This window comes from Barbus barbus (genome assembly GCF_936440315.1).
Source record: "Barbus barbus genome assembly, chromosome: 3".
Lineage (NCBI taxonomy): Eukaryota > Metazoa > Chordata > Actinopteri > Cypriniformes > Cyprinidae > Barbus > Barbus barbus.
Genome location: NC_136731.1, coordinates 40,613,411 through 40,901,768, shown reverse-complemented (window position 1 = coordinate 40,901,768; position 288,358 = coordinate 40,613,411). Strand labels below are relative to the sequence as shown.

The 288,358-nt window shown below is 38.2% G+C and overlaps 9 protein-coding genes across 27 annotated transcripts; 3 read left to right on the top strand and 6 right to left on the bottom strand.

The window, feature by feature from the left end:
* Positions 1–32,625: 32,625 nt before the first annotated feature.
* On the bottom strand, positions 32,626–56,136 carry elac2 (elaC ribonuclease Z 2). Of its 3 annotated transcripts, none has more exons than XM_079384469.1 (25): positions 55,730–56,136; positions 54,610–54,660; positions 54,402–54,472; positions 54,166–54,230; positions 53,974–54,031; positions 53,114–53,182; positions 52,834–52,980; positions 52,074–52,129; positions 51,881–51,939; positions 51,713–51,785; positions 51,491–51,603; positions 50,457–50,555; positions 50,243–50,381; positions 49,412–49,497; positions 49,025–49,146; positions 48,557–48,647; positions 48,012–48,150; positions 47,711–47,749; positions 47,121–47,230; positions 46,881–46,980; positions 46,126–46,246; positions 43,756–43,834; positions 41,427–41,571; positions 39,952–40,216; positions 32,626–33,617 (listed from the first exon to the last, which is right to left on the bottom strand). In XM_079384469.1, exons 1-24 carry the CDS (start codon positions 55,981–55,983, stop codon positions 39,974–39,976), a joined length of 2,529 nt encoding a protein of 842 aa, XP_079240595.1. In that variant the 5' UTR covers positions 55,984–56,136; the 3' UTR covers positions 32,626–33,617; positions 39,952–39,973. The 3 variants fall into 3 exon arrangements, with proteins under 3 accessions (XP_079240595.1, XP_079240594.1, XP_079240593.1); XM_079384468.1 differs by having other exon boundaries at positions 32,715–33,617; positions 52,834–52,983; XM_079384467.1 differs by lacking the exon at positions 32,626–33,617 and having other exon boundaries at positions 38,247–40,216; positions 52,834–52,983.
* Positions 56,137–57,415: 1,279 nt separating this feature from the next.
* map2k4a (mitogen-activated protein kinase kinase 4a) lies at positions 57,416–70,368 on the bottom strand. Of its 7 annotated transcripts, none has more exons than XM_079390467.1 (13): positions 70,191–70,368; positions 68,577–68,612; positions 64,187–64,277; positions 63,186–63,360; positions 62,613–62,732; positions 62,406–62,525; positions 62,262–62,313; positions 61,995–62,122; positions 59,528–59,605; positions 59,293–59,441; positions 58,998–59,043; positions 57,936–58,036; positions 57,416–57,512 (listed from the first exon to the last, which is right to left on the bottom strand). In XM_079390467.1, exons 1-13 carry the CDS (start codon positions 70,294–70,296, stop codon positions 57,509–57,511), a joined length of 1,206 nt encoding a protein of 401 aa, XP_079246593.1. In that variant the 5' UTR covers positions 70,297–70,368; the 3' UTR covers positions 57,416–57,508. The 7 variants fall into 7 exon arrangements, with proteins under 7 accessions (XP_079246593.1, XP_079246592.1, XP_079246595.1 ...); XM_079390466.1 differs by having other exon boundaries at positions 57,420–57,512; positions 64,187–64,289; positions 70,191–70,363; XM_079390463.1 differs by lacking the exon at positions 57,416–57,512 and adding an exon at positions 66,998–67,030 and having other exon boundaries at positions 57,785–58,036; positions 64,187–64,289; positions 70,191–70,363.
* Positions 69,554–76,282, top strand: LOC306853257 (transmembrane protein 220-like). Of its 6 annotated transcripts, none has more exons than XM_079390527.1 (9): positions 69,563–69,635; positions 70,167–70,366; positions 70,755–70,866; positions 74,045–74,179; positions 74,314–74,343; positions 74,435–74,495; positions 74,857–74,980; positions 75,076–75,135; positions 75,240–75,514. In XM_079390527.1, exons 4-9 carry the CDS (start codon positions 74,084–74,086, stop codon positions 75,370–75,372), a joined length of 504 nt encoding a protein of 167 aa, XP_079246653.1. In that variant the 5' UTR covers positions 69,563–69,635; positions 70,167–70,366; positions 70,755–70,866; positions 74,045–74,083; the 3' UTR covers positions 75,373–75,514. The 6 variants fall into 6 exon arrangements, with proteins under 6 accessions (XP_079246648.1, XP_079246653.1, XP_079246652.1 ...); XM_079390526.1 differs by having other exon boundaries at positions 69,563–69,643; XM_079390525.1 differs by having other exon boundaries at positions 69,566–69,814.
* Positions 76,283–96,342: 20,060 nt separating this feature from the next.
* On the bottom strand, positions 96,343–98,748 carry LOC306849897 (junctional adhesion molecule-like). Its single transcript, XM_079385272.1, has 2 exons — positions 98,410–98,748; positions 96,343–98,322 (listed from the first exon to the last, which is right to left on the bottom strand). The coding sequence occupies exons 1-2, from the start codon at positions 98,663–98,665 to the stop codon at positions 97,940–97,942; spliced, it is 639 nt and encodes a 212-aa protein (XP_079241398.1). The 5' UTR covers positions 98,666–98,748; the 3' UTR covers positions 96,343–97,939.
* Positions 98,749–106,038: 7,290 nt separating this feature from the next.
* LOC306853338 (lysosomal acid phosphatase-like) lies at positions 106,039–249,667 on the top strand. The gene is made up of 11 exons (XM_079390651.1): positions 106,039–106,199; positions 110,527–110,622; positions 110,988–111,074; positions 111,393–111,545; positions 111,734–111,832; positions 112,301–112,390; positions 112,679–112,811; positions 120,829–120,917; positions 121,052–121,158; positions 121,244–121,496; positions 249,401–249,667. Exons 1-11 carry the CDS (start codon positions 106,116–106,118, stop codon positions 249,521–249,523), a joined length of 1,314 nt encoding a protein of 437 aa, XP_079246777.1. The 5' UTR covers positions 106,039–106,115; the 3' UTR covers positions 249,524–249,667.
* Positions 249,668–252,602: 2,935 nt separating this feature from the next.
* On the top strand, positions 252,603–256,106 carry LOC306854085 (small ribosomal subunit protein uS7m-like). The gene is made up of 5 exons (XM_079391894.1): positions 252,603–252,728; positions 252,913–253,101; positions 253,397–253,460; positions 254,897–255,064; positions 255,533–256,106. The coding sequence occupies exons 1-5, from the start codon at positions 252,685–252,687 to the stop codon at positions 255,752–255,754; spliced, it is 687 nt and encodes a 228-aa protein (XP_079248020.1). The 5' UTR covers positions 252,603–252,684; the 3' UTR covers positions 255,755–256,106.
* Positions 255,869–260,236, bottom strand: LOC306854092 (MIF4G domain-containing protein B). 3 transcript variants are annotated; one of them, XM_079391905.1, is made up of 6 exons: positions 260,166–260,236; positions 259,249–259,385; positions 259,057–259,166; positions 258,768–258,923; positions 257,700–257,792; positions 255,869–257,489 (listed from the first exon to the last, which is right to left on the bottom strand). In XM_079391905.1, exons 2-6 carry the CDS (start codon positions 259,328–259,330, stop codon positions 257,262–257,264), a joined length of 669 nt encoding a protein of 222 aa, XP_079248031.1. In that variant the 5' UTR covers positions 259,331–259,385; positions 260,166–260,236; the 3' UTR covers positions 255,869–257,261. The 3 variants fall into 3 exon arrangements, with proteins under 3 accessions (XP_079248031.1, XP_079248032.1, XP_079248033.1); XM_079391906.1 differs by having other exon boundaries at positions 256,018–257,489; positions 260,119–260,236; XM_079391907.1 differs by having other exon boundaries at positions 256,019–257,489; positions 259,249–259,674; positions 259,722–260,214.
* Positions 260,237–260,710: 474 nt separating this feature from the next.
* On the bottom strand, positions 260,711–267,744 carry LOC306853320 (uncharacterized protein). Of its 3 annotated transcripts, XR_013782730.1 has the most exons (17): positions 267,567–267,744; positions 266,756–267,109; positions 266,316–266,666; positions 265,512–265,613; positions 265,253–265,339; positions 264,989–265,081; positions 264,434–264,502; positions 264,071–264,160; positions 263,507–263,659; positions 263,278–263,346; positions 262,899–262,994; positions 262,603–262,686; positions 262,290–262,385; positions 262,104–262,202; positions 261,951–261,988; positions 260,956–261,845; positions 260,711–260,893 (listed from the first exon to the last, which is right to left on the bottom strand). XR_013782730.1 is itself a non-coding variant. In XM_079390637.1 (16 exons), the coding sequence occupies exons 1-16, from the start codon at positions 267,625–267,627 to the stop codon at positions 261,702–261,704; spliced, it is 1,986 nt and encodes a 661-aa protein (XP_079246763.1). In that variant the 5' UTR covers positions 267,628–267,744; the 3' UTR covers positions 260,711–261,701. The 3 variants fall into 3 exon arrangements, 2 of the variants coding, with proteins under 2 accessions (XP_079246763.1, XP_079246764.1); XM_079390637.1 differs by having other exon boundaries at positions 260,711–261,845; XM_079390638.1 differs by lacking the exon at positions 264,434–264,502 and having other exon boundaries at positions 260,718–261,845; positions 267,567–267,735.
* Positions 267,745–278,217: 10,473 nt separating this feature from the next.
* On the bottom strand, positions 278,218–279,720 carry LOC306849821 (NAD(P)(+)--arginine ADP-ribosyltransferase 2-like). 2 transcript variants are annotated; one of them, XM_079385149.1, is made up of 3 exons: positions 279,605–279,720; positions 279,390–279,489; positions 278,218–279,312 (listed from the first exon to the last, which is right to left on the bottom strand). In XM_079385149.1, the coding sequence occupies exons 2-3, from the start codon at positions 279,438–279,440 to the stop codon at positions 278,548–278,550; spliced, it is 816 nt and encodes a 271-aa protein (XP_079241275.1). In that variant the 5' UTR covers positions 279,441–279,489; positions 279,605–279,720; the 3' UTR covers positions 278,218–278,547. The 2 variants fall into 2 exon arrangements, with proteins under 2 accessions (XP_079241275.1, XP_079241276.1); XM_079385150.1 differs by having other exon boundaries at positions 279,390–279,472.
* Positions 279,721–288,358: the final 8,638 nt, after the last annotated feature.

The following is a 288,358-nucleotide window of genomic DNA, read 5'->3' as shown; positions in this document are numbered from 1 at the left end:
AGAGCCCCCTAGCAAACACAGAGAACACCATAGCAACTACCAGAATCACTCTAGCAACCACCACATCTACCCTAGCAAATACAGAGAACACCCTAGTAACGACCAAGACAACTCTAAAAACCTGCAGAACACTCTACTAACCAGAACAATTACCCTAGCAAACACAGAACCCCTTAGCAAACACAGAGAACACCCTTGCAACTACCAGAATCACTCTAGCAACCACCACAACTGCCCTACTGACCACAGAACACTCTGGCAAACACAGAAAACACCTTAGCAACCATCAGGACCACCCTAGAAACCACTATCAACACAACAGCAACTTCTGCACAGTCAAAAAACTAATTAAATTAAAATTCTACTTTCATATAAGGTCATTTACACAGGCAGCTAAACAAAATACAATATTAATGGTGCGCGAAACGTTTTAATTCAAAAGAAATTGAAGTTCAGCTTGTCTGTACGGCTATACATACCATTAAAGCACACCTGAGCGCTGCTTTATGTTCTTAATTAAGGGTTCGTAACAGCTTTACATTCAACACAATGACGCCACACAGACCAGACTGCAGTTCATTTACTGCAGAATTAATTACCTTTCCATATGAAAGAAACCGAGAAGCGGCCGACTATGGAAAGGTCCATCATGGTCGCCGAAGCATGGATTATCTATCTGATGTTCTTCCTCCAACAAATTCAATTACTGAGGAGCCACTGATTGAAAAGCAAAAGCCGAGAACACATGACAGTCAACACCACTTAGTTGGACAAGAATGGAAATAAACGCTAAATGTGGCGTAGTTGCTAATCAGGCTATGAGTGTAGGGCCAGAAGAGGATGTTTCTTTATGAAAATGTCAGAAGCAGATGGGTGGAATACAATTTAGCCTTCAGAAAGGAAATCCATGCAACATAATAAGGGAGAGTCTTTTGTGTCTGACCGCAGGGTGAAACGCTCTTTTGGTGACACACATGCTCATTTCATTCAGATGTGACTCACATGCCGCATCTCTGAATGAATGGAGGATTTCTGCAGCATGAATGCTAGCGCAGGTCACTGTGAAGCCTTGTGACGTGTCGGTGTTTTATTCACCATGCGCACAATAAGGTTCAACAATGATGATCTGGAGGGGAAATATATATAGAAAATAGCACAGAGTTGGTGAGGTCATGGAAAACCTGGAAATTTCAGAGAAAATATATGTAAGGGGAAAAGCCATGGACTTTTCTATAATAAATGCACATTTTCCTGGTGATACTGCACATGGAGGAATGAAAGACAAATCTTTCACTGAGCCACATTCAAATCCGCTGCTGCTTTGTCTTTTTTTGACACAAATAAGTGTAATGGTTTAAATCTCTTGATTCCAAGGACTGGTACAAATGGAAATGTTCCCCAGGAAACTCTATTAAAAATGTATGCAATGATAACAAATGATTTCTGAGATCACATCTGAGAAAATCTGCCATTTAAAAGCTGAGTAAATTAACAAGTAATCTAAATAAGTAATCTAAAGTTGTTAGATCTTACAAATCTAGAATTAGGAACATACACCTAAACTTGACTTAAACATGAGTTTAAGCATTGCATATACAGTAACTACATAAATGAGCTATTGTATTACATTAGTTGTACATGTAATGAAGTTTTAAATGTTTATTTGCAGTGTTGCTTAGGCTATTGTTAAAATATTTGAGTTGGTAAAATCTGCTCACCGAGGCTGCATTTATTTGATTAAAAATTCAGTAAAAACAGTAAAATTGTGAAATATTATTACAATATCTGTTTAATGTCTATGTGAATATATTGTAAAAGCTTAATTACTCCAGTCTTCAGTGTCACATGACCCTTCAGAAATCGTTCTAATATGCTGATTTGCTGCTCAAGAAACATTTCTGATTATTATCAATGTTGAAAAAAGTTGTGCTGCTTAATATTTTGTGGAAACTGTGACACATTTAGTTTTTTTAACGATCCTTTGATGAAAAGAAAGTTCAAAAGAGCAGTTTTAATTTGAAATAGAATTTTTTGTAACATTACTAATGTCTTTATTGTCACTTTTGATCAATTCAATGCATCCTTGCAGTATAAAAGTATCAATTTCTTTCTTTCGGGGGTTAAAAATCTGTATTTTCTCTATATATGGTTTGGGTTCCTCCTTCACTGTGTATTGGTGGGATTTTTTTAGCTGTTTTATGGTGTGTCTGATCACTTAGTAAAGTAACAGCACACTCCTCACACATCATTTGAGAAATCATTCACGTGTGGAGCACAAATGGGGTGGAACTTCATCCCATCATGGTTAACTACGTCTTGTCCTCCTTTCGCTTTCTCAATTCTCCTGGTGTCCGTCTGAATGATTGCTCAGTACTTCCTGAGGAGATAAGGTGCTAATTACCTGCTGTCTTCAGTGCGTTTAATGTTGTATGTGGTTCGTCACACTTTACACGAGTTTATGGTTGAATTTGGGGGACGTCAGAGGATACGCTTTCAAATAAACCTGCAAATCACACACACACACACACACACACACACACACAATCAAAGAAACACAGAGAAATGAGAACAGGTGGAAGTGCATTAGCCAGATTGACCTCATCTGATCATGATGATATCATGTTCAAATTGCATGCTAAAATTATATACAAAAAAAATTATTGATTTCATGCATGCACTTATACACAAAAAGTACCAAAAAACATTATACTATAACAGTGAGGTGTCAAATGGTAATACCAAAAAAATACAAAAAACAAAACAAAACAAAAAACGGTATTTGGTAGTGTTACAGAAGTAGGACACAGACTGAGTGACATGATGTGAACGGGTTTTATTGACAGACTAGAGTTGGTGGAATGAATCAGGTAAGTAATGATACTAATGATTCTTCGGAGTTCAGGAGGGATGGTAACTTGAATGTCTCTTTCCAAACAGGAGACACGGAACAGGAGTAAACTGCACACCTCACCAACACGGTGGACCTGGACGAGACTCGGGAGCTGACAGACTTGGGATCGCTGGAAGACACACTTGGGATGGAACACAACATTTACATTTACTCATTTAGCTGACGCTTTTATCCAAAGCGACTTACAATTGCTATATATATCAGAGGTTGCACACCTCTGGAGCAACTAGGGGTTAAGTGTCTTGCTCAGGGACACATTGGTGTCTCACAGTGGATTCGAACCCGGGTCTCTCACACCAAAGGCATGTGTCTTATCCACTGCGCCATCACCACCCCATTTGGTACCATGATATTCTTGGAGGAACCTTGAAGGACCATCTAGATACCTAAAAGATACATGTAATTCAGTGGCATGGTATACATCAAAGTATCATGGTATTACCATCTGATATCATCACTGTCATAGTACAATGCTTTTTGGTACTTTTATTTTTATTTGTAGTGCATATCCAAAAACCCAAAGCAGTACCATGGGTAAATGTCCAAAACCTGCATCAAGGAAAGCCGTTCCTCAAATAGTGTAAAAAGCAGCAGTGTAAGTGGATGTAAATGCACAATTTGGAAGCTTGTGTTTTAACACCTGATGGCAGAAATACAGTAAAAAGCTTCTTGTACACAAGAAAAAAGTCTAGTTCATTGGCATTGATGGTTCCTTGAAGTACCTTTAACATCCATGGAACCTTTCCATTCCATTAAAGTGGAAAAAGGTTTTTCACTGTAAGAAACAACTGTTCACTGAAAGGTTCTTCGGAGGATCTTCTACAAAACCCCCTTTTGTAAGCTTTATTTTTAAGAGTGTAGGAGGGAAACCTCTGGCTGATTCTGGAGACTGACAGGTTTGCTGTGAGCCTCAGCATCAGCAGCATCTGTTCCAAAACGTCCTCATTTCCTGTCGGCGCGGAGGCGAGGGCTGCGTGCGCTTTCTTCAGCCGCTGCTCCTGTAAAGCGTGGACATGAGAGATATGAATTAGTTAACACAATCCCGGCTGAATACCTTTCATTGTGTGCGTGAACTTTCATGTGTTTGGCTGCTGTTTTGTGCTTCTCCTGAAGCCTGATGGATGGAGAGAGAGCCTGTTTTCTTTATCACTCATGAAACACCAACACATAAAGGCTTTCATCATCTCTCCAGCTGTCAGTGGAGGTGGAGTACTACAGGATGAAGAAACAGGCTTCCCACAGGTCATCGGCGTGAGTCAGCCTGGCTGTGAATGAACGACCTGTTAGAGGAGGCGGTAACAACACGGCACAATCACGCTAAAAGAAAAGAGCCTAAAATAACAGCCTATACTGTGATCTTTCATTAAGCAAACACAGAAGACATCATGAAAATCGGGATTCTTACATTTTATGAAGGAAATATGAATGGAGTTGGATGCCAGGGCACAGCTATACAGATGCTAAGGCGTCCTCCTGAGTGGTTTAGGCACATTAGTTTCTTGGTAGTTTCTGACTGGTCCAAATCCAAATAAGCCGCCTTTTCCACCAGAATGCAGTTTTTAACTGCAAAATCAGCCCACCTTCCCATTGACTTACTGTAGAGTCAGAAGTGCAGGATGATGCAACTGAAAACATTCCTACATAACCTGCCCACAAATTTGTTTACGAGTTACATGTTTTAAAAATACAAAAATAATTTTTAATTCAGCATCTTTATGATCTTACAATCTGCTTTTGATGCAGAGCTCACTGGTTATAAACCAGTCAAATCACACATTTACATTTTCATTTATGCATTTTAGCTTTTATCCAAAGCAACTTGCATTAGAGTAACACGTGCAACTCATCACATGTGATATTTGTAAGCTATATTAAAGTCTCTATGATTCCGGACTATAGATTTGGCTCAGGTCACTACGTGATTTATGTATTTATTTTTTTAATTCTCTTTTAAATATTTAAATGGACATATATTGGATCACAAATAGATGAGTTATGGACCAAAATTGAATTATCAGGGTTTTGGGATTTGTGCATATTCTTAAACACAAGCAATAATAATGCAGGTTGCTGTAAACACCACTAAAATCTCTATACGAACATTTGCTTTCATGTGTCTTGTTTCACTAACCACTTTTTTTAAATGATGCAGAAAACTGATTTTTTTTTTTGCCATTTGTAAATGTAAGAGAAAAGCTTTAAAAAAATGTTTTCTAAACATTACATCTAACCAATTTTTTTAACATGAATTTAGTACATTTTAACTATATATGTGCCAATTCACATACTTATGCACTGCTATATGCCATATTTAGTATAAATATGGTGATTAGTGTATTCATACTGAAAATTCCAACGTGCATTTAAAATAACCAGATCATGCACATATTTAACTAAATTAACAAATTAATAGAAAGTGTGTACTGTTGGATTGTCACAGCTTTAATAATGAAGAGGAGGAAGGAAAAAGGCTATTAGACTCAGATGATAGTGCATAAAAAACCCATATGCTATATGGTAGTGTTCATAGTGCATTTTACATCATTTGGGACACAACTTATAACATCACCAAAAGCATGAAATTAAGAACAAACTTACCGTTTAAGGACGGACCAATCACAGGACATTCCATCAGTGCAGCTGTTCCCATGGCAATGAGGTCAGCTGATGGCCAGTAATGCTGTCAGTGTGCAGTGACAGGAAACGTCCAGACTGTCCAGACTGAATTGTGCCATTGTGATTTGCACATGGGAATGATAATTTCAGAACAGTGAAGGTGTGTGAATAAAGTGCATCATTTATGACACAGAATATGAATGTATTCAGATGTTTGAAGAGATGAGAATGACATCTCTTCATTTAGTTTTCTTTAATTCAGAAAATATTCTTATGAATTAAATAATACATTAAGAATAATTTGTACTAAATAATATTTAGATTTTTTTTTTTTATTATAAATGTTCTAAAGACAAAGCTTTCTTAAGAGTAAAATTTTTTAACTGCTATTTTCTTCTTAGGAATACATTTACTAATGTTTTTTTATTTAAAAAGTACATTTAAAAATACAACAAAATTAAGGATATTTCCTTTGAATAATTTCATTTTCAAAGGAAATATCCCGGAAAAAAACGGTAATGTCCTCTATATGTTTAGGAATCAATACCAACGCTCATTTGCATTTAAAGCAACATACTCAAAATCAGCGCGTTTGAGCTCATACCCTAAAAGTGGCGATTTTAACAAGCTATAAAAATTTATCTGTGGGGTATTCTGAGCTAACATTTCACATATGTGAACATCAGAGACTTATTTTACATTTTGTAAAAAGGGGCATAATAGGTACCCTTTAAGGTTGTTCTTAATGCAAAACCTTAAGAATAAAATTACTCTTAACTGCCATTTTCTTCCTATTTTCTAAGTTTAAAAATCTATTTATAAATATTTATTCTAAAGGTAAATTATTTGTATTTCCCAAATACATATTTCATAATACTGTTCCAAAGACAAGAAAGAAAGTTAAAGAAACTTAAAGTTTAAATTATATATATATATATATATATATATATATATATATATATATATATATATTCTTAACTGCTATTCAACTGCTTTTTATTTTCTAACTTAGTAAACATATATATGTGTGTGTGTGTGTGTGTGTATAAAAATAGTTTTTATGATTTTTTTTAAGAGTTGCATTTTCTCACAAACGTTTTGGAATTTATTTTAAGAATATTTTTACTTCTTAAGAATATTTTCATGAATCCAGCCCCAGACGAGGACCTCCTTCCATCGTACAGCAACTTTTATACACTCAGTGCTATTTTCAGAGAACTGTAACCCACTTCCATGGGGCTATTTTTATTCTTCTCTGTTTTAAAGGAATATATGTGTCTTCGGTCATCTGAATAAAAATTACTCGCTTCACCACATCAAAGTCAGTGGCAGCATTTTGTTTTCAGCAAGGAGAAAATAGTCTGTACTTTCTGAATGAAAACAGCTGCATCTGAGCAGGACATGATACATACTGCGTTGAGAGTTCAGCTCAGGTCTGTAATAATGGATCTCTTTCATGTTTCACGTTGTAAATTGAAGACTGCTGCTGTAAATCCGCATCTCAAATGAAGTGCAGTGGCCTGTTTTATCCCTCGCTGATATCAAACCTGTCGGCTTCCTGCTCGGAAATGGAAATTCCCAAAGCTGTGATATCTGCGAGGTAAAGCACACAGATCGGGTCACACACGGCTTTCTCTGCTCGTCTCTGATCGCAGGACTGAAGTGAAGCGCAGTGGACTGAATCAGGAATTGAGTCTGGATTAGCTGTGCTGAATGACCCTGAGGAATTATGGGAAACGTTTGAGAAAAACCACAAACAATACAAAACCACTAACAATTTACAGGACAGTTCATTCACAATGAATATTGAACAACATTAAAGTAGCTTGAAGTATTGTGATAATAATAGAAATACTACTACTATGACTTATTTTATTATTATTGATATACTGTATTATACCCATGATCCCCGAAATATAAAAGCAACTATATTAAAATAGATAGATAGATAGATAGATAGATAGATAGATAGATAGATAGATAGATAGATAGATAGATAGATAGATAGATAGATAGATAGATAGATAGATAGATAGATAGATAGATAGATAGATAGATAGATAGATAGATAGATAGATAGATAGATAAACAATAAAAACACTGTTGCAAGTAAAAATGAAAATACTGATTTTACTTACTGTTGAAGGCCCTTTAATATTTTTCTCAGATTTTTTGTGGACCCCTTAATACGCTTTTATGGTGCCTAGTTAGCCTTAGTTTTTCACACCTAGTATTGCACAGAATGCATATTGATACTATTAATACAGCATATTTATGCTAAGTGCATTAGTTTTACCTCATTCTCATCAACACCTATCAGCATCTTCTGTGCTCGTCTCTCGCTCGCTCTGACACTCTCAGCAGTTGCTGGAGCAGATGCTTGTCCTTTTCAACAGGAGCAATAACAACAGAAGTTACTCTCTCACACACACACACACACACACACACACACACACACTTCCAGACTTGGAAAAACTCAAGCTGTCACCAGTGACTTTCAGAGCAGCATTTTACCTGCAGACAGAAAGATCTTGTCCTTATTTAACACAAAATCAAACAAATATGTCTGTGTTCTTCGCAGTAAACTCACCAGGCATTAAATATTGAATTAAAGGAGTGTTTCTCTCCTTTTCCTTCAGGGATCACATTAAAAAAGTAATTTTATTATGCATCCCACCTCAAACTGGATTAAATTCAAACTCTGCTAAAACATACAACTAGGAGAAAAATAAATAAATACATAAATAGCTCTGGGAGTAAGAAATTAATGCATATATAATGTAAATAAATTGTATTAATATGATCCACATTTGGCAGCCATGTGTTTAGATAATACAGTTAAACTGCATTTTACATTCACAGATTAGATTAGATTAGATTAGATTCAACTTTATTGTCATTTATGCAGAGTACAAGTAAAGAGCTAATGAAATGCAGTTAGCGTCTAACCAGAAGTGCAAGAATATAGTGTTTTATATACATATAAGTGCAGAGTAAATGAAGATATGATTTACAGAATATACAGTGCAATTCCTATATACAGTATTGAGCAGAATATATACAGAATATAAATAGGAATGCAATGTAGGGATTGTATGTACATTATGAACAGAGCAATGTAGATTATATAGATTACAGATTATATATACACATTATGAACAGCAAAAACGTGAGAACAGTGGTAATAAATAATACAGCTGGATGATTGTGCAACATTGGCTTTATCTATTGGTCAAAATGACAAACAGATAAAAGCTATAAAGATCAACTGTGACCCCCACTTTTCAGCGGCCTATTACAAACTTTAATTTGAATAAAAAATATCTATTAGCAAATGCAATTTAAGAAAATGAGAATTAGGTTAAATAAATAAATAATGTCTTTGGAATGTGATTTAATCATTTATATATTTATTATCATTATTATTATTTTATTTTTTGTAGTTCCTAATCTCTGATGTCTCGCCCACAGACTGACTACACTTTTCTTACTCAGTATTTTTGACTTATTTTCCATTACAAATATCCAAACATTCTTAAACTGAGATACATTTACTTGAGGTGCAAAATGACTAGCTTTTAAGTATTGTTTTCAGAAAAAATATATAAAATTAATATAAGTTTATTCCTAAAACAAGTACAAAAATATGGTCGATACAGAAAAAATAAACTTAATTAAACGGGAAAACAAGTTTATTTTGTAAACCCTTTGGCAGATATTTGATCTTGTTTTAAGCATAAAGTAATTTATTTTGTAATTCTTTCAGACAATAAGACTATATCTTATTGCAGTATTACAATATTACAAACTTTCATGTGAAACAAAAAGTCTATTAGCAATTGCAACTGAAATGGTTTATTTATTTTTCATTTATAATTTAATTTTAATTCATTTAAAAATATTTTTAACATGAATTAGGTTAGAAAAACTAAAAGAAATACTATTAAGTCTTTTTTCTGAAAGGTATATACAAATTAAGTGATTTTATGCTTAAAACAAGAAAAAAATATGTCAATGAGGTCAGAAATATAAACTTTATTTTTAGGAATTTAGGGAAAAGTGTTTTGTTGTTGTTTTGTTTTACCCATTGACTGATGCTTATCAAATCATTTTTATATTTCTTTCAGAAAACAAGACTTTATATCTAATGTCATTTTGCTTCCCAAGTAAATGCATCTTCATTTAATAATGTTTGAAAACAAGACAAAAATACTGTGAAAGATCATCTTTTTTTTGCAGCACACAGTTCATTAACTTGCCATCTGAAGAATATTACACACAAAAATATCACTGCAAACTTCAAACTAATTGGTTGACTTCTAATATCAGGGCTCAACATTGAACTAATCGCTGCAATCTTCATCTAATATTAAAAAGTTGTACATATTCTGCTTTGTGATCTGAATTATGTCTGTGAAACAGATATGAATGTACAACTGTCACACCGCAGCATAACAGGGAAACAGATTCTGTAGTATAAAGCGATGTGTGTGTTGAATCTCTGCTGATTTATGACTGTTGATTATAACTCTGTGCTGCATCAATGTCTCAGCGCCGGACACATCAATAACTACCGACAAAATTCATCTTGCCAGATTAAAGTGACAGACGGTCGGTGGGGGAGTGTGTCCCATGCGTAGAATCCAGCCTATCACAGACCTCATCTCATTATTCCCAAAAGCTTATTAAATATAAAACAGAAACCATTTATCACGGCGCACAGCTCCACAACAGGACGCATGCATCAGGAGAAATGTCAGCGAGAGGCTTTTTTTACACTGTCTGTACGCTGTCACGAATGTTTCCCGCTCACCTCTGGCACCCCGTCGACGGCAGACACGTTTGCTGTGGGGTCCACGGGAGCCGTCACACCGAAAAATGAGTTGCCGGGAGAAAAAGTGCATGTAGCCGCAACAAATAAAGATTTATTTACACTTTTCAAAGGTCTCTGTTGTTGATAAAAAGCTGGAAAGTTTATTCTGGAGTCAAACTTCAGCTAGCTAGCTAGCTAGCTAAAACTTAAGCAAAAACTCACTTTGAATACACCTTAAACCTGCAGATCAATATCTACAGCCCCTCCTGGACCACGACACACATGTCAGGGATTGATGAGGATTCGTCTCTGATTCCTCTGTCCATTAATCCCACAGGATTCCATTCGGAGTGTTGCTGGATTCCGAGCCACATGTCGTCATCACTTGTTGTGAAGCATCATGAGCGTTGTCATGGGACGTCGTCTGAACCGCTGCAACTGTGTAAGAAGAGCAAGTAAATAAATCATGAAAGCGAAAAAGAGCCACTATTTGCGTGAAAGATCAACCACTGACCTCTACTTTCTGACACAGAGCCTGGAAGGATGGCGGCAAATGACGCAGACAACCCTGTCCACCGTGTCCTTTGAGTGCTTTGTTAAAGTAAAGGCCAGGCGCCCCACGAACCACCGGTTCGAGTCTTAAATATTAATACACCAAACCAGTCACTAATTAGCATCTGCAGTAAAAATGCATTTTGCATGGCAGACTTTCATTTGCTGACAAAACTTTCATTCAAACTACTGCATTACTGTCAGAATCTTATCAGGAAAGGGTTGAACTTCTAGCATTATATGCTTTTAAATTACCCAGTGAAGTCCCAAGCTAATACTAACTCTAGATCCTGTAGGTTTAGGTTTCAGGTTCAGGCACTTATGAGACATTTCCACACAATATATAAGAGAACCATATATCTTCCTTGATATCCTAGTCTACAGTACATTTCCCAAATGTCCATCCTCAAAGGCAGAAATGCTGACAATTACAGGGAAATTTTACAATAACACACCAAGAATGTCATAACCTGTACAAACCTTATGCTATTGTGGAAATACCACAATACATTGAGGGTATTAAATGGCAAAACCAAAGTGTTTGATATATATCATTGTACTAAATGATTAACTTATTAATTTACCAGGTACACTCTCCGAAAAGCATTGGAATACCACAATAAGCTTCATATTATTAAAGATTTTAGATATAAATAGTTTGCCATTTGGAATTAAATAATTGGAAATTTCAAAACATCCCAATTTGGAATCTGAAAGTTGGAATTTGGAACTACAAAATGTCCAAATTTGGTATCTGAAAGTTGGTGTTTGGATATTAAAACATCGAAACTTGGAATCTGAAAGTTGGAATTTAGAATTATAAACAGACAAATTTGGTGTCTGAGAGTTGGGTTTTGGCATTTAAAAAGTGGAAATTTGAGATCTGAATGTTGGTATTTGGAATTGAAAACAGCTCAATTTGGTCTCTGTAAGTTGGAGATCAGAATTTAAAACATCTAAATTTGGAATCTGAAAGTTGGAATTTGGAATTATAAACAGCCAAATTTGGTATCTGAGAGTTGGGATTTGGAATTTAAAAGTCCAAATTTGGCATCTGAATATTGGTATTTGGAAGAAGAAATGTCCAGAGTTGGAATCTGAAAGTTGAAATTTGGAATTAAAAATGTACTTGCTTTATACCAGGGCTGTCCAAACTCGGTCCTGGAGGGCCGGTGTCCTGCAGAGTTTAGCTCCAACCCAATTAAACACACCTGAAGCAGCTAATCAAGCTCTTACTAGAAGCTTCCATGCAGGTGTGTTGAGGCAAGTTGAAGCTAAACTCTGCAGGACACCGGCCCTCCAGGACCGAGTTTGGACAGCCCTGCTTTATACAAATGCATGCTTCATACAAATCCACAATTCATCTTTGCTTCATATCTACATTATGCCATAATTTACCAAAATGACAAACAGATAAACACAAAAACAGATGATGGAGTAGTCCGTTTTTGTTTGTTTACAGTATTTCTTCAGGTTGTCCTCATGCTGAACTCTGGTCAGATGAGGCTTCAACCATTTAACCTCGTCTTCAAAACAACAGAGACCTTTTCCACATTGACGTCTCTGAAATTGATTTTATTTAATGTAAGTCGACCCATGGCTCTGGCGGGGGCTGGGAATTGACTGACATGACCAGTTGTTGTGGAGACAGGTTACCGTGGGTTGCCACAGTAACTGGAGCACAGCGGTCAGAACGATGAAAATGGAAATTTTAGAAGTAAATTACAGTACTTGCATAAGTATTATGAAAAAAGTCATACACAATATAAATATGCAACAAGAAATATAAACAAGAACAAAATATATTTTTAGATTTTCTGAAGAAAATACAAATGTGATTACCTGTGCAAAAGTTCCTGTCACAATGCTGGAGTGCTGTTGGTGGTTGCCAGGGCATTGTTGTGCAGTTGCTTGGGTGTTATGGGTTGTATATGGGTTTATAGGGCATTGCCACCAATTAGTGTTAAATTGGCCACTGTTGTATTAAATCTAGGCAAATCCAAGTTTCCGCCAAAATGCTGCAATTTTGTTGGAGGTTGCCAGGGTGTTCTTGGTCTTTTCTTTGATGTTATCAAGTCAAAGAATTATAACACCAATAACTAGTGTTTAATTGTTGACTGTTATATTGAATTCTAAGCAAACCTACACTGTCAAAAATTGAAGAAGTTGTAAATAAAACTAACATTATTGGAACACACTTTACAAGAAAATTACTATGTCAGTCTTTTTACACCAAAATGCCATGTTTAATTCAATGTTACTTGCTGTTTATTTAAAAGTATTTGTGAAATTTACTAGCAATTACTAATTGAAAATTGTTTTAATGCCATTTTGTTTAATCAGTGTCATTACCAGTGGTTTCTTCGAAACAAATTCTACTGATGTTGGTTTTTGTGGTTTATGGGGACTCTCCATAGGCGTAATGGTTTTTATACTGAACAAACTGTGTGTGCTATTGCCCTACACCAACCCTACACCTAAACTTAGCCCTCACAGGAGACTTTGTGCATTTTTAGATTTTCAAAAAAACACCATTTAGTATGTTTTTTTAAGCCTTTTGAATTACGGGGACATAGGCAGTGTCCTCATAAACCACATAAACATGCACACACACACACACACACACACACTAGTGGACATGAAAGGTGTTAGATGTGTGATCGTTTCCTGGGGGAAATAAGTATCTGTCTCATGCCCTTATTACATCCAACAGCCATGACACACACAGAGCCACAACTCCCAAGACAGCTTTCCCTGCCCTTGAGAAAGACTTAACACACACACATCTAAATTACACAACCAAAGGGCATATTGGCCTGGCTTTACACTCACTGTCATTCAAACAGAGTTTATCACATTCATATTCTGATTCTTCCATGTTGAAAACAACAAGGTCTACACTCAAAGGTCTACACCAAAATGTGTTTTACAGTCTAACCTCAAAGAACAACAATTTAATTTCTACAATTTAATTTCTCTAGTTCTTTAGACAACCACCTATGTGGTGCTTTAATGAACCCAGAAACCAAAACAATAATCTGAAGAACCTATAAAGAAAACATCAAGGATCTCCAAAAAACTACTGCAACACAATACATTCATAAAATGCTTTTTGATAAGAACCCCGCAATAACGAAACATTTGCAAAACATTCCACTAGATTTGGAGGTTAGGTTATCAGTAACTTAGCATTTTAGCACAGAAAAGTAGCATTTTATACACAAATAATATAATTACATACACATGTATAAATGGTATGAAAATATTGGCATGTTTTCAATGTTTGTGGAGAATTTTACTCAGAAAAATGCACATGCAGAGGAAGCAATGTCATAAATTGATTTATTAAAATTAAATTCAAACTTAATTAAATTTATAAAGTAAAATTAATTAACATATAGGGAAATCCTAAATTTAATTAAAAAAAATAGAAAAAAGGGTAATGTTACAATAAAATAAATATAATAAAAAATGTATTAAATTAAATTATTGCATGGGAGTAATGTCATACATTTCAATAAAAATTATAGTATGGAAACAATTTCAAAATTTAATGAAGTTGTTAAAAATAGAATGTATAATAATTAAATTAATAAAATTGTATGCTAACCACACTAACACTATCACATTGTGAATTGTCACAACAAAAAGTCACCCAAGTTTTGTAGGATTCCGATAATGTTAAAAAAAATAAAAAAATAAAAACTACACGGTTAAGGTGCCAAATATTGTCCCTTAATGGAAAAGTTATTTTCTGTCGCTATTGTGAACTAACCACAGTTAAAAAATATCAATATCTTTTCACAATTGAGTTGCTCTAACCGGAAAGAGTGCTGCATTGTGTCTAGAGCTGAAAAGAAAGCATCTCTCCTGCCCTCGCTCTGAATGAATGAATGAGTTTGTGTGTGTTTATATGAGACTTTGACTAAATGAATGTGCTGGAGACAGAGGGTTTCCCAACACATCTGTCACGCGGGTGATAACCTGTCAGCGCTGGAAAGCTTTTCTGCCGTTTTGATTCATGCCTTGCATTCACTCAGCTGTCATTAGCAGCCAGCGCCTGTCTGAGAGAAATCACCAGCAAGCTGAAAGCGAACCCCTACGTTTTACTGATGACACAAAATTATAAGAACCAGTGTTATTCATGTCCTGACATGACACTAGTGATAAGAATGAATTAAAACCCCAGACGGAAGAGGAAGACTTTAAGACTTACTGTTTAATTAACTGATATAGTGTTTCTTTAAACTTTGGAGGCTTGTTGTGTGTTTGCCAGCCCTGAGCACGACAGCTGAGTTCAGAAAGTAAAAGTCCGATTCATTTTCTCCATAGAGAAATTGATTTATTTTTTTAGATAATGTATAAAGCTATTTGAACAGACCCACCACAAGCTCTGAGGTTGTTAAATGATGGTATATGCTTCTGTAGAGGCCAGGACTTTGTGTTTTTTCAAGTTTAATAGACAAATGATTTACACTTACTATAATAATGAAGATTGTAAGCCAATTGAGACAGTTAGCATGGTTAGCATTTAAATTAATGGTTTTAAAAAAAGTAATTTTACATGAAAGAAAGTATGTTTATGAAGGTCAAAAGAAACCAGTGTGGATGAAAACTTGATGAATTTGTGTTATTTAGAAAAAAAAAAATAAGCATAAAGGCTCAGAGCTAACCCCACCCCTAAATATAACCGCCACTGGGGCATGAGCAGATCATACGAAAATGTACAAATGCGATCATACAAATTCATAAAAATTAGCCACAAATTCACCAAAATTTAAAATAGTTACAAACAGTGTTGGGGTAATGCATTACAAGCAAGTTACATAATCAGATTACTTTTGTGAAGTAACTAGTAAAGAAACGCATTACTTTTAAATTTACAACAAAATTTAAAAAGTCATGCCCAGGTTACAAAAAGTAATGCATTACTTTCAATAAAAAGTAACTAAGTAGCACAATTCGTTTTTTTTTTTTTTTTAATGGAGTAACGCAATATTGTAATGCATTACTTTTAAAAGTAGCATTCCTCAACACTGGTTATGAATTGTTTAAGATTGTTTTGGAGTAAACAGTATGTGACCAATGTTAAACGAAAAAAGTAATACGATCATGGGATAGGCTAGCTTTAACGTTTCATGTACCGGGCAATTTTTTATGCATAAAACCCAAGTAATAACTGAAAACTCTAATAATATGGATCATAAATTAAATATCTCTATCACTCTAATGCTCAGTTGAGAAGAGAGAAGTATCTTGACTTAATAGGGCAGGTCACACTTACATGTTCTGTTGAAAAATTTAAAATAATTAAAAAAAGTACATTGTAAGAATAGGAAGCTAGTTACAATTTAATGTTTAAAAAAATGTATAGATATTTCAATAAGGATATTAAATGTACCTCCTGAGAGTGTGTTAACTGTCCATGTAGTTTGATGGTTGAGCTCAATTTTTGACATTTACAGATTTAAAAAAACAAAAGGGCTGGAAAAAAGAACTCTAAACTCCAACTCGCCACTGTTGCCAACATAAAGCAGCTAAAGCCTGTTTGAAAAGTTGTTAAATTATGCTAATGACATCATGCGCTAATTAGCATATTTATGACATCATCACAAACTATTGCTTTCAGCCTAGTGTCAGCCTTTTACATCTGTTTGTTTTTTTCTTTCTGTGCTCACGTACTGTATTTTATACAGCTGAATTATCAATAAAGCTGACAATAGAACGAGGGTGAAATAGTGACTAAAATGGCCCATTATTACATGCTAACCAGCAGTCACTTCCAAGCTGCTGCTCGGCACTAAAGTCCCGTTTTATTAACGCCACGTCATCTGTCAAAATCACTACACACACACACATTAAGGACAACAGCTGTGCTGTGATTTGGGCTATACTTAGCTGTAAAGTCACTAAATTTGATGCTAGGTCCTTTGTCTGAAAAGTCTTTAAATCTAGCAAAGAACGATTTCAGCATAAAAGTGTTTGTCAGGAGGTTAGGTTCTTTCATTTGGAGGTTATCATGTTAGTCACACTTGTTAGCTTAGTTTAGGACATCTCATGCTACTTCTTGGTGTCAAAATGCCACGTTCACTTTCAAAATGGTATCAATATGTTTAGCAACAACAAGTATTAGTGAGGGCTAATATTAAGTAACTATGTTGTAAAGTTTATACAAACTGTATCTTAACATTTTCAACATAAATATTTCAACTTTTTTTTTTTTGAATAAAATGAAAACTAAAATAATTTCAAAATCACATGAGCCAATATTTTATTCATAAAATAACATATATAACAATTGTTTAAACTGAGAAATTTGATGTCTGCTACAGGTCTCAAATTTGTTGGGACGGGGGCGTGTTTACCATGGTGTAGCATCTCCTCTTCTTTTCAAAACAGTTTGAAGACGTCTGGGCATTGAGTTTATGAGTTCCTGGAGTTTTGGTGTTGGAATTTGGTCCCTTCTTGCCTGATATAGGTTTCCAGCTGCTGAAGAGTTCATGGTCATTTTTGACGTATTTTTTCGTTTGATGTGCCAAATGTTCTCTATAGGTGAAATATCTGTACTGCAGGCAGGCCAATTCAGTACCCGGACTCTTCTACTATGAAGCCATGCTGTTGTAATAGCTGCTAAAATACACAAGGCCTTCCCTGAAATAGACATCATCTGGAGGGGAGCATATGTTGCTCTAAAACTTTTATATACCTTTCAGCATTCATAGTGCCTTCCAAAACACGCAAGCTGCCCATACCGTATGCAATTATGCACCCCCATACCATCAGAGATGCTGGCTTTTGAACTGAATGCTGATAACACACTCAAAAGGTCTCCCTCATCTTTAGCCCGAAGGACACAGCATCCGTGATTTCCAATAAGAATGTCAAATTTGGATTCATCTGACCATAGAACACTTTTCTACTTTGAAAAAGTCAATTTTAAATGAGCCTTGGCCCACAGGACACGAAGGTGTTTCTGGACCGTGTTCACATATGGCTTCCTTTTTACATGATACATTTATACATTTATACATACATTTATTCATTTAGCAGACACTTTTATGCAAAGTGACTTACAATTGAGGAATACAATAAGCGATTCGTTATAAAGAGGCAAATAGACACAGGAAGTGCAATACAAAGTTTCAGGCATTATTCAGAGTAAATAATAGCTAGACAGGGAGAGATTAAGAAAAGAAAGCAAAGTTTTTTTTTTTTTTTTTTTTTAAGATGAAGTCAAGTGATGATGGAAAAGATGAGTTTTCAGGTGTCGCTTGAAAATTGTCAGGGATTCAGCATTCCGGATAGGGCTAGGAAGTTCATTCCAACAGCCAGGAATGGTGAATGAAAACATTCTGGAGAGTGATTTTGTGCCTCTCTGTGATGGCACCACTAGGCATCGCTCACTCACAGATCTCAGACTTCTCGAGGGAATGTAGATTCTCAAAATTGAGTGGAAGTAGGAGCGTGCTGAGCTGCTGACAGAGCTTTAGTTGGCATCTGCAGATGGCACGGCGGATTGTGTTTACCGGCAGTGGTTTCTGGAAGTATTCCTGGGCCCATTTGGTAATGTCAATGACAGAATCATGCCGATGAGTGATGCAGTGTCATCTGAGGGCCCGAGGGCCACGGGCATCCAACAAAGGTATTCGGCCTTGTCCCTTACGCACAGAGATTTCTCCAGATTCTCTGAATCTTTTGATGATGTTATGCACTGTAGATGATGATTTTTGCAAAGCCTTTGCAACTTTTTATGCACTCTTTCACAGATTGGAGAGCTTCTGCCCATCTTTACTTCTGAGAGACTCTGCCTCTCTAAGACATACCTTTTACAGCTAATCATGTTACAGACCTGATGTCAATTAACTTAATTAGTTGCTATATGTTCTCCCAGCTGAATCTTTTCAAAATTTCTTGCTTTTTCAGCCCTTTGTTGCCCTCGTGCCAACTTTTTTGAGACCTGTAGCAGGCAATCTATTGTGAATAAAATATTGGCTTATGTGATTTGAAAGTCTTTTAGATCTCATTTTATTCAAATTTAAAAAACATCCCAACATTTCCGGAATTCGGGTTGTACATGAACAGAGCATTATTCCCACATCTTCCCATTCAAAGAAGTCCACCAATAAGAGAAGACACTGTTATGATGAAAAAGGAAACTGCTGCAAATATCTAAATGTTTATTGGTTGCTAAGATGTTCTAGGTGGTTGCTAGGGTGTTTTTATGTGGCTACTTATAGTTCCAATTCAAATGTCTCAATTAGATGTGTCTCGGGTCCCTCATTCAATGTCTTTTTTCACTTGTTTTATCATCTACCAGGTGAAAATGGTGCGTCTGATGACGATTTGAGGAATCATTCATATCTGGAGCACAACTGAGTTTATGTGTGTGTTTTAAACTTGCCTTTTGTTTCTCGGATGAATCCAGGTATGGCATCCACATCACGTCACGGTAGCTGCCGAGTGAAGATTACTTCAACGTCAAGATGTTTTATGTCAATAAACAGCGTAACATTCATCCACTGAATGAAATATCCACCGTGTCCACATCCCGTCACGCCTGTACTTCTCATTAACAAAGGTCACATCACACATTAACGAGAACTCACACCAATTAACACGCAATTATCTCTCACCTTCAGCCACAAACAGACACCTCATCGTTAACTGGATTTTACTCACAGTCGTGTCGTTATTTTTCATCTGTGAAACATAAAAAGATGATGTTTAGAAGACAACATAAACTGACTGGCCAAGTTCATAAGCAATGAATTCACAAATCTCCCAGCTTTGCTGAGTAAATGCGGGTTTAAATTACAAAAATTATCAACTGACTTGACGTCAGAACTTCTAGACATCAAAAGTGACTCACAAGCACACACAAAATGTAAACTAATATAATCAAATAAAACAACAAAATATACTAACATTAAAATAATAAAACAAAAAAATAATAAAGCAAAATTAACAAAGATCATGTGCAACATATACAAACATTAAAATAATAATAAAACACATTAAAAATGATAGATCATGTGTAGTCAAATAATAATAATTAAAAAAAATAATAATAATACTAATTACATTGACAGAACATGTGCAGCGCTCAAAAAACCACACAGTCAAAAGTTGACCAAATTAATAATAATATAAAAACAGATAGTCAAATAGAAATAGACATCGATCACACATAAAAAGATAAAAATAATAATAATAAGTAAATAGACACAGATCATGTGAAGCACAAAAATAAATTTGAATACAATAATATTAAAATTAATAATAAATAAAATAAAATAGATTATGTGCAGCAAACACAGTTGAGAAAATAATAAATAATAAATTAAAGTTGAATAAAGTAATTTAAGAAAATACAGATAAATAAACAAACTTGACAGATCATACAGACAAAAAAAGTATAATAACACACACACATATATATATATATATATATATATTTATTTATATAAAAGCTAAGTATTTTTACATTTTCCACTTTTTAGGCTTTATAAAAATGCCATTTATCAATATAAAATCACAGACCCTCCACTGGACAATTATTATGTTGTGAGATTTAAGATGTTAATATACCTGCTAAAATCCTGCTCGATACGTATCTGTGAAAGACTCTGTGTGTATGTGTGAGCCAAAATTCATATGACGATGCAGTCCAAAAACTCCTGGATATTCATTAACAATTTACAATCAATTTCCATTAAATCTGCCAGTCTCATCATGAGAACAGGACACAGCAAACGCCCCAGAGAGCTTAAACCTCACACACTTGTGCCAGCTTCATCTCCAGCCACTCATTACACACACACAACTTACTCCCGAACTCCAACTCCCTAAATCACACACACACACATACACGGATCGGTGATGTATGCTGGATGCATTTGGGCTGCAGCAGAGCAGAAACGCTGAACTCTCTGCGGTCTCATCGCCGGTAAAATAATGAGCAGAGGCGAGCGAAGGAGCCATTACTGCTACTCTCGTCTCTCTCCACCCCAACACTAGTGCAGTCAGACCATTACTGCATGATGTCCCATTATAGAGAGAAAAACAAGCACCATCCATCCACATGAATGTACAAACATCCACCTGAGAGACGCTGAACTACAGACGGGGCGGGAGAGTTAACTTCTACGCTTGCTTGCTAGACTACTGAGTTTATGTATTTATATATATTTACCTTTATTATTGTTTCAATGGAAATTGATTGTCTTGCTTGGTTTTCAGTGGAAACATACACATATTACGCACATTTACATGTAAATATGGTTGTCGTTAATTTTTGGAGTGAACTGAGCTTTGATTAATTTTAAAGCTAAACATTTAACACACTTTGGTAGTATTGAAGCATTAAAACTAAAAACCTAAATGTACTGGGGGGAAAAATGAAAAACCAATGAGCTACAACTAAACATACTTAAGACGACAAATTGAAAAATGCAGCATTTTAGTGCCACATTATCAATAATAATAATAATAATTCAAATAAAAGATCTTGATAATATTCATAATGTTTAGGAAATAATCTCATAATTGGCCTTTTGCAAGAATAAAGCCATAGAGTTTTCAAAAATAAAGATACAACATTAAGGCCTGGTTTCACAGACAGGGTTTAGACTAAGCCAGGATTAGGCCATAGTTCAATTAGGACATTTAAGTCATTTTATAAAGGTGTGCATCTTGAGACAAAACAAGGGCATTGATTATATTTTAAGATCAGTCAGTGCACGTTTCTTACAGCTGAAACAGGTCAGACTTACATTTTAGACTGGGACTAGGTTTAAGCCTTGTCTGTGGAACCAGGGGTAAAATATAAAAAATTTAATATTTTGAGATTTTAATTAAAAAAATATGAGAATAGTCATAATATTTTAAGAATAAAGTTGTAAGAAACATTACAGAGAAGCGAAGGAGTCAACCACTGGTTGCCACCTCAAAAATATAGCTCGCATTCATTCAAATCCTTTAAAACTGTATACTAAATTATTAGTCATACAATATTATGCCTTCACTTTCCCAGTTTTGTAACTTTTTATGTTAACATGGTGCAAAAATGTAGTAAAAACTTCCCTGTTGCCCCTTTAATAGCCGATGTGTGTGTGCAGAACAAGAAGAAGCTCTGAAGAGAAGTGGCGTCTGGATTCACCTGCAGTGTGTGAGCGTGTTTGTGCAGGATGAGATCACAGGTCAATCACATGATCTCATGTTACAGTACAGCGTCAGCAGTGTCCTGTAAACACATACAGTGACAGGAACACGGCGGGATCGTCTATCATCCTCTGGATCACCGAAAACACTCACAACCATTTCCTCTTTACTGAATCAATGAAGAGTTCATGAAGGCTGCAGTCGGATCCAATACTTCACATCAAACTGAGCTCATGCATTACACTCCAGAGAGAAGCTACACCGCATACCTATGGTATGTAATTACAACACAGAAGAGCACTGATCCAAACACTTTATGGCAGACCTGACTGGACGTTGGAGAATAAAAATCTCATTTTAATTTTGGGGGAAATATTTCTTGTATTCTCTCAATTTAGAACTGATTGGGAGAATAACTGCATTTCACATGACATGATATTTTAATTTATTTATAAAAGTTAGGTGGAAAGCTCAAAATAACTAAGATATGGAATATTGTCTAGATATTACTTTTTATGTTATTCATTTTAAGTTACATAATACGTTTTGACTTTTAATGGGATATTATTGTTTAAATATTACAAACATCTCTTGCTGCTCAGCAAATTAGACCCAAATTAACACCAATTAAGTTCATGCTTTCTCAAGCCAAAAATGATAACGACAGAATTAATGTGTTTATTTAATTTAAAATACTCTCAATAATAAATGAAAAACACTCACTTTTTGACTCGTGTTTAAAAACTAATCACCAGGATTATTATAATTAACTAAAACAAAAGACAAATAATAATAATAATATTTTCATTACTTGAAATAAACATTGACTAAAATAAAATAAAATAAAATAATCCTTAAACTTATTTTATTTTGACTGGTTTGCAATCAAGGCAATATTTTTCATTTTCTTTTAGTTATAAATAACTAAAACAAAAATAAATATAAAAATAAATAAAACTTTTAAATTAAAATGATTTAGTTTTTATATATTTTTAAATATTAACTCTCAATAGCACTGCTAATGAAAAAAATAAATATATAAACAAATCCTTATGTAATATCTTTCATATTATAGTTAAAAACCAATATGCAACATTTGGGTCATGTATATTTTAGCAGAAGCTGATGCATACGGAAATTCAAAATATAAACATTTTTACTAAGAATTCAGACATTTGTATTAGCATAGAGTAGAAAATGAGTATTTTTGTGGGACTCCTTGTCTTAAAGGGTCACATCATACATTATTCCCAGGTTCACACCACAGGAGGGAGAGAGAGAGAGAGAGAGAGAGAGCAGCGTTTACATACCATCTCTGTCTCTATCAATAGGATTCTCGACACACCTCACCTCCCTCATTCCTACTGTATATGTCTTGTTTACTGGAGCTGTGGTGTTTTTTCCCTCAGGGAGTGCATTGACTGCTCCAGACCCCATGAATACACAAAACATCTCACCAGCTTTCTCTCTTTCTGCTCCAGAACCCAGCGAGCTGAATGTCGACTAAATAAGCGCCAGTGTTTGGGACACTACATAGGAAGCAACTGCACACATGACGCAACTGACACTCCAGTGCATACATACACTGCAACGCCAACGTTTTTTGTTTGTTTGTTATTATTATTTTATTTGTTTGTTTGTTATTATTGATTACAAGTGAGAGTCAAGGCATTTATAATGTTACAAAAGATTTATATTTCAAATTTGTTTCGCTCTTTCAGACTTTCTATTTATCAAAGAATACTGAAAAAATATCATGTATCATGGTTGCCACAAAATATGAATCAGCACAACTGTTTTCAGCACTGATAATAATCAGAAATGTTTCTTAAGCAGCAAATCAGTATATTAGAATGATTTCTGAAGGATCATGTGACACTGAAGACTGGAGTAATGATGCTGAAAACAGTGTGTGTGTGTGTGTGTGTGTGTGTGTGTGTGTGTGTGTATATATAATTACTTTCACAGTATATTAGATCATTTTTTAAATTTGAACTACTTTCATATTATTACAGTGTATATTATATAAATTCTGGGATTATGGCTCCAAATTAAAATTAGATATTGTTATTAGATACTTGGCAACTAACTGAATTAAGTCAAAGTAATTTCTTAATTTTTAGTAAAATTTACTAAAAATAGCCTAACATATATACTAAAAAAAATAAACAAATAAAATGTGAAAAAGCTAGGTAGAACAAAATAAAAAATAATAAACATTACAAAAAGGTAAAATAAAATAAAAATAAAACTATAAAATAATATATAAAAATAAAATCTAATTCAAAATAATTTTTATAAAAACTAAAATTTTGCTATGTGGTAGCTATGGAGTTTCTTACTGGTCCATGTGTCTATATGAATCCCTTCTTCCGTGTAAATCTGTGTGATTTTAGTGCACATTTAATCATCCAACAATCACAAGCCCAATTCCTTAGGTGGAGGATAAAAATGTACATGCACATCAAACTTAAAACAGGGTTTTATTCAAATCACTAACCCTAATTTTTAGCAATTGTAACAGTCGTGAATAAAAATGAACATCTAATTGCGTTTTCTCATTGTTTCATATATCAGTATTACATCTGAGCAGAAACTGCTTGTTAAACTGAAAAGTGAAACTTTCAGTGAACCTGAGTTTGAGTCGGAAAACTTTTGAGTCAACAATTCCCAATAAATGGTTCTGAGGAAATGTGAGCAAACAGACTTTAAAGGATGTGTCTTGCTTGTTTTGTTCTAATGGAATCTATTAGAAACACCTAGGCAAAGTTAATCTATTAAAAGTAAAAAGACAACAAAAGAGAGACTTATGTGCAACCGGACTGATTAAAAGTTTGGAAAGCATTTGTTTAATCTCCCTCTGTGTAACTGGTGCCAGAAATCACACACGGCAGAATCCGAACAACTTCCACAAACCACAAACACACAGAATGTCACTCATTATCATTCAAAAGAAAACAATTAATGCGTCCGAGCGCCGTCTATTGTTCCCCACGTCAATCATTAAGGTATGAATTAACGCCGCATTCCTCGTTAGATGTTTTAATGAATGCACTTCTCTCCTGACAGCTTGACAGTCATTTGTGTGTTTCTGTCATTCTCGTTTTCCCTTCACCAGCACGACTCTCTCGGAAGGTGAAGATAAAGTTTCCTCTATCTGTGCCTGAGCAGAGGCTGTCCGTCTCGGATAAGGACACATTTCCACTGGTTTTGATGAAAAGCAGCCTATTCTTGAGTGTTTACTTGTTTTTCCAGAATTATAATGCCTCATCTGACTCGATTGATTTGGCTCTCATTCCAATCGCACAACTGTTGGATTTAATTGGCATCTTATCAAATAAAACACATACATACCTGCCTTTTGATGTAAATTCAGTGTTTCTGCAATGAAAATAGGTAGAAGTCCAAGTGCATCTTGTTTTATTAAAAAAAGCACTCTCAGAAAGAAAAAAGCTTGTCAATAAAGCAGTACCCTCACAGTTATCTACCCCTACAGGTTGCATATGGTATTATGCATTCTAACTCTTATCCTCAAGAAAATAACATGCACCCTGTAGGGGTAAACAAGGTGCAAATTTTAACCTTAAAAGTACTGCCCCCAATGTAATTTTTTTCTTCTGACAGTTCACTAACTCCAAATCCTAGTGATCTGCCTACATAAACAGTAAGGCATCTACAAAACTAAATTTTATCTGTTTAATGTAATCTACCCAGCACTGTAGACAGCAAGAAAGCTCATTAGGTTTTGGAACAGAGATACATTTACTAACATACTACTTGTATTACTTCTGCAGTAAATAGTGTCTCCTGTGCACAATATGCGCTAATTTTCAGTATGCATAAAACACTGATAACACTATTTGCCAAAAAGTGCAACATAGGACAGATCAAACATGAAATACTCACCTTGCATTTAAATTTGGACTAATAAACCGGTAAATAGCATCAACAGCTATTTTAAAGTTCCCTACTTTGACAAATGGACTTTATTACCACCCAGCCCAACATTACGCACAAAATCACAAATAAAGATGCAAAAATAACCAGTTCAGCTTACTCATGTGCAATGGTGATGAGCTATACACAGCACAGTATTCAGTAAAGACAGCATTCCAAACCAAACACAGCCATTATTTTGTCACAGTGTTATGCGGCCAAGATCTTAATTCGCCTCACGGCCCAAAAATGTTCTCGGATGCCCCTAAAACAAAACCACCCAAGGACATCCGAGCACAGTGTGATGGAGAGAGATAAAATCTCCATTCCTCTCTGGGGATAATAACCTCTATCGTGCACATCGGCTGAAATAAAAGCTGAGACATCAGCAAACCTCGTTACCGCGGGACGCGGCTTTATGGATTCATATCGTTTCGCTAAATTTGTTTCTCTGTTAGATTATGTGCGCCCGTTCCCATTTACCGCCCGAGACTGTTTGTCCATTTTGTTGACCATCCTGTCTTGTCATACTAATGCGTACAAATGCAAACACTGACCGCCAAAGCAAACCTTGCTCAATATGAATGGTTTTGTAAGGATAACAATCTAATCTCTGAAATGGCCACACATTTATTTGGACTGATTTAATTACGCGGGTAGAATTTTTTTTTGCTACTGAAACACATTGGAAGAATGTGCCTAGGAAAGATGACTTTGCAAAATCTCATTTCGTCCTCATTGAGAAACTCTGCAGCCCGAATGAGCCGAAAGCTGCACGGTTCCATTCAGACTGAACAATAGAGGAACAAACCGCTAACTCTTACAGACAAAACACTTTCCTTCGCCGCGAACGTTCCCGCAGAACGTGAGGACCCGGAGGACTGGAGAACACAGGCAAACAAAAGACGCTGATTTGTAAGAGACTTCCCAAAAGTGAACCGGCAAACAAGACTGCCGCTATCACAATCTGTTCATGTAAATTACAAAACAAAAGGCAGAAAATTCAGCAGGGGTTTTGTGATTGTAAGAGGAGGCCTTATTTGTTATTTCGCTGGTGTCTGAGGGGAGAGATTGCTCTGCAGCTGAAAGCCACTATAGTTCACTGGCTGACTCTAAACTATTCAAACTAAACTAAAGGAAAACAGCACAAATAATGATCGGTTCTCTGCTGGGATCGGTGTACATCCCAGTGTTTACTGAAATGCAGGTTGGTCTGAGAGCCAGAGGTTTGTTTTGGTTTGTGGAAAACAGTGAGGAGTGACCTTGATGCTAAAACACTTGCTGTCTTCAGGATCTTTTGAGAAGTTGAGATCATAAATTAGTAATATAGTAGTAGAAATTATAGAAATTAGTAGTATATACTACTACTACTACTAAAATATAACTAAATAAATAACTGGTCTAAATAACTGCATCTATTAGATGTCTGCATTTACACCTGGAAGATGTATCTTTAGAGTGTTTGCTTCTCTGCAATACATCTATAGGATGTTTCGTTTTAGATGTCAAATAGACATCTATTAGATGTCTTTAAGATGTTTATGATTTAGAATGTATGTAAAACTGACATCTGTTTGTACACAGCATTGATGATGCTTTCCAGATCAAGTGATCTTCAACAGACATCTTGCAGACGTACGTGTGCTATCTGGGTTAATATTGTATAAGTATATTATGTCGTGTAATGTACTTTTTTAACGGTTATTTAGTGTGTGGATGCACTGGAGATTTTCACTCTTTTACACAAAAAAGCCAACAAAAATGGATGTCCTGCATGGCAGAAAATTACCAGTAGGCAACATTTTTAGTCAAGTTTACCATCATTTTATTCATCCCTACAAAAATGCCTGATTTAAAATACGGGTGAAGCATGTAATTGGGCCTTATTTTTTACAGGCTTTTCACTAATCCAGTGATGCATGACCAGATGCTCTGGTGCCGCTAGCACTGAAGAAACACAAGAGACTTAAATGCTGCCAATTATTAGTCACCGTAAAAAAATGTATAACTGAGAGAAAGATCAAGATAAGGGAGCAAGATGCTGTTAGTACTGAAGCTAACCAATGTGCTACGATTAGTCAAACACAGACTCGATGCATTATTGAATAGTTTAAAATCAACACGGCTGTTTTTGAGTAGCACTACTGCTGTGAAGGGCAGCGAGAGATCGCAGTGAGCCGACAATAGCGGGATACCATCGATTCTGACAAATCAATGTCATTGAAACTCAAGCTGTTTTACTGTTAGCTGTCAGCTCTGAGAATATTGCCAGTTTCATAAAAACGAACCTTTGCCACACACACTTTATTATTGGTATGGAGCCACGGAAAGTCATAATTTTCATAATAAAATTGAACACTGACCTTTCTCACCCACACGCTCATTTCAGCGCCATTATGAGATGCTTTTTTATTAACCTTCCACTCGCTTTTCTTTCATTATATCCATCTTTTCGTGCACCTCTTGAAACCATGTTATCAGACATTAGAATTAAACAATTCTGCAGCCATGAAGATATACACATTTTCATTATTCTAAGTGAAAATTGCTAATTGCAGAAATAATTTTCAGAGAGCGGCCAGTTTACCATCTGCATTCCTTCAACGACTCGGCTTTCTCAAAGGGAATAAAATGAGTAATCCTGTCTAGTCCAGGTGGAGTTCAGAGGAAAAACCTGAAGACAGAGTGAGGAAGTAACAGAGAACAAATGGTTTTCTAAAGGCTCATTATCACTCATTTTCAGAGTGAGAAACTGAAGCAATACGGATCACGTCTTCCAATCCATACGGGTCATCAGACTGCGACAAGTGACAAAAATCGGTGATATTCGCACCACATAAACAACTTTGCTATTTGGCATTAGTAGTTGAATGAAACTCCAACGTCAAGTATAATAGTACTAGCGACTGACTTAGCAAATTCCACTAATTAGACTAAGATAATTGACTTGCAAAAGTATGACTTCATTTGAACGCAAGAAAAGAGTGTAATTGCCAATGCTTAATTAAAGCACAGCACAAAGTATGTTTTCCATCATGAGGTTTTAGGGCATTTTAAAGTCTGGATTTCTTGGGCTCTCTGTTTAACAAAACGGTGGGCTTGAAGGCAATTATTTCAGAGAGACCGAGAGGAACGTGTCTCAGTGGAGCCCTGAAGTGCTGATGAAGCAAACCAGTGAGAGAGAACCAATATGAAACACGGCTCTCTCGGTAACGAGCGGAGGATTAGCCAAAGTTTCTAAGCCTGCAAAAGACTGTTTAAATTAGAGATCTACAGCTTAAGACAGTTTAATGTCAGTCCATGATCAACACGGCAGAACATCGACTTCAGACCTGCTTCCTGTAGCTAAAAACACAATGAGTAAATTACTATAAAAGTACTATAAACAGTGGTATGTGAGATTCAGATTAGTGCATCTCAAATTAGTGCATTGAGAACAGGATGTCAAAAGTGCAAAGATATTTTTTGTTGCATGCTTATACCAAAGTGAAATAAAGCCAGCAAAGGTTTGAACCAAACCAAGGGTAGTTTGAAAGTCTTAGCTGGTCTCCATGGCCAATCAACTACAAAGTGCCTAAAAGCCCTCTAAAAACCAACAAACTGAACCAGTCTGGCATTTTCGTCAAACCACTTCAGGCTGGTTTAAGCTGCTTTTTTTCAGCAAGATATTAAAGAATGAAAAAGCAGGGTACTAAAAAGTATGTACTTCTCTATCTCCAGGCAGTGAATACTTTTAATGAGTCAAAGTATGTAAATAGGAATGCAGCCAGAATCTCAATACTTTACTTTGCAGTCCTTTACAAAAGCTTTTCCAAATGATGAGTCCATTGGTGTTGAGCAGAAGTTTTGCTTTGAGTTAGTCTACACAGGCATCCACGGTTCAGAGAGAGTGCTCTTTAGGGAATCATGGACGCACAGCATGTATTGACTGTTCTCTCCAGGCAGTCTGGGATTTTAAAAATAGTTTCATGGAAAACATTCTAACTCTATCTTTTAATATGCGACCCTGTCTGACTTCTGGGGTTTAAATTAGGGATTGATTCTACAGCTGACGTCTAAATTCAGAGATATTCTCTACATAAGTATGTAAATGTAGACATACAAATATTTGGCTAATACACTGCAAGCATGTAGCCCTGCTGTACCTATATTAACGTGTTTTTGTGTTTCTGGGTCGGCATCAAACCTCAGTACTCAAGGGAGCAACAGAGTTCATTCAAGTGTCTGATGTGGTATTCAGGTAGCTTTTGTAAACAGTAGGATTGTGGCATTTCATTTTGAAATGAGAACGTCTTTTACAATCCAACTCAACTGCTGAATTTGAATTGAATTTGTACGGGTCACAAAAGGGATGCAGAATTGCAATTCCAATTTGAAAGTAAGGAAACAAATCAAAGAGTCAGAAGAAAATAATGTGACTAATTTTTTAAGGAAGAAAGGCAAAGTTAGTATTTTTTTTTAAAGCCTTGCATTTTTGTGGTCCTTACAGATAGATAGATAGATAGATAGATAGATAGATAGATAGATAGATAGATAGATAGATAGATAGATAGATAGATAGATAGATAGATAGATAGATAGATAGATAGATAGATAGATAGATAGATAGATAGATGCACAGAGAGAATAATAGACACAAAAAGTGCTGTCAAATAATAGCGATTAATCGCATCCAAAATAAGTGTTTTGGTCCCACTTTATATTAAGTGGCCTTAACAACTATGTACTTACATTTAAATTAATCATTTAGTACAATGCATTGTGTACATACATGTTTTTACATTGTAAATATATATTTTTTTAAATACCTGCATGCAATTACATCTGTAATTATATTTATAATTACACTGTTGACTTATCCCTTACACCCTAACCTGCCCTTAAACCTAACCTTACCCATATCCCACCTCAATAGCAGCAAAAGTGTTTTGCAATACAATATGAGCACAGTTAGTACATTGTACTTACCATTTGATTGAAGTACATAGTCATTAAGGCCACTTAATATAAAGTGGGACCAGAGTTTTTGTTTACATAATATATGCGTGTACTGTGCATATTTATTATGTATATGTAAACACCAACCCGTTCTCATCAATCTGCGTATAAATAACACGGCTTTACACTTTCCAATTGCGTATAATGCATACACCAAAAGCCAATTTTGCGTGCATATGATACGCCAATCCTTCCCATTATCTTCAGTGGAAAGCAGATGCAAAATGGAAGCGTATGCATTCAAATTAGTTAGTGGAACAGTGCCTAACAGCTGCTAACATTAGCCTAGCATTGACATTAGCCTAAGCTAACTTCTATTAAATATAGACCTGCTGCCGTTTGAAATAAATAAATGAAACCGTTTTAAATCATGTTGTGACATGGGTCTTCAGCTTTTAGATGTGGCTGATGACTGCACTACAAATCAGCCAACCCAGTATCGCGTTATGACCATGCAAAAAGTCCACACATTTACCACATTTTTACCATAGTAACTGTTTCTCTACCGTGTCATGTGTAGTCAATGCACAGTAACTACAACATATTTACCATGCTTCTCCCACCATAACTGCAGTTTTACTATGGTATTTTTAGGTATGGTAACCACAACAATTTTGTTTAAAAAAAAAGTGTTTACTCTCTACTCTTTGCATTTAAAGAACAGTAACACAGCTTCTACCAATGCTTTTACTGCATATGTTGTTAAAGCACAGTAACACAACTCTTAAAATAGCTTTACCACAGTAACCGTAGTTTCACTGTGGTATTTGTAGTTAAAGCAGTAATTGTCCTGAAGAAATTATAAATCAATATTTTTTTCTGTCTTGCAGTTACATCAGATCACATTCTCCAGCAGCTCTTTTAATAAATCATCTCTTGTAAAAGCCATCACTTATTTTTCCGAACTGTAATCCATAATTCATTTACACATAGTTTTGCTCTCTCGCTCTCATTCTGTGCTTCGTGACATGTTTAAATCTCATAATTTTGACCGATTCTGACAGAAAGCTGCAGGGAACTTGAACTCGAAGCTCCCGATGCTGATCTTGAAGAAGCTGCCAAGGATGCTGAACAAATCCTTCAAAGATTCAGCCCTTCACAGGTTTTGTTAGTTATAATATCCTTATTTTATGTGTTAATAATAACATATATATTTTGGTAACAGATCACTTTTAACACACTGTCTCGACATGTATTTCTCTTTGTTTCAGCTGAAAGGGAAGACCAAAGGAGGGTCTGTCCTGGGATTTGATTTTGGCTGTATTGTGCGTTTACGGAGAAGACCAAAAGCTGCAAAGGCAAACACTTCCAATGGTACGTCTGTGTTGGTCTCAGCACCTTGACTGAACTGTACTGCAGATACATTTTGCACAGCATTTGATGTTTCTTAAACTTTGCTTATCCCACTTATCCCACAGCCCCATCAGCAAGAACCTCCAACAAAGTATCATGTCGAAGTAGTAATTCATACAATTCAGCAAATTCATACAATATTGTAGTAGCGTACTCGTACAAAATTCTACGACTTTTACTCCTACTGCTGTCATTGGCCATTGCCCCAACTCTCATGCAGATTGTGTCTATTGTAAGTAGTCAGAGTGTTTATATCAAAGTTTATATTGTCCATTTTTTTATTATTAACCTTAACAGATTAACAGTACCTTAACAGTCTCTTCCCGTTCTAACAGTACATGATATCTGTCCACACCTCAGAGTCTGCTTTTCTTTCCATGTTGATTTTTATTGAACGCATCGGTCTAAAAAGCAAGAGTCTGGAAATGCTAGTTTAACTTCTCATGTGACAAATCAGATCTTCAATTAATTTGGCCAAATCAGATCACTTAAAGCTGTAAACATTATGTAAACAAAACTTTTTTGGATGCGATTAATCGTTTGACAGAACTAGACAACAGTCATACAGATAGATAAGATAGATAGACAGTTTAGAGTGTGTTTTGGATCAGAAGCTCTGAGCCTCAATGCTGGCTGTTCAGTACAGAAACATCAAGCACATCCCAAGCTCTTTCTCTGCTGTCTGTCTTTCTGTCTGCAGATGCAGGTCATTTCTGCATTGAGACTTCGAGCAGATCCAAACGCTGTGATCCGGAGCAGAACGCGGCTGATTTCACATGCAGCACCAGCAGGGCATCTGGTCTCAACTCGCTCCCCAGAGATGAGGTTTGCTTCTCGACAGTCTGCTAATACAAACCTGCCTGCTGCGGGAACAAGGGAGCGGCCCACACCAACCATCCTGAATACTAATGTCCTCCACTATGCCACCCGTAACGCAATGCATGCCTGTGCTGGAAACCTGCCGCTTTATACCTCCAAGAATGCAATTTTCACGTAGTTGCTGAGCTATCAAAGACTTGTCTGCATTGGCATTGCTCTCTCTCTCTTCTGTGATGAGTCTTTTCTCAAGGAACAAGACAAGAGATTCCAACGAGCAGAGGTGTGACGTGTCTCGAGTTTGACGCTGATCTGTATCTGACGCGCAGGTCAGGTAGTTTTGGAGTCTACCAGCAATTACCGGCCTGTCCAGGTGAGCTGAAGTGCTGCGGAATTAGGCGATGATCTCCGGTGTAATCACACTCGCAAGTCTGTCCACATCAGTGCCCGCTCAACCGCATGCTAAGAGAGAGAGACAGAACAGAGGTGAGCAGACAATGTCTGAAAGGTTTAGCAGAACTCTATAATCACCAGAAGTATGAAACAAATTCTACACAATGAAGTCGATTGGGTCAGTGACACTCTTTTACCTGCCTGAATGTTTGTGTAACTCAAAGCTAAGAAAATCACACATGAAATTGCTTTAACGTCTCAGTTGTTTCTCCTATTACTTTTAAAAACAAATATTTCAAAAGGGGGTTTTCATAACAATGCCACAGAAGAATCAATGTTGGTTTCCAGAAAAAAAATCTTTCAGTAAATAATTCTTTAGAGGCATTTTTCCCTCAAAGAACATTGGTAAAACTTTAGTAATGGACCAATTCTCACTATTGACTTGTTTATTAGCATGCCTATTATTAACATACTGGCTTTCATCAGTACTTATAAAGCACACATTCTACTTCCTTAATCCTACCCAATACCTAAACTTAACAAGTACCTTACAAACTATTATGATTATGATTCATCTTAGGATTCTAAGATGGCGCCGCTGATGGCAGCTATTGTGCTTTGCTCTTCAGTGTTTGTACTGTTTTTGTTTGTTTTTCAAATACGATCAATTTTACCAGGAATGACCTGCTGAACATTCGGCAGAACACACCACAAAATCTTTTACCGGATTTAGATTTTTCGGATGTTTTACTGGACATTGTAGTTGGCGTAGCTCTGGTCAAACGCTACAGGAGGCGCAGGCGGGGGAAGCGAGCAGGCGCGCTTTTGAAGCTTCGTCAGCGCGGATTTTGAACTGCGTTGCCTAGCATCCATCTGGCGAATCTCCACTCTCTACCCCACAAAACGGACAAACTCCTTCTGCTCTCCCGGACAAACAAGGATTTTTCTAACTCTGCTGTTCTGTGCTCTACGGTCCTAATTTCCAGCTGATCAGAGCAGATCGGGATGCGGAATCAACAGGGAAATTGCGCCGCGGCGGGACGTGCTTTTACATCAATGAGAGGTGGTGTACAGATGTAACGGTGTCCCCGAGAATGATTAAAACAGAGTCCGGGTGTTGTTGCTCACTCTCTGTGATCAGATCAGCGAGTTTCTGTAGAGCTGTGCTCACGTGCGCTTGCGGTGGAATGTAAACACTCACGAGAACGAACAAGCAGAACTCCCGCGGCGAATAGAACGGCTTGCAGTTAATGAAGAGCGTTTCTAGATCTGAACAGCACATCTTCTTTAACACAGTTACATCTGTACACCACCTCTCATTGATGTGAAAGCATGTCCCGCTGCCGCGCGATTTCCCCGTTGATTCCGCATCCCGATCTGCTCTGATCAGCTGGTAATTAGGCATATGAATCGCGCTGTCCGGTATGTCGCCATTCAGCCAGGTTTCTGTGAAACACAGAGCAGCAGAGTTAGAAAAATCCTTGTTTGTCCGGGAGAGCAGAAGGAGTTCATCCATTTTGTTGGGTAGAGAGCGGAGATTCGCCAGATGGATGCTAGGCAGCGCCGTTCGAAATCCGCGCTGACGAAGCTCCACGAGTGCACCAGCTCTCTTCCCCCGTCTGCGCGTCCTCCTGAAGCATTTGACCAGAGCTACGGCTCCGCCAACTACAATGTCCAGCAAAATGTCCGAAAAATCAAAAACCGGTAGATTTTGTGGTGTGTTCTGCCGAATGTTCAGCAGATCATCCCTAGTAAAACTGATTTTATTTGAAAAACAAAAAACAGGAAAAACAAACAAAAACAATACGAACACTGAAGAGCAACGCACAATAGCTGCCATCTCCAATCAAACCATTTATTCAAATCGTTATGAAGGTCTAAAATTGAATATGTGCAGGTTTGACGTCAGTAACATCAAATGTTGTTGGTCCTCAAAGATCTCATGATCAAACATCAAGACGCCAAAAATGTGACACAGTTGATCTGAGAGCAGCATAAACTAGAGTTTCAGAAGAGATCTCAATGTCTCCAACTGTGCTCACTCTGATTATATTTTTGTCATCTTTGCGAATCTAAGTTATACTGAGAATACCAAGAGATCAACTGAGATATGGCTGAGCAACCATTGAGGAATCATATTCTCCTCTGGGAAAAGACAGTAAGAGTATTTTGTTCCCTACATAGGGAACAAAAATTAATACAATTTTAATTGTTTCTACAAATATGAGATTAAATGGAGTCCAAAATGGGAATTCTGAAGTCTGATGGTTCTCAGATGTTTCTGCTACTAAAAAAAGCCTTTTAACTTCACATCTCTTTCAGAGTTTCAGAGGAGATCTCACTAATGTCTCAAACTGTGCTCAAATTGTCAAGGTAGATTAGATATGTCTGCAAAAGTCAGAAATTCAATGTCTCTCGTGGTTCTCATAGATATCAATGAGGCTTGTGCTGAAATGCCCTGTATCTCAGATGTTTCTCCCGAGAAGAAAATACATTAACACAATCTCAAATTGTGCTCAGATTAGCCTAAATACCAAACTCTAAGATCTTAATATGAACTCAAACATCTCAGAATTTTTTCTCAAGATCAAAAGATCTGAGATACTCCTCAATTTTTTCTATGTACGACAACAAGTGATTCAATTCTGTCTCTATTTCTCTGAAGGAAGCTTAGAAGAAATCTCTGAGACAAAGTTGATACTTGTTACAGAGATGAAACGAAACAGAACTGAGAACTCCATTAAGGCTCATGAGTGATGAAAGAGCAACATCTGAGCAGAGGAGAGCTGAGCTTCATGAAACTGAATATAGAAAGGATCCCTTCAGGGGCCAAACCCACATCCACAGATATCTACTGTATAGAGAGATGCTGAGAAAACACACCTGCATCACACCAGGAGATACACGCTTATGCTTTTATATGAACAACACGCAGCTCACTCAAGAGACTGAGATGATGGGGTTGTGTCCCCCTGTAAAAACAAACAACAAAAAAAAAAAAACAGCACATCACAACACTTCCTGGATGAAGGAAGACACAATATAAAATCTGGAAGAACTGCAGCTGTTCACACTGGACCTGAATGTCTGTGGCTTGTCCGGCAAGTGCAAAAACATGAAGATTTTTAACTAAATGAATCACTGTTGTGTTGAAACTGAACACTGATATCGCTTTTCAAACAAAATGGTGTGCTGAAGCATCCGGAGAGGTGCCTGATATGAGATCAGCAGGTTTAAATTAAGGGACAGTGTGGAGCCTTTTCTGGCCCAGAACTGGATTTTCTTCGGGTTGAAACCGGACATTTGTCCAGTGGGATTGTCTCTGTAAATAAAAGTATCTGTTACACTTACCAGAGGAGATGAATTCTGTTTTGGACCACAGTGACATCTGTCCTGTTAGTAGCTAGAGAGTCAGTGCACAAGGAAAGAGTGATCTGGTCACAAACTATTTCAAACCTTCTCAGGATGTCCTACTATTGGTCCAGTCGGGCCGATTACACTACATGATGGATAAACAACGACCCGGCCTCATCATCTTCATTAAGTATTTAGTTTGTCAATAATTGCTTCTTCATTCATTCAGTGGGAAACATGCAGTGTAATTCCTGAAGAAAGATCGGCCTCCAGTGGCGGAGAACAGAAATGCATCCAGACAACTGCAGGAATGTTATGAAAAAGGAGCAAAACGCAGAGTGAAGATTAACTACCTGAGGAATAAATAATTAAACTCAGGGGTTAATAACAATAACCCCTGAGCCTACTCTTAGCCTACTCTAAAATAATTTAAGCCCGCACTACAACTACAACCATAACGGCACGGAGGAAAGATATCCTTGGAATCGCTTTCAGAGCATTTCTTTCCCAGCTTTGAAACGATAGAATTTGCCGCCAATCAAACATCTTATTTAAAAGCCCGCGCTTCCAACTGCTGCACGCGCTTAGCATAAACAGAACGTGATTGTCCGTTGGTGAGGAACTGGGAAATAGGTAAACATTATTAGACATTAAACATTTAACTCATTTTAAAGTTTAACTAACGGAATCCACGTAAAACCTTTCACATAATGTGCAAGAATAATGAGATGTTACATAAACAGAAATCCACCAAGGGGATCTATGTTAATCAGAAGTTCATTAGTCTAGACCCATCACAAAAAGTACTCTTAAGAGTGTTGGTGTGTTATTTTTGGTGTGAATGGGCTTCCAATCTGTACAAAAATATATGGGCTCCAACAAAAATAAGACCTGCTGGTTTCTGAAGCTTTTAACTCACTGAAAAGACTTGCCCCATAGCTTTCAACATTGACGCCACAGATAACCTAATGTAGACAGAACTTATTTTTGAATCCAGAACATTCCAGTCAGAATTCAAACTGAAAGAGCTAAGAGAAGATTCTGTAGGTTTGTTCACAAGAATGAGTTTGTACATGAAATTAACAACACCACAGAACCTCAGAAAGCGCTAGCATTAGTGATTTTCTTTTTCAATGAAAGAAACATCAAATCTATCAGATGCTTGTTATATGTATATAATTCCCACTGTAATTGAATTCACAGCAAACCAAACTTTATTTTAACTGCTATAATGAATATTTGATCAAAACCGCTCTGCTAGCGCAGCAGTGAACACCGGGACGCAGTGCCGTCGACAAGATCAGAAACATTCTGGTTTTGTGTAATAAATTGATACCAGTATCAGACAGATGCCACAGACATAGTTTAATTTTTCATGTCTCTGAGCTATATCACAGTATATTTTTCAGAGGCAAAATTTGATTAAACGTCAAGATAGTGTTTGACATGCACGCAAACGGCAAAGCAAACATGTTTTCCCATTGGGAAACACTTAATGACAGAGTAACCATCAAACCCAGAGACGTGACATTAAATCAAAAGGCTTTGTTAGTTGACTGCAACATCTACTTTAGCGACAGCTTCATCAGTTCCCATTGAAGAAAAAAATGATGCCGTCTTTGTCTCGTCTCAGTTACAATTAAACAACAGCAAAAGGCAAAAGCATCTGTCTCAAAGGTTTTTGCTCTTATTTGCAACTTCAATAATTAACATTATTACATACATCATTTTATAACTTACTCTGCCTCTGAAATGACTTTTCGGCTGATGTTATCAATTCATAACATAGTTTTTTATGCATCGTGAATTGACTAGATGGTGAAAAGTATCATCCATTCCTGACCTATTTTTATTTTTTTTTCTCTCACCAAATTTTCCCCTTCACCCTGAAATGTGTTACATAAGTAAAAATGCATTGCAAAAACTATTTCATGTTGACTTTGACGTTCACCCCAGCATCCCAGTGGAGAAAGAGTACATCTTTACTCTGACGGTACTTTCATCCATTTTGTATGAACGTTCTACAACTGACAGCACATTTTTTTCCCTCAGCCTTGCTTTCTCAGCTCGGTTTTAAACTTGAAACCTCAGTTGTGTCATGTGTAATACACAATTTCAAATCTTCTATAAACACATGGTCTGTAGCTGTAAGATGATTCGCAGTTATTTCTGCAGCCAACATATCCTGTGTGACACAAGCAAGTCAAATGCCCAACATAAATTTCATATGCTTTTATGTAAAACCAAACAATATGTTAATTTATAAATGCATAAAAATGTTTTAAGCAATATTTCAAATGCAGAAACATTGTATAGTTACAATAAAATGTATAGGCCTATTCTATATTTAGCCTAAAAATCTTTTATAAACATTATTCAAGTAATGATGCTTGTTTTTTTTTTTATATATTTTCTTGAAGATAATCAAAGTAGTGTTTGCACAGGCAGTGCTAACAAAATTGGGCAAAGGGACAAAAAATAATTATAATAAAGACAAACAGTTATCCAGGTCTATGTTTATTTCCCTAAAATAATTAGAAGAGCCTAAGATGATCAGCCAATTCATAGACATAAAATTAAATATTTCATTCAGAAATTGTACAAGTGCTTTTTTTCACACACACCACTGCACTCAGCAAAAAAAACAAAAAACCTACCTGTTTCAAACTAAACTGAAATAATGCGTCACTCCCAAATGAAGATGCCAAACCTAACGTCTTCCTTTAGTGCTGAAATGTTTCTGTTTCATGTTTAAAGAGTCTGGAGGGCTGAAATTAAAATGGCAAACATTTAAAGGTTTAAGATAGTGTACTTTCCCACTATCACTTTAGTCAAACCTTTAGTCAAATCGATCGCAGCGGGACTGACTCCAAGCCAGGAACCAGTACGCTGTATTTTAGATTTGGCTTGAAACTATTAATCTCACTTTTTCCAGTTGGACTCTGCAGACTTAAGCCCAACATGGACCTTATGATGTACATTTTAAGATCAAAACCCATTGGTAGAATTTTTCCCCAGCCTGCCTTCTGATTGGTTGGGCTGATCTAACCTTCACCCTGATTGGTTGCCCATCAGTTCGTCTTAAGTCGTTTGATGGCTGCATCCTGGTTGAGGTCATCTTGCTCTCTCTTGGCACCTTTGCTCATCTCATCAGGTTGTCGGCTCGTTCCAGACTCTCCATTAGATGGAGGCTCAGCGGACTTCTTCATCTCTCTCCTTTCTCTCCTCTCCTCCATCTCTTCAATCTCCTCTGCAAACAATGCCTTCAGAGGCCGAATGAGCCGTGGAAGCATCGGGAAATCTCCAAATCGGATCTGTAAGCACAAGAAAATACCATCAAACTTCACATTTGACTCAGAGTGGAATATAAATAAAGAATTTCTGAACTTAGAAAGTAAGGTAAGATCGAAAAATAAATAAAGGGAAGGAGTAAAGGAAATAAATAAGGAAGGTAAATAAGGTAGGTTGTAAGAAAAGAAGTAAATAATTAAATAACTAAGGAAGTAAGAAATGAAGGAGGAAATAACGGATGGAAATGAGGAACATAACTAAGGAAGTGTGAAAGGAAGGACAGCAGGAACAAAGCATGTAAGTAATTAAGGAAGTAACTATGGAAGGAAGTAAGGAGGAAAATAACTAAGGGTGGAAGTAAGGAAGGATATAAGTAGTAACTGAGAAAAAAGGTTGCAAGGAAGGAAATAAGGAGGGAAATTTCAAAGGAAAGAAGGATGAAGTACTGCAACAAGTAACTAAGGAAGTTAAAGGATGGAAGTAAATAAGGAAATAACTAAAGAAGGAAGTAAGCAAGGAATGATACAAGTAATGGAAGTAACAGAAAAAAATGACAAGGAAGGAAGGAAGGTGGAAAATAACTAAGGAAGGAACGAAAGATGGATGGACGTAATGCAGGAAGTAAATAAGGAAGGTAAGAAGCATGCAAGTAAAAAAGGAAAATAACTAAAGAAGATAGCAAAAAAGGATGCAAGTAATGAAGGAAGTTACTGAGAAAACACAAGGAAGGAAATAACTAAGGATGGATGTATGGAGGAGTATAGGAAGGAATAAAGGATGGATGGAAGTAATGTAGGAAGTTAAAAAAGGATGTACGTAAATAAGGAGATAAACAAGGAAGGATATAAGCAATAGAGAAAGTAAGGTAACACTTTATTTTAAGGTGTCCTTGTTACACATTTTACATGTACTCACTATTATAATAACAATAAATTATGCATAATTACATGCAAGTAACCCAAAGCCAAACCCTAATCCTAACCATATAGTAAGTACATGCAGTTATTTAATATTACTCAGTACTTAAATGTATAATTAAACTGTACAAAAGGACACCTTAAAATAAAGTGTAACCGAAAGTAAATAGGGAAATACCTAAAGACTGTATTAAGGAAGTGTGGAAGGATTTAAGCAATGAAGAAACTGAGGAAGCAAGCACGAAAGGATGCATTTTATTTAGGATAGACAGGAAGAATTAGTTGTGAGTTTTCTATTATTTGACAATATCCTCACCCTCATGTGGTCGAAGGAGATCCCCACTTTGCCGTTGAAGTCATCACTGAAGAGAGGGATCTTGGCGTACCTCTGACTGAAGTGATTTAACACGATGAACTCAGCGTTCATCTTCATCCCAATGCCGATAGCCTGAGACGTGGTGCTGGAAAGAGTTTCAGATTCAAACACCAATCACTGACAAAATCACGCAACCTCTCTGGAAAAGACTAATACGCAACCAAACCCTAAACCTGAGGCTGAACATGAACACCTAGGAATGCTGTGCTGCAGTATAAGTCTGTTTTCCTCCATTTCTCACGTTCAAGGGCTGATGTAGGATCTGTTTTCTACAAAGCCTACAACACAAACCTGTAAATTTGTGAATTTCAGCTGATAAAGCTAAACTGATCCTACACCAATCTGGAAGACGCTCTCCACCCTCTCAAGCAATCAATTCCTCGCTGAAACCCAAATGAATCCCCCACAAAATCTCCAATCGATTTCACTCAGAAGCTCTCAGCGTTATTCAGCTCTTAAATTGGAAAGGGCCGCAGTGTGAGACACGGAGCAGTTCATTCATAGACCCGGCGCTCCAGAACTCCAGCAGACGACAAGGAACCCAATCAATGCTCATCTAAGAGGAGAATCCCACAACTTCAAGAGAGACCCGCTTTGAATGAGTCCTCCATCAGGAAGCACATTATCCACTGGGAAAGCTGACCACTTTCATTTCAGAAGATTTTCTTCCTTCTGCCTGCAATTGAGGGCGATTTTTTTAGCTCTCAAATCAAGAGATTCATCTTCTTGTTTGTTTTGTTAGTTCGCAAATGGACAATACAATCTCTTCACTCAAGACATGAGCTGTCCGATAAGAGCTGTTGATTAATTATTGCATTATTTATGGAGGAGAATTCATGCCAAAATGCATTCATTGCATAGGATGTTGAAGGAAATTGTGCCACAATGAAAAGGCAATAATGTCATTACTTATTTTATATGTGAATTACAGTTCAAAAGTTTCAGTTTTTAAAAAAAAAGTCTCTTCTGCTCACCAAGGCTTCATTGATTTGATCAAAAATACAGTAAAAAGTGTTATATTGTGAAATATTATTACAGTTCAAAATAACTGCTTTCTACTTTATGCAATTTATTTTTGTAATAAAAAGGTTCATTTCAGCAGTCTTCAGTGTCACACGATCCTTCAGAAATCATTCTAATATACTGAGAAACATTTCTTATTATTAATTATCAATGTTGAAAACAGTTGCGCTGCTTCATGTTTTTGTGAAAACAACAGCTGAAATTTATTTTTCAAAAATAATATTGTGGATTTAGGTCTGATATGAACCGTTTGAGTGTCAAATTTTAAGAGCGGAAAGTTTTTTGAATCAGCCAAAATGTGATGCATTCACACGGGGCGTCGGCATCAACGCTTGACGGAGGGCATGTCTGAAGCTTCGTGCTGACGCGACCATCATAGTGACAACAGCCAATCACATACTTTTCTGGTGTTGCATGAACGGGATTGGCTAGTATCTGCACTAGGGTATTGGCACAAGGCAATCGGATTGGCTGACACCTGCGTTGGCGCTTGAAAAATTGAAACGTTTTAAACTTTTGCCGCAAGCCACGCCAGTGAAGCAACGCGACGGACCCACAATTCAGTTTTCAACGCTTGACCTCACTCCATTCAAAGTAAACGAGAGGCGTTGACACCGACGCCCCGTGTGAATGGGGCGTAAAGAGAGACTGCTATTGAAGGATGAGCAGTTAAAAACTTCAGACCGGACAGTAAACGAGAAGAGGCATTTACATGAAAATAAAGAAGTTGTTTTTGCTACAGTACATGCAAAACTTGCAAGTGTCAGAACTGGTCATGAAAAACTCAATTAAAAGAGGTTTGGTGCAAAAGACTGACAAATATTTCAAATTAATAACTTGCTTAGCTGGGGCTTAAAAGACACTTAATTCAGCAATATTATCAATTTGATGGAACTAACACTATCAGAAAAGGACAAAACTTGACAAACAGTTATTAAACCGATCTGAATCGGCATTGAACTGACTCAAGCTGAATCATGACACCGTTGTCTTCAGCAGAGCTGCTTAGCACTGAATTGAACTTGTTTCATAATTGAATTAATTTTACAGTTATTAAACAATTTGGATTTGCCTCGTTTTTGATTCTGTTGCTTTCCTACTTAATACAGTGAAGCTGCTTTGAAACGCTGTATTGTATAAAGCGCTGTATAAGTAAGGCGACCTGACAAACATTACAAGAAATCTTAATTAAAAACACTTGCTGTGACCCTGCAGCTCGTGTGTCATTGACCCTGTGTTCATGTACCTGTGTCTCTTCTCGCACGCTTCTTCTTCCATCCCATCCTCCAGTGTGGCTTCATGAATCAAAAGTGTTGCATTCTTGCCTGAAAGCAAACCAAGAGATGAATCGAACTCTCCCCACCACACACACACAGATAAATTACAGCTGACATGCTGTTCCCTCTTTCCCCCCGTTGTAAAACACACACAAACATTCACACACCAACACACACTCCATTTTTCTCTCTAGAAATCAATCACGAGAGCCCAGCAAGCGCTGAGATGACAAAGGCCTTTCCTAATGAGACGAGCGGACCGAACCACCTCCGGCGTTCAGGAGGGGAGCTAGGTTCAGGCTGAATACCCTCCATCACCGCCCGGACTCCCTCGGGAACCATTAAAGAGGTTTCTGAGACTGGGAGAACAGTGCTGAAGTGATCGATTACGTTGCTGATAAAGACAGGAAGCAGCATTTAAACGCAGGCTTCATTCGTATCGACCCGCGAGTCACTATAGAGATTCAGGCGCAATTACAGACTCTCTCTTTCCTGCTGGACTAATGACCAGCTTCTCAATGACAGAATATTTTGAGGCAAAATTCTCTGTGGAAATAGACGCCGTTTCATTTTTCTGAGAGTTCAGACTGAAAATCATCTCTAAATATGTAACTATAAATCTTACAGCATGGAAAATATAATTGCACATCTTAAATTAATGAGTGAGAGATTGAGAGTGTTTGGGTTGACATATCCTGTCAAGAACATTTTCTGGCTCCCATTTCAAAAAGAAAAAGCACACAATCTTTCAATATTTCTTCTCTCTCAAATGCCTTGTCCAAATACCCACACTTGCACGACAGGATGTAAGTGCACCAGACTGTCCCATGTTTTAAAAACGACAAAGCGCAGTAAATACGTGCTATTCGAGGCTTAGTGTATCCCATCATGCATCATGTTCTGGGATAAATCGTGAGATTTTTGCCAAGATCTCACGAGAGGTCACAGAGACCTTTCCAATGTAAGTTAAAAATGTTAGCCATTTCATTAGTTATTTTATTATATATATATAGTGCTGTCAATCGATTAAAAAAATATAATCGCAGTCCTGGACTGTGATTAATCACGATTAATCGCAAATTTAAAATACTAGGATTTACCTGTAAATGTGTTGAAATAAATGTATGCATGACAAACTAGTTTAAGGAAACATAACCTTTCACATCTCTGCCAGGCATGAGACATAATCCTTATTCTTTTGTTTTAATTCAGCCATTATCAGCCTTTATACTGACAATAAAACGTTTACCAAGCCACATCGCTTCAATCCCAGTACACATTTACCCAACTATTATCAAAAGTATTCTAAATAAACAAAACATTTTCTTGCGACCTTACATGAAGTATTATGATAAAATACATTATGAAGAAGAATTGGACCTGTTCTACAGCTGCATTAGAGCTAACATTAGCATCATGCTACATAAGACAATTTATGAGATTAATAGTACACTTTTACACACATTATTACTCACACTAAACCACCATCGAGTGTAATAACTTCCTTTTGCGATCACGTGTATATATAGGCTACACTTTGGGCAGCCGCGGTACATTATAAAAGAAGCCCAAAAAAAAAAAACATAACCCACGGCTCTGTAATTTTTCCAGCGACTGTATTTTCAAAATAGCCCAATTGTGTGAGGAAACCGCAACCCTGGCAACACTGGTTCGCTGTACCCTTATCACATGTGAGTCTACACATCACAAATTATGCACTGTTGCGCTCTCTCTCTCTCTCTCTCCGTGTTCGCTTCACTTTTGTCGAGCCCGGCGTCATAATCACACAGTCCCTGCGTCCCAATGTGCATACTATACACCCTATCTGCCCTAAATAGTATTGAAAATTACTAATATCACATAGAATTTAGGATGGATAGTGTGCACAATGGGACGCAGGCAATGATTACCTTCCGCGCTGCGATGACGGCAAAAAGTTGGGGTCAAACCTTATCAAACTATTAATTTGCATTAAAAAAATATTAACGCGTTAAAATGTTTTGATTAATCACATGCGTTAACGTTGACAGCCCTAATATATATATATATATATATATATATATATATATATATATATATATATATATATAGGATAAAAGCGTCTACTAAATGAATAAATATATGCTTTGATTATAATTTCATGAACCATCATTGAGGAAAAATTTAAAATTCTTAACTCAAACGTAAAAGCATCAGTACGTTATATGTTCTAGACACACTATAAAATGTTATCCAATTTTACCCCTTTCATCTACTTAGTTCAGTATTACATATATATGCACAGTACACGTGTGCAAAAGCATGAGTGGTCAGTGTGTGTGTGTGTATGTGGTTTTTACCTATATTAACGACAGCATCACAGGGCATGGTGTCTCCAGAGAACACGAGCTGCCAACCAGACTGATGCGTCAAACTGCAGGCGAACGCGTTCTTACAGTGACGAACATAACACGTCTGAAACTGCACAATCACGAGAAAGAGAGGTTTCAGTAGCTATAAATCACAACATGCTCATGCACTCTTTATTCATTAAGAATAGACACTAATCTGAAGGGTCTGCTAGCAGACATTTAAAGATGTATAATATTTTGCTGTTGATAAAATTCACCAACATCAGATTATTTTAAATGTACATTTGTATTGCCATTAAGACCAAACGTACATAAAGGTACTAGAAGACAATATTTTAATTGCTTCTCTGAGTGAATATAGCAATAGACATTTGATCAATTATTACACTGGTGCATGTAAATAAATAATAAAATATCAATCAAGCTTTTTTTGTTACTTTTTGCATTAAACGTTTTACATTTCATATATTTTGTTGAAATCGTGGTTGATGAAATAAAAACATTTCAGAGCAATAAATATCAAGATGAATCACCGCGATATTGCGTAGCTTGTACTACGGCTCTGTGTAGTAAATGCTGCTCCATCTGAAAGCACGTGATGGAGATTTACTACTAATCACAGAACCGGCTTTACTGATGAGATGCGCATGATCGTCACATTTGATTATTTGCATAGCCCTAATTAGACATCTCCAAAAAAAAAAAAATCTATGACCACAAATAGCTATACAGTCCATACAGACCTTGACCAGGTCATTCTTCTTCAGTACAGTCTGAATGAAGGATTTGGTCTTGACTTTGGGGATCTCTGCGCCATCACACAAAAACGTTGATGGGATAAAACTGGAACGATTAAAAACAAAAGCGATAAGTGTCTAGGACAACTTAGTGTACATAATTTACTTTCAATTGTAAGAATTATATATGTTCTCACAGAAAGATATATAAAAAAATAAAGATAGAATGTTATTTTTCTCTCGTACTTGATCTGGCTGAGGATCTGCTGGCAGTGATCATGATACTGGTTCAACCACGTCATGATCTGGACAGGAGCGATCAGGTACACAGGACTGAATGCTTTACCTAGACTGTTCTGCATCACATAAAACGCCATTATTAGTCAAATGTGGCCTTGGAGCACAAAACCAGTCTTAAGTCGTTGGGGTATATTTGTAGCAATAGACAAAAATACATTGTGTGGGTCAAAATTATGCCAAAAATCATTAGGATATTAAGTAAAGATCATGTTCCATGAAGATATTTTGTACATTTCCTACTGTAAATATATCAAAACTTAATGTATGTTTAGTAATATGCATTGCTAAGAACTTCATTTGGACAACTTGATGGTGATTTTCTCAATATTATGATTTTTTTGCACCCTCAGATTCCAGATTTTTAAATAGTTGTATCTCGGCCAAATATTGTCCGATGCTAACAAACCATACATCAATGGAAAGCTCAATTTAAAAAAAATGACCCTTAGGACTGGTTTTGTGGTCCAGGGTCACAAATAACCCATACACAAAATAAAGGAATAATAAAACCTATACGCAAATAGATATATGCATACCAGGGCTCGCTCTCGCTCCAATAATAAATGAATTAAACCCTGTGTGAAAAACAAAACATACAGCACTCAACAATCAGCAGAGCAATAAATAACACTCTAGACTATTATTTAATATAATTTATTAAAGATTCATCACACAGCTCTATAATCCAGACTGGTTGATTATGGGTTTCTGTGATTAAGTATTTTAGCATAATGGCACTAATCTTATTTATTTAGGATAATGTATTAAACTGGTTTGTTGCAAGTACATTCACCTCATTGCAGATTATCTAGTCAGGTGTGTTTGTGAATCTCTCACCGTGTGATGATCTGCGTGAAGGTGCGACACAAAGATGGTGGAGAGTCTGGAGAGGATCTCGTCCACGTTATCGCCGTAATGACGGCACAACTGGCCAAATGTTCCCTCGCCACAGTCCAACAGCAGCGACTGAGATGAGCTGAGCAACAGAGACGTGTTTAGACATACTTCACTCCAAACACAACAGACTGTGGCTTACTGTGATTTTACCAAAGTCAGGAAGCTAATCTGAACCACAGACTAAAAGCCCCTCAACCACAGAAAAAAATCTCAATGCATGGACTGATGGATATTGCTTTTGCACTTAAAAAAACAGCAACACACTGCAAAATATGATTTTTCAGCAATGTAAACAAAAAACATTCACATTTAATTCAACATATTACTTGCCATTTTTTGTAATTATTTGTCAAACACTGTTTAAAATATTTTTTTTCAGTGCAGAAATATTAAATATTGAATTTATTTGTACAAAGGATATATATAGATATACATATACACACACACACACACTATATACATATATATACGGCAAGTTTTATTACCTGATGTTCACTAAAGTTCCACTGACGTTTCTGATCTTCATCGGTAGAGACGAGCCGGTGCCCAAAAACACAATCTCAGGAAACTTCTCACCTTTATCAGCACAGAAAATGACCAACAAATTAAAAACATGATAAACATCTGAAATACAGAAGAAAATCAGCTAGAAAATACAGCCAGAAAATCATATATCATCACACCCTCTATAGGAGCTTATAGTTATTTTCTAGTTCATATAGACTACCAGTCAGAGGTACTTCTTTATGATCATTTTCCACACTTTAGAAACCTTAGACTCTTGCACGATCTGAGGCGTCTGATACAGATACAGTATACAGTATACAGAAGTGCAGAAAGTTTTACTCTGAGGAAATTAAATGTCAGGCTGCGGACGTGTTCTTGTCTTTCTGCTCTTCTAATTCAATACTTTCATCCCTCCTTCTCTCTCTCTGATTCGGTAGAAAGCTCACCAGACGAGGAGACGGATGCAGCCGCCTGGAACTTCCTGCATTCCTCAACTTCCTCTAAGAAGTTTGGCACTTCGGCTGCTTCCTTCACGAACTCCTCAGAGTCGCAGGATGGGATGGCATCTCTACACACACACACACACACACACACACACGCGAGAAAAGTTCCTCAAATAAGAGCAAGTCAATTTCTAAAAACTTTCCAAGAACTAGTTTGTTGAAGCTGTAAAAATCAATAAACACACAATTTTTGCCTTGTTGCACACTATTAGCTTACAAAACAAGCTTGTGCATTTCAGGTAAATGAGGGCCACAATAAAACTGTCAATTAAAAGCTACACTTTTTGCACAGCATCTGTGACACGCTGTCAACGGTTGACCTGAACTGACCTTTGCCACTCCAGTTTGGGCCGAAGCTGAAACTTCATCAGACACTCGGCTCTGACGTTAGAAATGTGGAGAGAAGCCGGCGGCTCCTACAACAAATACAAACAACACACTGATTAATAAATGATGAATCAATCTTTCCTTACAGATTTGGGAAAAAAAACACTAGAAATAGTCAATTAAACTAGAAATAAAACCATATAAGAATAAACAATTACATTTTAAAAATATATTAAATCAGAAGAAAATAATATTCAAGTACATTAAGCATAATAAATATTAAATCACAAAAACAAAAATTTGAAATTAAAATTAGAAAATGTTATATTAAAACACAAATAAGAAATTAAATAATAAAAAGAAATACTGGTAAATAACTGAAAAGTTCCCAAAAGCAATGGTTAAAATATAATAAAACTAACATGTAAAGAGACTACTTAATATTAAATTAAAAAAACTAATAATAATAAATATGAAATTAAATTAGAAGTGATCAATTGAGTAAATCTAAAAAAAAAAAAAAAAAATCAAAATCAGAAAAGTAGTAATATTAAACATATAAAAAAATTAATAATTGAGAATAAAATATATAATTGATAAATAAAAACAAATGAAAAATTCTAATCTAAATCAAACTGACCTGTAACAGAGACTATGTATTTATAAATAATAAATGATAAAAACAAGCAAATTGAAAAAATGGTCTAAATTGACATGTAAGAGACACTTTCATATTAAATTAGCATACAATATGAAATTAAATGAACAAGCATGCATTAGCTAAAAAAAAAAAACTCAAATGAATAAAAGTGGCATGAGTTTGTGGTGCCGTACTTTGGTCTTGTAGAGTTTGAGCTGAGGGAAGATCTCAGGATGGATGAGGTTGAGCTGCGTCTGGAGTTTGTGACTGCGGGTGTTGTGAGGCGTGAACGTCTGCTCGTTCATCACCAGATGCTCAGTGCTGCTGGGAAACCTGAGACACAACAGACGCGTGTCACACACACACACACGATCAGATCGGTGTGAGATCTCTGTACTTCAGCTGTACCTCTCCATCCAGCTCTTGTACTCCTCTGTGTCCAGCACTGACTCAGGCGTCATGTGAATCACGAGAGCCGCCAAATCCTCCGATCCGCCCGTCTGATACCTGCACACGTCACAATATTAGATATAGTTACAGAGAAACCAGGCCTCATTTCTCTATGGCAGGGGTCTCCAGCATGTCGCTCGCGAGCGAACAGTAGCTCATGGCCAGACTGGAGGTAGCTGTTTTATTGAATTATTTGTATGAATTTCTAATAGGACACCGACTGTCTTCAGAAAAGTTTAGATGGCATTTGCTTTCTATCTTCCCTCCACCTAATGCATAATAAAGCTGGTTTACAGAGGTTACCGTAGAAACAGCTCTATTTCTGCTGTTCATACGCGCCACCTGCTGTCAAACTGTGGATTTACAATTTAATTCAGTCTGTCTGCCATATTTTTGTTCAGACCAATGCGAAAATCAGACCAAATTTTTTTTGTAAATCTTGAAAATCGATGAAAAATAGGCTACCTTATTATCAGAAGTGTTGAGATTTTTAGAATGCACATTAGAACTATTTATGGAGCAGATAAAATTTCATTTATCATTCTGACTCATCCTTTAAAAAAAAAAAAAAAAAAAAAAGATTTAAAGGCTTAAATGTTGCAAATTTATTTAAAAAAAAAAATGGTCAAAACTTTATTAGAACATGCAAGTAGATAACATGTTATGAATATTTTTTGTTAGTTTAAAATCCGACCATTATTTTCTAATGTTTTTATGCCATAATTTTTTATGCAAACAGAAATTGCATAGTGCTACTAATTTTATTTGTTGGCTTTTGTCATAAAACTTGGTAAAAATTATTTCAGTGTGCGTATCAGTACTTTTTTCATATTTCCAGCACATTTTAACAAAGCCGTGTATTAACAGTTTGGATTGATCCATTATTTAAGGGATTTAAGTATTGTATAATATGGGTAGCTCTCATTTTTAAAAAGTAGCTCCCGAATTAAATAAGGTTGGAGACCCCTGCTCTACTGAAAACATCAGTTGACCTTTGTAAGACGTGATTGGTGCAGAGCGGCTGTATGAAGTCTTCTGATGGACAGTCGACGACTATGAAAACAGGTCCGGGATCAGCCGGAGTGCACAGCTCCTCGGGTCGGATCTGAAACACACGCTGCGCGGTGAGCTGGGAAACCAGGAGATCAGCTCTGGAGTCTGCAGCTACTACAGGTGTTTTCTGCAGAACAGGCTGTGAAGAACTGAAAAATCACCTCTTTTCCTTCATGCGTCACAGTTTTTCCAGCTTTCAGAGCTTCGATTATGGGCCCAATGGCTGCTGTTCCTCTACAAGTGAAGCAGAAAACAAAAGTGATGCTCTAAATATATATTTCAGTCCTGAACACAATCACAGCTGAGCCAATCAGATATCAGACACTTACACCGGCAGCCCCATCTCTTTAGCTTTCAGTGCCATGAAGTTCCCTTTCTTTGAGTGCAACTGAGGGAAACATTAGATAGAAAATATGCTCTTGAGCACCATTTGGTCTTAAAAAGGTGAAAAGACACATTTACAATCATTGTGTGGCTGGAGAAATGCGTCTCATTGATGTGTTTCAGATTGTTTCTGTTCACCTTACACACGTAAGCCACCACGAGAGACGAATCTCTAGTTATCTTTTCTTTGCCTTCTGTGGAGAGAGGAAAAAATTAGTTCTTGGATATGAGACATGTAAATGCTAACGCTTTAGGAAAATTAAACAAATGAGTTTGTTAAAAGGAAATTTAGACATTTCCATCAAAATGTGTAGTTAAAATGCAATCATTTATTATTTTACTTGATTTTTTATCAAACTATCTAGATCAAATGCAATGAAAATCATTATATTATTATTATTGGGCAAAACATAATAGACAAAGTGTTTGTTTAGTTCAATTTTAAAATTCAAATGTTGAAATTGATCATACAAATGTCTGTGAAAACGTGATAAATTATTTGAACCATTTTATCATAATTATAAGACAAAATATAACATAGCATAATATAATGGATTTAAAAACTGATTTACTAAAGACTGATTAAAAAAAACAAATAACAAACAATGTAATTCAAATGCAACATTTATTATTATTTTTCTTCTTGGACAATATATAACAAAATAATGGAATAAAAAAATTTTTTTTATGAAAAGTGAAATTAAAATGATCAACAATTATCATTATTATAATATTTTATTTTTTATTAGTAATATACGTAAATAAAATATAATTAGATATAAAATTATTAATAAATAAATATATTTACATTTCCCTTTTAAAGACACAGTTTGTGATTTCTTTGGTCATACAGCTCCAGCAGCTCATAAAGCAGTGTGATGTGTGTGTGTTGTCTCGCCTGGACTGGCTGATCTTCTGCTGGTGTTGAGACCCCGACTCTCCTTGAGGTCGTCCAGTTTCCTGAGCGCCCCCTCCTGGCTGCTGTTAGGACTGCTGCCGCGTCCAGAGCCTGGAGAACGGCTGCCGGCCTCCGCCTTACGCTCAGCTGCTTTTAAACAGGCACAGTTGAGAAGAGTGTAAAAACCACGCACACACAGCACATGTTCTCAAAGCAATTACACTCGTTCACTCATAAACGTTCATGGTGGGGAACAGCGAAAACATGAGGTGACACTCACAGAAGAGAGGAACCTGACTGACGGTCATCGTGTCGTCTTTGTACTGAGGATCTGTATACGGTCTGACAGCTGCAGACGGGGATAAAAACAAACAGCAAAGACAGTCAATCTGTGTCATTTTAATATTATTTATACACTATTAGAACTTTTTCAGATGGCTTTTATTTTTATAGCTTCAATTTTCATTTTAATTTTAGCTTAAGTTTGTTATGAGCTTTTTATTAATAGTTTTTTGGGGGGGGGTTATGTGCTTTTATTTTTAATTTAAGTTTATTTTAAATTGACTTGAGTTAAATTTAAGTTCAGTTATGTTTAGTTGAGCTACGTTATATTAAGTTAAGCTAAGTTAAGTTTAAACAGTTGAGTGGTTTAATTTAAATTGAGTTCATTTTAGTCAAGTTCGGTTAAGTTTAACTTAAATTGAAATGAGATGCGTTTATGACGAGTTCAGCTGAGCTGAATTTAAGTAAGTTTAATTTAGCTTATTTAAGTTTAGTTGAGCTAAGTTCAATTTAAATTGACTTAATTTTAGTCAAGTTCAGTTAAGTTGAATTTAAATTAAGCTAAATTTAATTTAAATTGAGTTGAGATACGTTTAAGACAAGTTGAGTTGAGCTGAATTTAAGTAAGTTTAATTTAGCTTAGTTAAGTTTATTTGAACTGAGCCAACATTGAATTAAGTTGAGGTTTAGTTTTAATGTTAGCTTAAGTTTGCTTAGTTTGTGTTTTCCATCTGATATATGGTGTTTTATTTATTTCAGATTTATTACAATTAACAAAAATTATTTATAATAGATTCAGTTTTAGTAAACAGTAGTAACACTGCACGTACTCCATGAGAGGATAATGGGGGACTTTACCAAGTTTAATGTCTTCCAGCTGTCCTGAAAAAACTCGTATGGCTTGTAAATATTTCTCCTAAAACAACAAAACACAATTCAGTAAAACACTACAAGAGAATCAGCAAAACTCTCCAAACTCTTAAGATTTTTTGTAGTGAGAAAGACACAGAGATCTGCATAAAATGCACGTGTGATGTAGACAGACGGTACCAGCTGCGGGGGTCCAGAGAGGACACACTGAGGGACTCCAGTGTCTTTCAGGGTCAGGATCATTCCTGCACACACGAAACACAGAACGAACCCGTCACACAGTGAACAGAGCCTCTAATCATGCGAGGAAGCATGGATTGTGAATGGTTGCATATCGGCTTCATAAGCAGCCTTGAAAGTGGCATTGCTTTTACAGAAAAAGCTTCAAATGCAACAGAATAAAGTCCAAGTCTGACCTGATAAACCGCCGACCGTCTCCCAGCTCATCCTGGTGAGGAAGATGTTGTCCAAGCGTGCAATTTTCATTCTGAATTCAACAAGAACACGCACACTGTACAATCTGCAGTTTCATATCCACACACAATTCACCAAATGCTTGTTTTGCTCTCTGATCAGATCTTTATAAGATGTCGAGGAGTAAAACAGTGTTAGTTTCTCTCTTACTTGTGTTCCTGCATCAGCCTCTGTGTTCCTTCACCACAGTTAAACAGATACCTGCATACGAAAAACATGCTTCGTTAATAACACTGTCGAATAACTTTCATTAACAAACATTATATACTGCTTAGACAGTCAGTGGTTCATGCATATTCAAATATAGAAATGCATTTATATATTCATTAAACAAATGCTTTTAGCAAAGTCAGATAAATGCATGAATCAAGAATGTCATGCCATTTTTATTTGTGATCTTTCATCACTGATCTCTTAACAATGAGTTTTGTTTTTAAATAAAATATACAGTAAATGGTTTTATAAATAAAAAATTTATATAATTTACAGCTACTAGCTAGCACTGCTTTTTGTAATAACCTTTCAAATCATTCCTCAGCTAATGCACTCACATCATTATATTTTATAAAGTTTAGCAGTAAATTATTTTGAATTATCATTATACATTTTATCTCATATATTGACAAGTTTGATTTATGTTTTACAAACGTATATAAAGTATGTATATTTGATATTTTATATAAAGTAAATAATGCTCTGTTCATAAAGTACTGATTTGTTAAGCATTACATAATGTGATAATGTTTGCACAATTATTAATTTTATACAGCATTATTACTATTATTACTAATTATTATTATTAAGCATTTAATGTTCTATATTAGTTTATTAATTAGTAACATTATAATCAATTTCCTCTATTTATTCATTAATAATTCACCAACAAATATACAGCTTAGATGTTCCTGTATATTCAAATATGAATAAGTAGATGCTTTTAAGGCAAACACATGCATGAATTAAAGTTGCAAAATATTTGTATTTGTGTGTTTGAAAATATTTTTTTTTTAAATGAAAGTGTTTATATAAATAAGTCACACACACATACGTTTCTACATTTAATCATATATTTATAAATGCATGCAAGTTTCTTAATGCTATGAGACTTATTAAGAAGACTTGCTATAGATTTACCTATATTAATATTATATTTTGTTTATGTCATCGAACCCGATTAACCCTAATCATGATGATTACTGGTGAAGGCTGTTGTGAAGTGTAATATATATCAGAGATGTGACTGTGCTACTGAGCGAGGATCAGGGCGCACCTGTTATACTCTGAGAAGACATACAGCGAGGCTCCGTTGTCTCTGCTCCCGGAGCCCACCACCTGCACATAGACGGTGGAGGGCCCGTGCAGCTCGCCCTGCCTGCGGTTCTCCTTCATCTTCACATGGCGCAGGGTGTCTCTGACAGCTCTGCTCTTCCTGGAGGACTGAGTCTGCATCAGTCTGCCGGATACCTGCAGCACAGGCTCTTTACACACTCCCAGCGCTCCGCGTGCGGAGAGACGCGCCAACATAACTTAATCAACGCGCGGCGGCTACGAGGAGCGGCTCATCGCCGCGACTTCTGCTCGAGAAACTCAAATATCACGGCCGATGGCCTGTTAGTTTAGCTGCGGGTTGGAGGACTCACGTGTGTGTTGATGCTGGACGCGCTTCCGACGCACGCTGATGACGATTGACGTACGTGGAAATAGAACTAGCTAGAACGGCGCATAAAAAAATAATACAAAATCTAGAATGGCGGATAAATATTTAGAAACTTAGATAATATAATATAACTACATGTTAAAATGATTGTATGGCTCTAATAAAATGGCTAAAATAGGCGTAGCAGCCCTGAAATGTAGTCAGGTCGTTTGATAATTCTTCTATTTTAACTCTTCACTGCGTGTTTTTAATTAAATGTCTATTAAAGTTCACCAGTGTGATTATTCAGATGTGAATTCAGCAATCCCAAACGAGTTCAATTCGGCTCAACCGACTGTGATTGGTCCATTCTGAGCAGCGCTGAGAAAAGTAACACGTGTTTGACAGCGCTGTCATCCATCTCTGTTATATTTTCTCAGAATGGACCAATCACAGTCGTTCGCGATTGCTGGGAGATTATATCTAAACGATTGTTTAATGGTCACTGCTGTAGTGCTTTCTCATTTTTATTTTATTTATCAGTTCGGGTTTTTTTTTATTACATTTGAACAATTATACTTTAAAGGGCGCAAATCTCTGCAGTAAAACAGCTTTCTGAGCTCTGGAGGAGAACAAAGCTATTTGTGTATCAAAGAAAAACATTTTTAAATCAAATCTATTTTTGATCCAAAATATTAACACAATTATATATTTTAAAAAAAATCTGTAATTTTATAACATTTAATTTTATGAATTGAAAATAGTATTCGTATTATCACCATTGTTTTTTTTTTTAATAATACCATGTTTTATTAAGTATTTATATTACACACATTACAAATAATAAAAAATAAAGATCTGTAATATGAAAAACTGATATTATAAAATGTAACAATTAAATTATATAAAAAAATGCATTATATTAAAATATATTTCATTAAAATACATTAGTGTATTTTTATTCAAAATATTAATGAATTATATATAAATTCTAATATTCTAAGCAATAAAAACAATATTCATATTTATATTAGTAACTATATATATATATATATATATAATTTATGTATATTACATTATAAATATATATTTTTTAAAAGTACTATAAAAATGTGATATAAAACTGAAGAATTAAATTATAAAACAAAATAATTACATTGTAAATTATTCATGGATTATTAATATTAATAGTGAATAAAGTCATATCAATATGTAAAAACTTCAATGCAGTAAATAACCACCATATAAAATCATTATATCAAATATAAAATGATTTGATAATAAGATTAGCTCCATTTTACAAAGCACCAAACACAGAGTCGTTTCCATATTCCTCAGTTTTATTTATAATATCAGCACATAGTCGTTGTACAGTGAGGATTACAGAAACCCCGACCACCTCTGCATCATCATTCACCTTAACATACAAAACACAAGTTTAATATCACATACATGAAGAGGAGGGACGAGACACGAGCAGATTTCCAGTACGGCGAGGGCTTTCCCAAATCAAATATTCCACAAGTAATTTCAGAAGTATAAATACAATTCCAGGCTTATTTATTATTTCATTATTTAATATCTGTTTAAAATCACTATTCTGCATCCGCGAGAGATCAGACGGTCAGACACATGTGTGTGTGCGCTTTACAGGTGTGTGTGTGTGTGTGTGAGATGAGAGAGAGAGAGAGTGAGAGAGAGACGTGGGTAGGAGGTATTTTACAGTCGAGCTTGAACTGAGCGCCGCTGTGCCGCTCGCTCGCGGTTTCCTGTTTTAATACTGCTGTTCTGTGATGAAGCAAATGTTTAAACCAACGCTTTCTCGTGTCAGTCCACGTACATGGGGGAGCTGGGAGCCGTGGGCATCTCATCCAGGATCTTGCAGACGTAGCTGGCCACGTCTACCGTACGCTCCTCGTACATCTGAATGAAGGGATGTTTCTGAGAGACAGAGAGATACTTTCATTTCTTTCACTCAACAGCACTTCTGCTTTAGTCTGCTTGAGAGTTTAGTGTCCTTTGAAATGACCTGCGCTTCTATCACATCTGAAGCATTAAATATGGCTTAAAATTATTTCAAATAAGACAAAATATGGTTTGAAATAAGCTAAAACAGCTAAAAAGACATCAGTTATTTTATTTTGTTGTCATGTTTATTTAAGAGCCAGGATTCCCAGAGTCTTGGAAATAAAACTTGGATAAAATAGGATATGATTTTTCTAGACCTGGAAAAGTCACTAAAATTAATAAAATACAGGTCACAGAATTTTCTATGACAAATATACATTTTTCTAAATATGTTAAAATCTTAAATAATTTATTAGGTAGAAACTGTTACGAAATTGCTATTTATATTTGTTAATAATAATAATAAATATAATTAAATAAATAAATACTGGAAAATTAATTCTGGAATTATAGAATTGTATTATTAAAAAAAAAAAAAAAAAAATAATATATATATATATATATATATATATATATATATATATATATATATATATATATATATATATATATATATATATGAATATAAAAATATAAAAGAATATTAATTAGATGCTTTAAGATAGTGGACATATACATATGTATTTTAAATAATTAGTCCATCAGTGTGATAAATTAAATAAAACATATTTTTTAATAGTATGACATCATATAATATTAATAATAATATTATATGATGTTATTTTTTTAATAATATGACATCATATAATATTCATAATAATAATAATAATAACAATTCTTATTAATAAGAATACTTTTTATATACCAGGATAAAATAAAATGAAAATAAAACAATTTCCAGATATATCCAGGTTTTGTATAACAGTAAGGATTCTCATTCAACTTTCATTCAAAAAGTGTTGAACGTGGCTTTCAGCAGGAAACAGGAACTCACCAGAAGCTCTTTGTACTTTGGCCTTTTTGACTCGTCCTTTGTAAGGCTGTTAGAACAAACAAATAAATGATTTAATTAAAACCCTTCAGAATCAAGTTCATCATAAGCGCAATCTTGAGCTCTTGCAGTTGCTGTGAATGAGCAGCAGGAGGCGTCGTGTGCATCATGTGATCACACAATGAATCAGAGTTATTACATCCTCTCTGCTGAGTCAGCAGACTCTGAGAAAGAGGAAACGCTGGAGATCACAGTGTGACCAAGGCCATGAGTGTGAGTGTGTGTCTGTCTGCCTCACCACAGGTTGACGAAGTTGATGAATTTGGGGGAGAACTGTCTCTCCTCGGAGCTGCTGAGCTGCGGCGGGTCGCCCTTCACCACCTGCGTCAGCTGATCGAACACACTGTTCCACTTCGGGTAGGGGAACCGTCCCGTGGCCAGTTCATACTGAAACAGCATCGCAGCAGTGTAACAGAAATCACTTTCAGTATCACACACACACAAACGATCACATGACAGATGATCATCCTCACCAGTGTGATTCCCAAACTCCAGACGTCTGAGCGGACATCGTAACCCTGTCTGGAAGCGCTGGGGTCTATCCTCTCCGGCTGAGGGAGGGGCAAACACACACACACACACACACACACACACACACACACACACACAGAGTGAACCAAACAGAAAGACTCCAGACGTGACAGCAAAACTGAATTACTTACAAATCAATTAATCACATTTTGCAGCTGTTAATTTGGCACAAAGTCTGCATGCAATTCTAAATAATTATTTTTATTAGCTATTATATATATATATATATATATATATATATATATATATATATATATATATAAAAATTTGCTGAAAAAGATTTATTTATTTTTGCTGAAACACTGTCAGGAAACAATATTATAAGCAGTAGTATTGTGTTGTTTGGACTGATAAAATTTTTACTGTGAATGTTGAATGGTTCATGACATCATAGTTCACATTATTTTTTGCTGCTATTATTTTAAAATGAATCATCATTGTGTAACTTTAAACAAAATATATTATTCTTATTTTATTAATAAAAAGTCATGTGATTAAAAAATGTTATCATTAGCTATTGTTGTTAATTGTATTAATAATAAAACAAATCACTCACTGTTGAGGTTAAATGTTCACTGTTGAAACTATTTAATTTCTTACATTTGTCTGTATTTTTGTAGGGAGCCCTTTAAGGTACATGGTGGTGAGAAAAATTCGGGGTGGTGGGAAACATTTTAAAAACTTTTGCATTCCCTCTCAAAGATATTTGCGTTCTCTCGCAAAACCAGTTGAGTTCGGACAAACTCTTCCCGTTTACTTTACAGCTTGCAGTGGTTCATACAGCTCCGCATGTTCACAATGGAGCAGTTCAAAGAGTTTTATTTTGAACTAGGACTCGAATAAAGAAATACGTCAGTGCTTAGTTCAAGGCACGGTTTTGGGACACCTCAAATTTTTCCCACCACCATGTCCCTTAAAGGGCTCCGTATTTTTGCCACGAGTCAGCACAACATGTTCATCTTAAGACAACAACAACAAAAAAACACTATTATTATTAGTTGCTGTTGAAAACTCTCTCATTAATAAAAAAAAAAACATGAATCAAATTTTCTGTTGAGACACTGGCAGAGTAAAAATATCCAGTTTCTATGATTATTAGTTGTTGTTCAAAACTCTTATTAATTCATAATAATAATAATAATAGTATTGTTATAATCCAATGTTCTGCTGAAACACTGGCAGAGAAAATGTCTTCTCCTGACATATTAAGTCCCCTCCTACAAATATTGTAATTCACTCAGAAATGCATATGATTCTGAGGTTAAGTGTGCTGAAAATGCTGTTTCAACTAGCATAGACGTAGAAATGCTGAGATGATGGGTTGATTTCTCAGGAAGCACACACTCCAGCGTGAATAGTGAGAGTGCAGCAGAGTGCTTTTCCAGCACATCAGACTGTCTGTGTCTGATCCAGCTGCTTTACAGGCCCAAACACCACAAAAACAGATGTGCTCCCGGCCGTCACACACTTCCGTCCAGACAGCAGCAGAGTGTGTGTGTGTGTGTGTGTTTCACAAACTAACAGCTAACTGATGTCACTGATGCTGACAGACTGATGATGTCATCATGCAGTGAGGAGACTCTGGGGATGATGATGATGATGATGAGATCATGGCTCAGATTAGAGCATGACATCATTATCATCAGCAGCAGCAGAGGCACTGCAGAGCTGAGCTTCATTCATAGACACTACTGCAGTTATATCACTCTACAGCGCACACACACACACACACGCCTTCAGAAAGGACGACAGAAAATTTGTCTTTTTTTTTTTACTTGTACTTTTTTCCCCCCAATCATTAAGAAAATTATTATTATCATTATTTTATTTATTTATATAATTTTTTTTTGTTTGTTTGTTTATTTAGTTTTTACAAAAATATTACCCAAAATAGCAGTGGAATTTTATTTGATTTTATTAATTTATATTTATATATATATATTTTTTTTTTTTTTTTTTTCCAGCAGCACATTGGATTAATCAAAGCTGACCGTAAAGGCATTTATAATGTTACTAAATATTTTTATTTTAAATGCTGTTCTTATGAAATTTCTATTCCTCAAAACATCCTGGAAAAAAAATCATATCATGTCAATACATATCAATTTCGTATAAAAGTTTCCACAAAAATATGAAGCAGCACAGTTATTTTTAACATTTAATAATCAGAAATGTTTCATAAGCAGCAAATCAATCATATCAGAATGATTTCTGAAGCATCATGTGACACTGAAGACTGGAGCAATGATCCTGAAAATTCAGCTCTGCATTACAGGAATAAATCACATTTTAAATATGACTGTTTTTACTGTATTTTTGGTCAAATAAATGCAGCCTTCTGTTAAAACCATACCAACCTCAAACGTCTGAATGGTAGTGGTAATGAATATATAAATGAATAAATCTTACTGCCATATACGGTCTGCAGCCTGCGTCTCTGGTTTTGGCGATGGAGTCGACCAGCTGTCCGCTGATGCCGAAATCACACAGCTTAATGTTGCCTTTCCTGTCCAGGAGGATATTTGATGGCTTTATGTCTGCAGAGAGAAAGAGCTTCAGTTCGAGTAAAAAAGAACCTCATATCTAAACCCACTAAAATCAACTCAACAAAAACATGCAAAACAACAAAAATGAACTGATAGAGGTCAGAAATGAGAAACTCCTTCATTCTCTTACCTCTGTGAATAATTTTCAAGTTTTCTTTTAAATGGTTAAGTGCTTTCACAGTCTGAAACGACAGAAGAACACAGCATTTTAATAAACGCTAATGAATGCATCACTTAATAAATGCCAAAGTGGATTAAATGAATGAAAACTCACAACTAATGTTATTTTCCCTAAAATCTCCTCTGGAATCACATCGTCTAAAGAGGAATAAACGTATTTGTAGAATTTGTCGAAGGAGGTAGACATGAGCTCCATGCATATCCAGCAATCCCCCTGAGAAAGACAACGACAGAACAAGCGTCTTGAGAGGAAAGACTCTCAAAGAAAGCACGAGACGGTAAGCAGACCAAGCGGACAAACCTCTCTGAAAAGAGCCCCGTAAAACTGGACGATGTAGGGACAGTCGCTGCTCCTCACGACCACATCCAGATCCATCAGCAGCTGCTTCTGTTCTCGCTCGTCTACCGTCGACCGGATCCTCTGTCACCAAACACAGTCATGACAGTCAGCATAAAGTCTGATCCACATCCCAGCTTTTTATTACTATCTGGTGTGTTTCAAAAGAGCACACATTATGCATAAAGCGCATCATTTTCTTCCCAAACGTATTCGGAAGTGGTTTAAAATGAGGGAGTCGATAGCTATGTTTCTATCCACCTACTTTTATGCACATTTTGGAATTTTTATGTGGTACTGTATGCATCAAACTAAATATAATTTAAGGATCTAACACCATGATCCTCACTAAATGAACCAAATCCAATTAGTTGGGCTTATTTTGCCCTTATTTTACTTGGAGGTGCACAACAACTTTCATTTCTAGTCTGGTAACCTTTCTGGTTTTCTGGTCTATCCTGCCTTTTGGAGAAGGCTGTGTGCTATATTGATCACACACAACCGAAACCGAACAGTAACTTATGACATGCGTCTTACTTTGACGGCCATGATTTGTCCACTGGGTTTGTGCGCCATCTTGTTGACGGAGCCATACGCTCCTCTGCCGATCTCGCCAAGATCCTTCAGGTCTTCGGCTGTGAAGTCCCAGTGCTGCTCCGGAGAGATCTTCAGCTTCCCAGACGACTCGATACTGTGAGTCCGCAGCCGCTCTCTGAAAACACACACAGATACACGTGAAGACGATCACGGCTGAGGATGGAAAGACAAAACTGAAGTCTTATCCACAGAAGACAGTTCTGAGTTGAGGGCCAAAACTCACAGGTTGTAGATTTGGGCTGCAACAAATTATTATTATTTTTTTAAATCCATTAACCTGGCATTTATTTCAAATGGATTGGAAAAAACAACAACATGTAATTCCATTTCACTGGAGAAAGAATATGTTATGACTTGTGTTTTATCCGGAAACAAGAGTTTCAAGTTAAAAACAGTTCAATGAGAGTAATCCACACCACTCTAGCCAATCAAATGTCTTGTGAAGCCAAAAGCTGCGTGTTTGGAGTCTATACGCCATAATATTATTTTCTCAAGTGGAAAAGGACATCTTTTCTGAATCAGGAGAGAAATCTGCACAGATCAAAACAGCTCTAAACAAATATGTGGGTGGATTTTGATGTGAGAGACAACAGGAGATGGACTTTATCCCCGGAGCGGTTTATGGATTATAGACTGGTATTTTAGCTGGAAGCAACAGTCTGAAGTTAAAAAATTCTTAATGATAGATTTGTTTCTTACAAACGCGCAGCTTTTCTCTTCACAAGAAATGAACTGATGGACTGGAGTGGTGTGGATTATTGTGATGTTTTTATCAGCTCTCATTCTGACGGCACCCATTCACTGCAGAGCATCCATTGCTGAGACACTGATGTAATGCTACATTTTTCCAAATCTGATCCATCAAACAAACTCATGTACATCTTGGATGGAGTAAAATCTTAATTTTTGGGTGAAATGGACATCAGGTAGTCTTTACTCACATGTGTGCGTTCTGGAAAGGAAGTCCGGCAGTGTGCAGAGTGACTCTGGAAGTAGGTTTTATTGGAGGATTGGCAAAATTTAACTTCAGGGCTTTACGTTTACCTGACAAAGGAGGAAGAGACCTTCAGGTTAAACAACACAGTCAGCAAAAAGCAATTTCACACACAAACCAACACTCAGAGAGCATGAAGATAAAGTTGCAGGTGTATTTTATTCAGGTTGCTGTAGGATGAGATCTCTAAAAACAACTAAGCCATGGAAGATGTGGGAGGGTCGTGTGAAGAGACCAAAGTTCACTAAAGACATGCACATCTGAGCACCAGGAGAGGAACCCAAGAGCCAGATTTCCTAAAGCCATCAGAACATGCTGAAGGTGTAAAACATCTTCATTAGAAAACATATAGAGGGTGATGACGGCTTTAGCAAATCTGGCAGCAGAGGACAGTGCCTGCAGTCCCACATGCTCAAACCCTGCGTTTAACATCACCAAACCAGCAAATCCTTCCCCATCTACATCCACTCAAGACAACAGAGCGTTAAAAAGATCTGATCACATCCGGACACAAAACAGACAATCTGAAACCAAAACTAAAAACAGACTTACCTTCATCGCACACAAAACCTAACACAACCCAAACACAAAATGATGCATGAATCTGTAATGTGCAAACTGTGCGGTTCATCTAGGTGCGCTCTTTTTTAAGCACTAAAAATAGCCACCACAAAAATGAAGCCAATGCAACATGACAGAAACGATTTGATTTGTTTTACAGGAACACAAGAAAACTATTTATTTTCATTAGTTTAAGTATTTAAATTTGGGTAATTGAACTCTATATGCTGTTCAGGGCATCTTGGTAGTTCACATTTGACAATTTTACTTTAGAATCATTTTTATTTACAGTAAAAATGCATCAAAACACATTATCAATGACATTAAACGTCACTGTTTTGGTCACGGTTTCTTTCCACCAAAATGATTTAATATAAAAAAAACACACGCACACAAAAACACAGAAATCCCAAATAATATAACTAATATTGTGTGTTTTCTTTCCCATAAAATAAAGAAAAATAATGTTAAACCAAATCCAACACTGACTATGACTGCTGAATTAATGAAAATATAATAAAAATGTGGGTAATCTGGCTCATTTTCATTCAATAACATTTTTTTTTTATTATTATTTTAGTATTTTATCCCTGTATTTTGGTCTGTAACCCTGTTTTTCAGTGTTGTGACCATTTCTGCTCTTCTCATAATAAACAGACGCACATTTCACCTCAATCCATAATTTCAAGGAATTATAAGAGGGACTTTACAGAGATATCAGTGTTTTCTAAAACTATAATTCAATGCTTGTGTCTCCATATAATTGCAAACTAAAGACTTGAATAAGTGAAGAGAAATTAAAACAACACAAACCACATTTAGGCACCAAAAAGCCCTTCAGATTCATGAAAGTAACTGGAAAATCAGGGTAAGCACATCTCATGTGAAATGAAAGACTATTTTCCCTCCATCAGAAGAATGTGAGGATCGACATTTCTGAAATCTCACGGCATGTGCGCCCATGTCCCAACAAGCTGGTGTTTGTTCGAGATGCTCATGCCAAAAACATCCCATCAGTGCTTCAACACTAAACAAAATGCAAACCGAAGAAACAGGGAAGACAACTACAACACCCAAGGCAACGTTCACTGCAGCGGTTAGTAGAAAGCCGTCTAAACACATCAGTAAACAACCACCAGAGCTTCCATTACTGTATGTGAACCATTGATCAATGTGGAAAGTACATGCGTGATCATTAAGTGCAGGCTGATTTTGATTAAATGGACTAAATGAAAAGAAAGTCAGGACCAATCGACAGTCCAGGAGTGAATCTCAATCTCAAGTCAACGGAAGCTCAAAGTCTTAGACTTGTGCCGATTTCTCACTATCCTCTTTATTTAATTGTTTGAAGCAGATGTACAGCCTAAAAACATGAGTTATCGAATGGAAATGCTCACTAGTTGTCAACCAATATTTTAAGTGTTATTTAAATTACAATATCTAGAGAAGGGTGGCTGAAATATATACATAATACAGCCTGGTGACAACTGAGAACTGGACAAAAATGCTGAATTCAAACAAATATTTACAATAAGCACAATATTTACTTTAAAAATAAATAAATAAAAGTACAGATCAAATGATTGGGGGTCAGTAAGATTATTATTTTTTTTTTAGTATTTTTTTAATGTCCACCAAGGCATAAAGATGACAAAATATGCATTATTATTATTATAAAATAATTATTATTAATTGATTTTATAATTGATAAATATATCAATTAATACATTAATTATAAATATTATCATAATACCCATATTAAATATTATTACATTAAGTGTAGCTGACAAATAATATGTCTGTTAAATAAATAATTACATATAACTTACATTTAAATCAAGTTTTAATTAAAAGTCAATTAAAAGCAGTCCAACAAATAAATAAATGCATAAAATATTTATTTGCTATTTTTAACATAATGACAGTATTTGTTGTATATAACACATTTATATAATATCATTATAATTTGTTATTTAAGGTAAAGATTGTATTACTGCTTCATTCTCTTTCGGCAAAAAAAGATGTCCTTTTTTTTTAAATTATAAGTTGATCTAGGGCTCTAGGACAGACCGGCTAACCACCCTCCACCTCTAGCAAGCAGAATGATCTGTCCTAAACCGGCACAAGTCCAGCAGAAACCCATTAGTGTCGGGCAGAGGACAGGCTCCCAGACCAGCGGATAGACAGGTTGGCTTACTTTGATGAACTCCAGACAGGTTTATCTGAAACCCTGGTGGTGAGAAGAACAAGGTCGGATACATGGTTTGATCTGGAAAAACACCTTCATTTGCAGCATCTGTTCCAAGTCCAATGCTAATTCTGCCATCATCATAGCAATGAAGTCTCAATAAAACCTCAAAATCCAAGGAAGCCACCTGACAGCATCTGAAGCTCGCTCAAACCAAACCTTTGTGCCGGGATGTGCATCAGTGAACCGGTAATCATGGGAAATGTGTGTACATGCAGAGGAGGTTCACACACAACAGCAACCGGAAAACGGCAGAACGTAAAAAACACAGGAAAACACCAGACTAAGAGAGAAATGAAAGAGAGAAAATCAAAATGAAACAGTTCAGAGAGGGAATATAAACAGCAGTTGTTTCTGGGGGAAAACTATTTCACAGGGTCTCACCGTGGTCCGGCATCAGGGAGGATTGTGGGTAAGAAGAGACGAGAGATAAAGGGAGAGAAATATCATGAGGGGAAATATTGAGTTTCATTGCTTAAATACACAGATTAAAAAGAATCCATCCAGCTGGAGTTTGGGAACTTCAGACTGCAAAAATAAAGTCTATGTTGGAAAAAGATTTATGTTAGGTTATTTCATGACAAATATACTGAAAAAAAAACATTCCCTTAAAACATCTCATTCACACCTTAGAATTATTATTATTTTTATTACAATAAGCCATAATGAAGATGTTGCACAAAAGGTAAACATGTCGTTTCTTATGCAACAGGTTTATCTGAATACAAGAACGCAGATTAACTTCATAAATCATGGCATGATAATTCATGCGAGTTTCCTCTTCCTGTATAAACGGAGGCCAATGAATAAAGCTTCCCGACCAAAGCAGAATCACGTCAGACAGCACTTTCAGGAAATACAGGAATGATGGTGTGATGGAGGAGATTTTGGAGAAGCACAGTAAAATGAGAGAACAGACAGACTAAACTGAAGGGTTTCTACATTGAGATTTGACTGAGGCGTTAGCGGGAAAATTCAATCTTACAGTATTCTTTACAGCTGCCCTAAAAACAGACTGAAACCAACCCAGAACAGTGTAAAAATTAATCACATAGACACTAGTTCTACACAAAAACAGTGAAAATCAGGAAAACAAATGCATAAAGAAAAAAAGTTGTAATTCTAATGACTGTTTTACACTCATTTTTATTTAATCACCTTAAAGTATAGTTAATTTACTTATTTTTAACTCTGTATGAATTAATAGTATAATTTTCTCATGTCTAAAAACTCAAATAATCATATATAACAATAAAAAAAAATAAAAAGTCCTCTTGTAGTTCTTATTACTGTACAGTAATATGATTATAAATAAACTAGTAATAAATAAATTCCACTATTGTGTATGTATTCATTAATAATGATAGTATTTGTAACAATCATTTAAATATTTATTTTTTATATTAGGGTAATGATATTTTTTTGCAATGTAATAAGATGGCTTCATTTTTTAAAGACAAAACACAATTTCCTTATATTTTTATACAATGTTCATGTCCAAACCGTTCAATGTAAAGTCAATAACTACCTGAATCTCCCTGAAACCTCCTGCATGAGCTGATGTCTGAAAATCAAAATGGACTGCATCAGTTTGGACAGAATACCCAGTTTAGATGCAACTGAGCGTTGCCTAGCAAAACTAACCCATATGGCTGCATCTCATAGAGGAACTGAAACATCTTCAATATCAAGACAAACAATACAACACTTGTAATGATATTGGTGATGACTTTATGATAAACACAATTCATGCACATTAGTGTCCTTGTTCAAACCTGCAACCTTTCCAGCCCATATCTTTAACCACTACACCACACCACGTCCAAAATAAATCACAGAAAGGGTCACATTTCAAGCTAAAATTAGTAGTAACTCATTAGAGCTGTCTTGTTTCCACATAGATCCACATTTGATGTTAAATACAGCAGAATATCACATGCACGCAGGTTAATGTCCTAAACTAACCCACGTTCTACATTAAATGCAAAGTTTTGTAATCTAAATGACTCATGGTTCAATCATGAATATATCATGTGTCAACTGGGAGTCATAAAAACTACCCAAATTACAATCATAAAAGCATTTATGCAGTAGTTTATGTAAAGGTTTTTTCAAACTGGGGGCCACAAGATGTTAGTGGGCCCATGGAAAAGTGAGAAATAGTGTAAAACATGTGATAATAATAATAATAACTAATTCAAATGAAAATAAATAAATTTGTAAATGAGTGGATATATAAATAAATCATTAATTAGATGTTTTTTTTAATTAAAATAAGCAAATTAATAAATAAATAAAATAATAATACAAGTTCAAAGAAAGTAATTAAAGAAAAAACAATCATTTTAAATAGTAAAGTAGGCTACGATATGGGGAACACGAAATAATGTTACTTAAAAGAAAATAAATATTTTAAAACATTTATAATAATGTATTTTTCCCCCACAGTATATAAATTGGGTTTTTTACCGAAGAAATTATATATGGCGAGAATGATCATATTTTGGGGCCCGTGGCGTTTAAAAGATTGAGAACCGCTGCTTTATCATCGATTAAGCTGTCAGTGATCTTACCGTCTTTTTTTAATGTAATCAGGTATTCTTATTTCTGTGGTCCACAAATAATTCAAATAACATCTTAATATTTCCATTTATTAAGAAACGACTCTTTAATTCCCCCCAAAACGCATTTATCTGAAGTTGATTTTAGCATCGTATCGTTAGCCAGTTAGCATCCAGCTAAACATGTCAACAAACTCCAATGACGGTCAGTTAACGAACAATGATATTAAACGAATTAATATAATACTAACAGTAACATGGACATATCAAGTGTTAATTTATTCTTGTTACGTCGTAAACAATGTAATTATAACGTTGAGAAAATGAAATATTTCCGGGCCTGTCAGTGTTTGACTGAAGCAGTTAGCCGTGCGGCTAACAGGACGCTAAAATCAGAATTAAACTACTAGTATAAAGCAACTAAAAAGAGGTTGCATATAATTCAGAGCTTGTAAATGCAAACTGAAATCGATATGTCAGCTAAAGCTAGCCGGCTAGTAAGTTACTGCAGCGTGATTGAGTCTGATGCGAGTGAACTGTCATTGATCTCGGTGCAGGGTGGATGTTCGGCTGGTTCTGACCTTGCATGCTGCTCATGGTGCTGAGGTTCTGGGTCTGGGTCGAGTGGTGCTGCGCGCTGGAGGCTGATGCTGCTGCTGTGGTGTTGCTGGGGCTGGACGTCGCCATTTAGGTTTGACTTCCAGCAGCCAGCGCTGGGCTGCAATGCAGAGACAAACAGACAGCAGAGAAACCTACAGTAACTACTGCATACTACAGCTCTCTCTCTCTCTCTCTCTCTCTCTCTCTCTCTCTCTCTCTCTCTCTCAATTCAATTCAATTCAATATGTGCTTTATTGGCATGACAAAAATACATTTTGCATTGCCAAAGCATTAAGACAACAAAGAAAATGGTTTAGAACATATGAACATTGACATTAGAACTTCTGAACATGTATTTATATATCATAACTAATATGTAATATATAACTAATATGGAAATGTCATTTACACACACAGACACGTGTAGGAAAAAAAACATTATAATACAGAAAGTCATGTAGTAACTACTGGACTGAGCATTGGAGCATGTTTTGGTATTTTGGGCACTCTGTGAGGAAATGCAGCTCTGTTTCGATCTCTCCCAGACTGCAGTGGGAGCAGATTCTCTCCTCACGGGAGGGCCATATCTGTCTGCGCCGGCCCGTCTCTACGGCCAGACTGTGCTCGCTGAGTCTGTACATCAGTCACTGTGCTCAGGTAGCTTGCCATGGTGAACTGTGTTATGTTTCTCTGTGTTGATGATCTGTGTGGGCCGAATGGTTGAGAGTGTGTGTGAGTCCTGAGCCTGGCTGATCTCTGTCAGTTTCAGCACCAGCTGAAGAAAGGGACTCTTTGTGAGGTGTACGTCTTTCTATGGTCAGCTGGTGGTCACTCAATCTGTACTTTGTCAGTAAATGTCTGTGAGTTATATTCCTGACTGAGACCAGATGGTCAGCCAGACTGTACTCTCTGTTGAGTTTCAGATAACATTGGAGACGACTTTGGTCTTTGGCTTGTTCTTTTCAATGCTGTATGTCTCCTTCTCTTCATTCATAATTTCTTTGATTCTTCCAGGTTTTTCAGGGTTGGTGATATTGAATGCTTTGTTAGTCAGATCTGACACCATTACACAAAGATTACTTTTTTGCTTTAAAATGAAGAGAATCTTCAGAACTGGAGTTTAAGTGGATCCAGAACTTTAAAACTCTTGTTTTAATGATTAGATTTAGGGGGAGACGGCCTAACTCTGCTCTGAAGGCGTTATTAGGTGTGTTTCTGTGCACATGAAGGATGTTCCCACATGGAAAGAACCTATATGAGGATATATGCGCATATATGAAACATATATGCACATATATGATAACATATATGCTGCATATATGCGTATATATGCCACATATAGGCAAAATTGAGGTGCATATATGTGCATATAAAGGCCATATAGGTCTCCTGTATTGCTTCTTTATATCCACATATAAGCCCTATATGTACATACAAGATATGTCTCCTATATAGCTCATGGCTCATATCTCACTTTGGCAACTGTCATACATGATGCCTAGCTCATATTTTCTATTATCAAGGCAATAACTAAGAACTAACTTAAAAAAAAAAAAACGTATGTGCGAACACGTGAAATTGGTATCACATATTTAGAACATATTCAGAACTCTACATGCAGAGCTTCTAAAGGGTGTTGTGCCAATCTTTACTCGTTGGGCCTCTCTCTCTCTCTCTCTCTCTCTCTCTCTCAATTTAAATTTAATTCAAATAGCTTTATTAGCATGGCAAAAAAATACATTTTGTATTGCCAAAGCATTAAGACAACAAAGAAAATGGTTTAGAACATCAGGACATTATTTACATTTACATTTAGTCATTTTGCAGACGCTTTTATCCCAAGCGACTTACAATTGGGGGATACATAAAGCAATTCTTCTTAAAGAGGCAAACAGACAGAGGCAGTGCTCGTAATACCAAGTTTCATTGTTCAAATAAGTACAAGCTAGAAATGGAAGGAATAAATAAAGAGAAAGACAAAGGTTTTTTTTTTTTTATATTTAGGATGAAGTCAAGTAGTGTTGAAAGAGATGAGTTTTCAGCTGTCGCTTAAAAATTGCCAGGGATTCAACATTCCGGATAGGGGTTGGGAAGATCATTCCACCAGACAGGAACGGTGAATGAGAATATTCTGGAAAGTGATTTTGTGCTTGTCTGTGATGGTAGTATGGTACCACGAGTCTTCGCTCACTAGCAGATCTCAGACGTCTGGAGGTTGATGTAGATTCTCAAAAGTGAGTGGAAATAGGCGGGTGCTGAGCCTGTGGCTGACGCAAGCATCAATGTCTTGAACTTGATGCGAGCCGCAACCGGGAGCCAGTGCAAGGCGATAAAGAGAGGTGTAACGTGGGCTCTTTTGGGCTCGTTGAAGAACAGTCATGCCGCTGCATTCTGAATCATTTGTAGAGGTTTGATTGTACATGATGGAAGTCCAGCCAGAAGAGCATTACAATAGTCCAGCGTAGAAATGACAAGAGCCTGGACAAGAAGTTGTGCAGCATGCTCCGTTAGAAAGGGCCTGATCTTTCTAATGTTGTGCACTGCAAACCTGCACAAAAACTTGGTGAAAAATCCAAATGTGAAAATATAGCTGCAAAATTCGTAGCTTCGTGCCATCACCTGAGGGACAACCACAATACAGAAACAACCAATAGACACACTCCCACAGGCCAAAGCTAAATACTGTTACACATATATGTAACATATAAATACACATGTATTTATATATTATAGATTAACTAATAGGTCGATGTAACATATAACTGATATGGAAATGCCATATATACCCGGGCGCCGCAGCAATGGCTGCCCACTGCTCCGGGTGTATGTTCACTACTGAGTGTACTCTTGGATGGGTTAAATGCAGAGCACAAATTCTGAATATGGGTCACCATACTTGGCCACACACCACTTCCCTTTCCCTTTCCCCTGTACACACAGATACGTATAGGGGGAAACCCATACAGAAGTCATGTAGCAACGACTCAACTTAGAATTGGAACATCATGTATATGTGTAACAGTATTTAGTTTTGGCCTATGAGAGTGTATCTATTGCTTGTTTCTGTATTGTGCTTGTCCCTCAGGTGATGCCACGATGCTACGAATTTTGCAGCTATATATTTTTTTAATTTTTCACCAAGAGTGAAAAAAAGTTTTTGATAGGGCTACCAATGTTAAATTGGGGAAATATTTGATTAATCTTGGGGTAGTAGTGGTTTCTATAGTGTTTTGATATTTTGGGCATTCTGTGAGGCAACGCTGCTCTCTCTCTCTCTCTCTCTCACACACACACACACACACACACACACACACACACACTTTTAAAAGTAGTTTGTGACAAGAAAATAAAACCCTTATTACAGAGAAAATCGGACAAAATGATATTTAAACCAGCAGTTAGTTTATAAATGTCAATTCATTTTCAAAGAAATTGTGCTTTCATGTGATATGCAACATTCACCGTAAAATAATAAGAATAGAATAGAATAGAATAGAACAGAATAGTGAGAATGAAAACAGAGAGCAAACAATAAAACAAAAAAGATTTTACCTGCATAGAAATTCATTGAAGAATGAAATGAAATCTTTTCCTCAGATTATGTAGTTCTCTCTGAATCAATGATATGATCTGATTTGTATTATGATAATCAACTTATATTGGGTTGAGTCAAGTGTATTTATTATTTATTAAATATTGATTGATTGATTTAATAGTTGTTTGCAAATGGTTGCATGAAGTCAATAGTGTCGTGAACTCCACTTCCCACAATGCCTAGCTTTATCCCGCGGATCGTCATATCCGGAAATATAAAGTCCAGTGTTTTTCGTTTCAGAGAAATGTTGCTTAACTTATTAAATGCACAAGAGTCCAAATGACGAAGAAGATGAGTGTCTCGTTGTCTCAGATCATCTGGAGAGTTTGTCATTTATTCATGTCAGTGTTTTTCTCGCTGGCAGCTTACGTGCAGGTAAATGGTACTTTTAGGTTCACTTGCATGCATTGCATGAGCTGTAATCATCCAATAAAACACCCATTCATGTATATAAGAGGTGATGATTGATAATGAACAGATTAACCGCTGATTTGTTTGATTATCTTTAGATAAATGATCCGGATGCTGTTTTGTGGATGGTAAGACTCACTCTCACCTCAAGTGAGGAACATTTCTGTCATTGTAAAACATATATATGCTCCTTATATTATTTTGTGTTCGTTTCTGCAGGTCGGCTATGCTATTCCAGCTGGATTGTGTTTTTTCATTTGCTGTCAACCACAAATAACAGGTAAGAAAATGAATCAAAATGAGACTCGATGCTGCCATCTAGTGTAGAAAAAATACTTTAAAAAAAACAGTTATCATGGAAATATAAAAATAATTGCATTTTGTATTCGATTTTGGCATTGTCTGCTATATAAAATATATGTAAAAGTCTTATTTATTTTCCTCATAAAACACAATGATATGCCATATTTACCACATAAAGCACGTTTTGCATTAAAAAGACAATACAAATAGACTATATGTACAAATTTAAGTGTGTAAAAACAGTATATTTCAGACACAAGACTGCATTTTTCACATACAAAATCCCACTTCTTGACTGCCATAAGAGATTTTGAATGAATTTGTTATAACTTTTCCAGAGTCATTATTATGGAGGAGAATAGCAGATCTGCATGTGCTTGTAGCTTCAACGTTTGGAGTCATTCTGGGCTGGAAACTTTATAAAGAGGGAATTACAGACATTTTCCAACAAGAGGAAGGAAGGTAACAACAATTCAGAGGAGATCTGAACCAAGATTCAACTGCATTAGGGGAATAAAACAGATTTATTTCATTTGTTGCATAATCGGTGGTCTTAGGGAATTTTCCGGACTCATGCTCACGGTTTTCTGGCTCATGTTGTGTCGACATTCAGGAAGGTAATTTTTTTTAACATCCATAAATGCTGTTCTGAAGGCTGTGACTCAGTATGAATGTTTTTCAGCTGTATTATGATAATGACTGAGTGTGTTTTGTCTTGTAGGAGTTCTGTTGGTTCAGTCAGGATCTGCACTGCTGTGGGAATCACTGTGTTTCCCTTCATCACATGGATCTATTACTACATGAACACAGAGCTGAGGAAACACTGGCCTGAACACTGTACATCTGCTCTCTGATCAGACAAGACGCTCTAGATCAGCGCAACATGCAGATCAGCTGAACTTGAGACGTCACTATCAGTTTGTGGCAGCTGTGTCTTTAAATGGATTGATAATGTGATACAATATGAATTTTGAATAAATAAGCTTTAACCATTGCAAAAAAAAAACTCTCCAGTTCTATATATGTCCTTATGCATTAAATCTTTAGTCTCCGTGTTTCTGATTTCCATTCATCAGGTCACTGCAGCTGGTTGTTTCTTATAGCACAGATTCTTCTCTCTCAGTTTTAATTTAGACTGTTGAAGTAGGTCTACCGCTAGAATCAGCTAGTTTACAGCTATTTACAGCTAGTTTTAAAAGCAAATCATCATTGCATGAATGAAAACATATGTTTTATGCCACAGCTATCAACATATTTATAGCTAAAGCCAAGAAAACAGAATAAAAAAAATGGCTACATTACAAATGAAGGATAAGGCTGATCTCTTGAATCACTGTTTGCGCTTGTGGAAGTTTGAGCAAATGCTCATAATGTTGGATAAAGAGTGTTGTTAATCATGTTTGTGTTTCCACTGAATCAGGAGTTTCTTCTGTCGTGTCACTCATACCGGCCTCCAGATCTTCAGTCTTTAGCAGAGTTTCCATTTCATGTGATTCTTTTGTGTTCTGCATCTGGTTTGATCCATTGGCTGGAGCTTCATCAGATTCTGCTGCATTCTGGATTCAGGAAAAGAGACATGTTTTACTTATTTAGGATGGTTGTTTGACATGAAGCAAAGAGCCTTTTATTGTAGGTTAATTAAAAATGCAATATTAAAACCATCAAAAAGATACTGGCCTGTGGATCCTGGTTCTGGTTTGATTCGGTGACTGGATAAGACGTGTGTAAATATGTTTACTACATTAAATATGTGAACTAAATTTCAGGTTGACTGTAAATCTCTAATCAGTGCAATAACACTAACCTGACAGCACAGCTGACACTTTATATTGGACATCTCTGCATGTTAAGAGGCGGAATTAATTAAGCCGTTAAATCTGTTTGAAATTCTTCATTGTGCACAAAAGACACCAAAACCGAAATGAATGTAAAGGACATTAAACAAATGTTGAAGATTTGTAATGAAAACATCCAAACAAGAGTAAAATCAGCAGAGAAAAGACAAAGAGACTTTCAGAGGTGAAGACGACGACTCACTGAGGATAAAATCAAAATATTAGATTATAATCATTAGTATTATTTAAATTCATCTCCATGATATTAATTTTCAATAATAACACACACTGTAGCATAATAAAATGTTGTTTACTCATGTGTTTTCAGTATCAGTTCTATCATCAGTGTAACAGAGTTCAGTAAAACAACCCCAACTGATCCAAACACAACACCTTTTAAAGATCTCTAAAACAGATTCATCATTTTTGTTCAGATGTCCTATAATATACTAATAATCAACTCAGATGTTGAAACCTTTTTTTAATCAGTAATCAAAGTGAGTGTCAATTAAATTCATATTGTTTCAAAATATTAGCACACGTATGTCTGCAAGATGTCTGTTAAAGATTGCTTCATCTGGCACCCGCTTCGGATGTTATCACTCTATTGAATAGGCGTTATTAGTGGTTATCAGGTCATAGATATGGACCAGAAGGGTCCTGCTGCGCCTGCTGGTAGCTGAGAAGGCTGTTATCATCTATCCACAAGGTTAATCACCGCACACATGTATGAAGGTGAAGTTAACACTGGAGTACCAGCAGAGGCGATCATTTCCCCGACAACTGCACACGGACCAAAGACCAGCGAAATACCGCATTAAACATGGATTTAGATGACTTCAGGACACATATACAGGTACCATCTCGTAAAATACTCCATTGTTTCGTGTTTATGAATGAAGTTATTCATTTAAAATTTGCCTATGGTGGGAAAGGGATCGTGTAAAAAGTCCACACATTTACCATATTTTTACCATAGTAACCGTCACTGGACCATGTCATGTGTGGTCAATGTAACCACACAATACACCATGCTTCTCCCACCGTAATCATAGTTTTACTGTGGTATTTGTAGTTAAACACAATAACCTCGATATTTACTATTAGTTTACCTCAGTAATCATAGTTTTAAACGTGTGGACTTTTAATTTAATTACTTAATTGCATTTAATTTTCCTTACATGCACCCTGCCATTTGCAGTTCATTAATTGATGGCCTACTGTACACAGATGAAATGACAATAAAATTAATAAAATGTATTTTTAAAAACAAGGGAATTTTATGGATTGAGCCTTTAGTCATACTCATCTCAGATTAGGGTGACCAGACGTCCCGAAAAATTCGGGACAGTCCCGAAATCTAAGCTGCTGTCCCGAATCCCGAATCCCGCTCTAATTGTCCCGAAAATTATACTGAAGCAAAATCTTAAATAGTTATTGTCTGATAAAACATAAAAAACTGTCCGTGGAGCGAGGTTGAGTCATCCTGCAGCCTGGCAACCAGCCCCCGCCAGCTGCTCATTGGCTGCAGCATCTTGTTTTTTATTTTTTTGGTTCATTAACTTCAGTTTGAAGTATAAAAATAGCCTAACGTTACTTCTATATTATATAAAATTATATGTATATGTAGGCTACTTATATTAATAAAAACATGAATTACTTTGATTTTAATCAAATATTCGTGTGAGAGATCTGTAAAGGTTTTGCTGGTGATTTGTCAATATGTTATTGGAAAAGGCTTCTTTACTGAATCAATGACGTCACTTACATGGAGAGTGTAATCACTGAAAACAAGTTTTGATATTTCATGGTAAACAAATATTAATAAAAATTGTTCTATGATTTCAAGAGGACAGAAAGAAACTACAGAACAGAAGGAAAGATCCAAGATTTAAAAAAATTCTGAAGGGAGCTACTGACATAGAAATACAGGTGAACTAAAGAAGTTTGTTATTATAATTGTTATATATTACTTTTTCTTTTATTTGCATTTTACCTCTGTTCTAGCTTGTTTCCTTCTAATAAACCTGGATCTGCAAACTAAATATTGTTGGCTCTGTGACAGATTGCTTGTTTTGTTCCTAGATTCTTCAGTGGTGATGGCCTGCTGCACCCAGCAGAGTTGGAGTGAAGCGACTGTCAGACAGTGGCGTACCCTGGGGTTTCATTTAGGGCCTTCAGTAAGCAACTGTAAACTACATGTACACATCTTACACATCTCTGTTACAGCTAACACAGCCATATGCATAATGCACATATTATGCCACACATAGGCTCTCAACCACAATGACGGCTGATCAACAATTTCAACAGTAGGCTAGATTAGTGTGGGTTAAATGCAGAGTAAATTTCCCTACATCATGGTCAGTAAAAGTAATCCACCAATACACAGTTCACTATGCACATTTACGTCACTCTAAAATGACGACGCACCCAAAGCAGCAAAACTGTACAAATGCTAGACATCCACAGACTATACCACCGTATTATCAACACACCACGTACCTCCATAACAATGTGCATGATACAATACTCTTCAAATAATAAAGCATTCACCTGTCACTTGTAAATAAAGTCCCTGGGTCTATCATCCCATGTCCCTTTACTCGGATTAAAAAATGAACACGCCAACAAAATAACTTGTGCTTGGTGCTAGCTGTTAGCCACTCATAGCACTCAGAGTTGCAATCTTTGAAATGGTGCATAAAAACTTTGCTGGCCTTTGCAAATTCAGTTTGGGTGTTGGTCTTCCTTTCTCAGTTATTCTCTTGATAGAGCTGATTTTTCAGCATCATTACTCCAGTCTTCAGTGTCACACGATCCTTCAGAAATATCATTCTAATATACTGATTTTATTTCTGAAGAAATATTTCTGATTATTATCAGTGTTGAAAAGAGCTGTGCTGCTTAATTTTTTCAGGATTATATGATAAAGTTTTAAAACAGTGTTTATTTGAAACCAATGTTTGCTCTAACTTTTGATAATTGATAAGACTGATAATAATCAGAAATGTTTCTTTAGCAGCAAATCAGCGCATCAGTTTGATTTCTGAAGGATCGTGTGACACTGAAGACTGGAATAATAAAAATTAGCTTAGATCACAGCAATAAATTACATTTCACCATATATTCACATAGAAATCTGTTGTTAAATTATAGTAATATTTCACAATATTACTATTTTTACTTCAATTTGATCAAATAAATGCAGCCTTTGTGAGCAGAAGAGACTTCTTTCAAAGACATACACTACTCTTAAATGTTTGAGGTCGGTAAGATTATTATAAGTTACAAATATGATGTTCCACCCACTTAAATTATACTGTGTGGCATGTGTTGTCCATTCTAAAGAGACTGCCTGTTCCTCAAATAATGAGGACAAAATAATACATTTACTAAGGGATCCCATGAAACACTTCAACAATAAATAGATTTTTGAGAGCATTAGTGGCAGTGTGCCGATTTTTGTTTACTGATAGATGAAGTGTTTCATGTGATTGAGCACCTGCCTAATGTTTTTGGATGTGCGCATATTACACCTTCTTGTGATTAAATTAGATTTATAGCAAAATAAGCACAAATAGGGGCGGCAGCAGCAGCTATGGTGCTTGGTCTGTAGGGGGGGGGGGGGGGGGGGGGGGGGGGGGGAGTGGTGTGTGGCCAAGTATGGTGCCTTGCTCAAGGGTCTCCCCTCAGTCGTGGTATTGAGGGTGGAGACTCGGAGAGAGTGTTGGTTATTCACTCCCCCACCTACAATCCCTGCCGGCCCTGAGACTCGAACCCACGACCTTCAGGTTACAAGTCCAACTCTCTATCCATTAGGCCACGACTGCCCCACTGTAGTGAGGTCACAAAATTCTAATACCAAGGATTTATCAAAATCCACTAAAGGAAGTAGAGCTTTTTGGTATTTTACATTGAAATAGCCTTCCTAATAATATTTTTGGCTCGGACACACTCTTTTAGTTTAAATTAGATTAAAATACATATTTTAGCCAAGTATTCACACAACACATCTAATAACCTTGCACTCCAGTTATACGTGATGAAATAAATAATCTTTTGTCTGAAATAATATGAACAGCAGCTATGCTAAACTTTCTTCTTTTGATTTCCTGTTTCTATCTCAGGATGCCCATCCCAAAGTTATTAGAGATTACACCACACAATCATACCACAACAATCATACCGGTACCAAAGAAATCACATGTGTCCTGTCTCAATGACTACCGTCCCATAGCACTGACTCCAATCATGATGAAGTGCTTTGAGAGGCTAGTCATGCATAACATCAAAACCAGCCTCCCCAACACACTCGACCCGCTCCAGTTTGCATACCGTCCAAACCGCTCTACGGACGATGCAATTTCCTCCACCCTCCACCTGGCTCTTACCCACCTAGAAAATAAAGACTCCTATGTTAGAATGCTGTTCATTGACTTCAGCTCGGCATTCAACACAATAATCCCACAACAGCTTATAAATAAACTAAACCTGCTGGGCCTTAACAATTCCCTTTGTAACTGGATCCTGGACTTTCTAACTGGAAGACCTCAGTCAGTCCGTGTCGGCAACAACACCTCGAGCACTACAACACTGAGCACAGGTGCCCCACAAGGCTGTGTGCTCAGCCCGCTGCTCTTCACACTGCTGACCCATGACTGTACTGCCAAGTTCAGCTCCAACCACATCATCAAATTTGCTGATGACACAACAGTGGTAGGTCTCATCAGCAACAACGATGAAACGCACTACAGAGAGGAAGTGGCACAGCTGGCTGAATGGTGTGGCACAAACAATCTGTCCCTCAATGTGGGGAAGACAAAGGAGGTTGTGATGGACTTCAGGAGAAACTCCGTTGACCACCCCCACTGACCATCGACAGCTCGACTGTGGAGAGAGTCAGCAGCACTAAATTCCTGGGGGTGCACATCACAGAGGATCTCACCTGGACCACCAACACCATGTCACTCTCCAAAAAGGCACAACAGCGCCTACACTTTCTCCGCCGGCTGAAAAGAGCAAGTCTCCCTCCACCCATCCTCACCACATTCTACAGAGGCACCATTGAGAGTGTGCTGACCAGCTGCATCACTGTCTGGTACGGGAACTGCAGTGCTGCTGACCGCAGGACCCTCCAGCGGACAGTGAACACAGCTGCAAAGATCATCGGTGCCCCTCTCCCCTCCATCCTGGACATTTTCCTTACACGATGCTCCAGCAAAACCAACAGCATCGTGAAGGACTCCACCCATCCCTCCCACAGTCTCTTCCAGCTCCTACCATCAGGAAGACGGTACCGGAGCATCAGAGCCCGCTCCGCCAGACTGCTCAACAGCTTTTTTTCAACTGCTCACCTCCTGAAACATGGACCCCCATGTGCAATCCGAAGTTTGCTACACACAGGTGAGTGGGCCTATACAAACCACCTGTAGTACCACACTCTCCTCTATGTGCACTATGGACACTTTACACTATGGACACTTTACACACACTGCTGCGTGTGCACAATCTCACAAAAGACACAGCAATATATGTATGTTTACATGCTCATGCACTACAAATCATCCTGCACTGTTCCCCAACCAGCTGCTGACTCAAATGTCTCTCTTTGCACATGTACAGTATTTGTGAAGCATTCGTATAGTTTGTATTTTTTATCCTCAATTTTTTTAGTTTGTATAGGGTAAATATTTATGTGAAGCATTCGTATATTTTGTATTTTTCATCCTTTATTCTTTTAGTTTGTTTAGGGTAAATACTTATATAGTGTACTTATAGTTAAATCTGTCAGTAGGTTAGTTATAGTATATAGGTTTATAGTGTTTTTTACTTCATTGTTGTATGTCTGTATTTATGTAGCACCGTGGTCCTGCGAGACACGACATTTCATTCCACTGTATGTCCCCACATGTAGCGGAATGACAATAAAGCTCAACTTGAACTTGAACCAGCTCCAGACTGAATCCAAACTCACTTGTGAAGACTTCAGATGACACCAACGCTCACAAAGACTTCAGATGACGGCAACGGTACATGGACACACACAACATTGGACACACAAAACAAATACTATCCTTATATTGTCTATAAGGGTAAGTTTGACTATTTTCAGCCCACTTTGTATTATTGCAACGTCTCTAATATCTGTAAATGAACCATATTTACTCTTTCTCTGAGTTATGTGTATCTATATGTCCTCTTTTATTTGCAAGCAGCACTCCACAGGATGAAGCAAAATGAAATGACGAGTTTTGACAAAATGACAAACTCTTTTTGCAGCATCTAAATGAAAAAATGATATTTTGCATCATTTTTGCTGGCAAATACACTGGGTATCTCAGAGAAAGAATGAACATTGTTCTTTTACATATATTACCAACATTGTAACAAAATGGACTGAAAATTGTTGAACTTACCCTTTAATAATGTTGAAGAATAGGGTTTAACTGAACACAAAAATAGAGACTTTAGTAAGATTTTATCAGAAAATATTTTAGAATTTTTATCATGCAATTTAAAACATTTTAACTGCTTAAATATTGTTTGCCTGGTTTTTATTGTGTGTTTATGTAACTGTTGTATTATTGTAACTCATGAAGATGCTGACAGCACTGAACACATGACTTGTTTTATGAACTACTGTCATATGGACATTATTTTGTTGCCAGAAGATGGTCTTCCCAGTGAGTCTCAGTCACCTCTGGCTGATTAAAGGATGTTTTTAAATTGTAACCTTGAAATATGCATATTCTGTAAACCTACTTTGAAATGATAAGTATTGTGAAAAGTGCTCTACTAATACAATATTTAACCATGGTTTTACTATAGTAAAACTGTAGCAAGCATGATTATAGTAACCATGTGTGGTTTTTTTTTTTAAACCATGGTTTTGATGCCATATTCTACTATAGTAATATTGCAGTATACTTCAGTAAAACTGTGGTGACTATGACTATAGTAACCATAGTTTTTGAAATCATGGTAAATGATGTAACTATGGTTTTACTGCAACGGTCATATGGTTACTGCAGTAAAACTATGGTTGATTTTGAGTTTACTATGGTTTTACTGCAACAGTCATATATGACTATAGCTATAGCTAAACCGTTACTGCAGTAAAACTATGGTTGATTGAGTTTACTATGGTTTTACTGCAAATGCTGTGGTAAAATAATGGTTAATTTTCAGAAGACTACAAATAATCATGAATTATCTGCTTTTGATCAAAGCATCTGATAAATGTAAATGTATTTGTATATGTAATGTGTTAAATGAAAATATTAATAAAGTTGCAACTGTTCTTGAGAGTGGTGTGTATTGTTTTATTATAAACCAGCAGCAGCAAAACGCCGGTGAACCGCGCCCACGCAGAGCGGCCGGTATTTACAGCTGCATCGTCCCAACATCGGCCGGAAGGCATTTCCGATCAGGGGCCGACGTCGCGGCAATGTATTCCCGATTAGCAAACGCTCCCTGAGCGACATCGTGCCGACGGAATTTTGTACATCGGCTCGACGTTGGCCCGACGTATGTGTGCTATTAGGGCTCTAAATCCATGTTTAATGCGCTATTTCGCTGGTCTTTGGTCCGTGTGCAGTTGTTGGGGAAATGATCGCCTCTGCTGGTACTCCAGTGTTAACTTCACCTTCATACATGTGTGGGGTGATTAACCTTGTGGATAGATGATAACAGCCTTCTCAGCTACCAGCAGGCGCAGCAGGACCCTTCTGGTCCATATCTGTGACCTGATAACCACTAATAACGCCTATTCAATAGAGTGATAACATCCGAAGCGGGTTTTTCTATCTATCATCTATCTATCTATATATGTATAGGAGTTAAAATACACTAGGGTTCTATTATTAATAATTTTGTGTATCATTTTTAGTTGTTGGAATACTAATCTTTTTTCGATATGGTACCAACCAATCTGCCGAAAGTGTATATTTTCCACATGACTAAAACAATGTACCTTTAAACTTTCTCTATATAACTACTGTTTCTATCTATACATTTTATTCTAGCATTAACTTTTCCCAAAACTTTGCAGGCCATATTTTCACCACTCAAATTACTATCCAGAACACAACCCAGGTAACTGACCAATGTTCTATTAACTACTACATACCGAACAACTTTGATTTTCAAATCATTTACCTTTCGTAAGTTTAATTTAGACCCAAAAAGAACAGATGCTTTTTTCTTTTTTTTAACTAGATGCAATAAAAGCTTATTTACAGACAGCCTTTCCTTCACCATCTCCTCACCTAACTTTTCCTGAAATTCATTAGTCTCCTTATCTGAAACTAGTATCATCAGTGTAAAAATCCCCAAAAAACTATTGCACTCACACACATTCTCTGTCTACATAACTGACTAATTTTTTGTTTTTAAAAAAAGACATATTTTGACAATTTTAAGATCTACTTCAATGAACAGACAAACTGATAGGATGAGGTACAGACAATGTAAGTAGTCGTTTTTAGACTGAAAGGACAAAGCTGACAGGTAACAGAAATATAACAGAGAAAATAAGAGATCAAACTGGGCTTATGACAGTTGGATAAAAACGTGTCAAAATATAAATATAAATAATATACATATAATAGCAAATCACCATTACATGAGTACGAAAAAGTGCAAGTTCATGTAATGAATAGTTAACCACACCCAACATGTACAGCTGTTTTGAAAACCAAGAAACAAACCAACAGCAGAATTTGAAATTAAAAATACAACTGAGATTTAATCTTAAATCACTCTCAGTGTGATAAAGAGTCTTTTTCTCTCACTGTTGACCATGTTTGTGTTTCCACTGAATCAGGCTGACTCTGTCCTACCAGCATCCTGATCTTGATTCAGTAAAGAATTCATTTCAATTGATTCTGCTGTGTTCTGGTTCTGGTTTGATTCACTGGCTGGAGTTTCATCAGATCCTGCAGCATTCTGGGACTGAGACAAGACAACGTATTTTCAACAATATTTACAGCATTGTTTCCAGCACTGTTTCCAGCACTGCACATTCTGCATGTCTCGCTCATTTAACAGAGCTGATTTGACACGACATGATAAGAGGTCAAGAGCTGAATCCCAAATGATGTACTCTATCTAGTGTATGAGAAGTGTAGTGTCGTCTCCAGTGGCTGGAGTTTTGCTTCTGTATTCACATTGAAAGAGTTATTTCAAAAGCTATTTACACAATGAAAAATGCTTTTAGATCGTTATTGAAAGGAGCATTTACATTTCAAGAAAAGAACAGGCAGCAATTTGATAAATACATTTTAAGTGGTCCTGTTTGGTTTTTTTTCCTCATAAAGTTGTTTTCTCTATCTGCTCATGGTTGCTATATTAAGCATCTGAATGATACTAACTTTACTTCAGAAATGTCTCATCAGAGCTGTGAAAAGTACTGAGAACCTGTAATTATATTTGCACAATAAAAAGTCCAAGTACCTAGTTATTTCAAATTTCTCATCTGATTGAGTACAAGTATATACAGTAGTTTCAATAAAATTGAGTAAAGTCACTATTCTTCGGGACAGTACTTTAATAACCAAGTATATTTCATTTCCATCTCTGCCACTCTATTAATTAGAGACTAGGTTTGTGGAATCAGTTCATCACAGTGACCAATGTTGATGCATCCACAAAAATGTGTGTCAGTATAAAAACCTTGGTCATACGGGCCAGAAAAACATGACAATAAAATTACAGAGTACATCTTTAATAATAAATAAAACTTCTAATATCGCAGGTCAGTTTATTAAATATGATACTAACCTGAGGTGACTGAAGACATGTTCTCATCCCTGTGAGTTCAGAGACAGTGGAGGGAAAAAAAAAACATACAGGATTATTCAGAATCTGGTCATATTAAACAAACAGACATTAATCTTTCTGTTTTAGTCCAAAGTTCAGTTTGTACTCACAGGGTTCAAATACTTGTAAACTCAGCAGAGATAAAGCAAAGACGCCTTCTGAGGAAAAGACAATGATTCTCAGGTCTCCAAATGTACGATCACCATTAACTGAGGAAATAAATACAATATTACACTATATTTAACTATTATCAATACTGTCAGAACATAATTAATTGGAATATATGAGGTGAGATACTGTACCCAGCCAAAGTTAAGACAATTATTGTTAGCATATAATATGCATGTACTATAGACAACATGAGATATATGAAAATATACACTGATGTTAAAATGTTTGTTCACTCACCTTTTTTCAGTATCAGTTCAGTCATGAGTGTAACAGAGTTCAGTACCACAGCAATAACTGATCCAAACACATACACAGGAACAACACGGTGCATTTCTGTAAATTCAAATAATACAGTTTAAAATCAGCATTTAGAGAAAATGAGAGCAACCGCAAAAGATATACAGAAAAAAAAACTACATATAAAGTATTTCAGACTCTTTGTTTTATGTCATCATCTCTCATGTTTGGAGTTTGAGTTGAGTCATTCCTTGTAGTAAATATCTTCCCAATAGAAACTAATACAAAAAAAATATATATTTTGAAGAAGAAAAGGATTTTCATAATGACAGTTGTTTGAAGTCGATTAATTAAAACATGATAGCAATGCAACATTATTCAAATACTACTGCATGACTAAATATTAGTATACACTAGTAATGCTCTGTATTTCTATATTCATTATAGTTCTCTTTGTCACGTTTAGATGTCAATAACTTGCCTACTATAAGCAGCACAGATATGAAAATTATTACACAGTAAAACAATAAATATATAGGGCCTAATAATATATCAATCTCAACAGGATGATAATCATCAATACATATTATCATATCATCCAGCCATAAAACTGCTTAGAGTAGCTATAAGAAACTTAAAATATGACCTTCGGTAAAGCTGCTCTAATATGACGTGCATTGTGAAAAGTGCTGTGCAAATAAACCTTACTTGCTTTGATTTCGCAATCGAGAATTCCGAGAATTTCTAAAGCAACTGTATGTAATTGTGTGCATTGTTTTTGGCTTTAGGGACCCCTTAGGGAAATATCTCTGTATCTTATACTAGCAAGTATGCTTTTGTTTATTGTTTTGGCCTTTTGATTATTTCCCCCAGTTTATTTAAAGCTGCAGTCCATAAGTTTTGCCTTTTTGTCGCCATCTCTGTTGAAAATTGCAGCCATGTGTGGTATTATCTTTATTACATGGGCTGTACTCTGGCACAGCTTCAGGACGGACGAATCTAATGTTTTGAGGTGAATGTGTAGCGGTCAGTCACCACACCGATGTGAATCAAACACTTAGTAATCGCAGATTCTAGCCTACGTCTTGGAATATATGACCCAAATCAGAATTTTCACCGTATATTGCCATCCGAACAAGTAGGTAACAAATCTGAGGAAAAAAAGCATTACAATAAATCACGCTACCAATGGTGATTAAATCTAACGATCGGTTAGCTCATATCACATCAAACCGTGCAAATTATTATTATTGTTATACTTTATTCTCAAATTATTAATGTTAACAACATCAGCATTGCATGACTATGGGTATTGTGTATTAATATGTAGATTTCAATTTCTGTACAGTCTATAATCTCTAATTGTCATACCATTCGAATTTCATATTAAGAAATTATTTTAACCCCAAAAGCAAACTATGCTCTCTTCGAACTGGTTTTCTTTAAAATACAAATCTTGTGTAATCTCAGGCTATCTGTAATCAGAAGCACATTTAAAACTGGAATATAATTTAATTTAATTCACACGGGTTTCATAAACACATAATCCTTTCTGGATCACAATCCGCGATCAAAATGATAAATTTAATAATCCTAGTTGCTGTGAGAAAAGTTTATAAATGAGCCGCCACCTGTAGCATCCGCACGAACGAGAGCCTGCTAGCCGGGACAACTTCTTTATGTTTACAGACGTAACGTAATGACGCAGTGCCATGCTCGAATCTCCCGCGAAAACCTACCCATACCACTCAAATTAGAAAACATTATTATTAGCTAACTGTTGTGAATCGGACTAAAGTAAGGTGATAGTTTTGAACACTAGTTGGTTATGTACTTTCTCAAATATTGATTTCGGATCATTTTTAACACAAAAAAGTTACGGACTGCAGCTTTAATAAAATATATTGTGCTATGTTGGAAACTGGTTTCTCTGAGCATTTTGTGTATCTGCCCTGGGGCCTGGAGACAGCAGCTCTCTCATTCTCTCCTCGCTGTTTTAGTTACACACCTCTTCCTACTCCTAGATTAAAAAAAGGATTAACAGTACCATCAGAATGACTTTGGAACTAATATTTCAAGGTTAGCATAGCCTACACACAGTTGTTTTAAAGGGGAAAACAAAAGGGATTGAAACTAATAAACTAGAAGTGATAGAAACATCACAATGAAAGAGAAGATATGAAAGCTAGTTGACTAAAATTGTACAGTACCACAATCAAATGAGCGTGTGAAGTTTATCACTGCCCAGAGTACTTGCAGAAAACCAATCAAACAGGCCCATCCAATACGATCTGGACAATCGACAAACATTTCAGCTTTTATCACAACAAAATTGACAAACATTTACTTTTTAAAAAAAATACATTTTAGCATACAGGTAAGATAGGAACATCAGTTCAACATTTTAAATTCTAAAAACATTATCATACCTTTTTCATTTTCCAGAGCTATAATGTAAAAACCGACCATTCCAGTATTGACCACTAACATGAGAATTAACCACACTATTCTCATGAACACAGTTGAACCTGGAAAATATTTGTAATTGTATAATAATAATAAAGTATGTATTTGCATTTAAAAATGACTGAGAAAAGTTAAAATCTCTTTAAAAACCCTTTAAAATCAGGATCAAAAACTGAACAAACATAATATCTCACAAAAGTCTAACACGTGATAACAGATTACCATGTCTAATGATTGGAAAAACTTATTAAACTATCAATATAACACTCAATATAAAGATAAGAAATTCATGATATTAACAGAAACATGAGAGGCATGAGCGTCTATATATTCATCAACAGTGTTGGGGAAAATTACTTTTAAAAGTAATGCATTACAATATTGCGTTACTCCCTAAAAAAGTAACTATTTACGTTACTTAGCTACTTTTTATGGAAAGTAATCCGTTACATTACTTTTGCGTTACTTTTTAAATATGAGCAGGGCTTGATTGTTTTTAACACAAAAAGTTCTAATCATAGCAAATGTAAAAGCCCTTTCACACCAAAAAGTGTACTGAATAAACCTCAGGCTGAAGGGAAAGTAAATTGACGTCTGTAAAGTAGAACGCAAGAGAAGAAGGTTCAACACTCTTCAGCAATAAAAAAAACCAATGAAACACAATTGTTAGTCACTTTTGCTTATTAGTATGGTTGAACTGGATCATCAAAGGTCAGCAGCAAAGACATTGGTTAGTAAAATGGGATTAGATACATTTGTGTTGTTTAACATATTTAATTATTGCAGGTTTGAGTCATATTCTGAGTTTGCATTTCACTGTTTTAATTCATTTTGATGAATACTAAATCAGTTTTTTGCGAGTGAGATGAATTATTGCACATTCACATAGAACTACAGTGACATCATGTTCACACGGTGCACTGTCAGTCAATAAATGGGAAAAAAGTAACTCAGATACTTTCTTGTAAATTAAAAAGTAATGCGTTACTTTACTAGTTACTTGAAAAAAGTAATATTAAATAACTCGCATTACTTGTAATGCTTTACCCCAACACTGTTCATCATATTATGATTTCATGATTTATTTTTGTGTTTATACAATCTCAGGATAAAGAAAAAGAGCTAAAAAAGTGGTCCCTGGGCTGGTACCCTTTCCATATAATGATGTATGTTTTTGCAACTTTTTTCTTTCTTCTGAGAGTTTATCAGAGATCATATTATAATTCATATACTTACAGCCCATCTTTTCCCCACATGTATGACCCCATTCATATCTTGTCGCTGTTAGTAAAACTGGTAAAACTGTAACAATAAGGAGTCCTAAATAAGAGGAGAGATTTAATTATAATAGATACTGGGCTTAACTGACAGACACATCAACAGATGTAAAATACATACATACATACATTTCCACTTTAAAATGATTTTAAGTGATTAACATTTTCATTGCTCATATTTACAGTTGATAGATTCGCTTCTGTCTGTAACATGAACCTGGTTTCATTAAAACAAACAAACAAAAAACGTATTCCGTCCTACTTACGGGCTACAAACTGTTACTGATTACTCAATCAATTAATTATATTGATATATTTTAATTACTATGTGTATGAATGCAGCTGTAACATCTCAGACTGCATCTGTAAAATATCAACTTAAATTCCACAGCTGCATTTGATTTGATAAATGAATATTTAAAATGATCCTGACAGTTCTTACTTGTAAATGAATCTGAATAGTTCATAAAGGTGAATTTACCTCCTCTGCCAGATCCAAAGGTGAAGAACAGGAGGATGAATTGAAATGCAGGTAGAATATTAAAGCTTGTACCAACCAGAACACCGAATCTAGTAAGTATCTGTTCACTGAATCTGTCAATGAATCTAGCCAACACTGTGTCAAAAAAAAAGGATCCAATGTTTGACTTAATTTTAAATTAATGTCATGACTAAACCTATTACACTAATTTGTGTTTTCAGTTTTAGCTCTTGTCAATGTTGTATATTTTAGAATCCATATTTTATTCTACAGTCTCTGCTCAAATATTTAAGACAAAATAGGGATTTTTTTTTTTCTGTTTGGATGACTGAACCACTGGGGTGTATTCTAGGTAAGGTTAAGAAAGCAAACTCTTGGTTGCTTAATCTATATATTTTGCTGGCCATCTGTGCATGCCCACTGGAGCCTCGTCAACAGGGCACAGAGCACAAGTTATATCTGATGTTTGATATTTGTGAATAGATGTCAGACAGATCTGAACAAATTCAATAAAGGATTTTTTAATCATAGATAATTAGAGATTTGCATTTCTCATAAAGATTCAACACTGATCACATTGTCACAGTCATGTTTAGTTCAGTCTCTTTTGGTTTCAATTTCATTAACTTTTAGTTTATTCTCAATCAGTTTTTTCCCTAGTTTTCCACCACTAATCTGTTTCCATGGACAGGAATTCAATCATCACAGCTGTTCGTTATTAGTTCTTCATCACTGTGTATTTTGTGTAAGTTTCTCCTTGTGCACCTTTTATTTGTATGAAATTGTTTGTGCAAGCCACACTGTATTTGTTTGACCTAATTTTGAATCTTCATCTGACCTTAAGTGTGACATACATCACCCTCCAAAAATATCACTTAACAGCCTGAAACACTAAATTAAACCGAGAAATATAATTGCAGATTTGTTTACAGAATATAAACCTCATAGATCACTAATAAAGTTAGAGTCATTCTTAGAAATACAGCATTTATTTTATTTTACCACCTGCATCTGAACCAGTATAACATATGAGCTCAAAAAGCAGCCACATTAATTCAGGGTTATAAACGCAAATAAATTAATTGTTTTTAGTCAAATATATGAAAAGATGTAGGCTACTTCACTGATTCACTGCAAATTTTCTATACATTTCTTTTTATTTGTATTAATTTTAAACTATTTAGAATGTAAACTTATAATTTGTTTCTTTATTATAAAGCATTATAAGTATACATATGAAATTTGATACAATAAATAAACTCATCTTGCCTAATGGAAATACTGACAAATCAGGTCTGATATTATGGTTTTTATATCTGTGCCTTGAATGATTTCAGAGCACAGGTCAGTGGTAATTGAGTCAAAGAATTATAAAGAAATACTTACAGTAAATAATATAGAACAGGTTTAGCAGAATCACTATCACAAAAAGGACTGGTATCACAATACTCTCAAATCCAGTATAACTTAGACTTTTGTCCCAGGCAGAATTAAACAGAACTTGAGGAAGAAAAAAAAAAAATCAAGAATTAGCACACAGTAAAACAATGCAAAGATAAATACAATCTACAAAAGTTTCAAACACAATATATGTTCAGAAATAATTTATTTACTTTAAACTCAGGCATGTCTAATGCTTTAAGTCAAATTAAATGCAGGTTGTTTCCATAATCTGCTGGTGGAGTTTATAAAAGTGATGATAAAATGTGATCAGTCTCAGAGAGATTCAACACATTTTTTATGTGTCCATAACAATTTACCTGAATAAAATACAGCTGAGAAAACAATGTATTCTGCTCTAAAACTATATTTCACAATCCATGTTTTATTGTTGCCTGTAAAACATTTAAGATTAGATCATTACAACCACACTATAATACACGATACCAACACAAAGAAACACAAATGGCAATAAACCATTGCACATATTTTAATGGAACATTTATTCAACTATTTTGATGAATTCAGTTAATCATACCTGTGAAATCATATACATACGGCGCTGCCCAGAGCAACATGAGCGGCCTCAAAAAATAAAGAGCACAACAAGAGAACCACTCAAACAGAGTCCCTGAAACAAAACCAGATATTAGTAACTACTGTAATAAAGAAATATTTTAATAATATATCATATCAATATTGATAAATGGTAACGGTAATTAAATAAAATCAGTATTGAAACACTCACCCTCAGAAACACCCCATAAGACAAAAGCAAGAAACATCAGAATATTTGGACAGAAAACTAGAAACATCTGAAAACAGAAAACTGTGTCTGGAGAGAAAAAACAGAAGAACTCAAAATCCGTCACATATGGTATATGAAACCAATGAGATTAAGACTTTCTACTTTGAGAAAGTTTTTCTAACTAAAATAAAAACGGAGTGTCTATTTACACTAAGTGCAAATAGCCCATCTTGTTGGCAAAGGCTATTTACACTAACGTGTGACTGCGTTAGTCAACAATAAAAAAAAAGTAGTTAGTTCAACATCAGTTTCAGTGGCGTAGATGGTAAGGCGCATGCTTTTTGATGCGATCGCCCGAGTTCGAGCCCACCTTTTGCCAAACATTTTTTTCTCCCTTTTCAAATCTCATATCGCATCAGAAAGGCATTTATTTTCAATAAAAAGGAAATAATCAAAAAGTTGAAAATAAAGTATCGGATAGGGTTAGGGTAGGTGTAGGGAGGGCTTTATTGTCCCAATAAGGTGGCATCCATTTAATAAATTTGAATTAAAATTATAATTTACACTCAGTACGTTATTATTGCGTACTGTTTTATAATGTACTACAATACTGAGGTGCAGATAATTGCCACTATTTGCAATAAGTAGTATACATAGCAGAAAATCTTGCTATTTTAACATAGTGTAAATATAATCTATAGCTATTTGCACTTAGTGTAAATAGCATATCGTTAAAAAATACTGCTATTTGCACTGAGTGTAAATAGCATCTATTGCTATTTGCACTTAGTGTAAATAGAATCCATCGCTATTTGCACTTAGTGTAAATAGAATCCATCGCTATTTGCACTTAATGTAAATAGAATCCATCGCTATTTGCACTTAATGTAAATAGAATCCATCGCTATTTGCACTTAATGTAAATAGAATCCATCGCTATTTGCACTTAATGTAAATAGAATCCATCGCTATTTGCACTTAGTGTAAATAGAATCCATCGCTATTTGCACTTAGTGTAAATAGAATCCATCGCTATTTGCACTTAGTGTAAATAGCATCCATCGCTATTTGCACTTAGTGTAAATAGCATCCATCGCTATTTGCACTTAATGTAAATAGAATCCATCGCTATTTGCACTTAATGTAAATAGAATCCATCGCTATTTGCACTTAATGTAAATAGAATCCATCGCTATTTGCACTTAGTGTAAATAGAATCCATCGCTATTTGCACTTAATGTAAATAGAATCCATCGCTATTTGCACTTAATGTAAATAGAATCCATCGCTATTTGCACTTAGTGTAAATAGAATCCATCGCTATTTGCACTTAATGTAAATAGAATCCATCGCTATTTGCACTTAGTGTAAATAGAACCCATCGCTATTTGCACTTAATGTAAATAGAATCCATCGCTATTTGCACTTAGTGTAAATAGAACCCATCGCTATTTGCACTTAGTGTAAATAGCATCCATCGCTATTTGCACTTAGTGTAAATAGCATCCATCGCTATTTGCACTTAGTGTAAATAGAATCCATCGCTATTTGCACTTAGTGTAAATAGAATCCATCGCTATTTGCACTTAATGTAAATAGCATCCATCGCTATTTGCACTTAGTGTAAATAGCATCCATCGCTATTTGCACTTAGTGTAAATAGCATCCATCGCTATTTGCACTTAGTGTAAATAGCATCCATCGCTATTTGCACTTAGTGTAAATAGCATCCATCGCTATTTGCACTTAGTGTAAATAGAATCCATCGCTATTTGCACTTAATGTAAATAGAATCCATCGCTATTTGAACTTAATGTAAATAGAATCCATCGCTATTTGCACTTAGTGTAAATAGAATCCATCGCTATTTGCACTTAATGTAAATAGAATCCATCGCTATTTGCACTTAGTGTAAATAGAACCCATCGCTATTTGCACTTAATGTAAATAGAATCCATCGCTATTTGCACTTAGTGTAAATAGAATCCATCGCTATTTGCACTTAGTGTAAATAGCATCCATCGCTATTTGCACTTAGTGTAAATAGCATCCATCGCTATTTGCACTTAGTGTAAATAGAATCCATCGCTATTTGCACTTAGTGTAAATAGAATCCATCGCTATTTGCACTTAATGTAAATAGCATCCATCGCTATTTGCACTTAGTGTAAATAGCATCCATCGCTATTTGCACTTAGTGTAAATAGCATCCATCGCTATTTGCACTTAGTGTAAATAGCATCCATCGCTATTTGCACTTAGTGTAAATAGCATCCATCGCTATTTGCACTTAGTGTAAATAGAATCCATCGCTATTTGCACTTAATGTAAATAGAATCCATCGCTATTTGCACTTAGTGTAAATAGAATCCATCGCTATTTGCACTTAATGTAAATAGAATCCATCGCTATTTGCACTTAGTGTAAATAGAACCCATCGCTATTTGCACTTAATGTAAATAGAATCCATCGCTATTTGCACTTAGTGTAAATAGAATCCATCGCTATTTGCACTTAGTGTAAATAGCATCCATCGCTATTTGCACTTAGTGTAAATAGCATCCATCGCTATTTGCACTTAGTGTAAATAGAATCCATCGCTATTTGCACTTAGTGTAAATAGAATCCATCGCTATTTGCACTTAATGTAAATAGCATCCATCGCTATTTGCACTTAGTGTAAATAGCATCCATCGCTATTTGCACTTAGTGTAAATAGCATCCATCGCTATTTGCACTTAGTGTAAATAGCATCCATCGCTATTTGCACTTAGTGTAAATAGCATCCATCGCTATTTGCACTTAGTGCAAATAGCCGCTGCCAAATAAAAATGCAGCAACCCCCTAGAGGGCGATAGTATATGGGCCTATTGACCTGAATGTATAATCAACAAAGTGAGAATACCATGGAGAGATGCAAAGCAGGTAGTAAAAGCACTCAACATTTACACATATATATTTTGTTGGCTAAATGGAGTCATTCTATAGACTTTTTATAAACTAATTATAAATGCTATGCTCACCCTAACATTGACAGTAAATTTTCTGCATCTTTAAAATAAAAGGCAAACACAACAAAACCCAAAATATGATTAAGGAGATTCACACAAACACAGGTTTTTCGTTCTGTTTCTCCTTGTCAATCAGTGATTTGTTTCTAATTTGCAACTGGTCACGTGTTTTGTTGTTTAGATGTGGCAAGATTTCTTTGTCATGTCCTTCATCAAAGATGCCTTTGTGGTTAAAATTCACAAAAAATATATTTTTAAATTGCAAATGTGTGTAATATGTGCATATATATAAATTCTCATTATCATATTATAAATAATAAACTGAGATATTTCTATTCAGTTTGGTTCAACAATTTTAATGGTACAACAATAAAAATGTTCTAAAAATCAGGTTAAAAAAGCCAATAATAAGCCAATTTATACCATTATGATGATGGTGATGATTATACACGTACCGTTATTATGTGATGTGCAGTAGATCAAACAGAAGAGCAGAAGTGCAGATACAGATGCAGTAATACAGAGAATCATCATTATTATATGTAATGTAGAGAAACCTGGAGACACAGACATCAGTCACTGAATGTCAGAGCCGTAACCACCATAGACATTGAGGAGAACATAATAATAAGATATAACTACCTACTGCAATCCATTACAGTAGTTATATTGTTAGGGTGACAACAACAGTGCTGCCAAAATGACTGAGATGGATAAAATCTAAGGTGCCAAAATTTACTGTTCACAAACTAAACAGTTAACTAATTTGCAATAAAAATGTAAAATAACTAACAATATCCAGGGATTCAAAATACTCAACATTTGTCAAATTATGTTGTTTTCAAAGGAAAATAGCAATTCAGGGCCATTTATATGAGAGGAGAACTGGCCCACTGACTGAGCCTGGTTTCTCCCAAGGTTTTTTTTTTCCTTGCCACTGTCACCTTTGGCTTGCTTAGTCGGGGAGACTTGATATTTGGCAATATTATTGACTTAATTGCACAGACACCACTGAAAGAGAACTGAATTGAACTGAGCTGATGATGACATTACACTGTAAAAAAATGATCGTGATTTTAACGGTAAAAAACTGTGAAAATGCTACGGTAAAAACCTGTTACATGGTTAACGGAAAGTTCCTGTAAAATTTACAGGGAAAAACCGTAAACTGACGTTCCCAGAATTCCCTGCGTTCCATTTCAAATTATGTTTGAATTTGACGTTTTTTCTTTGAAATAACTATGTTTCTTCTTAGTTTTTTCTTATCGGTTATGTTTATTAGGGTTGTATGTTACATCTAATGTTGTTAAATTAATGTTTATAGCATATTTCAGTTTAATGAGTCTCACCATGATGGTGTTTAAAGCTTGTGTGAATGACACTGTGCACCTTCTGTATATTCTATTGTTTAAAAATTACTTGTGATGGGCTTTGGCTCATCATGTGACTTTCTCATCATCACCTGCATTTGGTGGTTATCAGTGTATTTCAAAGGAAAAAAACAGATTTCAGTACTTTAATAGGTTGGTATATTAAGATTATATCAGTTAAAGAAATTACGGTATTTAACTGTAAATTTAAGTTAAAACCGTAAAACATAAAACGTTGCTACCGTATTTTTTACGGTAGAATTCTGGTAACCACAGCTGCCAGTTTTTTTCCGTAAATTTTACGGATTTTTTTTTACAGTGTACGGTTTTCTCCACAGTTGCTTTATAGATTAATTAAATGCATTCCATAACTGATGAACTTTACACAGTTATTAAACCAAACTGAATCAACAGTGAACTGACTTTAACAGAAAAATGTCAGTGACAAAGGTCAATTACAAACTATATCATCGCTTTAAAGCCCCTGTATATTATATGCACATACCCGTGATCACAGTGTTAGAGATAGTTTAGGCTGAATTGTCTCTTTTGTATTTTTGTGGTTATATTGTTATTATTCTTGACTCACCCAGTTGCTCCAGTAGCACAGTTGCATTGGCTGAGAGTCCTCCAGCAAACACTTGACACATGTAAACTCCTTTATCCTCAGTTCTGACACCCTTTAGTCTGAGAGAGAAGTTTCCTTTGGGGATTTCAGCAGTGAAGAACTCAACTCTGTCTCTGTATCGCTCATCTGATGAATCTGATAAAGTCTCATTGTTTTGGTAGAGCAGAACCAGAACATTTTCATCTTCATCAGTTTTCCTCCATGAAACCTCTTCAGTGTGTTCAGGTGTGATGTGAGAGTCTACAGAGCAGTTCAAAGTGACGTCCTCACCCACAGACGCAGATACGGACTCATCTGATCCTGATACTAGCAAACGCTCTGAAAGAATAAAGTTACAGATTCACAGTGTAAAATCTATAGCATGAAGGTCAGTTGAAACAGATCCACTTTCAAGTTCATACTCACCTGGATCTTTTATTTGAATCACAGTTTCTCCAGACTCTTGCTGACTGTAAACTCTACATGTGTATTGTCCTTCATCTTCAGCTCTCAGATCGTCCAGACGGAGGGAGAAGTTTCCATGTTGAATCTGATCAGTAAAGAAATGAGCTCTATCATGATAATCCTGCTGCTGGGACTCTGGTCGACTCTCACCATCTTGATACAGATGAACCAGAGTCCCTGAGTCTGTTCTTCTCCATTCCACCTCCAGACCTTCCATTGATAAGAGTTCATCAACATAACAGGACAATACCACTGAAGATCCCAGAGGAGCAACCAGAGGACCAGAGGGACCATGCACAATTAACCCTGAAAAGAAAAAGAAAAAGTATTTGAAACAATTAAATGAACCGTACATTTCCTTTAATGAACTAGGCTAAGTGATTAAAACATTAAATGGGTTGATCAATGTGTTTCGGCTTGACTTATTCAGGATACATGTATCTTGAAGAATGCTGTGTCAAGCCAAAACATGTTGATCAACCCTTTTTAACTTTTTAATGACTTAGCCCAGGTCATTAAAGGCTTTTTACACTTTAACCATGTGAGTGTATTGTTACCCCTGCAGCATACCCAGTTACTGTTTTTTGAAATAAAGCTTAAAGGATGAACAAATACAAACCCTAGCAATATCTCTTGGTGCATTTTCCAATTTTATAAACTCCTATGATTATCTGTATTATAAATTAAACTATATTTTTGACCCCTACATTTCATGTTCACCAGCAAACTGTGTATAAAACACTTACAGAATTACTTTCACTTTCTTTATAAAAAAAAAACAAACAAAAAAAAAAACAGTCAAATCAGGTAACCAGGATGTATGATGTGAGAGCAATATCTTAATACAACACTGACCTCAATATGGAAATAGCAGAGACAAAACTCAAATTAGACTCAAATGATCTCTCTGCTCACTATGGACATTCAGCTTTATGAGGTGCATTATGAGACTTTTTAACTGTTCAAGGAGGAACTGCACACTTCATTTCATATACCATCTGCTGAATATTTGTTTCTAAATAATAATGTTAATCAATTAAGCAGAAGCCTTAATATAAGACGTTTTATAAGATCAAGAGAAACCAATTCAGTGACGTGTGGCCAGACCTTGGACTGGTAAATTTGCATATATTTGAATATGACGTAGTCAAAGTTGTGTCCAGCATTAGATTAAAGGGAGGAAAACAGTACATAGGCTACATACCTTCAGAATCTGAAAGACAGCCACAAATGTGAACATAAACAAGACCGTTGTCAGTTTACGATAACTTATGATAATTGAGGATATACTGTGTCATGGAATGTTCTGAAAGGGCATTATCCAATAAACCAGATCTGATTAAGTAGGAAAAACGTCACTAATATGAAAATAAAGACATCTGTGGGTGTAATCTGAAACAGCACACGATTCTAGAAGAACAACAAATAATGATTAGGGCACCAGTTTAGCTGCAGAATCTGAATGGATAGCCTAAAGAAAACTTTTCTGTTCACGACAATCCGGTTAATAGTGAGTAGGGTACTAGGTAGTACTTGTTTTTTCTTTATAATGCAATAATGTAATAAACGAGAGAGAGAGAGAGAGAAATACGTACCCTCAGCGATCATCACCAGTATTAACAACAAAACACAGTTTGATAGCTGCATCTTCAAATATATAAAAAAAAAATCAACAAAACGATAATATCAACTGTGACACGTTCACAAAAAATGCTGATATGCCGGGCAGGTGAACTTAACTTTTCTATTTAAACAAGATATATCCGGCTGCATCACCGTAGCACGACACTTTTCAGGACACACGATCCAGGCAGGATACCCCTCTTTAAGGTCGGAAGTGAGACGAACCATATATGGTTTTAGGCGGATCTGGTCCACCTGTAGTTTTATATCCTAATGTTCTTTTGTTAGATTTAATACAAGCTATTTTGGCATGGATTTTGATAAGATTTATATGTACAACCTTTAATAACAATACTTGAAATGCAAAAAAAAAAAAATCTGTTTATTTACTCATTTGATCAATGAAGCTAACGAATGTCACATCATGGATTTTGAGAGGACCTACGAACAACCTTTAATAGCAATACCTGAAATGCTACATAATCTCATTATATATTTGTATTAACTTTGATCAAAGTAGGTAACAAATGTAACATCATAGATTTTGATAGGAATCACATGGAAAACATTTAATAATAATACCTGAAATACCAAGAATACATAATCTGATTATTTACTTTCATTTTGATCAATTAACAAATGTAACATCATGTAGCATAGTGAATTCCATTTGATGGTGGGCTGTTATGAGAATATAATTAGTTCATGTTCATTTTGCAAAAAATAGAGTACACAAGAGTGCATAAGCACAAAACACTAAAACCCTACATAAAGTGCATGTGTTTGAGTGTTTGGTGCAAATAATACAAGACAGTGAGAAAACATTCAGTGCAAAAAGTCTAGTCCCTTTGTATTGAGAAGTCAAATGACTTGTGAAAAGAAACAGTCTGGCTATGAGACCCCAATGCTTTGGGTGTGTGTGATCTGACACAATGCTGGTGACTTTGTGGAAGAAGTGTGTGACAGATGACACAGAGGGCAGAGAAAATAATTCCAAACATTCCAAACAAACTGGACAGAGTTTAAACATTTTATTTATTTTTTATTTTGTAGATTTAAGCAGCAAATGAGAATCGCACAGGAGGCAGAGAAGACTAGAAGAAGTCTTAAGAGTAAGACTAGAAGAAAGATTAGAAGAAATAAGAGAGAGGGAGAAAAAAAGGAAGAAAAAAGGATGGAAAAGAAAAAAAGAGAAAAAGGGATGGAAAAAATGGCGACGGAAGAAAAGAAAGAAGAAGAAAAAAGGAGGGGGGATAAGAGAAAAAAAGCAAAACAAGATTTCTAAATAATTATGGTTATGATAAAATAATAAGAATAATAACACTAACAATAATAATAAAGGTCACAGGCATATTTACCTAAGTATACATGCATAAGTGCTTTACACAAACAATTTATTGACTACCGAAATGTGGAAAAATAAAAGGAGAAAAAAATTTAATAAAAATAAAAATAGAAGAAGGGAAGAAAAAAAGCAATACGATATATGATGTTATTTTTATGTCTTACATTTCCTTGTATTCTTTATACTCATTCTTTATATGATGTAATAATATGTCATGAATCTGGTCTATGAACTTCTGTTAACTCACCACCAGAGGTCACTCGCTCACCACAGGGACTCTTGCACTACACTAACTGTTGCACACCACCTCAGACTACAATTCCCATCATCCATTGCACTGACGACACACACACAGCTGATTGCACTGATCACACACCCTACATAAACCATGGACTTCCTCTTCCTCTCTGCTGAGTATTGTTTAGCGTATATCCTAGCGATAGCTACTTTACGGAGCACACTCAGTTATTAGTCTTTCCTTACTAGTTTTCTTGTGTTTGATACCTGCCCTTGTTTCCTGGATTAACCCTTTGCCTTGCCGTTCGGGCTTTGTTCGCACCTTGTTTGGATTATTGCTGTGTACCTGGATTATCTCTCTTTGCCTTGGCCCTGTTGGATATTGTTTACCGATCTAAGATCCACGCTTGCCCTAGGACTACTCTTTGTCTTGCCATATACAGGTCCTTCTCAAAAAATTAGCATATTGTGATAAAGTTCATTATTTTCTGTAATGTACTGATAAACATTAGACTTTCATATATTTTAGATTCATTACAACACAACTGAAGTAGTTCAAGCCTTTTATTGTTTTAATATTGATGATTTTGGCATACAGCTCATGAAAACCCAAAATTCCTATCTCAAAAAATTAGCATATCATGAAAAGGTTCTCTAAACGAGCTATTAACCTAATCATCTGAATCAACTAATTAACTCTAAACACCTGCAAAAGATTCCTGAGGCTTTTAAAAACTCCCAGCCTGGTTCATTACTCAAAACCGTAATCATGGGTAAGACTGCCGACCTGACTGCTGTCCAGAAGGTCATCATTGACACCCTCAAGCAAGAGGGTAAGACACAGAAAGAAATTTCTGAACGAATAGGCTGTTCCCAGAGTGCTGTATCAAGGCACCTCAGTGGGAAGTCTGTGGGAAGGAAAAAGTGTGGCAGAAAACGCAGCACAACGAGAAGAGGTGACCGGACCCTGAGGAAGATTGTGGAGAAGGACCGATTCCAGACCTTGGGGACCTGCGGAAGCAGTGGACTGAGTCTGGAGTAGAAACATCCAGAGCCACCGTGTACAGGCGTGTGCAGGAAATGGGCTACAGGTGCCGCATTCCCCAGGTCAAGCCACTTTTGAACCAGAAACAGCGGCAGAAGCGCCTGACCTGGGCTACAGAGAAGCAGCACTGGACTGTTGCTCAGTGGTCCAAAGTACTTTTTTCGGATGAAAGCAAATTTTGCATGTCATTCGGAAATCAAGGTGCCAGAGTCTGGAGGAAGACTGGGGAGAGGGAAATGCCAAAATGCCTGAAGTCCAGTGTCAAGTACCCACAGTCAGTGATGCTGGTGTTGGTCCACTGTGTTTTATCAAGGGCAGGGTCAATGCAGCTAGCTATCAGGAGATTTTGGAGCACTTCATGCTTCCATCTGCTGAAAAGCTTTATGGAGATGAAGATTTAATTTTTCAGCACGACCTGGCACCTGCTCACAGTGCCAAAACCACTGGTAAATGGTTTACTGACCATGGTATTACTGTGCTCAATTGGCCTGCCAACTCTCCTGACCTGAACCCCATAGAGAATCTGTGGGATATTGTGAAGAGGAAGTTGAGAGACGCAAGACCCAACACTCTGGATGAGCTTAAGGCCGCTATCGAAGCATCCTGGGCCTCCATAACACCTCAGCAGTGCCACAGGCTGATTGCCTCCATGCCACGCCGCATTGAAGCAGTCATTTCTGCAAAAGGATTCCCGACCAAGTATTGAGTGCATAACTGAACATAATTATTTGAAGGTTGACTTTTTTTTGTATTAAAAACACTTTTCTTTTATTGGTCGGATGAAATATGCTAATTTTTTGAGATAGGAATTTTGGGTTTTCATGAGCTGTATGCCAAAATCATCAATATTAAAACAATAAAAGGCTTGAACTACTTCAGTTGTGTTGTAATGAATCTAAAATATATGAAAGTCTAATGTTTATCAGTACATTACAGAAAATAATGAACTTTATCACAATATGCTAATTTTTTGAAAAGGACCTGTATATCTTTGAATCAAATATGTAGTAATTTTAAACATAATCTAATTAAAAATATTCTTAATCATCTTAATTTCCACCGTTTAAATGCCCCCTTAGATTTTTTATGCAGATTCCAAAAGACTCTCTCAAATTTTCATAATTTCACACATACAATCACACTTTGTCTGGCACTGACACAGACACTCTCTGTTCAACTGTTCAGTGTTTTCAAAAATGTAATGTTTATTTTATGTTTCTGACATTTAAATACAGGCACTAGCAAACATTTATAGCCTGTAAAATACACACACAGATTGTGACTTCTAGCCTTTTGTGAAATTGACTTTTACAGATCAACCAAAATCAGTGTGAGATTATGTGGAATACTGAATTGATGCAGGACTTTTAGGCCTAAAATTCTTAGTATTGTGTAATAGCGACAGTAAATGGGTTAATGATTAGCATTGAAAGTTAGCCAAGGGAAATCCTTTTTGCCACATCTGTAAATTTTCCCTGTCATTTCTCACTATAAGTTGCCATTGTTGCATCTCTCATTTCCGACACAAATAAATACAATAGAACAAAGATACAAAGTATATTGCAATGGTTTTAAGTAATTAAATGTAAAATAATACAAATTTAATAAGCCCTGCGTTCCATTTGGAAGGACTCATCCTATGCCCTAATCCCTTCAAAGGGTTTACCCTCTGGAGTGAGAGCTTCGAAGGGTTGAAGGGTGTAGGGGACCAAACTGTTTCTTGAAGTGCCCTTCTGCGTCATCATCCCGTGCCCATACGGTGGTGCTGTCATCATGCAAAGAAGTTTGGGGAAGTCGTGGCCTAATGGTTAGAGAGTCGGACTCATAATCGAAAGGTTGCGGGTTCGAGTCCCCGGCCGGCAGGGATTGTAGGTGGGGGGAGTGAATGTACAGCGCTCTCTCCACCCTCAATACCACGACTGAGGTGCCCTTGAGCAAGGCACCGAACCCCCAACTGCTCCCCGGGCGCCGCAGCATAAATGGCTACCCACTGCTCCGGGTGTGTGTTCACGGTGTGTGTGTGTGTGTGTGTGTGTGCATTTGTTCACTACTCACTGCTGTGTGTGTGCACTTGGATGGGTTAAACGCAGAGCACCAATTTCGAGTATGGGTCACCATACTTGACAATACGTCACGACTTTAGAAAGAATCTGCGCAAAGGATCATGGGGGCCCGAAGTGTCCAGCAGTTGTACCCTTTGGAATCCTTCATTCCGAAGGGCCCTTTGAAGTGGCTAGTTTTGAGCACTTCGGTTTGGAACAACCCTTCAATATAGCGGACATGATTGTGTTAAACTGCTTTTGGTATCCTGAATGTTAATTCACGAGTTCACACTTACATATATTTAGCACGATAAACGTAATGCGTATTTGGCGAGTATGGTAATACGTTATTGGCGTGCTGTCCTGGGGAAGGGCTCTGTGCTCGGGAACTGCCCGAACCCAGAGTACCCCCCATGTGGTGAGAACTGAATGGAAAATGGAGGAGAAGGGGTGGTGGAGGGATGCTGAGTAATCGTCAAATGAATGGAGGTATGACGGCTGTATTTATATCCATGTACTGATGAACTTGATTACGTGCCACTTGTGTCTAATTAGGCTAAGTATCTGACGTGCTCCTCCCGAACTTTGTTAATTAAACATCATTTAAAAAAAACAAAGACAAATAGAAAGTTGGTCATTGCTTTTGACTGATAACTTTTGTAGCATTAACAAAGACTAGTCTATTGGTGCGTTCCAAATTGGATAATTTAGAACGCACCAATAGACTAGTCTTTGTTAAAGCTACAAAGACAGAGCCAGAAACACACACGTTTTTAAAGCACTGCACATTATAACCAATCACATAAGAGTCAATACACACATTTGAGAATAGAGATATTTCATGATATTTTTTGGCGATATATTGAATAAAAAATTAAAACAATTTAATAAAACCCCAGCTGAAAGAAAAACAATAAACACCATTATAAAATTAGTAATGGTTCTACTAGTTATAACGGGACTTGAAATGGTTTTACTGGAAACTGTAATGGACCCAGTTGGTCTCTGCTGGTAACTGGTTGCCTTCAATTGGTGGCTTGTTAAAACCAATAAATCCTAATGGAATATGTACCAATACACACTACAGAAAACCATTTTTTAATGGCTAAAATTTGATGGTTTGTAATGTTTGTAATGGTATTCGTATGGAAACCATAAAAATTTTCTGTGATGGTTTTGTTGTTCTTTTTTTTCAGTAGGGACATAAGCCTATATCAGATATACAGTGGTATTGTGGCTGCTGTATGTCAAGCATTACTGTGGTCTAGAACAGCCCCTAATACGCACTCCAAAGTGCGTACACTAAACTTTGGGACACAGCTAACGTTCGTTCAATGAGGTTACTGTACTCTGCTTCAGCTGCTTGTCCACAAGTATGGAGTCGTGTTTTCTGATCGTCGCTTTCCTCTTCACTTTCAGTCTTTCCAGTGGAGAAAGGACGCTCAAGTTTGTTACTGTGGTGAGTAGTGTATAATGTGTAATCTGTCTGCAGTATTATACTAACGTTACTGTCTGCAGCTGTTTGGACAAATCCGTTGGGCTTAAAAACCTTTCATGAAACAACACACATATTCTGACTCTTTGTTATGGGTCATATTTTTATGCATTACAGCTCTGTGTTTTTATGTAAATGTAAGCTGAGTTTGTGTTTCCTTTTCGATTTTATTTCACTCTCGATGCCTTGCATTGATTATAATGTATCAACAATGATATCAATCTAGTTTAAAACGGTATCCAGCAGTAACGGAGTGCAATATCTGCAGACATGAGTAACCATTGTTTGCTACCAACTTTGTTTTTGGCTCTACAACTTGTTTTCCCGGTAAAGACAGTACACAAAGCAGCGCAGCACCAGACTTTGAACTTGCAGCGCTCATGCTTATTTAATGAAATCACAGCCTTTTGAAGTTTAATCGTCACATTCAGCCATATCGCAATTCTTGTCTTTCCGTCTCCAAATTTAAGACCTCTTGAAATCATAATTAAAACTTTCTTGTACAATTTAAGACTTTTCAAGGCCTTAAATTTGATACAACTAAATTTAAGACTTTTTAAGACCCTGTGGAAACCCTGTTATAATTGGATATACAAAACTTGTCCATCAAAAGCCAGGCCTTTTCCCAATCTATACATACAATACAGAAGAACCACAGTAGAATTTCCTTGGAATAAACCTACTGGGATACCTTGTATCAAAGCATTTTTTTATTGGTGGAACAGGGAGGTGCACTGATGTTTCATCATATGATGAACTCAAACATTAAGCAGGCCGATATCAAATAATCAAAGTTCAAGTGGAGAACCGTTATATTTCTGCCAAATGCAACACCTGCTGGCAGAGAAGGAATCAGTTACCATAGGTCAGGGTTCCTCAAATCTTTCCCTGGAGGGCCAATATGCTGCAGAGTTTAGCTCCATCCCTGATCAAACTCACCTACCTGTGATTGATTAGAGTTGGAGCTAAATTCTGCAGGAGTGGGCCAGATTTGAGGATGCCTGCCATAGGTTAAACTAATGCGCATACGAGTGCCTTCTTTCACTGCACGATTCAGTCTATTAAAATGCATTTAGAATGATCATATAATTTCATGATCATAAAAAGATATGGCGGCAGCAAATGTGTAGCCTATATTTATATCATTTCATATGGTTAATATCACACAAAGAGTGCCGTTTTTTTTCTCCAAAAGTCAGCATGATTATAAATGTGATATTGATTTTATGCAACAGTTCAATAAACAAGAAGTTAATATTAAGAGACTTACGTTTTAGACACCACATTTCCTGCTTTTGCTCTATTTCTCCAACAAAAATCACAGCCACAGTGCTGTTTTGCATCTCTAAGCAACATGACGGTGATTCGTTCCTGAATGAATCAAACGTTTAAATGATTCGGTTCAATCGCAATGATTCACTTATTGACACTGACTTGCTGCCACCTACTGGCGGTTTTAATTTCACATTTAAAGTTATGGAATCAATTTAATGCCATATACATTTGCAAGAGAATTGAAGCATTGCAAAAGAAAATAAAGGTTTGCAAACAAAAATGAAAGTATTGAGAAAAATAAATATGCTTTTTAAAACAAAAATAAAGAATTGCAAAAGAAAATGAAGCATTGCAAGAAGAAAAGAAGTTTTGCAACCAAAAATAAAGAATTGCAAATTATAAATGAAACAGAGCAAAAGCAATGAGTTTGCAGTACATATTTTTCATGGCCACTGAGAGAAATAAACAGCAGATGTTCATATTAACAACTTCTTTAACTTGAGCAAACACTGCTAATACACATATACATTTGTTAATAAAAATGAAAACATGCATGTTTTAAAGACAGTGAATACAAGGAAACGATCCACCCTCATGCCTCTGCTCAATGACAGTGCCTGGATCAGTTGTGATCTGCATCTCGGGCCGATGACGTCAGTTCCAGGGAGGCCTGCCCAGGCCTGTTGTACACGCCCCCCATCCCTTGACTCCACCCCCATGTCAAAACAGTGCCACAAAGTGAGACGTGCAGAAACGTGAAGCGCAAAGTGGAAAACGGTATCGCAAACTCAAACTTGACTGAAACGCAAAATAAAAGCAGCGTTGTAAATACATTATAAGATATGGCCATGGAAAATATTGCAAAATCATTGCTTTTGCTCGGTTTCATTTATATTTTGCAATTCTTTATTTTAAAAACGTATTTTTTTTCTCGCAATACTTTATTATTTTTGAAGTACTTCAAAAGCATATTTACTGTAACACTCAGTGTCCACACGGGAAATGGCGCGAGGCGACAAATCTTCTACAGTAACTGATGCCTCCATCTATTCCGAATCTTGGAAACATGCTTTGTAGGCTATGCATTGAAAGTGAAATCTAAAAAAACAGATCGGAAAAGAAAGCGATTGCACGCTTTCGCGAACATCAGCAAATGCACGCGCTCACAGATTGCAGGCTTCCCAGCCGAAACAACCCCCCACGTGAAACTGAAAAAATAACCTGTGATATTTTGGCCATATTGCCCATCTAAATCATTCATGCCACACTATCAACAGACGTGTCATGTAGGCTACACTTCTTGTACTTCGTTTGGGCACCACAAGGTGTCCCTGTGGCTTCAAAGCTTACCCCTCAACCACTCTGGATTGCTATTATGTAAATGTAAATGTGAAAATACATGAATGTAGAAATAAATAAATATGTAAATAAATACATAAATGTGAAATAAAATAAAAAAGAAATGTGGAAAAAAATTAAGAAATACATAAATAAGGAAATAAAATTATAATTATTTATTATTATTATTATTTTTGTTTATTATAAAATTATTTATTTTTGCTTTTTTACTTTTCTTTGTATATTTATTTATATATGTATTTATTTATTTTTGCTTTTTTACATTTCTTTGTACATTTATATATTTCTAATTATGGCAGGTTTGGCATTCCATAGTTTTAAATGTTTTTTGTTTCAAATATCAAAACATTATCTATGCATTTGTAACTGCAGGTTAGCATTCTATGTCCTTCTGAGCTGCATTAAATAGTGTGTAAATACATCTAAATGCCACTTCAGAGGCATTGCAAAGATAAATTGTGTTGATACTGATTTCATTTCCTTGGCAATAGCCCAAGTGCAACAATTTGACTCAAAAGATGATGCACACTTCTAGAGAAAAAAAATTGCTTAAAGGTAAAAATGCCCATAAAACTTACTGTAAAAGATTAATTTCTATCACTGCTGTGAACTGACCACACAGAATATGAAGAATATCAAAAAAATCCAGGAGTCAGCTGTCCACAGTAATCTTTAAGATAGCAGCACAATAACACACTCAGCAAAATATTGCCTAATTATTGTTATCGATAAAACCCCAGAAAATATCAAGATATAATTTTTTGTCAATATCGCACACCCCTAATTCATGTTATTTAATTTATATAATAATTTATTGATAATAATTGTTTAAATTAATATAATAATTAATACTTTTGACTTATCCATTTTCTTAAAAATGGTTTAAAGACTGAAATGTAAAGTTTATCATTTTATAAAACTTTTTGTTTTTGTGAAAACTTGTATCTGAATTGTAAATTATGCTTTTTACAGTCATTTTACAGTTTAATATAGTACTATAGATATTGCCCTACCTCGCTCATACGGTATTAATGTTATTTGTGCAGGTCTTAAAAAAGGTCTTAAAAAGTCTTAAATTTGAGCTTAAAATCCTGCAGAAACCCTGTATAAGGAAGTTCAGACATTGATGAGGCATGTTCATTTTCTCAGAAGAAACAGCTGTGTCCATTTATTTTTTGATTGTAATTTAAGTTCCTTTATTTATCCTTAGTCCCTACAAATGTAAACCATTCCTTTGTTCTCAAAGTTCTTATTATGAAAATCCATACTAATTAAACCAGAGGGTTGTGCCATTTTAAGCATGATTGTGTAACATGGCTGTAATTGAATGCATTCCCTAATGATTCAGGTAAATCCTATTATAGTGTGCATGAGAGAACATTACAAGCCAGTACTGAAAACTTAATGCATGATACACATTTAAACACGGATGATTTCTGTGAAAGACCGAGATAAGGAGATAGACTGAATGTGCTTAACCAATTAGAACGTGTTTACATACAACTGTGTGGCTTGTATCCAGGTGTCAGGATGAGCACATGACAAGTTGGACTTGCTGATCTAGTCACAGTTGCACAGTGTAGTTCTTCCTCCTGAACACACACATACATACACAAATCCCCAATATTTATGAGCTATTTGACTTCCTCTCCGTCAGCTTTATCGTCATGGCGACAGATCTCCAACCAAGCCCTATCCAACTGATCCCTATAAGGAGAGTGACTGGCCCCGGGGTTTTGGACAGCTCTCTCAGGTACAGTATGCACACACACGCATACCTTATGCTCTTTGTTTTAATTGGTTATTATGTGCTACTTAGTAGCCTTTAGTTTATGTAGTAAAATGCAAGTATCTGTGTTATATTGTGTTTATGTATACATTGAGGGGGTGACCCGCTCCTTACATAATTACAACACTTTTTATAGAAAACTGTTTGAGTAAAGTCTTCATCTCACATTCAGATGATTGTTCACTAATACAGTTTATTTCTTAATGTGTACAACTTTAAGCTAGCGGCAAATTACTGAATGCACCTTTAAGGATTTTATTTCATTCTTTCACTATAAGATTTAATAAGGGTGTTTTTATTACTTCAACTCAATCTTATGAACATTTCAGGAGGGAATGAGGCAGCACTTCGAACTGGGTCAGTTTTTAAAGAAACGGTACACGGGATTCCTGAGTGAGGACTATGACCGGCATGAGGTTACTGTCTCTTTAAATTGTTTAAACGTGTTCAGTAAACTTAAAGGGGATAGTTCATCTTTAAAATTAAAATTGTCATCATTTACTCACCCTCATGTTGTTCCAAACCTGTATGAGTTTCTTTCTTATGTTGAACACAAAAGATGAAATTTTGAAGAATGCTGGTAATCAAACAGTTGATAGTCCCCATTGACTAGTCCCCTACTATGGAAGTCAATGGAGACCAACAAATGTTTTGTTCTTTAAAATTCCTTTAAACGTAGAGTTGTCAGACTTTTGTGTTTAAATGAAATAAGTAGTCCTATCTTTGTGCCATAGATATTCATAAGAAGTACAGATGTTGACCGCACTCTAATGAGTGCAGAAGTGAACCTGGCTGGCATGTTCCCACCTAATGCTTCTGAGATGTTTAATTCAGATTTGAAATGGCAACCGATACCTGTTCACACTGTTTCAGCGGATGAAGAGAAGGTAGGACATCACACTGAAGTTCTGTTCCCACTTTTCTCTCGGCACACTGAAACTTGGCCCTGACCTCTCTTTAGCAATTAAGTCATATTTGATCAGCATCAGTAAATGTCTCTGTATGTTTAAAATCTGTTTCCTTCGCTACATGGCCTTCTTAAAGTGTGTGTGTGTTTTGTTTTGTTTTTTTTCAGCTGCTTTCATTCCCTCTGGACGACTGTCCACGTTACACACAGTTAATGAACGAGACTGAAAAAACAGATATTTTTCTTAACATGAGTGAAACCTACAAGGTAGCTAAGTCCACCTTGCAAAAACTCTTTTATGTTTATGGACTGAACAGCGATAAGATGTTTTTACAGCAATTATGAAAATGAATAATTAATTAGACCTGTTTTTAAGATTATATCAAAGCCCTAGATTTCTGACCTGTGAACATGCTTATTCTGTTGGGTAAATATCATGTAAATAGAAGAAATGTAAATGGTTTTTTTTGGATTTGTGAAAATGTTTCAAATACTTCGAAAACACAAAGGCAGAAAACTTTCTCCTCTGTCAAAGTATTTACAGTTTACATTTTTGTTCACAAGTCCATATTCCATTTTTATTCTTGCTCGCTATTTTTTTCATGTTAGTAATTCATGTACATGTTAGTACATAACTTACAAACTTGCAATGTAAATAAAAAGAAAAAAAAAACAGTAGATGAGCCATCCCAGCCAAAATGGTTACTACACGTATCATAATGTCATTTTATGCAGGCCTTCATGGAGATGGTGAAAATTAAAACAGGACTGGAGAAAATCACAGTTAACACTATTTGGAGTGTGTATGACACATTGTTCTGTGAGGTGAGTTTCATCTGGCATTTATGTGTGTGTGTGTGGGAGTCGTTATAGACTAGTTTGATGGTTTGTGGGTAAAACTGTTCCCTATTCTTCGTGGACTCTTTCATGATATAGAGAGATTTTGTGGTAAATGTCTTGTAATGATGGCCTTACCACAAGCTGAATCACTGTTGCTTCATTTTATTCCAGACTGATCTCATGATGCTCAGAATCGATTAAATGCAAATGCTCAGACACCATGAACTGTGTAAGATCAGATAATCATCTCTTTTTGTTATTCTTCTTCCCCAGGCAAAACATGGGATGCGACCACCTGACTGGGTTACTTCAAGTGTGATGGAGAAGCTAAATGTGTTAAACAACTTTGGTTTGCAGAGTATGTTTGGAGTCTACAAGAGAAAGGAGAAGTGCAGACTTCAGGGAGGTGAGAGTTTTTGTTTTTTGTAAATTCATTCCAAATCAACACGAACAACAACAGCAGCAACAAAAAACTAAACGAATAAAGATGAGAATCAAATAAAAAGCAAAAGCCAGAGAATAACATTATATGGGGTTAAACATTGAGAGTAGTGTCTGACATTTTTTAAGAAGAGAGAAGATTCTTGACAGCGTTTTCATAGACACTTTTATGCACACACTTGCAAATCAGCATTGTAAGAATAGAAGGAAAGGCTGCTTCCTCAAATGCTCTGCAGTTATAGAGCAGAGAAATGTCAGTGTAAGGAAACAATGGATAGGCCGGTCTACATTCAGATCTGAATACACAAGTGCAGTACTGTGATCCTGTGACACTTTAATGCACGGGTTATCAAACTGTGGGTCGCAGAGTGGGACAAGGTGGGTCGCACAAAGCCACTTTAGCAGCTAAGCAGCTAAATGACACACACACAGTTCCTAGGGCGGGACTATATACAAAGATTAATTATGAATTGCGATATTGCTCAGTGCGATTTTCAAAACGCAAAGGCCAGGATTTAAAACATGCGCGTGTTTTGAAGCGTGGGCGCACACGAGATGTAATAACAGTGAGGGTCTCAGAGCAACGGTTCATTATTAAAATGCTTGGTCCGCATTATTAATGAGAAGAAACTCGTTCACTTCACTGCACTGTGTTCTGCATGAGATTGCATACACCGTAAAATTCAAATGCTGCGAAAACTGTTTCAGGTAGGCCATGTTCATTCATTTCTATCGTCTGTTTGAACTCGGCGCTAAAGCCCTGCATTTCAGCCCGGGCCTGACTTTTTTACGCCTCTAGGGCCGGGCTTCGGGCCAATTTTCATGTCATAGTTCAGACGCGGGCCGGTATTTTAATAGCTGAAACATGAGCCGTTTTGGGAGAAGAAAAAGAAAAAAAAAAAAGAAAAAAAGATGGGATCGGGTCGGACTCGGGCCAGTAATTCTAACAAACTGTCGGACACGGGCCGGACTAGGGCCTGAGCGTCTCGGGCTAGGGCCTAAATTTGAGGCCCGTGCAGGGCTCTACTCGGCGCTGTAGCCTATCTTTCTGAGAGTCAAGTCAAGTCACCTTTATTTATATAGCGCTTTTAACAATACAGATTGTGTCGAAGCACTTAACAGTATCAAATTAGAGGATAGAGTGTCAGTAATGTATAATAATAAGATTAAACACTCAATTTTCAGTTAAAGGCATTTCATTATTGAATTCAGTGATGTCATTGTCTAGCTCGGGTTAGTTTAAATAGTATCTGAGAAATCAAATTGGCGATAATCGCTAGAAATTAAGTGTCCCCAACTGAGCAAGCCAGAGGCGACAGTGGTAAGGAACCAAAACTCCCTCTGTGACAGAATGGAGAAAAAAACCTTGGGAGAAACCAGGTCGAGAGATGTAAAGAGTTTCTTGTTTTCGTTCCTTCATATGCATTTAATCCATAAACTGTCTGTTAAAAGCATTTCACATGTAACGGTTTGAGCGGGGCACAAATGCAGGGTTAATTAACACTATACAAACATTTCCACATGCTAGCATATCAGAATTTACAAAATTTCCTATTATTTCCTTGCCATATCATCACTAGGCTATATAGAGAAAACAATATGCCAAAGTTAAAAAATCTTTTGAAGATATAGCTGAACATTCAACCATTGCAAAACTAAATTTCTGGCTGAAGCAAATTTGTTATCTCGGTTTTTAGTGTTTATTTAAAATGAGACACATCTGGGGGCGCACGCGCGCAGATCATGGAGTAGACGCTTTTTTCTGAGCTCCTCTCCGCTGGCGCTATTTTTTGAACATTTTCATAACTGAAGTACCATCAGTTCACGCCAAAGTCAATAATGACTTTCTGAAAGCTACCTTTCGTCAGTTGTTCTGAATACGTTGTGATAAATAAGTGCCTTGAAGGCGATTTCGTCGTTTCGTTAACTCAGTCTGTGTCGGCAAAATGGCGTCTAAGAAATCTTCAAAAGCCGTTGCAGCTATGAAGGAGGACGCCAATCCAGGTGACTCAATTTCACAGGGAAATGTGAACGCGATACTTGCTGCAATCGATGCCCAAGGAGATGAGCTGAAAAAGTTAATAGAGGACAAGATGACGAATCTAAGTACTCGCTTGGATGCGTTAGACGCCACGCTAGTTAACCTGCAGTCAGAGCAGGCCGACGTTAAACAAAAAATTGTGGAAATAGAAGGGACCCTGAACAGTACGGATTCACGGCTAGGAGAGGTGGAAAAAGTGTGCGAAGACTTGCGTGCAGAAAATAAATCTCTCTGGGCTAAACTGAATGACTTGGAGGGACGCTCTCGCAGGCTGAATCTCAAATTTGTGGGAATAATGGAAGGAGAAGAGCGGGGACGCCCCTCTGCGTTTATTTCGGATCTGATTCTGGAGCTCTTCGGCCGAGATAACTTCCTCAAACCGGTCAAAATTGATCGAGCGCACCGGGCACTGTTACCCAAGCCATCTGAAGGTCAGAGACCCCGCACCATTATCGCACGGATCCATAATGATCGGGACAAGGATTTAATCCTTCGTTTGAGCCGGGAAAAGTTTCCTCTGGAATATAAAGGAAAGCGGATTTACATCTTCCCTGACTATACTCCGGAGGTAGCCGCGCGGCGACGTGCCTTTAGCACAGTCACGAAAGCTCTACGAGAGGCCGGGTTGAAATGGTCCCTGCGTTTTCCAGCGAAATTGATGCTGCGTCATAACGGTCGGGAGTTCTCTTTTGAATCTCCAGAAGAGGCAAAGAAGTTCGTGGGTAACTTGTCGAATGACACAGCGTAGGTTTTACGTCCACTCAGCTTAGCCTGAACATTTATCTCGACGAACAGAAGTGGACTATTTTTGAATCATTTTGTTTATTTTTCACTATGGTACGTGACGTGACTCAAGGACTAACGTTAGATATGTGCGCGGCGGGAGTCAGCCTTTTCTCTCTCTCTCTCTCTCTCTCTCTCTCTCTCTCTCTCTCTCTCTCTCTTCTTTCTCGCCTTGTGGGTTTTGTTTTTGTTTTTGCTATTATTGTGAGCTAAGGTAAGCCAAGTTAGTCCTACTCTGCACTCTTGTTGTCTCCGAGAAGATGGGGAATACTTGCTGCCATGGTTCCTGGGGCAGCTGTGGGGAGTTCGTGTGTTCTTTTTCTTGTTTGTTGTTGCACCAGAAAATGTTTATACTTGTTAAGATAATTATTTACTCTATGTTTTTGTTGACATTGTATGAGTGGAACTAGTACTAATAGTTGTATCAATGCCGGGGTGAATATTACATTTGTTAGCTGGAATGTAAGAGGAATGGGGCACCCAATTAAGAGGGGAAAAGTATTTACACATTTAAAGTCGTTGTCGGTTGATATTATTTTTCTTCAGGAAACTCATATTAGACCCAATGAACAAATGCGGCTTAGGGCAAATTGGATTTCACAAGTTTATCAAGCCACTTTCTCTTCTAAAGCTAGAGGTGTGGCTATACTTTTTAAGAAATCAATTCCTTTCCGAATGCACTCTGTGGTGTCTGACCCTGCGGGACGATATATTATTGTGTCTGGATTTATTAATAACTTCCCGATTACATGTGTTAACGTGTATGGACCAAATATAGATGATCCAGGGTTTTTTCGAAAATTATTCAGGCTTATTCCAGACACTAATTCCACTAACCTGATAATTGCTATAGACTTTAATTGCTATTTGGATCCTTATCTGGATCGCCAATCCTCACAAGCTCCTCCTTCTATTCAATCTGTAGGTGTTTTAAATAATTTAATAAAATCCATGAATCTTGTGGATATATGGAGATTACTCAATCCTACCGCTCGGGATTATTCTTTTTTTTCCGGTGTTCATAAATCGTATACACGTATTGACTACTTTATTATTGACTCTAAACTTATTCAGGGGGTGACTTATTCTAAATATCACAATATTCTTATTTCTGACCACTCCCCTATCTCTATGGGTCTGAAAATTTCGCTAACAAAGGCACAGTATCGCTGGCGTTTCAATCCTCAATTATTAATGGATAAACAATTTCAATCTTATATGTCTGAATGTTTAGACCAATTTCTGGAGAACAATGACAAGGGGGATGTTTCAGACTCCTGTCTTTGGGAAACCTGTAAAGTAGTGTTAAGGGGTCACATTATTTCATATGAATCCTCGTTGAGGAGGGATAAGCGCAGGCGTTTGTCTGAGATAGAATCCACACTGCCGTCCTTAGAACAGGTATTTCGTTCATCTGGATCTCAGACTGACCTCAATGCTATTCTGAAGCTGAAATATGAATATAATTCTATTCTGAATGATCAGGTTTCTAATTTGTTAACAAAACTTAAACAGAAACAGTTTGAATTGGGAGATAAGGCAGATAGACTTCTTGCCAGGCAATTAAGAGGTGTGCAGGCTAGCAGGGCTATTCATCAAATTAAATCTCAGAATGGTACTTTGTTAACACATCCACAAGAAATTAATAATTGTTTTGCAGAATTTTATAAACATCTTTATTCTTCCGGCTGTTTAGAGCTAAACGTTGTGGGGCACCAATTTCTTGATGCGGTAGACTTTCCAAAACTTAATGAAAGCGCCAGAGAGGAATTAGAGGAGCCGTTCTCTCTCTGCGAAGTTTTGGAGGCGATAAATTCTTTTTCTAATGGGAAAGCCGCAGGCCCTGATGGGTTCAGTGTGGAATTTTATAAAGCTAATGCCAAGGTAATTGCCCCCATATTGCTTAGAATGGTAAACCATTCGATTGAGAAGAAAAAATTTCCGGATTCTTTGTATGAGGCACATATATGCGTTCTGAAGAAAAAGGACAGAGATCCTACAGAACCCTCTAGTTATAGGCCTATAAGTCTTCTCAATTGTGATCAAAAAGTGATTGCCAAGGTTTTGGCTACTCGTCTGTATAAACATGTGGCTTCGTTAATTCACTCAGACCAAACTGGCTTTGTCCCAGGAAGATTTTAATTTTTTAATTCACGTCGTCTTCTAAATATTTTGTATAATAATCAGAGTAAAAGTTCTAAGGCAGCTGTACTTTCTTTAGACGCGGAAAAGGCTTTCGATCGAATTGAATATAGCTACTTGTTTTCTGTGCTGGATCGGTTTGGTTTTGGTGAGAATTTTAAACTATTGATAAAAATGCTCTATTCTTCCCCTAAATCTGCAATACTTACTAATTCAGATAAGTCTACTTTCTTTCCTCTTCAGCGAGGTACACGTCAGGGATGTTGTTTAAGCCCATTATTATTTGATTTAGCTTTAGAACCCCTGGCTATACATCTTCGCAATCATTCTGAGATTAGAGGTATAGCATGTGGCCATACTGAGGTTAAGCTGTCTTTATATGCAGATGATTTACTTTTATATTTGAGTGATCCTTCTTCTTCTTTGCCATTGTTGATGGAATCGCTTGAGGTTTTTGGCTCTTTCTCTGGGTATTCTGTCAACTGGGAGAAAAGTGTATTCATGCCTTTGGGTGAAGGGCTGGATGCTCAGTTTCTGAGGTCATTACCTTTTAGACTTTCAGAAGATCACTTTACTTATTTAGGGCTAGTCATCCCAAAAAATTGTAAACACATTATTAGGTTAAATTTCACAGAAGCCATAAATAAATTAAAATTATCTATTGATAAATGGAGGGCTCTTCCATTATCCTTAATCGGTCGGGTCAATGCCATTAAAATGGTCTCTCTGCCTCGCTTTGTTTATCTTTTTCAAAACTTGCCTGTGTATCTGCCACATTCTTTTTTTAAACAATTAGATTCTGTCATCTTGCCATTTATCTGGGGATATAAAGCGCATAGAATTTCTAAGGCCCATTTGCAGAAGCCGAAAGAGTTAGGTGGTTTAGCGCTACCGGTGTTCCGTCAATATTACTGGGCCACTAATGCCAGGGCTATGATGTTTTGGCAGACGAGTGACCAAGCGGCTGACAGTTCGATGGATTCGCAACCCAAATGGCTGTATATGGAGGCTCGGTCAGTTGTTGGTAGCTCCTTAGCCGCTATTCTTTTCTCTAAAACTGCAACCCTAAAGAAATTTCAATGTAAAAATTTTGTTGTGCTCAACTCCATTAAAATTTTGAATCAAATTAAGACTGCTTTGAATATTACATGTCCCTCAGTACATCTGCCCATTTGCGATAATAATAATTTCTTGCCTAGCCTGTCGGACAAGGTATTCTCACTGTGGAGAGGCAAAGGACTGACCACAGTTAAGGACTTCTATATAGACAGGAAATTTGCCACTTTCGAACACTTGTATAAACTCTTTGATCTTTCCCAGTCACAATTTTTCCGGTATCTACAGGTGCGTCACTTTATAAAACATTCTTTTATTGAGTTTCAGGAGTTACCACAAGATCATGATCTGTATAATTGTTTGGGTCAATCGCCTATGAGCAAACATTTGGTGACTCAGTTTGTTGCCTTGTTTGTCTCTCATTCTGCAGTGTCTTCAGATCATCTTAAAGTAGCATGGGAAAATGACACTGGAATTAATGTTTCCAAAGAGATTTGGGAGGAGGGCCTGAAACGAATCCATACCTGCTCTATTAATGCACGATTACAACTTATACAGTTTAAAGTGCTGCATAGGTTACATTATACCAAAACTAAACTCAATAAAATTTACCCTTCAGTTTCCCCACTATGTGATAGATGCAGGAGCTCGGATGGGACGCATGCTCATACTTTTTGGTTTTGCCCTGAGATTTCTGAGTTTTGGAAAAATATTTTTCAGTGGTACTCAAATGTTTTTGGAGAAGACATCAGTCCAGATCTTGAATTAGCTTTGTTTGGATGTTCTGACCATACATTAGCATTTACACATTCTCAGCAATTGTCTCTTATGTTTGGTATGGTGGTGGCTAAAAGGGTGATATTGATGGATTGGAAGTCTACTTTACCACCCAGCTTTCATAAATGGCTGGCTGAGATGGTTGCTGCCCTCAAGCTTGAAAGAATCCGCTGTTCTAAGATTGACGCTTATAAAACATTTGATAAAATCTGGGGCCCCTTCCTCTCTTATCTTTTTAAGAGTTGAAATTTTATTTTTAATATAGTACTTCTTTCTATGTTTAATACTCTGTTTAAGTCTGATTAAGTAAGGTTTTAAGGTGTGTGTTTTTACTGTATCTGGTGCATGTTCAGGTATGTGTTCTTGTTTGTTTTGTTTGTTTTTACAGTTTGTGGGATTCTGTATTGTTTTGTATTTTCAGAAAAAATGTTAGAAAAGTGGCATAAATAAAATAAAATAAAAAAATGAGACACATCTGTTTATTATTTTTACAATTATTTCACAATTATTTTAATCTCCAAACCGTTTGAGATTATGCTTCTCTTCTTATGCTTTGCTAAAAAAAAAAGAAAAAAAGGGGTGGGTTGTGAAGGCATTTTCTGCGCTGAGTTACAGTTCATAGACGCACCAGAGTAAGCACGTTTCAAGGTTTTATGGACATATTTCATAGACTCATTATCGTCTCTATAAATGAAGAAATTAAAACTTAATTATATTATGCTTTTAATTAAGATTAAGCTTATAGCAATGTCAATTGTTTTTTATCTCAAATATGTTGGTGGGTCTTGAAATACATTCTACTTGTCTAGGTGGGTCGTGGAATGGAAAAGTTTGCGAACCCCTGCTTTAATGTGCACTTTAAAACGGCTCTTATTGTCAGATCCCTCTCGGGACACAAGGAGCGTGGAGACGTGGAGATTTAAATACAACTTCTTTATTGAAATTCAAATCCATGAACGAGGCGCTTGGGGAGAGACGAACATATACGACGTTCAGACCAGACATAGGGGCTGGGAAACACAGGGCTTAAGAACACAAGGAAATCAACAGAAACAGGTGTGGACTAATCAAACGGGGCTCGGGACTAATTCACTAATAATCACAGGAACGAGGAAGGTCAAATATAGACACGAGAGGAGGGGGAAACAAGACACAGGACTGACACTTATGCTCTCATTTACAGGCCTGCTGTTAGATCAGATCATTAAGAATCTCACAAATGCAGCAGCACCGGACTCTAAACAGAAAGTGAAGATGATGGTATACTCAGCAGTAAGTCATGTGTCACATCAGCAGACCAAAACACCCAAACTTCCCTTTTTTCAGTCAATAGCATACAAAAAAAAACATTTGTCCTCTTTAAGCAGTTCATGCAATGTTCTCTCATGTAACTCTTTCCTCACTAGCATGACACAACAGTTGTAGCCCTACAGGAAACTCTGAATGTCTTTAATGGCCTGCAGCCACCTTATGCCTCATGTCATCTACTTGAACTTTACCAGGAAGAGAACGGGTAACATATTGACTGTTTTTTTCCTAAATTATTCTAGTAGACATTCTTTGGTCAACTAAAATATACCTTTGCTTTGCTCGTTTAGGACATTTTCAGTGGAGATGTTTTATCGCAATGACACTAATGTGTCTGAGCCGTACCCTGTGTCTTTACCGGGCTGTTCCCAGCGCTGCCCTCTACAGGACTTTGTGAACCTCACACGTGAAGTCATACCACAAGACAGGAATAAAGAGTGTCAGATAAAGGAGGAAGCCATAGACACTGGTATGAGGTTTGGGCCGATAGACGATGCCATCGGCTGTCGCAGATGGCTGATACACTTTAAAAAAATGGAAAAAGTAGTGGCAGCTCATTGCCCGGACTTTGTACCGTAATTAAAAAACAAACATTTTCTATTAATTGACAGTTTGCCCACAATAAAAAAACATGACTTTTTCTGTGTTTTAATGGTGCATCTATAGTAAAAAAAAAAAAAAAAAACCCACTTTTTTTGTGTTTTAATGGTATACCTACAATAGAAAAACAGGACATTTACTATTATTTAATAGGGTATCCATTATTAAATAGGGTATTGCACACGTACAGTATAAAAACTGCAAATATTAATCAAATCCATAAAATAACATATACTGGCATCTCATTACCCAGACTTTGTCCTGTAAAAAAAAAAAACTAAACATTTCTAAAACAAAATTGTTCAATATTATACCAACAGCAAATAATTACATTTATTTGTAGTTAACTGTGTACCTACAGTGACCTTTTAAAAAACAAACAAAATGCTCTGTGAGAAAAACAGTGTTTATTAACTTATTGACCATAGGATATGCCTCAAAACAATGTCATTGTTTTAGAAAAAATAACATGAAACTTCATAACATCCTTAACAGTTGGGATATGAACAAACGTGAAAATTACCAATTTCACGGGTCAAGCAAAAACACAATACAGTTCAGGAATAGAGTGCAGATCAACATGAGGTTTCTTAAGTACAAAATTATTGTACATTTTAGACACAGAACTAAGACATAAGAGAGCCTAACGGAGGGTTATGTTGAGTGTAGCCTTGGTTAAATTGAAAATACACAAAAAGGTACCTTTAAAAAGGCATTCAGAGAGAATGGCAACTGTTATATTGATGTAGAAAGGTCAGTGTCCTGCTCATGGGTGTGCTGTCTGTCTAATGTGTAATCCTGAAGGTATATTGGTCATAAGAAAAAGAACACGGTCAATGCAGAATCCACCCATCGAAGCCAGAGGGATAATTCGGATCACTATTGCATCAAAGCACCAGTGCTGTAATGAAACACTACGGGATGTCTCTCTACAGCAGTCATGTTGTATTGGTTCGGTCCTCTCCAGATGCTACTTCTTTGGCTGTAAGACAAAAACAATATATTAAATGGCTGTAATTAATGAAAGAAGACATTTTACAGATTGTAGATTATATGAAATCACTTAAAACAAAAGTTTAAGAAAAGTTATTCAAGTTTAAATGTATTGTTATGAAAATGTACATTAATATTATATTTTTCTTTTAATAATTTTTTTTTTAAATGTTTCAGCAAAAAAAAAAATACTAGAAAATCAGAGCCTCAAGTCTAACCAAGTTGTGTTTATAAAGTTTTCTGGGAGACTTTCAGATGCTGTGTTTCAATAGTGATTCCTAAAAGTCACTTAGTTAAAGGAACACTCCCGTTTATTTGGAAATAGGCTCATTCTATTGCAAAATATTAAAGTAAACAAGTTCTGCTGGCAGAACAGTGACATTTAGCAGCCAGGATATACATGTTTTATGCACACTCTTGTCATAAATTAATCAATTACCGTTCTGACATAATTTATAGTATAAAAGATAGATTTATATTGTGGAAAGACAGAGACGGGGAGAAAGATGAACAGAGAGAGAGAGAAAGTGTGAAAATCAAAAGGGAGTGTGTAATGACCTCTAAATCTTCCAAGGGTTCTGAGAGTCACTCAGGTCTGACAGGAATCGAAGCAGTTTTGGTGGAATACTGTATTGTTTTGTGCCCTTTTTTTTTCTGCTTTAGACCCACGTTCTGGATTTATTCCCAACAGGCTCCTGTGTCAAAGACAAAAAAAAAACAAAAAAAAACGGTATAATGCCACTTTGCATTGCAAAATGAAGTATACTTTAAACTGGACAAGGAACATTGTCAAAATATACCTTTGGAAAAACTCCAGAGTCAGGGCTGCTCCCTTGGGGTACATGATGTTCAGCACATAGAAAAGAATGTAAAGCACAACTTTAAGCTAAACTGCTTAACTGTAACGGACCGCGGTCAAGCCAGCCGCAGTTCAGAAAAACACGGTCAAGCCAGCCGCGATTGAAATTAAGATGCGCGCGTATTACTATGCTTACGGTAATTGCAGGACCAACACGGAGGGAACGCGCATTCAAAGCGCTTTTCATTCTAGATGCACAGAATTGAGATATAATGACATTTCCCGTTATTTTTTGTTTTATGTACATCTGCTTAATATTCGTGTTATTTATTGCTGTCTTTGTATCTGTATTAGGCCTACTATATTCTTCTACCTGCATTTCATTGCAAGATTCGTAGAAAAGGAGATATGGGACATTAATCGATTTAGAGGGGTATTACGACCCCGTTTCTAATAAGTACAAGAAATTAATGGTCAGTTCTTAAACAGGACGTCCTACACTTTATGCACGCCTCATATGAAACCATTTTACTGCAGAATCTTTGAGATGGGGCATTATTACACTTTAGAGAGCTATAAAGACCTAATTTATAATAAGTACAAGAAATGAATGGTCAGTTCCTATAGAGGACGTCCCATACTATATGCACACATCATATGAAACCATTTCACTGCAGCATTTTTGAGATATGGGACATTATTACATTTTGAGGGGCATAAAGACACCATTTCTAATAAGTACAAGAAATGAATGGTCAGTTCTTATAGAGGACGTCCCATACTATATGCACACCTCATATGAAACCATTTCACTGCAGCATTTTTGAGATATGGGACATTATTACATTTTGAGGGGGATAAAGACCCCATTTCTAATAAGTACAAAAAATGAATGGTCAGTTCTTATAGAGGACGTCCCATACTATATGTACACCTCATATGAAACCATTTTACTGCAGCGTCTTCAAGATATGGGACATTATTCTATTTAGAGGGCTATAAAGACACCATTTCTAATAAGTACAAGAAATGAATGGTCAGTTCTTATATGGGACGTCCCATACTATATGCACACATCATATGAAACCATTTTACTGCAGCATTTTTGAGATATGGGACATTATTACATTTAGAGGGGGATAAAGACCCCATTTCTGATAAGTACAAAAAATGAATGGTCAGTTCTTATAGAGGACGTCCCATGCACACCACATATGAAACCATTTCACTGCAGCATTTTTGAGATATGGGACATTATTACATTTTGAGGGGGATAAAGACCCCATTTCTAATAAGTACAAGAAATGAACGGTCAGTTCTCATGTGGGACATCCCATACTATATGCACACCACATATGAAACCATTTTACTGCAGCATGTTTGAGATTTGGGATATTATTACATTTTGAGGGGGATAAAGACCCCATTTCTAATAAGTACAAGAAATGAATGGTCAGTTCTCATATGGGATGTCCCATACTATATGCACACCTCATAATAATAATTTTTACTACACCGTTTTGAAGAAATGTTGCATTATTCAACTTCAGGGGGCATGTAAGTTGAAGAAAAATATACATATACATTCATATACAAGACGTCTCATGCTATCTACATACCTCATATTAAATATTTTTTTCTGCAGCATTTTACTGCAGAGTAATGTGCTATTGTCTAATTTCAGTATCCCGAAAACACCCCATTTCTAATAAGAAGAAATGAACGATCAATTCTTATATGGGACATCATATGTATGTATGATATGTAATACAACACTTTAGAGGGCTACAAAGGCCTAATTTTTGAGTAGAAGTAGAAAGTAGAAGTCATGAGTGGTCAGTTCTTATATGAAGCTATTTTACTGAGACACTTTAGAGAAAGGTAACACTTTAGAATAGGGAACACTTGTTCACTATTAACTATGACTTTTCCCTCAATAAATTCCTAATTTGCTGCTTATGAATAGTTAGTAAGGTAATTGTTAAATTTAGGTATTTGTTAGGATTAGGAATGTAGAATAAGGTATTGTAGAATAAGGCAAGGCAAGGCAAGTTTATTTATATAGCACATTTCATACACAGTGGTAATTCAAAGTGCTTTGCATAAAAGAAAGTGAAATAGACATTAAAAATCAGTAAAAACGTGGAAATAAAAATAATAAAAACAAGTTATTTTAAAATGATATAGAAATTGATTTAAAATAAATTTAAAGAAAATGATTATACATAAAATTCATTGCAGTCAGTTCGGACATATAGCACAGTGCTCATTCAACAAATGCACAGTTAAACAGATGAGTTTTGAGTCTTGATTTAAATGTGGCTAATGTTTTAGCACATCTGATCTCTTCTGGAAGCTGGTTCCAACTGCGGGCCGCATAATAGCTAAAAGCAGACTCCCCTTGTTTTGTTTGAACCCTTGGTATTTCAAACTGACTCGATCCTAATGATCTGAGTGGTCTGTTCGGTATATATTCAGTGAGCATATCAGCAATATATTTAGGTCCTGGGCCATTGAGTGACTTATAAACAAGTAAAAGTACTTTAAAATCAATCCTAAATGTAACTGGAAGCCAGTGTAAGGACCTGAGGACTGGTGTGATATGCTCAGATTTTCTGGTTCTAGTCAGAATCCTGGCAGCAGCGTTCTGGATGAGCTGCAGTTGTCTAATGGTCTTCTTGGGAAGGCCGGTGAGGAGACCATTACAGTAATCCACCCTGCTGGTGATAAAGGCATGAACAAGTTTCTCCAAGTCTTGACTGGAAACAAAACATCTAATTCTTGCAATGTTTTTGAGATGATAGTATGCTGATTTAGTTACTGCTTTGACATGACTACTGAAACTAAGGTCTGTCTCCAGAATCACCCCAAGATTTCTGACTTGATTTTTAGTTGTTTGACCCCTTGAGTCAAGGTATGCATTCACCTTGAGAACTTCATCTTTGTTTCCAAATGCAATGACTTCAGTTTTCTCCTTGTTTAACTGAAGAAAGTTCTGGCACATCCAACTGTTAATTTCATCAGTGCATTGACAGAGGGAGTCAATGGGGCTGTAGTCATTTGGAGATAAGGCTAGGTAAATCTGGGTATCATCAGCATAGCTGTGATATGCAATTTGGTTCTTCCTCATTATCTTACTTATTGGGAGCATATACAGGCTAAACAAGAGCGGTGCAAGAATTAATAAGGCATTAATATGTGCTTAATTAATACTAATAAATGGCTAATATTCTAGTAATATGCATGCTAATAAGCAGCAACTTAAGAGACCCTAAAATAAAGAGTTACCTAGAGAAATGTACCATTACATTTTACTTAAAAGTCTTATAGAGAGGTCTAATCTACGTGTAATCTAAGTACAAAAACAGTTGATTCTTATAAGTCATTTCCCATCTTCTATACATACATCAGAGGAAAACATTTTACTGTATAATTTTTAAAGTGCATGGTATTATTTCAATTATAGGATTATACAACTGTACATGTATGCTTTCTAATAAGTACAAAAAATCAAAAGCCAAATCTTATAATGGACCTCCCATACTATCTGCACCCTTTATATTAAAAACATTTTACTGTAGCAATTTGGAGTTCAAAGTCAAGAAAATTCTCAGACATTGCAAAATTTTTCCAGTATTGAAAACGTACTCGGTTACTATCGTAACCTTCCCTGAGATACGGAACGAGTACTGCGTCTTGCTAAAGACGCTATGGGAAAAAGCCTTTTTTCTCCTTTACTGAAGCCTTATTCAATCACGCAGTGAAACTGCACGATCATTGGTTCGTGCAGTGTGTTAAAAATGAACCATTGTGTCGGCAGCGGAGCTGCACGAGCCTATGGCGACGGAGCCCGCCAGATCCCGCCAGAATCTGGCTATATAATCAGCAGTCTCGCCATAGGATCCTCAGGTTTACTTCGACTGAAGCGACGACTGAGTCGTGCAGCTACCTGGCACGGCAAAGTACGCAGTACTCGTTCCGTATCTCAGGGAACCGAGGTTACGATAGTAACCGAGTACGTTCCCTATCGATACTCCACTCGTACTGCGTCTTGCTAAAGACGCTATGGGAACACAATTCAATCACGGCGTGCTATGGTAGAGGAACGACTGTGTAAAATACCTCCATAAGCATTCCATGCTCAGAGGGAAGTATAATAGTATACTCGGGCTAAAGCGAGCTGAGCTCATAGAGGTCATGCTCGGCCCGGGTCATTCCATGTATTCCTCGCATACTCAGCACTTTCAGGGCTGAGATATGTAAGGAACCCATCAGAGAGCTTGAGTGCCCGTGCAGTCAAGAGTTCTCCGTTAGGGTTGTTCCCACAACATAAGTCATACTCATCTAAGCAGATAGGACCCTGGCCTGTAAGGTCGGTACATCCAACTTATAAAACTTTGCAAATGTGGACGGCGAGGCCCAGCCGGCCGCCGCACAAATGTCTGTAATGGACACACCGCTAGACCAGGCCCACGACGAGGCAATGCCTCTAGTCGAATGGGCTCGTACTCCAATGGGGCATTGAAGGCCCAAGGAAGAGTAAGCCAGCGTAACGGCATCCACTATCCACTTAGAGAGTCTCTGCTTCGTGACCGGAAGCCCTTTGGTGCGGTTACCGAAGCTAACAAAGAGCTGTGCGCCTGAAGGAGGCGGAACGCTCAAAGTAGATCCGTAGGGCTCTAACAGGGCATAACAAAATTAACTCCCGGTCCTCCTCGGACGGAGGAAGCGCGGAGAGTGTGATGACCTGAGCTCTGAACGGAGTGGAAAGTACCTTAGGTACGTATCCATGCCTTGGTTTTAGGACGACCTTGGAGTCGTTTGGCCCAAATTCCAGGCAGGCAGGGCTCACAGAGAGCGCCTGCAGGTCTCCTACTCGCTTGACTGACGCTAGTGCTAGTAGCAGAGCAGTCTTCAGCGACAGCGACCGAAGGTTCGTGGACTGGAGCGGCTCAAAAGGAGGGCCCCTCAGGGCCCTCAGCACAGTGGGTAAGTCCCACGTAGGGACAGTAAGGGGCCGAGGCGGATTCAGCCTCTTGGCACCCCTTAGAAAGCGGATGATAACATTGTCCCTGCCCACTGATTGGCCCGCGATAGGGGCGTGGAAGGCCGCTATAGCCGATACGAACACCCTGAGTGTGGAGGGAGAGCGTCCTTTATCCAGCAGTTGCTGCAGGAAGGACAGAATCACCGCCAACTCAGATGTAGGGGGGTCCTCACCGCGGTTTAGACACCATTCGGAGAAAACCGCCCATTTAAGGGCATAGAGGCATCTCGTAGACGGGGCTCTAGCCTCAGAAATGGTATTTAGCACTCGCTCTGGGAGACTGGTAGGCTCCCGTTGAGCGGCCAGAGGTGAAGCGCCCACAGTTCGGGACGAGGGTGCCACAATAAACCATTCGCCTGAGAGGGTTAAGATCTCTGAAAAGGTGTGATTTCTCAAAGCATAGTGTCACTTTATCGTTAACAATGTATTACTAACGTAATAAAACCATCAAAACACACGTTGGAACATAGAGCGCTGTTTTATATTGTTTAAAAGATCACAGCGAGCGCTGCTCCACACTTACTTGTCCATGTATGGTAAATTACGTCAGATTTTTTCCGGTTCCGGCCGAAAGAGTGCATCCACATGGGCAGTTAAAGTACTTCTACTTAAATAACACAACTCATATTTTACAATGACAGACTCCTTTGAGTGGTTAACCTGACGCATAAATACATTTAAAAGATAATTGTTTCCCCTAAGCAAAGGCCTACAGCAGTAACTAAATATGCACCTGCTAAGTGATTCTAACATTTACTTTATTGTGTACATAGAGCATAATGTATATATTATATAAATGTAATAACTTCTCCATGCTATTCTCCACCGTTTTACAAGACGTATTGTTCTGGTATTTTGTCATGTAGTATTTCATCACTGTCTTCCTTGTGTTCTTATCTGCATCAACCTCTGGGCTAATAGGTGCTTTACAGTAATGAATAATAATAATGAATAACAATTATAACAACAACAACGTGGCTTTATCAAAATGTTTCAGCACTAAATGCTTTCAGTTAAAGTGCATGTATTTATGCTCTTAAATGACAAACTAACAATTATAAACAATTTAAAAAATCAAGTGTATATAAAAGAACAAAGCCACTGACAGATATTTCAAAACATTTTATCTATACAGTCACCAAACACAGAAAACTGAGGCAACATGCTTTACAAAGCAGTTACAGAACACAGGAATAAATCTGAACTGATGTGCAATAACACTGAAAAACAAAATCTGATTTCAGTCTCTGCAACTGTGAAGCATCATTGATACAACCTAACAACAAACAATACACTGGACCACACACATCTTCAGGATGAACTTTGAATATTTTCTTGTGGCTCCCAGGAGTTTTTCCACTTCGTCCCACTGTTAGATAGAAAGACAGCAATATAAATACTATATAAATACTAATAAACTAAACTAATAATAACAACTATATATAAATACTAATAAATCTTGACACTGCAATGATGTAGTTTTCAAGTATGGATTTATTCTTTTTTATTATACCAGGGAATAATGATGGTCTCAGTTTCAAAACATAACCCACATTATTTATTTTGTATGTAATTTGTGTGTGTATTATGTAATTATGTAATTTAACTGTTTGAATGTTTATGCACAGTTTATATAAATGTTGTTTTTAGTTGTTCTGTTCTGTCAATTAACTACAGTGCACTAAACTAAAGATAACATGCATACCATCCAGAGCAAGGATGCCACTGCACCAAAACCTCCACATGGCCCTTAGAAAAAAACAAAACAGAAAGAAACATGGTGAAATGAATGACATTTTCTTTCTACACAAAAAGCTACAATCATATATCTGCTGAATGGTATATATAACATAAAATCCAGGTGAAATAAACAAAGTGAAATTAAAAGTCAATGGGACTAAGTCTAACGTTAGAAGCATAATGAAACTTTAATTATTAATTCAAGTCACCTTTATTTATATTGCACTTTTTACAATAGATTGTTTCAAACCAGCTTTACAGTAGTATCAGGACTATTATGCATTGCTTGTCAATTTTATCATTGTTCAATAGTGATTCAGTAGATTCAGTTCACTTGATAATCCTCAGATATAAATTTAGTTCATTTCATTTGTACAACATCTCTGTTGAAAACACTGATGCCATTATCTAGCTCCGTTGAGTTCTCATATAACAGTGTCAATGAGGCCAAAGCAATAATATTAGCATAATTACATTTATTACTCTATTATCAATTCAATTTTGAAAAATATGGAACTTCAGATTTTATTTGTGTCAAATTACAACCGCTACTGAAAAGATTTTAAATTTGTAAAACTTAAATTGTGCTGTAAAACTTACATTACAATTGATAACATGAATGTTATGAATACCTAAACATTAATTTATTATATGTGGCCCTGGAGCACAAAAGCAGTCATGAGTAGCACAGGTATATTTGTAGCCATATATCCAACAATACATTGTATGGGTCAAAATTATACATTTTTCTTTTATGTCAAAAACCATTAGAATATTAAGTGGATGCCAAAAATCGCAGAGAAAAAAATGGCCTGAAACATGCCTTCAAACTTGGCTCACTGCTGCCCAATCTTTGGGAATTACCCAGTCAAGTTTGGTATCAATGTAAAGCTTTGAATTTCCACTTTCGCTTTCATCTGAGAAATTTTAGATAATATTTTAGATAAATATTTAGATAAAAAATGGGACAAATAATTACATTATGGTGTCATAATTTAAGTAAATGAATTAAAATTAAAAATTCAGCTGCAACATTATCAAAAAAAGAAAGAAAAAAAGATTACACCCCAACATAATGAAGAGCTCTTTATAAATAAATAAGATAATCAACTGTACAGCGATAATATAATGTGTTCTGTTGCGAGTACAGATCTCATGTTTTCTCATGGTTTATTGTCAAGTTGTCATATGTTGAAATAATGTTTCTGGTTGATTCTGTTTTTGTGTCCTTAAAGCCCTTGATGGTTCTTTTTGATATCTTGTTTTGCCTCACTGAAGTTGGCAAACCTAGGCTCGGTACAAATAAAAGGTGAACATTTATTTATTATTTTCTGTTTTTATTTCTAAAATAGTATATAGTTTTACAGGAGGAGGTTTAATAGACTTGTCAAGTGCATTTTTCAGACGTTTGTAAGTACAGACACCCATTGTGGGCATTCTTGGCAGTTTTTTGGCCATATCATTCAATCCTAACTTAATTTAATTATTTTGTTGTTGTTTTCACTGATTAAACATTTGAGCCTAATGAGTATTTTATGAATGTAACTCTTAGGGTCTGCATTTGGACAGATACTATTATTTGGTGTGTGACAGGCGATTACACACAAAACTGTTTGCTGTCAGTTCTATTGAATGAGACATTTTACCATTACTGGGGAGCAGAGGTGTTGACTCTGATGCCGGGTCTGCTGTGTTGTCTAATGGTGGCGTCTCTGTCTGTGTGCCGTTTATTGCTGGAGTCTCTCCCATGCTGCTTGCTGCTTTATCTGCAATAGCCACTGTTAAAAAAAGAAACATGAGAATAATAATAATAATAATAATTCAACAATAATTCAGCAAAAATAAATAAATAAATAAAGTTTTATTATTGAGTCTATTATTATTTTACTGTTAAGTCTTCCTATGGGTTGTACTTTACATAATATCAATTTGACATGATCAAAATAATACATGGCAGGCCTCAAGTTCTTATATAATTTGAACTACATAAGAAGGAGGCTTCAAGGTCAAAAGGTTTGGAACCACAGCACTATAACTGAGGATCAGACACTAACAAACTTTCAAATGAAAAGAAAATACATATTAATATTTGTGCTAGGAGACATGATAAATAAAAACAATATGTGTTCTAAAATGACAGTCCTATTGAATGAGACATTTTCAAATAATAAATCAAGAATAAATATCATGCTGTTCACGTTAAAGCAAAAACAAATTCTGCTTAGCAAAAGTATGTACTGTTGGTAAAACATTACTGCTGTTTTTTCAAATTATTTCTTGCACTAATAAACAATGAAATATGTGAAAATATAGCATGCACATTTGTGTTTATTACCATTCAGAAGACTTTCATACAACCTCTTTATTGTGACAAATGCATCCTGAACATCTTCTGTGTCCATCTTCCATGGACAGAAGCACTCAGCAGAAAAACCATTTGAGGTTCTCCTGGCAAGGAAAAGGACTGGATACCTTTCCAAAAGTTCCCATTTGTGGAGCTGAAATAAAATTGAGACTATAAATTTAAATAAATAAAATTGAGAGAAAAAAATAAAAATAAGACACACACGCTTGACAACTATTTGAATTCACTGAGCGATCAGAGATAAATAACATTTTTATATTAGGGCTGTGATATCAAATAACAACACATATCTATATCTAAATATACATATATGTGTAAGTGTATACAGTATGTACACACACACACACACACATATATATATATATACAGTATATATATATATGGGCATACTAGGGTTGAGGTAAGTTGGAGCTAAACTCTGCAGGACAGTGGCCCTCCAGGACTGAGTTTGGACAGCCCTGTTCTATATGATTTTTTATTTGACTTTCTAATGATAAGCACAACAACAAGCAGTTCTTTATCAGACCTGAGCACAGTCAGTGGAAAAATACACAGATGTAATGCTTCAGTCAATGTACACACTGAAGAATGAATTGTTGAAATATATATATATATTAGTGCTGTCAAATGATTAATCATGATTAATCGCATATGTTTACATAATATATGTGTGTGAATTATGTATATATAATTATGTCAATTCTTATCCTCCTCAATTATGTATATATAAATACACACACACATGCAAGTATATTGAAAATATTTACATATACATTTATATTTTTATATTATACATATATTATACATTAACATATTTAATATATAAACATAAATTTTTCTTAAATATATACATGCATGTGTGTGTACTTATATGTACATAATAAATATACACAGTATACACACATATATTATGTAAACAAAAACTTTTATTTTGGATGCGATTAATCACGAATATAGAAATGCATATATAAAAGTAAAAAACAGTTTACTTAATTACTTAATATTTTACAATTAAGGTCTGAAAGATAAACATAGTAGATTGGTTGCATCATACACTTTGTTCACACTGCTGTTTTTTTTTTTTTTTTGACGGTCTTTCCATTCTTGGGAAAGCTGTTTCTTTTTTTCCTCAAGCTTTTGCTTGTATGGCTGCTTGGCACTACAGTGTAAACACGTTTTGCTTGCTACTCCAATTTTTTTCCTGCATATGTAGCAGTCCTTTAGAGTAGGCATCTGAAAAAAGAAACATAAACGATTCGTATAATGTATGATATCTTTTATGCATTGTTGATAATAAAAGTACTACATGCTGTGTTAAGAGGGGATAAGAAATATTTTGTCACCCTGACTATGTTGACGAGAGTCACAGTCTCCGAAAATATTGTCACCACACTGACCTAACTTGCAAAGCTTTTAAAGAAAACTGCAACTGTATAATGCTACAGTACAATAGAGTTATTAAATACCTACTGAGAATGACACGTTTGAGTTATGTAGTATAACAGATGCATTCATCCTAAAAGAATGTTACCAAAAAGGTAAAAAGGTTTATTTATGTACTACAATTTGATAAATCTGTGGCCAAACATAATACAGTACCAAGTTTTAAGTACTGATGTTGTTTTTTGTTTTACAGTGGTTTAATGACCATATATAATTATTTCTCAGTCTCTTTATTAGAATATAACCACAATATACAGGAAATTTGTATGCAGTATTAAAGAACAGAAATAAAAAAAACAGCTTCTATAAACTAAAGTGTCAATTATTTAGTGACATACTTGAGCAATAGCGGGACCCTGGCTCTCTTAAACCTAAATGCAATAGAAAAGGACTAGTATTGCCAGGAAAACTTTAAAGTTTACACTATCTATTGTTATCCTGCTAATCCTGAGGAGCTGCTAAACAATTTTTCTTTGTTGCTTTTAACAATGACAGTAAATATCTATTCCATATTTACATTCCATTGTATTTCTTAAAAACAATTACTTTATTTGAAATAAGTTATTACATTATTTAAAATGTCAATGTGTATTATTACTACTACTAATAATAGCCTAATTATTATGATGACAGCATTTGCACTTTATTACACAGTTATAGAAAATAATTGGATATTTCTGTAAAACATGATCTGAAATATGATACGAATCATAATTTAGAACATCAAATGGACGTCATTAGGAATTAACTTAAATGTAGTTTGCATGTTAAATATTTTAATTATTTTCATGATAGAACGAGTCAGATGAACGAAATATGGAAACCATGTTCGTTTTAACAAAATGTCTGGACTTTTTACATGCCAGAACTTTTACAATTTCCAATTAATATCACACTAAATTCTAACTTTACAATGCTGACGTGTTCTGCTCAATTTATTTGACCGCCAAACATGTTAAAATAATTTGTGAATAGCGTCCCGTACAGATTTAACACGAGAAGGATAACGTAAATTAATTCTGAATAGATGACAGAATTATAGGTAATAAGTTACTTATCCAACAATTATCGATCTTTTTCGAATATCTGAAATATTGTGACGACGGATATTAATAAAAGGAAAGTTTAAGGTCACTAAGATGTTCACGCTGGCTAACTTTTCCATTTAACGTTAGCCTACTTGTGGATTGGATATTTCATAATGACATTTAACGTTTTCCCAAGTAAATAAGTTACAGCTAAACATCACAAACGAAGTAAAAAAAAAAACGCCTTGATTACATATTATTTTGTTCTCACGTTTATATTATCAAGGTTCGCTAATAACATACCTCTAATTAGCCTCGATTATCCCGTAGAAAATCCACAATGCATCGAGGCGAAATGTGTGTGGTTTCCAGCTGCCTTTAGGGGCGCTATTTTCAGGAACGCTCCACTGGGTCGTATTTGAGGAAAGTTGCAAACGACCTATACGGTCGTATGGGTTGGAGGACTTGTTGGGAAAGATGGTTGTAGCTTTAACAATAAACAATCATGATGACACAAAAAAAAAGAGAAAGAAAACATAACTAGAATTGGTTTGCGTACATCATAGTATGAGATTATATACACAGGGACAAAAAGAATAAATATCTTTGAATAATCATAAAATTAACATAATCATAATGCATTAAAATTGCATTTGTTTTTGTTATTTATAAGCCTCGGGGATGAAACGAGAGGGACATTCGACAAGAAAAAGAGGAAAACAAAGGAGATTTAAGCCAGTTTTGCATGTGGATGAGGGATTTTGTTTTTTTGTAATAAAAATTAATTTCTTTAAGGATGAAACTGTAGGGTTATATACTACAATCATAAGGGTAGCCGTTTCTTCAACAAGACCAAAAATGAGCAAATTTCATCAGCATCAAAATATTTACCGATGGTTGAATTAAACCTGTCGCTCATATCTTTTGTTTTTGCGCTTGTTATAACGTCATAGATCACATGATAACGTAAACATGGAGGATCTCATTCATACTCAACGAGATTTGGCTGTAGAGTACGTACTCTTTTAGCGCTCGTTAATTAAGTTCTTCTTGAAAATAAGTACCTACTCGTTGAGTAGGCGGTTTCGGATGCAGCCAATGTCTTTATGTCCATCTTTATGTTTCTCTTTGCTGATGATGATAGGTAGGATGTGACTGTTACGAGATGCTGATGTAGGAAGGTAGGAAGACGAGGGATGCAGAATAATCAGGTTCTTTAATGGCGTAAACATATTTAACAACAGGATAAACAGCGTAAACATAACTTTAAGACACGACGAAGACGACTACTGAACTCAAAGCTTATAAAAAACACAAACTAATGAGGAAACAAGATGATTAATATAAGACAGGTGAATGGAATAAACGATGATTAACTAATGACAGGAAACTGACCAAATAAGGACAAACAGGAACTAAATCGAAACCAACACGTAACAGTGACAGCTTCTGAAATACACAGCTGAGTTTAGAGTTATAATGTGTCCAGTTTTTTATGTAAAAAAATAAAAAATAAATGGACAGTATGTGAGCCCTTTATAATGTTAAAATAAAATTATAAGGTATATGATATAAGGTCTTGGGATAACTTAAATGTTATTTATGACTGGGTGTTTATGCATAAAGTAATAAAGAAAAAATACTTGAATCATGGATCATTATTTCAACATTTAGGCTGACTTACATAGTGAAGAGAAAGTATGTATGTTTAACTGAACAGAGCTGGTCACATACATTTTCTGTTAAACTAAAAAGAAAAAAAGACATGATTAGCATGAAACTATTTGAAAGGTAAAATTTATAGAAATTTTAAGAAATTAATCATTTACCTCTTAAGAGTGTGTTGAAAGTCAGTGTTGAGCTCCAGAAAACCAGTAATTATGTGGCTTTAGTTACAGATTTGAAAAACAAAAAGGCGGGGAAAAAGAACCCTAAACTCCAAAGCAAAGAACCGTCTCCCCAGCTAACAGGGAACGTTCCCACAACCTTAATTAACATTGTTTCAAAGGTATTTAAAGGTTAGGACAGAACATTCTTAAAATAATGTTTATAGGATGTTCTAACAACGTTATTATGGTTGATTTACATTCTTGTAACATTAAGAGAAAACATTCTTATAACAACATTCTCAGAACGTTCTTTCTATGTTATTTGTACAAGATTGAGGTTCTCGTAATGTTAAAAGAAAACGGTCTTATTACAACATTCTCGGAACGTTATTTTGATGTTATTTGTACACAATTAAGGTTCTCATTAGGGATGCACCGATACCACTTTTTCCAGTACTCACCCGATACCGATACTTTTATTTTTGGTACTTGCCGATACCAAGTACCGATACTGATATTTTCATTGCATTTGTACATTTTTTAAATATTGTGTACAGAAACCAAAAGAGTATGTATAATGTTAACTGGTGAACTTCATTTATCAAATAAATACAGTCAAACCAAAATTTATTCAAACACCTTTAAAATTTCTCACATTATCACGGTTTATTCGCTATAGATTAGAAAATGCTAATAAAATATGACAAGAACTCAAGAGTAAAACTGTGTCTGAACAAATTCAGCTTGATAATGTCAGATAACTTTGATAGAAAGGTACATAATGGATTACAATCAACCAAAAATTATTCAGACAGCTGTTAGTATGACAATATTTACACAACTATCAATACTCTGTCGGGCACCCTTAGCCTTAATGACAGCCTGTAGTCTCCTGGGCATGCTGTAAACCAGGTTCATGCAAGCCTGAACTTCAGTTTTTTTTTTCCCAGACTCGGTCTGAATAATTTTTGTCCCAAATTTGTATCAATTTTACTGGTAGTCCACTGTATGAAGAATTTTTGGTTATAATATGTCACAGTTTACTTTATTTTGATTTGACTGTATAATATCTTCGGTTATTTTCACACTTAATTATGCCTTTCACTGTTAATTTTTTTGCTCTATGGTACATCATCTTTAATTTAATAGCATTAGAGCGGCTCCCTTGCAGCGGCTCAGTACTGTAATTACGCGTTTTGCTGTAATAATGCAGGGAACCACTTGTTATAAATCTCCTAACTGTGATATTTTCAGAAATAAAAGTTGTTGTTTTTTTCATTTGAAACGTGCTGCAATTTATATTCCAAAGCCACTCATATAATGCATAATCACTCATGAAGCAAGCAAAACACGCGCACACGTATTTGTACTGGTGCAGAATGAGAGGGACAAGTACAGAACATAGCGCATAGGCTGTTTGTTTCACTTTCACCAGAATGTTGTGTATGCTTAAGGTTGAAAATAAATGATGGTTTATAGCGAATACCCCTATAAATTGTCTTATATTTACGATTTAGTTTTAAGCCAAATGATGCGTGTGCCAAGTGAGCGAACATCAATAAAGATCACACAAGTTCCCTGCTAGCTGGGGTGTAACTCAATTAAATCTCTCCGACTACAATTTGCGTTTAAATAAATAAAGTATTTAAAATATTTAGATTAAAGATAATCAGTCAAATCCAAATTAACTTCACAAATGTTTATTAGAAAGTGTTTAAACAATGGTTAAGTGTTTGAAAAGGCCAAATATCTGCAGTGTGTGGAGTTAATAAATATGACCTTTGCCAACAAATTTAGATATTTGTAACTACCTTATTTATCTATTTATTTGTTGTTTTATTTATTTTTTTCCATCAATTCAACTAGCTGCCCCATATTCTGCAGTTGCATTGGCTGATTTTGCCTCCAGCAAACACTTGACATGTAAACTCCTTTATCCTTAGTTCTGTCACTCTTTAGTCTGAGAGAGAAGTTTCCTTTGGTGATTCTATCACTGAAGAACTCACTGTCTCTGTATCGCTCATCTGATAAATCTGGAAAAAACTCATTGTTTTGGTAGAGCAGAACCAGAATAACTCCATCTGTTTTCTGCCATGAAACCTTGTCAGTGTATTCAGGTGTGATGTGAGAGTCTACAGAGCAGTTCAGAATGACATCCTCATTCACAGACACAGATATGGACTCATCTGGTCCTGACACTAGCAAATGCTCTGAAAGAATCAAAATGGTTTAAATTCCATAACATAAAACACAAAAGGTCATTTCAATTGTATTTTTGTATTAGATAGCCTATAAATTTAAAGAAATGCTTTTACTTTCGCTCCTGTGGACGTTAAGACCTGTTTTAATATATGAACCACGAAAAACTACACAGCAAAATCACCAGTGTTAAATCTACACAGCTAGGTGTATATAGCCGGAGTCCCGCCCACAGCTGTTAAAAACACTGAAGAAGAATGTAGAATCTATTATTTGTAGTGTGGAATGTTAAATTACCCACATAGTTAATTAATAAATTATGTTCACTTTACAAGTGATGATTGACCATATTTGATAACACATGCTGTTTATGTTAATGAGTCTACCAAAGGAAAGAAGGAAGAACATCAGAGCTGATCCTAGCATTTGGGGGAAGATTTTCAAAAGGGGCCCCCACTACCTACGGTTTCATCTAACCACCACCTCCCTATACTGACACTTATCCTTTACTTATTTATCTTTCATGATATAAATATAAAGATAAGCCGATTTTTCATATTATTTACATTTTTAAATTATAATCATTCTTAAAAATTCACAAGTGAATAATATTTTGCATTTATTGTCCTAATATAGCCAAAAAGGTTATACATACTATCAGAGATCTTCATGAGTACTGTACATATAAAAATGCATTTTAGTATCAGTATCGCTATTTTATTAATAAAAGTCAGTACTGACAGCAAGTTTCTGTGCTGCTGAATGAGTATTTCTGTGTGAGCCCCCCATGGGCTCAAAATTAAAGGTGAACGACACAACATAACGCCAGCAGTGGTCAGTCATAATCCATTACATAAATGACAAACTGTTTATTTTGCTGAAATACATAATACATGGAACACTATATCCATTGTTTATGTTGCTAAGGGTGTTGCGCAGTGATACACTAAACCGCTGGGTGAAGTGGTCATAGCTGTGCTTTATCGTGAATAAAGCTGTTGACCAATCAGAATCAAGGACTGGAACCAACTGTTTCTAATATTCTAATATTTAAATATTTTATCAATAAATGTTATATTAATTATAAATATTATTCCTGTCAGCCACAATGTCTATCCAGTGCTGTGTAACAGATGCAAGAGTATAACAGCTTCACAACAGCAAAAACAAATTTCCACTTCACCAAGAGTTAATAAATATTCCACAGAAAATCCACTGAATTGACAATTCAGTGCAGTTGTTTTGTAAAAATACACCTCAAAAAATCAAAACAGCAACAGTGCATAAAACATCCTAATATAGATACAGTATATTACTATTCAGTATTTACACATCACAAAATACATTACAAATTAAATTAAAAATACAAGTCAAGACTAGCAGATGCCTTTTCTGATGATTTATGTAAAGATTCAGGAAAGATCCCAAATTAACATTTTACTGGAGCATCTGAGGTCTGTTCTTTGTACCTCACTTAATACATTTGAGATGATTTGACAGATGCCAGATCTTTTAATCCTGGTATCTGATCTCTGGCTAATTTGGCTCTTCATAAAAAATAGCGGATTTGATTAAAATATCTGGATTAAAGGTGTGGTAAGTGATTTCTGGCAGCCAATGTTGATATTTAAAATCACCAGAACAAACACTCCCCTACCCCAAAAGGGTCTCGCCCCTATTTTGATGGCTCCGCCCCATATATAAGTACGCAACCCAGGCAACAATTACTTCTCTGAAACAAAGCAAAACCAATGTCACTCACCTATCGAGAAGAAACAAAGCAACCTCGGCATCCGATCACAGGTCTTGCCGCTCATTGAGTTCTGTCCAGCGCTGGAGAGCTGATCTGATCCTACTTCTTGCCTTATTGTAACACCGTGTCTACACCGGACGAGACTGTCTTTTACATATGCACCTAAAATCATCCTAAAAGGACGTATTAGCAACTAATCATTTCCATGCATATCTCCATATCATGTATGTAACCCACACAATTAACAATCATGTTTTAATCACATATGGTGTATGTCTTTTAGATACATATGTCCATTTATTGAACGACTTTAAAGGGTCATATTCGTGTTTGGTATGTATGAGTTTGAAAAATCATGCTTTTAAACATTTCTTCTCTAGCAAGAATATGGCTTTTTACTGTGGTATTCACTCAAGACTTTTTCTCTCACCAGGGCTTTAGACACTTAACGTCCTCATTTGCATACTTGCGGTGTCAGTGTCATTGATTATATTAACGCAGCATGTGATCTGCTAAGATTAAGGCTCTAGCATTGCGCATTCTTAAGAAGCTAATTCATGACAATACCAGGTAAAAACTGTAATGTGTCTTGGCTTACCATTTGTGATTGGATCACCAAAAACACATCTTAATATAAGTGGAAACAGGGAGTCTCTCTCTTCCACACTTGATTTCCAGGATATTTTATTTAACTTGCAGGCACCAGGCAGCCGCTATCAATAAGAGGAAGACCCTCTGACTTTCCGGGATAGATGGGATGTCTAAGTTTCTGTGACAATCCAAAGCATGTGAATATGAAGCTCGAGATCGAGCATCTAGTCGTAACATTCTGACACTGTGTCGCTTCACAATGCACACCCTTGCTGAAAAAAAAACAATAGACATCATCACAAAAATTTGTAATGGTTTTACTGGTTATAATGGGACTTGTATTGGTTTTAATGGAAACTGTAATGGACCTTGGTCACCTTCTACTGGCTTGTAAAACCACTAAATCTTAATGAAATGTCCCAAAACACACTACAGAAAACCTTATATATATATATATAATTTTAATGGATAGAAGTTGATGGTTTGTAATAGTATTTGTAGTGGAAACCATTAGAATTTCTGTGATGGTTTCTATTGTTTTTTTCAGTAGGGACATCTGGCACTGCAAACAAAAGCGGTACTAACCCTGTTATGGAGCAGGCTTTCAAACCCCTGGGTAAAATGCGGTGTTAATCTCGCTTCTAAATGTGAAACATTCCTTTACCTGGGGTTAAAAGTGAGTTTGCTTTATTTCTTCTCAATACGTGAGTAACGTTGGTTTTGTTGCATTTCACAGAACTAAGATATGCTCTCATTATTTGCTTGAATATACTCATGTGTCATCTCTGCTTGTTTGTTCATTTGCATTATTATTTTCCTTATGATAAATTTATGATAGAGAAATATTCATTTCCATGCCTTATAAGCCTGGAGCACTTAAACCCATCAAAATATGGATGTGATTCTTTTGGGTAGGGGTTTGTTTTGGTGGTTTCACATAATTTTGCGATCTTTCACAAATAGCAAAATCAGTGCAAGGGGCCCAGAATTTCCAGTGAGACCACAGCTTACGGCACCTTAAAGCACAGCATGAAAAGCTTTAATGTTGTTCATGTTTTTGATTCCACTTAAACCTCAGGCTGCCTTTCCTCTGTCATGCCACTCCGGAAAGCATCCTGTAGGGGATTCATTTCATGTGATTCTGCCATGTTCTGGTTTGATCCATTGGCTGGAGTTCCATCAGACTCTGCAACATTCTGTGTTCAGGATAAGACACACATTTTAAACAGTATCTTCACCATCTGAACCAATGTTTCTCAGTACTGGTCCTGGAGTTCCCACTGATCATTTTGAATGGCTCACACCTAATTCAACTTCAGTTTATTAGTGGAGCACTTCATGACCAAAGGTGAGGTTTGCAGTACTGCCACTGTAACTGCACCCTTATGGAGGCAAAAGTTTTTTTCTTCTAAATTGTCCTACATCGCTGTTTTACCTTTTTTTTGTATAGGGTGTTTGACCTTCCTTGAACGTTCACTTTTTAAACACTGGGTCAGTACTTCTGCAGCGATGTAGGAGGATTTTGAAGTTGGAGGAGAAAAGGAAATGGGAGTTTTTCGACCTAACCATTTCGAATCAGAGTGCACACAGATGCATGCGCATCGCAGAGCTAGACAAGACTAGCATTTGAGGTTAAAAAGTATATAAATTGTACTTTTTTTAGAAAATTACCGATCGTTTCGCTAGAGAAGACCCTTATTTCTTTGGCAGAAATTGAAAGTAACTGTAAATTCAGTAATATTTATTACATTTACATTTATTCATTCAGCTGACGCTTTTATCCAAAGCGACTTACAATTGCTATATATGTCAGAGGTCGCACGCCTCTGGAGCAACTAGGGGTTAAGTGTCTTGCTCAGGGACACATTGGTGTCTCACAGTGGATTCGAACCCAGGTCTCTCACACCAAAGGCATGTGTCTTATCCACTGCGCCATGACCACCCCACCACCATTTATAATATATTTTCAAATAACAGAATAGTAAATAACTAATTTACCGTAGATATTTTGAGGGTCCTTAAAAGTGTTAAATGAATCCAAAATCTGCAGCACTGAGGTTCACCAGGAGCAGAAGCATTGACACAACACCTTGTTGTTTCTAAACATCATATTAAATATCATGGAAATAAATTCCTAATATGCGACCCTGGACCACAAAACCAATGTTGGCCAATCAACTGAAAGCTGAATAAATAAGCTTTGCATTGATATATGGTTTGTTCCAGGGGCATCATGCACTCATTATTTTTGAGGGGGGGGGGGGGGGGGGGGGGGGGGGGTATCATGTGACACAGCAGCCACAACATCACTTGTTTTATTTGTTTTTTCCTTTTTATTTGAAATATTCCCAAACACATTAACTATATCGAAATAAAAAGTCAAAGTAACCTAATGTAATCTATTAACTATGCATAAAAACCTGTTTATGGTTGTCATTTTTAATATGACTGACTTTATATTCAATGTGAATTTAACATTGAAAGTTAATGTAAAAAAAACATTGCAAGTTAGTTATATTATTCTAAGCATATTTTATAATATATAATCATATTTATTATTTGATTATTTAAATCTCCTGTTTAAAAATAGTGTGGGAGGAGACTGGCCAGTAATTATAGTTTCAGGTGCCGGTGGCTAGTCATATGATCAAGACCATAAATGGTTGTTGCAACAACAGATGGTGTTTTCTGCAGTTTTGCCGTGTTTTGATGTTGTGCTTGACGTGCAGCTTCTGTACCTTTTCACATAGGTATGTTATCAGCTGTGTGGGTTTTGTTTGTGTTGAATAACTGTACCTTGATGGCGCAATTCCATTTTTAGGTGATCTTTTAGGCTGATTATTTAAGAGGGTTTATTCTCTGTCTGGGAAGCGGGGCAGACAATCATTTATTGCTGCGGTACCTTCAATGGGCTGACGGCCGTGATGGAATGCTGAATAATGGTAAATGCAGCATCCACTTTACTGAGGACGATTGCTTATGAGTTTGATGCAATTAATACATGAGAATTCATTTGATGTGGTTTATATTTGTGCTCTTGTAGTACCTTTTTGTCTATCATGTTTGGGTATTGAGAGCTGAGATTGGGTAAATGTGTTGCAGTTGTACTTTCTATGTTTTGTTTTTATATTGTGGGTTGTCTTGATGTGTATTAACGTGCCCGTTTTCTTTGTTAAAGGGGCAGACCAGCCACTGTTTCTTGTCTAGTTAAGTTTTATATTGTGATGTAGTGTCCTTTTTATTCGATATTGATGATTAGCATGATTTTATATTTTATACTGAGTGTGCTATTTGCTTTTTGTTTGTGGTACTGCTCTCCCTTTTTTTGTGTTACAGTGCTTAGTGACTTTGTACAGGGCCAGGCCTGCATCGACACTAAACCTCCTTCGGTGTAGGTGATTTGGGTGGAGTGGCACTGCTGTGTGGTGTGTACTAGAAGGTTGGCACTGAAATGGTTATTTATTTGCGGTGTATGCTGTGGGTTCTTTTGTTTTTCTATTTTTGTCTCTTACAGGTGGTAGGAGGTTCATTAGAGCAGGCCCGACCCTCCTGCAGTCTTGAGGGGAGCTATTTCTTACTTTTGTGGATTTTATTATTGATACGTTTTAACATTTGATGGTCTGTGTTGGACAATAAAATTGTGATTTCTTACAAACTCCATTGTTGCCCAGAATCAAGTATTGTGATGTGTGGAGGGCTCCTCCTGCCCTTAATAAGGAGGTGGCATAGTCAGTTTATATTCTCTACACTACAATAGGAAAATAGACTCGCTATAGTTTTATAGAATTATACGCGATATATATGTTTATAAAACACATTTTAAAATTGTATTGCATACCTGCTTCAACCATAATAAAGACCCATTTCGAATGTTTACGTGCTTTTCTACTCTTTCTGCTCCCATGAAGTATTGTTCTTTTAAATACTTTCCAGCATTTCAGAAATAAATATGTATGCAAATTAGTACAACGTTACGGTGTTCGGGAGTGCTCAAAAAGGGTTTAAACACTGAATTTTGAATTGATTTCTTCTCGTAAACTCAAAGATGTGGATTCGGACGGCAATTAAATTACTTCATGACCTTGGTGTTTGTCAAAAAACAGTAGGGAATTCGGCAGGGTATTTTTACGGGGGTGGTGAGAGAAAAACAGACATCCTGGATTCGGATGGCAATTAAATCACCAACTACCAGGGGCGGACTGGCCATCTGGCAGACCGGGCATTTTCCCGCTGGGCTGACGTACTTTTTGGGCCGGGCCTATACATCTTCTCATACCATATTTGTCTGATCGGCCCATAAAATTCTTAGCAGCCTATAGTTTTTCTGCCTAAATAGTTGACGGCGCTGTGGTCTTTGCGGCTGTTTAATGTATTTGTCAAAAAAAGTCGGTTTAGGACCCCCACACACACACACACACAGTGGTGTATTGTAACGAAGTAATAATACTTTGTTCCAGTACTTAAGTATTTTTTGGGAGTATCTGTAGCCTACTTGAGTTTTTATATTTCAGCCAACTTTTACTTTTACTCCGATACATTTCTCCGAAGCATATTTGTTACTTTCAACAAAATAGTCAGAAGAACACAGACTGCAGGAAAGCAGGTTTGAGAATCAGTGGTCTGGCGTTTGTAAGTTAGAGCAGTTTTGCTTATGTGCAAACCGTGCAAACAAGTGCGCACAATCGCGGATGATTCATTTTCAGCTCAAAGTGGAGTCTGGGGTGTGTGATATACAGTATATCTTCTGCAATAATAGGGTAAGTTTTGTTGTAATGATGTGTGATCTGACATTATCAAGTAGGCTATATCATCAAAAGCACTTGATTTATTAATGTATTAAACAATTCCAGGCATTCTAAATTGTAGACGCAAAAATGCTTCTGTATGCTTTTTATATTTATATAATATAATTAACTTCAAAATTTTGCACATATCATCTGGACTATATCTATACCACACAAAGAGTACCGTTTTTCTGCAGATATCAGCATGAACACATTTAATAATCATTTCATACATTGATTATTGTGATTATTTCAGTCATTTGAATGAATCGGTTGAATCTCAATGACTCACTCATTAATGGTCACTTTCTGTCACCAAAGTCTTTGCTGTCACCTACTTTAATTTTTCATTTTGACTATTTTTTTCATGTTTTAAATTATTTAAAATATCAGTATTCAATGTTTTATGTTAAAAACACAACATTAGGCCTATTTATGCATCTGTAACTGCAGTTTAAATGCATCCATGTCCCCTCTGAGATACATTAAACTGTGTAAATAAATACATCTTAATGCTATTTTAGATGCAGATTCCAGAAATGTTTTCTTATATTGGAATGAAAGACACTAAGTACCGGATGAAGTGCTTCCTATTCTTACCCAAAAATACAAAATGGAAGAAAGGGTTCAAACTGAACACAATCTTGCTACTAAAGCTGTACGAATATATATTTTATATATATATTTATTTGCTTCTTTCCATTTTGCATTTACTTGTACTTTTACTTTCAATACTTAAGTACGTTTAAGATTTTTAAAAATACTTTTCGTACTTAGGTACAATAAATATAATATACTTTAAGACTTTTACTCAAGTAATATTCTAAACGAAGACTTCAACTTCTACCAAAGTCATTTTTTGGTAAGATACCTGTACTTTTAGTTGAGTATGGCTTTCGGGTACTTTATACACCACTGCACACACACACAAACAAACACACAGGATGCCTTCTTATGCTTTTAAAGGTTCATCCAAGGAGTTAAATTTCACTAAGTAAGTTTACAGTTTATTTAATGCTATACTATGGGAAACAGTGATCATCTGATCAACAATTTATCATGTCTCTTCCCTTTCTCCCTCAAACACACAGGCACACACAAGATGGATGTCATAATTATATAGGCCTATAGTTTTAGGATTCATCAGTGTGGATTATAGTTCCCTTCCAGGAACATCGAGCTGCGTCAAAACGCATATGGGAACGCCATCAGCGTAACCGACGCTCTGAATATCGTCTACAACAAGTCCAATAGAAGGGCGAGGCGTCACGGGCGGGGTGACATCACGGCCAGGAGGTATATAAGCACGTGAGGCAGAGCCCGCGTCAGCTTTTTGTCATTCAGCAAGCGCTCTGTGTGTTGTCAGTCCATATATGTTTTGTGAGTCTTATTTAGTGTTGTATGTCCTGAGAAAAGAAAGTAGACATCCCTAAAGCTAAGACCAAAACAGGGGGCGATCCTAGATCGCGTTTCAGATTGTGTGCTAGTCCTCTGCCTGCCTTACATTACGAGTGGGGACACACATGATCTGTGCGTGATCTACCCGAGTGCGGAGCGCGCGACAGCGGCTCTCGAGGGAGCTGATTGCCCGCATTGTGAGCACTCCGCACTCGGAGGGCTCTCTTCGAAGAGGGAGCCTTTGTGAGCTCCCCGCGTGGTGCTGGCCCCGCCTTTGCCTAGGCAGAGCGGCGGCTGCACTCGTGGGACTCACAGGCTGATCTGGCCGGCGAGAGTTAGATGGGCAGGTCCCTATCTCCTCCCGTATCCGTCAGATATGGCGCCCCGTCTCGCGGTTCGGAAGCGGTCTCTTCCCCCCCGAGACGAGGGCTCAACGCTTCGTCTTTCTTCCTCCGAGGAGGTTGACGTGACGAGCGTTGACGAGGTTTCGCCGCCTCTGTCGCCCCTATATATATAGAAGGAAAGCGAGCTCTCCACGCGCTGTCGGTCTCGCTTTGCAAAAAAAAAAGAAAAAAAAAAAAGAAAGAGAGATAGAGCGGTGGCTGCGCTCGCGCAGCTCGCATATGGATCATCAGATCCAGCGCCCGCTCTCTGTGCTCGGAAGCGGTTCTCTTCCCCAGAGAGAGGGCTCGACGCCCCGCTTGTCTTCCTACCGAGGAGGTGGATGAGAAAGACGGTGATGAGCGTTGTAAACTCCAGTGTTACACAAGCACAGATAAAAGCCAGCCCCACTCTGCCGAGGCAGAGCGGCGGCTGCGCTCGTTGGGCTCGTAGGAAAAAAAGGCTGATCTGGCTGGCGGGCATATAGAAGAGAAGAGAAAAGAAACTATCTTCTCCCATATCCACCAGATCTGGCGCCCCGTCTCGCGGTTCGGAAGCGGTACTCTTCCCCCCGAGACGAGGGCTTGACGCTGCGTCCTCCGAGGAGGTTGATGTGACGAGCGTTGACGAGGTTTCGCCGCCTCTCTCGCCCCAGTGTGAGGAGCCACAAGAGCCTTCAGTTTCCCCCGATCTCCACCGAGGTGTTGAGATCGCGGGTGGAATCTTTGAGGGCAGATGGTATGCGCGCTCTCGAAATTCAGGTGGCTGCTGGGCGGGCGCAGCCTCCTTCGCATACCAGCTCCTCGCGCAGCAGGTCCTGACGGGCGAGCCCCAGGGCCGCGGAGAGCGACCCCTACTGGGGTGGAGCGGCTTGCACCGCGGCACATGGTGACCGTCTCCCCTCGGTGCTCTCCGGGGATTTGTCTGTCAACCCTGCAGTTCCAGGGCACGGCAGGTCCCAGCGAGTGGTTTTTCTCAGAATTCCCCGCCGGTAGTGACTGCGGGCCTGAGAGACTCGCCTCAGTTGCCGGAGACCGCGTCTCCCTCCGAAGCTCCACAGCGAGACAGCGGTCTGGCCATTTCTCTGACACCAGAGGTCAGTTTCGAGAGCCTGATTCCCTTAGTAGATCATTGGGCAGTGAGCTGCCGAATGCGTCTCTTTGGGTCCTGCCTGGCAGGGTCTGGTTCGTTCAGAGGTCCTGATGGGCGAGCCCCAGGACTGGCCTGGCCTGCTGTACATGAGGCCCCTACAGTGGTGGCTCAAGACCAAGGGGGTCTCCCTGAGGGGAGACTCGCTTCGCATTGTCAAGGATCACGCCATTGTATGGAGAAACCGTGCCTTAGACTCGTGGAGGAAAACTTGGTTCTTGTCCTAGGGCCTGGTGCCGGGAGCTCCTTGTCGCCGTGTTTCCTTAGCGACGGACGTCTCCCTCACCGGTTGGGGTGCGGTCATGAGTGGCCACCCTGCCCGCGGTCTGTGGAGTGGTCGCCACTTGACGTGGCATATCAACCAGCTAGAGATCCTAGCTGTGTTCCGTGCGTTCAAGCACTTCCTCCCGGACCTGAGAGATCACCACGTGCTGGTCCGCACCGACAGCACGGCAGTGGTCTCTTACATCTCAATGTAGGAGCAGACGTTCTGTCGAGACAGGGGCTGAGGCCCGGGGAATGGATGCTTCACCTCGAGGTGTGAATCAGATTTCGAAGGTTGGGCCAGGCACGGGTAGACCTGTTCGCGACTCGAGAGTCAGCGTAATGTCCCCTCTGGTTTGCTTTAGTTCCTCCAGCTCCTCTGGGACTGGAGACTATGGTACAGACGTGGCCGATGCCCCGTCTGTACGCCTTCCCTCCCCGATCGCTCTGCTCCCGGGAGTTCTGGCGAGAGTGCGCCGGGACGCGGTCAGTCTACTGTTAGTAGCACCGTTCTGGCCGGGCCAAGTTTGGTTCTCGGACCTGATTTCTCTCCTTGACGGCACTCCGTGGCCGGTACTGATCAGGAGAGATCTCCTCTCACAGGCCGGGGGCACCTATGTGCACCCTCGCCCGGAGCTATGGAAGCTGTGGGTTTGGCCTCTGAGCAGGCGCAACTCATAGCTTCCGGTCTATCGACTAGGTTGTCGAGACCCTCCTTTAATCCAGAGCTCCCTCCACGAGGAAACTGTACGTTGAAGTGTGGAGACCGCCACCTTGACCCAGTCAACTGCCCAGTTAGTGCAGTTCTGGAGTTCCTGCAGGCCTGATTCTCCGCAGGGTTAACCCACTCCACTACTAAGGTCTACGTGGCAGTTATTTGTCATACCACGCCCTTATCGGTGGCCAGCCAGTGGGCAGATACCCCCTAGTTACATTTTTCCTCCGGTGCGCGGAGGCTGAGGCCTCCTGTACGATCACGTCCCCACATGGGACCTGGCTGCGGTTCTGAGGCTCGGTGTGAACACCTTTGAGCATGTCGAGGAGATAACAGTAGACTCCTCACCTCCAAGACCGTCTTCTGGTTAGCATCATTCTCTGAGGAGGGTGATCACCTTCAGGCCCTGTCTGCGGCCCCTTCGATGTTGACTGTGTGCCCGGTTCGGCGAAAGTCTTTCTCTACCCCTGAAAAATGGGGTACGTACCGAAGGTTCTGACGGTCATACCACAGCCGGTCGTACTCCAGGCCTCTGTCCTCCTCCCTTCGGCCAGGAGTAGCACAACCGTATGTGTCCAGTGTGAGCACTGGGCACGTACATCCACAGAGCTGCTCTGTGGAGGAAGTCGGACCAACTGCTCGAGGGCCTTGGTCCGCCTAAGAGGGTAGGGCTGGTAGCCCACTCTTAGTAAGTGATGGTGGATGCTGTCAATTTTGCTTACGAGGCCTCTGGGCTTGCCCATCCGTGGGAGTCAGAGTGCACTCAACCAGAGGTATGGCGGCCTTCAAGGCCTTTCTGGACAGATGTACCGATCAGGGCATCTACGACGCTGCTGGGTAGTCCACGCCCCTGACTTCGCCAGGTTACGACCTCGACATCCGAGCCACTACAGGCTCTTCTGTCCTCTTGGCCTGACATCAGGCAGGGACTTGTCAGTCTGGCGGCGTTGGTATAGCGTTCCCATATGCGTTTTGACGCAGCTCGACGTTCCTGGAAGGGAACGACCTAGGTTACGTATGTAACCCAGGTTCCCTGAAGGGAACGAGAGCTGCGTCTCGAAGCCATACTTCCGGCATCCCTGCCAGCCCTATACCTCCCTATACCTCCTGGCCGTGACGTCACCCCGCCCGTGACGCCTCGCCCTTCTATTGGACTTGTTGTAGACGATATTCAGAGCGTCGGTTACGCTGATGGCGTTCCCAGATGCGTTTTGACGCAGGTCTCGTTCCCTTCAGGTAACCTAGGTCGTTTTATTATATTAATAAATTACAGTTTTTAGAAGTTTTTAATGTGTCAACTCTCACTCTTTCCTACCTATTATTATATGGCTTTAGTGCTTTTATGGAATAGGAGCTGGTATACATATTCAAGAGCGTGCAAAGATGGGTAGTATTTTGATCATATGTGGTGGGCCGGTCTGGGCCAAAATACCAGGGCCGATTTTTTGTCCCAGTCCAACCCTGCCAACTACCCCTTGTATATGGTGAAAATCACTTACGTCCCCTGAGAAACAATTACTGTCCGAATAGGGGTTAAAGACCATATTTGGCCGAGATACAACTATTTGAAAATCTAGAATATGAGGGTACAAAAAAAAAAAAAAAAAACAACAAAAGAGAAAATTGCCTTTAAAGTTGTCCAAATGAAGTTCTTGGCAATGCAAAAACCAAAAATTAAGTTTTGATATATTTACGGTAGGAAATGTACAAAATATATTCATGTAACATGATCTTTATTTAATATCCTAATGATTTTTGGCATAAAAAAAAATATTTTGACCCATACTATGTATTTTTGGTTACTGCTACAAATATACCCATGCTACTTAACACTGGTTTTGTGCTCCAGGGTCACATATTCTGTGATCCTGAGAGTGGAGTCTGATGAGATCTTACTGCCTCTGGTGTTCAGGAAAATACATTTATTTTACACATATTTACACATTATGCTTTTGAACAGTTATTTAAAGGTGCGGTCAGTATACTCCACTTTACACCCAATAGTGTAGTCAGTATACTCCATTTTACACCTAAAATTAATAGTGCAAACCTGTTTAAAATGATGTACAATCACGAGATAAAGACAGTCATATAAATGGGCTATATTTAGATCCTGTTTATATTTAGATTGTGTCCAAAATAAATTAAAAAGGTGATAAATGGATGAAAATTAATAGTGAAAAGTTTCCTGATATTACAGGTAAATTTATTAAATATGATTCATACTAAATAATACTAACCTGACTTGACTGCAGACAAGTTCTTAGCCCTGTGTGTTGAGAGCCAGAGAAGATATTTATTAATATGTAAAAGTCAGATTCATCAAAACATACCTTTATCAGACTGTATAAATGGTGATTTGTGGCTTTAAAGGGCACCTATTATGCCCTTTTTACAATATGTAATATAAGTCTCAGGCGTCCCCAGAATGTGTCTGTGAAGTTTCAGCTCAAAATATCCCACATATTTATTATATATTTTGAAAATGAAACTTTTGAGTGGAAGCAGAAACATGCTGTTTTAGTGCATGTCTCTTTAAATACAAATTAGCTGCTGCTTCCTGCCCTAGGAGAAATGTTGTGCGTTTCTGATCAACACATAGCAGTGTTTCATTAATGATTCCATGTTTTTAAACAAATCGAGTGAATCAATTATTCAGTGATCCATTCATAAAGACAGGTACTTGCTTCGTTTCTGAATGAATCAGCCATTTTAACAAATTGATTGATTGAATGACTGAATGATTCACTTAGTAAGACAAGGATTTGCCACCACCTACTGGTGCTTTTAGTTTTATATTTAGAGTATTGTTTCTTTTTTAAAATAATTTCATATTTCAATATTTAGCTATTTGTATTTTTGTATGCTGAATTAAAATATTTGTTTTTAGAGCAACCTTTTTGTAATGTCTATTCAATGTTTTTTTCTAAATTAAACCACCCCCCCAAAAAAAGAAGTTGATGGTCACTGTAATTCGCACCCTGATTATAGGGTGGTTGTGCACACACACTGCCAACACACATTTATGTCCAAACAACATGTGAAAGTGAAATTTGCATAATAGGTGCCCTTTAACTATTTTATATAGGGTGTGCATTGGTTTGGGTGGTTTATGGGGACACAAATTTGTATTTGTGATATGGGTATGACAGAGGTATTACAATGTCAAGGTGGTTTATGAGGACACTGCCTATGTCCACGTAATTCAAAAGCTTAAAAAACATGCTAAGTGGTATAGAAAATACAACTTGTACAGTATAAAAACCATTACGCCTATGGAGTGCACACACACAGCAGTGAGTAGTGAACACACACACCCGCAGCAGTGGGCTTGGGGAGCAGCTGGGGGTTCGGTGCCTTGCTCAAGGTTCTCACCTCAGTCGTGGTATTGAGGGTGGATGAGAGCGCTGTACATTCACTCCCCCCACCTACAATCCCTGACGGTATCGAGACTCGAACCTGCAACCTTTGGGTTACACGTCTGACTCTCTAACCATTAGGCCACGACTGCCTCATAAATGCAAGAAGCATATATATAACACTCAGCAAACAAATCCAAATCACAAGGCTGTATCCAAGTTTCCAACAAACAACAGGTCAGTTCAACTTGGCAAACAAGCCAGAAACAGTAATCCAAAAGGAAGTAGTCAAACACGGCAGGCACAATGGTCAAAAACGATAGGGCAACACAATGGAAATAAATGCTTGGCAAGGCAGTGAGACTGGCAATACTTCACAAAGAGAAACAGAAAACGCATGGTTTAAATAGGGAATCAAACAGGAAGTAACCAACGAAAAAACAGACAGTCAGTATTTGGGAAAAGGCTCCCTCTGGGAGGTCAGATGGATGGCTACCAGCCCCATCCGATACAGAATCCCCCCTATACGAGCAGGTGTTCTCTTCCTTGGCCGACCCCTGGGTTGTGGTGCTGGATGATCGGGATGCTGACGGTGAAACTCCTGGATTAGCGATGGGTCCAGTATATCCCTCAAAGACACCCAAAATCTCTCATTTGGTCCATAGCCCTCCCAGTCCACCAAATTTTGCAACTGACCCCCACTGCAGCATGAATCCAGAATCTCATTAACCTAGTAAGCAGGTGCACCATCGATCTTCAAGGGTGGAGGAGGCTCAGGACCACTTAGCAGTATGTAACAGAATTAATTTGTTTGAGAATTTTGAAAGGACCCACATACCTCGGGGCAAGCTTCCTGCTCGGCAGTCATAGTCAGAGATCTCGGGTGGATCTGTTGTGCCCTTACGCCTTTCTAAAGCCTCATATGAGCACTGTCCCACACCCTTTTGCTGCGCTGGATCCAGTCATCCACCGACAGCACCGTGGAGGTTTCACCTGACCAAGGAAACATGGGAGGTTGGTAGCCTAGAACACGCTGAAAAGGGCTACCAGTGGATAAATAGGTGAGGGGAGGAAGTTGCTCCATTTGTCCTGTTCTCTACTGCAATAGGTTCTTGGGTAACATCTAATTTCCTGATTCTGCCTTTCCACTTAACCATTAGACTCAGGATGATACCCAGAGGTGAGGCTGATGTTGATGTCCAGTTGATTGCTGAGTGCCTTGCCATACCTTTGAGGAGAACTGAGGGCCCCAGTCAGACACTATGTCCTGGGATTCTGAATACGTGTTGAAGAGTCTACAGATCAGTCCAAGAGTGATTTCCACAGCAGTGGTTAAACCCTTGAGTGATACTAGTCTGCAAGATTTGGAAAAGCGATCTACAATAACCAGGATGGTGCTATAGCCGTTGGAGTTGGGTAGGGAGGTGACAAAGTCAATGGACAAGTGTGACCAAGGATGGTGAGAGATTGGTAGGGGTTGGAGCAGACCGGAAGGTAGTTCACGAGGGGTTTTAGACTGAGCACAAAGAGAGCAAGCTTTTATTAATAGCAAGCTATTATTGACAAAGTTAATAATATTATTAATAAATAGTTAATAATAATAAGTTCGTCCACCAGAATGCATTACATACCAAAGTCATAGTTTGGTGGATGGATCCCAGGGTGTCCAGAACCTAGCAAGGTGTGGATACACTGCAATGTCTGATAACAGAAGGCTTGTCAATTAAGAGGGAATTCTGATGGTGGTGGGTCATCCTGTTGGCCTCATTGAATCTCCTCCATGATGTCCCAGCTGATCTGAGCGATTACCACAGATGGCGGTAAGATAGGTTGGTTAAGTTGCTCTGGATCATGCCTGCGTAAATGCATTGGCCATGTGGTTCTTGCTGCCCGGATGGTAAGTCACAGTAAAATTGAAGCGAGTGAAAAATAAAGACCAGTGAGCCTGTCTGGGTTTATTCATCTGGCACCCTTGATATATTCGAGATTATTACAGTCATGGTCAGAATTAATAGCACCCTTGGTAAATATGATCAAAGAAGGCTGTGAAAATTAAACTGTATTATTAATCCTTTTGATCTTTTATTTAAAAAAATAAAAAATAAAAATTAAACCTTTCATTGGATAATAAGGATTTAAAATGGGGGGAAATGTCATTATGAAATAAATGTTTTTCTCTAATACACATTGGCCTCAGTTAACAGCACCCTTTTATTCAATACTTTTTGAAAACTGCATTTTCCAGTTTAACAGCTCTAAATTTCTCCTATAATACCTAATGAGGTTAGAGAACACCTGACAAGAGATCAGAGACCATTCCTTCATCCAGAATTTCTCCAGATCCTTCAGATTCCCAGCTCCACGACGGTGCTTCTTCTCTTCAGCTCACCTCACTAATTTTCTACAGGGTTCAGGCCCGAGGACTGGAATGGCCATAGCGGAAACTTGGTTTTGTGCCCAGTGAACAATTGTTGTTTTTGAGGTTTGGGTTTGGATTACTGTCCGATTGGAAGATCCAAACATGGCCCATTATAAGATTTCTAATAGAATCAGTCACTTGTTGATTTTTTATCTGTTGGTATTTGATAGAATCCATGATTCCATGTGTCTAAACAAGATGTCCAGGACCTAGAATATAGGCCCACAACATCGAAAATACAGCAGTATATTTCATTGTACACACGGGGTACTTTTTATATAAACTGAAATATTTCTAATTTTGTGATGCGTTTGTCTGTCTTTATCATCAATTCCAAAATGACGGACAATGGTTCACATTTCCTGTGACAATGGCATTGAGTAAAAATGAAATAACTTTGTGAATAAACAAATAAATTAATTATTAAGTAAATTAATAAGAGAGGAGTCAGAGTAGACGCCCAGTTGACTTGGAAGATGTGAATATATGGTTTATCCATTCTGCAACGCAAATTGGAGGTATGCAGCAGTTTGCTAAACTGCAGTTAATTTTAGCCACTAAACATATAAAGAACTCCCTCTTTTTGTTTTTTTTTCCTCGCTGCATTAAAGATGAAATGGTTTATTTACTGTTTTCGCGCACACGCAATGAGGGGATAAAGCATTGAGTTTAGGGCAATTGGTTCATAGCTCTGCTTCAACTGTGTGATACCCCTACGAAAGGCGACTAAAATTTCTGACATGTCAGAAATTCATCTGACCGTCTGATTGCCGGTCAAGAGAGGTTAATCGCTCAACAAAGTACAACAAAGCTGAAATTCAGTCCAACTCATAAAAAGTTGCTCAAGTCAGAATTGGGCTCAGAATTGGGCTAAAATTACATAGTGTATGCCCGGCCTTAGTGATAATGTTATATAGCGTGTAGTGCTTTGTTTTCCTCTGTGTTTATTAAAAGTCAATTAAATTGACTTGCTTCTCTCTTGTATTACTGTTAATTGATACATTTATGTACTTGTAGAGTTTTCACAGCCCATTTGCAACAACAGATGAGCAACACACAAATACTTCGATAACGTTCGCTATGCACTTTAACGAAATGACACACATACACAAATATGGTTAAAATCTGGTTAAAGTCTGGAGTGAAATGATTTGCGCAGACAAACGAATTTAGGAAGATTTTAAGACATATTATCTTCAAAAATAAAAGTAATCCACTGTGTCCTCAGTGGCTCAGATGTTGGGAGAAAATTAAGACTTATGTTCAGTCTTACATCCAAACACAGAACACCGGGATTGCTTACAAGACATTGTTGACATTACAGCTGTTCGAGCGCGGAGAAAATGGGAGTACAGCGTACAACCAAAGACAACTCGCTGAGGGCAGAAACTATGGTGGTGATGCACGACTGTCAGTCAGCGGCCATGGCCGGAGCCTGAGCTGTGTAACATCACACTGCTCAGAGTGTCAAAACGGCATTTCTAATGAGACTGATTCGGTTGAATGGGGATTAAAAAATAAGGAGCAGGTGGATTTTTACCATTGTAGGGTGGTTGTGTTCACACACTGCCAACATACATTTATGTCCAAACACCATGTAAAAGTGGATTTTGCATAACAGATGTACTTTAAATGCGAGAGACACCGGAAAACATTAAAATCAGAAGTGAAAGTAATTAACTGTCTTGAATGAAGTTCAACTTGTACTTACATGGTTCAAATACTCTTAAAAATAGCAGTGAAAAAATGAAGAGAAATTCAGAGGGAAAGACGACGACTCTCAGGTCTCCAACTGAACGATCACCATTAACTGAGGATGAAAATTAAAATATTAGACTGGAGGCAATTGAATTTAACTCAGTAAAGACTAAAAATATATATTAGCTTATAACATTAATTTACCACAGACATGGGTTAAATCAAAGACAATAGAATACCTAAGACCGTGTCACTCGAATAGTTTTTAATGGGGAAAAATGCAACACTCAATATGGCCGTGTATCGAAGGAAGATCTGCTCTCTGAGCAAAAGAACCATTTGCAAATCGGTACAGTCAGCGTGTCACTGCAGCTGCCATTAGAAGTCCTGGTTGCTATAGAAACATTTAGCCTTCTGAGACATGCGTCTAGGACTGCACATGCACACTGGCTGGTCTAGCCTGAAAAATAAACTTTTTTTAATGCCATTGGAGCAACATTTATGATACAGTTGTTGACAGATTTCTTTGGTGATTTCAAATATGAAATTTAATTGTAAACTTGGCGAACAGTTTCCCCATTCAAAGAGATAGGAACTGCACTTGCATGCCTGAGAGGCTTTTCAAAGATGGCCGCCGAGTGACATGACTTGTCTTAAAGGGACTTTGGTTAAATCAAGCACTATAAATGTTAAAACAAATTATGTTAAAGTCATTCACCTGTTTTCAGTATCAGTTCAGTCATCAGTGTAACAGAGTTCAGTAACACAACACCAACTGATCCAAACACATACACAGGAACAACACGGTGAAGAGCTGGAATAAGAAATAATACAGTTTAATATCATTTAGAGAAAATTTGTCCACATTAACAACCACTATAGAGATGACTGTGAAGAAAAGTGTTTTCATCATGACGAATATAAAAAATATGTTACTTAATGATGGTGATTAAAACTTCACAGTAACCTTACCATAATCACACACTAACACAAATATACCCTCATAACAGGTTTCCCCACAATAGATCCATTTGTGCTTGATTGAAGAAACATAAGTAAAATATCAATATGAGTGGAACAAGATTTCATGAAATATGAATTTGGCAATTGACTTAAAAAGAGAATCAAAATAAAGCTTTGCTGGGGTCATAAATGCTGAATAACTTAACCAGATAACAAGCAAAAACAAAATTGAAGTGAATTTTTTTTTAAATAAACTAGAGCTGATAGTAGAAAATCATCATGGTGATAAGATGAACAGAGGAGATGATTAATACTTTACCACAATCAAATGACCATGTGAAGTTTATCACTGCCCAGAGTAACTGAAGAAATGCAGTCATACATGCCCATCCGATATGATCTGAACATCAACAAAAACATCAGTGTTTCCATTGTGTCTTAGTAAATTAACAGACAAACAAGAATGTTTTAACAAATGTAAAATATATTAAGATACTGTAGTTCTTTTTTTAATATTGTGAAAAGTACCTTTTTCATTTTCCAATGCTATGATGTAGAAATAAACCATTAAAGCATTGAACAATAACATCAGAATTAACCACACTGATCTCATGACCAAAGCTGGACCTAAACAATGCATATGTTTTATATTAACAGAACATAGCACAAATATAGCAACAGCAACCAACCACACAATATCTTATCTGAAATTACTGAAGAACTGGACACATTTCTACTCATATTTAAAATTAAATAGTGACATTTAATAAGAGTAAAATTCATCATAAAGAGTGATATCAAGGATAAGAAATTCATGTGGAAATGGAGGCTTGACTATTTCTGAATAATGTACAGTATATCACATTATGGTGTCACAGTTTGAGTTTATGATAAACACTTACATCTCATTTTCTGTCCACATGTAACATTCCAATCATATCTTGTCACTATAAGAAACACTGGTAAAACTGCAACAATGAAGAAAACTAAAAAAATATATTAATATATATTTTAATATAGGTACTGCACTGATGTATTTAAAATGGTTTGTTCACATAGACTGTCTTAAATCAGTCACAAATCTTAAAAAAAACTACACATTTTTATTTGATGATAAATATGAATACAGTTTTCTTGCACTATTATTCATAAATTAATCTCTAGTTTAGAAAGGTAAACTCACCTCTTGTAGAACCAAATATGTAGAGCAGGAGGATGAATTGTAATGTAGGAAAAACATTGAAGCTTATATCAGACAGAACACTGAATATAATATATATCTGTTCTCTTAATTTCATCACGAATCTCACCAACACTGTATAAAAAATAAAAAATAAACCAAATTAATAAAAGGACTCAAATGTTTGATTTAGTTTTGAATTAATTTCATGAAAGTGAAAAAGAAAGAAGCAAAACTCTTTAAAACACATGTATGGGACTAAACTTGACTAATTCATGTTTTACAGGTAATTTCAGTTTTAAGATCAACTTCTAGATGTTTCCCAACAGCAGCAATTGACTGACACATCTGTACACTTGCATTTGACTAAACACTGTGTTGCACTATACATTAATATTTCAATTTCTGTCTTTTTTTAACAGTTTTTAAGTAACCATTTATTTTTCTTTATTTATTCTGAAACAAACACTATTCATATGATAAATTATGATCACAGCACACACTGAGACTTGATGGGAGGAATCAGATAGGAATACTTACAGCAAGTAATATAGTTTAGGTAAAACAGAAGCACTGTAACAAACAGGAATGTTACCACATCATGGTCAAAATCCGCATAATTCAGACTTTTGGCCCAAGTAAATTTGAAAAGAACTGGAATAACAGAAGAGGAAAAAGCTATTTATAACCACAAACACACACTGGGTTTCTATGTTTAATGGGGACTCTCTACATAATGGTTTTTCATACTGTACAAACTATTTTCTATCCCCTTACCCTAAACCTACACCTCACAGGAAACTTTCTGCATTTTCAAAAACTTCTGTTCTGTATGATTTATGAGCCGTTTTCCTCATGGGGACCAAAAAGTGTCGCCACAAGGTAAAAAGTTACTGGTATTGCTATCATAGTGATACCAGGACCCCTTCCCCCGCCACACACATACAGTCGTGGTCAGAATTATTGGCATCCGTGGTAAATATGATCAAAGAAGGCTCTGAAAATGAACCTGCATTATTAATACTTTTCATCTTTTATTTAAAAAAATAAATAAATAAAAAAAATCACAAAAATCTAACCTTTCAGTGAACTAAAACAACTGAAAATGTGGGAAAATCTCATTCTGAAATAAATAATTTTCTCAAATACACGTTGGACACAATTATTGCAGTGTTAATTTTGGCAGGCATTTTTGATTTAGTCTTAGTCTTTATCTTGAGACGAAAATGCTTAATAGTCTTAGTCACATTTTAGTCATTTGAGTCTATCATTGTTTTAGTCTAGTTTTAGTCGACGAAAAGTCATTGCATTTTTGTCAACTTTCAGCCATTACTTTTAGTCAAACTGCAGTTACCAACATTTATTTTGGTAGCTATTTTATATGTAGTATTCAAACAAAAATAGTCATTAATTCTTCTCTCTTTAGACCAAATCAATTAAGCTTAGTTAGGAGAAATTTGAATCAAGGATTGAATTTGGAAAAACTGGAATAAATTTTCATTTTTTGGTAGAGATATAAATTAAACTCATTTTTCAGATACAGTAGGTTTACTTAAGTATACATTTAACATCTTGTGTTGGTTAACATTTATGACAGATAATTAGGAATGGTGTCCATTTAAGACGGAAGGTATGTAATAGCCTACTGACATACATTCAGTTTTCACCCACCTGTTGAAGCTCACTTAAACCATAACCGCGAGATACTCTACATGAGAGACATGTGGACTGCTGTGTGTGTATTTGAGCACTGAGAACTGATCGCGCGCTGTATGAGAACTGAAGAAGTGGAGTGCGCGCGAGAGAGAGCACTTCTATCAGCGCGTTTCCGCCTATCGCACCTTCACTGACTTTAAGTTAATCGACAATGAATTTTGTCTCCCGGCAAAAACGGGACGTCTAGTCACCCACTCCCTAACCCTTCGGGTGCTGCATTGTTTCAGATCGCTAGTTCGCGTTTTGGTAGACTATCCGTCCACTGCGGCTTCCATGCAAACGCACCTTATCAAATGACAGAGAAAGATAAGACAGTTAACTTAGCCTATAGGATGTATTTTGAATGTCCGGTAGTCCTCAAATAACATTTTAGTCCCATCTCGTCTTGTTAATGAAGACGCGCATACATTTCGTCATAGTTTGTATCATCAGATATTAGTTTTAGCTCGTCAACGTCTCGTCTTAGTCACAGAAAAAAGGTTAGTTGACGAATATTTTTCGTCGTCGTCTTCGTCGACGAAATTAACACTGAATTATTGGTACCCCTAGAAATTCTTCTGAGTAAAATATCACTGAAGTATATTCCCATTCATATTCACAATTTTGAGCACTCCAGGGTGATTATGAACATGAGATTATCCAGCCATGGCTTCCTGTTTCAGAGAAAAATAAATAGGAGGGAAAACAAAGCCCATCATCCATCACAATGAGAAAAACCAAAGAATATATTTGTGATGTGCAGCAAAAGATAATTGAGCTTCACAAATTAGTGAAGTGACTTTAAGAAAAGAGCTAGAGCAGTGAAAAATCTAATTTCCACTATCAGGGCAATAATTGAGAATTTCCAATCAACAGAAAATGTTACAAAACTGCCTGGAAGAGGACGTGTGTCTATATCGTCCTAATGCACAGTGAGAAGGAGAGTTTGAGTGGCCAAAGACTCAAGGACCACAGCTGGAGAATTGCAGAAAATTGTTCAGTCTCAGGGTCAGAAAACCTTTAAAAAAAAAATGTCAAACATCACCTACATCACCATGTTGTTTGGGAGGGTTTCAAGAAAAATTCTCCTAGCTCATCCAAAAACAATCCAGCATATTCAGTTATCAGACATGACTGGAACTTCAAATGAGATTGGCTTCTATGGTCAGATGAAAATAGAAAATTAGCTTTTTGGCAGCAAACACTCAAGATGGGTTTGGTGAACACAGGAATAAAAAGTACCCCATGTGTACAGTGAAATATAATGCTGTATTTTTAATGTTGTGGGCCTATATTTCTGCTGGAGGTCCTGGGCATCTTGTTTATATACATGGCATCATGGATTATATCAAATACCAACAGATTCTGGATGAAGGAATGGTCTCTGATCTCTTGTCAGGTGTTCTCTAACCTCATCAGGCATTATAGGAGAATATTTAGAGCTGTTAAACTGGCAAATGGAGGTTTCAAAAAGTATTGAATAAAAGGGTGTCGTTAATTCTGGCCAATGTGTATTAGAGAAAAACATTTATTTTATAACGATATTTCCTCCCATTTTAAATTCTTATTCTCCAATGAACGGTTCGGTTTTTGTGATTTTTTTAAAATAAAAGATCAAACGGATTAACAATGCAGATTAATTTTCACAGCCTTCTTTGATCATATTTACCAAGGGTGCCACTAATTCTGACCACGACTGTATGTACTTGTTTAAATTTCAAATTTGCAGTTTATTTAATCAAGATCGAGCCTAAATTACAATAAAGATGCACTACAATAAGCTAATTGGATTGTCTGTTATACTACCACGACTACTACTACTACTACTACGTATAACAATCTTATTTTTTTAGAAAATTCCAAAAAAAAAAATTAGGTTGGAAAAAAACTAAAAAATAAATAAATAAAATTATTCACAGACCAAGAGCAGAGGAACAATATACAGAGAATAAATGTGTTTTTGAATAAAAGTTTTTTAGTCCAGGTGATATGTGAAATTTGAGGCGATATGTTCATTTTTTCATAAAAGCATGAAACTTGGTACAATTGTACAGGTTAGGGCCCTGAACATTTTCAGAAGTGGAGCCATTGCAAAAACACCTCGTGGTTGCCATGGTGACCATTTTACTGTCCACCATAACCAAATGATGTATTTTGTGTCATATCTCCTGAACCAAACATGATAACACAGAAAAGGTGATGTCTGCCCCTATGTTTTGATGGTCAAGGATGACAATGATACCAAATACAAAAACATTAACTGTTCAGGTGAAGAGTTAATGGTGAAATCAGCAATGTGAGAAGGAAATCACAAGGTGTGTCCCAAATCGCGTACTTATGCACTATTCTATTACGTTTTGTAGTATAAATAGTGCAAGTAGTGTGTTTACACTGAAAATTCCAAAAATAAAAAGTGCTCTTTATATACCCGGATGATGCACTTAAATAACTGAAAAAATGAAGTGTGATGTTGAACACTTCATGCACACAACTGTCGCAGATTTAATTACGTCGCAAAGGGGGAGGGACTATCAGACTCCGATTATTAATGACAAAATAACTATATAATTCATACACTACATGGTTGAGTGCATAGTGCATAAGTACATAGTGTATAAGTGTATAGTGTGTCATTTGGGACACAACTACAGTATCTGAACATCACAGTATCACAGCATTTACAATAGCCCATATTATGGCTATTAATTTTTTCTTTCTTTGATAATTAGCTAATATTTTATTTAATAGTACAATAAAAGATTGTTTTAATTAATTATTAATTTGTTACATTTATATAGTGCTTTTCTGGGTACTCAAAGCTCTTTACATGGAAGGAGGAATCTCCTCAACCACCACTAATGTGCAGCATGCACCTGGATGATGCGACAGCAGCCATATTGTGCCAGAACGCCCACCACACACCAGCTTAAATAATATTGTAGTCAGTAGTACAATAAAAGATTGTTTTCAAGATTACAATCTTAAGTAAGTGTATTTTTCCCTATCTCTCAGGCAGAGTAGGGTAGGCGGTATGTTTCCTATATATTCTTGTTTTCTCTCAACAATACTCTTAACATCACATGCAGACGGCAACGCAATCTTGCAAAGCTGCGTCCTATCTGCACCTCTTCTGCTGCACCTCTGCCATTTTCTGTGGGTCTCTGGAATTGTCAGTCAGCTGTCAACAAACTTCATTCTGGCCATTGCTTCTCAGTCTACTCTTAGTATCTTGGGCTTGACTGAGACCTGGATTCGTCCAGAAGACTCCGCAGCCACTGCTGTTCTCTCTAACAACTTCCCTTTTTCTCACACCCCCGTCAGTTTGGAAGGGTACTGGTCTTCTCATTTCTAATAATTGGAAATACTCAACCCACTCTTCCCTATACAATACAAATTATTTTGAGTTTCATGCTATTATGGTAACAGATCCTGTTAAACTCCATATTGTAATGATTTATTGCCTTTCTGGTCAACTGGGCACCTTTATAGAGGAGCTGTATGGGCTGCTGTCCTCATTCTCTGTGGATGTTGGTCCACTTGTAGTCTTTGGTGACTTCAAAATGCATCTTGAGAAGCCTAACACTGCAGACTTCCACTTCCGCTCCTAGCTTCATTCGATCTCAAATGGCTTACCACCACAAGCACTAAATAATCAGGCAACCAGCTTGACTTAATTTACACACAAAATTGCATCACAGACAACATTTGGTAAAACCTCTAGACATCTCTGATAATTTCTTTATTACATTTAACCTACATATTACTATCTACAGTCATGGGCAAAAATATCGGCACCCTTGCAATTCTCTCAGAAAATTGTTCCAATTGCAAATGTTTTGGTATCCACGTGCTTATTGTTTTTGTTTGCACTGCAACAACACAAAAAACAGACAAGAAAAGTTAAACTTGATAAAATTTCTCACAGAACTCAAAAATTGACTGGACAAAATGATTGGCACCTTGTCAAAATTGTTAGAAATAATTGCTTTTCAAGCATGTGATGCTCCTGTAATTTGTATTTAGACACACCTGTGGCAAGTAACAGGTGTGGGCAATACAGTAATCACACTTTCAACCAGTTAAAATGGAGAAAAGTTGACTCAACCTTTGTGTTGCGTGTTGTCTGTGGATTTGAGAGAAAAAAAAATTGTGGAAAAACATGGACAATCTGAAGTCTACAAGTCCATCTCCAGAGATCTTATTGTTCCTGTGTCCACTGTGCGCAATATCATCAAGAGGTTTACAGCCCATGGCACTGTAGCTAACCTCCCTGGACGTGGACGGAAGAGCAAAATTAATGAAAAATTACAACAAAGGATTGTTTGAATGGTGGATAAAGAACCCCGATTAACTTCCAAACAAATTCAAGCTGATCTTGAAGAACACAGTCCCTACAGTAAAACATGGTGGAGGTTCAAAGATATTTTGGGGTTGCTTTGCTGCTTCTGGCACTGGATGTATGACTGTGTGAACGGTATCATGAAATCTGATGATTACCAAAGAATTTTGGGGTGCAACGTAGTGGCCAGTGTCAGAAAGCTGCGTCTCCACCAGAGATCATGGGTCTTCCAGCAGGACAATGACCTGAAACACACTTCAAAAAGCACTCAGAAATGGTTACAAACAAAGCGCTGGAGAGTTCTGAAATGGGCAGCAATGAGTCCAGATCTGAATCCCATAGAACACCTGTGGAGAGATCTCAAAACAGCAGTTGGGAGAAGGCATCCTTCAAATCTGAATGACCTGGAGCAGTTTGCAAAAGAAGAGTGGTCCAAAATTCCAGTAGTGTAAGAAACTCATTCATGGTTACAGGAAGCGATTGATTTCAGTTATTTTTTCCAAAGGGGGTGAAACCAAATATTAAGTTAAAGGTGCCAATAATTGTGTCCAGTTTTGGGTTCTGTGTGGAATTGTATCAGATTTGACACTTCTCTGTTTTTTTTTTGGGTAACACTTTATTTCGATAGTCCACTTTAGACATTCTACTAACAGTAAGTAACTTTGCAACTACATGTCAACTAGCAGTCATTAGAGTATTAGTAGACGGTCTGCTTAATATCTTCTAACACTTTATTTTGATGGGTCCACAACATACAACATACTGACTATAAGAAACTTTGCAAGTATTTGTCAACTTACTCTACTAACCCTAAACCTACCCTACTGAGAGTTAGTAGACATGTAGTTGCAAATTAATGAGAATTAGTTGACATGTTGTTGACATATAGTTACAAAGTTACTTATAGTTAGTAGAATGTCTAAAGTGGACTATCGAAATAAAGTGTAACCTTTTTTTGTGTAGTTCCAATGCAAACAAAAAATAAATAAACATGTGAGTACCAAAACATTTGCAACTGCAACAATTTTCTGAGAGAAGGGTTGCATTTTCTGACAGAATTGCCAATTGCCAAGGGTGCCAATATTTTTGGCCATGACTGTATGTGCAACCAATTTCTCTACCAGTTACTTTAAGGCAAAATCTGCACTACCTTTCACCCTTCCATCTTTCCTCTGTTGTGTCATCCTCTCTTCCCTCACCCACCCATCTCTCATATTTGGATGTAAATACAGAAACTAACACTTTATGATCCACTTTGACTTCTTGTCAAGACAATATCGGTCTAGACGGGCAAGTGCACACTACCCCTTCTAACCTAAAAAGTTGCCCAATGTATCACCATCTTTACTGTATTTTTGATGAGCAGTCTTTGGGTGGCTCACCAATGTACTAGATTTCTCTAATACAAAAATTAAGTAGGCTTGACCAAAATTTTTGTGGGGAGAGGAATTTATTGAAGATAGTGAGCAGGAGTTCTTCAATATCAAAGTTAGCATGTCTTTCTTCAAACAATCTCCACCCTTGTATGAATCCTAGCTTCTCCCAAAGTTCTGTCTGTGGGATATAATTTTATACCTGAAGACAAAAGGGCTAGACACAACAGATACTGTTAGGACCTTCCCGCTGGAGATCTGCAGTCTACAAGACGTTCCTGAGGAATGCTGTTACTTTGTTATTATAATGGCATGGACCATTTGATTCACACCTTTACAGACACAGTTACATTATTTCTTTCACAGAATGACCAATTGAACTCACCAATCAGGTTTCAGGAGTAGCCATTCAACAAAGACTTACTGTGCTTTACTGTCGGTTAGTATAGCCCTGCAGATTGCGAAAGCTGACTCCAAATTATCAGTTCTTATTCTGCAGGACTTTTGGCACTGTGAATCATCAGATTCTCCTGTCTACCATCACAGAATCTGCACTCCACTGGATTTAATCTTATCTCACAGGTAGGTCTTTCAGCGTTTCCTAGGGAGGAGCATGGCCGCGGGAACTGGGGGTGCTGATAGTGCTGTAGCACCCCCCCGCTGCAGGGCCGGGTCTGAAATTTTCCTTGTGCCCCTCGATCATCCCCAAGATACTTAATTTTTGTGATAGTTTAGGGATTAATTACTTATTAAACTGACCAGAAATATATAGCCTAGTGTGGTTGTATTTTTCTTGGGCGCCTCGCGGCGCGCGTCCCTACTCCTGACAGAATTTCATGTGAAATATTCAAGCGATATTACTGTAATTTTACATTACGACTTGTAAAAAGCATTCACGTCCTCGTCCTTTTTATGAGCCGTCTTCCGAAGCTTTTTGCTTCTCAAGACAGACACGACAATCACTATAAGCACAGCTGTTTGCGCTCTAGTCTCTGGTCAAACGCGCTCAAACCAGCCTAATGTATATCTATTAACTACACACGCTACATAACGTTTTAGGCAAGTAGGTTACCATATTATGACATCAAATATTTTAATAAGACAGAATTTCTATTTAACCTGATCACGTTTAATAAAAACAATTTTTTTTTAATAAGTTTAATTAATGCAGCATGTCTACGATTATTCAAACAACAAACAAATTATACAGCGAGCAAAGAACATATGTGACCCTGGACAACAAAACCAGTCTTAAGTCACTGGGGTATATTTGTAGCAATACATTGTATGGGTCAAAATGATCGATTTTTCTTTTATGCCAAAAATCATTAGGATATTAAGTAAAGATCATGTTCCATGAAGATAGTTTGTACATTTCTTACTGAAAATATACCAAAACTTCATTTTTGATTAGTAATATGCATTGCTAAGAACTTAATTTGGACAATTTTAAAGGCGATTTTCTCAATATTTTGATTTTTTTTTTGCACCCTCAGATTCCAGATTTTCAAATAGTCGTATCTCAGCCAAATATTGTCCAATCAAACCATACATCAATGGAAAGCGTATTTATTTAGCTTTCAGGTGATGTATAAATCTCAATTTCGGAAAATTGACACTTAAGACTGGTTTTTTGGTCCAGGGTCACATATTAATCAAAGAATATCACTGAATTCAGTCTAGCATGAGTGTAAGCACACTAAAAAAAGCTATAATCAGTTATGTTGTCTGCAGTGTATGATGACTTAATCTATTATTTACATCGCATGTACATCTGCACTTTGTTGTTTCCTGTGAGAGAATTCGCCGAAGTACACTGATCAAAACTTTTGAGTATCAGGAATGTTATTTCACAAAATCCCCTTAAATAATAGAAATATTAAAGAAAAAAATATTGAACTAAAGTCACAAAAGCACAAATATATATTGGTTCGCATATAACTCTGTCTTCATTTGTACGTTAATAATCTATAAGAATTTGGGCTGTTTAATATTAGGATTTTGTCAAAAAATCCCCCACCATGGCCCCGCCCTGCAACATCAAGCCCCGCACCCAGCACCCCCCAGATAAAATATGTTCCCGCAGCTATGGGGAGGAGAGGTATCCAAAGAACATCAACTGGTCACAGGGTTTCCTCAGGGATCAGTTCCTGGACCCCTCCTCTTCACAATATACACTACATAACTGGGACCCATTATACAAGATCATGGTTTCTCCTACCATTGCTATGCTAATGACACACAGGTCTATCATTCATTTCAACCAGTCAATCCAGTAGTAGCTTCATGGATCTCAGGCTGCCTGGCAAACATCTCGGCATGGATGAAAGAACATCACCTGCATGGACAATCAAACCTCGACAAATGATTCAGAATGCAGTGGCACGACTGGTCTTCCATGAGCCCACAAGGCCTCTCTTTATCTCCCTGCACTGGCTACCGGTTGCAGCTCGCATCAAGTTCAAGAAATTGATGTTTGCGTACAGAACAGCCACAGGCTCAGCACCCTCCTGCTTCCTCCTCACTCTTACAAATCTACATCCCTCCAGAAGCCTGAGATCTGTAAGTAAGAGATGCCACATGGTAACATCACAGAGAGGCATTTTCATTCACCTTTCCTGACAGGTGAAATGATCTACCCATAATCGCAGTAATTAACAGAACACCCGACACGTTATCTGACAGCAACACTAATTTAATCCCATACCTGACCCATTTGACATAAAAACTGTGACCCGAACCGCACCTGCATTAAATCTCCAACATGAGGTAAACAAAACTCATTTATTAAAACTTTTATTCAAATTGTGAATAGATTAAATACAGAAAGCAAGAAAATCTAAGCAAGCTCTCGCTTTAATATAATCACTACAACTGTCAATCAGTGGCAGCACAATTGGCTACATTGCTCAGCGTGTACTTGACAGAGTCAAATAGTCTTGGTTATTGGACCCACAACCCGCCTGTGCTTGTCACCGTCCAGTCAGCACATGCACCACACCTTACACATAAATCTTATTCCACCCATAACATCAAATATTAGCGGTTCACCTGCGTGTACCTGCCCGCATGCAGGACTCTGGCTTCCCCCTTGTGGACAACATAATAGAGAACTCGCGCTCCACAGAAATGTGTTTGAAATTTCATTCTGCATCTTCTGAGATTTCACTGTAATCCTTCTCATAAAGTCACTGAATTAACCATTAACTGTTCACCTGATTGCGTTGCCGTCTGCATGTGATGTTAGAGCATTGTTGAGAGAGAACAAGAATGTATTGGAAACACATTACCGCCTACATGACTTTGCCTGAGAGGTAAGGGAAAATACACTTACCTGAGATAATTTTTTAATATCTCTGAAATATATGATAGTGTTCTTGAAAACAATCTTTTCATTTATTATTGAATAAAATAGTAGTTAATTATCAAAGAAAGAAAAAATTAGTAGTAAAATTAATATGGACACTCAGATACTGTGATTTCCTTCTCACATTGCTGATTTCACCCTTAACTCTTAATCTGAACAGTTTATGTTGTTGTATATGGTATCATTGGCATCCTTGACCATCAAAACATAAGGGTGAACATCACCTTTTCTGTGTTATCATATTTGGTTCAGGAGATTTGACACAAAATACATCATTTGGTTATGGCGGAAAGTTAAATGGTCGCCATGGCAACCACAAGATGTTTTTGTGATGGGTCCATTTCTGAAAATTTGTTTAGGACCACAAACTATACGTGTACAGAGTTTCATGCTTTTATGAAAAAGTGAACATTATTTTCACATATCACCTGGACTATTTTGAATGAACGAAGGGAGGAAGATTTACAGATGTCTTGAGGTATAGGACCCACAACAGTAAAAGATCATAAAAGATCACAAAAATATCTTAAGGAGTGAACAGGCACATAAGGTTAAAGTAATTCAGATTAGTATGAAGGACCAAGCATTCGAAGAGCTTTGAAGTGAAGTTAATACGTTAGGAAACAAATTACGGTGATGTAGAATTGGAGTGATACTCTAGCAAATCTTATTCAGTAACACAAGATACATTCAATTAATCTTACGGTTTCAGATTTGATGCAGAACATTCAGAATATCACATCAGTTCATGTGAATGGGTTTGTTTACCTGAATAAACAAAAGCGGAGAGAACATAATATTCTGTTCTATAACTGTAGTTCAAAATCCATTCTTTAAGGTTGCCTGTAAAACAGAGAAGATGAAAAAATTACAACTACGATGTACACAATCATACTAATACAAACGTCAATTAAAAAAAAAAACACAAATGGAAATTGTTATTTTGGAAAATCACACACAGATTATATGAAGATTATGAATTTATATATTCCTTTTATAAACTGATAATCATCATCGATGACTCATACCTGTGAACTCATCAATATACGGTGCTGCCCAGAGCAACATGAGAGGCCTCACGCAATAAAGAGCACAACAAGAAACAGATTCATTCAGAAATCCTATAACAAAACCAGATATTAATGGGAAAAAATGAACTGCTGTATTAACATAAGAATATTTGATGATGTCTTACAATGATAAACGGTCACAGTGAAACACTCACCTTCAGAAACACCCCAGAGTATAAAAGCCAGAAACATTAGAAAATTTGGGCAGAAGACTAAAAACATCTGATGATGAAAGACTGTGTCTAGAGAGAAAATAACAATGGATGTGTTTCACAGATTGTGATGCATTTTAACAATTACTAATGTACGTCAATCAACATTTTTTTTATTAAAAAAATAATAATTTAAATGCAATGTTCAGAAAACAGTCTCTCTCTTGTATCCGTTTCCTCTTTTGGAAAGTTGTGAAAAAGCAATAATAGCTTTTAGAAAAGGAAAATATTTACTATAGTCTCCCATGCACCTCTTCAAGCGCACATCCACATACAAACCTAGAAATGTAAAAAAAAAAAAAAAAAAAAAAAAAAAAAAAAAAAAAAAAAAAGGGTCCATTTAGACTAATGGAAAACTTACATTTTAATTAATAATTATCTATAAACATAAAACAATATTATTAAAACGCTCTAAATTGACACTGATTGCTAATGACATTCTCATAATAATAAAAAGACATTACGATAACTTTTTGTTTGGTGATCCATAATTATTGCATTATTTAGTCTTGCAAGTTAGTAAATACTGGGTCATTCCATGTCAACTCAACCAGAGGTCCCCGGCTCAAATTTTTGATTCGCTAATATTTATTCTGAAAAAAGATAAACATGCATAGTGATGAAAGCCAAAATATTAAATGTCATGGATGAATATTTACTGAGTAATCCACTATTTTGTCAACGTGATCTCGTGATAATTCATCTGTATTTTACGTAAAATGTGGTTCTATAAAACGTACAATATTGACGTTTTTCAGAATCTAAACGTACAAATACTTGCATATTTTCAGCATTTAAATATACAAAACTACGTATTGGCGACACCTAAAAGTGAATCCTTAAATCGCGGCATTAATTTTTTTTTTATTGTTGTTTTTAGTTGTTATATCAATGACCTTGTTTTCAATTGCATTATTAAATTGTTTACTCGTTTACTTAATATGAAATGATAACATTTAGTTCTGTTCTGTGTGATTTCTGCTGCCATCTCGTTTCCAAAAATAGGCCTACCTAATGGTATACAAGACTACACTTTAAACATTTAAAATAAATAACATTTCTGCTTTAATTTATTGTCATGTAATGTTTTCTGTGTTTCCCATGGGCCACAAAAGGCATTTTCTCTGACATGCTGTAACTGACAATAGAAATATAAAATACACCAAAAGCGCAACATAATTACGAAATGAAACAATTTTATTCATGTGCTTTATCCATACGACTGCGAGGAACAGACCCAAATCCAAGCCTTTATTCAACGATCTTCATCAGCGAGTCCAGTGACCGTAAACAACAAAGCCCGCGCTGACTGAAGGCTGTTTACAAATTCAAATGTTGCCGCTTCAAATGACACTCATTGGCTCTCGCCTGCATTGGTCACAGATTGCGACATGCCATGTTTCTGGTGAGGTGTGTTTGAATGATACACGCGTGCCTTCACAAATTCATGGTGTGGATCAGGAAAATAATCTGGATAATATTTTCAGTGATTAACAATTTAAATTCTGCTCTGCACCTCACACAAACCTGCTGTATTCTGCCAGAAAGGATTGCGGACAGGATTATGGACCTGTGCTCCCCATGTGCTCCGTGACCCAGTTTCTGTCTCCCGTTGATTGTGCTGATTTGATTCCAGGTGTGTTTCGTTCTTCCCTGATTGTCCTCCGTTTAAAAGCCCCAGTCTGTTCAGTTAGTTTTGTCGGTTCTTGAATGTCTTCCTTGTGCTCTATGTTCCCCATTTGGATGATTAAAGACTATCATTTTGTGAATTTCTCATCACCTCATTCCGTGCTTCCTTAACTCCTTGGAAACATGACAGAAGAACCGACCAACAACAGTTACCTCTGCCTCTACCCTCCTTTTTGTTTCCCGTTTTTTACTCAGTTTTTTGTTTCCGTTGTGTGTTTCCCCATGGATCCCGTCCTTCGCCCGGAATACCACCACCTCCTCCTGCTGGAGCAGGGGGAGAGATCGCTCAAGGGCCACACCAGACTGTTCCTGGTCCTCGCAAGCCTCAACACCTACCCGGACGACGCGCTCTTAAACTCTGCATACAGAGCGCCGTCTTCCGAGGATGGCCCTCCAGTGAGTTTCGCCGCCTTTTGTGGAGTGGACACTGGCATGCCACTCCAGACCCAGTGCCCAGCCCACCATCTCCCTGCTGCGTGGAGCACATGCCCGAGCCCACCGCTGATGGAGAGCCGGGGCCCGCCGCAACCGACGAGCCATCGCCGCACAGAGCGACAGTGCGGAGGATCGCCGCGTAGCCAGAGCCGCTGATGACATCAGTCAAGGTGTGTGAGCCATCAAGAATCCCCTGCACCGCGTCTGAGCTGAAGCCCAGGAAGTGCTCCAGTTCCCGAGTTTAGCCCACGGAGGGCTCCTGTTCCCAAGTCAAGCACAGTGAGGGCTCCTGTTCTCGAGTTAAGACCAGGGAGGGGCTACTGTTTCCTCGTTTGGCACAGAGAGGGCCACAGATCCCAAGTCCAGCCCTCCTTCATCTCCTGAGTCCCCTTCGTCTCCGCTGGTCCCAGCCAGCTGTGCTCCTCCCGAGCACCCTCCAGTGCCCGCTCCCCGAAAGCGTCCTCCTGAGCCCGTGCCTCCAGAGAGCCCTCCAGTGCCTGCTCATTGAAAGCGCACTCCTGTATTGGCTCCCGTTCCTAAGTTCCCACCCACGCCTGCCTCCTCCACCGCTGTCGTCTGGCAGCCCCTCTCCTCGCCCTCAGCCCACCATCAGTACGGTGCGAGCTCCACGGAACTGCCATCCTCCAGCATCGCCGTGGCTGGAGAATCCCTCACCTCTGCCTCCAGCCTCCGAGGCCCGGACTCCGCCTTGGCCTGTTGACCCGCCAGCTCCACCATGACTCCTAGCTCCCTCCTTTCCATCGTGGCCCACCTGTCCACTGGCTCCGCCGGGCTCTCTCGTCCCTCCGGCTCCGCCTTAGTCTGGCGTCGACCATCCTGTGCCTCAGGACTCCACTCCGCTTTGCCTCGTCCCTCCGGCACCATCAGGCTCTCCCATCCCCTCGGCTCCTCCTCAGTCCTTTGTCGCTCCGGCTCCACCGTGGCCATCTGGATCCCCGTCTCCGCCTTGGTCCCCCAGATCCTCCCCGTCGCCCTTACTCTGGCTCTCCGTCTACGCCTTGGGCTGCTCCGCCACCGTTGGTCGGCCCCCTGGAGTCTTCGGCCATTCCTCCTCCATGGCTCCTCCCTCCGTCGGCTCCACCCTGGGTCGACATCATGGCTGTGGCCTGGGTCCAGCTGAACAACTCCTGCTACGGGTCCCTCCTGTCTCTTCCCTGGCTCCTCCCTCCTACGCACCTTCCGGGAGGGGGGATAATGTCAGGATTATGGACCTGTCCGTGTTGTGTTTTTGCTCCCCATGTGCAGTCGCGGGAAAAATTACAGAGCCGTGGGTTGTGTTTTTTTGGGCGACTTTTATAATTTACCGTGGCCGCCAAAAGTGTATAGACAAATAAAAATGAAAATAGATCATTTTTCTAATGTGTATTATACTTGGAATGGATACCTGGCACTTTAAGAACGGAGAGGCAGTTGTAACATCACAAACAACGGGAGTTTCAGCCAGAGCATACATTTTAAGGCTTTTACACTGCAGAAATAAACATGACAACAGTCACTATAGATTATATAAGATAATAAACACACGATTAGCACCCAAACTCTGGAACAATCTACCTAACACTGTTCGGGAGGCAGACACACTCAGTTTAAATCTAGATTAAAGACATTTCTTTAACCTGGTTTACACATAACACACTACTACATTTCTATTATTCAAATCCGTTAAAGGATTGTTAGGCTGCATTAATCAGATCAACCGGAACCAGGAACGCTCCTCATAACACATGATGTACTCGTTACATCGTAAGAAGAATGGCATCTATGCTAATATTTGTCTGTTTCTTTCTTATTCTGTTTCTCAGTCCGTGTCCGGATCAGATGGTGAATCGGCGCCGGGAGATGATGTCTGTGGCCTTGATCGTCGGCGGAGGCCAGACACCTGGATTAGCCCAGGGGACATAGCCCCATTGAAAATAAAAATACAACAAAATAACTAAAAAATATAACAAAATACCTAACGACATAATACTATTATTGTTAGAAATTGCAACAATATAAAAATAGAAATAATACATTTATACATTTAAAATTTAAATAATAAGCAATAATCTCCTGGCCAGAGGAGAACTGGCCCCCCGACTGAGCCTGGTTTCTCCCAAGGTTTTTTTTTCTCCATTCTGTCACAGAGGGAGTTTTTGTTCCTTGCTACTGTCACCTTTGGCTTGCTCAGTTGGGGACACTTAATTTCTAGTGATTATCATCAATTTGATTTCACAGATACTATTTAAACTAAACTGAGCTAGACAATAACATCTCTGAATTCAATAATGAAATGCCTTTAACTGAAAATTGAGTGTTTAATCTTATTATTATACATTACTGACACTCTATCCTCCAATTTGATACTGTTAAGTGCTTTGACACAATCTTTATTGTTAAAAGCGCTATATAAATAAATAAAAAGGTAATTACAATAGGATATGGTTTGTATATGATTTTCTTGAGATTTGGATATTTTCATAACAATAATGAATGTTTACATCTGAAATTCTAATTTGTACAGCAATAAAAAAGGCTATAAATAGCATTTTTTAATAACAGTATACGACCAAATTCCACATGTGATCACAAAAGGAAGTTATTGCAAACACTCGATGGTGGTTTAATGTGAGTTTTGAGTAAACGTGTACTATTAATCTCATAAATTGTCTTATGTAGCTTGATACTAATGTTAGCGCTAATGCACCTGCAGAACAGGTCCAATTCTTCTTCATAATGCATTTTGTCATAATACTTCATGTAAGGTCGCAAGAAAATGTTTTGTTGTATTTATTTAGAAATACTTTTGATAATAGTTGGGTAAATGTATACTGGGACTGAAGCGATGTGGCTTGGTAAATGTTTTATTGCCAGTATAAAGGCTGATAATGGCTGAATAAAGACCAAAGAATAATGATAAAAGAATAATAAGGATTATGTCTCATACTGTCACGGTGCACACACGAGGGAGGAACCAGGAACACGCAGACGAGGATATAACTTCAAACAATATACTTTACTTGACATCAGGACAGGACATGGCAGGACAAGCAAGGCAGACAAGGACATCACACACCGGGGTTAACGAGTAGACCAGACGAAATCTAACAGAACAGACAGGACTATAAATACACAGGTAAATCATAGATAACGAGACAAACACGGCTAGACAAGAATTAACTAATGATTACATCAGACAAGGACAGGAAACAAACCAAATAAGGAAACATTAGGCGGGAACACATGACAGACACGACAGAACCCTGACACATACCTGGTGGAGGTGTGAAAGTTTCTGTTTCCTTAAACTAGTTTGTCATGCATTTACAGGTAAATCCTAGTATTTTAATTTTGCGATTAATCACCCGAGATTAAATTTTTTAATCGATTGACAGCACTAATTGTTTACCTTTTATGGGCATTTATTTACCTTTATAAAGTCTTTTTTTGTGTGTGCATCACCTTTTGAGTCAGTTTTTTTACATTTAAACAGTCAACAAGACATTTGGGCTGTTACCAAGCAAATTAAGTCAGTATTGACAAAATTCATCTTTGCAATGCAGAGGAAACATAGAAGTTGCATCTGAATGGAATTTAGATGCTTTTACACACTGTTTAGCTCAGAAGGACATGCACTCTAAAAATGGCTGGGTTAAAAATAACCCAATTGGCAACCCAGCACTGGATAAATATTGGAGAGAACACATGCTGGGTTAAAGTAACCCAGCATGCTGGTTTACACATTTTAAACCAGCAGACAGTGTTGTAGAGAAAACCCAAGATATAGTCATTTTTACCATTTATGCGTTTGCATTTTTGTGTTTCTGGGTTATTCTTAATTTCACCTATGCTTAACAAGACAATCACAAATTAATAAAATGAAGAAAGCAGGTTATTTAGACCGTTAAAAAATAACTTTTAATGCCAACTGACATTCACAAATGTGTTAAATTTTGTACCAATGACAAACGACATGCAATTTTCTTTATTTTTCAGCAAATGCAAAAATCACATAAATACAGTTGCAATAAATAGGAAAATTAGTTCTGAATGACACGTCCCTTTAACTGTTTGACTATTACATTTGACATGTTTAACTATTTAAATACACAGTGAAATGACATTGACAATTAAAATGTTAATTTAAAGTTGTCCTAAAATGTATATCAAGTATATAAAGACTCCTAGGTAGATGCTAGGGGTGTGCAGCGGAGCCATTATTTGTATCTGTATTCGGATGGATCCGGAAGTGGGCATGGCTTAAACTGGAAGTCCGTCAAATTACGTGAAAATACCATTTTAAATGCAAATCTGTTCGATTCGTAGTTTTCATTTAACAAATATGCTTTGTATAACTAAATAAATGATTATTTTTATTATAATTATAACTTTGCAAATATTTTCAGTTTAAAACTACAGAAAATGTTGATCAAAAAAGAAAAATAACTATTCTCCTTGTTTTCCAGTGAAACGGTGTACAAATTTGGACAAATCGTTTTGGACAAATCATTTGGACCCTCCAAAAGCCTTGATCAAACCTCGCTTTTCTTCGTCTTGTATAATTAAATGTAATGCCATTCACAAAAAAAAAGGCTAATGTAATGCGTTTTTACAGTTGGTTTTCGAAAAGGTTTGAAGTTAGGACCGTTTTTAGGATATTTTTGCGAGTTAGTTGATATAATTCTAGACAAAGCTCTGATTTCTGAGAGACGCGCATAGACCCAACACGACTATTGATTTGCGCTCATTTTATTCATATAGGCTAGTTTGCACTCATTCACTTTACACATCCAGGCCCATAGCCAGCTATGAGGTCCAGACCTCCGTAAAATGTTTCATGTTCAAAAATAAAATTTGAAAACATGAAAAATTATTTAAAATCATTTCAGGCATTATCCGTGCCTTTCCGAATAAGGTATTCGGCTTCGGGCACATCCCTAGTAGATGCGTACTGCTTAGGGTAGTTAAAGGTATAGTTCACCCAAAAATTTAAATTCTGTCATTAATTACTCACCCTCATGTCGTTACAAACCCGTATGACCTTCGTTCGGCTTTGAAACACAAGTTAAGATATTTTAGATGAAATCCGAGAGCTTTCAGACCAGGGTGAGTAATTAATGACAGAATTTTCATTTTTGTGTGAACTATGGTCAAACACTTAGAAAGCTTTGAATCAAAGATCTACAGCTGAGAGCAGTGTGCTCTGCTATAGAGCCTACGGAAGGATATTCCAGACCATTTTCAAAAGGAATTGCAAATTATATTTACAATTGTGTGCTTTCCACATGTGACAAATTGTGACAATCCAAACACAATTGCAAATCTTGCATTATTGTTTGCGTTTTCACGAATGCACAGTGAATGCCAACTTTCAAATTGAAAAGCAAAGTCCATTTTCAACTGTATTTTCCATGTATTATGAGTAATGAGCCTGTCATATTTTAAAAATACAGCGTCAAAGCAGCTTTACAGTATTAAATAGGAAAATAGTGTGTAATAATGCAAAAGAACAATAGTAAACACTCAAATGTCAGTTAAAGTCAGTTCATCATTGATTCAGTGATTTATTGTCCAGCTCAGTTCAATTCAAATAATGCTTAACTGCAGTGACCATCTGATCAGGACACAGAATGGATCTAGGTGGCTACGGTGACCTCAGCAATAAGAACTAAACAGACTAATGTTAGCGTAGATGAATCATTGGTACAACCCTTCCCACTCTCCAAGAACTGTACTTATCCAGAGTGAGCAAAAGGGCTGGTAAAATCACTCTGGACCCCTCACATCCAGCACACTCCCTCTTTGAACTGTTGCCGTCTGGTCAACGCTACAGAGCTCTGAGCACCAGAACGACCAGACACAGGAACAGTTTCTTCCCTCAGGCAATCCATCTCACGAACACTTGAACTCTTAACAATAAACATGAAACACACAACACTATCGTACTTTTTATTTTACACACATACTTATTACATTTCAAATTTGCACCTAACCTACCTGTACATACCGAATTGTCTATTTTGTATATTGTGTTTGTGCTATTTGGCACATTGTCCATTTTTGTATATTTGTACATTTTATTTATTTATTTATTTTTTATTATCTGTGTCCTTTCCTGTTGCTGTCATTCTGTCACACTGTGGTGCTATTGTCACTAAAACAAATTCTTCGTATGTGCAAACATACCTGGCAATAAAGCTCATTCTGATTCTGATAAGAACAAGTACATCGGGTGTTGTTAATTAACACGTCTGCTTTTTCACCGTGTCACACATGTAAACTGCCAAAACTCAAATGGAATCGCAATTACTTCAGCATTTGAATTTCCAATGCCTCACATGGAAACCTGTTAATCCATGTCAGGGGTGGGACCATACTATGGGGCATGTTTGTATTGGGAGTTGACGTCACTCACAGACAAGTGTGTCAAATGCTTTTCATCTGCCTCATGAGAGGAAAAAAACATAGGGTAAGATGCAAATAGGCAAATAAGAGTGGAGTTGCATTGTTGTTTTGGTGACATGCATCAATCAGAGTGTAAATAGTGAGAGATTAGGGGTAAAAATGACAAAATTATTTATGAGATTTTATTTGGCACAATCGTCTGACGATTCTGACGATCGTCTGACGTCACCTCCTAATAAACACATGCCCCATGAAAAGGATTGACAGGTTTCCGTGTAAGGCATCGGAAATTCAAATGCTAAAGGAATTGCAGTTCCATTTGAGTTTTAGCAGGTTACATACACAACGCAGAGAGGGTGAAAAAGCAGATGTGGTAATTAATATTGCTATTTAATGATGACAGGCTCATTAATTGAAAGCATGGGAAATACAGTTACAGCTGCTTTTCCATTTGAAATGTCAGTCACTGTGATTTCACGAAAGCGAAAACGCAAATGCTAATGCAAGATTTTCAATTGCGTTTGGACTATGTCACAATTTATACGTCCGCATGTGGAAAAATACAATTGAAAATACAATTTGCAATGGCTTTTGAAAATTGTCCAGAATATCCTTACCTGTCCATTGATTATGATCAATGCCTGGGAGATCTGCTGGCAATTTCAAAATCGCCATGACAAATAGATGGGGTTTTTTGGACTCTGCTCCGGTTAAGGAATTCCACCGTGTTGGTTCCAACCTATAAAATAAAGTAAACAAAATACAGATTGTTTTAATAGCAATGATTCAGTTCAATTAACTATGTGAAGTTCATCATAATTATGAGTTAAATTCCTGCTCTACAGAAGCTGAATATGCCATACTGATTGGCTGAAAGGTGTGCTTTCAAACTGTGTGATCACTGTTACGCACGCCTCGCGTACGCCTCAGCCCAGAGTCCTCAAATAAACATTAGTGCTTATTGTTTTATCTTTTTTTTGTCTTCTCTAGTTTCTTATTGGTTGAGCTGGAGAGACGAGGCTATAAAGTGGAAGGAGGCAGACCTTCTCGTTCTCTTTCTACCAGCCACAGTTTTTTTCCACAGCCACATCGCCACATACTTTGTTTGTAATTTTAGTTTGGAGCGGGGAGTTCCAGCTTGTTTCTGTTAGTTTAGTTATTCTTTCCTTTGTTGCTGGGCTCCCCGTATCTTATTTTTGGTTACTTTTGTGAGTAATTTGTGTTTAAATAAATAATTGGAAAACTCTAGCTGCTATCCATCTATTATGTTATGTGTCCCTCTTGATTTCTAGACATTTCAAGTCTTCAAGTTGAGCTTTATTGTCATTCTGCTACATATAGTGGAACGAAATGTCATGTCTCGCAGGACCACAGTGCTACATACTAGTTAAACATAAGATAAACATACAACAATGCAAGTATAAGAGAGAAAAAAAAAAAAAAAGAGCATCTGACTATACATACACTACAAAATACTATAACTACTATACCTAGTTGCCTATACATACACAAACTGAGACTGTACAAGAACTTTACATATATACACTGTACATGAAATTGTGCAAAAAGATAGAAATAAAAATAAATTGTATATATATTTCGTACATTAAATTGTTGTGCAGATTAAAGAGAGATTTTGTGGGAAGCAGTGCATAGTGCAAAACGATTTATAGTGCAATGCTCAAGTTTATACCAGGGACCGTAACAAGGATGTTCCAGTCAGTATAATCACAGTTTTATATTAATATGCTGGCTATATGGAAACACAAGTCACATGGTCACTGGCACACAGATATGGGAGGTCACACTGGCACACACAGAACTTTCTGACAAATCACGCAGGTACTGGGTTACTCCGCAGCTTTAAAATAGTCCATATGTAAACACTTTTATATAGGTGTACCAAAGTGATTGAGGACAAGTCAAAAACACGATTTGGAAAATAGGTATATGATGTATTCGCTCATTATATTCTGTACATTCTGAACAAAAGTTATAAAGTGCAGCTTTAAAGTCCGGGTGAACCGGAAATTGCTGCCGACTTTATTTCAGTGTAGTGACGTATTTCCAGCAGAAACATAATACTGAATAGAGGGCAGGGTTTTATTTTAGCGCTTCTCTTCTCTGTCTCTCACTCATAGAAACCTAACGGTCGGAGGGGTGTGTTTAAGGATATTCTGGCCAAGCCTTCAAACTGATGTCATCAAAAAAGGAAAGCCATTCCAGAGCGGAAGTAAATGTTCAGATTTTGATTAAAGATTACCAAAACAATTTATTTTTCCAGCAGATTAACTTGCACAGATTAATTGTTAACACCAAAACTAGCAATGTGTGATAGTAAAGTAAATAAAGTCCATTTTGATTTCATGCCAACTTTAACTACAGCACGAAACAAATTTATGTGTTTAAGTTACGCGAGGGTTAGTTGATTATCACAGACAATCAATCATGTATGTAAAATCTGTAAAATACATAAACATGAATTTACCGTTAAACGTCTCGATAAGACTGCACTCGGCTAGTTTTACTGTATCCATGTGCTTTTCTGACAATAATTTTTTTTGAATTATATTACATACCAAAAACCTTTATTTATTATAATTATAATTTGTTTTTATTTGTCACATACACAATTATACAGAGTATAACCAGCAGTGAAATGTGTGCTCTGCATTTAACCCATCCAAGTGTACACTCAGTAGTGAACATACACCCGGAGCAGTGGGCAGCCAACGCTGCGGCGCCCGGGGAGCAGTTGGGGATTCGGTGCCTTGCTCAAGGGTCTCACCTCAGTCGTGGTATTGAGGGTGGAGAGAGTGTTGGTTATTCACTCCCCCCACCTACAATCCCTGCCGGACCTGAGACTCGAACCACGACCTTCGGGTTACAAGTCCAACTCTCTATCCATTAGGCCACGACTGCCCCCATTTACATATGTAAAAAGACTTTATAAACCACACAAACATCAAATCACCTCACTGACGCGGCCTACAGCACTCGCTGTGCGTGCGTACACTTTGAAATGTTTCGAGGCCCTGAGACGTCGATTCCTTTCCGGGAATCACTTCGTTTGAGAATTGAAGAACCTGTTTATTTGAACCGGATTATCTGTTCTTTTAGACCTGCGGTCCGACGACATTGTACGTATTTTGTATGTGATTTATATGTCGATATGGACAATTGCAGGCATTTACATTAGAACAAAATGTCGAATTCACTTATTTTAACTTATTTTTCACTTGTTTTTATTTTAGTCACTTTGTTAAATTTGCTTTTCAGTGACAGAAACGACTCTTTCCTCTATTTTCACAGATATTCACATATTTCAGCCTTCCGTGACTGTCTGATACTTAATAAAACTGTATTAATATGTCGTCTCACATACCTTAACACGACCATGCGTGCACAACTAATGTTGGCCTGTAGAAGTCTAACAATATTGTTGCTGCGAAAAAAGTTCAATTTAAAAGTTACCTTTCTGCCAATTTAAAATAATTATTAAATGGAAACATTATATAAACTTACCTTAAAACCAATGGCTTTGCTCCATTGTCCTTTCAAAATGACAGTTAGGGGAGCGATGTAAAAATCTTCTAGGTGCAAAGGTCGTTAAATAACGATCCAGCGTTTCAACCCAGCAGGTATAACTCAACACCTGGAAAATTAAACTACCCAACAGTGTTTAAAATGTGATAAAATGACCCAACAAAATGACCCAAGAGACTCAGCCCAGCATTTTGGGTTAAAAACATAACCCAGCATTTTCTAGAGTGTGTAATACTTTAACCTGCAGTTACAAATGCATAAATAATGTTTTGATATTTTAAACAAAACATTGACAAATGATGTTTAAAATTAATACAAAAATTAAAAGATACTTTAAATTAGAGCCCTGCACGGGCCTCAAATTTAGGCCCGAGCCTGGCCCTGGCCCGAGACGCTCAGGCCCTAGTCCGGCCCACGTCCGACAGCTTATCAGAATTACCGGCCCGAGTCCGACCCGAGCGTGTCTTTTTTTCCCCCTTCTCCTAAAAGAGTTTATACTACGGTTTCGGCTATTAAAATAGTTCAGTTTTGTGTGTAATGGCAAAATAATAAAAAAACTAAACGAAATATAATAAAGTTAATTTAGAAAAACGTTTGGAGCATTTTTGTTCGTTAAATAGCCTATAAGTTTTAGTTTTTTAAAGTAACGACCAAGCGGCCAGCGGCATGAGCTGATCATAGCCTATGTTTGATCAATTTAGCCTTCTCATATCATCACGACTTGCCTAAAATAAAATCTATAGATATACTAAAACAGTTCAAGTATATAACAATGTTTAAACGTTAAACCTGCTATAATAATAATGTGCGCTAGCCTATATCTTAGTTTGAGCAGAGAGTAGAAGCTAAAGCGCCCTCTGCAGGACATGGAGGCACCAGCGCAAACACTTGCATTGTTTTCAGTGGAAACAAATTAAAATAGCCTAAGCCGTCTTTTTATTTTTTTGATAAAAGGTAAGAGTAATACATCATTCGGACCTGTAAAGGGTCTACTTGTATTTGTGTGCACTCACAATACCAACAAAAGGTAGTTCTTTTATAAAGCAAACATGATGTGCTTTCTGCCGTCTTGAACAGGAGCGCTTCACAAAAATGAACCGAAGCTGAGCGAATACATGCCTTACAGACATGATAAATATATCTATAGGAAGCTTTAAATTATCACTTAACGAAATAAAAAAAAATTGAAAACAAAAACTTTTATTATAATCTTAATCATAACCAATAAAGATGCATTTCTCTCTAAAGGCGCGTCTAATGAGGAGACGGCGAGTCAGGATCAGCAACTTCATCCTTGCAACACGGACTTAGTAAATAGTTCAAATATCTCCTTACTAGCTATTTCCCGCAGACACATTCATGGTTATGTTTGCTGGGGTTTTTCAGCAAGCTTTAGCCTATTGCGTGCATTTGAACGCAGAACTATTCAGCTGCGCTGACGTCACTTGCGCACGCTTCAGCTGCTGCTGCGGGACACTAAACACCATCGAGCTGCTCTCAGTCGCGGCACGGTCTCGTGTTGTTTCCACAAGCGCGGCAATTTTTTTTTCATCGCTAATCAATAGATGTCTACAATATAAAATAAGGAGAAACCCAAAACAGGCCCGATGCCTGGCCCGCGTCTGAACTATGACGTGGAAATTGGCCCTAAGCCCGGCCCTAGAGGCGTAAAAAAGTCGGGGCCCGTTGGGCCCGGGCCAAAATGCAGGGCTCTACTTTAGATGTGAAATTAAAACCACCAGGAGGTGGCAGCAAGTCACTGTTAATAAGGGAGTCATTGCGATTGAACCGAATCATTTAAACTGTTGATTCATTCAGAAACTAAACACCTTCAGGTTGCTCAGAGACGCAAAACAGTGTTGTGGCTGTGTTTGGATTTATTTTTGTTGGCGAAATTGAGCAAAAACAGGCAATATGCTGTATAAAACATGTCTTTTAATTAACTTGCTTATTGAACTGTTGTAAAAAAAATCATTTGTAATCCTGCTGAATTTGGAGAGAAAAACAGCACTCTTCTGTGATATTGATTAACTATATGAAATTATGTAAATATATAAATTTTCTGCCCCATATCTTGAATTTTGTGATCATTCTAAATGCATTTTAATCGGAGTCTATCCTCCCTATACGCAAAGTACGCAAGCCCCAGGGGGCCCCGATGCTCTCAAAGATTATTTAATTTTAGTTTAGTTTTTGAATTTGGCCAGCAGTTATTAAAACATGAATGTCCATTTCATTTAATGTGGTGCGCTGTGTCATCCTTTCTACGTAAAAATCAGTCAAATCATGTAACGTGAATGCCATACAGTCTCTTGCTAGAGACAAAAAAAAAAAAAAAAACGAGTTGAAATTGAACATTTCAGTGGTCAAAAACCAAATATGGGTCACTTTGCAAAAATATGATAATTATTTTAAATAGGAATGTCTGAAGAAGAAATGATGTTTAAACTAGAAATGTATCTCGTTTCCTTCTGTCAAAACAACTGCATTGAACATACCTGTCTGAGTGCCATAAGTATTCTTTTTCCACAGTTTGTGTGGCTATAACTCAAGAAATATTAAAGATTTCGCAATATAATTTTAGATTCTATTTCTTAATAAACTTTTCTTTTGGAATTTTCATTTTCAAGGCCCTATATCTTTCAATCCCAGAGATAAGGGGGACCTCAATATATATTGAGACTGTTGAATAATATCCATTTTCAGTAGTTGAAAACCAAATGTTGGTCACTTTGTAAAATCTTTCTAAACTCATTTTTACCCCCTGTAATTTGGCTCTGAATCTCAGGTGAAAATTGCCATTTTGACCCCCCTCTACAAAATAGTGGATTACTCAGTAAATATTCATCCATGATATTTAATATTTTGTCTTTTGTCACTATACATGTTTATCTTTCTTCAGAATAAATATTAGCAAAATCATAAATTTGAGCCGGGGACCTCTGGTTGAGTTGACACGGAATGACCCTGCTGTAATTAAACATTTAAATTGTAAACATATTATATACAGTAGGCCTATCTTTAATTGTGTACGGTTTTAATATCTTGCACTTTTTTCGCAACACAAAAGCTAACAGTTTAATTTGAAAGTGCTATTAATTCATTTAATAGCAGGAATTGTTAACACTTCAAATAAAAAAGCTCATGGCACACAAATACCTTGATTTGGTGATCTGCAGTAGATCATAGAGCCAAGCAGAAGTGCAGAACCAGATGCAGAAATACAGAGAATCAACACCATTGTGTGTAAAACGGAGAAACCTGTGAAACACAAATATCAGTTACTAAACAAAGAGTTATTGGGTGAAATATATCTTGCATAATTAATACTGTTTAATCATCGTCCATGTCAGTTACAGATATTGGCAAAGACAGTACACTCTTGTTATTTGAACAAACTATTTCTTATACCGTGTAGGATATTAGAGACCGAATCAGACAAATTTAAGATTCGATCAGAACATAGAAACACAAGGAGATGAAATTCCACAGAGAGGCCCCAAGAAAACAGGACAATGTCATAAATTAGATTCTGGCGCCACTAGTCTGAAGCAAGCAAACCAACCAACACTTTCTCAAAACAGCTTGCAACATTAAAACAAAAGAATACTTATTGATAATTCCAACCAGGAAGGAGATCGTCAAATTTGGGGCAAGTAATCAAGACTGATGGTCAAAGAGATGGCCGTCACATGTAAATCTGTGATAGAAATCACGAGCTACAGACTCTCTTGGGCACCCAAGACAAAGAACCAGACTGAAATTCCTTAGGAGACCTTTTAACCTCGCTGGTCTTCACAGAACATGTCTTTTAGTTCTCCACAGAATTACATAGAGACTGTTGTTTCCATGTGAACCTAAAATCATCTTAAAAGAATAATGAGCAGCTAATCCTTTCAATGAATAACTCCAATCATGAAAGCAATCCACCACAATTAACTATCATGTTTTAATCACATATGTATGTCTTTTAATAACCGCTGAACGACTTTAAGGATTTATATTCATGTTTGGTATGTATGAGTTTGGAAATTCATGCTTTAAATGTTTCTTCCAGTCAGTTCTTTGTCAAATGTATCATAGTCTTGTTTTAGAAATCGTGTCCATATACTTTACAAGAGCGGGAAAATTCGGACCAATTAAGTGATTGATGGTTGTTCAGGTCTATGCAATAGCACATATTGTTGTAAACTTGGGATATCACATTTTCATTCTCTTAAACTCATCCTTTCCTCACTTTCTCTCTTTCTGCAACCTGTGCAAATGCTTGTGTTCATGTATTAGATTAGTTTACATGTCTGAGATTTATCAAATAAAATCGTATTTATATTGAAAAGAGAAGTATCTTGTGTTTTGTGCTCACAAGTTAATGTCTTAAACTGCCGATCTTGTTACTGTGCTATTAAATAGTGTTTTCACTATATTTTGGATTTTAACATACAGTACAGAGTTGCTGTTGTACGGCCTCTTCAATGAATCGCTGCCGCCTCAGTGATCAGCCGTAAAACAGTGAGTCTGTTCAAATTACCTATATAATCATAAATGATTCCCTTTGAGCTCAATTAAAACTATTTAACACATGGTTATTTACATGACACAGTTGATTGGTATCTGTTGCATCAGCAGCTAATGAGCTTGCTGCTTAACATTCAAATACTTGGCTAGCGTTTGCTGTAGCAGTTGCAACATGCTTCAGAAAGCATCTGAGAGCACTGCTGCTCACGTATTTGAGTTAGAGTTAAGCCATTCGGCATAGTAGCCCAGGCACACCTAGATAAATATGCATTACATGTATTGGGACTGTTTTGTCCTATCCCATCCTGTTTATGTTAATTCCATGTGTGTGGATACGTGCGAGTCTGCTGAAGCAGCAGCTTGTTATCTTACACTCAGTTGCATGCATATATTGGTTTGCATCTTGTGTCTTCTGCTTTGTTGGGGCGTAATTTCATGTATGGTATTTGGCCAAGACCAAATACACTGACGTAGCAATGTCCATTGCCATGCCAATCACTCTGAGAGTTGTGATGACAGACCTATAATCATTTAAATAAATCCCAAAAACACACACACACGTCGCTGTAAAATCTGATAGTTTAAGCCCTATTCGCACCGGATTGGAATTATCTGGGGACCATGTGTGACTTTGAAATTACCCCCCTCCCCCCATCTGAATTACGTGCCTGTGATTTTATTTAAATTTACTGACTTTTCTACCGGATACCTGGATGTCAAGGCTTTGAGAGTCCCATTCTATGGTCCAATTAGATGGATTTTTAAAAAAAGAAACCAATATAGTTTCGTGCCCTGTGTCATGTCATTAACATTTCACCAGGTTAAAATAATATCTAAAGCTTTATGCTAGATTTATTTGTAACACATTAACCTCAAAACCTTTACAGCTTTCTCTTTCTGCAAACTGTATGGTGAAGCGATATGACAGCACCCAAAATACCATCAAACACTCCAACGCAGCTCCATTCTTTGCGAAAGATGGATAAAAAGGTGCACAGGAAACAAAAACCTTGAAAAACGATATACGAGCCGCCAAATGCTGGCCAAATCATACAGATGCCAATTAGCATGGGACTAATATTATCACAGGACCTCTGTGTTCGGCAAAATATGGTAGGTCATTTGCGAAGATCACAGACAACCTCCACAATTATTACAAACGACTAGAGCAGGGGTGTCCAAACTACGGCCCGCGGGCCATCTGCGGCCCGCTATCACTCCTGTGGCGTCCCACGAGGGATTTAAAAAAAAAAATGATACGAATCTGCAGAGGTGGGCAAACTACCGGCGTTTTCATCCAGCCCGTGAGGCAGTTGTTCCAATATGCAATATCAGTAAAATCTAATAGACGGCGCTGTAGCCTGTAGTGCAGTATATAACCCCTGATTTACACCGTCAATCCGTGGCACGTTTCAGAAGCAGCTCTCCGCGCGGCTTCACTCAAGATAGGCGCCTAGTCTATTTTTGATGGACGTTCAAGCCGCACAGCGAACACAAAATAAAAAAGTCAAAATAGCTGTAAACGCTACAAAACTGGCACAATTGTAAATAAGCTACTTGTTTTAAAAATGTGAAAGTGTTCATTTGTTTTGAAAAATGTCTTGTATTGGAACAGTTTTAAAAATGCTTAAAATGCTCTGTAGTTTTTCCAGTATCAAAATAAATTCCAGCGTTTTCCCGTTATCCACCTGCTCACGGGTGCTTTAATTTTGTGGGGAAAACGTGGAAATAATTTGTCATTTTATCTTGCAAAGATTTGCTTTCTTTTGTTTTCCACACACATTTTTATGAAAATGGATATAGTAGCCTACTGTTTTTCTGGATTATAATTTTAGATTTTTTTTCATCTGAAACGTACTGTAATTTCCAAGGCGTTTTATATAAAGCAATCAAGGTCAAGTGCAAAGCGCGCACATTAGGATTGGTGATTAATGAGAAAAGGCAAGGGCGTTTGTATTGTGCATTTTAAAGCAACCACGCCACTAGTTTCACGTTAAATATTTAAGGCTGGGCGTTTATAGGTTTATAGTGAATGCCACTATAATGCGTGTCTGTTTTTTACTTATATGTTCATTCTTTTTTCTATTCTGAACACTGCTAAATTTACAGGATTTTTTTGTGGAGGGTGGGGTAAAAACATGTTTCTAATGTTTGTAAACGTTTAGTTTATTTTACATTTATTTCTGAATGAAATGATAAAGTGTGTCTTATACATCGACTTGTACACCAATGCAACTTATCTGTGTCTTAAAGTGCTCAGAAATTGGTAGAGATGGTACAAGAAAAGAACTGCCATGTATGTATAAGTATACATACAGTACAGTAATAAGTGAGTGTCAATTTAGAATAAAAAAAGCTTAATTTGTCAAACATTATGCGGCCCCTCACTTAATGTGGAAAACTTGATGTGGCCCTCGAGTCAAAAAGTTTGCCCACCCCTGGACTAGAGGTAACCAGGTAATACTAATCCAGTGCGAATAGGGCTTTATTGACTGTGAACAACTATTCTCTTTACACAACTAAACTATACTTCAGTTTAGGTCAGAAATGTTTCTTTTCTGTTACCCACCCAGTCTCTCCAGTTCTGCAGTTGCATTGGCTGAAAGTCCACCAGCAAACACTTGACACATGTAAACTCCTTTATCCTCAGTTCTGACACCCTTTAGTCTGAGAGAGAAGTTTCCTTTGGGGATTTCAGCAGTGAAGAACTCAACTCTGTCTCTGTATCGCTCATCTGATGAATCTGGTAAAATCTTGTTGTTTTGGTACAGCAGAACCAGAATATCTTCATCTTTATCAGTTTTCCTCCATGAAACCTCTTCAGTGTGTTCAGGTGTGATGTGAGAGTCTACAGAGCAGTTCAAAGTGACGTCCTCACCCACAGACGCAGATATGGACTCATCTGATCCTGATACTAGCAAACGCTCTGAAAGAAAATAAACCAAATTTGTGTATTTCAGCTAAATTTATTTATTATTTAATGATGTATGAGTGACCCCTTCTGGCATCTGCTTTAATTTTGAGATTCACACAGTAAGTCACAATGTTTAATGACGCTTCTTACAGTGATACTGCTAAATTCTAAATTCACTGTTAACCACGGATTCTTAGGGCGTACTGCGTTAATTACCTTTCTACCAGAACTAATTAGGTTTTTACTCACCAACATGTTTTATTTGAACCACAGTTTTACCAGATTCCTGCTGACTGTAAACAGCACATGTATATTCTCCCTCATCTTCAGCTGTCAGATCGTCCAGACGGAGGGAGAAGTTTCCATGTTGAATCTGATCAGTAAAGAAATGAGCTCTATCATGATAATCCTGCTGCTGGGACTCTGGTCGACTCTCACCATCTTGATACAGATGAACCAGAGTCTCTGAGTCTATTCTTCTCCATTCCACCTCCAGACCCTCCATTGATAAGAGTTCATCAACATAACAGGACAATACCACTGAAGATCCCAGAGGAGCAACCAGAGGACCAGAGGGACCTTTTACGATCAACCCTAAAAAATGAATAAAAATAATCATTAAATAGTTGTCTGTTCAAAATCCTACGTTTCTGCTGTGAAATATCCAGTGAAAGCAGCCAGAACATAAATTTGCTTTTCACAAAACAACATGAACATGTCCCATAACTGTTGTCACTTCAGCTTGAGTTTTTGTTTGTAGCTCTTTATCCTATTTTATCAGTCTATAATCAGTCTTTCAGGGATTCACAGTCGCAGCCATCTCAGTCACGGGCCACAACAATCAACAGATCACAATCACCTGTCTTCTGATCACCCGCACCTGCAGTCACTCATCAGCACTCATCAGCTGCCCTATAAATACATGCTTCCCACAGACACTCGCTGTCCAATCTACTGTTCACGACCTTGAACAGACACCAGACCCAACTATACTTACCTGTGCTACTTACCTTCCAGATTCTCCAGCGATCCTCATGCGTTTCCCCGTCTCAGTTCTTGGTTTGATCCTGATTCCTGCTCTCCATTGTTCCTGCAAAGAAAGGACTCTGATCAGTTTACAGCTAAGACCCATTTGCACTGTTTCTCTCTCCGGATTCCTTACCTGCCAGTCTCTCTGTACGATCAACATCCTCTGTTCAATAAATCATCCTGTTTCACTCACCTGTTGTTTCCACCTCTGTTTTTGACTCAGTCAGAGAATGAATCTGCATTTTATGATGCACTTCAGAAATGGCAAAAAATTATTTAATCATTAACCTTAAAGTTTAAACACTGATTTGATACTAACATATTGAAACTTGCAACACTCGACAATAAAAGACAGGTCTGTTGGAGCAGTGTTAGAACTGAACTCTGTTGGTAGGCAGATCTCCAGGAATAGGATTGAGCACCCCTATTTTAAGTTATTCAGTGTATCGCAAGTTGCACTGTAGTTGAGTCGTTTCACCAAAAGTCAAGGTGCGACAAATTCAGATGATGTCATCCAGTCTTACTATATCCTGTATATTTAAACACTGCTGACTATAGGCAATATGGATAACTAAACCAATCATGCAAGACAGTTTTATTCAATGTATTAGAAGGATGGGTTAATTAGAATAATTGCCCATCATGCGTGTAGATTAAGTGTAGAATAACAGAAGAAAAATTAAAGTGAAGTTAAAGAACAGAAAATTAGAGAATAGAACGTTTTATTGGCCATGTGTGTTAACATAACATTTATACAAGACAGGATATAAGGAAAGCACTACATTATACAATACACATTATAAAATAAGATAATCAAAACATAACAATTATAATGAAAAAACAAATAATAATAATACGAAACAAAAAATCTAAAATAAATTCAAGTCTTTATGACACTCTTGGTGGAATAAAAAAAAAATAAGCAATTTCTCTGAAATTTGTTACTGGTGAAACGGTGAATCTCTTTGTTCAAGTCCTTGTTATGCACAAAAATAAAAATAAAAATAAAATAAATCCAGGTGACTGCCATACATTTGGGTACAACAGGGATAAAGGTGCCCCTGGGTAAAAGGCACCTTTGATATTATTTCCATCTAAACCACTAGATGGCACAAAAACGTGGTGTAGCACTTTCCAAAACATTCGCTTTTCAATATGCATGTGTATATTTGTCTGATCCTTGATGCGATCACGCGCAGCAGCACAAAGATGATTATGTGCTTACTTGATCTAATATTTTATGTTTTTTTAAATGTTGTAGATTTAAGTAGCAAATGAGAATCGCTAAAATTAATGCATATATTTTGAGACAAAGGTCTTCTTTATGATTCAGTTTTGTTTAAGATAATTAAAGCAACAGTTTTTAAATAACAAAAGAACATGTAAAAGTATGGTATTTGGGGTAAAAATCGCCCCTGCTGTTGGGGCTAAAGGTGCACAGTAATTGACATGATAATTAAAGGGGTGGTTGACTGTTTATTTCTAGGCTTGATTGTGTTAATGGGGTGCAGTCAAACATGTGTTCATGCTTTGTTTTTTTCAAAAATGCATTATTTTTTACATAATTCATCTTTATTCTACACCACTCTGTCCCTTCTCTGTTATGCTGGTTACACACCACAAGATATTCGGGCTGATTTTGGGCCGATTTCTCCCCTTCTGACAATCCTATAATGTCCCGATTATCTTGGTGGTTATCTAAAGATTATCTTATCAGATTTCCCTGTGGTGTGAGGTGAGTTAAGAGTGACTGAATCTGCTCAGAAGAACGTCGGAGGCGCCCCGATCTCGAATCGTAATTATGTTGAATATTTAAGTTCCAAAATCCTGATGTTTGTGGGGTATTGTAAACAATGACGTCGTCAATATTGCTTATCAATTTGAGCCCGATTGAGACCCAGAGAATATTAGTGAAGAGGATCCTGCAGAACCTGTGCAAGCACAGCTCTTAATGGTATGTTTTTTTGTTTGTTGTTTTTAGATACACTGTTATTTGTAAGTGCTACTCTGATATGGTGATTAAGGTCCCAAAGTTAACATAAAACTGGTTAATGTTATTTTTCTAATATTGTAAAATAGTATTTAATTCATTATTTGTGTTTATGAGAAGGAAAATATATTTTGTGCAATTAGTAAATTAATTATTTTCATTCGGCATACTTGCATGATGTCATCGTATGTTGGGTCGAGGTGCGTGCCCGTGATGTGCTTCATTCTCAGTAAATGCAGACACGTGAAGCCATCACACCAGCATTCTGTCGTTAATTCTTTTACATGTCTTTCCAGGAGTGCTACAATTTTGGAGGCACTGCTGGGATCGATATTCGGTGGAGTGACTCCCTAATCAAGCAACATCATGCCTCATTAGCGAACCAGATGAGCTACAGGGTGAGACAGTCAGGACGAGTGGCGGAAAAGATCTGATTGAGCAGTGCGTGCGCTGGAGATTCAGTCTGATACCAGCGGCGGCCAAGTCAAGTCAGTAAGTGAAATACCACTCTCAACGACCTGTCTACATAGCAGCAGCTTAAACATTTTCAAGAGGAAATTGGTGAGAAATTATGCACACTATCACGGGAAAAACTGACAAAACTCAGTGTCTTTCTTCACCTAACACGAGAAGATGAGACAAATGTGACTCGTTTATTCCTGTTGAGCCTCCTTAGTAATTATTTACTGAGAGTTGAGCTAGAGGATTTGGAAGATTGCGGTATGGCTGAACTGTTAACAATTAATGTCAAACTGAGCCAGCTCACGGGAATCACAATTAATGCTCCTGAAAAAGATACAGAGAGGGAGGAAATTAAACTTGGAGACGTTAACACAGCCCAGAGAACAATACAAGAAAGTGGAGAGAGTACAGCTGAATTGTTTTCTACCATGTATATTAGCCCCACCGCATTACAGAATACAGCAGACAGACAGACATATGCAGCCCAGAACCCAGTTTATCCTTCACCCACATTTCAGAGACAAGTTGCCTCAACATGGCAGAAAGACTTCAAAATTTCTGGTTTAATAGTAGAGCTAGGGCAGAAGCATCGGCTCTCATTCTCCAGTGTGGCACGGCAGATAGAAGGTGGACTCAAAAAGGGGTATGCAGAACAGGAAATAGTAGATTCTGTCATCAGGGCTATCACACCAGGGCTTCAGCTGCGGAGCTATCTTGAGGGGAAGGCAGGGCTGACACTCCCAATGCTAAGGCAGATACTTCGTTCTCAGTATCAGGAGAAAAATGTGACTGAATTATATAAGCAGCTCACCACAGAAGCTCAGCGCACTAGAGAAACGCCACAAAGCTTCCTAATTTGAACCCTTGATCTGAGACAGAAAATTCTATTTGCTTCTCAGGAGGATGACTCAGGGCTGATCCCGCCCTAGTTCAGAATATGTTCTTGCATGCCGTTTTGACTGGACTGGAAAACGACCGTATCCAAAGTGACCTTCAGCCATACCTTTCAGATCCCACTGTTCCAGACGAAGTGTTGCTGGAGAAACTCAATGTAGCTTGTTCCAATGAATCTGAAAGACAAAATAAGCGAAAATATGAAAAATATTGTACTGTTCATGCTGTACAGTTACATGAGCCAGCCCTTAACAAAAACTTCAGTCCAAACAGTCGAAGTTTGGATTTAATGTCACAACTGAAAAGCCTGAGTGATGATATTATACAAATCAAAGAGTCAATCCAACAGCCCTTATCTGTCCCTCAGCAGTGTTTTGCAGTGTATGACAAAGAACCAGCAGCAACAGTGTCCCAACCGACATCAGGATGGACCCAAGTCCAAAAGCATCAAACCTGGAAACCCGATAAAGCTACATACCAACGGCAGGGAAGTCCATACATGTCTCCACACAGTTCCACACAGTTCTCACAAAACCAACAACAGGTGAGGGAACAGAAAATACCTCCTTTACCCGCAAACCCAGTTCAGTTGTCCACTGTTCCACCAGAACATTCTCTCCAGTCACGTCAGCATTATTCAGTATTAGAAACCGACCATGGACAACCGTATGTGTATCCTTCTCCTCAGCAGCACCCCAGGTCCGTCAATTATGCAACTCAGCCGTCAAGCTTTGCAGCACCGCAGTATTATCCCAGCAGTATATGGTGCCACCACAACAGCACCCCCATCAGTTCCGTCAGCCCCATCCCTCACGAGCCAGACAATGTTTCCATTGCCAGCAGCGCAAAGCAGAAGAACCTTGCACCCATTGTTACCACTGTGGAAGCAGCAAGCATTTCTCAGCTGGCTGTAAGAGTAAAGGTGCCAGGCCTCAGATTGGAGCTCCGTTAAACAGGAGCGGGTTACCCCCAAGGGACAGGGTGTGACCCGAGCGGCAGAGAAGTCCCAGAAAAATGAGAAATGTAACATGGGCCATCAGACGCAGTTTGAGTCCCAGTCGCTGGATAGTATTTTAACTGCCTCTTGTCAGGTTAACCAGCATTCTACCATCACGTCCTTAGTGGGAAAACAGTGCCTTGTTACCTGTTATCTACAGAAAAAAAAGACTGAAGCATTATGGGACACAGGCTCCCAAGTATGCATTATAGATTATAGGTGAGGAGTGGAGTGGAAAGCCAAATATGCACCTGAGGTGACACAGAAATATTTCGGAGACGACCGAAGCGCCAGACAGCCTGCGTCTGGTGGCAGCCAATGGAGCGAACATGCCCTACAGTGGATGCCAGCTTGAAAGTCAACTCCACCCGGAGTTGACTTTCAAGCTGGCATCCCCTGTAATCAATGAGGACCAAGAATTGCCCAGACCTATCATTGGGTATAACGTGATAGAACAAATAATGAGCCAAAGTGAAACAATGGGTAGTTTTCGCTGCTAAACCAAGGAAAGGTGTACCACCAAGGTTTCATGTCCCCAGAGAGCAGGTACCTGACTGTATTCACAACACCGTGGGGCCTATACGAATGGATTCATATTCATTTCGCCCTTTTGAATGTGCCTGCAACATTCCAACGGTTTATGGAAGAGAGCCTGGAAGGGATAAGAGACAAAATTTGCATACTGTACTTAGACGACATTCTGGTGTTCACTGAGTCCTTCGATGAACAAGTGGAAGCGGTGACGAAAGTACTGCAGAGGTTACAGTCCCATGGAGTTAAGTTAAAACCAAGAAAATGTGAGCTCTTTAAGAAGGAGGTGGGATATCTGGGGAGAATTGTGTCAGCTGAAGGCAGTCGTATTGATCCCTCAGACACCGTTGCTGTAACGGCACTGAAGGAACAGACACCAAGCACGGTGGGGAAGCTACGCAAGATTCTGGGCCTGCTCAGCTATTATCGGCAATACATTAAAGACTTTTCCCGAATTGCTGGAATTCTTAGCTCTGAAATGGACCATCACTGAAAAAAAGAGACTACCTGTACTATGTACCAACCTTTACAGTTTTCAGTGACAATAATCCATTGACCTATATCCTGACCTCTGTGAAGTTGAATGCCACCGGGTGTAGATGGGTGTCAGATTTTCTCTTTACCATCTGTTACCATCCAGGTAAAGAAAACATAGATGCTGACTCACTCTCCAGGATGCCGGCGAAACCAGAGACGACAATGAGAGAATGTACTGAGCACTTTTCACCTGACTGTGTGGGAGCTGTGATCCAAGCAGTGGAGTTTCAAGGGAAAGACAGAAAGACATTGAACATTATGTCCTGAGAACCTGCTGCGGTACATTTTGGTAATCGTCGACCACTTCACTCAATTTGCCCAGGCATATGCCACCACCTCAAAATCAGCAAAAACAGTAGCTGACCGGTTGGTTATTCAATGATTTCGCCCTGAAGTTTGGGTTTCCGTCCAGAATTCACCACGATCAAGGGGGAGAATTTGAAAACCAGCTACTTCCCCAACTCAAAAGTACAGTGGCGTTGCCGGCTCAAGGACCACCCCCAGGGGAATGGGCAGGTGGAACGATTTAACCGGACATTATTGCAGATGCTGAAAACCCTGACTGAAAGACAAAAAGCTAATTGGAAAGATGCACTGAACAAATTGATCTTTGCCTATAACTGTACTAGATGTGACGTGACTGGTTTCTCACCTTTCCAATTGCTGTTTGGACGCTCACCAAAGTTGCCCATCGATGCTCTCTTCGGACTCAACTCCGACAATAACTCAAAGTTGCAAAGTTGCAATGAGTACATGGAACGATGGACAAAAGGAATGCAGGAAGATTGTGAGATAGCGAGAGAACAGGCAAACAAGTGTGCAGAAAGAAACAAAAGGAATTACGACCACCGAGTGAGGTGTACTGACCTGTTGAAGCAGGGTCCTCGTAAAAAAACCTGACCCCATGAGGTGGGTTCACGTCGTTACACGCCAGGAGGCAGATGATGCACCAGTCTACGAAGTAAAACCTGAACAGAGTAAAGGTAGATCACAAGTTTTACATCGCAATCTTCTTCTTCCATGTGACCATCTACCTCTTGAAATCACACCAGCTCAAAGTACTAAATCAAAACAAGGACATCAACTAAGAAACAGCAGAACTCAGCCCGCCTGGGTAAGAGAATGTGAGTCAGAGTGCGATAATGAAAGTGAAGAGGATGAATACTACTTTCAAGTGGAGCCTTTCCAGATAAGACCACAAGAAAGCAGTGATTGCCTAGAAAAAAGAAATGTGTTACCACAACAGTCAGTACCCTCTGAGCCTCGAACTAACTCTCCAGTGGTGGAACCAAGGCCACAGTCACTTCCAGCCGAGTCAGAGATAGATCTTCCAGAGTCTGCACCTGAAATAAGAAAATAACTTAATGAAAATGAACCAACTGTTGACCTAATGCAACAAGACTTACCTGTTAGGGAAGCAGCTGCAGCGCCTGGGTCCAGAGGATCTCCAAAGAGGAAAACGGGTACCAGTTCACCAGGAGAAAACAACGGCCACCTAAAAAGTTTACCTATGACAATCTTGGGTCCCCATCATGCTACAATGTACAGATAGTGGGCAACAACCACTTCCCACACTTTGCATCTAGGGGGATGACAACTGTGACACCCTAGTCATCACCACCCCTTTGTTACCCCCAGCCCTCATATGTGTGCTATTAACTTTGAATTGCACTACCACATGAATTTTACCCCATGACTAGTTACTGTATGGCCTGTGTTGAAGGCATGAAATGTCACTATACAGAACATTACCCAGAGACTGTTTATTGTCCATAGTGAGAAACTATTGCAAAACAAAAACAATGGACTGTTATCAGATATTGAAAAATAATCGACTGTTGTGCGGTTTTGAAACTGTGGACACTTTGAAGAAATACACTACTGCTTCTGTTAGCTTTTAATATACGGTTTTATCCTGATTAAATCTTTAATACAGAACAGCAACCGCACGTGCATCCATGTATAACGCTTCTCATTGCTATGGGAAAATAAGTGTATAACTGGATGAACTGAGAGAGAGAGAGAGAGAGAGAGAGATATGCAGAGCGTGTGCAGAGCAGGGTGACGTGAGGAACAGTCTTAAGAACCACTAATTTAGAAACTTGGGAATCCTTAGAAGACAGAATCGCGATTCATTTATGAATAGATTTTTACGTGCACCCCTAGTTTTCTCTTCCTCTTCTCTAAAGCAGCATAACATGGCCTCGCCCCCTTTGTTGCGTGAGTCCTAGGATGGGGTTTATCTGGGTTTGTGATGTAACGGACACAGGAAGTAACTCGTTGTAGTCCCTATGAGCCGTTTTTGTAGGCATTAAACTGACAGAATTGTAAAAGACTTTCAGCAATTTGCAGATATTGTTTATGCTCAAACAGCAACATTACACACAAACTAGCATTAAAAAAGTGAAATTGCAATCAACCACCTCTACAGATGGTAAATATCATATATTATGTTGGGTGTCCATATTAGAGATAATCACCATGTTTAGAATGAAACCATCATATTTAAAAGCATGATATTAATCATATATAATAAAATATAATTTGTTGTTACTACTGTAAATATAGATTCAATTTTTACTGGGTCTCTTTCAATATTTCAGAATCTTTACTTATTAAAATGATTTTGATTCTGTATTTTAAAATATATTTTTATTTTAACATATTTCAATGACAGTATATTTATTGAACAAAAATTATTTTATTTAAAAAAAAAAAAAAGCTGAAAATAGTACAAACTTTACTAAAGTGATTGCTTTGAACAAGTATTAACTTAGACATTATTTAAAATAAAATAAAAAAACATTACTTTAGCTGACGTATTTGCCTTTTACCCCATGCTGGTGGGCCTTTTACCCCGTGTGAATTATTTATTTTCACACAAAATCTGTTGCTCCATTAATGTTCAATGCAACATAATTTTTTTTCCCTGCAATTATACATTTTAGGTGCAGTGAATAGTCATTTTTTTCTTAAGGTGGGCGTTCAGCCCCGTTGTACCCTATGTCATTAGCAATGTTTATTTAAGGTAAGTTTCTGTGACTGTCTTAAAAATTAATCGCTTCGAAATTCCTTGTTAGTGGCTAACAGAATAAAAGTTAAATGTAAATTGTAAACACACTCGTTAAATGTAAATGTATTGTATCTATTTGATCGGGTTTAGTACACGTTCTTTAATATCTAATAAAACGAATAACAATAATTTAAAGAATTGAATTTAAACAAATTTAAATATAGCCTAATCACACTTTACATACACTACTCTACATCCAGCATAATTGTGAAGGAGATCATATTACGTACCTTCAGCGAGTATCAGTAATACTGACATCAAAACACAGTTCAGTAGGTGCATCTTCAAATATACCAAATAAAACAAAACGATCATGACTGCTAGCTAGAAATGATTGCAGCTATTATTGCTGATGCTGCTGCTCGTGAAATGCGGCAAAACGTATTTCAGTTTCAGTTTCACTTTTACTTTCAAATTGTCGCAAGGGCGTGGTCGAGACAGATTAATATTAACTTAATGAATGTATAAAAGCACTGTAGGCTACAATATACATTTTAGTATAGTAACTGAACGGTCTGATTACATTGAAGCTTTTCAGTCCAAGAAAAAAAACAATCAAATAATTACAGGAATGTCTCATTAATATTCATCAACAAACTTCCCACAATGCACCGTTTTGCTGGCATAGAACGTGGAGTTTGAGAGCTAGCAGCAACATTTATTTATTTATATATTTTTATTAAAATTTTATTTAACTGGGACAATGGAGAGTTAATGACATCCCCAGAATCAAAGCTAAATTTAATCTGCATTCCCTTGGCAGAAGAGACTAAAACACATAAGATATTCATCCACAATAACATATACAATAAATTGATTAATTAATTAATTAATTAATTGATTGATCACAAGTCTGACCGGGAAAGAACAGCTTACAGAAAAAGCTTAACAACCAAAATTAGTAGCTCTAAAATGCACTTCACAATCACCTCTTGATTCAAGAAGCTTTTGTTTGTCTTGTTTTCTTAGCACACAAACAAACTAATTTTGGTCCCTCATTATATTAAGTGTATGTACACAATAAGTGCATTGTAACAAATGATTAATTTAAATGCAAGTACGTAAAAAAAAAAAAAAAAAAAATCAAAGGTAAAAATAATTATGATATCTATTTGGTTTCTTGTCAAATATTTTAAGGCACATATCTTATATCTTCTCATTTGAAGATTGTAGAGTATATAGGCCTAATTTTTAACCAAGAAAACTCCCCCAGTAGCTAAAATATTAGAGTAGGTGTATGTTTAAATATAAAACAATTATACAAAACAAGCATGACTACGAATTATAAATAACTGCAATCATTAATGTCAAGAGGACGCTGCTGTTCGTGAATTGCAGAAAAACGATCTTTAATTTTTATTTTCACTTCTACATTGTTGCAAACACTGGTGCGAGTCGTGTAATAACTTAATGATATGTAGACATAGCCTTAGCATTACATATATGAACATTACATATATATCATTAAATGGACCTTAGTCAACATCCAGGTGGATAAAGCAAGCAGTCTGGAATGTGGATCTAGTTGCAGTAGTTTTAATAAAGTAAAAAGAGAAAAAGAACAAACAATGAGGAACGGCAGCAGGCGGCCAGGATGGAGTTGGCGGAGCTGGAGACCAAGACAGAGACAGCGGATCAGGTGGCCAGGGTGAAGTAGGCGACGCAGAAGACCACCAAGGCAGTGCCATTCAGTCATTCGTGCTTAAGTGAGTTTGACAGCACTCTTTGATTTGTTATATCTGAAGCCTAACAGTAGACCAAAGTATATTTTCACAATGATGATGGTGACAAAACAGCTTATAAACCATCTGCAATACAATGAAAAACAACACTGAAATCTGTTTGGTCACTCTTGGTGGTAATGAGACTTTGCGCAAACACTAAGTTGTTGAACAGCGTCTTATTTTCTCATTGCTGATCATGTTTGTGATTCCACTGATTCAGACTGAGTTTCCTCTGTCACATTCCCACCAGCCAGGAGAACTTTAATTTCATCTGACTTTGCTGTCTTAAGCTTCTGTTTTGATCAGTTGGCTGGAGCTTCATTGGATTCAGCTACATTCTGGGTTCAGGGTAAGACACAGAGTAATTAACAAAGACTTTAGATATACAAAGAGGATGCACTCCTATTACTTAAGAATGGGAGAACGTGCAACACACGATATGGAAGAATAGTCACGCCTTTTAAATAAACAGCCAATCACTAATTGACCCTTCGCAGGGAGTTTAATTGACATCTGTTTGATGTATCTGTATAATGTGTTTAAATCTGTCCACTCACATCTTACGTGGTTTAGAAAAAGCAGTTTTTTTCTAATGTAAACCTATCATGGCCACAATATTTAGCCAAATACTACTTGCATTATATGGTAACCACCTGTTGAACCATGGGTGTTAAACACATCTGTAATAGAGTAGGACTAATTATTTTTGAAGACATATTTTCTTTTTACATGATGCTGCCTCCAAACTGATAGATGTTGGAAATGTCAAAAACCCATTCACACTGCAAGTGAAACTTAAACTATTACTGAGTGTATCTTATATAATATGAAAAGTCACTTTATTAAATATGATTTAAATTAAAATGATTACTAACCTGCCTTGCGCTTTCCATCCCTGTGTGTTAAGAGACAGTGAAGATATTTAAAATTATTTATAATCTGATCATATTCACCAAAATACATTACATACAGGTTAGTTAAAAATAAATACGCCAGTATTGCAGCAAATAAACACACACAAACCAAGATACACATCACAGTCCATGTGTGATATGCACAAAGATTGATTATTAATACTTTTCTGATGTAAGTGATGTATCCCAAAAAGATAATTGGTCACATACAGGTCATATTTTAAATAGCATTTTCTTAAACATGAGAAAGTCCATGAAAATCAGAATGTAATAGAATTAATTTAACTATCTGAAATAAAGTTCAGTTTGTACTCACATGGTTTAAATACTCGTAAAATCAGCAAAGATAAAATGAAAAAACATTCCGAAGGAAAGACGACGACTCTAAGATCACCAACTGCATAATCACCATTAACTGAGGATGAAAATATGGAGACCATTTAAGTATTATTACCAGATTCATCTGTATCTTCTATAAATCAAATCAATCTAACAGCCTAAATAGCTGAATAACTGTTATATCAATCATGCTTTTGTGAAATGTAAATGTTCCAAAATATAGATTAATAAGTTCTAGTGTTATTACTTTTCAACTACGTTATTTTTTTTTAAACAAATTAAATTCAAGATACATTTAAACCATCAGTGTTCTTTTTGCAAAAAAATGTCACTGCAGAGACAAATGTGTGCCTAATATACCAATCCTGTATGTCACTGTAATCATCTTTACCTTGATTACAATACTCATCCATCAAAACTACTAGTGACACTGGTTTGCTTTATCCGAAAGCTGTAGTTTGTGTATAATATGCTTGGATGTTTTGTGTCACCATTCAGTTTGTATTTCACACAGCACCATATAAAATGGCTTAAGCTGCTCTGATACAATCACAAAATACCACCCAGAGTGAGATGGTGCCGGGGTTTTTTTTTTAACATATCAATCATAAAATTACTGAATTATCTGAATATGTTGAAATTAATTTTAAGCAATGTCATGGCCCCATAGAGGATTACTCAGGCCCCCGAGTGGGATGCAGCCCTGGTTGAGAACCACTTATTTAAACCTTCAGATGACACACAGCTCATATCCAAAACCACACATGAAAACCCACAAGACAAGATAGACATGCGTTTGCGCAGCAGTGACAGACAACTAGTTGCCCAGTCCTGTTGTGTTCACACAGCGTAGGTTTTCCAAGAATGTAGTTATGAGTCCTGGAATTTAATGGGTGTGAGTTTAGTTGTAGAATGTTTAGTTGTAGTTGTCACTCTCATAAATAACTGAACTGTGTGTGAATGTCGCTGTATTAAATAAATAGTTCGTGTTCAAATTAAAATTTCCTTATAATTGACTCACCCCCATGTCATCCATGTTGATGTATTTCTTTCTTCAGTCGAAAGGAAATGAAGGTTTTTAATGAAAACATTCCAGGATTTTTATCCATATAGTTATTTTCAATGGACTCCAAACGGTTGAAGGTCAAACTTAGAGTTTCAGTGCAGCTTCAAAGGGCTATAAATGATACCAGACGATGAATAAGGGTCTTATCTAGCGAAACGAACGGTCATTTAAAAAAATTTAAAATAAAATGTAAACGCTTGCCTGTTCTGCGATGCACGTTCCTGACTTCACATAATACGTAATTACGTTGAAAAGGTCATGCTTGACGTAGGCGAAAGTACCGAGTCAGTGTTTACAAGTTGAGCATGCAAATAGTAAGTCAAACGCCGTTTACAAAAATAGGAAGTTACAACTCAATGAGTTTACAAGATAAAACAACGATGTCGGATGATTTTGAACTTGGAGGAGAGGATGAGATGAAGCCTACGTCAAGCGTGACCTTTTCAACATAATTACGTATTACGTGAAGTCAGGAACGCGCATCGCAGAACAGGCGAGCTTTTGTGTTTATAAAGCATATACATTTTTATTTATTTTTTTTATATGACCAATCGTTTCGCTAGATAAGACCCTTATTCATCGTCTGGTATCGTTTATAGCCCTTTAAAGCTGCACTGAAACAGTAATTTTGACCTTTTGGAGTCCATTGAAACTAACTATATGGATAAAAATCCTGGAACGTTTTCATCAAAAACCTTAATTTCTTTTCGACTGAAGAAATAAATATATAAACATCTTGGATGACATGGGGGTGAGTAAATTATAAGGAAATTTTTATTTAAAAGTGAACTAATCCTTTAAGGACTCAAATACAGGACTGAGACCCGTATTCTGCAGCTGTGTGAACATGCCAATAAACTTCATTATATGTACATATAATGTCAATATATTACCGTAATCAGGCACTGTATAATGTTTCATGTTGTTCACTCACCTGTTTTCAGAATCAGTTCAGTGATGAGTGTAACAGAGTTCAGTACAACAACACCAACTGATCCAAACACATACACAGGAACAACACGGTGAAGAGCTGGAATATCAAACAATACAGTTTAATATGATCATTTAGAGAAAATTAGTCTACATTAACAGCCACTAGAAATACACAGATAAATCAAATAATAATAATAAAAAATATATATTTTAAGCTCTTTTGTTTGATTTTCACATTTCTCTAAACTGATTTCTTGGTCTGACTGGAGTTTGTCAGTCAGGCTAAGTCCTTTTACACATCTTCAAGATAGGGCTGCTGCATAATTTAACAAAAATGACCATATATGGAAAAAATCATTTCTTGATGATGTCAAATGCCAGTAATCACACACAAATATACACCCTCATAAAATATTTCTTCATAATAGATCCATTTGTACCTGATTGAGGAATCACAAACACGCATATATTCAATGAAATATCATGAGTTTAACAAATCACCTCAAATTAAAGTGTTGATGGGATAGTAAAAGCGAAATAACTGAATCGAATGTTCAATCTCTATTCAAAATGGTTTGAAGACAACAAACTAGAGCATACCATAATCACCAAACGCCCATGTGAAGTTTATCACTACCCAGAGTAACTGAAGAAACACAAACAAACTAGTCCATCCGATACGATCTGGACATGAACAAGAAAAAACATCACAGCAACAGTTTATTTCAGAGTGAGGTATCTTACTGAATTACATATCTTTTAACTTTGAACATAAAGGAAAAATATTCTAACGTTTAGGTTCACAAAGGAGATTAAGTTAAATGTGGCAGACCAAACAGCAGCAGTTCTTTAACAAACAAACCAAAAGATAATAATTCAAATGCAACAAAACTGTGTTCGTAGCACAACCAACACTATACAAAAAGTAAGCAGTGGGCAACATATTAGAGCCCTGCATTTTAGCCAGGGCCCGACGAGCCCAGACTTTTTTATGCCCCTAGGGCCGCGCTTCGGGCCAATTTTCACATCATAGTTCAGACACGGCCCGGGCCTCAGGCCTGTTTTAGGCTTCTCCTTATTTTTATATTTTAGATATCCATCAACTAGTGATGAAAAAAAAAATTGCCACGCTGGTGGAAAAAACACGAGACTGTGCTACCGTGACTGTCAAGACAAGAGCGGCTCGGCGGTGTTTAGTGTCTAGCAGCAGAAGAGTTCTGTGTTCAAATGCACACAATAGGTTAAAGCTTGCTGCAAAGCCCCAGCAAAAATAATTACCATGAATGTGTCTGTCACGGTTCTGATCTGTTTTTGTTTAGTTATGTCTCTGTCAGCCTTCCTAGTTTGTCCCCATGATTATTAGTTAATTAGCTCTACACCTGTTTCTGTTCTCCCTTGATTGTGACTTGCCTTTAAAGCCTGTGTTCTCCCCTGTTCCCTTGTCCGCTATTTTATATGTTACCCCTTCCTTTGTCTTTGAGAGTAAAGCTTATTATTTGATATACCTGCCTGCCGTGTCTTGTATACCTCCTTGGATTACAAACGTAACAGAATAGCGGACCTACAAAGTTTATTTAGCGGCATTTTTCTTTTGTTTGATTTTGGTTTCCCTCTCCTGCTATGGATCTTCCCGCTGTCCAACTCCTGTGCCTGGAGCAGATGGACCGTTCACTGGAGGACCATACCAGGGACTTTCTCGATCTGGCGTGCCTTACCCAATTCCCTGACCGCTCGCTCTGTGTTTTTTACATCACCAACCTGAGCGAGCGGTGTAAGGCACGCCTACAAGCGAACGGTCCCAAGGAGAATTTCGCAGCTTGCATGGAGTGGGTGCTGGAGAATAATGGACTGTTCCTCTGGCTCTGTCGGGTTCCTCCCTCCCTCCGGCTCCACCTTCATCCTCTGTCACTCCGGCTCCACCATGTCACTCAGGATCCCCGCCTCCACCTCACTCGCCTGAGCCGCCGGCTCCGCCGTGGCCCTCCGGATCCTCGGTGTCACCATGGCTCTGCGGCTGCTCAGCTCCAACCTGGGCTCCTACTCCACCGGCATCATCTCCGTCAGTCGGCCCCCTGGTGTCGGCGGTCCCATCCCCACCATGGCTCCTCCCGCCGTCGACTCTGCCGTGGGCTGCCATCTTGGCCGCCCCCCCCCCACCCCCACTTGGCCCCATCTTTTGGACTGTTTTTGTTTATGCCCCTTTTCCATTGCCCGGCTCCCTCCTACTCCATGCCCACCTCCTGACACCCCCACCCTCCCTCCTCTGTTGGTCTATGTTTTTCGGCGCGAGGACACGCCGTTCCGGGAGGGGGCGAACTGTCACGGTTCTGATCTGTTTTTGTTTAGTTATGTCTCTGTCAGCCTTCCTAGTTTGTCACCATGATTATTAGTTAATTAGCTCCACACCTGTTCCTGTTCTCCCTTAATTGTGACTTGCCTTTAAAGCCTGTGTTCTCCCCTGTTCCCTTGTCCGCTATTGTATATGTTACCCCTTCCTTTGTCTTCGAGAGTAAAGCTTATTATTTGATATACCTGCCTGCCGTGTCTTGTGTACCTCCCTGGATTACAAACGTAACAGTGTCAGGGGAAAATAGTAAGGAGATATTTGAATTATTTTCTAATAAACTAGTGTTTTCTGAGTCTGTGTTGCAAGGATGAAGTTGCCGATCTTGACTCACCATCTCATTAGACGCGCCTTTAGAGAGAAGTGCATCTTTACGGATTATGATTATAATTAAATAGTTTTTGTTTTCTATTTGTTTTATTTCGTTAAGTAGTAAATTAAAGCTTTCTATAGATATATTTTTCATGTCTGTGAGGGATGTATTCGCTGAGTTTCGGTTCATTTTTGTGAAGCGCTCCTGTTTAAGAAGAGATGGCAGAAAGTGCATCATGTTTGTTTTCTTTATTTTATAAAAGCACAACATTTTGTTGATATTGTGAGTACACACAAATAAAAGTAGACCCTTTACAGTTCTGAATGATGTACAGTGCCTATAGAAAGTCTTCATACCCCTTATTTTTTTCACATTTTGTTGTGTTGCGTTATGTTAAACTGCTTTAAATTACTTTTTTCCCACATAAATCTACACCCCACTGACCATAATGACAAAGCAAAAACTGAATTTATCACAAATTTATTAAAAAGGAAACACTGAAAAAATTACATTGCACAATTGTCTTCATACCCTTTGCTTTGACTCTTGAAATTTAGATCAAGAGTATTCCAGTTTCACTGGATCATTTTTGAGATGTTTCTATATTCCGACTGGATTTAATTCAGTTGATTGGACATGATTTGGAAAGGCACACACACCTGTCTATATAAAGTTTAACAGCTGAAATGGATGTCAGAGCAAAACCTAAGCCATGAGGTCAAAGTAATGGCCTGCAGAGCTGAGAGACAGGATTGTGTTGAGACAGATCTGGGGAAGACTACAAAAAAACAAATAATAATTCTGCTGTGTTGAAGGTTCACAGGATCATTTGGCCTCCATAACCCTGTAGCAAATTAGCTCAAAGTGAGATGAACATAATTAATCATAACGGGTTGTTATCAATTATATTCATCCTCAGGAATTAACTGTAGCATTAATAGTACAATAAAATGATTTGTTCGTCCAAAGTACGGACAGTTTTAATCGTCTATTGACTCAAAGGAAAATTATTTCTCTGGCCACGAAAAATAATTTCCTTACTAATGCATTGCTCACAGAGCATGTAACAAAACCGTAACATTAAAGTGACCTCGTTCTGTGAGCTGCAGACACAGACAACCAAGCGTGAATACATATGGATGTTTATTAAACTACACTACAGGGAAACATACACACATTAAACATAGATGCCAATGCAAGGAAGGCATGGAGAGAGAGAGAGGGAGAGAGCGAGAGGGAGAGAGAGAGAGAGAGGGAGAGAGAGAGAGAAGGCTTGTGCGCAAGAGAGTGGAGTGTAATGGCAGGATTTACACATCAGCTAACCACAACCTGTTAAGAACCATCAGAGAATCACATCACCTTAATTAAAAGGGGTCGAAGCCTAGAAGCGCATCTAAATAGTTAACAAGAGGTTACTTGCATTGGTTTTGTTGGTGCTGAGTAAAGTGTCCTGGTGCATGTAAAATGCAGATGTGCAAAACTTGTTGCATCATACCAAAAAAGACCTGAGGCTGTAATTGTTGCCAATGTGCTTTAACTAAGTTTTGAGTTAAGGGTATGAAGACTTGTGCAATTACATTTTTTCAGTGTTTCCTTTTTAATAAATTTGCAAAGTTGTGATGAATCCAGTTTTTGCTTTGTCATTATGGTGAATGGGGTGTAGATTTTTGTGGGAAAAATAAGTAATTTAAAGCAGTTTAACATCATAACAAAATGTGAAAAAAATGAAGGGGTATGAAGACTTTCTATAGGCACTGTATTACTCTTACCTTTATGAGCAAAAATGACGGCGTTTCCACTGAAAAAAATGAAAGTGATCACGCTGGCACCTCCATGTCCTGGAAAGTGCTCTTTAGTTTCCACTGTCCACACAAGCTATTGGAAACAGCGGACATTTATCCATGTTTAAAGTTTAAACATTGTTATATGCATGAACTGTTTTATATCTATAGATTTTATTTTAGGCAAGGCGTGACATAATTGATCAAACATAGGCTATGATCAGGTCACTGTCTGGCACTGGCCACTTGGTCGTTACTTTAAAAAACAAAAACTTATAACAAACAAAAAAAGCTCCAAATGTTTTTTCTAAATTAACTTGATGAAAAAAAAAGAAAAAACGAAACAAAATATAATCACTTTGCCATTACATACAAAGCTAAACTATTTTAATAGCTGAAACATAAGCTGTTTTGGGAGAAGGAGAAAAAAGATGGGCTTGGGTAGGGCTCGGGCCGCTAATTCTGATAAGCTGTCATACACGGGCCAGGCTAGATCCTGAGCATCTCGGGCCAGGGCTGGGCTAGGGCTTACATTTTAGGCCCGTGCAGGGCTCTACAACATATACAGAGAAAACCAATGATCCGAATAAGGAACAGGTGTATGAAATAAGAAAGAAAGAAAGAAAGAAAGAAAGAAAGAAAGAAAGAAAGAAAGAAAGAAAGAAAGAAAGAAAAGTAACTATGACAACCAATGAAAAACATGCTTAGCCACCATGACAACCAAGGAAACAATGAGAAAGAACCTAGAAGTCTGACAACCAAAAATGACAGAAAGATATTGCAGTTCCTTTTTTAAATGTTACAAAAAGTACCTTTTTCGTTTTCCAGTGCTATGATAGAGAAATGCACCATTATGGCATTGACCAATAACATGAGAATTATCCACACTGATCTCATGAACAAAGGTTGACCTGAAATGTATTTCATATATATTAACAGAACATATAACCACAGCAACGGCTCACACATTATCTAATCTAAAATAACTGAAGAACTGGAAATATTTCCACTCTTATTCAACTCAGAATCAAAGACAGAAAATTACTCTGACTAATAGGGACAGAAGCCAGCATCACCATTTATGGATTGCATATTGATCACATTATAATGTCATGATTTATTTACACATTCATAGCAGGGATAACATCATAATTCAAACACTCACATCCCATCTTTTCCTTACATACTGCCATCCAATCATAATTTGTCATCGTGAGAAACACTGGTAAAACTACCAGAACGTAGAATCCTGAAAATTGAAAAATATATTAAAATAGATACTGACAGGAACCTCGACAGATTCACATATAGTTAAATGTAAAACACAAATGAAAATGTTGTCTGTTACACATACTGTGCTATATTTGTGGGTCCAGCAGAAGCATTTTTGAAAGTGTAAAAAACCCTCGCCATCCGCATTGTCTAACAGCACCCCTTAGATGTAAATTCATTGTAAACCATGGCTTCATGGGATTACTGCTTTTATAAAACAGTTACCACACAATATATTAAAAGCAAAATATTTGTATTAATATGTATTAATATATTTGTATTAATATGTCCTCATACTAGATAAATAATCCCTGAAAGGCAGTATATGTCAACAGAATGGTGTAACACTACTGCACATCTGCTTATCTCTCAGCAAAGTAATATTTTATAGTTTAAACCAGACCAGTTGAAGATTCACCAATCGTCATTAAACAGTGTAACTCAATGAACATACAGTACCGTACCTGAAATATCATCGCTTTGACATGGCGGGGAAATGCCCTTTCTTCGAAATGCTGAAGCGTGATTGAAAAATGCTATTGCGTTTGCATAATAATAGCCTGTATATATAGCCCACGCTATATCCCTTTGGATCTTTCAACTGAACGACAGCAACAGGAGCTACGTTTCCATCACCCTGTTTTTATGTGCATTTTGAGGTATTACATCAGAAACGAGTGAAAAATGTTTTCACGCTCACTTGAGGTGGTTTTTGACTCAAGCAAAAAAGAGTTAATGAAGAGTTCATGCGAATAATGGGAGATTGAAACGCATTTTCTAAATAAATGTGCATCCATGTGCATCAAAAAAGTCATGCGGCTTTGCACGATGAGATGGGACTTGTATAACCAGCGGACCGATCTCGTTGCACAGAACCTCAAATGTTGTTCTGGACTGGTCATTATGCAATGCCTGAGCCAAAGTCTGTCATAAAAGTATTTCTGTCTAATTGACTCCCAGGACTGTCTTACATGACAGGTATCCACCTCTGAAAGCAATGGCCGCATTTGTGTTTCGTCTGCTATTTTCGCAATTATAGGCGCAATTTTCATTATATATGAAAATGATTATATTCAGTGGCTTCACCTACTTTTCTTAGTGATATTTAGTGTCAGTTTATCAGGAAGTGACGATTTTGTTCTCTTTGACTCTTTGGATGAAAACAGGGCTTTATTCGCAAATGTTTAATGCAATATTCCAACTTTGTGCATAAGTTAAGTTGGCAAACAGCCAAGATGGTGTCACGTTTCTGTTGTGTTTTGCTTTGTCTTCCTTTTGACCTAGTTTTCCTTAGTTTCCCTGATTAGTTAGCTCCACACCTGTTTCTGTTTCCCCATGATTACGTTTAGTATTTAAAGTCTGTATTCTCCCCTGGTCCTTTGTCTGCTATTAGTTTTATCTATGTGTTTTGCTACCCCTCGCTCCTGGATTACCTCTGTTCCTTGTTTGACTTTTCATTAAAATACTCTATTTTTGATTATTCTCCTTCGTCGTGCGCTTTACTAGCACTACACGTGACAGAATAGCAGACCCTCAAAGTGAGTAAATATAGCGGTGTTTTTCTTCCCGTTTATTTCTTCCCCCTTTTGTTCCTCTCCCGGAATGGACAACCCTGCCGTCCAACTCATATGCTTGGAGCAACAGCCTGCCACGACTGAGCCAATCATCATCACAGAGCCTGAGCATCAAGCATCATCTGACCAAGTGCGTGAGCCGGCAACATTGTCCGTCCTCGAGGGAGTTTTGGTGGTGATCGACGGCTTGGAGGAAAGCCCCACCCACACTCCCGCGACTGAGGGTGAGCTGCATCTGGTTTCTGGGAGCTATAAAGAGGAACTCATGGACATTTTCAAGATGGACCTAATAGACTGCTTTGGAGAAGTATTAACCTGGTTCCGTCCAGCCCTGAATCTCCTGCATCTCCGCTGGTTCCGCCCAGCTCATGTCCTCCTATGTTCCCACCCAACCTCCCTCTCCCGCCTCCTCTCAAACCAGCTAGTTCCAGACCTCCATCTTCGCTGATGCCTGTCAGCCCCTCAGCTCACCCTCAGTCAGTGCCTGCCGTGCGCTCTGATCCGCCGCCTCGGGACTTCCAGTCTCCAGCTCCGCCCAGGCGTGAGGATCTCCTGTCTCCACCTCCAGCCTCCGAGCCTTGGACTACACTTCGGTCCTCTGACCCGTCGGCTCCGCCTTGGCTCCTAGCTCCCTCGTCTCCACCATAGCCCGTCATCCCACTAGCTCCACCGGGCTCCCTCGTCCCTCCGGCTCCGCCTTGGTCAGTCGTCGACCATCCGCCGCCTCGGGACTCCTGGCTCCTCTGGCACTCCTCTGGCTTCGCCTCCTCATTCCGTCCCTCCGGCTCTGTCAGGCTCCTCCTTCCCTTCAGCTCCACCGTCATCCTCAGTCGCACGGCCTCCACCGCGGTCTTTGGGCTCCACCGCAGTCTTCCGGATCCCCGCCTCCGCCTCAGTCGCCTGAGCCTTCAGCTCCGCCTAGGCCCTCCGGATCCTCAGTTTCGCCCCGGCTCTCCATCTGCTCTGTTCCACCTCCAGCGGCTCAGTCTCCGTTAGTCGGCCCCCTGTTGTTGTCGGTCCCTTCACCACCATGGCTCCTCCCACCGTGGGCTTCCATCCTCGCTGGCCTCTGGATTGCCACCTGGCTCCTCCTGCTCGGGCTCCTCCCACCCTCCACTCCCCCATGGACTTATTTTTTGGACTGTTTTTGTTTCTGCCCCTTTCCCATTGCCTGCCCCTCATCTGCTCCTCACCTGCTTCCTGAACCCCCACCCTCACTCCTCTGTTGGCGTGAGGATGCGCCGTTCCGGGAGGGGGCGAAATGTCACGTTTCTGTTGTGTTTTGCTTTGTCTTCCTTTTTGACCTAGTTTTCCTTAGTTCCCCTGATTAGTTAATTAGGTCCACACTTATTTCTGTTTCCCCATGATTACGTTTAGTATTTAAAGCCTGTGTTGTCCCCTGGTCCTTTGACTGCTATTAGTTTTTCTGTGTTTTGCTACCCCTCGCTCCTGGATTACCTCTGTTCCTTGTTTGACTTTTCATTAAAAGACCCTATTTTTAATTATTCTCCTTCGTCGTGTGCTTTACTAGCACTACACGTGACAGATGTGGGGGGGATTATGGGATTAGAGGGGATTAGCCTCTGTAGGGTCCAGTTATCGCCTCATGCTACCAGTAGTGAAACTGACCCTAGCCATACATTTTTTTTTTTTTTTTTTTTCTTTTTTTTTTTGTGTGTGTGTGTTAAAATGATTCGATTAGATTCAACTTTATTGTCACTGTGCAGAGTACAAGTACAGAGCCAATGAAATGCAGTTAGCATCTAACCAGAAGTGCAAATAACAAAGTATATAAATAGATATACATTCAGTTTTTATGACATATAGTGCAAGTTATGAGGTAGATGGGGAGAGACTAGCTCAGTGCAAATGACTGTACATACAACTTAGGTTGCAAGGAAATATAAACAGAAGGTGCATTATAAAGAGAGGTATGTAAGTAGCATATGTTTGTATATGGCCAATGACCTTAAAGGCCTCTGGAGGTAGAAATGTGCAAGGGAATGTGCAAAATGTCAGAAAATGTGCAAAACAGCAGGAATAAAAGAACATTGTGAGTGAGGAGTGCAGACAGGTTATTGAACAGTGCAGTATTTTTTATTTTTTTTATATAACCATTAGGTGGTCCATCTTGGGTGTAGTGTTCAGCGCCTGAGATTGGAGTTCAGTAGGCTGACAGCTGAGGGAAAGAAACTGTTCCTGAGTCGATTGGTGCGACAGCGAAGACTCCTATAGTGTCTCCCAGATGGGAGAGGAGTGAACAGTTTGTGACTGGGGTGAGAGGAGTCTTTAATGATACTTTTCACTCTCCTTAGGCAGCGTTTGTGGTAATGTCTTTGATGGAGGGTAGCACGACCCCAGTGGTGTATTGGGCAGTTTTCACCACCCGCTGGAGGGCTTTCTGGTCTGAAACAATGCAGTTGCCGTACCACACTGTGATGCAGTTTGTGAGTATGCTTTCAATAGTGCAACGGTAAAAGTTCAGCAGGATGTGGGGGGACAGGTGAGCTTCCCTTAGTTTCCTTAGGAAGTAAAGGCGCTGTCGTGCCTTTTTGATCAGGGTGGAGGTATTGAGGGTCCAGGAGAGATCCTCAAAGAGATGGACACCAAGGAACTTGAAGCTCGCCACACGCTCCACTTCGGCCCCATCAATGTAAATGGGAGTGTGTGTGTGGTCCTTCTTAGTCCTCCGGTGGTCTACAATCAGCTCTTTGGTCTTCTGGGTGTTGAGTGCAAGGTTGTTGTTGGCACACCACGTTGCTAGGTGCTGGACCTCATCCCTGTAGGCCGTCTCATCGTTGTCGCTGATCAGGCCTACCACCGTGGTGTAAGGCTGGTGCCAATATGTCTGATCAACCCCTCGATGAAACAAAAGGCCCTCCTGAAACTTAACACTTGAACTATCTCCTGCATATGTAAAAGGAACTTCGGAGATGCAGCCCACAGTGCAGCTCACACTTCACACACACTATCTCCCCTTCACCCCCCTCCTCTTCCTCACCTAAAATACACTGAAAACCTATGCAATGTTATGTATGCACAAGAAGTAACTATACATGTTTGATATAATTTAAAGTGTCTCTGTGCGCCTGGTAAAATGGTCTCATTCTCCCAACCATAATGAAAAGCTAAAAGAAGTTATAAAATATGAGAAAAGTGATGTGTCTCTTAAAAAGGTGTTTCCCTCCCCCAGATCCCCCATTCAGACTATACCTCCTGTATGTAAAACAAGAACCCAATCAAGTACAAAGTCTCTGTGCGCCTGGTAAAATGGTCTCATTCTCCCAACCATAATGAAAAACTAAAAGAAGTTATAAAATATGAGAAAAGTGATGTGTCTCTTAAAAAGGTGTTTCCCTCCCCCAGATCCCCCATTCAGACTATACCTCCTGTATGTAAAACAAGAACCCATTCAAGTACAAATTCTGATCTCACAGTGTGAATCCCTCAACAGGGAACCAAATTGTAATTATATGACAAACGCCACCATTTGGTAAGAATATTGAATTAGCTGGGTATATAAGGAAAAGGTGCAGAAAAGTTCGAGGAGTCTGTAAGTTGACTTCCCACACAAATGCTGTGTGTAGTTTTGTTGACAGGTAATAATTTCTACAAATTCCTCTATTTCTGAATTGTTGTTATGACATGTTCAACTGATGATTTTATTCTTATGAATTGGATTCATAAATGAATTTTGAATTATTGCTTCATTACCTGGTCAATAAATTGTAAACGTTTGATTGTATTCTGACCGACTCTGAGATTTGTTTTCCCAAGTAGATTATCGGATTCGTATATTTCCACAAATTTGCGTCAGAGATTAGTGACAACTAATACCCGATATCTGGATTCAAGTGTGCTTGGATGAGGAAACGAGTAAGTTTCTGTCTAGAATCAGCAGATACTGTTTGATCAGCCTAGATCTGAATGCGTCGATGACCTCTGTTCTAATTTAATGTTACTTTAGATAAGTTTACGTGGAACAAGCCACGAGCTTGGCCAAACAAAGCCATTTTGAAGGAAGGTAAAGTTGATCGACTAACGTCTTTAAATGGTGGTCAAAAGGAAGACTCTACTAAAGTAAACGATTGAATTAAGTTCCTGAGGGGCATCCAAGGGGGCTAAGTATTACATATCTTTGATTGTGCACGTGGGAATAAGGCAAATCTCAGATATTTAGCCAAATACCTCTGTTTCGGGTCATTGGAACTGACGAAATTGTGCCGGAGACCTGGTGAGGAACTCGAAGCGATATAGTTTCCTGATCTAAGCGGATAAAGTATAATCAGAGTTTAACAGAACAATCAAATATTCGTTCACTTTAATGATGCAAAGATATCATTAAAACCTTTTCATTTATGGAGTCAGATGAAACAACGAGTTATTACATGTGAAAGAAATATATTGCATTTAATCTTGTTGTGTTGCTAAAAGGAAAGACAAGCAATACGCAGAAAAACCTTCCTCGTATTATTGGGAACCTCCATTGGACCAATAGACGAGCCTTAAAGTGGTGTCATCTGCAAACTTGATTATGAAGTTAGAGCCATATACAGTTATGCAGTCATGGGTGAAAAGGGAGTAGAGGATTGGGCTCAGCACACAGCCCTGTGGTACCCCAGTGTTTAGCGTGAGGATGGAGTAGGTGTGGTTATTGATCCTAACAGACTGTGGTCTGTTGGTGAGAAAGTCCAGGGTCCAGTTACAGAGGGAGGGGCTGATGCCAAGATCAATGAGCTTGGAGATCAGTGTGGATGGGATAACTGTATTGAAGGCGGAACTGAAATCAATGAATAGCATCCTGACATATGTGTTGGTTCTGTCTAGGTGCGTCAGGGCAGAGTGGAGAGCTGAGGCAATGGCATCCTCAGTTGAGCTGTTGGATTTGTAGGCAAACTGGTATGGGTCCAGTGTTGGGGGCAAGCATGTTTTCAGGTGGGAAAGAACCAGCCTCTCAAAACACTTTGCAATAATGGGAGTAAGAGCAACTGGTCGGAAGTCATTGAGGGCCACTGCACCAGCATGTTTTGGTACAGGTACAATGGTGGCTGTTTTGAAGCAGTTGGGAACAATGGTTTGGGCCAAAGAGAGGTTGAAAATGTTGGTGAAGACCTCAGCCAGCTGTTCTGCACAGGCCCTAAGCACTCGGCAAGGGATGCCATCAGGGCCGGCAGCTTTGTGTGAGTTCACCTTACGCAAGGTGGCGCACGTCACTGGTGGAAAGTGTGAATGGCAGGTCGTCAGGTTTGAGCACAGATCAAAGCGATGTTTCCACAATCAAAGCGAGCATAAAAGTAGTTCAGATCGTCAGGGAGGGTGGCATTGCTATTTGGGGGTGTACTGTTTGCTGGTTATAGTCTGTGAGGGCATGGATGCCTGTCCACATTCGCTGAGGGTCATTGTTTTTAAATCTGTCCTCAATGCGCAGTTTGTAATTGTATTTGGCTGACTGAATTCCCCTCTTCAGATTGGACCTGGATAAGATGTAAGCTTCACGGTCGCCAGATTTGAAGGCAGCGTCATGTGCCTTCAGCTGGAGCCGGACTTCCTTGTTCATCCAGGGTTTCTGATTGGGGTACAGTTTAATTACTTTATGGGTGGTTACCTTGTCAACACATCTGTTGATATGATGTAGAACAGAGCTGGTGTAGATGTTAACATCTGTGTGGGAGTCCAGTGTGGCCCGAGAAGCAAACAAATTCCAGTCTGTGTTCAGGAACTCCTGCTGTAGTGAGGAGTCTGCTTCTTCTAGCCAAACTTTAACAGTTCTCACAGTGGGTTTCACACGTTTGATGATGGGGTGTATTTGGGTAGTAGGGAGAGGTGATCAGATTGTCCAACGTGGGGGAGGGGAGTTGCTCTGTAAGCATCAGGGATGTTTGTATAAACATGATCAAGAGTGTTGTCTCCTCTTGTAGGACAAGCAACGTTTTGATAAAATTTGGGGAGAGTAGTTCTCAGACTGGCAAATCACCAGCAATAATAAAAACATTGATCAGTCAGTACCTTTTACTTTTAATACTTAAGTACATTAAAAGGTTACACTTTATTTCGATAGTCCACTTTAGACATTCTACTAACTATAAGTAACTTTGGAACTACATGTCAACTAATTCTCTTAATTTGCAACTACATGTCTACTAACTCTCAGTAGGGTAGGTTTAAGGTTAGTAGAATAAGTTGACATACTTGCAAAGTTTCTAATAGTCAGTATGTTGTATGTTGTGGACCCATCAAAATAAAGTGTTAGAAGATATTAAGCAGACCGTCTACTAATACTCTAATGACTGTTAGTTGACATGTAGTTGCAAAGTTACTTACTGTTAGTAGAATGTCTAAAGTGGACTATCGAAATAAAGTGTTACCCATTAAAAATTAAAATCAATTACATTAAAAATCAAATACGTTTGTACTTTTACTCGAGTAAAATTCAGGAGTACTTTATAGTTTTACTGGAGTAATATTTTATTAGGGTATTTATTAGGATTATTCAAGTTGAGTACTTTGTCCATCACTGACTAATAAATGTTGTAGAAGCATTGCTCATTCTTATGAACAAGCTGTGAGTTTTGCATATTTTTTCTTATGAAACCTTATTGTAAATTGTTACCATTTTTTAATTTGAGTTTACTAATGATAATTTATGTAACTCATCAATGAATGTAAATAATTTATAAAGGTGAACTCACCTCCTCTGGCAGATCCAAATGCGTAAAACAGGAGGATGAACTGTAGTAAAGGCTGAAGATCTAAGATTATACCAGCCAGAATGCCATAAGTAATAATACATGTCCGTTCACTTGATGTGTCAATGAATCTATCCAACACTGAATAAGGAAAAAAAAAAGAAAAGAAAAAAAAAGAAAACAGCAATTAATAGAAGAATTTATTTGTACAAATTTATGTTGTACAAATGTTTGATTCATGTTGTACAGGTAATTACAGTTATTTTCAATTGGATACACAATTTCACACATTAATCTCAGTAAATTACTGTTAAATTCCTGTTGACTCATCCAGTGAATGCACTATATGTGCTGTTATCACATGCAATGGCTCTCCATCTTTTTACCATTAAGATACCATTCACAGATCAGCACCAAAATGCTGGTAAGCTCTGTCATGTTAATCAACCAAATGCTGTGCCATTTACTTTAACTGGCCGAAAAAGGAGAAGCACTTTACTTTCACTATTTTATCAACATTTAATTGACTTCAGAGTGACAGGCATAAGGGGCAGATCATTACACAGAACTAATTTTTGCTTCTAAAAATGGAAGATGTCACACAATAGTAGCTTATCCTACCACAGAACCACAGCAGGAATGGAAAAGGAGGAAGGGTCTTGAAATGCATTTTTAAAAACATAGCATACATGTGGGAGATACTGAAAAAATGGTGAGACAAGTGTCATGAAAAACGCCTCAGGTTACGTATGGAACCATGATTCCTCGAAGGAATGAGACGCTACGTCCGGTAAGACGCTTTGGGGAACGTCTCCAAATGATGGGCGAGACATCACAGGCGGGATGACGTAATGACCAGCTGTTATAAAAGCACATGTGATGCAGCCGGCATCAGCTTCAAGGAATAAAGCAAAACACTGGCAGGGATACAGGAGGTGTGGCACCGAGACGCAACGTCTCGTTCCTTCGAGAAACCAGGCTTACATACGTAACCTGAGGCGTTCCTCTTCAGGAACTCAAGCTGCATCCGGTAAGACCCTCTTGGGGGGACCGTAGCAGACTAGCAATTGGTCCCCCTTTCTCCACAGGGCAGATCTGTGGACGTATGCGTCCAGTGCTCGCACTGGACACATACAATTGTGCTTTTGCTGGTCAGGCTCCCGAAAGGGAGGAGGACAGAAAACCTGCAGTACTATAGGCTGTGGTGCTGAGGAGGGGACCTTGGGAACATACCCTGTTCTAGGGTATAGAAAGGCTTTGGCGCAAAGTCCAAATGAGTAGGGGCCACTGAGAGGGCCTGAAGATCCCCCACTCTCTTTAGAGAAGATATTGCCAACAGAAATGTAGTCTTTAGAGTGAGATGGCTATCAGAAATCTCCTCGATAGGCTCGAAGGGAGGCCTACAGAGAACCTCGAGCACCACCGCCAGGTCCCAAGGTGACACACGGGACCATACTGGATTGGAGAATGGTCACAACAACCTCGGCTGAGAGACCAGAAGCTATGAGCTGCGCCCCCTCAGAGGCCACACCCACAGCTTCCATAACCCCGGGTGGGGGTGAAAGACCCCTGCCTGTGAGAAGAGATCCCTCCTGATCTCTCAGGTCTGGGAGGAAATACTTCAGTGCACGCAGCACGGCTAGCATCTCTAGGTGATTGAAATGCCACGTGAGATGGCGACCACTCCACAGACCGTGGGCAGGGTGGCCACTCAAGGAGCTCCCAACACTGGGCCTGATACAAGAACCAAGGCTTCCTCCACATGTCTAAGACGCGTAGGCATCGCCGCGTGACCTTGATCATGTGAAGCATGTTTCCCCTTGGGGAAAACCCTTTGGTCTTGAGCCACCACTGTAGGGGTCGCATGTATAGCAGGCCAATAGGTATCACATTGGACGCAGCTCCCATCAGACCCAGAAGTCTCTGGAATTGCTCCACAGTCGGTGAGGATCGACTCGATCCGAGCAGGTGTCATACGAGCCTGCATCGTGACCGAATCCCACACCATGCCCATATAAGTGGTTCTCTGAGCCAGAGAAAGCACACTTTTCTTGGTGTTCAGTCTTAACCTCAGCACTTTCATGTGGACAAGAACGACATCTCGATGCCGAACCGCCATCTGATCTGATTGAGCGAGAATCAACCAGTCATCGATGTAATTGAATAAGTGGATGCCCTGTAGCCGCAATGGAGCTAAAGCAGCATCCACACATTTCATGAAAGTGCGGGGTGAGAGTGCTAGGCCAAACGGAAGAACCCGATACTGGTAAGCTTCGCCCCCAAAAGCAAACCTCAGGAACTTCCTGTGAGTGGGAATGATGGAGACATGGAAGTATGTGTCCTTTAGATCGATCGTGACAAACCATTTCTCGGCCCTGATCTGAGACACGACCTGTTTGAGTGTCAGCATCTTGAACATCAGTCGCATGACTGAGCGGTTCAGCTGACGTGGATCTAAAATCGGACGCAAACCCCCATCCTTCTTTGGAACTATGAAGTACCGGACTCTCTTTCGTGGAGAGGGACCACCTCGATGGCCTCCTTCCTCAAGAGAGTGTCTACTTCTTGTTCCATTACCTGAGCCTGCTCGGGGCCCACCAGAGTGGGAATAACCCTGTTGAATCGAGGCGGTGGAGAACCGAGCTGGATTCTGTAGCCTCTCTCTACAGTCTGCAGGACCCATCGTGACACATTTGGCAGTAGTTTCCATGCTGCTAAATGGTCTACTAAGGAAATGAGTCTCTCAAGACTAGCCTCTGGTGTAATCAGAGTAGCTGCTCTAGAGACTCCCGAAGGGGTGGCGAGCATCTCAGTCACACGCTTCCGGGCAGAAGAAACTGAGATGTATGCTCGCTGGAGGTCGGGGGTTGGCAGACCAGGGTTGGCAGACCGATCTCCTGAGGGCACTGGTGAGGAACGGGCACCGGGAACTGTGGTGAAAACCGTTCCCCTCCAGCGGGGACTACCCTCATAAGCCCTGGGCCATGGGAGTCAGGGCTTCTTTGAAGCCTTCTTGGCCTGAAGCACAGCCCGCAGGTCCGTCTTCGGCTTAGAAGGTCCCAGGGCAGAGCGCTGCTTGCCACCTCGGTCCTGACTCCAAGGAGCACGAGTGGCGACGCTCTGTCTCTGTGCCTCCCTCTACGAGGAGCTGGTACGTGGTTGGGGCTGCTCCTGTCCAGTAGCCACCTGAGCTAAAGGGGCGACGAGGCAAGAACCGCTGGAAAGCCCCCGCTTGTCTACGAGCCTCCCGGTGTCTGTCGACGACGGACTCAACGGCATCGCCAAACAGACCCAGAGGCGCAAGTGGGGCGTCCAATAGGAAGACCTTGTCTGTATCTTTAATGTCAGACAGAGATGCCTCTCCACTGCCACCATGGCTGCCATAGACCGCCCAATAACACGGGCGGTCTCCTTGGTGGCACAGAGAGCCAAATCAGCGGTTCTAATGAGCTCCAAGATATTATCGGAGCTCATGGCCTCGCGCCCATCCATCTCTTTCAACAGGTCAGCCTGGTATGCCTGAAACACCGACATGGTGTGCAGACGTGCACCAGCCTGACCCATGCCGTGTACCCCTTGCCCACAATCGCTGAAGTTGTTCGTAGCGGCTTGGAGGGTAAGGACGGAACCTTCAGAGACGATGCCGCAACGGGGGACAGATAGCGTCTGTTCTACCCGAGGCATCGCTCTGTAACTGCGCTGCTTCAATCCCCCCACATTACCGTAGTAATCAGAAGAGGGAACAAAGAGGCGGGCTGAGAATGGGCTTGTCCACGATCTTGACACCTCGGTGTGGAGATCGGGGAAGAACGGCAGGCTCTGTGTCGGAGGTGATCGCTTCGCTCGCAGAAAGCGTTCATCAAGTTTACTAGTCTGCGGCTCAGCATGCTCCTCGGCCAGCCAACTGATGTTTAGTTTGGCCACAGCATGAATCATCACCTCTAACAGCTCCTCACACTGGGGCGACACAGGGGGCAGAGCCTCGGCACTCTCGCACTCACCCTCCTCAGGAGAAGATAAGAGAAGCGCCGAGTCCATTCCCCGGGGAGAAGTAACCGCCGAGCGGGCTTCCGATCCTGGAGAATGGCCGCCGAATCTGATGGGTGGGGAAGGATATAGGCACTCGCTGGACCAGCGGGACCAGCACCGTAGGAAACGGTGGTGAATGCTCCTTCAGCGTCAAAAAGAGCCTTCCGGGAGTGGAGCAAATGCATCGGAAGGCGCTCGCAATGCACACAGTCGGCTCCCTCGAGAACTGACCGTGCGTGCTCCGCTCCCAAGCAGACAACGCACAGATCATGTGTATCACCTGGGACCATGAAGCGTCTGCGGAACACATGTGGAGGAACACATGATCTGAAACATGAGCTGCTCTCACCCTCTTTCTTAGAGCGATCGACTAAATATCTCTTTGACATACTGCTTTCTCTTTTTTTCATATGCAAAAAGAGGCCATAAGTTCGACCTTATGTGGAGCTTATAAAGTGGCAGGACAGACAACACTAAATAAGACGCACACACAGCGCTTTTGCTGAATGACAAAAAGCTAATGCCGGCTGCATCGCACATGCTTTAATACCATCATTACGTCACCCCGCCCGTGACTCCTCGCCCATCATTTGGACTGATTACACACGATATTCAGAGCCGCTCACGCTGGAGACATTCCCCAAATGGAAATACTTAACTTAACTGACAAATGTCTGATATTATTGTTTCTATACAGTCTGCCTGAAACAAACACTATTCATTTGATAAATTATGATCACAGCACACACTGATACTTTATGGAGGGAATCAGATAGAAATACTTACAGTAAATGATATGGATGAGACTGAACAGAAGCACTATAACGAATAAAAATGTTACCACATCATGGTCAAAATCTGCATAATTTTGACTTCTGGCCCAAGTAAATTTGAAAAGAACTGGAACAACAGAAGAGGAAAAAAAAAAATTACCAACTAGAAGAACAAACTATATATATATATATATATATATATATATATATATATATATATATATATATATATATATATATATATATATATATATATATACAACACACATATATTTTTGTATGCTCAAACAGTCTGACAACAGCCGGTGCTCCATCTGATCTGATCATCGTCCAGTCTGTCTGGAGTGACATGAAGACACAGAACGAACTGAGACAAACTAAATCCAGAAGAACTGTGGTAACATCTCCAAGACACTTAAAGAAACCTTCCAGCAAAGCTACCTGAAAGACTATGCACAAGTGTACCTAGGACAAACGCTACTCTAAATGCAAAGGGTGGTCACAAAAAATGTTGATTTGATTCATTAAGCAGAAGTTAAATGATAAATAAATCTACTTATAAGGAGTGCTTAAATTTATTTAATCCATTTGGTAAACTGACTGGAACAAATCCATACTTATGCCCCTTAATTTAGCTGCTAAATAAGAGATTCAGGCCTTCCAAGGTGAAAAACAAGTACACTTTCATAATGTACTTAAAAGGGGTCTATTTTCGTGCAATAATTTTGTACTTAATATACTAAAAATTATTATTTAGTACTTAAGATAAACTTCTTAAGATAAGATCATCTAAGTGTACTCAACTGTGCTATTTTGGAACACCATGAATATGAACTAAAATGCACTTTTAGCATACTATCTCTGTATTAAAAACAATGATTTAATCACCACTTACTCTTGAGTGTTCTAGAGTATGAAAGATGGTTCAAGTGTACTACAAGTGGTGACTAAATATTTTAATACAGAGATAGTATGTTATAAGTGCATTTTAGTTCATATTCATGGCCTTCAAAAATAGCACAGTTCAGTACACTTAGATGATCTTAAGTTTATCTCAAGAAGTACTAAAGAATCATTTTCAGTATGTTAACTACAAAATTAGTGCGCAAAAATAGAGCACTTCCGATGTTAAGCTTTTTATTTTCAGTGTTACCTCTGACACAACCTACTGGCTATTTTAAAGAGCTCAATACAGCAGTATAACATTTTTTTGTGGAATACTATATTTAATTATATTTAAACATAATAAACGTCCTAGAATTTGGCTTAAATCTGCGCACCGGCTAAAACCTCAAGGGGGCTTATCCCTAACATATTTTTGGTCCTCTTATTTAGCATACCAGATTTAGGACTTGGATAGATTATCCAGCCTTAGATACTAATATAATTTAGCCATTGCGTCTACAGGATTTACCCTTTACTGGAATATCCAAGAAAGTTCTGGAAAAGTTTGGTCCAATTATATGCCATTATATAAAACCTGGAAAGCAGCAGAAAAGATTATGGAGCTTCAGATTCTTACAGTAACTCTACCCACATTTGGCATAATATAATCTCTGTACTGGTAACATACCGTTCGTTTCCAAATGTTGGGTTGAATGTGGTATCTACTGCTTTGATGCTTGGTACGGGACATATTGTCGGACCTTCTGAAGACTCAGATCCAAAAGGACCCCCATGCTCTTTCTTTTGCTGGATGACTCGTCGTTGTCATTGTCTACCAATCAAAAAATTCAGATTCTGTCTGCTGCTCTTACTGCGGCCAAAAAGATTATCCTGAAACTATGGTTGGATCCATCTACCCCAGTTATGTTTACTTGGATGTCCTACTTGCTGGACATTTCCCTTTTGGAGTGTACCACAGCCAAAATATATGGCACCACTAGAAAGACAATCCAATTTTGGTTGGACCCAGGGCCGGCGAGCTAGGCAGCCGCCTAGGGCGGCAGCACAGTCAGGGTGGAAAAAAGGACAGATATTTTAGTTTATCTTTTGGTCATTCGTTTGGAATTATTGCACTCATATCAACAAGTTATCACCCCTTAGTTATTCTAAATTAAAATTAACTTTGCTTCATAGTAATGCCGCTCCCGTACTCCCACGCCGCCCCCACCTGAGCGGCGTCAATAGGCTACTCCCAGAGCTGATTCTCCCTATACGCAGAATACACAAGCTGTGGGCCCCCTTGCTCTCAAAGATGTTTTAGTTTAGTTTTTGAATTTGGCCAGCGGTTATGAAAACATGAATAATCTTTTCTTTTAATGCGGTGCGCTGTCACCCTCTCTACGTAAAACTCAGTCAAATCATGTAACGTGAATGTCATACAGTCTTTTGCTCGAGACTAAAAAAAAAAAAAACGAGTTCAAAGCGTACCGAGCCACAGAAGAGATACTGTTTCTAGAGCGCTTTCCGTGAGCGCGATTTGAGTCGGAGAGAAACACGGACAAATGCATTTCATCCATTATTTCAGAGGATGGAGAGTAAGGGATCATTTGCGCAATCACTTGGTTGACCCACTTAAGTGATTACCAGCTTGCATCAGTTACTTTTATAGTGTGCACTTATACTCTAAAAATCACGGTTACTTTATTGCAACATTTTTTAGTATCTGGGTAGTTTTTGTGTAACCCAGCTCCTACAGGACAGTCGCAACAACCCAGCGTTTGCGTTTGCAATGAGTGCGAGCAAATATATATTCTCTTCAGGTGAGAGCAGTTCTCAGTGCCACTGATTTATTTCCTTGGTCAAATATAGGTGTCACGGTTGGTGGTTGTAGAAATGCAGGCGCACAACGAGAAGTAACAAAGGAGTAGTTTAATAGCTTCAACACACTTTTAACCATTTACAACATTAATCCAAGACAAAAACAGTGGGAGAACTCAGGACTTATAAAGGGAGTGGAACAAACGAGGAAACAAGGTAATTAATAGAACACAGGTGATGAATATAACTAATCAACAAAACTAGGTCATGAACTAAAACAGGAAGAACCAAATAAGGACAAAAAGGAAACTAAACAAACAGTTCTGTTACAGATATCGCCCCCCTCCCGGAAGGTGCGTCCCGCACCGTAACAGTAACATCGGGGAGGGGGGGTGGGCGTCCTGGAGGCTGGAGCAGGACCAGGATGGGACAGGGAAGCCTCCAGGACGGATCAGGAGCCTTGGGATGCCATGGCAGGACTGGAGATTCGGGAGTCCATGGTGGATCCGGAGCCTTGGGAGGCCATGGCAGGACTGGAGATTCGGGAGGCCATGGCGGATCCGGGGCCTTGGGAGGCCATGGCAGGACTGGAGATTCGGGAGGCCATGGCGGATCTGGAGCCTTGGGGGGCCATGGCAGGACTGGAGATTCGGGAGGCCATGGCGGATCTGGAGCCTTGGGAGGCCATGGCAGGACTGGAGATTCGGGAGGCCATGGCGGATCTGGAGCCTTGGGAGACCATGGCGGATCAGGAGCCTTGGGAGGCCATGGCAGGACTGGAGATTCGGGAGGCCATGGCGGATCTGGAGCCTTGGGAGGCCATGGCAGGACTGGAGATTCGGGAGGCCATGGCGGATCTGGAGCCTTGGGAGACCATGGCGGATCAGGAGCCTTGGGAGGCCATGGCAGGACTGGAGACCCGGGAGGCCATGGCGGATCAGGAGACACGGGAGGCCATGGCGGATCAGGAGACACGGGAGGCCATGGCGGATCAGGAGACACGGGAGGCCATGGCGGATCGGGGTCCTTGGGCGGCCTTGGCGGATCGGGGTCCTTGGGCGGCCTTGGCGGATCGGGGTGCTCCGTGGCCTTGGCCCTTGGCCTGGCCACACAGACTGAGACTATATGGCCCCCCCCCAAAATTTCTTTGGGAAAGTTCCCCTCTGGGGGCCACATAGGAGGAGAGGGTTCTTGGGGGCGCTCTGGAGGAGCGGACTCTTGGGGGCGCTCTGGAGGAGCGGACTCTTGGGGGCGCTCTGGAGGAGCGAGCGCTTGAGGGCGCTCTGGAGGAGCGGGCGCTTGAGGGCGCTCTGGAGGAGCGGGCGCTTGGGGGCGCTCTGGAGGAGCGGACGCTTGGGGGCGCTCTGGAGGAGCGGACTCTTGGGGGCGCTCTGGAGGAGCGGACTCTTGGGGGCGCTCTGGAGGAGCGGGCACTTGAGGGCGCTCTGGAGGAGCGGGCACTTGAGGGCGCTCTGGAGGAGCGGGCACTTGAGGGCGCTCTGGAGGCGCGGAGCTGGACGGAACCAGCGGAGACGAAGGAGAGCGGGACGGGACCAGCGTAGATGCAGGAGGGCGCTCTTGCAGCGCGGACACTTGAGGGCGCACGGGAGGCGCGAAGCTGGATAGAACCATCGGAGACGAAGGAGGGCTGGATGGGACCAGCGGAGACGCAGGAGGGCGCTCTTGCAGCGCGGACACTTGGGGGCGCTCTTGCAGCGCGGATTCAAAGGGGCGCTCTTGTAGCGCAGACATTTGAGGGCGCACGGGAGGCGCGAAGCTGGATAGAACCAGCGGAGACGAAGGAGGGCTGGATGAGACCAGCGGAGACGCAGGAGGGTGCTCTGGCAGCACGGACACTTGGGGGCGCTCTTGCAGCGCGGATTCAAAGGGGCGCTCTTGTAGCGCGGACATTAGAAGGCGCGCTTGCAGCGCGGACATTAGAGGGCGCGCTTGCCGCGCGGACATTAGAGGGCGCGCTTGCCGCGCGGACATTAGAGGACGCTCTCGCAGCGCGGACATTAGAGGGCGCACGGGAGGTGCGGGGCTGGACGGGACCAGCGGGAACTCAGGTGGGCTGGACGGGACCAGCGGGAACTCAGGTGGGCTGGACGGGACCAGCGGGAACTCAGGTGGGCTGGACGGGACCAGCGGGAACTCAGGACGGCTGGACGGGACCCTCTTCGCCACAAACGGCGCCACGTTCATCGCCAGTTGCGGCGGTTTCCACATCGCCGCGGGCGGAACATTCTTCGCCGGGGATAAGGCTCCGGCTCGGGGTCGGAGGCTCTCCAGACACCGGATGATGGCTTCTCTCCAGTCGAGATCAGAGGTGTCTGGGAGCTCTCGCTGCTGGTGGAAGGTGAGCCCGAGCCGGAGCATCATCTTGAGTGTTCCATCATCCAGAGTGCTGGCGAGGGCGAGAGGCGCAAACGCCAATATAAAGCTCACTGGGTCCTGGATGGCGTGGGCTAAATCAAAAAATTGCGCCAGTTCGCCCATCTTCTGTTGAGGTCTTGGATTCTGTCACGGTTGGTGGTTGTAGAAATGCAGGCGCACAACGAGAAGTAACAAAGGAGTAGTTTAATAGCTTCAACACACTTTTAACCATTTACAACATTAATCCAAGACAAAAACAGTGGGAGAACTCAGGACTTATAAAGGGAGTGGAACAAACGAGGAAACAAGGTAATTAATAGAACACAGGTGATGAATATAACTAATCAACAAAACTAGGTCATGAACTAAAACAGGAAGAACCAAATAAGGACAAAAAGGAAACTAAACAAACAGTTCTGTTACAATAGGTTTGTTTCAATTAATCTATAAAACAGTAAACCATTTTATTTTATGCAAAGCAAACCATGTCACCTAAACGAGCCGCATCGGTCTTTAATGTAAGAAATTTTGTATAGCCTACATGTTTAAATGGTAAAATATGTTGTATTAAGGCCTGTAGTAACTGTAGGCCTATTTGACGAAAATAAAGCCATTTAGGCAATTTCAAAATAAATGAAAAACTAAAACAAAACAAACCCAACAGTAACTTGTCACGAGTCCGGGCTCGGCAGTTCTTCCCTGTCGCCACCAGAGGTCACCATCTCCCTTCCTCCCGGACTCATCTACGTAATCACATACACCTGCCACATCACATACACCTGCTTAACCACACACACCTGTACACTTAACACTCCCAGCTGTTCTCCGTTTGCCACAGACTATATAGTCTCCCCTTTCCCACCACTCTGCCTGGTTCGTTAATTGTAATTCACAAATGTGTTGCAGTGAGTACATTTCTTGTGTTTGGCTCTGGTCTGGGATACATGCACTGTATTGCCGTCTGGTATCCCAGATCTTTTCTGTTTAGTTTTTTGCCGTGTTGGCTTGCTGTTTTTTGAAATTAAAGAGCACTTCCCTGCACTTGGACCCTGACCTCATCTTTTCACGCCATTCCCGAGGCGTACCGTGACAGAACGAACCAGCAGACATGGGTCCAGCAGGGAAGCTCCTCAATATCCGCCAGGGAGACCGGAGAATGGAGGAGTACGCCAGGGATTTTATTGGAGTGGCTCGGCGGGTGGATATGGAGAAGACCTGCCTCATGGTCTTCTTTTACGGAGGCCTGGCCGAGCCCTTCAAGTCCCTGGTGCCATACTGGGACCCCGAGGAGTCGCTGGAGGACTACATTGACCTGGCTCTGCAGGTGAGCGGCTCAGCCTTCAGGGTGAAGTTAGCTGCGGAGCCCGTTCACCGTTCTCCCGAGGCGGCAATCCGGGGGGCGGCGGAGGCATCTGTGGCCGCACCCAGTGCCTCGCACCCGCTTCTGGAGCATCCTGGGCTGATGCACAGCGTGCAGGATCCCCCACTGATGTCGGTGCGAGCAGAGTGGTCTGTTCGTGGTCTTTCCAGGGCGGTGGTGCCCGCTCTCAAGGCTTCCGAAGCAGCGGTGCCCGCTTACAAGGCTTCCGAGGCGGCGGTGCACGCTCACAAGGCTTCCGAAGCGGCGGTGCCCGCTCACGATCCTCTCGAGGTGGCGGTGCACGCTCACAAGGCTTCCGAGGTGGCGGTGCACGCTCACAAGGCTTCCGAAGCGGCGGTGCACGCTCACAAGGCTTCCGAAGCGCCGGTGCACGCTCACAAGGCTTCCCAGGCGGAGGTGTCCGCTCACAAGGCTTCCGAAGCGGCGGTGCCCACTCACGATCCTCTCGAGGCGGCGGTGCCCGCTCATAAGGCTTCCGAAGCGGCGGTGCCCGCTCACGATCCTCTCGAGGCGGCGGTGCCCTCTCACAAGGTTTCCGAAGCGGCGGTGCCCGCTCACAAGGCTTCCGAAGCGGCGGTGCCCGCTCACAAGGCTTCCGAAGCGGCGGTGCCCGCTCACAAGGCTTCCGAGGCGGCGGTGCCCGCTCACAAGGCTTCCGAGGCGGCGGTGCCCGCTCACAAGGCTTCCAAAGCGGCGGTGCCCGCTCACAAGGCTTCCAAAGCGGCGGTGCCCGCTCACGATCCTCTCGAGGCAGCGGTGCCCGCTCACAATCCTCTCAAGGCGGCGGTGCACGCTCACAGGGCTTCCGAAGCGGCGGTGCCTGCTCACGACCCTCCTGAAGGGGCAGTGCACGCTCACAAGGCCTCCGAGGCGCCGGTGCCCGCTCACAAGGCTTCCGAAGCGGCGGTGCCTGCTCACGATCCTCTCGAGGCGGCGGTGCACGCTCACAAGGCTTCCAAAGCGGCGGTGCCCGCTCACGGTCCTCTCGAGACGGCGGTGCCCTCTCACAAGGCTTCCGAGGCGGCGGTGCCCGCTCACAAGGCTTCCGAAGCGGTGGTGCCCGCTCACGATCCTTTCGAGGCGGCGGTGCACGCTCACAAGGCTTCCGCAGCAGCGGTGCCCGCTCACGACCCTCCTGAAGGGGCGGTGCACGCTCACAAGGCTTCCGAGGCGGCGGTGTCCGCGCACGAGGCTTCCGAGGCAGCGGTGTCCGCTTGCGAGCTTCCCCGGATGAATCCACCGTATCCGCCCTGGCCTCCTGTTCTGCCGGCGCCGTCCTGGCGCCCGTGTCTGCCTCCGTCTCTGGGCCCTCTTCCGCTGCACGGGCCTGGCCCACCATCCCTCCCCCTGTTCCACCTCCCTCCAGACGATTGGGGGTGTTGGTGGAACGTCTGGAAGCCGTTCCTTAAGGGAGGGGTCATGTCACGAGTCCGGGCTCGGCAGTTCTTCCCTGTCGCCACCAGAGGTCACCATCTCCCTTCCTCCCGGACTCATCTACGTAATCACATACACCTGCCACATCACATACACCTGCTTAACCACACACACCTGTACACTTAACACTCCCAGCTGTTCTCCGTTTGCCACAGACTATATAGTCTCCCCTTTCCCACCACTCTGCCTGGTTCGTTAATTGTAATTCACAAATGTGTTGCAGTGAGTACATTTCTTGTGTTTGGCTCTGGTCTGGTATACATGCACTGTATTGCCGTCTGGTATCCCAGATCTTTTCTGTTTAGTTTTTTGCCGTGTTGGCTTGCTGTTTTTTGAAATTAAAGAGCACTTCCCTGCACTTGGACCCTGACCTCATCTTTTCACGCCATTCCCGAGGCGTACCGTGACACAACTAAATAAAATACTCAAAAATAAATAATCGTTTTCTAATCAATCTCAGCTTTAATTTTGCTTTAATCTTTAATCTCATGCTTTAATTTTGTGTCGCTGGTCAATAAACTTAAAATGTTTTTGGTCTGCGCTCTGGAAGTGTTCTGTTAATTCTGCTAAACTTTAATTTTATAAAACTAAAATTAAAACGGAAACTAAACTGTATAAAACTACAGGCTAGAAATCTGTTCACAAAATAAAAACTAAACTAAAATTAACCAAATTATTAAAAAATAAAAACAAAACTGAAATTTATAGCGAAAATTGAACGCAATATTAAAATAAAAACTAATTTAAAAATGCAAAACTATAATAACCCTGACACGAACGTCTTTCATTGGAGGAAGGGGATCCGCCAAATGAGATGATCGGAATTCGGAGGTGCCGGATCCGGACCGGGTTTGTTCAGATTAAGCCCTGAGTAGCCTACTAAATCTTGAGATGTACTTGTTATCCCGCTAATACTGTTTTGGTCATAGTTTTACTTTTCTGGCATACAATCTTTACTATGTAAAATATCCTGCATATGAATCTATCAGTGCATATTGAGGAAAATAAGCAAACATTTCAGATTTGATGCAGAACATTCAGATATTTCAATTCTGCTGTAATCACAATTTTGTGGTTAATGGGTTTATAATGATGAATATTGAGTGGATTTGTTTACCTGAATAAACAACAGCTGAGACAACAACATATTCTGTTCTATAACTGTAGTTCAAAATCCATTTTTTTATGTTGCCTATAAAACAAAGAAGATGAAAACATTACAACCACAATATTACATAAACACAAACATCCTAATAAAAATGTCAATAATACACTGAACACAAATGATTTAGATTTTTTTGGGCACATCACTAACACACAAAGTATTTGAAATTATAATTCATATAGTATATTCCTGTTATAAACTGATAATCATCATAGATTACTCATACCTGTGAACTCATTAACATAAGGAGCTGCCCAGAGCAACATGAGAGGCCTCATGCAATAAAGAGCACAACAAGAGATTGTCTCATTCTGAGATCCTGAAACAAAACCAGATATTAATGAAAAACGTATCTGCTGTATTAATGAAAGAATTTTTGAAGAACACTCACCTACAGAAACACCCCAGACGACAAAAGCCAGAAACATCAGAATATTTGGACAAAAGACAAGAAACATCTGAAGATGAAAAACTGTGTCTATAGAGAGAAAATAATGGACGTTTTCACATAGTATGAATTTCAACAAAAATTAATATTGTAAATCCAGCAACATTATTTTTGGTACATGCAATCCAATATTGCATTAAATTTGCTGTTGGAGCATGTGGGGAAAATCATACAGTATTTACTATGGTCTTTCATACACTTCTACAGATATTTACTCTACTATTTACTTCTGTTTACCAAAGATGTGAAAAAAAGTTGTCGTTAGAGACTTAATTATATTTAAACATAATCAAATATTATTTAATAGCGCTAAATGAACATAAATTGTACATTTAATAAGTACATTTTCACTACTTTAAGCTGTACTGTTTTACTGTCTTGAACCCTGACATCTCAAGGATCATCTCATCACAAAAATATCATGCATCACGTCTTTAGTATTTTTTTTTTACTGTGTTGTTAAAATTGTAGTTTAAAATTCTAACATAAACATATAATAATTCGGCAAGACACAATCAATAAGTGACATTTTAAATATAAATTAAAGCCTGGAATACACTACATGACTTTTCCCCCAATTTTCCAGTCTGAACAAGTTGACACTATAGTTGAGGACAGATTCCACAGAAAATCGCATAGTGTAGGATGGTCACAGACTCCGATTTTTTAGCTTCCGATTTTGATTCTATCCAGTCATAGATATCAAACCATGTTTGATATTTTCGGCCGATTTTTGAACACATATCGTGTATGAAATGTCGCTATGGCAACCGGATATGCACTGACCAGCACAAGAGAAGAAATGGAGACATACACCACCAAGTGGAGCTCCGCCATGGAGGAAAACTAATTAATCTCTGGCAGGAACATGAGTGCCTTTATAATGTAAATGACAACTCTTATAATAACCGGACAGACAAATAAAAAAGTTGGGCTGCGATCGCTACAGAACTTAACCAACCACGTAAGTGAAAAAAAAACATGTCATAAAAAAAAATCAGTATCACAAGTACTCAACATTAAGTGACTTATGTTTTAGACAATATTGTCAACGAAAGTATTTGAAGAGTTAGTTTATGTTTCAAATGAGTCACTCGTTAAGACAGTGACTTGCCGCCACCTATAAAGTGGGGAAGTTGTGGCCTAATGGTAGAGAGTCGGACTTGTAATCCAAAGGTCGCGGGTTCGATTCTCCGACCGGCAGGAATTGTAGGTGGGGGGGGAGTGAATGTCCAGCGCTCTCTCCACCCTCAATACCACGACTGAGGTGAGTCCCTTGAGCAACCGAACCCCCAACTGCTCCCCGGGCGCTTCAGCATAAATGGCTGCCCACTGCTCCGGGTGTGTGTTCACGGTGTGTGTGTTCACTGCTGTGTGTGTGCACGTTGGATGGGTTAAATGCAGAGCACGAATTCCGAGTATGGGTCACCATACTTGGCTGAATGTCACTTCACTTCACTATTGGCGGAGTTTGTTTAAAATCTAAAAGCATTGCATTTTTTCAACATTTTATATTTCTATATTTAAATAATGAATCCTGTAACATTCTTTATGAAGTTCTAATTGAACTTAATGATATGAAACATTTATAAATACATTAAATACATTTCAGTTTCAGAGGTGAAGAAACAAATTACTTCATTGCGTACACAGTACAGCCTATTACTGAAGCCCAAGCCAAGTGGCAGTGGAGATGCAACTGCTATAGCAAAGCAGATCTTAAAAATAATGTAATTCTTAAAAAAACACATGATGCCACGTCACACAGAGACCAGTGTAAGTATTCCACTTTTTTTCTCCATAACAAATTTTGTTGTAGACAATGAGTTGTGTGACTGTAATACACAATTGTGAACATGATATGGTAAAAAAAACAAAAAGTTATTGAACACTTTCCTGTACAATTAAAATGATAAATGAGGACTGACAAATTCAGATCTTGAATGAAATGACAATAAATTTCTGCAAAGAACCCTTTTGAATGTAGACATATCATGACTACCATGTTGAAAAACTGGTTCAAACTAAAGTGTAAATAATGAGATAAATGTATGTTCTATTTTTTTAAATAATGATCTTATATACACTTATGTCTGTTCAAATTTATTTATTACTTTTTACTTTATGAGTACACCAAATTACATTTTTAAAAGTAATTGAGTAAATGTGCATTAAGCTTGACTTGTAAAAGATTTTACCATTTCTTTATTGTGGATACTTTTATATTAATTATTCACCAAGACTTTAATGTATTTACAGCTTGACCCATCAATAAAGAAACTGTTGAAAGAAGACGAGTACCCAAATGAAATGAGTGATCAAGAAGACTGCATGGATCTGACCAGGAAGCAAGACCACTTCAAAAACGGTCTGGGAATGCTCAAACTGACACTTACAAAGAAAAAAAAGTGCTTTTCCAACAACAAAAGCACAACCAAAGAAACGGAGACGATCTGAAGACATAGAAATTCAGAAACGTACAGTGTTGAAAGAGATGTCAGCATTCATTTAAACTGCCAGTTCAAAACAGTCTGCTGCTGCTGCTTATTCAGAAGCCACGTTTGGGCACCAGGTGGCAATAGAAATTAGCAACATTAAAGATAACACCTTATGAATTAGTGTAAAAAGAAAAATAATGAATATAATATAATATAATAATAATGAGCGATGCCCATTCGAGAATGATTCATTCTTTTGAGTCAATTCAGTTCAAAGGCTTGATCAAACTTACACTATGGATCAATCCAGTGAATCGTTTCGTGAATCAGTTTGAATGATTCGTTCAGTTTCCTGCCGCACGCGCTCAGTCGTCTGAAGCGGTTCGCGACCTGTTCCAGGAAGAATGCCTTTGCCTAGACACAATTAATATTGATATTTTCAACAATATTTACGCTTGCAGAAATATATGCTAAATTTGTGTACATTTTGCGGAACAGACGGAAGAAGATCCGTCAATCTGCATGTGTATTGTTATGTTCAGATGTTCTGTAGCCGGTCATGTGAGGAGTTTTCACTCTTCAGAGGTTATATATCTACATATATAATATACATAATTAATATACTTTGAAATAATTTAATTCAGTGATGCAAATCAGAATTTTCTTGTTACACCAGTTTTCAGAGTAATATGATCCTTCAGAAATCATTCTAATATATTGATTTATTACCAGTGTTGGAAACAGTTTTGCTGCTTAATATTTTTTGGAACGTGTGACATTTTGTTCAGGATTATTTGATGAAGAGAAAGCTAAAAAGAACAGAATTGATAATAAATCAACATATTGGAATGATTTCAACATTCCTGGGCGTGTACTGAGAGACTGTGCAGTGGAACTCACTGATGTCTTCACAGACATCTTCAACATCTCGCTAAATCAGGCCATTGTCCCCACATGCTTCAAAGCTACCACCATCATTCCAGTCCCGAAGAAGTCATCTCCATCCTGTTTCAATGACTACCGTCCAATAGCACTCACTCCTATTCTCATTAAGTGCTTCGAACGGCTAGTCATGCACCACATCAAGTCTGTCCTCCCCCCCTCACTTGACCCCTTCCAGTTTGCATATAGGTCCAACCGCTCGACCGATGATGCCATCGCCACTGCCCTCCACCCAGCCCTCACACATCTGGAAAAAAAAGACACATATGTCAGGATGCTGTTCATAGATTTCAGTTCAGCATTCAACACAATCATCCCTCAACAGCTCACTCACAAACTGGTCCAGCTGGGGCTCAACACCTCTCTGTGCAACTGGCTGTTGGACTTCCTGACCGGGAGACCTCAAGCAGTACGGGTTGGCAGTAACACATCCAGCACCATCACACTGAACACTGGGGCCCCCCAAGGATGTGTGCTGAGCCCCCTCCTCTTCACTCTGCTGACCCACGACTGCACACCGTCACACAACTCCAACCTGTTCATTAAGTTTGCGGATGACACAACTGTGGTGGGTCTCATTAGCAACAGAGATGAGACAAACTACAGGAGCGAGGTGAGCCGCCTGGCCGGGTGGTGCAGTGACAACAATCTCTCTCTGAATGTGGAGAAGACGAAGGAGATTGTTGTTGACTTCAGGAGAGTACATACTAAGCATGCCCCTCTGACCATCAACGGTGCGACTGTGGAGAGAGTGAGCAGCACCAAGTTCCTGGGTGTGCACATCACAGAGGACCTCTCCTGGACTAAAAACACTGTAGCACTGGCCAAGAAAGCACAGCAGCGTCTCTACTTCCTCCGCAAACTCAGAAGAGCCAGAGCCCCGGCCCCCATCATGTGCACCTTCTACAGAGGCACCATCGAGAGCATCCTAACCAGCTGCATCACTGTGTGGTATGGCGCTTGCAACGCATCCTGCCGCAAGTCACTTCAACGCATAGTGAGAGCAGCTGAGAAGATCGTTGGTGTCTCTCTCCCCTCCCTCCAGGTCATTTACAGCACCCGACTCACCCGCAAAGCCCTCCGCATTGCAGGTGATCCCACCCACCCGACACACAGCTTCTTCAGTCTGCTGCCATCAGGGAGGAGACTGCGGAGTCTCCAGGCGAGGACCAGCAGACTGAAGGACAGCTTCATACATCAGGCTGTCAGGAAGCTGAACTCCCTCCCGTCCTTGCCCCCCCTCCCCTCTTTTACCCCATGCAACACTGAACTCTGACACTATGAGCCCCCCCCACCAACTTAAAAACTGTGACCAGCACCTGTCACTTGTGCAACATTGGACTGATCACTACCTCATCCAGCATTGACTGCAAACTACCTCTTCGGATAGTCTGATATAAGGACTGTTCTCCCTACTGACAAGCTCTTCTTGCACTACACACATATCTGCAGAGTTTTTGTTTTATTTAACTGATTTGCACTCTATCTATTCTGCCATGTGCCTTATGCCACTTTATCTCTTTTTTTTTTTTTTCTACAATGTCCTCAGATTGATAAGCTCTTTTTGCACTACAAATATATATGCACAGTTTTGTTTTTATTTAACTGATTTGCACTCTATCTATTCTGCAATGCGCCTTATGCCACTTTATCTATTTCTTTATTTTTCTACAATGTCCTCATTTGTATAGCTGTATAGTTGTATGTACATATGTTTAAACTGTATTATCTGTATTTGAACGTGTTTAATGTTAACTGTATGCACCAAGGGTCTGAGAGTAATGCAATTTCAATTCTCTGTATGCGCCGTACATGTGGAAGAATTGACAATAAAGCAGACTTGACTTGACTTGATTTCTGAAGGATTATGTGATACTGAAGACTGGTGTAAAGGCTGATATACATACATACATACACACAGAAACACACACATTACATACATTAGATATATATATATATATATATATACATACATATACACTGTAAAAAGTAAATAATAATTTAAAAAAATAATAATAATTTAAATAATCATTTAAAAAATTAAGTTAAATGAATTATCAGGTTCACTTAACTTATTTTTTAAAATTATTATTTACTTGATCATTTTAAAGCACCAGGTTCCCTCACTTTTTTTAAGTTAAGTCAACTTATCACTTTTTACAGTGTACTAACTACTTGAGTAGTTTTTTTATCCAATACTTTTTTACTGTTACTCAAGTAACTATTCAGACAATTACTTTTACTTTTACTTGAGTAAATATTTCTATAAGTATATTTACTTTTACTTGAGTACAGTTTTTGGATACTCTACCCACCTCTGCAGACTGGTTAAAGGTGATAGAAAGGCAACAGTAACTCAAATAATCACTCGTTACAACCAAGGTATGCAGAATACCATCTCTGAACACACAACACGTTGAACCCTGAAGCAGATGGGCTACAGCAGCAGAAGATCACACCGGGTGCTGCTCCTGTCAGCTAAGAACAGGAAACAGAGGCTACAATTCGCACAGGCTCACCAAAACTGGACAATAGAAGATTGGAAAGATGTTGCCTGGTCTGATGATTCTCGATTTCTGCTGCGACATTCAGATGTTAGGGTCAGAATTTGGCATAAAGAACATGAAAGCATGGATCCATCCTGCCTTGTCTCAACGGTTCAGGCTGCTGGTGGTGGTGTAATGGTGTGGGGGATATTTTCTTGGCACACTTTGGGCCTCTTAGTACCAATTGAGCATCGTTTAAACGCCACAGCCTACCTGAGTATTGTTGCTGACCATGTCCATCCCTTTATGACTGCAGTGTACCCATCTTCTGATGGCTACTTCCAGCAGGATAATGCACCGTGTCACAAAGCTCAAATAATCTCAGACTGGTTTCTTGAACATGACAATGAGTTCACTTTACTCAAATGGCCTCCACAGTCACCAGATCTCAATCCTATAGAGCACCTTTGGGATGTGGTGGAACGGGAGATTCGCATCATGGATATGCAGCCGACAAATCTGCAGCAACTGCATGATGCTATCATCTCAATATGGACCAAAATCTCTAAGGAATGTTTCCAACACCTTGTTGAATCTATGCCACGAAGAATTAAGGCAGTTCTGAAGGCAAAAGTGTGTGCAACCCGAACCTAACAAGGTGTACCTAATAAAGTGGCCAGTGAGTGTATGTGACCCTGGACCACAAAATCAGTCATAAGTGTCAATTTTTTCATCTGAAAGCTGAATAAATAAGCGTTCCATTGATGTATGGTTTGTTAGGATCTGACAATATTTGTCTGAGATACAACTATTTGAAAATCTGGAATCTGAGGGTGCAAAAAAATCTAAATATTGAGAAAATCGCCTTTAAAGGTGTCCAAATGAAGTTCTTAGTAATGCATATTGCTACTCAAAAATTAAGTTTTGATATATTTACAGTAGGAAATTTACAAAATATATTCATGGAACATGATCTTTATTAATATCCTAATAGTTTTGTTTTGCATAAAAGAAAAATCTATAATTTTGATTCATACAATGTATTTTTGGCTATTGCTACAAATACCAGCGTCTTAAGACTGGTTATGTAGTCCAGGGGCCGGATTCACGAAACATTCTTAAGAAGAACATTCTTCAAATTCTTGAAAAGAATCTTCTTAAAAATCATCGTAAATAACCCCCAGACTTGTCTTAAATCCAAAACAGTAAGTATTATTTAATTAATTTATTGGGTTATTTCAAATTAATTGTTATATTTAAACATTACAACAACATTAGCTACATATAATACATAGTATAACTATTAATAGCGATGTGCGCGAGTTTTCTGAAGTGACATCGATGACTGATAATGTAAACAATGATCGGTCATGATTAGCCTATGCGTGGCACTACTTTTTGCTGACTTCAAAACTCAGTAGCAACTCTACAAAAACGAGTAAGTTAGGGAACTTTAATTGGACGCTATTATTTTAGCTTATAAATACGACAATCTTTGGCAGTATGCAGCACATATGACTGTGCAGCGCGGACACGCATACTGGAAGCGTACACTCGGATGAGAGCGCTAAAATAGCACTACAAAACTGAATGAAACAGATCGCTGCGGCTTAATTATTTCGGAGGGAGGCTCCAAGATGGCGGCATGTTAAGATAACTTTTAGTAGCTCTGCTGACAAAAAAATATTATAACTCACGTAAACTGTCTACTTTCAACTGGTTACCTTACACATCAATTGCGCGTTTTGTTAAGGATGTAATTGTGGAATAATTATGCCAAAAAGTGCTGAAAAACGTAAAGAACGGGCGAAAAGTCTGATGGATGTATCTGTAGACATGCACGACTACGCACTTTCTGCTGTTACTGATCCCGGTCCTGGATATACTCTGGATACTCTTTGCTAAACTTATCTTCCCGACACTCCAACTAAGCCTACTTCTAAGAAAGGGAAAATGGAAACTTTGGAAGATGTGGTCACGATGTTATCATCACTGATCAACGAGCGCTCTGATTCTCTTGAAAAGTTGGTGAGTAACAACGCTATGAAAATTGAAGGCTTGAAAAAGACTGTGGACTTTGTCTCTTCTGAAGTCAAAGATGTGAAAGTGAAAGTTGATCACCTAGCTTCTAGGTTGCAACTCGGGGAGCAGCGAATTGAGACGTGTGAAACTCGTTTAGCTGACCTGGAGAGATACTTGAGGCGCTGGAATCTTCGGCTGAGAGGGGTTCCAGAAAAGGAGAGGGAGAACATCAGGGATGAAGTCATCCGCATATGTGAACAAATATATCCTGAAGGGAAGGGCAAATTCTCCTTTGCTATAGACTCATAGTGCAGTTTACCTCACGCTTTATCAGGAATGCTGTGTGGAAGGCAGCGAAGTCTTCGGCTTATCTAAAGGACAATGGGATGCGGTTTAAGGAAGACCTTACTCCTCTGGACAGAGAAAGATGGAAGAAGTTGTGGCCTATGGTAGAAGAAGCACGCGCAGCTGTAAAAGCTGCCTACTACGTCGGTGCACACGCCTTCATTAATGGTACTGAGATCCGTTTGCCTGCGTCTGCTGAAAAATAAATAATAAAAAAAGAAGACTCAGACTTTCTCTCCCTTTAGCGGACCAGTTTATCGTCGACGAACTTTACGATCGTTATCGAAGTTTTCGATTACCAGCTACCATCACATTTACGGATGACGCGTCTGTATTATTACGGCTCGGGTTTTTATTAATGTATGTTACTTTCTTTCTGCAACCAGTTGTCATGTCTTGACGGTAGGACTTTCTCTAAGAATGTTCAGCTGAGCTACGCTCCCCTTCAGGAACTCGAGCTGCGTCAGATACGCTTTGGGAACGCCTTCAGCGTGACCGTGCTCGGAATTATCTGTACAATCAGTCCAATGGAAGGGCGAGGCGTCACGGGCGGGTGACGTCACGACCAGGAAGCTTTAAAAGCACATGAGGTGGAGCCGGCTTCAGCTTTCTGTCATTCAGCAAGCGCTCTGTGTGTCTGTCAGTCCGATATTTGTTTTGTGAGTCTTATTTGGTGTTGTTTGTCAAAATAAAGCACTATGTCCAAGGCCACAAGTAAATCAAAGCATAAGGGCGATCTCGGTTCACGCTTCAAGCTGTGTGTTCCTCCCTGCTCTAGCTACAATCATGAATACACACAGTTTGTGCATGGTCTGCCTGGGAGCGAAGCATGCGGGGTCAGCTCTTGAGGGAGCCGACTGCTCACACTGTGAGCGGCTGCCGCTACGCACGCTTCGCTCCCAGAGGGCTCTCTTCGAGAAGGAGGCCTTTGCGAGTGTTCCTCACGGTGCTGGCACCGCGGCTGCCGAGGCAGAGCGGCGGCTGCACTCGTGGGGCTCGCACATGGATCATCAGATCCAGCGCCCGCTCTCTGTGTTCGGAAGCCCGCTCCACGATTTCTTCCCCCAGAGAGAGGGCTCGACGCTCCGCTTGTCTTCCTCCGAGGAGGTGGACGTGAAAGACGTCGATGAGCTTTGTAAAGCTGCAGTGTTTGCACAAGCATATTATGAATGACAACATCATTATATTCGCGCTGTCAGCTCTAAGATAAAGGGCTGATTGTGCTTTTCCCCGCCGTAAGATCTTGCGGTTCCGGTCCGCCACTGCTGAGGCATGGTGGCGAGTGAGATCGCGGGGACTGCAACATGGATCTGGCGGATGGGTTGGAGACGGGTTCGCCCTATCTCCACCTGCATTCCCCAGATCTAGCACTCTCGCTTGGGGCTGGAAGTCCGCGGTGCGGTTCTTCCCCCTTTTAGTGAGAGCTCGCTGTTGCAGCGCGCGTTGCCGAGGCGACCGCGTGCATTACGTCATTCTCATTCTTATTATGAATCCTTTTCATATCAGACCGTGTTTACTCGTCTGGTTGTCTTTCTGCATTTAATTTCTGAGGAATTAAATGATGTATTTCATCTAACTAGGAGAAGTTAGATGTGTATATATGTATACACATACATATGTGTGTATAGGAGCCTCTTGGGACTTTTCTCGAGTGAGAGCGCGATGCTTTTCCTTGCTTCCTCTGAGGAGGTTGAGGTGATCAGCAGGGACTGCTGGGCGGAGCAGCCCCAACCGTGGTCCAGCTCCTCGTTTAGGGAGCATCACCTCTCGTACTTCCGGTAATATTGGAGTCAGAGTCGCGCTCCCGGGCCAAAGGCTTCTAGCAGAAGGCGGATCTGCGGATCGTCATTCTCGCTGGATAGTCTTTGGCTAAAACGTCCTGCTGCCTATGACCAGCGTGTCCAACGTGATTACTTTTGGCCTGCTGTACATGAGACCCCTACAGTGGTGGCTCAAGACCAAGGGGTTCTCCCCGAGGGGAAAACCACTCCGCACTTTCAAGGTCATGAGACATTGCATACGTGCCTTAGACATGTGGAGGAAACCTTGGTTCTTGTCCCAGGGCCCGGGGTTGGGAGCTCCTTGTCGCCGTGTAACACTAGCGACGGACGCGTCCCTCACCGGTTGGGGAGCAGTTATGAGTGGCCTCCCTGCCCGCGGTCTGTGGAGTGGCCGCCATCTGACATGGCATATCAATTGGCTGGAGATGCTGGCCGTGTTTCGAGCACTCAAACACTTCCTCCCAGACCTAAGAGACCACCACGTGTTGGTGCACACCGACAGTACGTCGGTGGTCTCGTACATAAACCACCAGGGAAGTCTGCGGTCGTGACCCTTGTACAAGCTGGCGCACCAGATCCTTGTGTGGTCCCAGGGCAAACTCCTCTCATTAAGAGCAGTGCACATTCCTGGGCATCTCTATGTGGGAGCAGATGTTCTGTTGAGACAGGGGCTGAGGCCCGGGGAATGGATGCTTCACCCCGAGGTGGTGAAGCAGATATGGAGAGTGTTTGGCCAGGCACAGTTGGACCTGTTTGCGACTATAGTGTCAGTTCAATGTCTCCTCTGGTCCTCTCTGACTCCTCCAGCTCCTCTAGGACTGGATGCTATGGTACAGACTTGGCCGAGGCTTCGTCTGTACGCTTTTTCCCCTATGGCTCTGCTCCCGGGAGTTCTGGCGAGAGTGTGCCAGGATGAGGTCAGTCTACTTCTGGTAGCGCCGTTCTGGCCGGGCCGAGTATGGTTCTCGGACCTGATTTCTCTCCTTGACGGCACTCCATGGGAGATTCCCGTCAGGGGAGATCTCCTCTCACAGGCGGGGGGCACAATCGTCCACCCTCGCCCGGAGCTGTGGAAGCTGTGGGTGTGGCCACTGAGGGGGCACAGCTCTTAGCTTCCGGTCTCTCAACCGAGGTTGCTGAGACCATCCTCCAATCCAGAGCTCCCTCTACGAGGAAAAATTGTACGCCCTGAAGTGGAAGCTCTTCACTTCATGGTGCGGAGGTTGCCAGCTCGACCCAGCTAACTGCCCGATTGGTACAGTTCTGGAGTTCGTGCAGGCCCGTCTCTCTGCAGGGTTAACCAACTCCACCATTAAGGTGTACGTGGTGGCCATTGCGGCCTACCACATTCCTGTCAGTGGTCAGTCAGTGGGTAGACACCCCCTAGTTACACGTTTCCTCCGCGGTGCGCTGAGGCTGAGGCCGCCGATATGTTCACGTGTCCCCACGTGGGACCTGGCTGTGGTACTAGAGGCTCTTTGCAAGGCTCCCTTTGAGCCCATTGAGGAGATATCTGACAAGACTCCTCACCATTAAGAGAGAGTTGGTGATCTACAGGCCCTTTCAGTGGCCCCTGCCTATCTTGACTTTGCGCACGGTATGGCCAAAGTTTTTCTCTACCCCCGAGCGGGGTATGTACCTAAAGTTCCCTCTGTGATGCCACAGCCCATCGTACTTCAGGCCTTCTGTCCTCCTCCCCTCAGGGAGCCCGACCAGCAGAAGCTTGGATAGTGGAAGCTATTAATACTGCCTATGAGTCCTCTCAGCTCCCCTCGCCGATGGGAGTCAGAGCTCACTCAACCCGAGGTGTGGCGGCCTCCAAGGCCGTCCTAGCAGGTGTGTCTATGCAGGACATCTGCAACGCTGCTGGGTGGTCCACGCCCCTCACTTTTGTAAGGTTTTATGACCTCGACATTCGAGCCGCTCCGGGCTCTTCTGTCCTCTCGTCCTAGTCACATTAGGCAGGGACTTGTCAGTCTGGCGGCGTAGGTATCTCGTTCCCAAAGCGTATCTGACGCAGCTCGAGTTCCTGAAGGGGAACGTCTCAGGTTATGCATGTAACCATGGTTCCCCGAAGGGAACGAGACGCTGCATCTCGAGGCCATTCCTCCGGCATCACTGCCAGCGCTTGCTTCATTCTTAGAAGCTGAAGCCGGCTCCATCTCACGTGCTTTTAAAGCTTCCTGGTCATGACGTCACACGCCCGTGACGCCTCGCCCTTCCATTGGACTGATTGTACAGATAATTCAGAGCACGGTCACGCTGAAGGCGTTCCCAAAGCGTATCTGACGCAGCGTCTCGTTCCCTTCGGGGAACCATGGTTACATGCATAACCTGAGACGTTTCTCAGGTTTTTACTTACTATTTGTTGTGCTTTTTTGCACTCTTTTTTGTTTACTAACTTGTTCATTATTTCTATTTCTGTGTAATGCCTGGTCGGGATCAGGATACCACACCCACTTATTTTCAACACATTCCTGAAGCAAACCACTCAAACACAACAATTAAAAAAGGTTCAAACATTCACTGATGCTCCAGAAGGAAACACGATGCATTAAGAGCTGGGGGGTGAAAACTTTTGAACAGGATGAAGATGTCCAAATTTTTCTTATTTTGTTGAAATATCATATTTTTCCATTTAGTACTGCCCTTCTGATGCGACAGAAGATACTTGCATGTTTCCTGGAAGACAAATGAAGTACAATTTACCTTGATCTTTAAATTCAAAAAGTTTTCACCCCCAGCTCTTAATGCATCGTGTTTCCTTCAGGAACATCAGTGAATGTTTGAACCTTTTTTAATAGTTGTGTTTGAGTCCCTCAATCATCCTCAGTGTGAAAAGGTGGATCTCAAAATCATACAGTCACTGCTGGAAAGGGTTCAAATATGCAAAAGATGCTGGAAAACTGAAGATTCTGCAGGACCTGGAGGATTTTTCTGAAGAACAGTGCTCAGTTGAACTGTTCAGAACAAACAAGGGACTCATGAACAACCATCACAAAACAAAAAAACAGTTGTAGATCATCCAGGTAACCACACACAGTATTAAGAACCAAGGGTTCCCAAACTTTTGAATGGGGTTATTTTAATAATTCCAGCTATTTTTTTTGTCTTGTGGACTATATGTAAACATCTTTTATGGAAAATATCTTACTCAGGACAGTACTAAATAAAAAATAACATGCATTTTGTATGATCGCTCTTATTTTGGTAAAATTATCCACATTTTCACAGATTCTGCAAGGGGTGCCCAAACTTTCGATCCCCACTGTATATGTATTTCTTGTTTTAAGTTTAATACTTTCCTCCCCCTGGCTACTGTTTTGTTTGTTGTAATTTGTCTTTCTATCTTTTTCTTTTCCTTTTTTTTATTATTTTGTTTCTTGATAATATGTTGTATGTTATAGTTCTTCAAATAAAAAAAATAAAAAATTGCTGCGGCTTGAGACAGGCTGTTCAAAAACATGCCGCATTAAAAATGTAAAGCTGAGCGCCAGTCAAAATCGCGACAAAAAGAGTGTGCGTGCTTACTATGATTATTAGGGTAATCTGCAGGAAGTGCAAAAAGACAATAAAGTGTGAGTTTTTTCTTCTTAAGAAAAAAATTAAGATGTTCTTAAGAATATATTTGAGAACTTAAGAATTTTTCAAGAATTGCACTTAAGAACATTCTTACGAACTTCGTATAATTTATCTTAAGAAATTTCTTAACTTATTTCTTAAGAAGATTTTCGTGAATCCGGCCCCTGGGTCACATATACAGTGCCCTCCAAAAGTATTGGAACAGTAAGGCTAATTCCTTTATTTTTGCTGTAGACTGTAAACATTTGGGTTTGACATCTGTGTGGGTCTGACAGGTGTGTTTTGTTGCCCTGGTGTGTCCTATTCATTGATTATTCAAACAATAAATAGCACTGAATGTCTGTGCTCAGTTTCAGAGCCGTGCAGACTGCATTTATAGTTAGTTAGACATGTAACCAACATGAAAACCAGAGAGGTGTCTATGGGTGAAAAACAAGCAATTGTGAAGCTGAGAGAAGATGAAAAATCAATCAAACCATTGCACAAACACTGGCAATAGCAAGTACAACCATTTGGAATCTCCTGAGGAAGAAAGAAACCACTGGTGTACTAAGTAACACCTCAAACGGGTAGATCAAGGAAAACATCTGCAGTTGATGACAAAAACATTGTGACCGCTGTAAAGAAAGACCCTAAAACAACTGTTAGTGACATCAGCAACAACCTCCAGAGGGCAGGAGTGAAGGCATCACAATCTACTGTTCGCAGAAGACTTCATGAACAAAATTACAGAGGCTACACCAGAAGATGCAAACCACTCATTAGCAAGAAGAATAGGAGACGAGCCTCAAAAATTCTGGGACAAGGTCTTATGGACTGATTTTATGGACCAAAGTGATGGAAAGGCTAAAGTTTGGAGAAAGAAAGGATCTGATCATGATCCCAAACATACAAGCTCATCTGAAACACAGTGTACACAGGTGTACATTATAGTACACATTACACAAGTAATGTAATGGCTTGGGCTTTCATCGCTTCTTCTGGGACAGGCTCATTAATCTTCATTAATGATGTAACACATGATGGCATGGAAGTCTACAGAAATATTTTGTCTGACAATTTACAGAAATATGCAACCAAACTGATTACTGCGCTCATTTCCTGCACATCCATGATTGTTTCATCTGTCACGCATCTCCTAGCAACAAGGCGCATGTTTCTGTAATCGGAACGACTTGAAAGTCTGCTAGTGTATGATCCACAGTCGCGTGGTGTATGATGGCCAGTTTTCCTTTGTCACTATTTGCAAAGTTGGTAAGTGTATGATGCCTAGTGTTTTAAAAATCTGTTCAGATTTTAAAAGTTGTGTAGTGTATTCCAGCCTTAACCAGACATTTTCAACAAACTATCTCCAAAACACAGTAATTGTTTGGATTTTAAACTGTCCTTGTTCTAAAAAGCTATCCTCCCATGAGTAGAAGGATAGCTAAAGGTTCAAAAACGCTATTATTTTAACTGATTTAATAACAGCAATTTTCAACTTTTCAAATGAAATAATCTCCAGGCACACAAAAACCTGTATTTGTATTGTGTGATCTGCAGTAGATCATAGAGCCGAGCAGAAGTGCAGATCCAGATGCAGAAATACAGAGAACCAACACCATTATGTGTGAAACAGAGAAACCTGTGAAACACGTTACATGATAGAAAAATTTAGTTTTTTTTTTCTCCTGGAGAATAATAGTACATTGAGAATAAAATAACTCATGTAATCCACACTCACCAACATTGCTGAGGTTTATTTGAACCACAGTTTCTCCAGATTCCTGCTGACTGTAAACAGCACATGTATATTCTCCCTCATCTTCAGCTCTCAGATCGTCCAGACGGAGGGAGAAGTTTCCATGTTGAATCTGATCAGTAAAGAAATGAGCTCTTTCATGATAATCCTGCTGCTGGGACTCTGGTCGACTCTCACCATCTTGATACAGATGAACCAGAGTCTCTGAGTCTATTCTTCTCCATTCCACCTTCAGATCCTCCATTGATAAGAGTTCATCAACATAACAGGGCAAAACCACTGAAGATCCCAGAGGAGCAACCAGAGGAGCAGAGGGGCTGCGCACAGTGAACCCTAAAATAAATAAATAAATAAAATTGATCAAATAATAAACACTTGGCTTCTCAAATGTTGAATGTTATTCTGCTGTGAAACACACATTAAGAAGTGAAAGAGGCCAGAAAGCTTTCATTACAACATTTTGCTGTACAAATTAATTATGTATAAAATATTGTGTTGATTTGAAAACAAACTGTCTGTTCTACTTCTGACTGAAAATACCAGCAGACTTTAAGTTGAGAATATTGTTTTGAAAAAAAAGTGTCTTAAATCTGTAGACTCCATAAAAATATAGTGGAGAGTTTACTTTTCAATGAAAAGAACAGAAGCACTTCAGAATTTACACTTTAGCCATTATCCTATGTAAAAAGTGATAAGTTAACTTAACTTAATCACTCCAAAAAGTGATAAGTTGACTTAAATTTAAAAAAATTGAGGAAAACCCTTGCCTTAAAATTATCAAGTAAATAACAATTAAAAAAATTAAGTGGTTTGTCACTTAACTTATTTTTTTTAATTATTATTTACTTGATAACTTTAAGGCAACAGGTTTCCTCAATTTTTTTTAAGTCAACTTATTACTTTTTACAGTGTAGCAATTGAATTATTATCCTTACAGAATTGAAACACTTTTTCATATAAATTGTCAATGAGCATATATATAGCATTATAAATTCCTATTTAAATTATAATTCTATTTGGCAAGTTTCAATTCATTACGATATCATGTGACCACATCAAATCAGGTTTTTTTTTTTTTTGTACGCCCTCAGAAAAAAAGGTACTACTGATGTCACTGTGGCGGATACCTTTGAAAACGGTATACCTTTGTCCCTTATTTATCCCTAAAGGGTGTATTAGTACTTTAAAAGTACATATTAGTACCTAAAGTGCACAAATTATTACTTCCCCAGTGACAACTTTTTTTCTGAGAGTGTATCACATCAAGCCATGATGTGTCCAGAAAAAAAACAAAAAACAGAATAGAATAGAATAGAATAGAATAGAATAGAATAGAATAGAATAGAATAGAATGGAATGGAATGTTTTAGTGGCCAGGTGTACTTACACATACAAGGAATTTTGCTGGGTTACTAGGCTATATATTGTATGTGTAATAGACGTAGGCAAGTAAGTGCTGATGCGTGTAAACCTCACTCCCCTGATCTCAAAAAGAGGCGCTCTGGCGACTGACGCTAGAGGCCGTTGCCTTTAGCCTCCTTGTTAGAGCGCCCTCCTCCCGCGCCGGAGACCGCGGTTCGAATCCCGCTCGGAGCGAGGCGAAGTAGAACCGGTTACATATTTTCTTATACTCAACTGTCCTACTTAACCACACTGAACCGTTACAGGGAAAACAAATATCTTTAAGCGGATGAGATTAAACAATGATTACTAATTTACTTAAAAATAAATAAAAAAATTATTTATATTATTAATATTTTTAGCAGTTTAAAACCCGATTCATTATGTAAACATTTCTATTCTGCTAAAAATAATCACAGCCGGTCCACAGCTGACGGCCCTGAATAAGATCATTCTGAAGGAGATCATACTGTACGTACCATCAGCGATCGTCAATAATACTGACATCAAAATACAGTTCTCCAGGTGCATCTTCAAATATGCGAAATTAAACAAAACGTTTATGACTTGTAGCTACAAACGATGGCAGCTGTTATTACTGGTGGACACTGATGCTCATGAAATGCAGCAAAACTTTCAGTTTCAGTTTCAATTTTACTTCTAAATTGTCGCAAGGGTGGGTCTAGACAGATGCACGGTAACTTGAGGTAACCCATTCCTTGCTGTCCACTTTTTTTTACTGCATTGTAGTTGAATTAATTATTTTATTTTACATATTTGCTGTTTTACAGTCGCACCAGTTCATGTGTGTGTGTGTGTGTGTGTGTGTGTGTGTGTGTGCATGTTTATGTGGTTTATGAGGACACAAATTTGTATAATAACATGGGTATGACAGAGGTATTACAATATGAAGGTGGTTTATGAGGACACTGCCTATGTCCCCGTGATTCAAAAGGCTTAAAAAACATACTAAATGGTGTTTTTGAAAATCTAAAAATGCACAAAGTCTCCTGTGAGGGCTAAGTTTAAAACTATATTAATATTATTTTACTTATTAATATTATACCTCTTATTTTATTTTACTATATACAAATATAACTAAAAACACTAAACAACTCACCTTCAGTAAAGCCCCAAAGCATGAAGGCCAAGAACATACAGATGTTTGGACAAAAGACCAGAGAAAGCTGAAGAATCCAGATTGTGTTGCTGGTGGCTGGAGAGAAGATGCAGAATAAGCACAGTTAAATTAACAAAACACTTACTTTGTGACATACAGAGTTAATTAAATCACAAGAAATAATAATTCACTTACAAACAGTGAGAGCAGAAGCACAGCTCCAGAGCCAGCAGCAAAACAGAAAAACAACACAGCTATGTGCCAAGAAGAGAAACCTGTGAAACAAATATCAAGTAGCATTTGCATCTGCACTGAAACAACTTGGTATAGGTATTAAACTTTATAATTGCACTGTCCTTGGAGCGGACCTGACCTACATTTCACTGCTGGTTATACTCTGTATAATTGTGTATGTGACAAATAAAAATCTTGAAAATTAATTAAATGTCTTTTTTTTATTATTATTATTATTAAAAGCGAAATAATACACAGAATTATGAGTCTATTTGAACTTGTTTTAAATAAAATGAATAAATCCGAGACACTGGCTGGGGGGGGGGGGGGGGGGCGCAGTATTTGTAGACATATATAAACAAACCGTAAATTCACCGACTGCCTGACTTTTCAGTGTAAAGAACTATTAGTTAAACACTGAACAAGAACAATTCTATAGCTACTGTAAATGCAAAATGCAGAACATTCAAAACATTTTTTATTATCATTAAAACAAATAGTGGTATTTTACTCAGGCAATATTTTAGGACGCGTTCTTCAGCTGAGGTCCTGTCAGAGTGAGTTTAGCGATGATCTGAGATCTGTGTTTGTGTTTCTCCTCTAATATCCTAAAGATGGCAGCCTCCGTCAGATATTTACTGAAACCTTGGACACCGAGGTATATTTGACTAGTTTTCTGTGCTTATGTTTGCCAGGAATGATCGAAGTTAGGTATAGGACACATCAGCTTTGCTCTGTAATTCATCATTTGTGATATTTATCGCTGTTGATCTGAAACTGAAGCATGTGTGCTCACTCCTCAGCTTGATTTGATTTACTGACTAGCATGCATCTTCTCTCAGTCTGTGTTTGGTGAGATGGAGTCGGTATAATCCATACTATCTGGATCCTGATCCCAGTAAAGATGCTCGTGTGCCAGAATCAGAGCTCAGTCCTGAAGAAAAAGAGCTGCAGGAACTGAAAACAGTGAGGCCGATAAAAGCAGCTCTGTCGAGCGACACCAGCTCTCCTTTCAATGACCCTCTGATCAGGTAAAGACTAAACCACCTGCATGAAACCTTATTATAGCTCTGTGACCTGAACAGAAACACAGTGGGGTCCAGAAGACACAATCAAAATCATTTAACTAATAATCTCATTTAGATGTTCAATTATATTATGCTTATAATATTGTTTGAAATGTGCTGTAATTTTTAAAATATATATACATTTTCACTCTTGGTCCCAATATTTTGGACTGCACTGTGTGCATATATATATATATATATATATATATATATATATATATATCTTTCAGAGCAGTGATTATCTGTTTTACTCCAACAGCAAGTTCATCAACATGATGATGCAAGACGGCAACAAAATCCTTGCTAGAGGAATCATGACACAGGTTATCATCAAATCCCATTATATACACACTAGTGATCAAATCCCATTATATACACACACTAGTGATCAAATCCCATTATACACACACACTAGTGATCAAATCCCATATATACACACACTAGTGATCAAATCCCATTATACACACACACACACACACACTAGTGATCAAATCCCATTATATACACACACACACTAGTGATCAAATCCCATTATACACACACACTAGTGATCAAATCCCATTATATACACACACACACACACTAGTGATCAAATCCCATTATACACACACACACACACACACACACACACACACTAGTGATCAAATCCCATTATACACACACACACTAGTGATCAAATCCCATTATACACACACACACACTAGTGATCAAATCCCATATATACACACACTAGTGATCAAATCCCATTATATACACACACTAGTGATCAAATCCCATTATATACACACACTGGTGATCAAATCCCATTATATACACACACTAGTGATCAAATCCCATTATATACACACACTAGTGATCAAATCCCATTATATACACACACTAGTGATCAAATCCCATTATATACACACACTAGTGATCAAATCCCATTATATACACACACTGGTGGTCAAACGGCTGGAATTAAAATGTTTAATGTTTTTTGTTTGTTTTTTAAACATCTTTTCTGTTCATCAATGCTGCATTTGTTGAACCAAAAATGTAATATACACTGTAATATTGTGAAGTATTATGACCATTTAATAACTTGTTTAAATACAATTTAAAATACTAATTTATTTCTTATGACAGTAAAGCTGAATTTTCAACATCATTACTTCAGTGTCACATGATCCTTCAGAAACAGTTTTCAAATGCTGATTTGCTGCTCATGAAACATGTCTTAATATCAATGTTGAAAACAGTTGTACTGCTTCATATTTATGTGGAAACTGTGATGCATTAACTTACTGTTCAGAAGTTTGGGGTAAGTCAGACTTTAAAAAAAAAACAAAAACAAAAATGTTATGTTACGAAATTTCAATTTCATATAAATGCTTATTTATAATAAAATACTTATGATAATTTTAAACCAGCAAAACACTAATAATAATAATAATATGATCCATTAGTGATAATTGAGCACAATAATAATTAATACTTGAGCAAATCAGCAATTAGAATGATTTCTGAAGGATCATGTGACACTGGAGTAATAATTCTGAAAAATCAGCTTTGCATCACATGAATAGATTACGTTTTACAATATTTGACAATAAAAAAAAAGTTATTTTAAATTGTAATGCCCAATATTCCTGTTTTTCTGTGTATTGGAAAAAAAAAAATGCAGCCTTGTAAGCATAAGAGACATCTTTCAAAAATATTACAAAATTGTTCATATGAGTTTTGACAATTTCTGCTAGGATGTTTTGTGTCTGTTTAGACGCTGGAGACCATAAAGAGAAAACAGGTGGAGAAATACCACAGATCTCCAGCAGCTAAGAGAGAAGAGATCGAGTGCAATCCATACACCATCTTCCATCAGGCCCTAGAGAACTGCAAACCCATCATTGGCCTGGCCAATGTTCAGAAAGGAGGGAAATCTTATCAGGTCTGTGAACAACATTTAATATTTCACAACTCTGAGATGATCGTCAGATGTTTGTAGATATGCAACTCAGAATCAGCGATCATTTAATGGGTTTGCATATGGCCAACACTGATACAAATATCTCTCGAGAAATGATTGAAAGTCAATGAAGAAAATATAATTTAATGTTGCAAGGAATTAAATGTGCACACATTTTGAACAATATTTGTTTAACATTTAATAAAATTATATCCTTTTACCCAGAGTGATGTTTATAGGGATAATTCATTCAAAGTGAAAATTATCATCATTTACTCACCTTCATGTTGTTTCAAACCGGTATGACATTCTTTTATAAAACACAAAATTAGTTTTCAAAATCAGATCTTTCCCATACAACCAACAGTATGGTCAAACTAGAGGAATTACATAAAAGCTCTATGAAGAAGACTTAATGTTTAATCTCACTCTGAATTACTGGTCCTGCAGGTGCCGGTTCCTCTCACAGATAATCGGCGGCGTTTTCTGGCCATGAACTGGATGATCACAGAATGCAGAGACAACAAGCACCGTCGCACACACATGAACGAGAAACTCTCGCAGGAGCTGCTGGCTGCCTTCGCTAACGAGGGAAACGTAGTGAAACGCAAACACGACCTTCACAAGATGGCCGAAGCCAACAGGGCATACGCACACTACCGCTGGTGGTAGAGAGAGGACGTTTGGACTCCTAATTCACCTCAAGATGTGATTTGTTTTGGACTGACAGCAGTAGGAGTTTGGGATGGATGGGCATCACAAAAAAGGACATGAGAAAGTCTGTTATCTTGACTCATAAATACAGTTTGTCTTCGTATGAAAGTAAATAAAGCTATAAAAAGTCTATAAAAATTTCCATTTTTGACATGGATTTGTTTTTACAACAGTTGAACAGTGTTACAAAAATCTACAACACCTTTTACTTTTTTTTTTTTAATATACATTCAAATACAACATTTTGTCATATCACCTGATTTCATGTTAACACTTCAGTCCATGGATCTTCATCAAATTTAAATTATACAAAAAAAAAAAATCATAGCCGTGCAAATTTATGCAAGCTTGTGACGCTTTGTCTTCATCCAGCACCTGAAGAAGTTTTCTTGGATATACCTCTGCTCTTTTCGTAGTAGAAAATTATTAGCCTTAAGGAAACATTATATTTAAATGTGACTCTTATAAATTGTGTTTGGTTCATTAAAAACATAGATTTTGTCACAGATTTACATTTTATAAATTGTATTATAGAACAAATATATAAAGTAATCCTTTCTATACAATAGAAATAGCTGCTCGTTCTACAGAGGCAAATATAACTTGTTAGTCAATTTAAGAAAATCAAACACCTAAAAATGTATTAAATATCCATCCATCTCTATCAAATAAAGCCATAATCATCTCTAGTGTTCAGATTCCAGCCCTTGACACACACATAAGACCTGAATCATGATTGTAATGCTGCTATTATAACACTTCAATGATCAAATGGAGATGTACTTGAACTACATTCACTTTCAAACTGATTAACTAAAATATCTAAAGATCTGTGACCAATGATAACTAAATATACTGTGATTATAGCCAAAAAAGCATTAAAAAGCCCTTTAGCTATAACTTAGTTTTTATACTTTCTACTTGATTTGTTAGTACGCTTAACCATGAGTGAACTGCATTATTGCACATATTAATAATTTGTCCTAGGGAATGCTGGGACATTAGTATATTTCAGTAAAATTACAACATGTTATCAAAATCCTGATTGGAAAAAGACTGCAAGACTTTGTAATAGTGCTACCAGCACCCACTGATTAAACCCCAAGTGGCCTTTCAGAGATGATAAAGTTATAAAACTTTAATCAAAATAAATTATGAATGTTATGATTTTTTTTTTTTTGCTTGTTTGTTAGTTTTTTTTAATAATGTGAATGTATAAAACTATAAAACCAGGAATGTGTATTAAGAAAGTAAATATGATGAACTTCATGTCACTTCAAGTCAACTTCAGAAAGTCAAAACCAAAACCCAGTACTGCAACTAACTTTGACCAATCTTCTACTTCATGTCAAACCTCATACCTAGTGAATCTCCAAACCTTCAAAGGCAAATGGAAAAATAAAACCTCCACACTTGGTTCCTACAGATCCGCCGCCTTGTTTCTCGCTCCTGATTGGTGGAGGCCTCAGTCCGTGACTTCGCTGTAGTAGTATTTCTGAGCTGTTTCACTGAAAGTCCAGCCTCCTGCGCGAAACTCAAGGATCTCCAGCAGGAGCAGGCGGCCCATGGAGCTCAGGTCCTCCTGCAGGAGAAATCCATCCCTCAGCAGATTGAACAGCTCATCCATGAGCTGCAGGTTCATCTTCTCCAGCTGATCTCCGATACGATGCAACTGTAACACCAGACAGTCCACCTGAGACAGAGAGAGAGATGGAAAATATCAAAAAGTTGTGGTTAATGATTTTGACCCTCCAAACCATTTTCTGATGAAACTGGAGGTTCGATGATAGACTAATTGAGTACATAAATTAGTAATGCATCAAAAAAAATTGATGCATTACTAATTTATTTACTCAATTAGTCTATCCATTTCAGTCAAACAATAATAATATTCAGGTTTCACCTCCTCCTCGTTCCTCAGGGCATCAGATTGGGCCAGTCTGAACAAACAGTCATAGACGGGGTGCACCAGGGCCATCATGGGCATGTTGTTCACCTGAAACAAACAGAATAAAGTTAAAATGGAGTGAGCACTTCAAATTAATTCACATATGTATTTTTTTTTTTATTATAGTTAGCATGAGTACCTTCCCAATTGTGATTCTAAAATGAACAGTTCACCCAGAAATGAAAAATTATTGAAAATTCACTCACCCTCAAGCCTTCCAAGATGTAGATGAGATTGTTTCTTCATCAGAACAGATTTGAAGAAATTTACTTCACTTGTTCACCAGTGCATCCTCTGCAGTGAATGGGTGCCGTCAGAATGAGTCCAAACAGCTGGTAAAAACATCACAATAATCCACACCACTCCAGTCCATCAGTTCATGTCTTGTGAAGTGAAAAGATGTGTGTTTGTAAGAAAAAAAAAAAAAAAAAAAAAAAAAAAACATCATAAGGGCATTTTAACTTTACACCGTCGCTTCTGGCCAAAATAGGAGTTCATAATCCATAACAACACAAAGTCCATCTTCTGTTGTTCTCTCATCAAAATTCACCAACAAATTTGTCTAGAGCTGTTTTGGACTGTTTTTGCTTGTAAGCTTTGCTTGACATGCGCATATTTCTCTCCTGATTCAGAAGAGACCACTTTAGCTCTGGAGAAATCAATAATTATGGACAGAAACAGCGATTTAAAATTAAAAACGTTTTAATGATGGATTTGATTCTTACAAACACACATCTTTTCACTTTACAAGACATTAACTGATGGACTGGAGTGGTCTGGATTATTTGTGAATTATTGTGATGTTTTTATCAGCTGTTTTGACTCTCATTCTGACGGCACCCATTCACTGCAGAGGATCCACTGGTGAACAAGTGATATAATGCTACGTTTCTCCAAATCTGATCTGATAAAGAAACAAACTCTTCTACATCTTGGATAGCCTAAGGGTGGGTAAATGTTCAGCAAATTTTCATTTTTGGGTGATCTAGTCTTTAAGCATTAAAACAGAAGGCAACCATTCACCTTGAGGTAGTCAAAGATGTTGCAGATGAAGGACACGAGGCAAACCCACTCCTGAGTGGATCTCTGCCGCGTCTCCTCTCTGGCTTTGAACTCCTGCTGTAGTCGGTTCAGGAGGTGACGCCGAAACACGTTCCCGTTGGTCTGTTTAGCCTCGGCCTGAATCAAGCGAGTCAACTGATTACAAATCAGTCCTAATAAACTACAAGGCAAATGTGAGCATTTTATACACTGAAGAGAATGCAACATGCAAACTTTTAAGTGTTCTGTATAAAAACTTGCATTTGTTTACCTGGACAATCGTGTAACAGATGCGCCCGGCCTCCCTGCTGAAGTTCTGGTCCTTCAGAGACTGGTCCACTATTACATCGGACACTTTCTCCAGATCAACGGAGCCTGGGTCTGATGAGAGAGGAGAGAACAAAACACATTTGTGAGCCTGATTGTAAAATGTGCAAAACTGCTGCAGATTCAAGATAATGACCTTTCAAGGCAGTTTTGAGGAGTTTCTGTGTCTCCAAATCAAACGACTGGATCTTGTACTCTTCTTTAGATGAGTTCTCCATTCTGCTTGAGTTCTCCAATCAATAACCAACCTTCAGGCACATGAGATCAGTTTAACTGTGAAAACAATAGCAGATATCTTGAACAAAGTACACTGTCTGGATCAGCAATAAGGAAGAACAAATTAAGTTGAGCTACAAAGATCAATCCTGTTACACACAAACATGTGTACTGGCAAAATCTCTTGTCAGCAACAATTTAGAAAGTTGACCATAATATCATGATCTTAGTGTAATAATAACACTCAGATTTGAATATGAAACACCCAAAATGACATTTTAAAGCCAGTGAGCATCAAAATGCAGAATCAGGGGCCAGTTGCATAAACTTAGCCACCATGTTAAGACTGTGTTAAGAACTAGTATAGTCGTTGTGCTCTTGTGAAACAGATACTGTGTGAAACACTGTTTTCTAAAAGCGACAGCAGCTGTAACGTTACAGTCGACTGTAGGCCTAATCTTTACTTTCATGTGTCCGAGCCAGAAGAGAAGAGTTAGCAAACAAATACTCTAACGTTATTATTTTGGTTCAAAGCTCAATAAGACAAGCTCATAAAGCTCAATAAGACAAATAAAACGTTAAAGACAGCGGTCAAGCCAAATACACACTTTCAGGACAATATCATGAACAGTTTGATTGAAACTCTTTAAAGTAACGTTATCAGATAAACAACAACAACACAGAAGCACGCTTCTGTTTACATCCGGCTTGATTCACTAGAAGCGGATGCATATTAAATATTTGTATACAACTACAACTGCGAGAGGGGTAATACTGTACAAATGCTTACTTTAAAAACCGGAGAAGTAATAAGCAAATGTTTTTCACATCTCTAACCTTCGCTCTTTTCCTCGGTCTCCAGTAACGCTATTAGCCGGCTTACCTTATGAATATTAATTACGTAATGTGACGTTGTCTCGGTTGGCCTAACTGATTGGCTGAAGAGGCTGGTTCTATTTTAAATATTCATTGCGTTATCCTGGACCCCATAGATTCAGAAGCAACGTTTGTATGACCAAATTAATATTAATAAGCAAAGCGTGTTTCTCCATTATGTGTCCGCTGGCGCAGAAAAATGTTTTAAAAAATCATCAAGACTGCCGCTTGGGGGCGCGCAGCCATAACTAACTCATAAGAAGACATATGCATAAAAATTACATTTATTAAAATAATATATTTGAAACCTAATCTCGATTTATCTGTTTAGAGTAGCACGTTATGTCAGATTATTTGCACTCAATAGACCATCATGATCATGACGTGTGCATAAACGTCAAGACAAAAAATTAATCCAAGACAAAATAAATAATAAAAAAAATTTAAAACAAAAATAATAATAAAAAAATCAAATATAATATAAATAAATAAAAAGCATACTGAGTGGGGTCAGGTGGAAATCACATTCTTGGGGGAAGATTGTAATTTCTTACAAAATATTTATTGTCATTTACAGAGTTAACGTACCTCTCAAGAGATGCAGATCACAATATAATACTACAGGAGATCATGTGCTTGAACTTAGTACAAAAATATTCATAATAAAAAAAATACATTTCAAAATACTCCTGAATAATAAAATAAACCTGTGTCTTCTAAATGTCTTCTAACATTTAAGATGATATGTTACACAAATTTATCAGAAGAATGAGGCAGAATATCATTATCAGAAGTGACTGTGCATAAACAAACACCTCACAGAGAATGAAAAGGTAACGTGTTTCACAGAAAATGTCAGTGGAAAAAAAGCAACAGAAGAGCATATTATGCTATACATTCGACTCTGGATCCACTTTGCAGCTTACTCTAGCCATGCAGGAGCATGCACCTAACCCTTGAAAGAGAGTCACAACACAGTTACAGTAAAATTCAACATTCCTCAATACCTATTTTGATACTACAGAAACTAATACTTTACTAAATTACTTTAGTAAATATTGTTGTAAGTGCTCTAGTAAGCACTTTTAAAGAAAAGTCAGCAATAACATAAGAACAAATATGAGAAAGTACATATTTTAACAAATTAATTAAACAAATTCAATAATTTACATACATGTTATATTTAAAATATTTAAATGCATACAAATACTATAAAGGTTTGAGCATATATAAACTATTTTTGAGTCACTTCAAGCACTTAAGTCACTTCCAAGTAGAAATAGGCATAATTTGGCAACACAAACAACATACCACAATATCAATGACACAACATCGCAGATATAAAAAATTATTCAGCTCCAACCACGATGATGTGCACCAGTCTCTGCTGCTAATAGTCATGCAGACAAAAAAAGCATGTTCGATATGCCTCAGAAATGTTTCATTCCATGAAAACTGTTCAGTCAGATCTTTTAGAAAGCACAGTTCACTTTACTGTTAGTTGATCTCCTCTTCTTGATGCTCCTCACTGTCTCCAGCTACTTTTCTCAGAGTTTCCATTTCAACGGATTCACCAGTCCTCTGGTTCATATCTATACTGGTATGCTTTGTACCAGGAGTCACATTAAAACGTGTCCACGTCTGCAATTACAAGAAAAATGTATTTACGTGACATCTTTCTATTGTTGTCCACTTTAAATGTCAGTATATTTAAAAATGATTGTATTAATTAACCAAAAAACTCACCTGAGGAGCCTCCTGAGACTCTGTTTTGACAGCTTTACCTGAGATGTGAGAGAGGAAAAGATAGTTACAGCCTCAGTTAATGCACAGATGTGGCAAAGCCAGCATGATGGATGATTCCCACATAGTGATAAATCCATTTCAGGTCATACTTACAGGACGCAACAAGGGATAAAATCAGCAGTGCTACAGTGAAGAGCCACTCAGACGGAAAGACAATGACCCGCAAATCTCCCACCAGACGTACGCCATAAACTGTGGAAGAAGATTCATTTTAAACAAATAGTATGTTTTGATCCTACATGACCTTAGGAATCTCATTAAAATGTTGTGTTCACTCACCTGCTTTCATTATCAGTTCTGTCATCAGTGCAACCGAGTTTACTAAAACAAGACCAGCTGATCCGTACAGGAACACAATTTTCCTCATGCGGAGCTCTGTAGGGCCAGAGGTAAACACTTTTGTTAGTTCATTAAGGAATTGTGAATGAGTGAACGAGTTAATGATTTTAGACACAGGATCAGTTTTCTGATTGGCTGCAGTATAATAATCCCCGGCAGACAATTATCCAGACCTTAAGCTTCGTGGATGAGAATGAAACAGGAGGACTGAAAAACAACACATGAACAAGAAAGAAGCTGATCGGTACTTTACTCTCATAATAGACTGGGACTTCAGAAAGTGCAAGAACCCACAAGGCTTGAACAAATCCTGCTACACAGACCAGTCCTGCATCATCTGTAAATAACAAAAAGTCTTTATTAAAAAGCAGCAAAGCCTTATTAATTGCCCATAATTATTTAATTTCTCTCTCAAGAACGAGAAATTATTTTATATTATACAATACCAATTATACCAATTATGTTAAAAATGAACAGATGTACACTTACATTTTTATAAATATGGTTTAAACTTTTTAATATCTTTAAATATTAGAAATATATTCATACCCTTTTCTTTTCTCAAGAGCATAATGTACAAATACACCATTGCTCCACTCATCCCAATCATCATTAACCATACTGAATAGTACAGACAACGTACACCTGAAAAGACAAAAGAAACAGTGAAAACATGCTCAAGAATAAAAATAGTTACTGAGTGAAACTGTGACTTGTGAAACTTGTATAGATGGAAACTGATTTTTTATTGAGGACCACCACTTGAAAAACACAAGTTATTCAAGTCACAAATAGACAGAACTAGCTCGGACACTTTTAGGTGTACATTCAACATTATTTAAAAAAAGAAAAAAGTACAGTAAATGTAAAATGCATCTACTGATTAATTTCTGCAGTCATTGAGCAAAATATAATTTCTCATACTTACAGCATTTATTTTTATTCCAAAAGAAATATGGCAACCAATGAAGTATTGCAAGAGCTGTAATGATAAACACTTAAAAAAAAGAGAGAGAGGCGGTTAGAGTCCAAAAAATAAATTGTCACAATAACACTTACACTTTTATTTATGCTGTGTAAGAAGCAGACCAAACTGAGTATTCCTCAAGAATATTAATTAGTTAATTCTCATTCAGTTTTAAAATGTTCTTGTTTACCTTTATATGAGGCTAAATGAGTGTAGAGCAGAAGGGCAAGCTGTAATGAAGGCAGCCCTGAAAAGCTACAAGTAGCTACATAGTGTTGAACTTTTCTGTATATCTTTCTGCTTAACTCTCCAGACTTTGACAGCAACTTCTCTTCAGCCAGTTCTATTAAAAAAATCAAATACAAATGTGTGAATTCAGTATCAACACATAACAAATGTAAAACAAATATATTTAACACTTACTGCATATCTACAATAATATATATACAATAAATGTCCAAAAGAAGCATTGAGTGTCAGTTTTGAACATGTTAAATCATTTTCTATGGTTAGAAATCTTCAAGAACAATGTGAATGAAGTGGTTGTGTAAATTATGGTAAAATTATTCAAAAAGGTAAAATATGCAAATTGTTCTAGATTGTACTGACATTAATTGTGAGTTAAAACAAGTTTCCTTGTTTAAAAAAATATCTGTATAAAAAAAAAAAAATCTGAATGCATGAGTGTCTTCAACAATGCATTAAAACAAGATATCCTCATCTTGTGGATGCTCCATTATGGACGATCACTCACGTAAAATGAAGAGTAGACCCATCAGGACAATTAAACCGATGGTGACTGTTCTGATGACTCTGCTGTTTTCAAAATGTTCAGCTAGAAGTACTGACACAGATATAAAGTATTAATTTAAACTTAATGGTATACTTTACTATTGTGCACTGTAAAAAAAAAAAAACTATTTCTCTCTCGTTCTATATATATATATATATATATATATATATATATATATATATATATATATATATATATATATATATATATATATATATATATATATATATATATATATATATATATATATATATAATGATGATAGAATTGAAACTAAGGATAAATTAAGTTTAGTTTTCCAGATTATTTATAGTATAGATTTACCTGAAGATATCACTGTCATAAATACTGCATGATTAACATGTGCAGTCATGATATACCTCAGGATTTTATCTGAAAAAAATGTTGTAAAATCATGTAAAGAACAAAAACTGTAATAAAACAGTAACACTTTACAATAAGGTGTCATTTGTTAACATTAGTTAATGTATTAACTAACATGAACAAACAATGATCGATACATTTATTAAACTATTTATTCATCTTTGTTAACGTCGTTCATTGTTTAGTCATGTTAGTTCACAGTGCATTAACTAATGTCAACAAACACAACTTTAGATTTGAATAATGCATTAGTAAATGCTGAAATTAACATTATTGTAGAAGTATTGCTCATTCTTAGTTCATGTTAACTAATGTTAGTAACTAATGTAAACTAATGAACCTTATTGTAAAGTTTTACCAATAAAACAAGTAATAGTAATTCTTGCCTAATCCCTTGTAGCTTTATGTATAGATACGACAAATCTCAGTAGACACAGATATTATGTAAAATCTGAATATAAGAGTTTTATACCGCAATTTATTAAAAAAACCAACCTGGAAATTCTGTGGCTAATGGTGTAACCCAATACAACCTCAATGTCCCCAGAATATAGAGCACACAGCAAGAGATGGTCTCATACAAAGAACCTGAAACACATTATTTTGATGATAAAAAAAATAACTCAGAAATATACAAATATAATTGGTATAGCCATTCTAAATCAATTAATAGACACATTTTAGACAGAACTGAATTAAGTTGTAAGGTCTATGTTGGAATTACTAATACAGTAGATCTCAGATAAAATGATGAAATACCTTCAATAAAACACCAGACGATTGAAGCCAACAGCATAGTAATAAACGGGCAAAGGAATAGACAAACTTGAAGACACAGCCTTGTCTCTACAATAGATACAAACCAACTCCAGTTAGAAATGAAAATTATTAAAAAAATAATAATAAAAAAAAATATATATATATATATTATTTTTTTTAATAAATAATTTTCTCATTTCATATATAGAATAAAGAATATAATATACATTTTTGAAGCCTATTTCTCATATAAGCATACCTCGATTTTCTGATCTGGAGTAAACAATCCAGCAAAGCAGAAGTACAGATACAGATGCAATAATACAGAGAACCAACACAGTTATGTGTAGCCAAGAGAAACCTGTCAAACAAACATCAGTTACACAATGTGTGGCACTGTATGGAACTAAACGGCTAAATGGAACTCAGAAACTGAATTCTAGGGTAAGACGATATATTTAGAATTTTTGCTACCTTACCACTCTAGAACAAACAAGGCTTGATTAGGGTTCTAAGTAGAATGTTTGTGTGTCAAAAAAAGGTGCTACAAAAACAAAACATCAACAAATAACCTCTCTGGCATAAGGAGGTCTAGGTAAATAGCTCTCAATTATTATTATTTTTCCAGGACACAGGTTTACATAGGTGCATTTATCAAGTGATACAACACAGTTTCCAAAATTATTGATTGTACAATACAAACAAAACATCATTCATTAAAATGTAGCAAACATTTTAAATCAAATCATTTTTAATTAAATTAATTATTATTTCAACAAAATGCATAGGCCTGTTTTTAACAAAAAACAAAATTCATTACCAGGTTTAGAAGTTCGAACCCTTGAAAGTTTCTATATACATTAGGCTACAAAGCACCTTTCAAGTTTATTTGAGTTGCCCTTTGTAAACTATTGTGTATGGAACTCTTTAGTGGCTCCTGTAATTGGGACTTTGCGATTGATCCCTTTAGATTTATGAATAAACATTTCTTCAACGAGTATAAAATTGTTAATAACACAAGTTTGTGTGGTTTACATTGTTTTCTTATTTATCTGCTACTCACCCAGTCTCTCCAGCTCTACAGTTGCATTGGCTGAGAGTCCTCCAGCAAACACCTGACACATGTAAACTCCTTTATCCTCAGTTCTGACACGCTTCAGTCTGAGAGAGAAGTTTCCTTTGGGGATTTCAGCAGTGAAGAACTCAACTCTGTCTCTGTATCGCTCATCTGCTGCCTCTGGTAAAGCCTCATTGTTTTGGTAGAGCAGAACCAGAATATCTTCATCTGTTTTCTTCCATGAAACCTCTTCAATGTGTTCAGGTGTGATGTGAGAGTCTACAGAGCAGTTCAGAGTGACATCCTCACCCACAGACACAGAAACGGACTCATCTGATCCTGATACTAGCAAACGCTCTGAAAGAAAGAACAGCTGAAATATTACAGAATGAAATATACCCTAGTTTTTGTTTTAAATTCTAATGTAAGAAATGATTCACACTTACCAACATCTTTTATTTCAACTAAAGTTTTCCCTGCAACCTGCTGACTGTAAACCTTACATCTGTAAACCCCTTTGTCTTCAGCTGTCAGATCGTCCAGACGGAGGGAGAAGTTTCCATGTTGAATCTGATCAGTAAAGAAATGAGCTCTATCATGATAATCCTGATGCTGGGCCTCTGGTCGACTCTCACCATCTTGATACAGATGAACCACAGTCTCTGAGTCTGTTCTACTCCACACAACTTTCACTTCCTCTGCTACTAATGGTGTCTCAACATAACAGGGCAAAATGACTGAACCTCGCAGAGGAACAACCAGAGGACCAGAGGGGCCTCGAACAATAAACCCCAGGACATCTGTGTTTGAGAGAGAGAAATAAATATAACTACTGATATAAAATTACAATAGACCTAAATATAGCCTAACTAATTACATGAATTTTTTTATAAAAAATAATAATTTTAGAAATACTAGGCTATAATTTCCAAGCATGTAAGACACATGTACGCATATACTTTAAGTGGTTTAAGAGGTCTGAGCACCTTAATGAATTATTACTGAGCCCCTCAGAAAACAATATGCGTCTTGAAAGTAAACACCGTTCAAAACAACAGGCACGTGAAGATCAAAACGGAAATTGACCATTTAAATGTACTTTCTCTCGTGAATGATGAAAGGTTTGCTAAAAAAAAATGACACCATTACCATTTGAAAGGCATTTTGCTTTTAAATGTCATATAACTGTAACGAGAGTGATGGAAATGTAAGCATTTTTACTTCCTGTAGCATTAAATGTAAACAAACAATACATACCATCAGATATTACAAAGATGAGCATCAAAACACACTGCAGGAAATGCATCTTAAAATGCATTCTGACGAATAAAATGCAATTACATTATTTCCAGTGTAAATGATAAGAAACGAGCAATTTCTGATGGATCTTTAGTGCGACACAAAGACAACCGTTTTGCTTTCTACTTTTTTTGTGGTTTTAGTTTTTTTCAGGAAGTAGTTTAGTAGCTGAGCGTAACGTCAGTGCAGATCGAGACTGTGTGTGTGTGTGTGTGTGTGTGTGTAAACAATAAGTGTGGCGTGATCGCGAGGAAATATGAAGATCTGTTAAAGACGTGTCATTTGAAAGATTTTAGCAAGTTTAAAATCTCCTTAAAATTGTGTTCAGTTAGATTTAAATGACTTTTCAGCTATTAGCACAAAGGAAATATGATATCATTATTGATATTGTGTGTGTATCTGTGATGTTATTATACTGATAAAGTCATTACAAACATTAAAATATCTATTAACTTGATTTATTTTAATCTTTGTCAACTGTTAAAAGTGCTCTTACAGACTCATCTAGTGGTTAGCAGAGGAGTTGAGAGTGGAAGAAGCCAAAGGCCTTGTCCTCAAGAAGATCAGACCGATAGAGACCTCACCTGCATCTTTATTATAGAAAGTCTATTGTGTGGTAAGCCACAACAAATGGCTGATAGTGATATAGTATGCAAAAAATAAATGTGCTTTGAATTTTACATATTTATTAAATAAGTGAAATTCATTTATATCAAGAAGAACTCATCAATAACTTTAGATAATGACTTCAGATAAAAAGAAAGATTCTGTGTTTAAATATGAGCACTTTTAAGAATTTTATTAGAGGCAAACAAAGATATGGTCCCAGTATTTTTGTTTTGTAGGGCTTTTTTTAAACGGGGAATGACACATTAATATACTTCAGTGTATCAATAAATTCACCATTAGCTGTTCGTGCAACGCGCAGATCCATGCATGACTGTAAGGATACGCAAAATACGCAAGCTGCGTAGGGCCAAAAACTTTCTGGGAACGTTAGAATAACATTCTGGAAACGTTCTAAAACCAAACACTAACGTTCTATTTCCGTAAAAAAAAAAAAAAAATAAATAAAAAACTTTCCTGGCTAACCAAAAACAAACCACAAAAAAAAATAACATTCTGAGAACCAAAAACTAACGTTCTGGGAACGTTAGAATAACATTCTGGAAATGTTCTAAAACCAAAAACTAACGTTCTATTTCCGTTAAATAAATAAATAATAATAAAAAAAATAACATTCTGGGAACCAAAAACTAACCATAAAAAATAACGTTCTGGGAACCAAGAATTGTTAGTAAGGCCTATATATATATAAGCTGACCATAAAACAAACAAAGCAAGCTCTGCAAATTAATATAATATATATAAAAAACACACATATTGTATATACACTTCATGTTTAATGGTATGTTATTCTTTTTATTGCATTTTATGTATATGCTTTCAATAAAATATTTGCAATGGGTTTTTAAAAGCCGTTTTTATGCATGTTTTAGCCTGAGTTTTTGTTGAATGTACACAGTTTTGACCAGCAGGCGTCACAGCATGTGGTGTTTCGAACAACTCGAAACAGTGAATCATTTTGCGAAGCAATTGGTTCAACTGATTCCCATCAATACTTCGGAGCTTCTTTTAACAGGCTTTTGGCTGCTTTATTTTTTACTAACCACCAGATGGCGCTGTTTTCAAACACTCTCGAATAATCTTTTCCTCTAACAGTCGGCGGAAATTTGGCCATGACTAACTTTGCCAGACTAAACCTCTCCTCCCACATTAGTAAGCCACACTGAAGAAGAAAAAAAGGTGTGGGATTTAGGCCCTAAATACTAGGAAACAACTGTCATTTAGAAATTCTATTAAATTTAACTGCATGGTTTCAAGTAGCTATAGGCTCACTTGCCTTATGATCCCTACCAGAGGGTACTCCTTCTGACTCTACTGCTCTCCCATTATGACCCAAAACCCTTTGCCCGTACTCATTATGGTTCGATTTCTCACCTGTTGATAATTAGATTCTTTCAGTTTGCCTGTTTAAGCTGTGTTCTCCCTTGCATTCTTTGCATAGTCTTGTTAATGTTACTGCTGCATATCTCATCACGTCTTCTTGTTACTGGTTCCAGGGAAAGAAGAAAGTCATATACTCCTAGGATGGCTTGAGTATTTTTGTATTTTGGGGTGAACTATTCCTTTAGGCTTGAAGGGATAGTTCACCCAAAAATGAAAATTCTGTCAATAATTGCTCACGGTCATGTCGTTCCAAACCTGTAAGACCTACGTTCATCTTCAGAATACAAATTAAGATATTTTTGTTGAAATCTGAGAGTTTTCTGACTTCAAAGGTAGTTGGGCCATCGTTAAAATAGTCCTTGTGGCATCAGTGGTTCACCATAATTTAACAAAGCTACGAATACTTCTTATACTAATTATATATGCATATTATTATTCTATATGCATACGGGTTCTATGTCAAAACACTGGCTCCTGGGTCAGCGGCAGCACATGCATGCATGCAATGTGGTACTGCATTGTGGTGAATGGTGGCGGGGAATGACATAGAAGAGAAGAAATGCTGAATGCCCTATTTATACCCTATTTTGAAGCACTATTTTGCTTCAAATTTTTGACCACAGTTCACTGCTTTTATAAAACTTGGAAGAGCCAGGACATTTTTTATATAACTACGATTGTATCCGTCTAAAAGAAGTCATGTACACTTAGGATGGCTTGAGGGTGTGTAAATGGTTTCATTTGAAGTAGCCTATTTCTTATTGGCTCTGCATGTGGATATTATACAAAGATTTCAGTTTTGAAACTCTAGATGGAGAAGGCTGATAGGTTCCTAAAGCAATCTGCAAACAGTGACATCATCTAGAATGGTTTGAGCTGATTGGACGAGATGGTCCTCACTGCAGAACACAAGATCCAGGGGGTGTGGTTGGATCTAGATCCAACTCCTACCACCTTACATAGACCTAAACCTACCCATCTCCACCCCCTGATCCCTAAACCCACCCATCCCCATGCCTAAACCTACCCATCTCCATCCCCTGATCCCTAAACCCACCCATCCCCACGCCTAAACCTACCCATCTCCACCCCCTGATCCCTAAACCCACCCATCCCCACCCCTAAACCTACCCATCTCCACCCCCTGATCCCTAAACCCACCCATCCCCACCCCTAAACCTACCCATCTCCACCCCTGATCCCTAAACCCACCCATCCCCACGCCTAAACCTACCCATCTCCACCCCCTGATCCCTAAACCCACCCATCCCCACCCCTAAACCTACCCATCTCCACCCCCTGATCCCTAAACCCACCCATCCCCACGCCTAAACCTACCCATCTCCACCCCCTGATCCCTAAACCCACCCATCCCCACCCCTAAACCTACCCATCTCCACCCCCTGATCCCTAAACCCACCCATCTCCACCCCTAAACCTACCCATCTCCACCCCCTGATCCCTAAACCCACCCATCCCCACCCCTAAACCTACCCATCTCCACCCCCTGATCCCTAAACCCACCCATCCCCACCCCTAAACCTACCATCTCCACCCCCTGATCCCTAAACCCACCCATCCCCACCCCTAAACCTACCATCTCCACCCCCTGATCCCTAAACCCACCCATCCCCACGCCTAAACCTACCCATCTCCACCCCCTGATCCCTAAACCCACCCATCCCCACCCCTAAACCTACCCATCTCCACCCCCTGATCCCTAAACCCACCCATCCCCACCCCTAAACCTACCCATCTCCACCCCCTGATCCCTAAACCCACCCATCCCCACCCCTAAACCTACCCATCTCCACCCCCTGATCCCTAAACCCACCCATCCCCACCCCTAAACCTACCATCTCCACCCCCTAGATGTGGATCCAACCCCACCCCCTGGATCTTTGTTCTGCAGTGAGGAGCTACTGGATTGGACTCTTCTGATTCTCCATTTCCTCCACCTCTTACAGCTCCACCTATATTTTATCACAGAAATAACTTCAAGTTTCAATTTCAAAACAAGATCTAGGTCCGAAACCATTTGCTACTGCTTGATTAAAAGAGGAGGATGTAAATTAACTGAAACAAACCTCTTGGTTCAGAACATCTTCATCAAATTCAACTGTAGTACTGCGATATGCTGAATAGCATTATATAGTGAAAGTGAAAATAGTGAAAATTTTCTTCAGAATCTGTCACATACAGAAAGTGAAGTGAGTGTCTTGCCTTTGTATTTTTGTCTCTCACTACGAACACCATTATTGAAATGATGATAAACATTAGAATTGTTGTTAATGTACACATAAATGGAGATGTTTCACATTATCCTCTGGATTTCTGGCTTTGTTGATTGGAGTTATTGATTTCCGTCTTCAGATATTTTGTAACACCAGGTCTGCCATTTTCTCTGTACAGCCCTCATATTGATCATCAACTGAATTCGGTGCCATATTCAGTGGATATATCTGTCTTGCGCCAGCAGCAGCTCTGTGATCCTGCAGCAACAGAAATCATGATAATCAATCATCAGTATTCATGTCCAGGCCCATAGCCAGCTATGAGGTCACCGAGGTCCGGACCTCAGTAAATTGTTCATATTCAAAAATAAAATTTGTTCCCTGAATGACAAATTTGCTGTTAAACTCATCATATGGATGTCTGCATGACATGTATAATTCAGTTTAGACAGTTTGCAAGAACGTTTAGCATCCGTGGAATGAAAATGAGGGCTGCGAGTTGCTGCCAGAGTGAACTTGACAGCTGTGAGTGAGGGCGCAGGCGTTTTTGGACTTTTTTTTCCACTTAATTTGACACTTTAGAAACTTAATAAAGTAGGAAGTTCCAATATAGGGACAGCGATGTCCTTATCTTATCTTATTAACTAAAGATTTAAAATAATTTCGGTTTATTTTTATTTGTTTTTCTGTTTTAGTTTCTTTTAATAGCAATATCTGGCAACACTGCCTGTACTTGAAACTGACAGTAATCAAAAAAGCCCATGGACAGGTTATTGCTGACAGGATAGCACATTCGGTAAGGCAAACGCAAAAAAATATCATGATATTATCTGTCAGAAACGTTATCAACGCTGTCAGAAACGGTAGCATTTTACACTAGTACACAGATCTGTAGAACAAGTAGGTTACAGAATGTAATGAAATACGCAAACACTAGCCATGAAGAAGTCTATGCTGAGTCATTCAGTATAGCAGTTAATTAGTAGTAGTACATTTTTCCCAAATCATGCAATAAACATTCATAAGGGCACTAGACAAAGTTATCAGCTATACAGCAATGGTCATTATTAATAAAAACTATAACAGCAATATGAATTGTTGCATAAATAATAAACAACTGATACAATACAAAGTATTAACAAATTTTGATGCAATAAATAGGGTATGATTTAAAAATGGTCATCCCTCTAAAACAGAGAAAACATCTTTCACAAACATCTACATTTCTGTCTCTTTTAAAGTGTTTGTATATAATGAGTTGTGTATATAGGGTTTATTATAGCACCCCCCCGGACCGCCCTAATTTTCAAACGCCTGGCTACGGCAATGATCTCCATGGCTGATGGTTCATTGGGCAGCCATTTCTGCTGCGGAGCCTGGGGAGCAGTTGGGGGTTCGGTGCCTTGCTCAAGGGCACCTCGGTCGTGGTAATGAGGACCATTAAAATGCTTTGGCCCTCATTTATCAATAGTGTGTAGAAAAGGTTCTATATTTTGTCCTACGAATGAAATGTAGATTGTAAGTAGAAAAAATATGTATTTATCAAACATGCGCACACGATTCTTATGCACACCAGTAAGTAATCATCGTGGATAAATCCCACATGTTCTTAAGCACCATGCACATTCACGTTCATGGTCATTTGCATTCAGAAACGCCTCCGATGAACCATATATGGTGACAACACCTCCCTTTATAAATCACATGAATGTATATGGGCTCACCTACGCACTGTTGATAAATGAGGGCCCTGGTCCGTGTAGGTTTGTTTACCATTAGGAACAGCAATTTAAAAAAATTTAAATAATGGAAAATGGAAAAGAAAGAAAAATAAATCAGCAAAATTGATGATCCTTGTCACTTGACTTTTTAAAATAGTTTTTCTCTCTTAAGCTAACTTTGACAGAACTTTGCCAGGAGGACACTAACCAAAGTTCTGAGAACATTCCCTGTTAGCTGGGATCCCGATTCTGAACTACACAGAAGAAATATAAATGAAATAATTGTGGTGAAATAAGTGCTGATCTGACAAAATATCCAAAATATAAAGTTCTGTCATGAAACTGTAGATGGTGCAGGCTGATAGGTCCTTAACTCAATCTACTAGCAAATGGGTCAATATCAATGTAGGGTGCCTTTTGGTGTCCTGTACATAAACAACTCATTTGCCATGATAACTTAACATAAAAATGACTTTGAAAGGGTGTGTTATATTAGGCTAAGTTTTATATTCATAACAATAGCATTACTTGGGTCTTTAGATGCATCTAGATTTTTGTTTAGTTTTGTGTAAGAGGATGCGTGTTATTTTGCTACGTCCCATGCACTGCTCATTATATTTGAATGATAGCAGAATATTGTCAAATCATAAAAAAGAAGAGTTTGTCCATGTCCTCTGAATGGTGGTCCACCCTGTCGTATTGGGGAATCCTCCCCTTTAAGAAAAGGTCAGGTGGCAGGAATTTCAACCGCTGAGGTGAATAAGTTGGTGACTTTTCAATTGACAAATTTTCTTCATATGAGTTTGCTTACTTGCTTTGCCAAAGCTAAACATGCCCACCCTGTCGGCATAAAATATGCCAGAAGTGATTAGAATACAGTATTTTCAAAATATGTACGTTTAAATATAACAAATTCTCTTCAACAACCAGACTAACTATTTAGCTAGTCACAGTTTGTTGTAAGCTAATATGATAATTGAAGCTCAAAATGTCCACCAGGTACTCTATGGTGATATTGACCCAACTGCAAAATGATCTATAAAGGCACATTGGTCTGTTGTATCATTACTCAGGATTTAGCAGCTTTTGCTCATTTCGTTAAGCGTCAAGTATTAATAAAGCCACCCACAACAAAACCACAAGCTTCACTCTTCTGCACAATGAAAACCCACAAAAACTCCAGCATGACAAAAACACTTCAGCATGACTGATTAAGAGAAAGATTAAAAATATCAAGTAAACCTTAAGTAATAATAATATAAAATTAAGTGCACTGCAGTTAATTTAATTTCTGAGTGTACTGGGAATGTTTACGTTGCATTGCACTCAGAAAGTCAATATGCTATTGATAGGATGCTGTTCATAGACTTCAGTTCAGCATTCAACACAATCATCCCTCAACAGCTCACACACAAACTGGTCCAGCTGGGGCTCAACACCTCTCTGTGCAACTGGCTGTTGGACTTCCTGACCGGGAGACCTCAAGCAGTACGGGTTGGCAGTAACACATCCAACACCATCACACTGAACACTGGGGCCCCCCAAGGATGTGTGCTGAGCCCCCTCCTCTTCATTCTGCTGACCCACGACTGCACACCGTCACACAACTCTAACCTGATCATTAAGTTTGCGGATGACACAACTGTGGTGGGTCTCATTAGCAACAGAGATGAGACAAACTACAGGAGCGAGGTGAGCCGCCTGGCCGGGTGGTGCAGTGACAACAATCTCTCTCTGAATGTGGAGAAGACGAAGGAGATTGTTGTTGACTTCAGGAGAGTACACACTCAGCATGCCCCTCTGACCATCAAAAGTGCGACTGTGGAGAGAGTGAGCAGCACCAAGTTCCTGGGTGTGCACATCACAGAGGACCTCTCCTGGACTAACAACACTATAGCACTGGCCAAGAAAGCACAGCAGCGTCTCTACTTCCTCCGCAAACTCAGAAGAGCCAGAGCCCCGGTCCCCATCATGTGCACCTTCTACAGAGGCACCATCGAGAGCATCCTAACCAGCTGCATCACTGTGTGGTATGGCGCTTGCAACGCATCCTGCCGCAAGTCACTTCAGCGAATAGTGAGAGCAGCTGAGAAGATCGTTGGTGTCTCTCTCCCCTCCCTCCAGGACATCTACAGCACCCGTCTCACCCGCAAAGCCCTCCGCATTGCAGGCGATCCCACCCACCCGACACACAGCTTCTTCAGTCTGCTGCCATCAGGGAGGAGACTGCGGAGTCTCCAGGCGAGGACCAGCAGACTCAAGAACAGCTTCATACATCAGGCTGTCAGGAAGCTGAACTCCCTCCCGTCCCTGACCCCCCTCCCCTCTTTTTACCCCATACAACACTGAACTCTGACATTATGAGACCCCCCCCCTCCGGCTCCCCACACCCCCAGGACCAGCCACCCCCACCTACTTACAAACTGTGACCAGCACCTCTCACTTGTGCAGCATTGGACTGATCACTACCTCATCCAGCATTGACTGCAAACTACCTCCTCGGATAGTCTCATAAAAAGACTGTTCTCCTGTCAATTTAACAGACTGACAAGCTCTTTTTGCACTACACACATATCTGCACAGTTTTAGTTTTGTTTAACTGGTTTGCACTCTATCTATTCTGCCATGTGCCTTATGTCACTTTAGCTATCTTTTTTATTTTTCTACAATGTTCTCAGATTGATAAGCTCTTTTTGCACTACAAATATATCTGCACAGTTTTGTTTTTATTTAACTGGTTTGCACTCTATCTGCCATGCGCCTTATGCCACTTTATCTATTTCTTTATTTTTTTTCTACAATGTCCTTACTTGTATAGCTATAGAGTTGTATGTACATATGTTTAAACTGTATTATCTGTATTCGAACGTGTTTAATGTTAACTGTTTACACCAAGGGTCTGAGGGTAACGCAATTTCAATTCTCTGTATGTATGTGTTGTACATGTGGAAGAATTGACAATAAAGCAGACTTGACTTGACTTGACTTGATAGTTTTCAGTCACGTGACCGGCTCGAAGACTTGGAGGACAAAACATCCATAGAACTGCTGCACAATTCAATTTTTCATCTGTTTCCCAGCCGCAAATATTTAGATCACATCTCAAAAGAATAAAACAAAAGTATTTCTAAACAAAATACAAGTTTTGGCCATTTGAAATCCATATTAAGCACCCGTGGCAATAATTCAGTGCAAATTTTTAAGTTTGCTGATGACTTAAATTGATCCTGGACTAACAACACTGTAGCACTGGCCAAGAAAGCACAGCAGCGTCTCTACTTCCTCCGCAAACTCAGAAGAGCCAGACTCAAATTGATTGGTTTAATAACAAATGATAATGAATTGGACTATAGAAGGGAGGTTTCTACACTGTTTGATTGGAGTTGCACTCATAATTTGAAGTTTGATTTCAGACGGAGGACAAATGCTGTTTTCGCCATTGACTATTAATGGTCAGGACATTGAAAATGTTCAATGTTTTAAGTTTCTCAGGACTACCATCTCTGCAACGTTAAAGTGGGATGACAACCAAAGAGGCATTATCAAAAAATCTCATCAAAGGCTTTTTTTCTTAAGACAGCTTAAAAAGTTTGGCATATCTAAAGTTGTTCAATTTTTATAGAGCTGTCATTGAAAGCGTGCTGACTTTTTCACTTATAGTGTGGTTTGGTAGCTCCACAGCTCAGCAGAGAAGTCAGAGTAAAAATATATATTATTGGTTATGATCTTCCCACTATTGATGAGATTTATGTCTCACGTTTGCAGAAAAAAGGCTTAAAAACCCTGAAAGATCTTTTAAGTGCCATTTAAAGTAATGTATTAAAGAACTCAATTAAATCTGTATGTGGGAGTGTGTGTGAAAAATCTGATGTAACCCCCTTTGTAATCATTAACATTTTCACAAGTAACTGTAATTTAATGACACATTTTTTACAAGTAACTGTAGCTGATTACAATTACTTTTATTTTGTAATTAAATTATGTTATTCCGTTACATGTAACTAGTTGCTCCCCAACACTGGTTATAAGAGGAAAGACATCTAATAATGTAAGTGTCTAGCACTGTCAGTTATTCTCAGCACAGTCATTTGTGAATATCTCAGTATACATTTGCTTAAAAATATCTTTCTAACAAGAAATTAGGAGTCCTTCATCAAATCAACATGAACTATAAGTTACTTATACTAACTAGTAGTTAGCAAAATATGTAACGTGGACTATTGAAATAAATAAACTTAATTACACTTTTGAAATTAAGTGTAAGTAGATTTTTAAAAAGATTCTTGATTTGAGAGATTCATTCAAAATCCTGATTCACAAAGAGTCAAAGCCTTTATAATCTTTTGTAAATTGTAAAACTTTTTTATTACATGTATACTCTATCTTCCTATATTAATAGGTTTCTAAATTAATTGTATATATTATTTACTTTCATTTTATGTTTAAAGAAAAAATTACAAATATAAATAAAATGTTATCTTGTGTAGTATGTTAGAGATAAGGGCAAAGTTTTCATCACAGGTTAATGATTTTCCATATTTTTTTCCAGCTGGAAAAAGTTCCCAGTTGGTCTTTGATTTACGTTTACACCATAACATGCAAACACAAATTGCTTTGTTATCAAAGAGAATTATGAGAGAAAATAAGATGCTTTGAGAGATTTATTTGGTTGACAGAAGTTGAATTTGAAAAGAAAAAAAACTTAAGCATTCTAATTTTCTTACGTTTACATTGTGAGCCTAACTGTACAATCAGACAAATGATGTGATTCAATATAACAAGACAATGTTCAGTAACAACAAGAAACATGCACTACAGATTGAATGGTTAGTATACTTATACACATAACAAAATTAAAATGAGCCTCCTTGTTTTCCACTGTTCTGTTAACTTATTTTTCCAGAGACTTTCAAAGTAAATACTTTGTTAAATGTCAAATTTAAATACAAACAAATTTAAATTCAAAGCATTTATTCAGTACACACCATAGTACTTTATGGTCTTGGTTGGTTTCTTGAATAGAGCACAATTCAGGTCACTTCTTGTTCCAGTGCTGTTCAACTCAAACACTGTCTCACACCAGAGATCAGGCTGAGCTGTCCTGTTTTTGATAGCAGTTACATTAAACATCTCATATGGAGGAATCAGCACCTCGTTCTCATGAGGAAGCCTAGAATATTTTGTAATATCAGCACCTTCACAAGTGTAGATATCAAAACAAGATGCACTTCCAAAAATCGTTGATGTATTATTAGAACTAGAGGAGGATGTAAAAGAGCCAAAACGAATGCCTGTAAAAACTTGCCCATTAAATGTAACATTTGTACGACGATAAGTTTGAACACATTTTGTTTGTTTTTTCTTCAGAATCTGTATCGCATCTGTTAACAGAAATTGAAGTGAATACCATTTGTATGTATCGTCTGTGTAGTTTTGTTTGTCATTACGAGTGTCATTGTTGAATTTAACATATATATTAGACTCTGGGTCAGTGTACACCCAGATAGCAATTTTATGCTTTCTTTTTAATTTCCTGAAAAAGTCAAATTTATGATTAACATTCTTTTTACCTTTTTCCCAAGCATTTCTAAAATTATCTGAGTTACTGAGTTCCTTTTTCAGATATGTAGTCTTCACCTGCGTCATCATTTTCTTTTCACAGCCCTTATACTGATCATCAACTGAATTCAGTTTCATATCCAGTGGATATACGAGTCCTTGAACAGCATCTCTGTGAACCTGCAGCAACAGCAATCTTAATGATGATTGAGGAGTCATCAGTATTCATGTCTATAATATTCATACTAGAAGCTTACCTGTCCTAGAGCAGCTAAAATGAGAAGAAGCCCTCCAATGATCAGCAGCATCTTGATTAGGTCAAATCCCTCAGATAGTAGATCTAGTGAAGAACAGATACTGAAAGACAACCAGAAACACAACAGTGTTTCACAAATATTGTATATCCTTCAATAGGAACATGTGCAAAGATTTGCACAATGACCTTGTGCTTGTACTTTAATCCCACTCTTACCTGAAAATACTGTTGTCTTCTTTTTGTTATTTTACAGGAGCTCAGGACTCAGGAGCAATGATGAGAACATCAGAAATTAATTCGCTCTCAGCCAGACAACAACTCTTCAAATAAACAGATGACAAGACTGGAGTTACATTTTATACCGCTAATCGTGTGTGTGTGTGTGTATGTGTGTGTTTTCCGAAGTATAAGACCTGAAGTGTGATCTTGTTGCATTCAGCTCAGCTAAACTGATGAGCTCATCTAGTGCAACACTTCTGAAGTGTGTGTGGTTTCACACTGAACAAACAAAGGCTCCTCTTATGGTCACCATTTGACAAAGGTGCTGTATAAGTCAAGTCAAGTCAAGTCACCTTTACTTATATAGCGCTTTTTACAATGCAAATTGTGTCAAAGCACTGCACAAAACCTTGGGAGAAACCAGGCTCAGTCGGGGGGCAGTTCTCCTCTGGCCAAACAAACCAGCAGTTCAGTTCCAAACTGCAGCAAGTCAGATTGAATGGGCTCAGCTGGTTCCAGTGGTCTTTTCCGATGGCTGTCTAAGTGGCGGGGTCCTCAATGGGGATCTGTCTCTGGCGTTCATCCAGGTGTTTGGCCTCTGCCTACGATCAGGGACACATACGTCATCTCCCGGCGCTGATCCTCCATCTCAGGTGTTCGGTCATCTCAGATCATGTAGTGGTTGGATCCGGACTGAAGTTCTGTAATTCCTGGCTACCACGGGATGTTAATCCCGTGGCAGAAACGTAGAGACAAGCAGAGACATGATTAGCATAGCTGCTGTTCCATCTAAGCAAAAATAAATTGTTCAACCCAAGCTAAAGGATAATAATAATGTACATTTGATCAGATATAACTACAGTACAAGATTATAAGATGCATTTTGTGAATGCTTGGCTAAAGAGATGTGTCTTTAATCTAGATTTAAACAGAGAGAGTGTGTCTGAACCCCGAACGTTATCAGGAAGGCTATTCCAGAGTTTGGGAGCCAAATGTGAAAAAGCTCTACCTCCTTTAGTGGACTTTGCTATCCTAGGTACTACCAAAAGTCCAGAGTTTTGCGACCTTAGAGAGCGGGTTGGATTGTAGCGTGGTAGAAGACAAGTTAGGTACGCAGGAGCTAAACCATTTAGGGCCTTATAGGCAAGTAATAATAATTTGTAAATGATACGGAACTGAATAGGTAGCCAATGCAGAGACTGTAAAATTGGAGTAATATGATCATATTTTCTTGATCTGGTAAGAACTCTAGCCGCTGCATTTTGGACTATCTGTAGCTTGTTTATTGAAGATGCAGGACAACCAGCTAGCAGTGCATTACAATAGTCCAGTCTAGAGGTCATGAATGCATGAACTAGCTTTTCTGCATCAGAAACAGGTAGCATGCTTCGAAGCTTGGCAATGTTTCTAAGATGGAAGAATGCTGTTTTTGTAACATGGGAAATATGATTTTCAAAGGACAAAGGACAACACTTTTTAAAGATAGGTGTTATATATCACTTAAAGTCCCCCATGATTACAAGACAATAAACATCTATTAGTGCTATTTAGCACTATTTTTTTAGAGTGTAGGGCAATCACTATATATCATACTTGTTTTGTTGTCTGACAGAAAATATGTAAATTATAACAGATTTATTTGACATTTGCCTATATATTATAAAAAAAACAAAAATGCATGACATCATCTAGCAACACTTAGGGACTTTTTGAGCAGGTTTTAGATACTTTCCACTGAAAATAGGAAATTCCAATACAGTGGTGGTACCAGAGAGGTATCCAGGTTGGCTTGATATCTGATCGGCCACCCCAGGTGCCACCCTAACAATTAATATGCTATTTTCTTTGTTTAATTGTACTGAAAGAAGCATTTCAACTCAAGGATGCGACGTGTCTGGTGTGCCGCATCACGCTTCATCTCTTCCGGTGTACTGAAAAACATCACAGAGCAGAGAGGACACAGACAACACGCTCACAGACAAGACAGAGCAGGTTACTTTTGATAATAGGAAACAAACTCTCAGCATTCAAATTTTGTACGTTTTACTAAGAATTTCAAACACAAATACAGTTTTGGAGCTCTTTAATGGCGTGACAGTTCACGTGAGCTCCCGCTTTGCCTCAGTTCAAATGAAGCAGGAGTGAATTCTAATTAGCATGAAACAAACATGAATGAATATCCTAGGGCATGTTGAAAGATAAACTACATCTTACTGAATGTATTATAAACATGAGCCCCGTCAGACTGGCCGTGGCGGCGGTGTGGCAACAATATATAGTGATATTCTCAGTGTTACTCAGAAAACAGGATACAGGAGGTTTAAGTCATTCGAAATACTTCTGCTTAATGTTACACTGTTAGATATGCAAAATAAATCTCTCTTATCTCTTGCTCTGGCTACTGTGTATAGACCGCCAGGGCCATATACAGATTTCCTAAAAGAATTTGCAGATTTCCTCTCAGATCTATTGGTTAATGTTGATAAACTGCTAATTGTCGGAGATTTTAACATTCACGTTGATAATACAAATGATGCGTTAGGACTTGCGTTTACTGACCTAATAAACTCTTTTGGAGTCAAGCAAAACGTCACCGGGCCCACTCATCGTTTTAATCATACGCTAGATTTAATTATATCACATGGAATTGATCTTACCGATATAGATATCATACCTCAAAGTGATGATGTTACTGATCATTTCCTTGTATCGTGCATGTTGCCTATTACTGATATTAGTTATATGGCTCCGTGTTATCGTCTGGGCAGAACTATTTTTCCAGCCACTAAAGACAGATTCACAAATAACCTGCCTGATTTATCTCAACTGCTCTGTGTACCCATAAATACACATGAACTAGACGAAATAACTAGCAACATGAGCACTATCTTCTCTAATACATTAGAAGCTGTTGCCCCCCTAAAATTGAAAAAGGTTAGAGAAAAACGTACTGCGCCATGGTACAACAGTTATACCCATTCTCTCAAGAAAGAAACTCGTAATCTTGAGCGTAAATGGAGAAAAACTAAATTGGAAGTTTTTAGAATTGCGTGGAAAAACAGTATGTCCAGCTATAGACAGGCTCTAAAAGCTGCCAGGGCAGAGCATATCCACAAACTCATAGATAATAACCAAAACAATCCAAGGTTTTTATTTAGCACAGTGGCTAGATTAACAAATAAACAGACACCGCCCTAGTACAGAATGCCGCTGCCAGGTTCCTTACTGGAACGAGAAAGAGGGATCATATTTCACCGATTCTTGTTTCATTACACTGCCTGCCAGTTGAATATAGCATCAAATTTAAGGTGTTACTGTTTGTTTACAAGGAATTACATGGTCACGCTCCTAAAATATTTTACAGATCTCCTTTTCCCTAGACAGTTTTACAGTTTTCCAATAGCATGATGCTCTCTGTGCCTCAATCTCGTCTGAAATTAAAAGGAGATCAGGCTTTTTCGATTGCCACCCTTAGATTGTGGAATGATTTACCAGCATTCTCCTGATATTGAAAGTAACATTTTTTTGAACATTTTACGCCGGCAGTATTTGTTTTTGTGAAGTTAGGCTTTAACTGTACAGCACTTTGGTCAGCAGTCGCTGTTTTAAATTTGCCGTTTGGCCGACATGTCAAACAACCAATCATAGTTCGTTTCGTTCATAGCGTCACGTTTCGGGGCGTGGAAATGTCACCAAAATAACAGGCCGGTGTGTGAAACTCTCGGATGTATTTTAAAGATTCTATGCCGTGAACTTTAAATATTTCACATACTTTTGACATTAAACGTTGAATTGAAAATCCAATTTTGGTCACCCGATGTCGCGACAGAAATTTACAGTAATAACAATATGGCGTGAATGCAGCAAAAGATGTGTTTCCTGAACAACATTCACTGTATAAGTTCATGTTAGATCTTTTGCTCCAACCACTGGTTAATCAGATAATATAAATAAGAGAAATAAGTTCCAATAGACTAACATTTGAATTTACGGTAGGTAATGTATCGCTAATGTGGGTAAGTAATCAACAATTGTAAAAAATAAAAGTCTTGCTTTTTTTGTGCCAGGTTGGAGTTATAGACTGATTTTCTGTCATGGTCTATGGACCTTCTGAATTAGCCTTAGCCACCCCATGAACAAAACCCTAGTTCTGCCACAGCCAGTACTGTCTTATATGCTGCCTTCACGTGCCATTGGAATTATCATAAATACGAGTTTCCTAATCGGAAATTGGTCGTGAACGGCCTCTCAAGTCGTATTTACTACTGGGAAATTCTGAGTTTCCGAGTTGGGCGGGTCATAAACTTTAAACATGGTGAAGGGGACAACCATTGCTGCGGTCAATGCTGTTCTCACAACAACTACATGCTAGATGTGAACATTTATTCGAAGCATATTGTATGTTTTATAAGCAGTGAAATAAGCATGTATTTGACTGAAATTCCAGAGTTGTCAGCAAACTGCATGTATAGTGTGGTGAATATTTATATGATTGTCAACCAATGGGCTGCTACATTTCATTCTTTTCGACATTAAAGCACTTGAATACGACAAGCTCGTAATCATGATTTAAGTGGGAAATAGGACATTTCCGATAGCACGTGAAGGCAGCATAAAGCACTGACCTTCAGTAGAGTTCAGCTCCAACCCTAATCAAACACACATGAACCAGCATCAAGCTTTTCAGGATTGCTTGAAAATTACAGACAGGGGTGCGTTTCATTGTTAGCCAACTGTGGAACAAGTTGCATAGTTCACAGAGTCTGTGTTTCCCAGAAGTATAGTTCCAATGAATATTGACACAAAGCTTCGCAAAGTTGTGTGGTTGGAATAACAGCTCTCAACCTCTGGTTAAAGGCATCTTGTTTTTATTTTTTTACATCTGAACTTTATAAGTCATTAACTTGAGCAAAATAAGCAAGCTGACATTCAGTACAATCTATAGCTTTCATTTCATGATTTAATTTCAAGTTCATGAATTTAATTTGTTTTTTGTTTTTTTTAGTTTGTGAAGAAATTTAAGCGCCCATTTAGGTTTTCTGAGAAGCTTTGCCTCTGGATTTGAAACAAGCATTTGGCTTCTATTTTGGGCTCTTTCCTGAAATCCATGCTACATATTTCAGCACTTCTTACTTTCTGTAGGCTGTAACTTCTTTCATATATTAAAATTGTTGTTTTGTTGAAGTTGCTTTTTATTTAGCTAATGATGTGTGCGTGTTCTGCGCTGAAGTGTGATGCTTTTAGCTCAGCTAAACTGTTGAGCTCATCTTAGTGCATTGTGAAGGCCTATGTGTGGTTTCACACTGGACAAACTGTGAGTTCCTGGCTAAAAACACCCTTTACATGCCCTGTTTGTAGTTGTAATTTGAGCAGTTTAATATTCAGGTTCTGAATTAAATAAAATATCAATCAAATTATTGTGGTTGTAGGCACTAAGATCCAGAGGTGTAAAGAGTACCTGAAAACCATACTTGAGTAAAAGTACAGATACCTTACAGTGAAAATGACTCCACTACAAGTTACAAGTCACCAATACCAAAACAACTTGAGTAAAAGTATTAGAGTATCTGATTATAACAGTACTTAAGTATTTTACTTTTATATTTTACTAAATATAGACTCATGTCAAAGAGACATGCCAGTCAAAAACTGTAACATTGTGGAAAAGCTAGAACAAACATTAAGTCAAAAACCAAAGGGAACAAAGAACAGAATGATGGGCAAACAGACAACCATTGCATTCAACAACTCACAAAGAACTAAAGAAACACTATAGCTGTATATACAGTATACAGGCTAAAAAGCTGAACAAGATAAGATACAAACTGACTACAACCACCACGGGAGACAGGAAGTGTCATAAAAGTTCAAGACAAGGCACAGAAAACGCAACAAAAACAAGAAAGAGCTGATTTGTGAGGAGAGCAATCACACTTATTTTCTGAAACCAAAACAACTAATTTTCAGAATATGTAAAAATTGAGGATGTTTTTTTGTGAGGAGTTGTTTTGGGGTAGGGCAATAGAATATAAGGTTATATATCAACCATTACGCCTGTGGAGAATCCCTACAAGGATAGCAAACCAGACAGTTCCATGAATGATGCAGAAATAATGTTTTTGTGCTAATATACCTTATACATTCATCAAAACACCAACATACCAGAGCCATCAGGATGATGTAGGTATAGATCCTCTGTCTGCTTGACTTTTCTCAAAGCCTCACGCTGGGGAAGCGGCCTCCATTCCCTGCTTCTCCTCTTCCTGTATCTGTGTGTTTCCCTTCTTCTGCCCAGATCATCCTGCACTTTATTTTACCATCTTTATGATGTCCTTTCTCCACTGATCTGTGGAAACTCCACAGATGTGTCTGCCTGTGTTCTATAATAATCAAGACATACTGATCTAGTCCTTTATAGACCTATGAGAGAAGATACTAAAAGGTTTAATAAAGCAGCTCTGATAAAAAGGGAGAGTCCACCAAAAAACAGTTAACTCATTACATTTGAACAAACTTGCATGGTTTTGTTTGTTTTTAAGAAAAAAGGTAATGAGAGAATTTTCATTTTAGGGTGAACTATTCTTTTAAGACTCCCAAGTCAAGTGCAGACTGATTAGAAACCACAGTATTACCAAAACATTCATGATATAAAACTTCCTTTTCCTTCTTAACTGCCTGCCTTAACTTTCTGCTTTTATACTGAAGCAGCCTACCATTGTCCCCAAAGCATGATTTGGCAATTCATAATTATGACATAAAATTACATAAGATAAAAAATGAGATATAATGACAAAAGACAAACCAAGTCATATGACATAGTCAAACATTAGACAAAGCTCATAATTTACATCTCATGAATATCATTTAGTATGTCATAATTTTGACTTCTTAATTTCAGAATATTTTAAATTTTCATGTTATAATTTCAATTTTTGTCTGAATTTTGACTTTTTGACATTGTGTTTCATCTTTTTATCTCATAATTTAGAATTTTTACCTCATTTGATCAAATAAAAAAGTAAAAGCAGTAAGCTGTATGAGCTGTATGTAGAAGTTTGTGTCACATTCTTTAACATTCTGCCTGGAAATAAAGATGCCGTGACATCAAACCCCCTCATCGGAGAAGAAAGCCGTCGTGTTTTCAACTGGGACAATGAATGCTTATCAGGATTTTCAAAAATATGTGAAATGTGTCAAGTTTGCGGCATTTACTCTTTAAAATACGTTCGAGAGTTTACACTGGACTGTTATTGTGGGGACAGTTCAACGCCCCTAAACATGACATGACACGAAACTAAACATGATTGGTTGCTTTACCTGTCAGTCATATGGCCTCTTGGGCAGTCCTTGGCCATTCAAAGGGGCTAAGGTTAATCTTCTGCAGTTAATCTGAAGGTCTGGCTAAGCGAGACTAGGCTTCAACTACACAGAACGCTTCTGCTATGAGAAAAAGCAGCAGCTGTGTGGTGATTCCACTGTTTGCCACGTCCCATGTAAACGGTACTTTAGGCCAAAATCATAGGCTTACTTGTCGGCATTCCACTCTGTCACTGAGCGTGCACACAAAAAACTGCCTGCCAACATGCGAGTATGAATTTGAATTTACTTTTGCAGCATATTGCAGTTATAACACCAAGCATATCACACTCTATTACTCATTCGTCATGCTTCTTTTTCCACTCTAACATAATCCCTGCTCACTAAAAGCTGCACAGATATATTTGCTTACTCCGATAGGCCTGTCTCACTCCGATGGGCTATGTCACTCAGCCCTAACATACATTAGTGCTTTAAAGTGCACTGATTATGCAAAATGCACTTTTACATGGTGTTTGGACATAAATGTGTGTGGAAAGGTGTGAACACAACCCAGTAGCCCCTCACTGCAGAACAAAGATCCAGGGGGATCTTTGGATCCACATCTAGGGGGTGGAGATTGGTAGGTTTAGGGGTGGAGATGGGGTGGGTTTAAGGATCAGGGGGTGGAGACAGGTAGGTTTAGGTATATGTAAGGTGAGAGGAGCTGGATCTGGATCCAACCTCGCCCCCTGGATCTTGTGTTTTGCAGTGAGGACCATCTCACACAACCACCCAACAATGATAAAAAGACACCCACTCCTTAATTTTGAATCCCCATTAAATCAAATCAGTCTCACTAGGCTTGCTGTTTTGATTCTCTAAGCAATATGACGTCACATTGCATAGGGCCAGGCCATGGCGGCTGATTGACAGCCCTGCATTGCTATAGATTTTGCTCAGTGGTTGTATGCTGTCCTCTATTTTCTCCAGTCTCAAGCAGCTGTAATGTCTGAAATTAAGAGACTTCACTTTCTCCCAACATCTGAGCTGCTGGAGATGCAGTGGATTACTTCTATTTTTCAAGGTAATGCGCCTCAAAATCTACCTAAACACATTTATGTCTGCGCATATCATTTCACTCCAGACTGCTTTGTGAATGTCATGGCGTTATAGTGCTCAGTGTTTTAATCGTATTTGTGTGTGTACATTATTGAAGTACAACACGAATTCCGGAAATGTTGGGACGTTTTTTTTTAAATAGGAATGAAATGAAAACTAAAAGACTTTCAAATCACATGATCCAATATTTTATTCACAATATAACAGAGAACATAACAAATGTTTAAACTGAGATATTTTACACTTTTCAGAATCAGAATCAGAATGAGCTTTATTGGCCAAGTATGTTTACACATACAAGGAATTTGTTGTAGTGACAGAAGCTCCACAGTG

Bases quoted from the DNA above. Each gene is read 5' to 3' on its own strand.
- elac2 (XM_079384468.1), bottom strand. From the start codon at position 55,983: ATGTTGGCGCGTCTCTCCGCACGCGGAGCGCTGGGAGTGTGTAAAGAG. The intron at 54,032-54,165 runs GTACCGTCTGTC...TTGTTGTTTTAG, and splicing joins TCTCTGGACCCCCGCAGCTG to GAGAAATATTTACAAGCCAT. The intron at 53,183-53,973 runs GTAAAGTCCCCC...CCCCGTCTGCAG, and splicing joins GCTGGAAGACATTAAACTTG to CTGTCAGACCGTATACAGAT.
- map2k4a (XM_079390463.1), bottom strand. From the start codon at position 70,296: ATGGCGACGTCCAGCCCCAGCAACACCACAGCAGCAGCATCAGCCTCC. The intron at 62,314-62,405 runs GTGAGTTTTCAT...CTGTCGTTTCAG, and splicing joins TAGGGAAAATAACATTAGTT to ACTGTGAAAGCACTTAACCA. The intron at 58,037-58,997 runs GTGAGTTCCTGT...TCTGTCTCTCAG, and splicing joins CAAAGTACAAAGAGCTTCTG to AAACATCCCTTCATTCAGAT.
- LOC306853257 (XM_079390522.1), top strand. From the start codon at position 74,084: ATGACGAAGAAGATGAGTGTCTCGTTGTCTCAGATCATCTGGAGAGTT. The intron at 74,981-75,075 runs GTAACAACAATT...CGGTGGTCTTAG, and splicing joins TTCCAACAAGAGGAAGGAAG to GGAATTTTCCGGACTCATGC. The intron at 75,136-75,239 runs GTAATTTTTTTT...TTTGTCTTGTAG, and splicing joins TTGTGTCGACATTCAGGAAG to GAGTTCTGTTGGTTCAGTCA.
- LOC306849897 (XM_079385272.1), bottom strand. From the start codon at position 98,665: ATGGAAGGTCTGGAGGTGGAATGGAGAAGAACAGACTCAGGGACTCTG. The intron at 98,323-98,409 runs GTGAGTATGAAC...TTATTCTTTCAG, and splicing joins GATTCAAATAAAAGATCCAG to AGCGTTTGCTAGTATCAGGA.
- LOC306853338 (XM_079390651.1), top strand. From the start codon at position 106,116: ATGGAGTCGTGTTTTCTGATCGTCGCTTTCCTCTTCACTTTCAGTCTT. The intron at 106,200-110,526 runs GTGAGTAGTGTA...CCTCTCCGTCAG, and splicing joins CGCTCAAGTTTGTTACTGTG to CTTTATCGTCATGGCGACAG. The intron at 111,833-112,300 runs GTAGCTAAGTCC...CATTTTATGCAG, and splicing joins ACATGAGTGAAACCTACAAG to GCCTTCATGGAGATGGTGAA.
- LOC306854085 (XM_079391894.1), top strand. From the start codon at position 252,685: ATGGCAGCCTCCGTCAGATATTTACTGAAACCTTGGACACCGAG. The intron at 252,729-252,912 runs GTATATTTGACT...ATCTTCTCTCAG, and splicing joins CTGAAACCTTGGACACCGAG to TCTGTGTTTGGTGAGATGGA. The intron at 255,065-255,532 runs GTCTGTGAACAA...CTGGTCCTGCAG, and splicing joins AAGGAGGGAAATCTTATCAG to GTGCCGGTTCCTCTCACAGA.
- LOC306854092 (XM_079391905.1), bottom strand. From the start codon at position 259,330: ATGGAGAACTCATCTAAAGAAGAGTACAAGATCCAGTCGTTTGATTTG. The intron at 258,924-259,056 runs GTAAACAAATGC...CGCTTGATTCAG, and splicing joins TCTGTTACACGATTGTCCAG to GCCGAGGCTAAACAGACCAA. The intron at 257,490-257,699 runs GTGAAACCTGAA...TCTCTGTCTCAG, and splicing joins CCCTGAGGAACGAGGAGGAG to GTGGACTGTCTGGTGTTACA.
- LOC306853320 (XM_079390637.1), bottom strand. From the start codon at position 267,627: ATGCATTTTAAGATGCATTTCCTGCAGTGTGTTTTGATGCTCATCTTT. The intron at 262,687-262,898 runs GTATGAATATAT...TGTTATTTACAG, and splicing joins GCTCTTGAGAAAAGAAAAGG to ATGATGCAGGACTGGTCTGT. The intron at 261,846-261,950 runs GTGAGTTTTTTG...TTGTAATTGCAG, and splicing joins AGTCTCAGGAGGCTCCTCAG to ACGTGGACACGTTTTAATGT.
- LOC306849821 (XM_079385149.1), bottom strand. From the start codon at position 279,440: ATGCTGCTGATCATTGGAGGGCTTCTTCTCATTTTAGCTGCTCTAGGA. The intron at 279,313-279,389 runs GTAAGCTTCTAG...CTGTTGCTGCAG, and splicing joins TTTTAGCTGCTCTAGGACAG to GTTCACAGAGATGCTGTTCA.